Source organism: Neopsephotus bourkii, unplaced genomic scaffold (assembly GCF_033783945.1).
Source record: "Neopsephotus bourkii isolate Nb327-2 ecotype Australia unplaced genomic scaffold, CSIRO-AGI_Nbou_v1 NB_1589, whole genome shotgun sequence".
Lineage (NCBI taxonomy): Eukaryota > Metazoa > Chordata > Aves > Psittaciformes > Psittacidae > Neopsephotus > Neopsephotus bourkii.
Genome location: NW_026902065.1, coordinates 1,991,560 through 2,238,645, shown reverse-complemented (window position 1 = coordinate 2,238,645; position 247,086 = coordinate 1,991,560). Strand labels below are relative to the sequence as shown.

Genomic DNA, 247,086 nt, shown 5'->3' with positions numbered 1-247,086 from the left:
AATACTGTTTCAAATAGAAATGTCTTCTTAGGCTGTTAATATCTGTGAAGCAGCAGAGCAGTCTGATTTACTAAATCTTACATATAACTAGGTCAGATACCTACTTGAGTGAGTGCACAAATTACTTCTCATGTGGGGGGAGTTAATTACCTCGTTCTTAGTATCACATGGGTGACTTCCAGTCATGGGGCACTCTGTGCTTCAGTTTAAAATTCAGACCAGATTTATGGGTTGACAAGATACGCAGCACAGTAGTTGCTGCAGAATAAACTGCCATGGTTCTGCCTGTTCCTAGATTTTAGATGATAATACTTACGTAAGTATCTCTGCATAGTGATTTGGATACAATAGCAAAATCAAAAGTACTCCTAAGAAAATACAGGCATGCTTATTGTCTTGAGGCAGGGGATCTTTGGCTTATCTTGGAGAAAAAAAATACCTCAACAGTGACAATGGAAAAGCAGATGCTAAGTATTTTCCACAGATCAGTCCAAGTAGAATGGGGAGGTTTCCTAGGAACACACATAATCAGTAGAATAAACAATTCTTCTGTTCATTTAAGGAGTCTGGAAAAAAAAAAACAACCCAGCCCAACCTGTATAGGCTTACAATGTCTTAGGAAGTATTTTATTCTGTCAAAATAAGGTTGTACTGGATTTTTTCTGCTGACTGGTATTGAGAAGAAATCATGCCATCTATATTCAATATTCCACCAGCTTTTGTGAATGAATAGGCTGTGAAACTCCCACAGAGAAGCTTCATCAAGGTAAGAACATTGTGCTTTCCCCCAGCTACTCTGGAAGCTCAATACATGAAAGAAGATATTTCCCAAGGAGTTAATTTCTGTGGTAAGTTAATTCCCTGCTCCTTAAATGCTAAAAGGAGGATTTCTTTTCTTGGTGTAGGCAAGCTCTTAGATTAGCAAAGGAAGATCTGTGATAGAGGTGCTGTTTCTCGTATGTGCTAGCTTGAATGAGCTCTAGTGTCAGGGCTGTGGTGGAACAGTCTGTAAGTAGGTTAGTGTGGGAGGGGGGAAAAGTTGCCTTCTGAGCAGCAGTAGCTTCATAAAAGCCCCTTGCTTCATATTCTTCCCTCCTCCTAATCTTTGCTGTGGCCATGAAAATAAATAACAAAAGGCTGAGGCTTTGGCTACACAGGAAAATTGACCAAAACTATTGTGATGTGGACGTTTTCTTCCCCTGCCCCCACTACCCCTCGTGATTTTCGGGTTGGACGTGTTATAAACCCAGTATGGATAAGGGCCAGGATATTGTTTCTTGTTTGACCACTCCTCCAGCAACAGAGCTTGAAGTATTCCTCAAGAAAGCTCTGCTCCCAAGGGATTTAGCTAGCCTTTCCCTCTGCTTTAGGAAATGCAGAGAGGAGTGTTGCAGACTGATGAGTTTTGGAAACTAAGCCCCAGGAAAATGTATTTTGGAAACACGCAGGGACCACTGTATTTGGTATTCCTGATGGAAAAAAATAGCTTTCAAATGTCTTCAAGCCTTTGGAAACTCTTTCCAAAGGAACTTGCATGGTCTGTCTTACACTGGTGCTACCTGCTTAGAGAGGTTTCTGAAAGGAGGGGAAGGAGTTAAATTGAGAGCAATCCTGCAGAGGCCCTCGGCTGATGTGGAATGAGAAGTACCTGTCAGTTAGAAATCAGAAACTACCTTTATGCTGGTCTTAGCAACATAGTTGGCTAGTTTCTGTTGAAGAAAAGTGACGTTTACATTAACCTTTCTGTAACTTACCAGTTCTGCCTGTACTTGGCAGGAGCACGGGCAACAGTGAGCTACGATACATGGCTTTCCCACTTCCATACCTTGTAAGGAAAAGGCAGTTTGCAAACAAAGCTGGGTGCATGCATTGTACCCATCGGTGATGCTTTGAGGCCTGGCTTCCCACCATGGCAGGGCTTGCTGCAGCTACCCGCAAACCCCAGGAGAGCTGTACCACAGGAGGTCTTTGCTGTGAAGGCAAAAGACTGACCATTGGAATGGGTTGCCCAGAGAGGTGGTGGAGTCTCCTTTACTGGAGATGATCAAGAGCCATATGGGCACAATCCTGAGCACAATTCCGTGAAGGTGGACTAGAAGAACACCAGTGATTCCATGATCACTGTATTTACAGGTATTTTTGGCTACTGAAAGTGATGCTCAGTGGTAAAAACATCAAGAACTTGCAGGGTGTTGGGTGTGTTCGAAGCAACACTGTTGTCGCCTGTTCATTAAGCTCTGTGAGCTTTATTACTTTAAAATTAAAGCTCTATCGTTGGTTTGAGATGGAAGGTAAAACGTACATCCCTTAGGTTCGTTACGTACGTGCGCCCGGCCGCGGCTGCTGCCCACCACTGGGTCTCCGGGCGCTAACAGCGGCTTGAGGCGGGGAGTGTGTCCTGTCCCGTTCCCGTCCCCATCCCCGACCCGACCCAGCCCGCCGCTCCGCCGCTGTTTCTCGCGGAGCCTCTAGGTGGCGCTGTGGGTGCTCGGAGCGCTGCGGCACAGGCGGTGGTTGCAGCCTCCCCTGTCCCCGGTAGGGGCTTCCTACCGCCTCGGGTAGCAGCGGGCACCCTGGGGCTCTGCCCGCGGAGGGGGCGCCCGAGGAGCCTACTGACGAGGGCTGGGAGAGAGAACTTCGGGTTTGAGAAGGGAAAAAACCGGCTCAGTCAGGCAAAGCATTCTGCTAACAGCTGGGGAAGGGGGGATCTGCAGAAGTAACGGAATTGCTGTACAGGTGTAACAAGAGTTACCCTGTGTTTCCAAATCGAAACCACATCTCTTCCGTTACTCTGAAAGTTGCTTTTCAGGAGCGCTGTCCTGTGTGCTTGCCTGCTTGAATCTAAGGAGGGCTCGAGCTAGCCCAGAGGAGGGCCACACAGCTGGTTGGGGCAGGAGAACCTCTGCTCTGGAGACAGGCTGAGGTGAGAGAGCTGGGCTGGTTCAGCCTGGGGAAGAGAAGGCTCTGGGGATACCTTAGAGCAGCTTCCAGTGCCTAAAGGGGCTGACAAGAAACCTGAAGAGGGGCCTTTGATAAGGGCAGGTAGTGACAGGACAAAGAATGGTTTTAAACTGAAATAAGGTATTTTTACATTAGTCATTAGGAAGAAGTTCTTCCCTATGAGGGCAGTGAGGCCCTGGCACAGGGTGCCCAGAGAAGCTGTGGCTGCCCCATCCATGGCAGTGTTCAAGGCCAGGCTGGACAGGGCTTGGAGCAACCTGGTCTAGTGGAAGGTGTCCCTGCCCATGGCAGGGGGTTGGAACTGGGTGAACTTTAAGGTGCCTTTCAACCCAAACCAGCCTGTTATGATATCTTTTTAAATATCCTCTGCCTAAAGATTACTTAAAAACTGGCTTTGAAAATGAAGTCAAGCTTTTACCTTGCTGACACATTCACTGGGCTGTCTCTGTCCCCTGGGGACCCATGACCAGAACATGGAGCCAGGATGCCTAAGATTCCGATTCTTCTTTCTGCCCTATTACCACCTAAGAAGCCTCAGGTATGTCTCTGCCCATTCCCGAGGCCTTCATGCACAAGCTCTTGACATTAGGTTAGAAGGAGGACAGAGAGAGATAATCCGCTGTTTGTGCTCTTTATTTCCAACAGAAAAGTGTTTGAACAAGAATTCCCTCCTTTAAAGGACCAAGCAAAAAAATTCTCATCCTTTAGCCATTAGCTCAGCTCTAACTTGATTGTTTGTTGCAATCTTTTATGCCCTCCCTCAGAAACTCAAGATTTCAAGGGTGGTGCAAATTTCTGGGTAGAGGGGAAATCTACACTGATCCAAAAAGCACAGGGAAATCTAGCAGATTTAATTTTAATGTTGATTTCAAGGGATCGAAGACCCTGGTTTTGAATTGTGTGCACTGCAAATGCAAAATTAATTCAATATTAAATTAGAACATGCAAATAGAGTTGATTTCCATGTTTTTTTAATTACAAAATCTCCTGCAGAATGGAGAGATGGAAAATGCAGAAAAGAAGGTAGAAGAGATACCCAGAAGGAGCTTCTCCCTTCAGGATGCTGTTGCTCTGCTTGCTTGCAAGAGGTCCTAGTGCAAATTTCACAACCCAAAACTCTTACAAAAGAGCTGCAAAATGCTGAAGTGCAGCCAATGTGCAGGATCCCATGTGAGTACCTACGGTTAGTGGAAGCTTGTGCACGTAATGCCAGGTAGATCATACTTCCCTTATCTCTGCTAATTACACTTAGCACAAGAAGGTAATCTTGTTAGCTGTGATTAGTCTGACTGGGAGTAGCCGGTGAACACATAAATAATTAATAAAAGAGCAATTTATAGGCAGCAATTACATAGAGGGAGGATATTCTTCAAGTCTGTTTGCGTATGTAGAGCTTCAGACCATGTGGTCATCGCAAGGTCTTCAATTACCTGGGTTATACGTGTTTCTCAAGTGCCTTTTACCCTATTCCAAGCTAGGAATATTTTTAAGCGAAGTCATCCTTACCTGGTGGCAGATAAAGCACTGCTCTGAGGATCTCCTTGCACCAGCAAACATCAATAATGTTGCATTTAGACCTCAGGGTGAATGCATTCACACCTCAGGTGCTACACATACAAGAGCATGGGATTTCAGGAAAGGTTGGTGAATAGATGAATGAAAGATGGTGAAAGTAGGGAGAGATTTTACAGAAACCTTAGAGGGAAGAAGGAAAATTAAAGGAATAGTGTAAGGAAAGAAGCCAGCAGAAGGAAAGAAGCAAAATGTCAGGTAAGAAATGGAAGTGTGTTGGCAGATGAGGGTGCGTGGATAAAATTTAGCATCTGTTGTGTCTTGACTAAGTGGATAATTAGTCCTTTTATAACATAAACAGTTTCTGAGCAGGCAAGAAGGGGAAGAAATGTTCCTTTGCAGGAATATTAGGTATTACATGACAATATAATTTTCTGAAGTACATAAGGTGCATATGGCTTTGGTTTCCAAGTGCTCTGGATTCCGGTGATTTTGCTCCTTCTTCTGCTATCAGCCCCTCCAGGGAAGAGTGTTATGGAGTAACTCAGGAGCTGAGCTGCTGCTCTGTGGTGTGTTTCAGCATCCCTCTTGCCCTCTCAGCCCATGCAGCAAAACGTGGGTGGGCACTTCAGAAAGCAGCTCACCTCATGCAAAGTGTTTGCATATGTGTATTTTTTTTTTGTAATTAGCACCGTCAGGCCTTGATTTTATTTGTGACATCAATTGCTGCTAATTACAGTGCTTACTGATGAGCAGACCCTTCATCTCCCATGGTTCCTGTTGCTAGACTTCTGCCTGAGCAGCTGGAGGTCATGAGAGGCTCTTTCTCTGTGCCACATGTGTTGAGGTTGAACAAGCTGTGATTTTAGGTGCTTATTGGGTGTTTTGGCAAAGTTTGGTAGCTACACCATGCAGCTCGGCTTGGGGGTAGCATTGAGCTGTTGAGGGGCTGTGCAAGAAAAGTCATTTGCAGGGCAGCACACACCTTGCAGTCAGGCAGAGTAGCCTGGCCTGCCTCACTGTGGTCCAAGTGACCATGGGGAGAATTGGCCATTCCCTAATTCCTTGTAGCTGCCTGAGCTAGAGGAAACCAACTGCCTCTCTGGGAGACAGCTGCCACTAACAGGGCCCTTTGCAGACTCCAGACAAGCCGGAGAATGTGTAAATGGTCACACTTTGGAAAGGTGATTAATTGTCCAGTTTAAGGATGAAAGTGTTGAGGGGACGTGTAAAAAAAGTCAGCTCATAACTGGTAAAGGAAATACTACCTTAGTCCGTGTTTGAAGGTAGTATCTGAAAGATTTATTATGGTTTTATGCTCCATACCATAAAACTTCACCCAAAGCAATGAAGTCAGTAGACAGAAGAAAAATTATTGAAGTGTTATCTATGACTGTGCAGCATTTGTCCTGCCAAGGCATTTTGTCATGTGCTTACAGCCCTAATCAAACGTGTGTTTGTGGGTCCAGATAAAGAATAATGCAATTTTAAAACCACAACAGCACTGTTTGATGAACCCTCATTTAATCTGCAGTTTACTACAGCCAGCAGAAAATCCTGGGATGATTCTCAGGCTCTCTGTGCACAGGCCTAGGGATTGGTGGATGCATAGAGTATGCCCTGGTGAGAGAAGTTGCCTCCTCTGTCTATTCTTTTTAATGTATGTGGAGAATCATGACAAAGAATGAAGCAATGGGGGATATTTTGTATGCCAAGACTTTCAAATTTGCATACCCAACCTTGGGATCTAAATCCAGATTTAGATGGTTTCTAAATAATTAATGATAGCAAAATGTAGTCAAAGTCTCTGTTCTGAGCAAATTATTTCTCATCTGAAACTGATAGGTAGGTAACCTCTTTCCTATAGGTACCACAGGTCTGTAGTTCATGCCTAGATTCAGACTAGTACTCTTTTACATGGGCCTTGCCTGTTAGACACACTGAGCACCTATAATCTCGCCACAAGCAAGCTAGCAACAAAACACACACGCGTGTGGATTTATCTGTGTAGGCTGCATCCCAGGTTGAAGTCTTCCTCCCCACAGCATAAGCAGAGCCTTGAGTGCCACCTCCAGCTGCCCTGGCAAGTGCTCCAAGTTTAGAGACACTTCTCTGTGTGTAAAGCCAAGCCTCAGTTTCTAGCCATTTTGCATTGTTTGGTGGGTCCTGTTACTAGTTAGGGTGATTTATGTTTTACTATCTCTCAGGCAAGAGATGGCATCGTCATCTGGAGCGTATTTAGAATGGAAAGGGATTCCTGCGGCTTCACTGAGGAGGTGGTGGATTCCATTCCTCATGTATCTTAGCTATTTTTATCAGATGATTTGGGATGGGTTTCTGTCTCTACAGCTATCATGACATGATGCATTTTAACACGGTAACGTTATAATCCATCAGTTTCTTTCGGTCTCCAGTGCCTTGAAAAGGAAACCCAGATCCCACCCCCACCCAAAGAAATCTTGTATGTAAGGGCACTTATTTCCAAACCCATCTCTTCTCCTAGGACAAGTATGGATGAATGGCTCCTTTTTTCTCTGATGATAACTGCAGTCTGGCAATTGTGGCGTCTCCACTGGCTGCTGGAGGCAAGCAGGGGTGGGATCTCTTCCCACTGGAATCCCTGCCATGCTGTGCCTTGTGAGGAGAATCCGCTGGCAGAGTTTCCCTCCAACCTCCCTCTCTAATTCCTGTGCATGGCTCTTGTGCCCATCTGCACAAGTAGGCTGTGCTGCTTCTAATTAAGCAAGTGATTTTGAAACATCTCTTGAACCATTGACCTCCAGGATTCCCTCAGATGACATCCCTCTGATCCCAGGAGAGCTCTTCCACTGGTTGCCACTCTTCCTGTGAAAATAGGTAGGGTGTAATTTGCAAATATGTATAAAGGTCTGTTCTGAGTAATTGAAACTGCTGTTAATTGCACATGATTTCAATCCAGACAGCTGGTTTGTTTTTCTGCTCTGCTCCCACAGGAGAAGTTGCATTGCTTCATGCCTCAAGACCCCAGAGGCCTGCTGCTTTGCATAGCATATTGTCTATCTCCTGCATTTTCAGTAACATTTGACTGAGTAGTAAAGGCGACCATGGCTTGTTCCAGGCTTTGAGACAGAATAGACATATGTAAAGCTTTCTGGCTTGAAAGTTTGGGAATGATTGCACTGGGAGCTGAATGAGCACGAAGAGGAGAGGGAGCAGAGCTGTCCGCCAGGGCTCTGAGCAACGTGGCAGACCTTGTTAGGAGGGTAGATGTTATAAAGCCTCTTAAACAGTAATCTGAGGTTGGTAAGAATTCAGCTTTGATTCAGACTGGCTCTCCGAAGGTCAGGATGGATATACTTCAGTACTGCAGAGCTCATTGCACCAGAAAACCCTGCGTGAGTGGGTAGATCCCACTGGACAGCTAGCTAGCAGGAGCAGCATGAGAAGAGGAATTACGGGAAAAATGGTTAATACTCTTCCTGAGAGACATCTATGACAAGAGAGGGTGTTAGGAGCAACCAGGACAATTCAAGCAATGGCAACAGGAGAGATCATTCAGGGCTAAATAAATCAATAAGGTAATCAATAGCCAATTAATCACAAGAATGTTACAAACAACTTAAACACAACAAAGACCCTTCCAATCTCTACCATACTGTGATACTGTGAAAGACAGAAAAAAAGGAATCTGCTGTGTACACTCACATATATATATATATATGTGTGTGTGTATAGCCCTGTATATAATAAAAGGAATAGAAGATCAATAAAAGCAGCAGGGCTCTTGAAGGGGAAAGATTGATGAGTTGGATATTGCTGTGGAACTGAATGTCTCATTAAAGACAGTGAATGAAAAATGGTCTCTGAAAATAGGAAAAAAAAAATAGGAACTGAAGTGAAATCCAGGCAGCAGGAACTTCAAAGCACCTGCATATAAGTGAGGACACTAGCTCAGCTGCATCTGTGGGGCTATCTCACAGCCTCAGAAGGATGTGTGCAGTTGCCTTCAGCTCACACCATCAGGCAGTTGCCTCCTCCAGCTCCGTGACCCTCCCTGCAAGAGCAGCCTCATCCACACCACTGCAGCTTGGGCCTTGAGAGGGATGGCTGGATTAGGCTGCAACATAGGTAAAGATATGCTGTGGCATTCAACAGGCAAGGCCTAGAAACCACGGAGCTGCTGGTTCTGTTGCTTTCCAGGGGTTTCACTCCCTGTCCTTCATTGCTGACAGGCAGGATGAAGCCGGAGGCAGAGCCTGATGGAATCTCATGTGGTTGATCTGATGAGTCAGCTTTGCTGGGCTTTATGCTAGGGCTCGGTGTCCTCTCTTCACACCAGGGCTTTACCAGCCCTGTCTGGCTAACAAGATTGGCAGCTCCCAGCTCTCACCAGCTGCAAGGGTGCTCAGCTGTGTCTGGGGAACCAGGGCATGAGGAATAATTAGTTCAGACCAAGCAAAACCTAAGTGCTTTACATCAGGAGCTAGCAGTGTGGAACCTCTTGGGCAGTTCATGAGTGAAGGAATGAGTGAGTATAAGTCAGACCCAAAGCCCCCTGATGGCAAAAGAAGGTGCCTGGTAATTTGGACTTTTAGCTGTGCAGTCCTCATGACTGCACAAGCCTCAATGTTTTGGGGTGTCCTAAGCATATACTAAATGTGACATCTGTGATTTAAGCTACTTTTAATTTCTCCTGGGACTGTAAGTTTTGAGGTGCTTTTAGAGGAAACTCAGTAGGTTAAACGGATAAAAAATAGGCTGTACCAGAAGAGGGGCTAAAGATAAAGGAAGCTGGGAAAAACCAAACAGATCAACAGAAATGCTGATAAGTTTAAATTGTAACATGTAGAAAAATAATGGAATGAAAACAGATAGCTTTAGATAGAAAATAGGTTTATTTGGATAATTCTTACTAATATCTACCCTATGCCTTTTTATATATATAATACATTACACAGGGTGAAATGTACTCATTTCATTTTTTTACAGTGACTTCTTGCACATGAATTGTGTGTGAATTGTACCATCCACATGCTTTTGTATTAATCTGTGAAAGCTGGTGGGAGTCAGAAGAGGCAAACTACATACATCTTCTATGTATGAAAATCATTGTATTGTCCATTCCTTATTTACTACCATCTAACACTGTCTTTAATGGCAAATGCTAATGACTGCACAACTACAGAAAATACCAAGGAGATGGAATACACCCAGTAAGACCCTCCAGCCAAACTGAAACTCCCCACCAGATTTCCATTAATTAAAATCTCTACAGATGGGTTCCTTTAATTGCAGGAAATGGAATACAATCCCTATAATTAACTCTTCACTCAAAGGCTTCTCCCCTCTCCAACATCTGGAAAGAGCAGCAGCGATTGTTTGGCACCTCATTGCTAGAGGCTGCAGCTGACTCTCCAAAGTGACACGCTGCCCAGGGCCCCACACCAAAACCAGTCTCATCTCTTCATTCAGACTCCTCCAGTAACCCCACCATGCTGCACTGAGAGTTTTCTGTCTGTTTCTCTTTGCCATGGAGGGAAATGTTCGTTCTTTTCTAAGGTCTTCTCTGCCCAGGCTGGAAGGTAAGCATCTCTTTTCCACTGCAGTGCAGGGAACAATGCCAAGCTCTGGATCGAGTGATATTGAGAGATAACCAAAGAAAACTTGCTGTCCCCCGTGAAGCAGCAGGTGATCTTTGGAGCAGACCTTGCCTTATGATGTGCAGTATCTAGCAGTGTGGCACCACCAGTCCACACAGACTGCTCAGCCAGTCCCATGGGAATATATCCACCTCTGTCTCTAAGGCGCATGGTTTCTCCCATCGCAGTTCTGACATGTCACCTTTCCTCTCTACTCCCGTAATTAAAAGCTTTTGTCCAATCCCACAACACTTTATGTCCTGGTCACTATTTTCTTTCCTTTTCCACTCCACTATTTCCCTTTTGTTACCACTTTCCTGTGCACATTCCAAGTCCTGTAATTGTCTCAGGCTTTCTTGTTCAGAGTCATTTTCCCTCCAATAGCCGTATCTGCTGTGTGGAGCTGAATCCCATCTGCTGTTCTGACTCCTCTTTCTCCATCTCATCAAGCTGGCATACCAGAGCAGAGCACAGTGAAGAATAAAATGTCCCCCTCCCTGTGGCAGCTGTAAAGCCATGGGTCTTTGTTACCTTTTTCTTGTCTGCTGCAGTGTGAGGCTCCGTGCACAGTGAAGAAAACTTCCCAAGAAACGTAAGGCAGTGCCAGGCAAACTGGTAATTGCTGGGGAAAGGTGCTTGCTCCAGGATGCCTAGCATCCCAGGTCTTCTGGCACATCTTATGTGTGCTGCTGGTGGTAATGCAAGCTACCAATGCATTGGGTATGGACAAGCCCTGATCCTGAGGGTATGGTAACTATCTATGGTAACTACGACTGGGAGCAGCTGCTACGGAGAGCACTTCCACACACTCCTTAGCTAAGTCATCACCGCTGGTGTTAAACGTCCTTGGGCTCTGCCACAGGTGAGCCACAGGGATGGAAGAAGCAGTGGCACTTTGCACATGGTGAATTTCAGCACTGAATCCTGAAGCAATGGATTTGTGACTACATACCAACTGGTCCAAGGAGATTTGCCACTTTTAGGAAAGCCAGGAGACATCATCTGGAGAGAAGTAGAAGGGTTTCAGGGGAACTCATGGGCCTGGAAGCGAAGTGGATACCTGGGGTCACTCTGCAGATCTCAGCCTTTCCTAATCAGTGTGGACCTTGGAGGATTCACAGCTCTCCATGTCTCCTGAGCACAGGGTAGCTCTTCAGAGATCATCTTCCTCTTACAACTACTTTCCATTCACTATAACCAATGTGGAACTTGGTATCTTGTCTTGGAGTAAAGCTTCCATGTAGACACATGTTCTCAGGGCTCACAGGTATGTTGGAGCTGTTCTCCAGGGACCCAGGGGAGCAGTTGCAACTGCATGTGTCGTAGACAGACGGACTCAAGAGAAGACATGCTTGCACACAAACCTGAGGTAGGGGCTGTAAAACCACATGGGGTCTTGTGCATGGACTTAACTAAGAAATGCAACAAAGGCTCTCTTTCAGTTGGCCCTGACCAGGAGCAGCACATTCAGAAGGGAAGAATACGTACAGGGCAGTGGGTAATACAGACAAAAATCATCAGCTTTCCCTTTCTCATAATATCTTTTACTTCAGTACATGGGTACCCACTCAGTACAGATCACTGCACACTTACTGCTGAAGGCACTTCCAAGTTGTGCAGCACAGCACTGTATGAGGGAGATGTTTTACTGCTGCTTCCCATGCTTATCAGGAAAGAAAGCCAGAAACAGAAATAATGATCATTTAATCGCTCATACACTCTCGCTTTGTTCTGTGACAGCAGTGTCTGAGTTTTCTATCTATGGCAGTTGTTTTTTTTTTTCCTGTTTTATAGGATGAGTTAGTTTTAGGAACACAACTCTGTTTTTAATCAGTGCTTTAAAAAATAGGGTTGTTTTTTCTTGGAAATAACTCAAGCATTGGTATCACTGGAGTCATTCGGTCCCTTAGGCAAGCTCTCCACTGCTGTGGAATGCTAGGGTCTGCTGGCTACTCTGCAAACAGCTTCAGGCATTAAAGAATTACACATTTTGCTCACTGTAGCCAAGCCAGACACCCTTCAAATTGCAAGGATCCACTTTTGGGGTGGGCAACACCTTTCTGAGTGTAGAGCAGGACTGCTGTGCTTGTGCCCACATAAGGTGCTAACCTGCATCTCAGAGAGGTTGTGTCCAGTTTCCCACATTCATATAACTCAAGAGCAATTCAGCCCTCATAAAATAGTCAGAAATGACGGTGGCCTCAGCCTACATCCTTAAAAGTTACATAGCTACTGCACTTTAAGTCAATTTTGAAGATGGTACCTGCCTTAGCAAATCAGGAAAGGTAAGCATATTTGTGCCCTGTGAGGCCAAGGGACATTATACAGTGGTGCCACGCAGGGCCCCAGGATGCCCCTTTGTCACACTTCTTGAAGAAGATGCATAATCCCTTCTGCTCGGTTTCTCTGAGGTCTTTCTCTGAGGACGCCTCCTGGTCCTTCTCTCTGGGAGCCTACAGGAATAGCAGCCCAGTCCAAACAATCTGAATCCAGTGCTCCTTACAAAAAAGGAGCTTATTCACCTGGCAGAGGGATTGGTAGAGAAATGCAAAATTGCACTTACAGTTCAGCAGAACACTTGGGTGTATGATTGCTAGAGAGAAACCTAAGCGTGTGTTTCAGTGCACTGCTGGGTCCCTGCTCCAACTCCTCAGTCACCAACAGACATGCAGCTAAAGAGGCACCAGTCTCAGTTGCACAGAATATAGGACAAACAAGATGAGCTCCCCCCATTTTTGACTCACTAGCACTGGATTGGCTGTAAGCAGAGTTCCACACCACTTCCCACAGCCTGCAACAGTTCAGGCATGCCATTGCCTCCTATCTTCCACATCGAGCCAGAAGTGATGTGGAGACCCATGTTACCTCCCTCCATAGGACAAACCCAGGTGTCACTGGAAGCCTTGTTCTCTGATGGGTTTCAGCTGCTCAAAGGGGAGGATTTGGGTCAGACTTGCTTCTCACTGACATAGAGCTTCTGCATATACTTGAAGTTGGGGATGTGGCTAGGGAGGATTTTTCCTCATTCACTGCTTGCAAGAAAACTGATTCAAATTCTTGAAATTCACCCTCTGCCAGGGCTATGTAATCTGCAGGGATACAGCCAGCAAGTGCTTTGTCTTTATAAAGTTTTGCTAAGTATTTCAAGAGACTACTTTGTGCAAATTGCTACCTCAGTGAATGTACCTTGCAAACCTGTATGATGACCTAATTAATATTGCTAAGGACACTTCAGTAGATGCATTTCCTACCTAAAGGCAAGGTACCCACTGTCACCCAATGAATGTTTAAATGCCTCTTTTTTCCTTTTTTTCCTTTATGGTCTTTGTTCTTGATACCTCAGCTATTATGATCAGAATACAAATTCTCTGTCTTTAAGTATCGATTCAGTTGTACATTCATCTTGCAAGAGGCTGTCTAGTAGCCATAGTAATGTCCTGCTTTTCTGCTGCTTACTGAGTGAAAAGCAATTCGGCTTAGCTCTTCCTGCAAGAAAGCATCTTGCTGACTTTTCACACCACAGGCTGGTTCCCATGCCTCCAGAGCCAATAGGGGGTTCATCATTGATTTTATTAGTTTTTTAAACTCTGTATCTTGTAAGGTAGATTACAGGCAGTGAGATGATGTAGAGTCTGGTCCTGTCTGTGTTGAAGTCAATACACAGTGCTTGTGGATTTTGGTAGCAAGTTGTAACTACATTTGCGAGGAGGTGATGATCGTGAAACATCCCTAGCTTATACGTGCCCTGGCATAGACACAGAATCTGGTTTGACATCACTAGCCCTAATCATGTGGGAAATCAGTAGATACTGACTTACCAACTCCATGAAAGCAAAGCACAGCCTGGCAGCTCTCATGATATTGGTCTTTCTAGGAGTGACCTGTATACACCCAAGCGTCTCTGCCAAGGGTGATTTCTTAGGTGTAAGCCTGTGGGCTTAAGCCATCCAAAAGAAAATATTGTGTGTCAAAATATGTCAGTCTTTGGGTATCTGATTTATCAGTTACTGGGCGGATACCTGCCCTCTCCACTGATCTCTCAAAAGAAAGGAAACTATTGTGTTGAGTTTTTTTTTCCCAGCTCTGGCCTTATGCAGTGCTGTACTTAAAGTTATCTGAATATATTCACTTCTTATTTGAGCAGTATCAACTTTAACTGCTTTTCATATACCAAACTCATTTTATATAGTTAAACCTGTTTCCTATTTTGCTTTGTACCATTGATGTGTTGTAGTAGGTATGAACATAACTTAAAAATACAAGAAAAAATAGCCTCAAAGGGGCTGGTGCTTCTGGCTAATTTTATTTGTTATTGTTGTTTTTCATCTTGATGGTAGTGACTTGCCCTGCCCCTGGCTGTACCCAGCGTCTCTCACATGATACTTGCACTTTTTTGTGTTCCTGTTGGAGAGAATTGTGTACAATGGTGGGGTTTGGTTTTTTTAGGAGGGCATGCTTATAAGTGTTCATGTGAACTACATCATCCTTTCTCAGACACAGGGTATTTGGTCTGCAAGGGGAGTCACAGTTTGTGAAGAAGCAATGGGACCAGAAACACTGGAGGGCAACAGTACTTGCCAGTAGCTAAATGTAGCTCAAAGAGAAAATGATCTCATGGATATAATTCCACTGTTCTTACCTTTTCCCAAAACTTTTTGGGGCCAAATGTGACCAAGTAATATTTTTAATTTTGTGAACTTCCAATGGAAATATTGATGCACGGGGAAGGCACAGACTGAGTCAGTGACTCATCCGTAGTATTTTATGGACTGCCTCTGCCTTTCAGCTCTTGTAATTAAATAGTCATTGCTTGGAAATGCCCTCCCAGTGCATCCTTGCTGGTTAATTATAATGCCCTCACCTTGACTCTGAAATGTCTCCTGCAGACGGAATGCAGCAAACTGCTGCTCCTTACCCAGGCAAGTCTTCCACCAGCTCCCCAGGTTGTGGAGGGTGACTGTGCCCATGAGGTGCCAGACTCCAGGCCCTTCTCTGATCTGCTGCACCTGCTGTCAGCCACAGGGAAGCCATTGCAGCTTCTGCTTGGAGAAGATCTCCTGTCTTTACCAGTGCTCAACCTCTCAACCTGCGAATTCAGGGAGCGCTGTTGAAATCGGAGGAGGACTAATCTCCTGTTGGTGTGAACTAGAGCGCTGGCATTTAATTAAATATAAACCAAAACAAAACTAAAAACAAACACAAGCCAACAACAAACAAACAGAAACAAAAAACACCCCACATGGCTGCTCCAGCTCCACTGATAGCTTTCCATATGGGCCTAGGCCAAATGAACCAAAGTCCATGTAGATTACATCTAGCACTTTGATCAAGACAAGCAGATACCCAAACAAATTTAGTCTGACGTGATTGATCTGCCTCTCCTATAATCATGTTGCATTTTTGCCTTCTTTCATTTCTGCATCTTAACTATTGCTTCCTCCAATATCTGTTTTAAGAAGTTGTATGATAGAGGTCAGACTAATCAACTGTTCTTTCTAAATTATTCTTTTTCCTAGTTCAAGATCTACCCCCAAGTCTTTAAAACTCTTTCAGACATTTAAGTGCCAGCACAATCTCCACTACTTCTCGTATATTAACAGCATTGCAGTACTTATGGAACAGATGCATAACCTTGACCTGTCAGTATACACAGGTTCTTCCGCTGTTCAACATCACCTTAAGTTTTCAAAGAAGTGGAAGATAATGCAGGTTAAGACTTTCTCTATTTCCAGCCTTAAAATTGTACGTGTTGTGAAATAACCTCTGTTCAGTACCGCTGTTGTATCAATAGTTAACAAATGTAGGCAGAAATGTCAGATCAATAGGAAGAGCGTCTCTTTTTTTTTTTACTTTCCCATGCAAAAATGTCATCAATTATTAATCAAAGCAGACTAAGATTTCAGTGAAGATCTGGCTTCCTGCAGCAAGATACAGTATCCTTAAATGTTGAAGGTACTTCTTTCTTAAAACGCATGCTAGAGTAGGTTTTAATTGCAATATGAAATGGATTCAGTGGCAAAGCTAGAGTAAGGATGAGCATGAAGTGTGGGCTGCAATGTTTTCACATGCAAAGAGCTTTAATATGAGTATTGTAAGTGTACAGAAAAGCATGCTACACAAATGATCCTGAGGACTTCAGCAGAAAGCTGTCTGGTTCCCCATCCCTAAAGATTTTTCTAAACCTTGGGGCAGGGCAACAGTGGGGACATTCACCTCTGTGCAAAGGGCAAATAGGGCCCAAATCAAGATTGTCTTTAGACAGAAGAAGAAGTTGGGGATGCTGAAAGCTGAATTTCAAGGCTAGGGGTTTCTTTCATGCAATGATTTCTGGTGTCCTTCAGACTCACTAGCAAAGAGGTCCTGGGAATCCTCAGCCTGCTGAGGCCATGTGAGGACCAGGGCTGTTGAGGGAGAGGGCTGTTTGCTGGATTGACACTTAGACCTTGCATCAACTTTCAGAAAGCAGCTTCCAGTATCTATTTTAAAGCTCTGTTGGCTCAGTTTAAGCCATGCCTGTCATGAGCATTATGTTCAAATGCAAGCTAAAATGACTTAAAGACACGTTTAGAAGGACCGTGAACCCTGTCAGAATTGATAACCAAGGCCTCACTTGCTTTATTATTTTCACTTGCTCAATTTATTGAATACATACAGAGAATTAATTGAAAACAAAGTGCATTTGCATGACATTTAAATTATGTATCAGTAGCCTGAGACACTGTGGTTAGCCATTAAATAAATCACTGTAAAAAGACCAGTTCAGAATGATGTATTTCTGAATACGTTTGTAGCAAAGAGAGGAAATGGAAGCTTTTCAGGGAGGAAACAAAAAAATCCATCCATCATGGGATTCTCCAACTAAAGTATCCAGTGCTAGTAAAAATGTTTTAAAACATAGGTTTTAAATAAGTTTCCAGCTTCTCCTAGAAGTGGAATGCAGTCAGGTTTCTTTGTGTTACTTTTGGGGGGTTTTGTATGATATATGTGTTCATTTTGAGAGAAATATAAGAGCAGTTTGTTGGGTGGGCTTTTGGCTTTTTGCTGTCCTTATAAGAAAATTGTTTTCCATTAATTAAATTGGAATTCATCCCTTTGAAACTCACCTGCCACAGAGCTCAGCAGGTAGGAAAAGGCAGCCCTGCTGGCCCTGGAAACAGTAGCAATGCTTCAGTTAATTGCAGTTGGACCAGAAAAAATGGCACTTCTCATAATGGCCTCACAGATTCAGTGTGTGCTCAAGTGCTCGTGCTTTTCTTTTTATGGCTGCAGCTCCTGGAGTCATGAGATTCCTGTTACATTTCATTTGCCCTTTTCAGGATTAAAAAAAAAAAAAGAGAGGAAAAGTTTCTACCTCTAATTGTGGATGAATCTGAAAATGAGATAGGACTCAGGTATGAGAAGGCATCTCATGTTAGCAGCCATCTCATGACTGCTTTTTTGAGTCTTTGCCTCATTTGAGAAACCAGACTGGTTATGCTGTAGCAGCATCAGGCCCTGTTGTTCAGAGCCATAAGGTCAATTATGCAGGAGGCTTGCACCGGTGATTGGGGTTAAATGCACACCTGAAATATATCATCCTCAACTACTTGGCTGATGTGGGATCTGGCGTCCTTGGAGCATCCTGCCCTAGGGTCTGTTTGGGCAAAACATAAAGCCTGCTAGAACATCTTAATGTAAGTTAGCAAAGCTGATGCAGTTTCTGGGATCCTGCTCTGCTTTTTGGTAATTGTATTCTTTACCAAATTTATGTCTTTGTTGGGTTGAGAAAAGTAAACCTCAAGCTTCACTTCCTTCTGAGGAGCTTCTGGTTGAGATTCCCATTTGAATTCTTTAGTGCAGTACTGTAACAGCAGCAGCAACTGTTCTGAGGGAGGCCTTGGTTTTGGGGCTACTTTTCCAGGGAAATATGTACACAGAAGGAACATTTTTGTTGCTTGAAGAAAAGGATCTTGACCTGCTGACTTTCCTCCAGTTTTATGTGCTGACCTCACTGTGTTTGATTTACACTGGTGCCCAACTGCAGGCAGTATACCTCCTAGTCTTCAGGAGCTGAGCAGTCTCGTTTGGCATTCTTGATAAACCCCTTGATAACCACAGATACCATGTAAAGTGTGAGTACTCAGAGATGCTCTCTTCCTATGATTGTGCATCTTTAAGCAAAGAACACAAAAAGCTTCCTGCATTTACGTCTTGCTGTCACAAAAAAGCCCAGCCACGAAGGCACTGAAAATCAACACTAAAAAACCACCCCAAGCTTACTTTTCCCTTTGTATAAATATGCTGACTTACATCAGTTGAGATCTGACCCCATGTGGGAAACCTGAGAAGCTGTATCTAAGCATTAGGAGTAGGTCCTCCTGTATTAATATTCCTACATTAATTGTAGAAAAGAGAACAAGCTGTTCTTTAGAAGGAAGAAAAATTGCACAGCTCTGTGAACGATGGATCTGTTACACTTGCACAATTTTACCATAGAATCTCCTGGCAAGGAAAGTGCTTTGGAAAAGCGTCCCTAAAAAAATCCAATACTGCCAATAGTTTTAGCCATGCAAAACATCACCTCTGTGTATGTCACTGTATGTAAACCCTGTGAGCTAAATATTTAACTGACTGTTTCTGCTATTACTCTCTTACCCTGAGAGCTGTTTGCATTAGCAAACAAAGTCTAATGTTTACGTACGCAGTCACCCACTCTGTTTCCCTCCCTCACTTAGCTTTTGTTCTGGAGAGTTGCTCTCTCCAATGATGCAAGGCTGCTGTAATAGCTCCGCCAAGGGATCCTGCCTCTCAAAAGAGAGCTATACCGGTGGGGACACAAGATAAAAGCTTGGTTGGCGCACTTTAATTGATACCAAGATTTCTTTTAACCAAGAGCAAAAGGCACTGTTACAGTCTCTCTGTGACGGGAAGAGACACAGATGAGGACAGAAAGCATTTCTTTTACTCCCTCTGAAAATAACCCCTGTAGAATGATGATTTCCTTTACAGAAGAAGGAAAAAGACCTGCAATTAAGCGCTCAGCATGCAAACAATGCCGTTAGGTGAGGAAGTCCACAGTCACTCATGCAGGTGGGTACTGTGTTTGCTCCTGGGGGTGAAGCTGTGGCACAGAGTCAAAGGGTTTCTTCAAGGATAGAGAGATTCTGGAAAAGAAATGGAGAGAGAGAAAGAATATTTTGTGATGCTACGCTTGCAGCTCTGTCCACTGGAGCTCTGTGCATGGTACTGAGGAAGCTGCAATATACTGATTGAAGGAAGATCCAGCATTTTTTTCCCTCTCTTGCTGGTGATTGCTGTTGTTAAAACAGTCTTTCCAGGCATCCTTCTCATTGCTCCTACAAACTACAGTAGTAAAAGTGGCAGGAATTGCTTTCCTCTGCCTTTAGATCAGGAATTCTTATCTATTCCCTTGAATTCCTGTCCAGTGGAATTTTTGTGGCCTATAAATTGTTTTCCTCAATACCAAAAGGGGACATTTTGCTGGGGCTTCAGGAGCACATATAGTCTCATGTTTGGATGTTATAGTGGTGGACAATATTTAAAGACTCAACGGCTAGAAGGAGCAAACTGTATATAGGGGTGTATGTGTAAGAAAACCTGCAGAATATGTCTGCTGTTCCTAGCTGAGTTGGGGCCATTTGCAGGGCAGTGCTTCCCTGATGTGGGATAATAGGGCATGGCTGGGGGGTGATTCATCGGAATTCCCAAGGAAAGCCTCACCTTTGTGTGGCTGGCCACGAATGGATGATGAACCTTCTAGAGAGACCATCATGCAACTATCAGCAGGCAGACCACAAGGAGAGTTCTTCAGCAGTCATTTGAGAGTGGTGCCTAACACAGGTGGGTGTCCACACAGCCTTTGGCCCTGCCTCCCTCCAGTCTGGTTCTGGGGATGCTGCAGGTGGTGGGGATCAGCCCAACAGCAGCTCAGGCTGTGGCAAGGGTGGTCTCATCCATAGGTGAGAAACCACCTTGGCAAAGTTGCTCTGGGCACAGGTATGACTGGGGTTATGTGATGGGGGCCCTGTGGTGTGGCAGGATGCTGGGGAAGGTAGTAAGGTGACCGCACGTGCCTGGCAATGGAAAGTCAGCTCTGTTGGAGAGGGCAGTCTTGCCACCAATTCCAGCACAGCTTGTATTTCAACACTGGTGGTGCCACACAAAGGAGGACCCTCCCACCCTACACAAGCTCAATCGTTCTCAGAGATGGGTGTCCTACCCTGGTCTGGAGTAAAAATTTGGGGACTGGAGATAGCAGACAAAGCACAGAGCCATGGTGAAACAGAGCTCTGTTCTTCCATCTTTACACAAACAAAAGTCCCATTGAAAGCAGTAAGACATTGAGTCCTCTGACTGAAATATATATATATAAATACGCATAAATTTTTGATGTATTACAGTTCCAGCTCTACTCTTTCCCTTGATTTTAATTTTCTCTGTGGAGTTCAAACACAGAGTGTTCCTTCACAGCTTATTTTCAAAGCCTTTTCTTTACTTTCATATTAAAACTTATTTAAGGCCCCCAGATTTTTCTCCCAGCTGTGGAAAGCAAAGGCAGAGAAAAATAGAAAAGTCAAACACTCTTTCACAATACTGGAACATTTAAAGACCATTCTTGACATATAGAGAAAAACCACAAAAAGTAATGCTTCAGTTTTTTAAAGGAAGTTACCTTTTTAACTGAAGCCTTTACACGTTTTAAGAGTATGAACAAATTAAAGTGTGTGTGCGCCTAATGATGCTTTGTCTCCATACCCGTAAGTATTGTGGGGAGTTTTACCCTCACTTTTGCTCCTGTTTTCTCTCTCTTATATTAGCAACCAGGCCCTGCTTCCCAGGCAGGAGCCCTTGGAAAGAAGAAATGCCTGAGCTTATGCCAGAATCACTGCCCTGGTTCTTTGGCAAAACCAGGCTTCCAATATGTGCCGTGTGCAGCGCATGCCCTGCCCAGGCAGGCGATCATCTCAGGGCTCCCATCCAGCAAGGGTGGATGCTGCTTTCTGGGGTTTTGTTGCCATCCTTCCCTGTAGCTGGTGTGCCTGCTTCAAGTTTTCTTTGCTTGTTGTTGGGAGAAAACAGCCAGGTTTGTGCATTCAGGTAGATTTGTATAGAAACAAGCAGTCTGTGTTCAGGTGCCTCTTGGATATCCATGCATACTTGCATGAGTGAAGTTCTTTTTAATGGGGCTGCAGTCCTGGTCCCAGCTCATCCCTTTGCAGGTTTGAGGAACCCATGGTCCCTGGACCCACTTGTTACATGCAGGTAGCAAAGGCAACTTGCAGATGCAGCAGGTTTGGGGCTCTACATTGAGATCTGAGACTGCGAGGAAGCTCCTGAGAGCCCTTTGAGGACTGTGAAGCATGGGGTGCAACCAGGGGCCATGACCACTGGTGAGCCCTGGCAGCCTGGAGTTCATTTCCCTTCTGTCACCTATATTACTGCAAAATGCTGATTCACTGGAGCTCTGCAGATTTTTGCCTGTTTCAGTAACCCTTTGCTTCTGAGGGACCAGTGGCATTGTGCAGACCATGATTTCAGCCTGGGGAGGCCATGTTTCCCCCAGGATGGACACAAAACAGGCTGGTGCTGGGGTAGACTTCCTCCTGGTATGCTTTTCAAATGCTGGCAGGTTTGTGCACTACCAGGGGCAGCTGGGTTGGCTTTTTCAAGAGTGGAGCAGGCTATTAGCAACCCTGGGAGGTGTCTCAAATAATGAGTTGCAGGGGTATAGATCAGACAACCTAGGGAGCATGGAGGTCAACCTGGATGGCCAGCTCCAATGACAGTTGTTCATAGTCCTCCCCCTCCACACTGGATAACAGGGAGATTTTCTTTCCATGGAGGAAGCTGAAGCTTTCTGCATAGAAAGCTTGGGGCATCCCAAGGGGATGCTTGGGGCCTCCTGCCAGCAGCTGTGTAGCCTCCAGATCATACATAAAGGGTGATTTTATTGAGTATATCTCTTGAAACTTGGGGACATTGCCAAGGATGCTGTGTTTGTAAAGCAGCCTGGTAATACAACCAGGGAGGGTGATAGTTAATCTCTTTCTCCTTTATTTTCTCTGGATGAAGCGTTTATTTGCGCAGCACAGCTAGTGAGGGTGTGCGCAGGTGTCTGCCATCTGGAGCACACCGAATTAGGAGACTAAAACTTGGGCCGGGAAGCTCACAGAGAGCATGGGAAGGATGTGCATGCTACCTGGGAATAGCACCCCAAGAAAGATCCTCAGGGAAAAGGGATATGGGATGCAAGATGCAGGGATGTAACTGTCATCCTTGCCCAGAGTCTTTCTCACCTGACAGAAGCATGCCATGGCAGCAGAAGCTTAACGCACTGCATGGGGAGAGGTAGTGCAAGGAAATGAAGGGGGGTGGGCACTCTGGAAGAGCAGATGAGTTTGCCCCTGCTCATGGCTTTTCCAGCCCCCTGTGTCAGGGCAATGGGACTTTGCTGGTTGTCAGCACCATTACATTTTGATGCCACTGGCCAAATCCAACAGAGTTTGAGAGACACTCAGGAGCCTCAAAGACTCTCAGCAGATTCACGAAGAGGCTCACTAAATCAAGGAGGTGGGTACAGATGGGGCCCACTAAGGGGGCAATGCTCGTAGCTTGGTCCAGCTGCTCTGGTGAAGCATCGTATCCATGCATGTATCACCAGAAGCAGAGGCTAGGAGCTGGCTATTGCTGGGATGATGAAGAGTGATGGGGAATAGAAGATGCAAATCTGCAGGAACACAGGCTCCATTAATTTCACTGCTTTGTAAATGAGGGTAGGGGGGAAGAGCGGTCATTACTAAGATGGTTGTGATTATTAGGACAAATCCACTAGAGCTATGAAATTAATATGCTGAAGTACGTGCTAAGTCTCTGGATGTTCTTATTCAGAAGTCACTTTTTTTTTACTATCAGGTCTTTTGCTAGATTGTTAAGAAATAATTAGTGGGGCTGAGCTCAGTGTGGCCACATGTGAATGGGACTGTGCATGAGCAGAAGGCTTGTCAGATAAAAGCTCAAGAAGTAGAAGGAAAATCTCAGGTCAAAAGAAAGCATTTGCAGAGCCCAGGAAGGGAGGGAAGCTGAATAATCTGCCTGTATATAAAATACATCTCTCCAGCTAGATTTTTCAGATGGATTACTCTGAAGGAGCTGTTGTGACTTCATTTCTTGAGCTTGTCAGAGGCTTTCCTAAGACAGTGCTTATGTTTCCACTCCCTTTTGTGACAGATGCAGATTCTCAGCAATGCTTGTTATGAAGTTTTGTTCTCAAGTGCTTTTAAAAAAAACCCCAAACCAGAGCTACATTTAGCTGTCTTTTCTATGGGGACTTGATAGACTTTCTGCATATGTTACACAACTCACAGTATCTCAGGAGCAACTCCAGTATTTTCTATTTAAAAATGGCACAAATCCACTTCCTAAATGTGAGGTTGAGATACGCAGTTGAAGGGGTCAATAAAATGTTAATTCTTTTTAGAAAACACAAACAAATAAAGATGTCCTCCTGCAAATGAAGGGCATTCAGCCACACCATGGCTGTAGGCTGCAGGACAGGATAAGGAATCCATTTGGCTCTTTGGGATAGCTATCAAGCTGCCTGGTTACAGGAGAGTGATGGTCCCAGCAGAATAAATGAGAAGCTGCTGGGCTCTGTGTTCCCATGGGAAGGCTGTTACAGGCTCTCCAGCTAGCTCATTTATAGCTGCAGGCTGCAATGTGGACTATCAAACACAGTGGCTTTAAAATAGAGATCTGAGCTGTAATTTTCCACTAGGACGCAGGTCTTTTCCCACATTGCTTTAAGTTGGGATTATTCATAATAGTTTGTGTTAGCAGCACATGGGGGCTCCGTTTGAAATTGGGCTCCCTTGGATGCACTATTGCACAGCCTCATTTTAAAGGCACTCTCTGCATTGAGAAACATCTCCCATAAATATATAAGGTGAAGGATGAGGTGGGGGAAGAAAGTGCCCATTGTGTAACTGGTGAGCCTGAGCACCGAAGGCACAGACAGCAGCAGGGATTCCCTGGTTCCCAGCCCAACATCTCTGCTAGTGCTGCTGCAGAGGCCCCCTCTCACCGTGGCTCAGCCAGTGATGGCAGATGCAGGAGCTCTCCCTTAGCCCCTTGCTGATTGAAAGCTGTTTTTTCTGGAGCTCTTCAGTGCTTGGACAGAAGGGACTGACTTGCTAATGGAAGAGTGTTGCTTTCACTGAGGAACACGCTTCAGGAGCTGCTCAGCACTTGCAACTCTGTCAATCCAGAGCAACATAAAATACTGTGGCAAAGTCTGCCAAAACTTTGCACGTCTGCCAGGCGTTATAATTAGAAGTAATCGGGCCCTGGAGGGGCTTTGCTGCCTGTAGCACAGCACGCTGCAGAAGACACTGGTATCCAGGCCAGCTGCACATTAGGGGCACTGCTCTGCTGCCAGTACAGTTGAAGTTAATCCTTGGGCATAATGTTGTCCATACAGTGACATTGCTGCAGGGCTGCACAGGCTGGGCAAGCAGGCAGTGAGTCCAGTGGGTTGTGTAAGTGCTGCCCATGCTGTGCTGGATTTAATAGCTTGCAGTAAGACTGTGTGAGACCCTGCGGACACCTTTTGGTGTGTGTGGAGGAAGCATCACGGTAAATCCCAAAGGACTGAAAGCAAAAACCCATGCAGGGCAGATCAAACATATCATGTTGGGAAAAGCAGTTTAGATGTAAGACACTTTGGTTCTCAGTTCTTCTGGTCCCATATGCAGCAAGAGTGTGGCTCCTACTCTACTACTCCTGTAGTCTCTCATTTACTGGATGAGCACGTGCTGGCTTCATTACGTGCACCATTGTGACTGATGTAGAACTCATGTTGACTTCTTTGATAAATGACATACTGAAACCTGACTGCCATTCTCCCATGTGCTTTCATGGCAAAAAGGTGTGTTTTTAAATTCTTGGACATCCAAGCAGGTACAAAAAACCTGGGAGATGATTGTCCAAAACTCCTGGAACTGCACAAAGTGTAGGAAACTGTGGTAAAAGTGTTGTAAGACAGAATACAGAGTCCCTTGATCCTTATTTGGCAAGTGGTGGGCTAGAGAAACCCCCCTGAACCATTTACTGCCTTTTGGAATAGGAAGAGGGATTTAAAGGGGGCTTATTAAAATGTTTCCTTTACACATTCAGTTCCAAGCTGATGCTCCTTGCCATGCCACCTCAACCTCCTTACGTATTTGTTCCTACTTCCCTTCATACCTATATCTCTGAAATTATTTTGAGAAGTGGCTATTTGTCACCTTTTGTCCTTTTTCTTAAAATTGTGAATGTTAGATACTTGTAAGTACTCATCTTCTCGTCTTTTCCTCACCCTCATGGCATTTCCTAGGTCTGTCTCACACTTAGACCTATCTCCTTTGTAATACTGAAATACAGCTAATAAGCAGCATGATTTTTATCCAAACCCTTGTAAGCCATTATTATTTATTTTTACCATTCCTACTATAATTTTTGAGCTAATAGTCATGATACTGCAGTTATAATTGAGTTCTTGTTTGTACATAAGGCTGGGATTCATAATCTCTTTGTATGAAAAATGCAGTTTGTCCTCTACAAACGTTGCAACACCTACTCAGTGAGTAGAAACAGGACTCCTTTTGTAGAATCCGCAAATGTATCTTTTAATTAGCTTGGAGTTCAAACCAGTTATAGATTTGTCCCTTTAAAAGTTAGTACTTGTGTCAAAACTTTCACTATGAGTACTCTTGGTATCAGAGTAGCACAGATACTTCATACTTGGCAAATAATAAAAATGAAATCTTGGGCACAGATAACACAGAAAAAATATTAGGTTGTAAATATCCTAATTATTAACAAGTGCCTTTAATTACTATAATTACAGCAGGCTAAATACAGTAAAGTCAGCACCTTAGATAAGCCTTGGGTGAGGCCATTTGAGATGTTAAAACTGAAGTCTCCTTACACCATCCTGCCTGTACAGCCAATTGGAGTGACATGATTCAAACATCTGTAACGAGGAAAATATATGCACAAGCAGGGCAGATTATGTGAGGCAGCCTTGTTGCTCTGGGAAGCTTGGTGGCTGCATGCTGGCATGGGGGCTTGCCTGGAGACCTGCACATGCATCAGGTGAGCTACCGTTCATGTCAAATCATAATAATGTTAACAGCAATAGCTGAGATACTGGTGTATGTGATGAAGAGTGCATAACTCAATAATCCTTGTGTATGTTATCATCTGATCCAACAATAGGTCTTGATGTGTAAATTGATCTGTGAGTCTCATAGCTTTAGGTGCTGCATGCTAAGACTCATCCTTGAGAAATGTCCCAATCGTGCAACATGAGGAGGTGCCCAGCATGGCTGTGTGCAGAAGTTACCTTGTCTTTTGGAGCAGGGATGCTGACCTTGCTGTGGCCAGGGAGGGAGAGGACCCCTGCTGTAGGCAGCACTAGAAACCCAGCACAGTGGCCTTCTTTGCCCTACCCTGTGTTTAGTGACTGTGAACTCAAATTGTTTTCCCACTTAAACTGAAATATCAATAACAGTATTAACTTAAAAGCATGGCAATTTCTTCTCCTGCTCTTCCTGGAAGTTAGGAGTCTTGCCAGCCATGTCTACCTCAAAGCGTTCAGATTTCTTCTTTGCTCCCTATTAAAGTGCTTAAAGAACCATGTCTCTGTCCTGGTGTGACAATGCAATGAGAAAATTGTATCTTTAAATACCAACGTAATCTAATCTGGGACAAAAACAATAAAAGGCTTTAATCATAATTGCACGGTGCCTGCAGGCTGTCACCAGAGGGCAGAGACAAGGTTGTTCATTGCCACGTGTGGAGAGTTTAGAAATTAAATCCCCTTTTCACAAAGGCAATAAATTCTGCTCTCGCTTGTGTCCTTTCCAAATATTTCAGCTCTGTAACCAGATAGCTCATTTCATCAGCATCTGTCAGAGACTCTTTTGCTTCTGTCAAGCTATGTACAAAGGGGCAAGGAGAAATGTCTTTTAATACTACACACACCTGACTCTATAACATCACAGCTTACATGAAATACTAGCTCTAGATATAAACAGGAGACTAACTTTTCCTTCACAGGACTTTTTCCACTGTTTTGTACTTCTGGTGTGCACGCTCTGTGGACGCATCCCACCCTGGTACCCACAGCAAGGACGCGGAGAGTCTATTGGAAGCGCATCTTTGATCAAGGACTACTCTCATATGGTACATGTGCAAAAGTGTGCTGTGGTTTCAACTTAGAATAGAGGTTTTAAAGCCCAAAACAGTAAGGTACAATTTGTATACTGCCTACCCTGCGTGAGGAAGGCAGATTCTGACAACTCCTCTATTTTCCATTTCTTAAGTTGGAAAGACAGCAAGGGTTTTGAGGGCATCAGTGGCAGCCTACGAATTCGTTTTTGTTCTGGCAATTGCCGTGAAGTTCTCAGCAGCAGGAAACCAGCTCAGCCTTAGACACTGAAGCAAGGCACATCAACCTGGAAAAACTCCACTGTGGCAGCAACTGGTAGTCATTGACTCAAAATAACTCTGTTAGTGTTTTGTCTTCAGGACCAGTGCATGCAAAATCCTAGTACAGGGGGAATGGGCACAAGGGTCACCCGCTGTTTTTAAAACAGAAAAATGCCTTCTTCTGAGGAACAGGCACTCTGGAGCAAGAGGCAGATGTAGGAAACCTGGAATCCCTGGCTTTCCTGCAAATACCAGGGACCTGCTGGCAGCATGGGTACCTGGTGGGGGATATGTGCTCAGGGTTCTGCTTTTCCATGGCTGCGTACCTTCTTGCTATAATCTGTTAATTAACTTGGTTTTGTTTAGGAAGAGGATTTTAAAGTTCTTGCAGTCCTCCCTGTTTGGTTTCTGGATAATTAAACTGCATATATTAGCATCTAAGGACCTTGCCCCTTGAGGAGGCTGAACGTCCTGCATCAGATGATGCCAGGCAGGAAATATGTACAAGAGACCAGGATTACATGCAGGATCTGAATGGTGCTCATAGCCTTGGAAGGAACAAGGCAGGATGACTCTTAAGGACAGAAAAAGAGTAAAGAGGAACGCATGAATCCTCAAGCACAGATTAAGTGAATATAATTTATTGTACTTTTTGTCTTAGCATATACTGAAACACTCAGCTCTGTGTTTCCCTGTCTGAAGAGGGAAAAGCAATTGGAGAAATCCATGGGTTGGGAAGGATTTGTCTTATGTCTGAACTCCAAGGATACATTGATACAGAAAGATGCTGGACACTGTTTTCAGTATTTCCAATTAAAATCCACTGTTCTTCACAGTGAAAACAGTTATGCTGAAATGGGACAGTGTTCTAAATGTGACACAGAGGTCTCATAGAAGGCTAACTGGGTATACAGCAAGCCTATCCAGCATCACTGATGTCAACCATGTTGTTACAGCTTGTGATCAGAGTTTTTTGCCATCGAGTTCCTTCTTACTCCCATCTTCAACAGGTATGGTTATGAGCAAATGCATCAGGAGGGAAGCTCAGTGCATGCAGAAGCTCAGTGCATATAGTTTAGCTAGAAGGCACTGCGGCAAAAAGAGCAAGGAAGCTGTGGCTCTTTTGGCATGCCTGGTTTTAAGAAGCTACAGCTGCTGGATGCACTGAGGACTTGAGAAGAAACTGCATTTTATATACTAATACCAATGTTTCTCTCTCCTTCCTCTCTCTACACTGCTAATGACTGTGGGACTAATACTGCAACCAGGGGATGTGTTTTGCCATAGACACCTCTTTGCTACCAAATCCCAGACAACTCCGTGAAGGGGAGTTGCTCCTGAAGGAAGATGCACAGTCTTGGTCTTGCTCACTGCTTTCCACCTATCATGTTGTTTAGATAGCTAATATGATGAGGGATTGGATGCTTATAAGTTTCTGATGTTAAAATTCTTATCAAGAATGAAATAAATTATATAGGGAAGCTCTTTAAACATCCCCTTTTCTAGTCCCCAAAGGACTTAATCAGAATCCAATCTCTCCACAGCTTGCACCAGGATATCTTATTCTTCAGTTAGAAAAATGTTTATACACTAGCTCAGGCAATAGAACAAGGGCAGGAGGAGGGGCCTGGTTACAGCATGTTACAAATATAGTGTAGGATAACGTTATTTTGTCCTACTGGCTAATGTTCACACCCTGCATATATCATTAACCCTTAAATTTTGTAAAATAATCAGACTATAACACTTTGTTCATACTTACATATCTGTAGTTTAGTTTCGTTTCATGGTCATGATACTGAATCATCTTAAAACAGAGGCAAGATGGTTTGACTCAGTAACTTTATTTCCATGCTCAGCTGGGCTTGTGTGCATCTTTCATGCTGAACATTTAATGCTTAGATTTTGGGTTATTGCAATGTCTGTAGTGTTTTATGCCAAAATGCTGTTTTAGACTGTCTCCCTTCAACTGTACCTTAGCACAGCTTTGGTTTGGGAAAAGCTACATTACACAGAACACTGCTGCCAGGCTGCATAATGAGCTGCAAGAAGACTAAAAACTGATGCTTGTTTTTCTCTGGGGTTGCTGCTTTGTTGTTTGATTTAGTAGAACTGAGCCCAGTTTGTCACCTCATGATTATGGGGGCTGAATTTCTGACATGGCTCGCTGCTCCCACGCTCCTGGGACACCCAAAATGTCTCTATCTATCTTCAAAGGTAGATCCAGAGAGGTAGGCAACAGACGGCTACTGCCAGTGGAGTTGATTTGTACCATGTACCACTAAATGACCTGGTTTGGTGTCTGCGAATGACCCATTGGGTCTGCTGTTCATCACTTCAGTGTGATGGCTGAACTGGAGTTAAGCCTTCACTCAGCAAGTGAAGAAGGAAACAGTTTTAATCAGAAGCAGGAATCATTGGGCCAGCTTGCCAAATCAGATTAGGAGCAGTTTATATGACCGTTGTAAGGATTTATCATAAGGTGCCGAGACGTGGGAGACATAAGTACATAAACAAGATATCCCTTGATTTTTTTAATTATTTTGGCCTGCAACAGTGAAAAGCGTTTGAAAGGCCAGAGCCTTTGTAGTGCTTAATATCCTCAGCTCCAGCTGCACTCCATGGTATCCAGCATGCTTGGTGCCTCCCCAAGAGGTTCATCTGGTGCTGGCCCCACGCTGCCCTCCCTCCCAGTGAGCAGCCGCTACCACCCCAAAGATGGATATTAAAAGAGCAACCTGACTCCACTGAGGACCACAAGACATTCCTTCTATGTGAAATTAATTCATATTCCAGATTCTTCATAGCTCTGCTGCCACTTACATGTTTTCACAGCTTAAATATATTAACGCCTACGAGACCTCAGATCTCTATATAGGATTTGACATGTCTTCAGGACATCTTCAGGACCCGCACAGGAATCTATGTGAACTAAGCAGCAACAGGAATAAAAAAAAAAAAGCCACTCCTGGAAATTAAAAAATAACTGAATTTAGATCAAACACATGGAAAGTCTGGCTTTTGCCCTGAAAGGTTAATCGCTGTTTGGATTTTTTTGCAGTGGGAGATTCCTTATGTAATTATTGAAAGGCGAGATCAAAACCTAACATCATCTTTTGAGTGCCAGTGTCATGCCTGGATAAAAACAAGCTAGATGATCCCTAATAATATTTGCTTCCAGACATGTTGCTGAATCGCTGGCTATGTTTGGGATAGGAAGGAATTTCCTCATGTGGTGAATTAGTGAAGCCTTGGGGTTTGTCTTGTTCTTGTGCATTGCTCAAGAACCATTCTTTGGAGTCTTATTTCACATTCTTTGACTTTCTGCAGCTTCGTGATCAGAGCTGAACATTTTCCTTTTCCCATCATCAGGCCTTGTTTTGTTTCTAATGGTTTCCTCTGCTTTACCAAACAGGTATGGATGGATCTGATTTTTTGACATTACAAAGATAACTTAGCAATTGCAAAAATAATCCGGATTATTGCCTACATGGAAATAAGATGCAGACAAAGGAAGAAGGCAAAGTGAATATTAAGGTGCTCAGTTACAGCCTTTGACTTCACTCTCTAAAAAACAAATGGATTGCAGGATGCGCCAGTGTGCAGAAGTATGGTGAAAGGACATGTTGTGTTGCAGCAGCGCTACATGTAAGGAATAATCTCTTAGCTTTCAGGTGTGACTAGATCATTGTCAGGCCTAGTATAAAACAAAGGAAGTAATTGCTAAACCTCATGGTTAATGGCAAAATTCATAGAATCATAGAATGATTTAGGTTAGAAAGGACCATAAGATTCATCCTGTTCCAACCTGCTGCCATGAGCAGAGATACCTTCCACTAGACCAGGTTGATCAAGGCTCTGTCCAACCTGGCCTTGAACACTGCCAGGGATGAAGCATTCAGAACTTGCTTGGGAAGACTGTACCAGTGTCTCACCACCCTTTTAGTAAAGAATTTCTTCCTTATATCTTACCTAAATCTCCTCTGTTCAAGTTTGAAGCCCTCTGTCCTATTGCTACAGTCCTTAATGAAAAGTCCCTCCCCAGCATCCTTATAAGCCCCCTTCATATACAGGAAGGCTGCTATGAGACCTTTACGCAGCCTTCTCTTCTCCAGGCTGAACAGCCCCAACTTTCTTAGCCTGCCTTTGAATGGAAGGTGCTCTAGCCCCTCTACCTTGTAGCCTTCTTCTGAATTTTGAGTAATTCCTTTATTATTCTCTTGCTGTTATGTTTATGAAAATGGTCTGTAGGTCTGACACTTGCAGCACACTCAATTACTGGCATTATTTCAGGTGCATTACTTCTAGATCTTTATAAATTACTCCAGTGCTTTCTTTTGGTTTTCTCAGTAACCTGTGTGTACCTCAGCCTTGCTTGAAGCCAACAGGAGACTTTGAATTGGGATCACAGAGAGTCAGTTTTGACTTGGGTTAAGTAGAGCAAACAACTAGATCCAGCAGCAACTGCTTGATCTGATATTTCCTTAGCTGTTCTCTCTGTTCTGCAAAATGTAAGCTTATTTCAAATAGTAGTCCCTGGCTTGCTGTACACCTCTCTCCTGTTCAGTCGCCATGATTCCAGACCCACAAAGGCTAGAGAGCTACATGAACATTGTCTTGTGAGCATACAAGCAAAGTGAAAATTGGATCTTGAAGAGTAGATTGAATCATTCCTCCAAAAGGAATACTAACTTCAGCATGTTGTAACTGTAACCAATGTTTGCAGTTTAATACCTACTTCTGTTAGTTATAGTTAAACCTGTCCTTTCTGAGGGATGTCAGGAATTTTCCCAGATAGGGCATTACTCTCCTCCCCTCCCTCTGTTGCCTTTGCAGTTCCTGTCTGGTTTAACATCTTCTTTATTGTTGCTGGGCCATGGATCAGAGGCTGCTGAGGATTCTCATGCGAGGCAGTAGTCCCGGCATGCATCCAGCAGGCATGACCCTAACTATGCAACCAACAATGTGCTCATTGCTGGTCCCAGCTCCACTGCCACCCAGTGCATGAAGCTTAAAGGGCTCTTTGACAGGCCTCAGCAACTGTACTGAAATCTCTTTCATTTAGCTCTGCTTTGCCCCTGTCCTGCAGCTGCTGAAGTCAATAGCCGAAGTCCTTTGCCTACAGCCATGCAGGAGTATGCATCCTGTCTGGCCAAAAGAAGAGAAGTTGCCTGCTATGGTGCATAAAAAGCAAACAGAGAGGCAGGAGATACTGCTTCTTCCATTGTTATTTTATTATTGTTCATCATTTATCATAATTGTTGTAAATTGCTGTTCATCTCAGGAATGCATATGGAGAACGCTTGGTATTTGGAACTGACAGAGAGGGAGCATCTCAAAAAATCCCCGAGGATTTCTGAGATCACAAGCCTCAGAAAGATAACAAAATTAGTGCATATAATTCGCCTTGATTTTATTTATGCCTTCTGACAAGGTTAGCAACAACCCTCCTTTCTGAGAGTTTGTTTTGTCTCCTCTACCAACGAATCCAGATTGGCAAATGCTAGATGGGTCTGATTTATTATTGTATGCCTGTTTTTCTTATGGAAAGGGTGGTGCAATTAGAAACAAATTACAGTCAAACTTCATAAATTATAAAGGCTGAATACTGAGGAAAATGAATTAAAAAAAATTATTCTTTTTCTCCACCATTAATTTAAATTGTAACCTGAAGACTGTCCTTAACTGACTCTTATTTAAGACATTCCCCCCTCAAACTTGAGTTGGGGGGGTGGTTTAAGCAGCTCCATTGTGAAGTGAATGATGAAACCCAAGCTCAGTGAAACTGCACAGTGATTAGACTGAGTGTGGTCTGTACTGTGGCTGTTGGTGGCTGAGCCATGCTGTCTGTCCTCAGATGAGTTCAACTTGAGTTATGGTAACTCAAGCAGTTCTGACTGTCTCCTAGATGCCAGCTCTCAGCTATTCCTGGAATTAAATTCTAGGCAAGTAGAATGCATTTTAATAGGAAAACATCTGTTTGATCTCCATTTTTTAAATTCTCATAGAGAAATGTTAATTTCTCTAATTCTGTTGTTTTTTCCCATTCACCCCTTGCTTTTCCCACACGTTCTGGTTTGCGACAGATGAAAGAAAGTAGGACCTGTTCATGGGAAGAGGCAGACACTCTGGATGCTTCAGAGGATCAACTTGCAAGTAGCTTGTCTTTATTGTCTCCTGGTATGAACATGAGTCTCTGTCCTAGCTAATCTGGTTGATTCAAGAGTTAGGAATGGTATGCAATGATATCGGTGGGCTATCCCCAGGGCTGAAGAGTGAGCATACCCATTATTTATACTTGAAAATCTCAGTTACTTATGTTCTCAGCAAAAGCTCTTAATTTTCTCAGCTATTTCTGTATATTCAGCATAAAAGAGTTGCATAATGGGCCCAGCGACTCCCACAACTATTGTTTACAATCTGTCAGCTAATCCTTTCTGTGAGTCAGGCGGTGCCTACTGGGTTGGGCATTTGATTGGGATTAGGAACTCGTTATTATGATGATGCATATTGCCGTGCTGCCTGGAGGCCTCAGCAGGATTATGGCCATGTTGTGCTAGACAGCATTCAAACCTATAGCTTGTAGCCTATTGTTAGAGCACCTTCACTCTAATTCTGGATTTGACCCCATTTCTGCTTGTGGCCCCTGGGTAAAATGTCTAATCCTGTTCTGTTTCTGTATCTTTCTAGGGGAGCTGATAATTCTTTCTCTGCCATCAGTCAATGCCTGAAACCGCCTGCCTTTGGAGGAGAATGCCAGGATGATGTCACCCAAAGGCCACAGGGAAATACTGCAGCACAAGTGGGAAATAGCATTTCCCCTGTTTGAGTGCCTTTGCTACTCAGTGAAATAGGTTTCACAATGGGAATTTGTGTCCTTTCTAGCAGTGCTGCTGCACCCAAAGAATATGCAAGGCAAAAACCGCAGCAAGTCTTGAGTTGCACCAACACTGTTTGCAGCCATGGATTCATTTGCTGAGCCAGTGACACATTAAGTGCTGTTAGAATCTTCCTTCTCCCCTCTCTGGTTCCTGTCCTGATGTGAGGCCTTAAGGGGTAGCAGGCAGACTCTCCTCCCTGTTCTTTCAGGCTTTAGCTGTTCCTGCTGCTGCTGGTCCAGTTTCATGCCAAAAGAACACTTGCTGGGTCCAGGCACCAGCACATTCCGTTCGTACTCCATCTCTGCACTGCCATGGCCAACCACCTGTATCTGCAGTTGAACCCGAACCTTGTCTACACCTGAAGTTCACTCATTGGTAGCTACTGTTCCATGATATCACTCCAGTGTGAGCCTTTGCAGGGGTAAGCTGTCTTTCCTTATAGTTTCAGGTCAGGGTAAGCTTTTTTATCACTCCATAGAAATGATGCCTCTTCTTTTCTGTCCTGGGTGCTTTATTGAGGTGGCCATACCAATAGCTTGGGAAAATGGAGCTGAGCCATGTACTAATGGGCTCTTTGAGGGCTGCCTTCTGTCCCATTCTGTTGCTGGGAAAAGTGCTGGTCAGTGGGACCACTCTGCAAGGTGCTCCTAAAGAAGAACAAAGATATCTGCGACATCTTTAGAAGACAGCAGCATCCCACAAAGACAGGAACAAGGGTGGTGCTTGCTGAGGAATTCCTGAACAGCTTCAGCTTCATTTCCCTCTTTTCTAAGCCCAGATCCTGTCTCTGCAACCTAATAACAAAGTGCTGAAGTTGTCACAGCCATCAGACACAGGCTAGAGCTGTCACACGCATGGCTATCCTGTTTTGTGAACATTTTTGTTCCATGGGAGATTTGAGACTTAAACACTCACTTGGTTTGTACCTCCTTATTTGAGACTGACCAGTCTGAACCACTTTTGATTGATAAACTATCAGTAGGAGTCTCAAACGTAGTTAAGTTCCTATCAGTTTAATTAAAATAGATTACTGGATAGAGAAGCCCTGTGAAATGCTCCCATAGAGGAGAAAGCTACACCATGAGTGGTCCCCTGAGTAATCATCAGAGGCTGCTATCAACAATATAATCAGCAATGTCTGGTATCACTGGGTACTGAAGAGCTCAACTTGAAACTTACACTTCGGCACATGCCAAAGAACAGTTGAGATACAAGTGACTGAGGACTGATCATGTCCACCGTATCGTAAGTGAAAAGTACATAGAGGAGACACCATAAGGTGGCCTGTGTCATAGGTCTATAGGAAACTGGGCTTCATTAATATTCTTGTATAAGGGACAGCCTGTTTGATAAGGCAAAGGTTTTTAGATGCTACTTTTATGCTATTATAGGCAAAAGGTCAGTCAGTTAAAACTTTGTTAACCAAAGAAAAGTTGTATTTAAAGAGTTTCTTTACCTATTCTATTCTAGCTCTGTCCTGCATTACCATTTCAGGATGCAGTACGATATGAATGAAGCTGGATATGGGAAGCTGGAAAGAGACAGTGCATTTAGGGTCGCTGTGGAGTTTATTTCATGTTTCTTCTACCCTGGTGAGTTACTGGTGCTGGCCACAGTGGTGCAGACTATACCAGGTCCATTTTTAGGGACTCAAATGCCTTTGATAGATGTATCTTCTACAGTTTTCATTTTGTCTTCAGAAGCTAATGTTTGTGAAGACCACAGATTAGATTAGTGCTCTCCCATGGGATGCAGAGTTTAGGGTTTAGGTAATGCTCTGTGGCTAACAAGAGCCAACAAGTTATACCTGAGTCATTCCCCTGGGTGAAAGATGCCTTACTCTGATGACGACAGGAGTGGGCTGAGCATCCTCCCAGAAGATGCTAAGTGTTGACACAAGGACAGTCATCCCCCATTGTGACTAACCAAGTAGAACTTGCAGTGGAAGAGCCACTGAGGCAATTCATCTTACATTTATCCTAGAGGCGATATCAGGCAAGATTAGAAGGGCAACACTTAATGTAGTCTTTTGGTACTGGGGCAAGATTTATATTCTTAACATAAGCTGCTTAGGGAAAGCCTCTTTTGCTTAGTATTTATCACTTGTTACTGATGTTTTATTGCATTGATAGCCATCCCAAGAAAGTGTTTGTTAAGTCTCTACCTGTTTTGTGCATAGGCATATTCCCTTTGACTCCAAACATATTTTGACAGAGCAAAACTGGGGACAAACTGAGTTAGACCTGCTTAGTTACACTGAGATAGACTTAGTTTAGCTTCATTTTCTGAGCAACCGAGCAGGACCTAATGTGCTTTCTGAGTCACTGTATTTCTTCCTACTAGCACTGGTGGAAGCTGAAATGGTGACTGCAGATGTGTGGACCTTACTCAGGAGAGGCTTACAGTGAGCCTAGCAGGATCTCTGGCTTGAGCAAGAAATGCCAAATTTGAATCTATAACATAAATCATGCTGCATTTCCTCACAACATGTCTATACAAAAGGATAATGCAGTGTACAGCATCATCACCTAACGGTGCCCGTAATGCGCATGTGCAGAAGATTCCCAAAGTGTTGTACAATGACATTCTAGTAACAAAGTCCAATTAAGAGTAGCAGTTAACCTATATTTTTCTACCCTACTTTAAGTGTCAACTTACACCCAGGATTGCAAATAATACTTGGGAGTACTTTGCACTGTCCAGAGACATAATTACAGAAAGCTGTAGTTGTCTTTATCACAAAGTTTTAATTAGCAGGACACATTAAATAGCCAACTGATACAGATCTTAATGAATCATTTATAGGCCTACATCTAAGATAATTATACGTAGCTGCTCACACATAAACACTCACATATGCCTGGGTTTATATGAAATGGAATATGCATCTTCCTCATGCGAAGGTAAAAGATAGGGATGGGACAAAACTGGGGCAACAGCCCACCTTAACCAAGCAGCTTGTGCCTGGACCATTGCTGACAAAATTTGTGGGGGATAGTTGGCTTGAAAAGAAATCCACCTTGAGGAAAGGCAGGAACTCGGGGCTTCCAAACTGTTGGCTGGTTTGGGTTTTGGTTTCTTAGATCAAGGTGGTTGTCCCAGGTTGTCCCAGTGCTTTACATAGTGTTGTTCAGGAATAAGGAGAGAGCAGATGCACACAGGGGTTGAGGACATGGTTTCTGGGGCGAGCTGGGACTCTGGTGTCTGCAACCCATGTCATGCTGCTGTTGCTGCAGCTCTCTGGCAGCCTATCCTGCCCTAGGTGTGACTCTTCTTGAGCTGTGCTGCCTGCCCTGGAGCATGGAGCACCAGCCCCAGAGCAGCGACCATAGGCCCCCTGCTCCACCAGGAGAGTTCCCAGCTCTTTGGTTTCACCATCTTTGTTGCTGCTTAGTGTGTCTGGATAAACAAGGTTGGAAACACAGACAAACATCCAATAGCTCCAGGGCTAACTTTTGCTCTGTGTACTGTGTCAGGGGCAGATATCCACAGCATTTCTTTGCGTCTGCTTTTTGATTGAATAAAAGAGTATATGTTGTCTGTTTATCTGGCCAAGTGAAGGATGCATGGGAGCAGCTGGCTGTGAAACCTATTTATTCTCACTGCTGATTTCTGTAGAGCTCAGTAAGCTGCAGTCACATAAACAAATAAATTCTGGTGTAATAGGCATAATGCATACCTCTTCCTCCCCTCTGCCTGGAAGACGAGACTGGTTGTAGGCAGACAGCTCTTGTCAGTCAGCCACAGTGACAGGACAAACTGACTGGTGGAGCTTTGCCCATGGAACTTAGTTTTAAGGGAAGTCTGACAGCCTTCGGGATACATATGTCAGGCATGGTGCCAGTCCCATCTCTTTCAGCAGGTTTATCCCTCCCACCTGCTCTGCTGAGTTCCCTTGTGTACTCGCATCCCCTCCTCTGCTTCTCCCTGTCCCATGGGCTGCCTTGGTATCCGTCTCGGGTCCTGTAGTTTAGCTTGTATAATTCTGAGCTGTTGGTTTCTTCTCCTGATTTCTATCAAGTAATACTTCCATGCCTGATTGTATGTAATATACTATGTCCAATCCTCCCCAACAAAACACACCTCCTGCATATTTGCCCATAGTTTTCTTGCAGTGTCTGACTTGGCTTACTCTGCTTAGCTGGAGCTCCAGTAGGAGCAAAGCTCATGTTTGTCTGATTGCAAGGCAAAAGCTAGAGATAAACAAACTATTGCAAATGTATATTTGAAAAGATGAGGAGCAAAGTGTTACCAACCTATGCAATATTGTCATCTGAAGTCCTTTAAAAGCAGTGTCGAATAATCTTCTCCAGTATCCAGAGTCTGCTGTTAACAGGTTTACCTGGTTCTCTAGCATCAGATGATTTCACAAAACTTCTTCCACTTGAAGTACAGAGTTCTCCTTAAAATTTGTGGGGTTTTCAGAGTTAATATGTTAATCTCCTGATGCACCACACCAGGCATCTGGAATAGATCTTTACTAGACTGTTCACACTGTGCTTCCTTTCAGGGTGGTTAGAGGCAAGAACTGATGTGGTGTAGGGTTTGACAGCATCTTTCCACACCTAGTTGTTGCTTTTGTGGATGAGGGAGCAGAGGCTCCCAGGATGGCTTCTTGTGTTCTTCCCATCAGGCCTGTTGCAGCGCAGGACGGGAGCACAGGCTCTGTTTCCCCCAGTGTGCCCAAGGTGGCAGAGGCTTTCCCACCTTCTCCTGGAAGGAAAGGAGAAACCCTGGTGGGAGAGGTTTGCTTTCTCCCTCTGAAGCACAAAATGGTTTGTATGAGGTTCAACCCTCCGAGCCCAGAGGCACCTATGCCAGAGGAGCGCCCACATGCTCCATCCGACAGAGCAGCCTCTGCGAATGCTCTCAGCTCCAACGTCTGATAGCAGCCTACGTGCTAAAGCTGACAGTCTCTCTGGATGGATGGTTGTAATAACTTTGCACTTTGTGGCTGTCGCTGTTTTTATCCTCACAACCCTCCTGGGAGGTAAGAAATTGCTGTAAGTCATTTTATGAGAAGACACTGAGCCATGGTATGATGAGGCCACACAGGGAGCCAGCAGCAGAGCTGGCTATCAGACCCTCTTCTCCTTCCTTATCAGCTCTACCTCATGCCTGTGCATAAGCAGGATATGGGGAAATGGCTCCTGAGTGGCTGTGAGGAGTGGGAAAGAGTCAGGGAACCCGGAAAAGTGGTGCCTTCCAAAACAAGGCTGCCTGAAAGCCCTCAGTGTACTGAATGACAGCAGATTTGCTCCAGCACCATGTTTTCAGTGGAGCAGATTTTTTCCCAGCTCTCTTGTTAGACTTTCAGTCTTGGTTTTCCAGCCACCGCCGACACTGTCTGGGCACAGGTCCATGTTTACTCTAGCTCCACAGCCAGAAATATGGTGATCTCTTGTTCATCCTAGTGTGTGGTTGTGCTGAATGCATCAAAATGCGTCATCAAGAGTCACCAGCTACATAAAGCTTAGAGCTGTGGCAGGGAAATCAGACAGTGTATAGGACAACATTGAGGAGAGCAACAGCACTGGAAGCCAGAAACTTGCTTAAAACACTGAATTTTAAAAATCACTTTATCAGGAGGCCGTTTCCTAAAGTTAAAAGTTTCTTTTGGAGTGCTGAGTTTTGATTTCTGAGCTGGATCAGGAGTACAGTTTATTTTACAAGAGCCAGTGGTACCAGTTACAGCCTGAGACTTTCAGCGCAGCACAGGGGACTCAACCACACATCTTCCATTAATTATCTCTTGGCTAAGTTAACTCTGCGATGGCAGCACAAGTAATACATCACACACTCATTTTCTGTCATTAAAATCAGCAGATACAACCTTGATCCTTGCTGGAAGCACACCTTCACAGTAAGAAGATGCTATTTTATTGCAGGTACTTTTCAAAGAATACCATTTTAATGCCAGGTTGTGCTGAAGCAGAGTCTGCCTGGCTCCTGCTTTCTCACACCTCCTGAAGCAAGGAAGAACTAAGAGCCTGCAACGTTGCCACTGCTGTCTACCTTCAAAATTGTTTCAGCTTTTGATGCTGCTGTTCTATTTTCCATCCTTCCATATAAACTCTGAGGGACAGAAAGCATCTGTTTCTAAGTAGTGTCCAGTGCCTACCTCTATGCATTAAAGCCTGGCAACACATTAACAGCTAACAATGACAACTTATGCTCTGCCAGCCAATTCAGTCTGTATCTGAAGAAAAAGGCAAAGAATGCTCAGTTTGGGATAATCTCAAAACATGTGTGATTGCCATTTTATAAAGAAAAGAGGGAAAAACCAGCCACATCTATTGGCCATATCCTTCTCTTACCCTTCACGAAAAACAAGGCTGATGAATAGACAAGTGCATCCCTCGGTCCATCTGGCTGCCCAGCACCTCCGAAGACGGCAGCTGGGCTGAAAGTGGGAAGGGCGTAACTTACTGAGTGAAGGTGTCCAGATAATGAATTAGGCCCCAGAAAACTAAAAACAGCAAGAAATTGTACTGACCAAAAATAGAAGTTAAAGGGCACAGGATTACACAGTGCTAAGCAGACTCTTGTGTTTGCAATTAGCACTGTTGGTAGCAACAGAGCAAGTTTTGTACCAGTTCCTGTGAGGTGCTCCAGCAGGATGGACATGGAGATCGCAGAGCAGTGAGAAGCACCAGAGCCTCAGTGTTTTAGAGGTGATTACACCTTTGCAGGTTTGTCTTGGCAGGCACCAGTTGGAGAAGGTGCCACATGGCTCAGGAGCGGCCTGCGGTCCTGTTGGGATGCTGTGATAATTCAGGCACTATTAATTGAAGGATCTAGTTAGAATTTTTTTCTGTGAATACAATTGGGTTTATTGTTTTTATTACTGTTAGAATTGTCACTGAGAGAGTCTCTTCTGTCCTTTTCAGCAGCTATTCTGAGTCTACCAGAAAGTCAGCCTGGAAGATGCACTCCTCTGGGTGTGCAGGCATTGATGAGACCTTACCCAAGAAGAGCCTGGCTGAAGTCAGAGTGGCTGTGTGTAAGCGTGAAGTTTCTTCCTCTCCTGGAATTATAGTAAGATCAGAGGTGGGACTGTGTGCCAGTGCCTGCAACCTAATTTCAATTGCAGGGTTATAAATGTGCCTTGAACCTTTGCATGTATCTGTGCAGCCCAGGGGCTTTGAAGCACTCCTCTGAATTGGTGTCACTGTGTGAAAAATCTTTATCCCCATACTTATCCATGGCTACAGGCACAGAAAAACAATCGATCTTTTGGACTGACAAAACTGCAGATGCTAAAAACTTCTGTTTCAAGTCCATCAAGGAAAAATATTGCACTTTCCTTCCTCCACATGCTACAAAGCCTTTCCTAGAAGGGCTCTGGGACGTGCTGCAGCAGGGTGCTGGGGCTGGTTTCCCACCTCTGCCACAGGCATAAATGTGAGCGCAGGTGAGCAAAGGCTGCTATGACTTAACCAAACCAGCACAGATGATGAAGTAGCTATATGGCAGGAATGTCTTAGATCAAAATACATGTAAGATTGTGATAAGGTGAAATACTATAGCAGTGGAAACTTGGTACGTTTGCAATGGGCTGTATCCAGTTACAAGAAAGTCAAGGATTCAGGAATAAGAAGAGTCTGTTTCTAAGCAGATTTCTAATAAAACAAGGCTTACATAGTCATGTTATCTGTACTTCTCTGCCTGCTTAGACCCTTCCTGTTCTCCTCTATAGCTTTTGCCTCCATTAGGGTCATTGCTCACTGTGAAAGACAGTGATGATCCCACAAGGTCCGTAATCAACAGCAGTGCACCTGGGGAGAGACCTGGGGAAATGCTGCCCTTGGACAGCCAGCATTCACACAACTGCAGGCTCTGATAGGACCAACAGTCACAGCTAACCTCTCTCTGGATGTCCTAGCTGCTGGCTGATACAAGTTTCCAGTGATGGTTTTCATCCTTTTCCCAGGGGAATGACCTCTGCCTTCTCCGCTTCTGTGTGATGCAGTGATTTGCCTTCAAAGTCTATGGCATAGGCTGGTTTCACAGATTACTTCCAGGCTTATTTTAGATCTGTTTTAAGCCAGAGGAAATGCTGGTAGAGTCTGTGGCTGGCGTGCTCTTGCCTGGCTCTCATGATTTCAGAATGCCTGTTATCAGACAGAATTTTAATGGCTTTTATGGGCTGTATGAAAGACTGGTGATATCAGAGGGAATTCTTAAACAGATTTTTGTGAGCTTTACACAATGTCTTTTTTGCCTGCCACAGAAATGGAAGCCATAGTTGTGTGATGCAAAACAGTTTGGCTGTTGAATGCTCTGGGGAGATGATGCTGGGAGAAGGTGCTTCTGTGGCTGGTTCTATTCTAAGGGTGGGTTTGCATCTGCTGCCTGCGATGATAACCTGGCTCATGGGCTGCTCCCCTTTCCTGTGAAAGGGCCGCACATCATGCTATCCCTTGTCCTCCTGGATGGAGCTATGTCTGGATTTGTGGCTTAAAAGCTGTGCTGGCAAGGGGAGAGAGAAAGATCAATAATCCTCAATAAGGAGCTAAGTAAGACAGTGGCTTAAGGGAAAGCTCCAGAGAGCTCATAGTTACCATTAGGAGGGACAAGCAGTGATGTCTTATTGGCATATCTCATTAGAAATTGCTTGGAGCTACTGGACTGGACAGCCTCTTCAAATGCCAGCAACCCTGGGGGAGCTGGATGTAAATGTTGTAATTGATATAAGCATGGAAGCTGCTGCACTACAAAGTGACATTTCAAATATTGTGGGAATGGATGATGTGAAACATCCTCAGCAAGATACGTTTCCCTCAACTCTTTTGACTCCTGTCAGAGGTACATGTTTGAGCTTTTCTCTGGGCAGATGGCTTCTGCAAATAGAACCAGCTTTGAAATACAAAGTTTTGCTGAATTCATTATACGCCTTCTGACTTCAAAGCTTTGCACTTTCCTCTTTGGTTTTAAATAGAGTCACTCAGCTGCTTTCAGGCCTGTTACATCTGAGACGGGCTGCAGTGGATGTCACTGATGAAGCGCAGTAGCGGTGGAAGGGTTATTCAGGGTGCACTGAGCAGCAGTGTGCCTGCCCAGAGCTTCTTCTCACCTCTGTCCACATCTGGCCAGGAGGGACACAATCCCTATAGTTACATGGGTCTCAGGCAGCTCTCCCTGTTAGTGACTTTCCTGATTTTCCCATTCCTCAATGAGAGGGCTGGCTGCAGTACCCTGTCCCTGCACTCTCAGCTTTCCCAAGGTGCAGGGCACTGTGCAAGGAAGAAGATGGAAACAATGCTCACAACAGGATTTGTTCTGCGCAGCTCAGCGTAAATCTTTACAAAAGGAAGCTTATTCCATGGGAGGGAAGATCTATATGAATTAATCTTTAAAGAGCCTTATATTGAATTTACCTTCTGGAGCCTGATGGTTTTCCACCTTGGTTTAGCCAAGTGGATGCTAGTAGTCAGAAGGCACTATAAGCATAAAGCTGTTTTCATTACTTTGCTTTGGCTGTATGTACTTCAACTGAAGTGATGGGTTTGGGGTTTCATATCTCATTTTTACTTTTGATGTGTGTCGCAGACACTCAAAGGGAAACAAATTGGAGAGCTTTATCTTTGTATCTGCTTGCTATGCAGAGAGATGACATTTTGTTGGCCAAAAGTTTTCTTGGGAAGAAAATGTCACTTTGGGGACTGAAATGTCAGGTTAGTAGAATTGTTCACATACACAAAGAGGGGGAGAGTTTAGCACCCAAACTTCAAAGCAGCTGAACCATTCCTTTCAACATCATCTGATTTGCCACAACTTTATTTCATAGTCCTTCAGATTCGGTTTGAAAGTTTTAAAGGTTCAAGGCCAAAATATTCAGACTGTACAAAACATTTGCTTCACCTACAAACTACTTTTTTCTTTTTCTTCTTTTTTCCTCTTTTCCTTTTCTTTTTCCTTTTCTTTCTCTTTTCCTTTTCCTTATCCTTATTTTCATTTTCCTTTTTCAAACAAGCATCAAACTGAAGATCTATTATTTGCCCTGCTCTGGTTGCCTACAGCATGTGGGTAAATTTAAGGCAGAGCTCATGAAACTGCCAAGTATTTAAGCAGAAAAAGTTCTTCATTAGTACCTCAGCTCTCAGCAGCTGGTTCCTTTATGGATGCTCTAGAAAAGAGGTGTATTACACCTTTCAACATTCCTTCATGTACTCTTGAACTGACAAGTTTTCGTGAGATTCATGTCTTATCAGCAGTACATTATTAAAAAAGTCAACTTTTTCCAAACCTTTTTCATTTTATTGAAAGAGTTATTCTTAATTATAACCCTGGAGTTAGTTTATGCATTGTTTGATCATCTGTTCCTGCTTCCATACAGATATTAGCAACATGGGCAGCAGAGCAGCCCTGTCACAGAGGATTAATAGCAGAGTGTGGTGTTGCTTGCAGAAGCAAACTAAAGGTTAACATTAATATTGTACCATATGAATAAACACTGAAATTGGAATAATTTTTCTAAATGTTTCAGCATCCTAAGTACAAAATAATAACCCTGTCAGGAGCAATATTCACTGCTCTCTCGTCTGGCTGAGATGGAATTAGCAGCAGCCTCCTGGGAGGAACTTAGGTATGTCAGTGGTAGAAACGCACCATGCGGTTGTGTTAAAGCGAAAGGCAAACAAATCCCTTGTCACAGTACAGGGGGAGAAACCTAAGACTACTTGGAAAATCAGCACTGCTTTGAGTATGGGGTTTATCTTGGTTTCTTCATGAGCAGGACAATGCAAAAATTGGAAATATGTATTTGTATATCAGACAATGTGTTGTAGAATTTGGTAGAGAATGAAAAACAGAGTCTGTGAAAATCTAGAATCAGGGCAGGAAGAGACCAAACAGTGGGTGAAGAGAAACGACTTACTGAGTACTCTGCTGAGATATCTGTAAATATCTAGCTCTTCCTACCTGCCCCAAGGTCAGTGCTTAGAGCATTTAAATGTTGAAAATGTCAGGTGGAGGCACTTGCATAGAAAAAGCAGATGCACAATTACACTGTTTACGCTGTCTGCTCAAAACCATGTTGAGCCCCAGTCATCTTTGAAATAAAATCTTCCTCCACAATACATTGCTGCCCAGTAGCATGTGTCACAGAACCCATGTAGGATTTCTTCTGAAGAAGCCAAGATCAGCCACTGCCAGAAACCAGATATTCAATCAGTCTCGTGCTTCAAGCAGTATGGCAAACCATGAAAAAATTGCTGCTGTGGGAACAGCTGGGATTACATGGTTATGGAGGGAGAATGTTTACATCAGCAACGTGGTCACTTCCACGTATGGAGTGGTAGGATCTGAAGAGGACAGTGATGAAGCTCAGTGCATGTGTGATGTTTCCCTCTTCCAGCCTCCAACCATGATCTATCCTGACCATGGCAAATCACAGCAGAGACAAAAAGTGGCTCCACTGAAATGATGACTTGCAAGAAAGAGCTGCACTCCAGCTTTGGCTTTACTTGAAGTGTCTGTGCTGGGGCTATTGGCTTTGAATGTTGGTTTTGACAACAAGGCAGGTTTGTGCCTCTGCTGCTCTTCCGCCCTTCTAAGATGGCTGTGTCTATGCGTAGGGCTGTCCCAACACTGAACAGCATCACAGAGTGGAGCTCATACCCTCTCCCTTCCCCTTTTGCTTTCCCCATGTTATTCTTCCCACCAGCTCAGCTCCTGGTGCAGCCAGGGATTACCAGGCTGGGGCAGGGACTCACCCAAGGGAGCAGGAGGTCCGTGAATGGATGTGTGAAGCACAAGTTATTTGATTTGCCCTTGGATCTAACTTTCTTGGTTTAGGTAATGTCAAACTGAAAGGACTGACATTAGTCACCTCACTTCTATTAGCAAAGCCACTTTAATACCTTGTTCCAATCACTTTGTTTTCTGCCTGTCTGACTTCTACTGCTGAACCCAGGACACTGCCTAAAGACCTTTTTACTGTTCCTTTGCATGATGACTGCTTTCCACAGGCTGAGCCATGCAAGCAGAAATCAGGCACATGCATCTTGCTGATATGGGTATTTTGAAACCCTTTCCAAATACCTTTGCCAGTTAGTGCAGGAAAGCTTTTATATCAGTAAGGATGTGTATATTGGGCTTTCTTCCAGAACCTGTGAGAGGGGCACAATATGAGCTGCAGCATTATTTTACCAACTGAATAAATGTCATCTCTTTTTCAAATAAGAAGCTTGGACTATGGCAGAAGAGGTATTTCACTTTATAAATGAGTTCTACACATCCTGAGTGGGAACTCAGTGCCTTCACAGGGCAGAGAAGCTCAGTTCTATGCAGACAAAGCACCCCAGTATTTTCAATGTGGCAGATTTTAAGTGTCCGATATTGCACATTGTTTTTCTCCCCCTTGGATGATTTGGCTTTTTAAAGCAGCAGCTGAGACCCAGGGGACTATTAAAGCCTGAGGGGGAAAATAAATCTTTACAAAACCTCAAGCTGGGCCTCTGATTTTGGGACACATGATTGAAAATGTGTATCCTGGATTTTTACCACTCTGTGCCCTGTTGCTCTGGGGGATGGTTGGGCTATATGCTGTTTTGTATAAGGGAATGGATTATTGCACTCAAAAGCCTCACTGATTGACATAATTCTTCTATCCGGTGGTATGTCACTGGGGTAGTTTTCCTTTCCAGGATGAGAATGTACCAGGAACAACAGGTCCCTTCAAGAAATGCATCACGTGGCTTAAAATGTAGTGTACAACGAAGGAAAGTAGCACATTAAGATGAAGCCTTCTGTTTGTAATTAGGAGGTTAGTTAAGTGCTGTGTTCTGCAGCTCTGGAAAAGCCACAGGCAGCAGCTGAAATGCCCTGGGAAGGACTGCAATAGCTGCCTTGGTACTTAGGAATCAGTCTGTGGCAAGCTGTGTGTGTTCCCTGAAGTGAAATGTATCGTGGACCCTGATGAGCTTGTCCTTCGAGACAGCTACCATGCTGACCTTGCTATGCTTGGTGGGGTTGCCACAGATGTACTGTACAGATGGTGACTCCAGGGAGCCCATCTCCTAAATGCTGATCTGGATGCTCAAGCCAATGGTGCTGTGCAGCGAGTGCAGCATCCTGCAACTGCAGAAGCTGCGGAGCCAGCTTTGACACCAGTCTATTTTTAGAAGAAGACATCCTTATAAACTTACTCCTCTCCTTCTGTGCTGTAGGACTTTGGAAAAGGCAGAGTATTGTCTACAAACCCTGCAGCTCCATGCCTGCTGGGATGGGGGCTGTGTGATGCAGGACCACCACAGATGCTGGTACACATGGCAAATGCTGGTACCCACCACGGGCCAAGCCTGCAGCATGCAACTGCTCTCTGCTCACCAGCAGGTAAAGCACCTCTGTCATACACTCTTGCTAAAAATGCATGGGTTGTGGCATTATAGGAGAGAAATCAATGCATTTCCATTTGAGTACAGTAAGTGTATTTTGCTTCTGTGGGTAGCTCCTCTAAGGCTTTAATTGGCATTGACTGGTGATGATCAGGATGTAGAGGAAGAGCCGGAAGCAGACGGTTTCTCAACCACAAAGTAGCAAGTGGCTTTGGGCTGGCTTTTAGCACAGTGTAGAATTAAGCTGGTTTCTTCTGAAGCTTTCCTAGAAAAACCTTGAATTCATTCTGCAGTTTGCCTCTTTGCTGGATGGAGTACAGTAGATGTTTGTCTGAGCTCGCACAGAGGTTAGCTTGGGATTTTTCTTTCCCATTGTTAGCAAATGGGACAGTGCTTTTGTTCCCAGAGAGTTCTTCATTTTTAAAGCTGACGAGTGCCTCACTTTGATGGAGTGTTAAACATTTACATGCACCAGCAGGGTGCCTTCTTCATATCAAACTCAGATGGCTCATCTGCAAAAATAACCCCCAAAACAAACTGAAAACAATTCTCCTCATATGCAGAAAACTTGGCCAAAAAGCTTTCTTCTGTGATCAAAGTAGGATCCATGTAGTTTGGTTTTTACAATGGGGTTAGATCTTTTTTTCCTCCCTGTAACATAGCTTGTCAGTTGTCAGCCAAGAGATATGTTTGGATTTTTCATCCCTATGTGGATTTGTGGGAACACGCACTAGGAGACCAGATCAACATTGTAATAGTGCCTGCATTGATCTAATGCAGTGTTTATGTGGACTCCAGCCATCACTCATTTCTCCTCCAGCATCCAGAGGCTATGATGGGTTATTTTATACAATAATCATGATAGTACTTAGCTGTTGTCTAGCACTTGCGAGGCATTTTATGAAGAAGGTCTATGTAATTATCTCCATTTTACAGCTGGAAAATAAAGACACAGAGACATAGAATCATAGAATGGTTAGAGTTGGAAAAGATCTTAAGATGATCTAGTTCTACCCCCCTGCCATGAAGTGATATGTCCAGGTCCATTAGCACCATAGTAGTGATGGGATTAGGGGTAGGATGTGGGTCCCCAGAGGCCTAGAACAGGATTCTGGGTGGTGTGTCCTGGCTATGTGGTTAAAATGAACCCTTTCTTTCCACCCAGACAAGGGTAAGACCTCTATGGCTCTGGGATTGGTTCCCACCCCGTAGACTCATGCCATGGGAGTATTTCCCCAAGAGCACACGACTGCTGAAGGATACAGACCATGTGGTTGTCCAAAATAAACAACTGCTCTTTCCTTGTTCACTGCAATAACTGCATTGAGGTGGGATAGAAAGGGAAGTGTTTATGACTTTCATCCCTCAGTTGCCTTTCCTTTTTGGGAAATCCTGTCACCGAGATTTGACTGGAGCCTTGCAGGTGTCTGGGATATCTGCCCTGGCAGCTCGTTTCTCCACTCACTGCATCTTCACCTCTCCTGCAGCCACTTCCTCCAGTGGCCCAAGGAAACAGGTCTCATCCTTCCTCACCCCTTCTCCCATCTGGCCCAAGAGGGTCTGGGAGCTCAGCATGGCCACCTGTGAGAACTCCATCCCTCCCAGCCCATCCGGAGCTCATGATGAGACGTGAGAATACAGGGGCTCCCTAACACTAAAACTGAAATCAAGATACGAACCCAGATGAATGCAATGGCTTGTCACCAACACCACTGAGCTGCTGCGCTTGGGAGTAACAGACTTTGCATATTGGGAGTTTGAAGAGGGTCTCTTTTATTGCCCTAAACTCAGTAGATACAAATAAATCACCAAATCAGTGTTTAACACTGCCCAAACCTCCTGCCCTTACAAACTGGGCCCCACCTAGCTTGTGCCATGTTCACAGCATACGCTTACTAGTGTTTGCAGCGTATGTTTAAGAGCTACTTCAGGGCACTTTCCTGCACACAAGCCCAGCCTGCAGGGGACAGGGGCATGGGCTAGGTGTGTCATTCCTTTTCCCTTCCACAGTCCTTGTAACTACAGGATAAAACAGTGTGCATGCTTAAGCCACACCTCCTCCCAGCCACAGGGTGGACTCCTGTCCTGCATTTACAGTCTCCTTCAGCGTCCAGCTACTGTCAAATGTGAGCCCTTCGAGCCTCTGCTTTGGGTACTGGAAATGTTATATTCCCTTTGCAGCTGACATCAGCCTATGACCATATCAAGGTGTATCAAGATATCCAACAGGGGACTCTAAAAGGAGAAAAAGTTGCTAGTTTGAAAGGTTGTTTTGGCAGGTTTCTAAATGAGATACGGGTCATTGAGAGCTTGTGATGTGAAGCATAAATGGCTCCCAGGTGTTTCCCTTGCTTCTGCAGTGCTTGCTTCCTGAGCCTTTAGGCATCTGCAGATGCAAGAAATACTTGAAATTACAAAAATTGAAAGAGGCAATTTGGTAGCTCATATTTCTTAAAGTACATGGAACTCCAGTAGGTCACTGACTGGATAAAATGGATAAAGCATAAACCCTGTGAAGACCATAAATAGTTTGTCTCCTCCCAGGAGTGGAAGGGAAAGAGGGGGAAATGGTGGAGAAAGCAGGGATTATGGGTTGGTTAGGCTAATGATTTCTCACAGATATGTTCTGATTTACTCACACCTTTACCATGTGTGAAATCAAGGGGTCTATAATAACCTTCCAGTTCCTGGAAACATAGTTACTCAGTTCAGAAACCTCAACGAGTTCCAGGAGATGTCTGCTCCTGTGCGGAGCCCACTGTCCTCATGGGTCAAGTCCTCAACTTCATTAAACCAATCATAACCTCATGCAACTGCATTTCCTGCAGCAGAAAGCTGACCTTTCCCCTCCCATCTTGCTGTACCCTCCACTTCTGAGTCACCAGGGTACTTACGCTGGACTGCGCTGTACGATGGGGCCCCATGGGGTGATGAAACAGGTGATGAAACACACCTCATGCCAGAGTTGGGAAATGTCACTTCTCATCACTCAGTGCTCTCTACTATTAATCTTTAAAAAACCACTATTAACTCTCAGATTAATAATTTAATAATAATTTAATAATAATGTAATCAATTTTCAGAAAGAAAAAAAGAGGTTTGTATTATATATTGTTATATTTACTTGTTTTATTTTTTACGTGTGGACTCCCATGTGTATCAAGGTATAGTTGTTGAACCTGATAGACTGTGGTGATGTAATATCTCTACAAGGAAAAGCGCTGACAGCAACATGAGCTTTTCAGGAGTTAGTTCTTACTAGGTCTTCCCCCTCATTTATTTATGGGCATTTCAGCAATACTTTTGGTCAGTCAAGGAATGAACAGAATGCTGTGATGTTAAAAAATAAAATATGGAGCTTTGATCAGTTTTTGAAGGGAAATGAGAGGAAAACACGCAAAAGAAGTTGTAAATGCTAGGCAAAGGAAAGGGACTGGTACAATGTTGCTCAGTTCCTTCCTTATATGTTATATTATGCCAAAATGCCTAGGTTTTGTTTTCTTGTTTTTAAAGGAAGACTTTCATATTAGACTGACTTCTTTTGTGAGCAGGACCTCAGCCATGGCCGCATGGATGGTGAGGATGGGAGCTTGTGGTGCAAAAGAGATCTCTTTACATGGATGGTAAGGTCATTTGTCTATCTGCAAATGACCCCTGTAAGAAAAAACAACCAACCAACCAAAAAAACCCCAAAGTTACATGGGGAAATAGGGAAAGTCTTTACCTGGGACTTTTCTTTGTCAAATAGCACTGTCTGGGAATAGCCTTAACTGACATCATGCCTTTCAAACAGCAGAAACGTAAATAAGCCCTAAGTACTGGCAGGAGGCAGAGCTGTGAATAGATTTTAAGATAACCTTCTGTAGTCCTTTTTCTTCCCTCTCCATTTTAAAAGAAATACCCAGGAGTGTGGGAAGTGAAGAGCACGGCTCATGTCCTTCTTCCACCCTTCCCTTCACACATTTTCTAGAGGGAAATGTCATATTGTAGAACCTGCACCTCTTAATGTTGCATGTGAAACTATGTGTGGACTACAGTACCATAAAGTATCATTTTTAAAGCCTCCTAAATATTTCTTCTCTTCTAAAATCAGGACTGACTCTTAAATTGCAAACAAGGACTAACAAATTAGTCTGATATGGGGAGATTCAGGTTAGATATACGGAAGAAGTTCTTCACTATGAGGGTGGCGAGACACTGGCACAGGTTGCCCAGAGAAGCTGTGGCTGCCCCATCCCTGGCAGTGATCAAGGCCAGGTTGGACACAGGGGCTTGGAGCAAGCTGTTCTAGTGGAAGGTGTCCCTGTCTATAGCTGGGGGTTGGAACTGGATGAGCTTTAAGGTGCCTTCCAACCCAAACTTCATAGACACACTGGGATCCAAGTGAGCACCAGACCCAGTCCACCGCCCTCTCATAGCACCAGGGTGCATCAAGCATGGTTGCCTAACTGTGGTACTTAGCCTCCGCCAACGGCAGTCTTTGCAAACCAGTCTTTCAGCACTCCTCTCCTTGAGGAGACAAAACTTCTGAACTGCCAGGTAGGAAGAGGATCTCAGTGGTGATAGATAGACAGAAGCAATTACTTAAAATGGTAGAGTAACTTACATCATTTTTATGCTGGACATCCTCCCAAGTGAAGAGTAGAAGTCTGGCTAACTTGACAGCCACTGCTGATCTCAAGCACATTTGTCACTCTATATTTCACCTTTAAATAGTCTTCCCATATACCTATGTATGTATCCCTTACTCAGGTTTGTTGTGTCTTGGGTGGGAATGGAAATTTCCACTGGCTGAACAGTGTCTGGACTGTCTCTGTCCTCTAGAAAGCCTGCTGTTCCTGTTTCTTTTAGTTCTGATCGAAAAGCAGTATGTATGTATAATCTTCCTGCACATAAAGCAGGCAAACGCTGTTACACTTTTTGGAGTGGTATAGCAAACTGCAAGAAGCACCTACATTTGCTGGCTGGGGGCTAACCGCATATGGATTCTGCTTGGCTCTGTATATGGTTTTAGTAGTACTGCCTAAGATAAAATGAGACAGTGATGCCAGTCGTCAAAACAAGTTTGGGAGCATGTTTTTATTTTTCACGTTAGTAGGTTAGATGCTAGGAAGGCTGTTTCAAACAGCAAGATTATTTGGACCATCCAGGGATGTTGCAGTCTTAATCACACATGGTTTAAGAAACAAAGAGATTAAAACCTGTCAGGATTCGCTTAGAGGTTGCAGCCAAAGGTTCATTAGAACAAAGGACAAAATCCAAGATCTTGTAAAGACAGTAAGTACTGTGTTGGCTGTGCAGACCTCTGAACCAAGTTGCACTTGCAAACTGGTGGTAGTGCCCTTGGCTGGTGTGGGAGTAAGGGCTTAAACCAAGGGACTGCCTTCGGGGTTCTGGTCCCATCTCTGCAGTGCATTATCTTGTCTTGCACAGCCACCAACAACAGACCCATGAGGAACTGAGCAGTGCTCCTTCCCCTGGCAAAACCTCCCCTTTTCTGGCAAACAGCTGTTGAGAAACTTCCTCAGATGAAGACTGCATGTGCATCATTCTGTTTAAATTACCAGTGGCTTTAGCCTTCAGGAATTTGTCAGATCTCTTTCTCAAATTGCTTATGCTCTTGGCTTCCAAAACATATGAGGCCATGGGCTCCACAGCTTTGGTTTTGGCTGGCAGTTTCTCTGAGAATCTGAGCTTCTGAAAAATCCCAAGTAATAGCTCGGGGGGGAGCCATGCATGAGTCCACACATTTCCAATGGACTTCTACTCTCGACATACAGTGGTGTGGGGACTGCAGGAAGAAAGTCAGGAAGGGTTTTGAGCTCAGTGGGAAGTAGGAGCTGCTGCTTTTGTGCAGCAGAGGAGTTTGGCTAGGCAGTAGTGAGCTGAAATTCAGGGACGGGCTTTTTCCTTAGTATCTGCAAGAGAAGGAGCTGATCGGCTGAACCTTGCCTCTCCGTGGGGCAACAGCTTCTGCTGAGTCCTTGCCAGGGCTCCTAATGTAGCTGGTTGCTGAAATCAGCAGGACAGAGCTGATCCGGATGGGAAAAAGTGGATTGTGCAGCATTCATTCAGCCTCCATGTGTCCCTCCTTCCCACTCACACTGGAGGCACCACCAGTGCCTCCCATCCACCTAGTGAGCTGGTGGCCTCATTGCGTCACTCATCCCCACTCCTTTCTGTGATGTGTGTGCTTGGGGAGCAACACCAGTCAACTCCTGAGCCTGCTTTTCTGAACAGTTGGCAGCAGTCACCCAGTAGCCCTGCAGGGACAGTGCTACCTGGTTCCTTCTTTGATGGATGTCTTATTCACAGCAGCCCCAAAGGCTCCTCCACCAGGATGTGCATTTCACACCTGCTTTACAGGTACAGGATTACAGCCTTGCTTTGTAAATTAACCTCCTGTGATTAGAAACATTAGCACTCTGACTTCCCAAGCATGGTTTTCCTAAGGCTCGCCACTTGTTCCTAGCAGTCAGGGATAGCACTGGGAGATCCTGTAAGTGCTGCTTTTGATCCAAGCTGTACTGCAGTGCACTGCATTCTGAATATAAAAATATGCAGCAGCCCTATCCTAGGTACATTCTTGTTCTGTCCAGCAGCCTGTTTGCTGTCATGATTTTCCCTACAGCAAGAAAATGCCATTTGCAGGCAGTTGACTGGGTGGGAAGGAAAGCCCCGTGGCACTTACTTCTCTCCTGATACAATTGTCCAATTCCCATTCGGTTAAGTTTTCCCTGAGCACCTTTTTAAAACGTGGTTGTTTCCCTCTTTCAGAGTTTTTGCTGGCACTTATCACCCTGGAATGGTACTTAATCAGTCCCTGTCTGAATTCTCTGTAAGGATAATTGATGTCCATGTCTCCAACAAGCTGAAAATTGTTTGCCCCCCAGACTTTGGCATATAAAGGGGCTTTGTTTTCTGCAGAGGATGTTTTTGTCTTATAAGCAAATGACCCCAGCCATAAGGCTTGCAGGGTGGGGGTACAGCGGCAGACACCTGCCTTTTGGCCCAGGGCAGGAGAGGTGTGGTACCCTTTCTGGATTAAAGCTCAGGACTGTCTCCAGAGCTCACCCCATGCAGGCACCCCACATGTTCCAAGGGTGTGTTTTTCCCTTCAAACTGTTTGATCCCATCTTTTCCCAGGGCGGTTTCAAGAAGGAAGTCACCCTGTCTCAGGAGCACTTAAAGATGTCCTTCAGAAGCTTGCTTCAGGATGCAGCAGCCGATGTATCTGCACCCAGGCAGGTGAAATCCTTTAGGCACCAAAAGGTTGCTGGAGATCCAGAATGGCCACTCTGCAGTGATTTGAACTTCAAGGCCTTTCAATGAGAAGGTCACTAATCTTTTGACTAAATGAGTCAGGAGCTCTTGCTGCCACTTTTAAAGGTTTAAACCAGCTGCTGACATGCTTTTGTTGTGCCCAAGTGTGGCAACATCTTCTGAACTGGTAGCGTGACCAGGAATCAAATTAAGATGTGAGTTGCACATTATCTCCAGTAATGTCTTCAGTAGTTTGCTTTCCAAATTAAAACAAAAAAACCCTCCAACCTCTTTTCAACTACAAACTGGCTCTGAGCTGGCAATATGAATGCCTGAGTCTGCACACAGCCTGAGACAATTGTCGACCTCTCACTTCTCCTATTCATCTCAATGCATAGTTAATGCTACAGCCTAAAAATGATACAACACCTAAGGCTGGTGTTGACCTCTGAAACATCATTTTTCACAAAGGCTGGTGAGCAAACCACCCAGATCACTTGTTCCATCCTCCCTGGACACCCTCCTTGTGCCTCCATGAAGCCCAACAAACCATTTGTTAGAAAACCTCCCAAACATGGACTGTCCCTCAGTTTGACATGCTGTCACGTGTGCTCAGTGTGAGCCGTTGTGGCACTTTGTGAAAGCACAGGGACAGAGTCAGGCAAATGGAGAGTGAGGGATTTGGTCCCAGTGGTGCCTGCCTTCTAACAAATGGAAATGTGGGTTTTGAAGGAAGTTGTGAATGTTCCATCCCTGGCGGTGTTCAAGGCCAGGCTGCACAGAGCCTTGGGCAACACGGTCTGGTGTGAAGTGTCCCTGCCCATGGCAGGGGCGTGGAAACTGGATGATCTTAAGGTCCTTTCCAACCCTAAGTATTCTATGATTCTATGAACAGCCACTGCACTGAAGCACTGAAGACAGCAGAGGGCTCTACTGCGAGCCGTACAGCTGAGTGGCCACAAAGTCCATCCGATTTTGCTCTCAAGTCATGCTCGCTTTTTCCATGATCCTCCCCCAAAGCCTAGCTGCTGCCGGCAGCGTGGGCCTCAACTTCTCACTCACAGCATGACAGTGGCTGACGTTCAGGTTGCTCCCGTCCTCAGCTCTTTTATCAGGATGTGGTGGTGTGGAGGATTTCTGTGGAAACCTATTGAGTGTGTGGTGTGCCCTGTGGAAGAACCAAAGATGTGCTGAGAAACCAGTCTGTGACAGCACTTGGCTTACTTTGGAAGGCAACCCCGTCTCAGTGTTTTTGATGGTGTCATAGTTCTCCCCAACCTGTCTGACAAATGAACTTACCTGTAATTGTGTTAGTGCCTTTCCTGTAGGAAGTTGCTGTTGAAGGATCACCAGGCTTTGCTTGTTTGGATGGGGAAATCTCTTACGTGACTCGCCTTGTCTGCTCAAGAATTTTGGCCGCCTCTGTTGGCATGATAGAGAAATGTGTGTGCTAGGCTTTTATCCTTAAAGGGATAGAATTTCGCTGGTATTTTACACTTAAAAGGATAAAACATTTCTTCAAAACCAGAATGCACAAGCATATACATTCTCAGTCTGTCGCCTGGGATATTAGGCAGATGACTCCTAATATTGCTAAAGCCTAGCAGTGTAAGATTAAAGTACGTTAGTTGGGGATAAGTTGTATATTGCACAAAAAATCTTAATGGGCGTAGGAAATGTGCCCTAAGCCCGGTACAAATCTTACTTGCCAAAGCTTTTGTGATACTTGTGGGGTTAATTTCAAGAACAACTTAAGGGCTTTATTGTACTTGTTCTAATTATTTGGAAATTGCTCTTCCTGACTCCACTGATGCCTGGTGTTCTTACGTGGCAGTTTCTGCTCAGTTTCAAAGCATCTTGACAGTCTCATGCTATTTGTGTGTATGCCTGTGCTCCCTTTCTTCTGCCTATAGCAACATCAGGAAACTGCTGCTGTCAAAACCGAGGGAGGGCTGGAGCGGGAAGCCGGTTTACGCGCTTGAGCAGGGGCTGTGGTGGATGTAATGGAAACGTGCTTCACACCTTGCGGAGCCGGGGGGCACAGAGGACGCGGTTAGACGCACTCCGCCCCGCGCATCGCCATGCACCCGGCTGGGCCATCCCCGGACTAATGTGGTCTTCATCTTCAGGGCGCGCAAAACCCGCGCCTTCGGAGGGGAACTGGACCGCGGGGTCCCGCCTGCTCACAGGCTGCGGGCCGGGAGGGGCCCCTCGTCGCCGGGACACGCCGGGGACAGCGGGCGGGGCAGGGCCGCGCCCCTCGCTGCGCGGTGCTGCGCGGAGCGGCTCCGCACCCCGCGGAGCTGAGGGGAGGTTCGGTCAGGCGCAGGGCGCCGCCCCATTGGCCTCCAGGCGAAGTGCTTTGCATGTCTCCGCCCCCCGCACCGCCCCATTGGCTGAGAGCCGGAGGCGCTTTGCATGGCCCCGCCCTCCCCGCGCCGCCTGGCCGGCGCTGCGCTGCGGTGCGGTGTCGGGCCGGCGGCGCGGCGCAGTGCAGGAGCGGTAGTCGGATCCGGGAGTAGGGCGGCGGGCAGCACCGCCGCTTGGCTGGAGTCTGGCGAGGAGGCAGTAGCAGCAGCCTCTGGCCGGCGGGGTGAAGCGAAGCGGCCGACGGGTCTCGCTGTTCTCCTCCCCTTTTCCGCCTTTCCTGTGAGCCGCTCCCCGCCCGGGTCCCGCGGGTGCAGCATGAAGTGCAGCGATGGCCCGGAGAGGTAAGACGGCGGTGAGGACGCTGGAAGACCTGACGCTGGACTCCGGGTATGGTGGCGCGGCGGACTCGGTGCGCTCCTCCAACTTGTCGCTGTGCTGCTCGGATTCGCACCCCGCGTACCCCTATGGAGGAAGCTGCTGGCCGCACCTAACTGACTCCATGCACAGTCGGCACAACAGCTTCGACACTGTCAACACCGTCCTAGCGGAAGACTCCGAGGTGCTGGACTGCGCGGGGCAGCAGTGCTCCCGGCTCCTGCCCGACCTTGAGGAGGTCCCCTGGAGCCTGGAGGAGGTGGAGGCGCTGCTGCTGCCCCCGTCGCGCCGGGAGCCGCGGGCGCCGGCCGCCGCCAGCCCCGGGAGCCGGGATGCGGCGGCGCGACTCTCGACGCTGGTGAGCCGGGCGCTGGTGCGCATCGCCCGGGAGGCGCAGCGGCTAAGCCTCCGCTTCGCCAAGTGCACCAAGCACGAGGTGCGGAGCGCCATGGAGATCGTCCTGGGCTGGACGCTGGCGGCCCGCTGCACATCGGCCGCCCTGGGTGCCCTCTCCCTCTACAACATGAGCAGCAGCGGCGGCGACCGCTTCAGCCGCGGCAAGTCGGCGAGGTGCGGGCTGGCCTTCTCCGTGGGCAAGTTCTACCGGTGGATGGTGGACAGCCGCGTGGCCCTGCGCATCCACGAGCATGCCGCCATCTACCTCACCGCCGGCACCGAGAGCCTCTTCCGCGACATCCACGCAAGGGTGCTGGCCGGCCCCGCCGCCCCGCTCCCGCCGCCCGGCCGCCCCCCGGCCGCCGCCACCCCAGCCGAGAAGGAGAAGGAGGGCGGCGAGGCGCCCCGGTTCACCCTGGAGGCGTTGGAGCAGACGGTCAACAACGACCCCGAGCTCTGGGGCTTGCTGCAGCCCTACCAGCACCTCATCTGCGGCAAGAACGCCAGCGGTGAGTGCTGCCGCGGGGCAAGACAGGGAGCCACCGACCACCTGTTGCGCCGGGGCGGGACCGGGCGGACCCCCCGATCCGTCGGCGGGCGTCCGTTCGTCCGCCCCTACGGGCGCGGGGCGGGCGAGGCACCTGCCGCCGGGGACGGGGTGGCCGGGGGGACGGAGGGGTGGGTTTGCCCCTTCCCGGTGGTGCCAGACGGATCGCAGGGAAGGGGCTGCCAAACATCCCCGTCTGTCCCTGCGGGGGCTGCCTGCGGGGCTCTGTGTGTGTGTGTGTCAGTGTTTAGGAGCTGCTGGCCGGGGTGCGGCGAGGGCCGGGTGATAGACATCGTTCGGAGCTTCAATTTTCCACAGGAAATGGCAGAAGCGCAGCTGAGCGCTCGCAAGCGAGATCAAACTTTGTTACATATGCAGTGGTTTGGCCAGAGATTGCGTGGTTGGCGCTGAAATGCAGTCTTTCTGGACAGATTTCATTCATGTTGCTGCTTGTTTACCCAGAGCTTGACACAGATGCAACACGGTGATGCATCAGTATCCTGGGGATTTTTTCTTTTTTTAAACAAAGAGCTCGATATTTTTCAGTTATCGTTCAGTAGAGCAACCAAAGTTGACGTTTCTTATTTCAGCTCCCTGTTTGCCAGGGAAAGGAAGATGGAATGAGCCGCATCTCAGAGAGTCGGAGTTGAAATCTGGTGTTTTCCTGCTGCCGTCTCCTAAGCGTGCACAGGCACATGCAAACACTTTTATTAAGCTTGAATACAAAATACCTGTCAAGCTGACATGCAAATATTGATGGGTGGTAGGGGGGTAGGAACTGGGAGAACAAGGATAACTGGAAGCCTAGATCAGGTCTAGATAAGCCCTGTTAGGTTTTTACAGCCACAGAGGATGCATTACAGCTAATTATCTATTGTGTTAAGACACCTTCTCTCCCATAAGAGACCCAAAGGAGAATGCCAAGTGGGAGCAAAAGAAAGGGGCAAACCCTTCTCCCCGGTGTGAATCGATGCGACTCCGTTACATTCCTCTGGTGGTTCTACTCCAGCTGAGGATGTCCTCCCCAGAGCCTCCTGAGCTTCCCTCCTCTCTCCCAATGCATCTTCTGGCGGGGACATGGGTTGCAGGGCGCTGTGCTTGACGCTGGTGTTGCAGGATGAAGCCTTCCCCGGGAGTGCCCCGCTGCTTTTTCCTGGTCTGTGTACCAGAAGCCCTGGTACTGTGCCTGTAGGTTTCAGATGGCACTGTGTTGCGTTTCTGACATTGCAGCACTGCCTGTGCAGGCTCCTTCCTACTGAGCCTTTCATTTTGTTTTGCGGCTCTCTCTAACTCCCTCTGTATCAGCTCAGTGGGTTTAAATGAACTTCATCCTGACCCTCATGGATCTTCCTTCCAGGGACATGATTCAAAGTTTTCATCTCCATTTTGTTGTAGCTTTACCTGGCACACATCCCCTTGGTAGCTCAGTCCTGACTCGAGCAAATGGCATTTTCTCAGATATTCCAATCAGACCCTAGCGAGTTGTCCATTTTGTTTTGCCTCTCTCCCTGTGGCATTATGCTTTCTATACAAATGACTGTAATGTTGGTTTGCTTTGTACCATCTTGCAGTATGTAGTTTGGCATCCTGTTATATATATTTAGAGTTACAGGTGCAAACGAGTCAGGCCTTCTTGTTATAAAAGCCATTTTTTATTGCTGTTTACATTTATTTAGATTTAATCCAGGGACGCGTTGCATGCTCTGAAGTTACTTTAATGGCAACTAAAACAACCATTATAAACCATTAAACACATCAGCCTGTTTCTTCACCGGTGAGATATGTATCTGTTTATACAGTCCTCCCCATTTTGATGTCTGAGTGCTCCATGGTTGGTTTCCTTTTCAGGCACTTAAAAGGTGGGGAATTCTGATGGGAGAGATTATTTGACCTGCTTGAAACTATTTGGGCAATCTGTGGTAGGAGGCTAGGACTGCTGGAAGCTACATCTCTATACAGTGGCATAACCACAAGTTCATCCTTCTCTGCTCAGAACTTGAAACACCATGATAAACCAACTTAATAGGTGGCAGACTTCTCGTATTTCTCTGCACTGCTACAGGAGAAGAGACAGTGCTTATACTCTGGAGGTTCAATAAATCAGGGTGCCATTCCCCAGCTGGGTGGCTCATGGACACAGGTGCTGAAATCGATGGATTTGGTCCATTCGACATGGATGAGAAGTGGTGGCAGGGTCCTTTCTGGAGGTGTCATGGCCAATATAATTTTGGGGGCGGGGGTGGAGAAAGCTGTGCAAAAGCAGCCATCCTAGCTGTTTCTCATCTGCAGGCAGGTTTTTTCTGGGGGGAGAAGTGCAGTCTTTCTGGCAAGCAAATGTCAACCATTCCAAAATTTTCTGGGCTAAATTCAATACCCTGAGTTCTGTCCAGGCAGTGAAACAGGCAACCTGTGAAGAGTATGGGATGCAGGTATGTGAGGAGCCTGAGTTTGTGCATGATGTAGTGTGCAATCGCTCTAAGACTGTTTATGAACACAAGTGTTGGAGAAGATGTTCTGAGGATCTGCAAGACACAAACCAGCTTTTCAGGGCTTCCCCGTCGGCTGTGCAGAGCATTTAGTGGTTTTAGCTGAGGTTTTTTAGCCTGGTGTCATACCCAGTCATCTTGGAACCTGCTGAATAAGATCAGTATTGCAAGATAACCTTCTTCTGCCTATAAATGATGGTCATGTGCCTTCAGACAAAGTCTGAGCTGGTTCTTTCAGTGAGTGCTTCAGCCTGTTGGGCTCATCTTGGGTGCGTCTGGCCCAAACTTAGACAGCGGCCTTGATGGGAACCCCATTCTCTGACAGATACCTGTTCATTCCTCATGCAGGGTGAAGGCATGTGGATGAAGGTGGTGGCACTCCTTCGTTTGTGTGCTGTAGGCAGCAGACCACATCTCCTTGATAAGCCTCTTGATAAACCTCTTATGTGGGACTGGGGTAGGGATGACAAAGGAGAAGCAAGCAGTGGCATCTGGAACAAGATGCTGGAGTATGCCAGCAGCTGCTGGCATCTTGTCTGTGCCTATCCCAGTTACTGTATCAGAAAGAATAGAGCTTAAAAGCACTCTGAGGTAGTAATTCCCCCCTCTTCCTCCTCTCCACCCCAAATTTTAATGTCCTGGTTGAATGAAAATTAAAAACTTTACATTTGGGAGTTCATTGGTGCTCAAATGTTTCAATTATGAGCTCCATCTGAAGAGCACTCTACACGTTTTACATCCCGTAACAGTCGCGTGGGGTGTTATTTCCCTTGAAATAGTGGGAGCAAAATATTGTGTACTCAATGAAAGGCAGTAAAAGCTGGCACCTCTGTGGTTTAAGCTATATTATTTCCGTTTCCTTATTGCTCATCAAACCCGTACTTTCAGGCCTGATTTGGGAGCTGCTTTGAGATGACTGAAAAGGTTCCCTAGGTCTTGGATCTACCACAAATTGTAGAAATAAGCCCGTGCATTTAATTTTCACAGGGGATGCTTGGATGGGAGATCCAAGCAGCTCAAAGTCACCTATGCTGTATTACAAAGGTCCTCTTATACCAGGCAGAGGAATGAGATTAGACAGCACTTAGGTTAATATAGAACTTTGGAAACAGGTTGTTCCCGTTACAGTCTTAGGGATCTCCTTATCTTATGTGGCAGGACTGATGGTGGGAAGGGCAGAGGCTATGAGCAGGACATCCATGGAGCCAGGGAGGAGGTTTTGGAGGAGCAGTCAGTGTGCACAGCTCTGCCTTGTGTGTTTGTATGCAGCTACTAAAAATAGTTATTTGGAACCCAACTGCATCACTGTGGTTTCTTCCTATTTTTAGTATTATTTAGAGGGGAAGACACAATGACCAGGAAGAAACCCAGGGTTAGGTCAGGCTTGGCTGACACGTGTCCACTAACCTCAGTGTAACCTCAGCCTCTTGTCCTAACCCCCACAAACTAAAGGGACTCCAAGAAAATGAGCAATACCAGTGTATTAGCACAGCTTAACCAAATCGGTTAATGCTTTTAAGTTCTGATACCTATGTATGCATACATGTGTGTGTATAGAGACCATATCCTCTTTTACTCAAGAGCATACTGTTACCTGTTTGTTACTTCTCTGCTTTCTATTGTAATTGTACCATTCAAGATGCTGTTACATCTGCCGGGGCAACATAAAAATCAATCTAAAACTTATTCAGCTAAGATGATAGAGGAATATTTGGGCACGAAATAGAATTTCATGCCGTTTTCTTGGGCTTTTTTTAACTGTGGTTTCAAGAACATTCCCTTCTCCCCCATAAGTTTTCAGAGTAAAAAAACCCTGAAATACAGTTTGAAGTTTCTTCTATATGCTTGTATGTTACACTTAGAGGTCTCTGTTACCATGTTTCTCCCCATCTGTTCCTGGGCACTTGAGTCCCTTGCTGAGAGGTTACCACGAGTAGCGGTACAACAGATGATGTGTATCTTTGCTCTGTTCTCTTACCTGACAATCCCCCAAGCAAACTTCTGCAGCCTCTCTGAATACATTGTGAATTTGTCCCCTCTCTGGATGGGAGGGAGAGTTGCCTGGCCAAAGGGTGCCTGATTGTGGCTTGTGGCCACCAATGCTGATGAGACCTGGAATGGCAGTGGATAAATTGTGCTCTTTTCCTGGAATGCTATGGGTTGCTTTAACACCCAGTGTTAAGCAGGAGCAGGACAGACTGCGAACTCCGCATGTGTACGCTTATTGCAGGCCTGCATTACCTCACAATGGTGTGACTGTGAAGTACAGACTCAGTAGGAGGCTGAGGTTTGACTGGCAGGCTCACGAAGGTTTGTTTCCCTCTGGACATTTTTGTTCATATAGTTTGATTCAGTTATGAGTATAACATTAAAAAAAAAGTCCCAGAAATTGTTATGCTAGCAACATCCATAATAATCATATTGGCATACATCAGCTTTATGATTACTCCCCTTATCATGTTGGAAAGTACCTTAATAGCAGTTATAGCCACTCTAAGGAGTTTTAGGGCTGCAGCTAAACACTTACTTTCTGATGCAAGCGAGGCTTTGGAATAGTGATTAGGAAATATGATTATATACACAAGAAGCATGTTAGGGGAATAACAACATAATTTTAGCAGTATATTGTGTTCCTGGCTGAAAGCTAACAGGCCTCTTGTGGTCTTTCATCCCTCTTGTGAGCTGGTGGCACAAGGTGCAGATGAGTGTTAGGGACAATGTTGTGCCTTTCCCTAATGCTTCTACAAATGCTCTCTCTTCTGTAGCTGCTCATGGAATCATAGAATGGTTTGGGTTGGAAAGGACCTTAAGGTCATCCAGTTCCAAACCTCTGCCATGGGCAGGGACCGCTTCGCTAGACCAGATTGCTCCAAGCCTGGTCCAGCCTGGCCTTGAACACTGCCAGGGATGGAGCATTTACACCTGCCTTGAGCAGCCTGTTCCAGTGTCTCACCACAGAAGTTACTCAGAGTTACTTTGAGTGAAAAAGGCACCATGGTTAATGTGTTAGCATTTGTGCAGTGCTTATCAAACCAAGCTGTTGGTTATCAGTCAGAAATCTTCCATGTCATCCAGAGTCAATACCCAGTGGTGCACAGCCCTGGGACATCAACAGCTTCGAGCTTTTCTCCCTTGTCCTGAACAGGGATTGAGTTCTCCCTCAGAAGTCACAGGAAAGCGTTATGGTCATCCCCCCGAGCTTGCCCCCAATGAAGGTGTGAAAGGAGAAAGCCACACTTGATTAGTTGACACCAGAGCAAAAGAGCTGATTTCTGGAGTGTGTGAGTGCTGTAGTAATTTGCTCTGGCCAGTGTGTAGTGCAAGAAGAGTAGGCTCTCCTTTCAGATGGCTTCCTGAAACTAGCAGCTTCCATCCAGAATAGCTCTGTGGCTGGCCCAGTAGAGGCTGTACAGAAAAAGCAAGGAGGAGATGGATGAGGATGTTCATCACCAGGATGCGCTCTCTTCCTGCGAGGATGATGAGCAGCAGCACTGCTGCTGTTTGTGTCCTTGAGCAGCTTGGATTTCTGTGCACTAGCAGGGGCCAAGGTGGGTGTTTGGATCCCTGTGGACAGTGGACTGGTTCTGATCTCTCCTTTAACACCAAGTATTAGCATTAGCTTCTGGACAGAAAGTGAGCAGCTGCTTGGTGTTGTAGGCTGACTTTTCCAATGCTTTTGTCTCCTAAATCTTCTGACCAAAAGCTATCTGCTGCACCATCTCTGTGTAAATCTGTAATTGTTATATACCTGATAAGTGTATTAAAGATTTTAAAAGACATACAGATGGAGACAGAATTCCCCCCAAGCTTGTGCAGTCAGCTTGGTCTCTGGTTACTTTGTCAGAGGTGTTCAATTGGGCAGCCCGAAAAAACACAGGCATTATAGAGGACTATGCCACCCAAAGCCTCAAATGCAGCTCTCGATCTGTCCTTGCTTTCAGGGATTTCCTACAACAAAGAGTTTCTATCAGTGGGCTCAGCATGGCTGCGTTTGGCTGCCAGTGCGTAAGCTTCCCATTTCCCCAAAGGTAATACAGCAATCCTGCTGTTGTAGGCTGTGAGGAGATAGAATCTGGTGGCCACATAGCTACATCTCTCCCCTGTAAGAACAGGAGAGAGGATACCACTGATCAGGTGAAACGAGTCAGTGAGAAGGCAGCTGTAGGCTGGTTTTGCTAGCAGGAGTGAGGGGTAAGTTTCTGGGAGGAGTTGAGAACAAGGAGCTATCATTGGTGTGGATCCATTAGCAGCATGGATGGGGCACAGGCACTTACTCCTATACCTTACAGAGGTGTATTGTCTTGGTTATTTTAATTAATTTAAGCTGTTAAACTGCACTGATGCTTTTGAATCATCACACCACCTTACCATGGCAGTTTGTGGGTAAGGAGGAAGTTGCACAGCATGGCTTATGGGACGTGACCATTTCCTTGGGTTCCTTTCCAGCAGTGCCTGTCATCTTGATGGTATTTTATTCTCTTCCTTTATTCCTACACTCAGTTCATAGTAAGCAGCACCCTTTTGTGGTGTAATTGTTACTGGGTGCGACCAAGGAGGTTTTATAGTATGGTACTGTATGGGGGCTGTTGGCATCCTGCAGTAAATACATGGACCAGATTGATGCCTGAGAAGCTTCGTGGGACACTTGCAGGTTCCCACAGGGATTTTCTTGGCTCATCACTGATAAGGAAAAGAAATTGGTTTTGACTTGATTTAAATGATACTGGATTGGTAATAGGCAAGAAAATTAGACCTCTCCTATCAACAGGCTTTGGGAAAAGTAATTGTGCCCCTGATGGACTGAGCTGGCAGAGGTGGGTAAGGGAGGAAGGATGGACTCATTCACCAGACCATTTAAAAGCACTGTGTTAAAAGGTATCCTACTTGTTAAGATAATTTTGGGACAGATTCTGGTCATTGTGCAAATGTATGTGTGTGGAGGTGCGTTGTCTGTTGTCAGTGAGCAAACAGATCTGCTTGGTGGGAACTTCGCTGGCATGACGCGTGAGGACTGGTCTCTTCCTGCTGTTGTGCTGAAGGCAGTAATGGATGTTGACACTGGGATCTTTCAAAAGCTACGTGGAAGCACAGGAGAACATGTATAAGCTCTTTTCATAAGGCAGCTGAAAGTGAAAGTGCAGGGAGGGATCAGTGCTGCAGGATGTGTGGGATGTGGGATGCTCGCCAGGAGATAGGAGTGCATGGAGGCGTTGCAGCCGAGCCAGGAGGGACAGGTAATACCTTTGGGTCAGCAAATTCAGCCTGCTCCCAGAGCCCTTACATGGATAGATCTTACTCATATGAGCAGCACATGGATTTCACATGGCATAGAGGTCTCAGGAATGACTCGTGAGTGAGCAGGCAAACAGGAACCCCCGAGAAGATTAGAGAAGAGGCCTCTTCAAGGGCTGGATTTCTGTCCTCGAGTGCTGTGGACTAGCACATGGACCTGAGAGAGTCTGAGGCTTTAAAATTAATAAAAACACCCTGCTTTTAAATTGCACTGCTATGAAATATTGCTCCCAGGTGGGGGAAGCGAACAGGGCCAGGGTTGCAGCAAGGGGTATGGTGAATGCATTTGCATTTTCAAGGCAGTTAAATAACTGGAGGAAACTCTGCATCCCGCAGTGTTTCACGGTTTCTCTGGCCCTGTGGTATTCTTGGATAAACACTGCTGGGCTGTTGTGCCTTTGCTAATGTATTGTGTTTGGCTGCGAATAAGGAACTAAAGTGAGGGAAAGTCAACTTTTTCTTGCTGAGCAGGTCTTGTGAGCCTCTCTCCAGGATGTTATCAGGCAGGGATTTGGAAAAATAGAGGTGGTGAGGATGTGAGCAGTATCCAGTCCCCAGAATACAGGTTCTTTGCCCTAGGTGAAGCATCAAAGCAGAGGATGTGGCTGGTAGCAAGGAAAGCTGCCACTGGGTAGGCAGGCCTCGTGCCTGGGGACTGATGCCCTGTGGTGGGAAGTGATGCCAGCAGAAAGGAGAGAGATTTCAGAGGTTGGAGCAATTTTGGGTACCCATTGAGGTGCTTTTTGTGGAGGATCCCAAGTGGATTTCTTTGTAATACAGAGGCATTTTTTTGCATGCCAGTGCATCACAGAAAATCAGTTGCACTGAGTCATTCACTGTAAGTTTGGGTAGGTAGGTGATTTTACTCTGGGTTGCAGTATAGTGAACAAAACTTCTAGGGGCTAGATGTAGGTACCTCTGATGCTGTTACTTCTCTTGATGTTTATAAGGGTCACAAACTTCAGTACTTGAGAAAAAAATATCCTTGTGCTACTGATGTTATTTCATTTCTCATGTACATTTTGTGTGATGTACAATACAAGGTGTTCCAAAGGCATCGTTAAATGCAGTATTGTAGTCCTTGGCTGGGCAAGGACTGTTCCCACTGATTTTGGTGGTGAGGGTGGTCTGTCAAATGCCAGGACGAGATACTGCATTTGGTAACAAATTAAAGAAACTCCTGAGTCAAAGCTGTAGACCCAGGTTTAGTTTTGCCAAAAACCAGCTTCTTCAAACCTGAAGGTCAATATTAGATACTTATTCCCGTTTTTGTTTTCATTGTTCTAGGGATTCATGGTGATGGTTTTAAACTAAAAGAGGGGAGATTCAGGCTGGTTATAAGGAAAAAAATCTTTACAATGAGGGTGGTGAAACACTGGCACAGGTTGCCCAGAGAGAGGTGGTGGTTGCGCCATCCCCTGAGACATTCAAGGCCAGGCTGGATGTAGTCAGGGCAACCTGATCTAGTTGAAGATGTCCCTGCTCATTGCAGCGGGTTGGACTGGATGAGGTTTGAAGGTCTCTTCCAACTCAAACTATGCTATGATTCTGTGGTTCTATGGTGTTCAGCTTGAAGACTGCTCAGCACAGCCTGTAAGCCCTTGTGCTAACTGGCTAGCCTATTTCCGCTGGCCCACATAAGAAAACCCTAAAAATAGACCAGCAGTGTGTGTTTTCAAAAGTAAATTAGATTTTAAAAATAAGGGCTTCAGTTTAATTATCTGGCATGATCTCAGTGAGGAGGAGGGGTTTCAAAATACGCAATTCCTTTAGCATGGAAAAAACCCTCCAAACCCAGTAACCCCAAACAAGCTGCCCCTCAATAGTTAGGACCTGCTATTGTACTTTTAACTAGTTCTTCACTGTACCACTGTGCTCACACAAAAAATTGCCTTGTGTATCAGTGGATAGTGGGAACAGTTGAATGCAGGGGCAGACAACAGCAACATGCATACTATTTCAAATGAAAAATTCCTGCCTGTGTGAATGCATATAATACCTTGCCTTCCATCTTAAAGAGCATGTTTGGTGAACCATGGGAAGATGAGCAGGAGTAATTTCAACTATTATGCAGGTTTAAATGTAGGAATGAGATAAACACCTATCTAATGCAAAGGATGCTGAACTTACGTAGCAATGTTCTTGCAGCCGAAAGCTGGGAGCCAAGATAGGTAAGTCAGTGACGCTGTCTGTCTGACATACATCAGCAGTTAAACTGTCGTGGCTGAATGTGTCTACAGCAAGATTAAATACAACAAGAGACAAATACCCTAGCCAAAGTTTATTCCCCCTTAAGCATGCAGTCTGATTGATTTTCACGAAGGATATGGGCTGTCACCTCTCTTCATCACATAGAAACTGCTTATGCGTGGGATAATTGGCAGGTTTTATAAGGAGACCTGTGGTGATGAGAGCCATCAAACCAGCAGGGCAGATGGGGATGCTGATGTCTGCCAACTCTAACCTTCTCTCTGCTGACCAGGAATGTCACGGGGAGAGAAGGGCTGGAGACAGAGCTGCAGGTTGTGGAGAGACCAGGCAGTTATCAGAGGGGTGGAGAACCACCGTCTTATCAGGGGTGGTGAGATTCTATGGAGACACCTTTAATTACCGGCTGTGTCGGTGTGAGGCAGGAGCTGGTGAGTCAGAAGGTGTTTTCTAAGGTTTTGGGCAGGCCCTGGATGCTCAGGCATTGCCTGCTATCACAGCTGACTTCTCTTTCATTCTGAACAATTAGGCACAGCCATAGCAAGGTTCCCTTTGGACCCTGCCACCCTTACCCCTGCTCTTGTCACCTTGAGATCAGATGGCTCTGACTGGCCCAACCTAGGGCTATTCTTTGGGACTCCCTGGGAATCAGCTGGAACCTGTTGCCTGCTTAATGGCTGCTTCTCATGCAAACAGTGCAAACACACCCAAACTGCAAAACTGGCTGCAGAGCTAGTTGTTGAGCAAAGTTAGACCTGTACAGTGGAAAGGAGCTGCAAGGCCCACGGGCAGCTTGTTCAGTCCATGTTGCATACTATGACAGTGCTGCTGAGGCATCCCTGGCTAGAGTGAGAATATGTTATGGGCACACTGGGGATGGGATTCATACCTCTGAGTTGGATGAGCCCCTGGGAAAATGTCCATTTTGGGGACAGCATTTAAGGTAAGAGGGGTTGAGAAAATGAGGACTTCTTACTTTACTTCTCCACTTAACTGTGACTTGAGGAGCATCATGGGTACGGGTTCTGATCTTGTTCCCTGTGAAGGTTTGCAGTGCTGCTGGCACTGCACTGATACACTGAAATAGTTGTCGATATTTAAACACACGGGTGTTGGCCATTGTGTAAGGAAAAATGAGAACAATTCAGCACCCCCATAGAACATCCTCTGAGCCTGGAGTAATTAGTTCAGTTTCAGTAGCCTCATTTCCAGAAAGAGAAAGAATAGAGCAAACAGCAGAAATGGTAATGGAAGCTGGGGAGCCCAAGGGGAATATTTCAGTGCAGCGATAGCCAACTGGAGTGGCATTATTTGGTCCAGAAAGAAGGCACCCAGGGGAAGCTGTGATTGCGCCATGCAAAAGACTGAGTGGCAAAGTGGGAGCTGATTTTATTGCAGAGAACCACGATGAAAGACTGAAAGAGAGCATATTTAAAATAACTCTAAAGAGCCCTATCCTTTTGCAACATACTGGGGGGGTTGTGGAGCTGGATACTGTAGGGAGTGACTGGGAAACAATATGTCGGGGTTATGCACATGAAGGAGGATGTTTCTAAAGGTTATATTGCTACTCTGCCTTACAGTCGTAGTTGCAGAGGAAGTACTGTTTCATGCTTTAGCCCAGGCTTTGCTTGGATGGCCTTTCCAGGCATTACATAAGGTGAGGCGGCTGTTCCTGGCCTTTCTCTTCACTTCAGAGCCATTCGCTGCTGACTGGGTGCACTGCAAACTGAGGTTCCTTCCTGCAGTATTGCTCACACAAATAAACTTTATTCCTTTCAGTAGTCCTGTGAATGAGTAAGAGCCACAGGACTGAATGATCTACTGTTACGAGCTCCTTTCATGATAACTTCTCTAGGTTTGCTTCTGCAGTTTTGACATGGGAAAATCTCCCCTCACTTTCATATGTGCTCTCAGCGTTAGGAGTGGTGACCCTCTAGATATAGCTGCCTTTTCCCCCTCCTTTAGCTTCAAATAAGTTTAGTATTTGCTTAAGAGTCTCGCTAATTTACTGCATTCTGGCTTAATGTTTCTCAAATGCCTTTCTGAAAATAGTCTGTCCGGATGAGGTAAAAATACTCACTTGTCAAAGCAGAGTATTTAGAAATAGCTGTAATTTTGAGTTGTATCAAATAGAAACTCGTGCATTTGCATTTGATTAAGGACAGGTGTTTAACTTTTTGCGCAGCTGGGTTTGTTTGTAAGGTTGGCTGGAATTTTTGACCTACTGGAAAAAGAGCCCTCACTAAATCTGGCATCAGTGCTACGGCGCTGTGAACTTGGTGTTCAGTAGGAAGAAGGATGCAAAGCATCGCTTCATTACACTGGACTGTTGCATCAATAATGTAGTAACGTAATGACTTGGAGGGAAAATAATGGCTCTAATGGCGTAACCAGTGTGTTTACTGATACTGTAGCACAATTAATTGTGGCTTTTTTGGAATTAAGTGCTGCAAACAATTTCTGTTAAAAATGGTTGCAGTGCATTCCAGCTTAGCCTCCTCCTCCCTGCAGGGAGGCTGGCAGCCTTACCCCATTCCCTTGGGATGATCTGCAGGAGAATAAAAATGGGCCTTGTTAACTGAAAATTATGGAAGTGTGTTTCTCTGTTTATTGTCATGGAGTGCAAGACGCTGGTGCTCTGCTTCCTCAGGCCTGTGTTTTGTGACTCTCCAATAACCTGGGGTCTGACGGGGGGGAAGTGCCATGGAGGGGCTGTGGACTTCAAGGCTTTGTCCTGATGCCTTTCCCCGTGGAACAGTGAATAACAGGGCTGAAGTCTTTCTAGTTAGTCTGGGAGGCTGGTGTGCTTCCCTGAGCACTGTACAGTATCACAGTATCACACAGTATCACAGTATGTTAGAGATTGGAAGGGACCTCAAAAGATCATCTAGTCCAATCCCCCTGCCGGAGCAGGAACACCTAGATAAGGTTACACAGGAACGTGTCCAGGCGGGTCTTGAATGTCTCCAGAGAAGGAGACTCCACAACCTCCCTGGGCAGCCTGTTCCAGTGTTCCATCACCCTCACTGAGAAGTTTCTTCTCAAGTTTAAGTGGAACCTCTTGTGTTCCAGTTTGTACCCATTTCCCCTTGTCCTATCATTGCTTGCCACTGAGAAGGGCCTGGCCCCATCCTCGTGACACTCCCCCTTTATATATTTATATACACTAATAAGGTCACCCCTCAGTCTCCTCTTCTCCAAACTATAGAGACCCAGCTCCCTCAGTCTTTCCTCATAAGGGAGATGCTCCACTCCCTTAATCATCTTAGTTGCCCTGTGCTGGACTCTGTCCAGCAGGTCCCTGTCCTTCTTAAACTGAGGGGCCCAGAACTGGACACAATATTCCAGATGAGGTCTCACCAGGGCTGAGTAGAGGGGAAGGAGGACCTCTCTCGACCTACTAACCACCCCCCTTCTAATGCAACCCAGGATGCCACCAGGATGTACCCTCTGGAAATGGTTTGATCTCACCAGGAAAGGCAGCAAATATCCCCTTATGTGGTACCCAGTCATGGTGTGGGGAGGAGGTGCTGGGGAGCACAGAGCAAGCCGTGAGGAGATGGGCTGCTGAGACAGCAGAGTAGACTCCATGCTTTATTCAATTGTTATTTGTTTTTGTGGCCAAAACCCAGGGGTGGAGGGATGATGGAGGGCTTTGTGCTTGGGCTGGATTGATGAAAGCTTTTGCCATCTTTGCATCGTTCCATCATTCAGCATACTCTTCTGTTGCTTTTCCAGTGCCTGACAAAGATTCAGCTTGCTGCCAGCCTTCCCCTCCATTCAAGACCTGTTGTTTCCATAATATTTGAAGGAGCACAATTGTCAGTGGCCATCCCTCTGGCCATATATAGTCTTTGGCCAGAGTTGGTTGAAATCTGCGTGTGATCTGGAAGGTTGCTGGGGTGGATGGAAGGAGGCGTGTGCAGCCATGAAGATCTCATTTTCTTAGAAAAAAGCTAATAAATGCAACTTCCCATTTTGACAGGTTTTTGGGAAATGGGTCTGCATTCATATTTCTTGTAAACTTACTGAACAGTCACCCTGGTGTCACGTACAGTAGACAGAGACCTACAGGAACTGCAGCTTGGGCTCCAAACATGGTGGTTTGTAGGCACCCCCTGGTTCCTGATGTCTTCAGCAGGTGAAACTCCCTGGTTTTGTGTCAGTGGGCTCCCAGATGTGTCCTGCTTGCTTTGTTGTGTATTATCGACAGGGAGGGGAAGGTGATCCAAAATAGAAGGGAATACATTCCTTGAAGCACTTTATAATGCACTTTTGTCCCCTAGTTTCAAACTGAACAGGATGTTTATACGGGGATTCTCAGTGATGGCTGTCTGTTAGAAGATTTATTTTGCTGTTACAAAATGAAAGAACTCTTTAGTTTGATCTTTTAATCTGTTATAAAAGAGGCAAAAAGATACATTTAATCATTTCATAACCACACACGTTCAAAACTGTATTTATCTGATCTTTGTGCTGCAGAGGATAATTGCTTTTTTGTACAAAACAGTGTTTTCTGCTGGTGGGTTACTTGCTTTTTTGCCTGTATGTAGCAGCTTTGTTTTAAAAAGACTGTGCCGGGGGAGGTCATGCTTCAGTTCACAGAAGTGACAGTGTGCATTTGGAAAGTGGGACACTTTATGTAGCATAGAGAAGCAGCCATAGGTATCTGTGTGATGTGAACTTGGGACTGGGACTTACTGGGAAGATTCACCACTTTAATTACGTGAGAAGCTCACCCTTTCATGGGAATTTGCCACAATTTTGCTGGTAGCAGTTTTCTGTTAATAAACATTTACCTCATTACTTGACGATGCTATGTACAGACAGCTATTTAATGTGTTGTAGACTACCTGTAGCCATAAGTCCCCATGGGCATAGTCAACTATTGGTGCTGGTGGAGCTTCCTCCCCAGGAACAAGGGGGAGCTTCTCACATGCTTGGGCCAGAGGCCAGGCTTATTTTTTCTTACATTTTCTACATGAGTTTGGTGTCAGGCTTCTTCCAAAGACTACAAATTCATAATTTATTTTATTTATATAGCTCTGTGATTTATACCCTGAGACATGTCTCAGTGGCTTCAAATTACAGAGAAGTATGGAAATACTGGCTGATTTTTCACTTACCCTGTTCATAGACTCCAAGCTGCAGGTTCAAGCCTAAAACTCAGCAGCTGGTAATGGAAATACAGTTCAGTTTCATGGCCTCAAGTCTTGCTGTAAACCTTTCCTAAATTTCTGCTTCCTAATATGTGGTGAGGTTTTGCTGCAACGATCTTCCTTAGGCTTATTGCTACTGTGTGATAGAGCAACTTTAGCTGCATTTAGGTCAAATATGTTATCAGGCAGATCTAGTGGCTGAAGACTGGAAAAGTTCCATTGAAGTCAATATAGCTGTGTTAAAATAAAACAAAACCTACTAAATGAGTCTGTGACCTGGTATCCTCTCCAGTTATTGAGAGTTGACCTAGAAAAGATACACACACACTTCTGTTAATCACCGTGGTTTAGTGTGGTTTCTGTTCCTGGAATTTTCCTTGTTGGAGGAAAAACTTCTCTTATATTTGAACTTTGATACAGTGCTTCCCTCCTTACACAATTTCCAGTGATACCAGCCTTTGTGTTTGAAATGGTGTTGTTGATGGAAGCTATCCTTTCAACACACGCACACACTTGAAATACCTCAAAATGAATGACTGATGTGGGCTCCAGCACACGGTGTGTCACAGCTTTGGCATGCCACCCATTTGTGAGGGCAGCTCAAGGGATGCTATCCCAATCTAGCAAAAATACACCACAGCCCATTCATGTTGCTGGATGCCTTCTCCCAAGCAGGGAGTTGTTTCAGACAGTCTTGCTGCCTCCGGGTGCTGTCAGCTACTTGACAATTTGCCTCTGTTTTACATGTGTAAATGTAGAGTTGGGAAGCACCATCTCCCTAGAGCATGCACAAACCAACCTTGCGTTTGTGCATGTGTTTTAGTCTGGGGATATTGAGGTTTGCTGTCACCTCACTGTTCATGCAGGAGAGCACCAGAGGGTAGGTGCAGCTGTAACTGCTTATGGCTGTAGTCAGTTTGGTGCCTCTCACTTTGGTGTAGCATCAGCTGCCAGACTGTGGGAGCTCTTTCCTCTGTGTCTTGAGAACCTAGAAAGGATGTAAAGCAGGGGTGGGTACTGCCTTCGCATATGGAAATGGCATGTCTCCTGGCATGCCTGGCCTGGCTCAGTGCCCTGCTTCAGCCTTGGGTTCTGCCAGGTGGAAACCATGCAGAACTATTGGGTAGTTGGGGTCTTTGTGCACCCTTTTCCTAGTCGTGAGTCTGGGGAGGCTGATGTGCCTGTTAGGAGATGCTCTGGTTGGTGTTTAGCTCTCTGTCTCTGTTAGCAGGACACCTGGCTTTAATGTTTGCAAAGACCATATCTTGGAAGCTGAGTAGAAAACAAAAGCTTAAGTGCCTTGACTTTTTGATCTTCCTTGCAGAGACAGGCTGCTCCTTTCAGGCCTGTGCTTTCTGTAGGCAGTCACTTCTGAAGTCTAGTCATTTCCGAAGACCCAGAGCCAAACAAGAGGTCTTTGGGAGCCTTTCTGCTTGGAGGTGACCTTCAGTGCCAGCACTGGCTCTCTCCTCAGTGCTGAGAGGCTGGTGTGGTCCCATAGGAGGCTCTGTTGGGAGGTATTGGAATGCTTATTTTTTTCTGTGACTGCAGCAGGGCCTCTGCATCAGCACAGCAGCTGATGGCATTCAGAAACTCTGCACCTTTTTATGGCAGCAGAGGGAACCAAAAGGCTTAACGAGTCCTGTTGGCTCCTCCAGAAAAGGAAGGAGGGATTTATGTTGTTCTGTGGGCTTTTAAGTAAAAACAGTGAAAAGCCAAATATGTTTTCAGACTTGTGTGAAGCGAACGTCTAAACTTGATGGAAACTGAGGGGAGATTTATGCGTCGTCTGCTGTCCTGCACATACCTGTGTAATTCCTTGAGAGATGCCTGGGGGGAAGGATTGGCTTTGTGTTGCAGCAAATCTGTTCAGTGTTTGAGAGCTTCACCAGCTATCGAGGCCGGCTGCCTATTTTTACCCACACATATGCTGCAGGAAAATAGGAAGGGTGGTTCTCAAAGGCAGGCTTTTCTACAAGTGAATTGTTTTCCCACCTACCCCTCTCTTTCTTCAGTGTGTAAATAGTGGATTTGAAAGCAGTGTCAAAGTTAACAGTGGGTGCAGATGACATGTAAAAGTGCTCTCCACTACTTGACAGGAACAGGAGCTGCAGTGCATTTGACTGGAAGTGATAGCAGTGGCTGCCTCTCCTAATGCACCCATAGCAGTGCCCCCTCTGCTGTCATCCCTCCGAGGCACTCTGTGACATGGCCTTTTGCCTGCATTGGTGCTATAAACCTCCCTAACGATGTCCAAGGCAACATTCCCAGGCTCTCCCAAGAAGCAGCTGCTTCATAAGGGTTCTGCTTTACCTCTAAAATTGGATTGTGAGGTTTCACTTAGAATCCACAGGCTGAGGCAAGTAGTGGGGCTGATTTGGGGTTAACTATGAGATGTAACATCCAGTTTGGATGTTCCCTGACTGTCACCGTGATGCATCCTAAATCGCTTAAACCAAAACTGAGTGCTACATCGGGAGGTCTAACCTTGTTTCTCTTTCACTCAAGGGGAGGTTGTTGGAGTGACAGTGTCATATACCACGTGTGGTGTAGCACGTTACTAATCATTGTGCATGGGCTCCATACATTCTCATCTCCATTTGTTTCTAATTAAGAGTTATCATGCTGGTGGTCTCTGGTGCTCCCCACATATCATTCGTAGGGTTGGCATCTACCAGAAGTTGGTGTTTCCTTCAAATTAGAGCTACGCAGCCATCTCCCTCTTTATTCCCACAAAGATTCAAACTTCCCTGGCTTTACAAATGTGAAATGGCTACAAGCATAGCTGTGAAGAATTACAGGTAGCCACTTTTGCTGTGAAATGCAAAGGAAAGTTGGGAATTCCAGGACATGCAGTAGAATCCTATCAAGAATGAAAAGATGGTTTGAAAACAGAAAGCGTGGGTATACAGGGTGAATTCTTGAAGGTGGACTGTAAAGTGCTTTCAAAATGGAATTGTCCCTTTAACATTATGCATACAGCAGCAGGAAAGGGAGCATTTAGTCACATTTATTTTATTTTTTTCTTAAAAAACCTCTGAAATTCTCCAAAACTGTAGCAGCAGGCTGTCCCTGCTGTGCTGCGGTGCACTAGAATGCTCTGATGTCCCTGGTACCCCACTGGGTGATTGATCTACCCCATACAGGTTTTGCGTGGTGGTGATTGCGTATTATGAGGATGGCACAGCTTAACATGGCCTGTGATCATAGTATTTTATATGCTTTTGAGAGAATGTATATGGAAATGTTTTTAAAGGTTGTGAAAAAAACTGTTGCTCTCTTTAAGCAGTATTTTTCCATCCTTCTTTCCAAATATGTCCTTTTCCCAGTGAGGAGAAAGGTGAAATGAGTGGAGATAATTGTCTTGGCCATATGGGCTGGCAAACCAAGTGGATGCACTTCATAGTCTGGTATTTTAATTTTCAAGTTTCTATCAGTGCTGCTGAAAATAGTTTATTCTTTAGATACTTTTTGTTCTGCTGCTTTGGAATGGCATGAAATGTGTCCATAGCATTTTGCAGCTTTTAGCTGTTGCAGTTTGGCTTCTCATGGCCAAGTTGTCCGTGTTATTTTTCAATAGCTTTTCTATCTCATCCTTCAGCTGGGCAAAAGCTTGTGTCGTGCAGGGACAGTGGAGGAGACACAAAAGGTATTACCTAACTGGTGCCACAAAACTTATTCTGGTAAATTTGATCTACTGAGCATGGTTGAATGGAATAGATGTAAACTTCAAATGTGTATAACATCTGACTAGCTTGGGAGGTTAAGGGATAAAGCAACTCACCACAGCAGCATTAATGGAGGAGGTGCAAATGATCTAGTATGAGTGTTTTTATCTCCTCCTTCTGTGCTTCATAAATGGTTGCTGAATACTTACCATGCACCAAATTAATTGGAAACATCATTGCACCATGCAGCTAGTGACATCTTGAGTAAGTCCACGTACTGTCACTGAAGATGCATGCTGATACAGGCTGAAAGTTACTAAAAACTGCATTTCTGAAAACTTTCTTAGCACCCTGCTTTCCCAGACCTGTGGCCTGCAAGAACCCCTGGTGTTGACCAAAACCCTGGAATACTGCAATGATGAAGGAAGTTGAGGCTGATGCTCCTCCTGCACCTGGCTTGGTGATGCTGCATCACCTGGCTTTCTGGGGAGATTGCTTGGTGTTTACTCTTGGAGAAGCAGAAGGAGTCTCAGGAACTTCACTGAAAGTGGAGAAAGGCAGGTAGAAAGAGATGTGGGGAGCAGCCCAGATTTTGATAATGCCTGAGTAAGCCACCTGACACCAAGCTTATCCCCTGAGTTGCTGACACAACAGTTGGAAATAGCCTCTCTGCAAGGCCCAGGACTTCCTGGGAAGTCAGGTTAAGGATAGATGTCCTGCCGCTACACTCCCTCAGCCTTCACTCTGGAAATGCCCATCACCTCCAAGCAGTGAGGTGGGGGGTGGTAGCGGGGGAGAAACCATGTACTTTCATGAGGGCCATGAACTCCATAAAGAACTAGTGAGCCTGAATAAACTTGTTTTCCCATTCCTGTCTTGACAAGGTAAGCTGCCTTTAAAACACACAGTGCACAACAGGCACTTGTAGTTTAGTTACTCCTCCAAGAAACAGAAATTACTGTGTTGTGGGCCTTCTGATTGACAGCTGCTGCGGCAGCCCTGGCCTGGCTTTGAAATTCCCTATACTTGCTGGAGTTATCGAGCAGGTCATGCAGAAGCTGAGGCAAACATCAGGCATTGGACTTGCAGTTAGTGCATCCCTTCAAAGCTAAAGGTACGATGGAGGTCCGGCCCCCTCCCATGTGTGTTAGACGCGGGCTGGGAGGCAGAGGGATAGGCTGGGTGTGATGGGGAGTTCCTTGAGGTGGACAGCTCATAATGCTGTGGGGAGCTGTTGCTTGATGGGGTGTTATTAGGGATGATTTATTTACAAAGTACCTCCACAGGCAGGGCAGATAATGTCAAATAAAAAGCAGTTTTGAGGTCTGGTGCCAGTGGAGGAGCTGTTTGGGTAAGCACCAGGAAGCCCGCACCCTGGTGTCTTGGTATGATACTGCTTTACCATAATTTAAATCTTTCATATAATCACAGAATAGTTAGGGTAGGGAAGGACCTTAAGATCATCAAGTTCCAACCCCCCTGCCATGGGCAGGGACACCTCGCTCTAAACCATATCACTCAAGGCCTCATCCAACCTGGCCTTGAACACTGCCAGGGATGGAGCATTCGCAACCTCCCTGGACAACCTATTCCAGTGCCTCACCACCCTAACAGGAAAGAATTTCCTCCTCATATTCAATCTAAACTTCCCCTGTTTAAGTTTTAACCCATTACCCCTTGTCCTATCACTACAGTCCCTAATGAAGAGTCCCTCCTCAGCATCCCTATAGGCCCCCTTCAGATACTGGAAGGCTGCTATGAGGTCTCCACGCAGCCTTCTCTTCTCCAGGCTGAACAGCCCCAACTTTCTCAGCCTGTCTTCATATGGGAGGTGCTCCAGTCCCCTGATCATTCTCGTGGCCCTCCTCTGGACTTGTTCCAACAGTTCCATGTCCTTTTTATGTTGAGGACACCAGAACTGCACACAATACTCCAAGTGAGGTCTCACAAGAGCAGAATAAAGGGCAGGATCACCTCCTTCGACCTGCTGGTCACACTCCTTTTGATGCAGCCCAGGATACGGTTGGCTTTCTGGGCTGCAAGCGCACACTGAAGCCGGCTCATGTTCATTTTCTCATCGACCAGCACCCCCAAGTCCTTCTCCGCAGGGCTGCTCTGAATCTCTTCTCTGCCCAGCCTGTAGCTGTGCCTGGGATTGCTCCGACCCAGGTGTAGGACCTTGCACTTGGCATGGTTAAACTTCATGAGGTTGGCATCAGCCCAGCTCACAAGCGTGTCAAGGTCCCTCTGGATGGCATTCCTTCCCTCCAGCGTATCAACCGAACCACACAGCTTGGTGTCATCGGCAAACTTGCTGAGGGCGCACTCAATCCCACTGTCCATGTCAGCGATGAAGATGTTGAACAAGACCGGTCCCAACACCAATCCCTGAGGGACACCACTCGTTACTGGTCTCCAGCTGGACATTGAGCCATTGACCACAACTCTTTTTGTGCGGCCCTCCAGCCAGTTCTTTATCCACCGAGTGGTCCATTCATCAAATTGATGTCGCTCCAATTTAGAGACAAAGATGTCGTGTGGGACAGTGTTGAATGCCTTACCCAAGTCCAGGTAGATGACATCAACTGCTTTACCCCTGTCCATCAGTTCTGTAGCCCCATCATAGAAGGCCACCAAATTGGTCAGGCAGGATTTCCCCTTAGTGAAACCATGCTGGCTGTCACCAAGCATCTTGTTGTTTTTCATGTGCCTTAGCATGCCTTCCAGGAGAATCTGCTCCAAGATTTTGCCAGGCACAGAGGTGAGACTGACTGGTCTGTAATTCCCCGGGTCATCCAAAATGGGGGTTATATTTCCCTTTATCCAGTCATTGGGAACTTCACCTGACTGCTATGATTTTTCAAATATGATGGCCAGCGGCTTAGCAACTTCATTCTCCAGCTCCTTCAGGACCCGCGGATGGATTTCATCAGGACCCATGGACTTGTGCACGTTCAGATTTTTAAGATGGTCTTGAACCAATTCCTCTCCTACAGTGGGCCCAAGGTCTTCATTCTCACAGTCCCTGCGTCTGCCTTCCAAGACTTGGGTGGTGCGGTCAGAGCCTTTGCCAGTGAAGACCGAGGTAAAGAAGTCATTCAGAACCTCAGCCTTCTCCAAATCCTGTGTAGCCAGTTCACCCGAGAGCCTTCTGAGGGGGCCTATGTTCTCCCTAGTCTGTTTTTTATTGCTATGTACCTGTAGAATCCCTTCCTGTTATCCTTAATATCCCTAGCCAAGTTTAATTCTAACTGGGCCTTAGCTTTCCTAACCTGGTCCCTAGCTTCCTGGACAACATCCCTGTACTCTTCCCAGGCTGCCTGTCCTTGCTTCCACTTTTTATAAGACTCTTTCTTCATTTGAATTTTCCTCAGCAGCTCCTTATCCATCCAAGGAGGTCTCCTGGCCCTCCTGCTGCACTTCCTTCTGGTTGGGATGCAACACACCTGAGCTTGTAGCAGGTGATCCTTGAATATCAGCCAAGAGTCTTGAGCCCCCTGCCCTCTAGGGCTGTAGCCCATGGAACCTTACTAAGCAGGTTCCTGAAGGGGCCAAAGTCTGCTCTTTTGAAGTCCAGGGCAGTGAGCTTGCTGCACGCTCTTCTCACTGTCTTGAGGATCTCAAACTCAACCATCTTGTGATCGCTGCATCCAAGGCTGCCCTGGAGCGTCACATTTCCAACGAGCCCTTCCCTGTTGGTGAGCATGAGGTCAAGCATGGCACCTCTCCTTGTTGGCTCCTCTATTACTTGCAGAAGGAAATTGTCTTCCACACCTTCATCTGCAGGTTCTCCTTGATCAGGCAGTCTGTAACCAGTCCCCACAGTAAGGTCTCCTATCACTGTTCTTCCTTTAACCCTGACCCACAAACTCTCTGTTGACTGCTCACCTGTCCCCAGACAGAGTTCCATACTCTCCAGCCTATCCCTAACACAAAGGGCAGCTCTCCCTCCCTGCCTGCCGGGCCTGTCTTTTCTAAAGAGCCTGTAACCTTCCATTCCAACACTCCAGTCATAGGAGCCATCCCACCATGTCTCTGCAATGCCTATTATATCATACCCCCGTAGACTTGCACACATCTCTAATTCCTCTTGTTTGTTCCCCATGCTACGGGCATTTGTATACAGGCATCTGAGCCGAGCTCCAAATGAAGCCGGCTCGTTGGCTGGAATATCTCTGCATTGCTCCGAGCATAAGTGCTGGCAACTGACTGGGTGTGTTGGGATGGAATGATGCCCCCTCCCCCAACATATCTAGTTTAAAGCCTCCTTGACCAGTCTGGCAAGCCTCCTACCAAAACTCCTCTTTCCCTTCTTTATCATCAGACCAGCTCCTCCAGCCCCCAGTTTGAAGGCGCTTGTGACTTTTCATCTGTTGTGTGTTACCTACCCTCTTGCTGCTATATATTGCTGTGTTTCAATTACACATAAATTGTCTAATTGTCTCCACTTCCTCTTCTCTTGCTGAGCTATGAACACATTTCCTCGAAGCCGCTATACCTCCCAGACCTCCAGGTTTAGGAGGATCCTCTTGGTGGCATCTCTGCAGTTGTGCCTTTCCTACCCCTTCCCTCCCTGTCCCCAAACCTGCAGCCTTTAGCACAGAATTGTGCATTTTGGCTGAACAAAGGCGTATCCTGAGTGCTTGTGTCTCCCTGGCCTGCAGGCTCATTGCATGGTTTCACTCAGTCTTCCCCTGTGGTGGTGACTCTCCATCACCTGGTCACCTCCTCAATGCTCATCACAGTGAAATGGGGTTTCTTACCAGACTATAAGAAGAGGACTAGAGCAAATGTGCATCAGGACATCTTCCTGTCATCAGATTCTGTTGCTGCCTTCTGTAAATATGATTTGATCATCAAATTTGCTTGGTATTTCTGTTTTTTAAGTGATATTCTGTAAAAACACTCTATTAGTGTTTTTCACACTTGGAGATCTATTGGTTCTATGTAAAGGTTGTGGGTGCGATAGGAACTTTTTCCTCCTCCACCAATACAGTAAATAGGCGAAACTTTGTGTTAAAATATTGTAAGACTAGTTAAATGCTCTAAATTGCCAACTGGCTGGTCTGCCCACAGTTCTGATACACCTGGGTTGTTTAAGCTCACAGTAAGCACACTGACAAAAGATGTGGATCTCTGATTCGCATAGGTGACTGAAAAATCTCCAGGCATGTTCCCAGCGGTAATGCTGGTCTCCAGGGGAGAGAGGCACTGATCTGAATATGGGTTTGAGTTCATCTGAATCTGTCTCCATAACTGGTTCCTCTGTCCAGCAGCTTGAGGTCTGACCATGCTCAGTGATTTATTAATGGTTCCTCTGGCATGAGTGGTGATTTGCTTTCCAGTGTGAGCTGAGAACACTGTTATTGCTCTGTGCTAAATTAACACCTATCCTAAGAGCATTAGTTCACGCTGTGAATGGATTGGGTCCAGGGCTGGTCCAGTCTTGGCTTCCAGCTCTGCTGGGCTGAATCCACAGCAGCTGGTGAATGTTATCCAGATTTACACAGGCATAGTTGAGCATATACTCTGACAGAGGACTTTCCCATTCCCTGTTTTTGTGGGATTACTGTGGAAATCATACTCTTACATATATATTTGTAATCCCATAGGAATAAGTAGTAATGACTGCTTGCTTAATCTGGGATTCATTCCCTCCAAGACACTTGCATGATTGGAAGACATTCAGGTTTCTTTGGGCAGAATAATTCTTGAACTTTTCTTTTACTCATCATGCTGTTTTATGTTGTGTGTTTTATTTCTTCTAATAAAGCAGTTGATTGGAATTTCCTAACTCTGTGTCTTACCCCATCCCCATGTTGTATTTATTTTCTACAAGCTGTTTATCTCCACAGTGCTCATATCTTGCTAGTTTTGTATTAGCTTGAAGACTGCTCCGCAGCAGTTTTATGGTTTCAGTGTATATTTGGTTTCTTTAGATCCCTCCTGTGCCTGTCGTTTGGTCTTATTGAGTTGTAATATGGTAGGCTAAATATATCCCTTGTTTAACTCCATTGACTTCAGTAGATGTTTGCTATAGAAAGAATTTGGCATGTTGATTAAATGGATATAAACTCACATTTCTTCATTTTGTTTCCAGGCTTGCCTAGATCAGGAGTGGTATCTCCTGCTAAATACTTCTGTGTCCTTTGTACAGAGCACGTAGGGAAATAACTACTGAGTGGCTTCATCCGTCTGGAGTCTTGTTACGTGATCCCCTGCCTTGTTCAACAATAGACTCATTCTCTCTCCAGTATTTTCCTTGGTTATATTTGTAAAAACATATACTTGTTTCCCATTACTCTTTCAAAGTAAAAGCAAAACAAAAACCCTACTGTTTGTCCCCTTTGTGCCTTATAATATTTTACCTCCAGTGTATATTCAGGCTTCATAACTTTTCTCATGTAAGAAATGAGCTCACTGCCAAGAGCCAGAGGAGCCATTTATTTTGACCCACTTGTTTCTCTGTAGCAATGGAATTGCTTTCACATGTATTTCTTCCAGGTTAGCCTGAAGGGTATTCCATCCTTTGCATTTTGAAACGCAGGTCACTGTTTTCTCAGTTGTTTTAGCTGAAGATAAATTTGTTTTCCTGAAGACAGATTGTAAGTCCCTTCTTTAGTACTTGGTTCATGCAGAAGGGCCACCAAGGTTTTTCTTCTTGCTTTTTAGTGAACACCTCGCTTCTAGCATCAAATTTAGCATTACCTCATGTCTCATTGCATTCCCCCTTGAAATGTGTTATCATTACCTTCACAGTTCACAAAGTCCTCTGACCTATATATTATAGGATGGCAGGTCTTTCCCGAGAGCTAGCTCAGCAATTAAAGTTTCCCACTGGCACAGATGGTTATGATAATAGGACATCATATATTTATATATAGAGAAAGTGAGGCAGGAGAGAGTGAGCACTCCTACATTTTTCAAAGCAGTGTACAAACATTAGCTAATTAACCCTAATAACAGCTCTGCAAGGAAATTAAATGTGATTATTCGCATTTTATAGGTGGAAACGCTCAGGAAAGTAGACTAAGTCACATGCCAGAGGCCAGCACAAGATGTCATTACTGAGGGGTGGGGTAAGATTGAAGGAGCAGAAGCCATCCTGGCATGGTTACTGTTCAGTCCAGCAGGTTGCTGAGTGCCAGGTGAGATCTTTCCTGATCTCCATCCAGCTGGTTTACACCTCTTGTATGGTTTTGAGTTGTCCCTGGTGCGCACATTTATTTGAGAGAGTTAAGTTGTTATTTTCAGAGCTTGCCCTTCTTTGCATGGCTTGCGTTTGTCACTACCCTGAAGCTAGAAGAGGTGCTTGGTGCTGATAGTTTATTTTCTATCCACGTTTTCTGGTGATGAAAACAAGCAGGTTTGTGTTGTAGCTTCACTGAGGACATCCACCTGGTTTTGGTGCAGGGAGCTCTAGCACCATTTTCTGCACATGGCTGCTGTTGGAGTTGAAATGTAATCACTGGGGCTGTTGTTGGAGGCTCCAACCTGCAGAGAAAACATGTGTGAGTAGTGGAGTAGTAAATTACTATTTCGTTTAAATGACTTTTTGTCATCTCACCTGCTTCACCCACAGTGTAGGGTGTATGCCCAGTCTGTGAATGGAAGTTGTACTTCAGTGGGCACACTGCTCACCCCATAGCAGCACATGGGGTCACGCTGTGTATGCCTTGTCTCAGCATCACATTGAAGCAGTGTGGCAGCAGCCTGCTTGCTCTTAGAGCCCCATGACAAGAGGCTCAACTCATTTAACACCTACCAGTCACCAGCCCTATTTGTGCCTTAGCTTATCCACAGTTTAACAGGACAGCAAATTAGTAACCCTTTAAGTCTTCATGGCTTTTGTGAAAGCTGCTTTATGCAAGGGGAATATGGGGAGATGTCCATGTCAGAATCAAGTGGGCTGTGACAACGGTTCCGTGTTTGGATGGTTTTGAGGATTTGAAAGTGGAATCCAGTTGCATGTTCTTAATCTTTTCTCACCTTGCCTGTCACTTTAGGTTTTTAAGGAGTGGGCAGAAGTGTTGTCTCGTGTTATCAGCTGCTATTTTTAACCAGTGCAATCATCACTGTAGATAACCTGTACACTTTGCAACAGTTCCTGGAATGTGAGTCTTTCACATAACCTTAATCTCAAAGAGCAAGTGCAAAATCAGATGCAGAGGTCGCAAGCATTTTGGGGAAAGATGGTGGAGTTTTGAATGTTGTTTGCTTTTTCAGGTAACCATCTGGCTGAACACCTGAGAGTGGGGTAGTATGGTGTTTACTCTTCTATTTTCAGTTGCTGGCAATAGCAAAACTTCTCCCTGGAGACTAGTCTGGTGAGGGCACAGCAGGAGCATTTGAATTGAAAATGGTTGTGCTCTATCTGTATTTTTCTGTGCCTAATGGAAACTCCAGCAGGGAGCTGGAGGAAACGAAAAGCATTTCTTTTGCCGCGATGTCACTATCATAACTAATAACGTAACACAAACCAGTTTATCTCTTGTTGGCCTCCCACCCAGTAAACAGGGAAGCAGTGCAAAGCTGTGCTGGGTGATGAAGGGCTCTTACTTACCATCCCACCCCTCTGCACCATAGGAATGCTTCCTCAGCATCAGGCATCTGCAAAACCTGAAATCATTCCTAAAGCAAGAGCTGCTCCTGTGTCTGGGAGCTGAACCTGTGAGTGGCCAGCCATGCCTGGGGCATGTCCAGGGGCTTTGCCTGGTCCCTGCAGCCTGGGGGAACCCATGAACCCATCTTGCTTCCTTGGCACCATGCTGTGAGCCAGTGAAGCTTTGCTATTCCTATGTTATGGAAGGAGGGGAGTGTTCTGAGGGAGCAGAGAAGGAGCAGGACATAGGTGGATGCCCTGGGAGACAATCTCCCTGAGACCCTGAAAGAGGGCTGGGAACTAGAGCTGTTGTCTGAGCCCTGTCCAGCACCTGGGCTGCTGCAGCAAGCAGGGGAGGTGGCAGAAAGTGAGTATCTGGGGAACTTTAAGGGTTTGTGCCACAGATTGGGGCCATCTGATGCAAGGAAGGGTGGGGATGTGACACATTTGCCCCCAAGTAACCGTAGCCCATGAGTGCTGGGAGGGGGGTGGACCCCACTGCAGTTCCACAGCAGTGATCTCTTCCTCCACTAGCCCTGGGCTTAATGCCTTTGAGAGGAAACTCTGCACTGTGTTTATTATCCTTGCTTTGTGCTAGGCTTCATTGTTTAAATGGGTCATTCATCACAGGGCTAGAATTGGGCTTGGTAAAGCCTAACCTGGATTTGGTTTATGGAGGAATGTGAATCCAGCAGTGCTGCTTTCAGAGGAGTCTCTTTTGGAAAGCAGTTTCACTTCATCAGGCTGAGTGTTTTAGTTTGCTTTATTCTTTCTCAAAATCCAGCATCCGTGAAGTTATATCTGTACATTAGGAGCTACACTGGCAAACATCTGCTGGCTGGTGCCAAGGTCCCCACCGAGGGGAGCCCAGTCGGTGAGCTGGGCTTGTGAGATGGGTACATCACCTGAGCGGAGGTTTTTAATTGTCTTCAAGAGCAGTATTATGTGCTACTGCCCTAAATCCCTGCTTTACATATGGTTTTGACATGTGCCCTAAAGCTTTCTTACGTGCCTGACCCTTGGGGAGCTGAATGCCCGGCTGAGCTTGTTTTCAGTGTGCAGCACCAAATGGATGAGCAGAGGCTATGAAAGAGCAATGTGCTACGAAGCTGCACCACAAGAATACGTGGGATTAGAAATGGTCTCTGGAGTTGCTGTTTATGTTCTGAGTTAAATTAAGGTTTCTGAAATTTGGAGTCAAGGGGGAAAGATGGTGCAGTGCACAAAAGCTCATTACAGAGGCCTGGATAAAAAGGCCCTTAGGAGTCTGATGGAGTGGTTATATGAAATACTGAGAAAAGCCAGGCTGCATTTCCAATTTTGCCCTTAAATATACTTTCCTGTCTTCATTAAAGTCAGTGACAACCTTGCATATACATCTGAGGTCAGAGTTTCATCTATTAGAAGAGGCAGGCTTCGGGTGTTTATTGTTGGTGTGCAGATTGACTCTGCAGGGGATAAATGCAGTTTATTTTCATGTGGTGTAGTGTAAGAATGCTTCAAAGAATTGCAGGCACCAGCAGGGCCTTAAAAGCAAAATCTGGAAAGATACATACTTAAGAAAAATAAAGGATAATTCATTTTATTTGGAGCTTGGCATTATGATATTTTTTATTCTGCTGAAAAGTAAGATTAAAAAATTGGTTTTCATACGGCACTAATGGATTGGTTACATAGCTCAAGGTAGGAGAAAATCTGGAGACCTGGCTGTATAGTGTGAAAGCATATTGATGTCATCTCTATGAAGTTTTCTATGTATTAACAAGTGGCCTGGATGAAGTAGAAGTGAGGCATATAATACCCAGTTATCTGAAGATGGCAGATTGGGCATGCTTTTCACATACGGAAGCAACTGCAAGACAGGAAGTGTAGGAAGACGAGGAGAGTGAAGAAGAATGGGCAGCTGCTTGCAGTACTGGCATTAGCATAGGTGTGTGGAAACACTAATACACTTGGGGTGAAAACACTATCAGCTAGAAATTAAAAAGAGATTATTAAAATGCAGAGGAGCAGAGAAAGCCTGAGGATACCTCACATAACTACCTAATCGAATGTGAGTATTCAGTTTGATGTGTTGCAGAAAGCAAATGTTATTTGCCTTCCAGGACTACAAGAGAATATAATATGTCCAAGAGCAAGTAATGCATTGTTAAGCGGACCTGCTTAGCATTCATATGTGCTGGGGTAAAATAAGCTGGTTTATACTAGAGGCAGCATGAGAAAGGGCCTGGATTTCTTGATGTTGGTTATGCCAGTGGGAGCTAGCTCTGGCTGGAAGTCATGCTTAAGCTTACTGTATGTTCTCCTGTCATGCAGGGAGCTTAAAACTGAAATCACTTTGCCAGTGGTATTTTTCTTCATTGTATGCCATTTTTGAGAGGTTCTGGGAAAGCGGAAAAGGAAATCATGTTAGATGTCTTGTTTCTTGGCTGAGGGGACTCCACTTCTTTGGTGCTTGGGTATGCTCCCAGCCTTAGCAGCCCCATCTAAACTTGTTCGCACCACTGTCACATGTTAATTCTTGCTCCCTGCATTGCATGCATGGCCTGACTAGGGAAGCTTTGCTGCTTTTTTTCCCCTGCTGTACTCACATGGCAAAAACCATAAAAGATCCTCTCTCTGCTCATCAACAGCATTGAGGGACAAGTGCTGAGCACAGAAGATAGGGCTTTTGAGGGCTGTGGCCAGGATGCCAGTGAAGACTTGCTGTTCTCTTTTCAAACTACCTTACATTTTAGGTCATCTGCTGATAATGTGGCCTATGGCCCCTTTAGTCATTCCTACATCCTCGCATCCTGTAAAGGTCACCTGTTTCTGAGAGTTCACAGCTTGTGAAGGTTAACTGATGAGTGAGTTGTTCTTGAGAAATTAGCCCAAGCCCAGTTAGTCATTTCCAGCAGGGTAACTCAAGATAAGCATGGATTAGCAGAGTTTGTAGGCTTCTGATTTTGACCTGGTAGCATCTACCTTCTTACACTTGCAAACAGGTAGGCTTACCCTGGTTTTACTCACACTGTACAGCAGCCCAGTCCCTGGGGCGCCAGTTCATGTCTTATACTGGAAACCAGAAGCCAGTAGTGCTTCTGAGAGGCTCTCATAAGTACAGGCTGACTGTGTGGGATTTTTATTCCTCTGTGATATTGTGAAATGTTCTGTGTGAATGTCAGTGAAGGTAGTAAATACCTGTGATACTTTTCCTTTATTGTTTTGCTAATGTTCCCATGCTTTTGCAAGAGTAAACTCACTGACTGGAAGGAGGTTCTTGACTCAAAAAGCAGTGTGATGAATGTGTATATATGAGTGAGTGAGTGAGATGTGATCAGCTGTTTGACTGGTATTCTTCTCTATAATCGGCAGCTCTCACTGTGAGCCTCTGTGAGCACTGGCCAGCCTGTGGGCAGTGACACCAGGGAATTCCCTGGTGCACAGGGGCAGGAGGGACCATTGCTATCTCCCCTAGTAGTACCACTAGCTACAGCATCACCTTCAACTGGGTGAGGCACATAGTGCCAGTTCCCTTTCCTTGTGCCTCCTAAAGTGAACACTCCAGCCGTGATGTGCTCAAATCAGCCTATACAATATGCACACCTGGTCCTTGTGTCCTTAAGATGGGCAAAATACCTCCTGTATGCTGTGTTGTGCTGCCTGGTGAAGCGTGGCTGCTGTGGGTGCGGTGTGTGATTGCTCACCAGCAGTGATGGATGGACACAGTGTTTGTAGTGGTGTAGAAGAGTCAGTGCAAACCTGCATATGGGGGAAAGTGGTCTTTGTTCATGGAAATAAGGAACATCATCTCCTGGGAAGAGGTACTGTACACCGAGGCTAAAGATACGTGGACATAGAAGTCCTAAGATGTGATTATTTTTTTTTTCCTTTCTTTCCCTCAACCAGCTACTGAGAATGAGAACCAGCCAAGCAAACAAAACTGAGCAGCAGCAGCAGAACTTATTTCTTCAAACCATGTGTGAAGGTTTTTTTTCCTTTGCAAATGGATTTTCTTTCTGGGCTGCTTTTGTCCAGCACCTTCAAAGTCTTTCAGGTTAGCCTGGTGCTGGGGTCTGTTGTGCTTCAGCCAATCTCCACATCACATTGCTTCCCACACATTTTCTCCTATCGCAGTGAATATTTCTATCTGTTATGATCTTTATGAGCTGCTTGATCTTATCTTCAAACCAAGGCCAGGATGTGGTATCCCAGATAGACTAAAGGGTTTTGTAGCACCCAAACTTGAGAGCTTGTCTATGATACCAAGTCCTGGCTCAGTCACAGGGCACTTTTGGTGGCTTGAGCTATTGAGACCAAGCTTGGGGACCGCATCTTGGAGGATAACTGCAAGGTGGAGCAACCACCTTGAGTTCCTCAGGGCCCAAATACTGTCCACTGGAAATCCCATTTTATTTTCCCTGTGCTGAAGTGCTCCTTTCCTCCCTCCCCCAGCCTGAAGTTTGAATCCTGCCCTTGGAGCCTGCTGCAGGAGCAACAGCTGAAATGTAGTAAATTCATTTATTTATTTTCAATTATATTGAAATATATGTTCCATATATATATTTTTCAATATATTCCATATATATTCAATTATTTTCAATTATATTGAAAATAAATATATATTGAATATTATATATACATATTATTCAATTCATTCATGGACCGTTTCAGGGACATAGAAGAGCATTTAGGGTGACTCTCTTCCTTTTCAATAATAGTGCATGTTTCGTGTATATTGAGGAATGCTTTCTGCAAGAGGTTGAAACCACTGCTGACATCTCTGTCCTCTCTATTCTGATGCAGTGTTAAGATAACTCTCTCCACTCAAACCAGATTGCATCCTGAAAGAAAATCTCTCTGGGAATGAAGTTGGGCAGCTTGACTGTGTCATTTTATATTGTCATTTGAAAGAATCGTTTCTCTGCAGCTGGGGCCATTGCTCTAAAAGAAGTGAAGGTTATAATTTACTTAGCTCCAGCAGGGCAGGGGATGCTGCACAGCCGCACATTCTTATTGTTTTCACAGGATTGAGCAGAACCATCTTCTCAGACTCAGAGCCTAGGGTTTAATACAGCTTATGAGAAATGGCAGCTTTTGCAAGAAAATAGAGTAACAGTGTTAATCTGCATGCCTTTATAATTCCCACATGGAGTGAAAATTAGCCTCTTTCCACTTCGCAGGAAAAAAATTACCAAGAGGGGATCTGAAGAAAAGATTGCTTTATTTTTACTTAATATGCTATATTACATTTATGTGCTTGTTATCTAACTGAAACTGAACTGCAGTTGTCAAAATAGGTAGAGCACATCTGGCAGATGTGTAGAAGGGTGTCTGTGTATATAGTTAGTGCTTGGTCCAGAATGGTCATGATCACCTGCTCCTTCGGTCTTTTGGAACAGCATTCGTGGTCACTTGTGGTCTGAGCCAGCTTCTGGGTATGTCACTGAGAAAGCTCTTGTTGACTTCATTTGGAGCTGGCTTGGGCCCCATGCTTCAAGATGCTTTAGGGTTGTTTGCATGCAGAGAGGGAAGGGACCTAATACTCCATGCCGGAATGAGCTATTTTAGCTTGACATCCAAAGCCATGCTGCACACTTCATTCTTGAGGGTGATGGCAACTATTTTCTTACCGGCAGTGAACTGGGGCTGGGGGAACATTCCTGCCCATAGTGCAACAACTGGTGGAGGAAAGCACCTGCCAGGGATCCCATTGCCTGGTGTGCTGTTACTTCTGCTTTAGTCTGTCAGCTGTCGTAACAGGAGTTACATTTACTGGCTGCTGGTGCAGTGGAGTGGATATCAGATTGCTTCTTATGGGCTGGAAGACTTCAATGCATTGGTAGATTCTCCCATATATAGTGCTTTCTCTGCTTGATAGAGAAGTGTCTCGGCAAGGTTACCAAAATAGCACAAGAGCAGAAAGTACACAGCCAACTGCTGTCTCCATCCTAATGTGAAATGTGATGGCTCCGGAGATGAGCTCATCCTTGTCCCATTGGAAATGTCAATTAGAGGTCAAGAGAGATGGACCCAGGTATGAAGAGTTGGTAGTATATGCAGTGTACTGTAGCTCTGCAGGCCGGTCCTCTGGCCAGTGAAATGTGTTTTGATGGGCACACACAGAGGCTTGGCAGAAGTCAGGCAATGAATTAGGTAAGCCAGGAGCATGCTGTGGCCATTGGCAAAGCCTTGCTCCTTGCAGAACCTGTGACAACTGTTAGATCAAGAACTACGGCAGGAGCTAGGTAATACTTTTATTTCAGAATAAAGAATGTTGTACAGGTTTGCATTCAACAGGCTGATACGCTTAAAATCGGGTTACAAACAAAATTATTTTGCACTGAAAGATGAGACTGTTATGATTTGATTATTTCTTTTTTCTTCTTTTATACTTGGCACAATTTGGCTTTTGTATGTGATGACTGGGGACATTGCAAAGTGTTCTAAAAATACAGATATGTGTAAACGTAAGCATTCGTGATGATCCTATGTAAAGATACAGTCAAGACATGTGTGCATACTAATGTGTATAGGAACACATATTTTTGTAAATTTAGCAAATGGTAACAGCAAATTCTATGCATTATTTTAAAATATTGAACATTATCTCAATTTCCAACCAGTTGAATGCAGGGTTAGTTTTCCTTGCTGGACTGTTCTGGAAACTTAAGCCAAATATTTACACATATTGCTCATGCTACAAATGATACAATCCTGTTTCACAGCAGTTTAGTCATTGATACCAGGTTAGGTTCACAGAGATTAGATGATGCAAACGTAAATCAGCAGAAGCTGGGTTCCAGTGAGAGTTTAAGTTTTCAGAGCCCTGGAAGACACTCACAGTCACCTTAGTAAGGAAAACTAACACACAGACCATAAAAATGCTGAGTGCAGTGCTTTTCATGGTCATGAGCAAAGCACTTTTTTCCTTTTAAAGGAGCTATTTGTATATGTTTGTGCAGCATTTTATGTTGTCACTGCCAATCTAGCTTCCCTCGGTCCTCTTTCTCAGCCATTATACAGAAACCCACCTTTCTACTCCCCCATCTTCCCACTTACTCTTCTTGGGGAACCCAAATATCATTGTATTGTGCTTAGCAGAGGTAAATACCTGTTGGAAAACGAAGTGGCACCTTTGGAGACATGTTGTTCCATTGGAATTTACAGGACATACTTGCATGCTCTTCTGAGCATGTTTTGCACCACCTACCCATCTGGCTTTCCCCTCCTGTGGTTTCACAGCTCTTCAGCAGTAGCTACACATATCCCACGTACTCAGAGATGATTTATCTACTTCTTTTTCCTGTCCTTTCCAGTTGCAGCGCATTTGCCTGTATCGTTTTTCAAGGGTCGGCCTTTTAGTCTTGTTGGAGTAGGCTTGTCCCTATTCTTCCAAATTAAGTAAGCTTGGCCCATGCCATCATTGACACATTCTCAAATCAAACTTTGTAATCTCTTCATAAGCTGTTTTTTGACCAGGTCATGAAGTTTGCACTGCGTATAAAATCACTAGGCATTTGCCTGAATAAAAAACCCAGAATAAGGTGTTGTTTTCTTCTGGGTGAGCTTGTTACAGAATCACGGAATCCTTTAGGTTGGAAAGGATCTTTTAAGATCATATGGTACCAACTGTTAACCTAGCACTGCCAAGTCCACCACTAAACCATGTCCCTAAAGTGCCACATCTACACATCTTTTAAATATTTCCAGGAATGGTAACTCAGCCACTTCCCTGGGAAGCCTGTTCCAGTGCTTGACAACCCTTGGGGTGAAGAAGTTTTTCCTAATATGTGATCTAAACCTTCCCTGGCAAAACTTGAGGCTATTTCTTCTTATCCTATTGCTTATTACTTGGGAGAAGAGACTGACTTTGCTACAACCTCCTTTCAGGGAGTTGTAGAGCAAGAAGGTCTCCCCAAGCCTTCTTTTCTCCAGGCTGAACAACCCCAGTTCCCTCAGCATTTGGTCTCCAGACCATTCACCAGCTTCACCAATTTAAAGTTTGGTTTAAAGCTCTTTCAGTGAGCCCTGCTAACTCCTGTGCAAAGATCCTTTTCCCCTTTGGGACAGATGTACCTGGTCTGTTGCCAACAGGCCTGGTGTTGTGTAAACTGACCATGATCAAAACCACAAAATTCTGCCGGTGACAGGTATTGATCTGCTGGCTCTTCTCTCATCATTTCCTGAAACTGGAAGGGTGGAGGAGAAGAACACTCCCTGTGCTCCTGATCCAGTTGTGCCAAGGCCCTGAAGTTTCTCTTGATTGCCCTTGGACCTCATGTTGCAACTTCATTGCTGCGTACCTGAAGAATCAATAATGGATGATAACCTGAGGGCTGTACCAGGGTGGGAAGCTTTCTCTACACATGTTTAACCCAGGCCCCAGGGTGGCAGCAGACTTCCCTTAACAGTGGGTCCAGTGTGATTATTGGGCTGTCTGTTCCCTTCAGAAGAGAGGCTCCTATGACAATGACCCATCTTCTTTTCCTTATGGAAGCAGTTTTGACACAGGATGTAGACCAACTTAACAAGCTAGATGAACCATGGTCCTCATTGTTTGGTTCAACTAGCAGAGCCTTATGCCAGTTGTGCAAGGGCAACTGGGCAGGTGGGACAGTCACAGAGTACACATGCCTGCTTTGCTGGGTGGGAACTTGTTGCCATTCCCCCCTATCCCTTAAGCCACTGTGTTCAGTCAGGCAGAGAGAGGATACGGAATCCTCTGCATCACGTGTGGTCCAGTGGGGCCTGTTTCAGGGATGGTAGGGTGTGATTCCTGTAGTGTCTCTTTTGCTCCCTGGTATCCTTCAACCCCTTCACATCATCCCAGAGCTCTGTCACCAAGCAGAGGAGCTCCTGTGTGAGATGTGCTTACTACTGTTGTTTGATACAAGCCTAAGAGCGGGGTACACCCTGCAGCCTGACAGCTGGGTGGCACCATGTTCCTGCCTGGGCAGCTGCCTCAGTCATGGTGCATGAGAGCTTAGAGAGGCCATGGCTTTCTGCAACGTGGATACCGTGATCCCCAGTAAAGCTGGTGGAGCTTCAGCGCACTTCCTGCACACCCTTCCTTGCAAACTGCCATGCTCTGTTTGCCTTGCCTTGGTCAATGTGCTCCCTAAGGGCTGCATTTATCTCTCTCTGTGTGTGTGTGCGTGTGTGTGTGGCGGGTTGGTTGCCATTGCTCCTGGCCCCGTTCAGGTCCCATCAGCTGTTGTCTTATTAGCTGTGGGGTCCTGGGGTCTCCTTCAGGTTCCTCAAGAGGTTCCCCTTGGACGCAGATCATGCTGGCACCAGTGCTGCCTGTCTTGACGACCTTATGTTTGTGAGTTCAAGCCTTCCCTTTAAGACAGTGGTCATGCTTTGAATCGAGTGTTCATCCTTGCCTCCTACTGCTTTCTTTTTTTTTCTATCTCAAAGGCTTTTGGTTGGATCCAGACTGCTGGTCTTATCTGTGGCCATGAGGGTCGGTCTTGGTGCCTCCCATACCTAATGTCCTATAAACCAGTATATTTAATTCAGGACTTAAGACGTGGTATTTATCTGGCATAGCCTTTGGCTACTGAAGCAGCAGAACCTTCTCTTCAGAAACAGGAGGACAGCCCCTGCATCAAAGTGTGACTCTGTAAGGTAAATCATCGCCACTTCTTCACCATAGTACTCCAAAGAAGAGTAAGAGCACAGGCACGTGTCAGGGCAGGGACTGGGCTCTGTGTTGTAACCGTGTATTCTGGAGGCAAGCTTGTTAGGTGGGTGATCATCCTTTCCTCTCTCCTGTTTGCTTTTTGTTACTGTTTTGGTTTTCTGTGTGTGTGTTCGTATTGTTGCTGATTTTGGGGGTAAAATACTGGTACTTGTGAGCCAAAAGAATAGATGATGTGGTGTGTTACAACAATATGTAGCTCTGACAAAAGATGTAATTGTGCCAGGGCTTCTGGTGACCACATGAAATGCATGAGCAGGCTTTGGATGACTTCTCACCACATGCCCCAGATGGGAGGCGCTTCAACTGCACTGTTGTATTTGAAAAATAAACTGGTTGTACTTGCTTCAGCTCAGTTTTGCACTTCTTCCTTGTGGTTACCTCTGGAACCCTCTCCTTCCACCCAGGAGTGACTTCAATGTGTTCTGTTTTTAGTATCAGGAGCCAAACCTGTATGGTGTGAGTCTTCTCTTGTAGTATTTTCTGCCAGAGAATGCAGATGCAGGAAATGGTTGGAGGAACATTGCAGGTGGCAGTGGTGCAAGGTTCAGGGTGGTGGGGGGGTTGATTGTTGAGACCCTGCAGCAGTTTGCTGCTTGGTGTCTCTTCCTTTAGTGCCTTTTCTTTTCATGCCTGGTCAGACTTCACCTTGTTTGCAGCCCCAGTCACTGCAGAGAGGGCCGGGAGAAAGGGAAAGCACCCTAATCCCTGGGAGCCTCTTGGCCAGGTGTACTGTGCTGCTGGATCGACCTTCCCATGTTTCGTGTTGATCTTCCTTCCTCTGCTCTGTCACTTGAGGCTTTGTGGCTGCTGGTGTGAGTCTGCATGATGGGGCTAGTTAATGGAGTCCTTTCCTGTAGGTAGTGGGTTTATGCTCTTCTTGAATATTCAGCCTCAGTTGTGACCTGCAAGTTGGGTGGGTTGGTGTAGCAGTAGCTTGGCTGGGAGCAGCCCTGTATGCGGGACTTCCCCAGGCTGGTGGGCTCCTTTGTGGGATTTCCGATGAGGTCAGGGATGCAGGGGTGGGAGTTGGCCCTACCCCAGTTTACATGGATTTAATAGAAAGTGTGACTTCAAACCAGTTAAATTTGCATGAAAAAGTTCCTGGGCTGAAGACTGCCCAAGCCAGATGCTAGGGTGTTTCCTTTACTTGTTTCCTTGAATTTGGACACAAATTACATGTAAACCTTGTGATGGGAATGTACATGGGAGATTACGGTCCAAAGTGTTGGTTTCCATGGGACTTCCAAGTTAGTTCACCGAGCAGTAGGGTGGCCACAGCTTCTGTGTAGTACTTAACAGTGCTTATGACATTGATTGCCTTCACTTTTTGGTAGAGAGTGCCTGTTCAGAGGGAGTTACAGCAACTGTGAGCTGATACATACAGCTTTAACCAATAAATAGCAAATACCAGTCTGCATACGATCTGCACTGTGTTCCTTGGTTCAGAATGCCCATTTTTCTCCCCAGAGTCTACTGATTTGTAATGCTAGGTGTGAGACCCTCTCTGTAATGCTTCTTCCATGTCAGGAAAACATCCTAGTAAGCAGATGCCTGCTGTGCTTGGCTCCAGCAGCTGTTGGGCAGGCTGACAGCTAAAGATACGCTTTGCGTTTTCCGTGGGGAGTGTTTCATGTTAGTGAGCAATTAGCATTAATAATAATTAATGTTGGATGGAGAGAGTTTGTACCTCTACAATACATTTATTTTGAGAGACTCAAAATGCATGTAGTTGTGGGCTAGCAGCCTGGAATAAATCCTGATGCAGCTGGGGTTGATGGCTTTAACCCTGCTGTTCCCTAATGAAAAGTGTGGGAAAGCTGGAAATAAGAGCTTGAGGCCTCTGCTCCTCATCACTTGTGCAGCAACTTCTGGGCCGTACCCTTCCTACCCACACAGGGCCACTTGTGTTTCTTACGTGTATGCTTTATAGTAGTTCTTGCAAGCATCGGCAGAGATCCATTATGCTCCCTGTGGAGGTGATGGCAGCCCTGACCAGCCCCACTCTGCAGAAGCAGTGTGCCTGCCCTGGTGTGTGCCCCTGCCAGCAGACACTTCCAGCACCCCAGCTTGTGAACACGGAAGTTGGGTGCTGTTTGGTGAAACAGCAGCGAGAGGGATGGAAGCGAGTGGTGTGTGATGGTGTGGGGAGCTCGGGAAGCTGGCAGCAGTGGTGGTGATGGAGCCCGGCAGTGCCTGCTTCAGCAGGGACAAAGCTGGTGTGCTCAGCCACACGCCTGTCACGGGCTGTGGGTTGTAACCTTGGTGGAAGAGTACCCTGAGCAAAGCAGAGCTGTCACAACCTTGTTTTGTTTAATGAGTGAAGCCTTGCGAAGGCACAGCTTCATTTATTAGATCTGTTCCCTGTGCTTTTTCCAAGCACTTAGCAGTGCTTTACATGTTACTTGGAAGGCTGAAAAACAGGACCATGTCTATTTATTAATCTTTGCCTAAGAAAGATGACTACCAGATATGTTCTTTGGCCTTAACAAAGCGGTATAGTCAGTGATGAGATTAGATGTGACCCAAGAGGAGGTGCTTTGCTTAGGAAAGTATTCAGTGATGGCATATAATACAGCCTGTCTGAGGCACCACATCCTCCCTGGAGGCCTTGTCTCGAACTGAGCAGTGACCCTTCCTAGCACTTCAGTGCCATAGGGAATCTAGGAAGAATATTAACAATAAAGGGATAGAGAAAGCAAGCTTTGCCTCAGAGAAGACACCACCAACCTAAAATTATTCAGCAGAAGTTTAGTTGGCCAAGTTAATAATTTATGGTTCTGGCTGATAGCACCCCATGCAATAGCAGTGTGTTCAGCAGCCCCAGACCTGATTAAATATGCATGGACTCATTGGATGCAATTTCAGTGCAATTAGAGTATGAAGGCAGAGTATGGAGGCAGAAAGAGCTGTATCATTTCTGGAATTGTCCTAAAAGGCCCTGGTAGTTCTTCCATTGTCATGTTTTACAGGGTAGCAATTGTTCCACATCAGCTGTATTTAAGTACGCTGTTTTAAGGAGCGGCTGCCGGCCGTGTTATGTACGATATGAGAAGACAAGTACTCTGTGTGTCACTGGGCACAGAGACTGCTTGCAAATGTTAAGCTAGTGCACGACTAGAGAAAACTTGTTGCAGTAGAGCTTCTAGCCTCATGTGTGTCAGATGTGTATGTGCTGGCAGCGATGATGGCATGAGGGAAAGGTTAGACCTGAGAAGATGAAAAATCTCATTTGTACTTTTTTCTGTTTGCTGTGAAAACTTGCGTATTGTGCTCATCACTGAGGCTGTGGTGCAGGACCTTAAATCCTTGTAAACATGCTTTAAGTAAGAACAGGGAAAAAATGGTGTTGGATGTTCCACAGTCAACATTGTTGGCATTTAGGTGTGTCCTGGCTAAAACACCAGTCGCTCCAACAGCTTTCCTTTCTGGAGCCACACCACTGACTACTGTGTTTCTTCCATCCCCAGCATGGCCAGCTCTGCAGATGGAGGCGAGTCTGACCAGTTTATGCCAGCTGACAATCTGGCTTATTCTGTTCTGTGACCAAGGAAAATCCTTGCTCTTCTGTGCAGCTTCCTTCATTTTCTCCTCTCTCCTTTTGCTTCCTTGTTGCCCTCCCTTCTCCTCACTGTCTCTTTTTACCTTCCTCCTAGCTGTATGCTCTTTGGTCTGCTGCCCACTTATGAGCCACATTGCCTGAAGATGCTTCAGTGCCCTGGGTTTGTGTCACAGATGCTTTTATTCTCCAAAATCCATTATTTTACTGGCTTTTCACCTAATGAGATTTAAGACAACCCTCAGAAGGGTTGGATTGCCTTTACTTGTGGATCTCTTGGTGGAGAGTTGCCTGAATGAGTGATTCCCTGTAGAACCTAAGGGGAACAGAGGCTCAGCAGCTAAAGACTGGAAAGGAGCATGAAGGGAAGAGTGGGTGCATGGTTTGTAGCATCGCACTCTGAGTGTTGGAAACCACTGATGCCAAGAGCGGCTCAGTACTGTGGAGGAGAGGGACAGAGAAGAACTGGGGTTGGAACAGACTGCTGGAAAGCATCTAGTCCAACACCTGGCTGGAGGCAAGACTAATTTCAGATTTAGGTCACCTTGCTTGAGGGCTGTCCGGTCAAGGGTGTTAAACAGAAAGAGCAAGAAAAAGAACCTGTATTCCTGCTCTTCAAATAAATGCATAATCCACCTGTTTTGGCTGGTGCAGGTGAATTGTTCAGGCCATGTAAAGAGCTTTCATATTCTTGCTTTGGTTAAAATTCTGAAGATGTGCAACCTGTATTTACTGGTATGAGCTCATACAGGTGTCTGCTTACCTGGCTGTTTGATCTCGTTGCATTATTGTGTCTGTTCTGTGGGGACCTTGGGTTCGTGTTGGTTTTTGTAGCGTGATGGTGTAGAGAGGGAGGTAGTCCTGACTGCACGGCTGAGACGGTGGGCATCTCATTCTGAAGTTTGGTCCTTGCAACCCTGTGTTGTCCATACAACTGCAGCATTAGAGTTTTCAAAGGAGCTAAAGGGAAAGACAAAAGCAGGGTGAGAATTGGACACTGAGGATCATGTTGATGTTTAATTTCACTGGAGTGCCTGCAGCTGCCTTGGCTTTTACTCGCCCCTTCTGAGCTGCCCTCCAGATACCTCCAGGGCCATTGGTGTCTAGGCACAGGGAGCTGGGAATTTAGGGCAGCTCAATGCTGCCCTTAATGCCTCCAGGTCTCCTTGAATATTCAAGCCTCCAGCTCCCTTCCTTGGCTTCTCAGTCAGTAATTTGGGGATAACAGAGGTGTCTGCTTCTCAGAAGTGCTGACAGGATTAAAGAGTGTTTGGGAAGCAGCACTTCGAAGAGGAATGTGAGTAGTGGTGTTGCAGGGTGGCAGATTCGATTTGCTCTCTGCCTCCAGAGGAGAGTGACATGAGCCACCTCTGGCCAAAACTGCAGTACCTCCAATGTTTGTAGCATGTACAGAATAATCTGTGCCACCTCAAAATACACATGCACCCTGTTTTCCACACCTGTTACCAGCCTTGCAGATGAAAGCACGGCTCTGCTGACACAATCTCCTCTGCCTGCACCGCCCTTCTGCTGGATTGCAGACACCAGGCACAGGTTCAGATATATAGGTGCAAAACAGGTACTCTGTCTCGTTTCTGGAGCCCAGGGAAGGTAATGCTGTATGATGTCTATCAGCTGTCACACCTGCAAAACCCCAAGAAGTCGCTGTGTTGAGGATGCTTTGGAGGAAGGTCATGCAAATAGCTCATAGTAGCATTGACCTTTATCAAGCGCTTAGTGCTTTTCATCATGGAAGGTGTTACTCTCAACTGCAGAACAACCTTTTGAAAGAGGGAGGTGTTGTTAGCATGTGCTGTACAGATGTAGGGCTTGGGCATTAGGCAATCTCACACGTATTGCATGGGAAAAACCTGCAGGTGGCTGCCTGCTGGGCTCTTCATTGTTTAACCCTTGGCCCTAGGGCTTCATTGAGAGGCAGAAAACTGAGTGATCGATTGAGTCTGGCCTCTTTGGCTGTCAACTTTCAACATACAGTGATGGAGTTACAACAAGTGACTGATGGTACAGTGAGGATAGATTGAAGGAGAAGTTTGGAGCATAGAGAAGGCAGAAGGCCAAAGGAAGGCAAAAAGGAAGAGGCAATTATGGTGTAGGACTGAATGTCTTCTTCGTTATTTATGTCAGGAATGACCCATATAAATCCATGTGGAAGGACGTTGGCTGCTATTTACATCCTGGCTCTGTGAGGTGTATCTCAAAGAAGCAGGTAGAAGGAAAACTATGGCCTGATGAGGAGAAAGAATAAGATTTTTTGTCTGAAAGCTCATCTCCCCTCACCCCCTTTTCCCTCAAGAAACGGAGGCATCTTGAAAGTTTGGGCTAGAATATTTGTAATAATGAGTTTCTCCTATCTTTAAAAATGAAGTTTGTATTCATTGATTTCTTCTGTGTATGTATTTTGTACAGATTCTGAAAAAACTTTTCAACCCGTACATTATGAAAATCAGCAAGATTCAGCTTTACATCTGTCAATTTATTATTTTATTTTTTTTCCTTAAGAAAGGAGTTCCTATACTTTATTTTTTCCAGGCTGCTATTTCTGAAGGATCTGTTTTTTTCCAAAAATCAGCTATTTCACGTCTGGCTGTCAGTAGCAGTTGTGGTGTTGTTGGGTTCTCCCCAGTGCAGGGTTTTCCTTGGGTTCTGACCTAATAAAACCAATGTGAGTTTTGTGCATAAATCTACTTTACTGATCTTGCATATTCTGTTTGTTGGTTGTTTGTTTTTTTCTCTAAACCAGTACTTTAAGGTATCTGTACATTTCCAGAAAACTCCTTTCTTGAAGGGGAAATCATAAATAATAAGGTTTTTGTGGATGTTGAAAGGATGGAGACTCTCGAAGGAGAATCCTGTATAGAATTTCCTGGTTTTCCTCCTGCAGCAATAGTTCACTTTCTTTTCTGTAAAGTTGTGGAGGTTATAGAAATACATTGTCTAAAGGGGTGGGCAAGGAGTTAACCACTTCAATGCTTTACAAAGCATTTAGTAGCAATTTGGAAAGCTGAACAGTATTTCTCTTTGCAGGATTTCTCTGTGGTGAAGATAAAGGTAATGGCAAAATTCTCTGATCAAAAACGGCCTGAGAGTTTTGCAGATCATATCTATAAAAATAATTTATTGCAGTTATTCATTAGGGGAGGCATTCAGTAGCAGAATGAAGCATGTATGTGAGGAACAGATTATTGCCTTTAAGGCAAAGACACATTCATATTAAGTTTTGCATAAACATAAATTGATATATAATCAAGGAGACCAGTTCTGTTGAGGTTCTGCATATTCAGCAGCTCTGAATGAGGGATTGGTTCGTATCTTCCATCAGTCTTCAACAATGGAAGCATGCAGACTATTTTCCCATGAAAATTAGAGTTGCAGCATTGTCAGTGTGATTACTCAAAGCAACTTTTCTCAAAAGCAAGGATAAACCAAGGAGCTGGTAGTTAAATACTGGCCTTCAAAAACAAAACCAAAAAGCAGAGCTTTTCAGTGGAAAGCATTGGTTTTCCATGGGAACTGTTTATTTAATGATACAACTTTAATATAACTTTAATATAGTGGTGGTTTAAAAGAACTGGGTAGGAAGGATTTAAATAGCTGCTTTTTTTTTTTTTCTTTTGGTATTTCTAGAATATTAGCTGGTAGCTTGTATGTAAATAGAAGGATAGGAGTTCTTCATCTGCCCAAAGCAGGGTGATACCGTCACGTAACTAAAGTGGGGTTATTGTGGATTGCAAGCAGGAAAGCTGGATTCATAAAAGAAATTGCTGTTAGCATTTCTTTTTATCCCAAACCACAGGGTGGTTTTGATTAACCAGTTATTCCTGGCCTCTCAAGGGAGAGTTTGGAAATTCAGAGTAAGAAGAAATAGCATGACAAATGGAAGAGTTTGAGATTTTTCTGGCTCACATTAGCTAGGACGGTGCAGGGGACATAACTGGTGTAACCACAAAGTCAGTCTCTGTGGTTTTTAAACCTGCTTTTCTTTTTGGCAGCGGAAGCAGCATTGAAAGCATACTGCTGTTGGTATATAACTTACAGATTTTGTTTTTCTTTTTCAGTACTGTTTGTTTGTAGACTTCCAGTTTACTGAGGTCCGGATCTTGTTGCTGTTGTGCATCTCGAATAGCGACACTATTGCCAGTTTCTGTAAATTTAGTGCTAGTGTTCCAAGAACTGTTTCCTTACTCGTTGTAAAGCCAGCTACTACAGTGGGATTTCAGAAGAGTTGCTGTGTTCATTTAATTCTCCTCCTTCCCTCAAAACCGACCCCCACCGCACACATCAGTTTTTACATGCCGTGGCTGTGCAAAAGACCTCAAAAATAGGAAGCATGTGTGCTCCAGAGGCTCAGAAACCTGACAGCAAGTAAAAAGAATTATGGTTTGAAAATGTATACATTGGGCTTTTTCAGCCAGTTGCACATTAGGGGGGGAAGAGGGTGGCTGGCAGATGAAGTTTAAGCCTTTATTGGCTGATCTGAGCCCTTGAGCCCAGATACTGGTTATGGATTTGGTGCCTTGACCAGGCAAGTACAGCATGTTGGGAAAGGCATTGGAGAACATATTAAACATGAACTTTGCATTTTGCTGTAAATGCAGTTCAAACAGTGTTTTATTTAAATAATTAGCCTTAGCATCCCAATGCTGTTCCCGCAGTTGCTTCTAAAACATAAGCTTTGCCCAAGAATTAGCTGGTCAAAAATGTACTGGAGTATTATCTAGTTTATTCAAGTGGGTTATCCGGGAGAAAAAATATGAAGGGATATGGCAGGGCTTTTCTCCTTGTGATGTGACTGCTAAGTGGCTTTTAGGTTGGTCTCAATCTTGAGAAGCTGTCAAGGCCTTGCTGACTTCGGCAGGCTCAGTACTAGACCTGTACAGAAGCTTTCTTTCACATTGCCTGAAGATGCTGGGTTCCCGTTAACCCCCTCATATGCCAGCCATAAATTGATGCTTATGGAGACAGTTGACAGAAGGATTCATGTATCATTTAAGCTCTTATTTGAAATACCAAAACACAGCTTGGTCTTCTTGGTGTATATGGATGCATTTATCATGGACTCCCTTTCTCTCCCAAATCCTTATGAAGTAAGAAGCAGCAGTAGCTGGTAATCAAAGACATGAAACAAATAGATTTATTTTCCAGAGACTGACAACCTGCTATACAAACCAATGTCTTGGCTTTGCAAATACAGGGATCTTAACAGATGCTGAGATACAATGCAGCACTATAATTAAGTGCTTTTACCTGGGGCTTGTCCTTATTTAAAACAAACAAAACCTTGTTGGTGGTAAAAATGATGGAGAGTCTGCCAAAGGAGGCAAGCATTTTCTACCTGTCGCAGTTGCTAAAAATACACAAAGCAAGTTGTGAGAAAAGTGCATTTCAGCCAATTGAAATTCTGTTGAAAATTGTACTTTACCTACAGTGTTCATTTGGGGGGGAGACTCCATGATGGAAAATGTACCATAATACCTTTCTGGACTGCATTTCCTTTAGGCATTTTGATATTGAGAGCAAGCTTTGGCACTTTGAGTTTGCAAGTCTCAGGGTTGCTCCACAATGGTGTTGACATCCATGTCTGGTCATCCAAAGTTGCTGATTACTAGTGAGTAGCAGGCACGTTGGATGCAAAGCAGGGTAATGTATTATGCTCTGCTGCCATTACTGCTACCTGTGCTGTGTTATTTTTGGGTACCATTATTAATCTAAATGGATGTACTAGAAAATAGTCAGAGGGGATGAACAACAACAAAAAAAAAACCCACACAAAAACCAACCAAACAAAAGAAACAAACAAAAAAAAAAAACAACCCAAAACAAAACAACAGGGAAAGAAAAAAAAAAAAAAGCAAAGATTTGGAAGCAGAAAGCTTGTAATAGAAAAGCCTGAGGATGAGCTCTGTGCCAAGAGACAGACAACTAAGAAGAGACACAATATCTACAAATACACAAAGAACAGTTTCAGAGCAGGCAGGGATCAATTATATGCAGTCAGTTGGGACATAAATAGTGATGAAGGGGGAAAAATACGTGGAATTAATGGGGAAAAGGTGAAGATCGCTTTGGGAAGGGCCATGGGGTATCCACTGTGGATGCTGCAGGCTTCTGGTGGAAAGGACTACCTTTTGCAGGGAGATCGTGCCCTGCTGGATGTGCCTATTGGGCACCACCATGAGTGGCTCAGTGGCCAGAAGTAATTTTAAGCCCAGGTCCCGGTGCTGAGGAAACAGTTGAGCACCTCCTGGGTTTGAGCTGCATGCTGGAGTCCTGGTGGTGGCAGCAGGAGCTCAGTGCCTCCTTTCCTTCCATGACACCCCTCCAAAAATGTAACTCTTCAGCTTTTGAAATTCAGATGATTTCAAAGTGAGGTTTTAAATGGTGAAGTGAAGCCAGAGCACTGAAGGAGACATCTCCAGTGACAGTGGAAGCTGGAGCTTGAAGCGTTAGTTTCCAGGTCAGGAGCTGTGTCTTTAAAGACCCTCAAGCTGGGGTAATCTGATAGTGCAGGAGTGCAAGCTATTTGCAAGGGATTGGAAGTTGTTTCTGGTGTCTCCATAATGAGTCCTTGGGTGTTGTGGGTGTAAATAAATAGTTTCTGTGACATTGACTTGTTTGGTGGCGAGGAAAAAGCTAGTGACAGAGAGAAATTAATGGTTCCATTTATACTTTTTGACCACTTCTTTTTCTTCTGTAAGTGTGGCTCCCACAGACATGCCATGATGTGAAAGAACTAAAGAGGTCTTTATGGGCTGGGAACCAGAGGTAGGATCCATGCTCCCTGCAAACACCGACACAGATTTTTTTGGTGTTATTTATTTATGAAGTGCAGTCTACTGATGGAAATCAGTGTTGCTCCCTCAGAAACCTGTCCACCACCTCTTCCCACATAACTCTTGCCTCTTCATTGGGGAAACACAAAAACCGTTTAATGCTGCTAAACTAAAGTTGCCAATAAGGTAACAGTTGACTTCTCTTGAAGCTGGATGCACTCAGCTCTGGTAAGGACAGTTTTTGAGTAGGCAGCTGACATGAAAAGGTATTAGTTATCATCCTAAATATGAATTTGCTTGTTGGGTTGACTTATTTTGGTGGTACATGCTATGCTAAAAGTCCAGCGTGCTTGTGGAAGAGTTGTGAGCTTGTCCTGTGCTATGGTGTATGTTTGGAGCTTTCAGGAGGATTATGTCTTTAGGTGCCCTGGCACAAATGCATGTGTGTTTCAATGAACTAGCCCTCCTCAGACAAAGGTGACCTATTGCATGCTGCTCCTTCTTGGGGAGAAACCAAAGGGGTGAGAGATGGTAGTAATTCAGCTTCAGCAAGCACAAGAGTAGAGCATCTCACGTCAGAAACCATATGTAGATTGGTGCGGTCATCAGTGTTGACCCAGTATGGTCACAGCTACACCCAGGCTTCTTCTTACCTGTGGCAAACTTAGTATTTAAGCCAGTATTTGAAATATTGGGGGGGTGTGTGTGTGTGTGTGTGTGTGTGTGTGTGTGTGTGCAAAAGAACCTCCCAAACCATCAGTTTGTTTGTTTGTTTGCTTGCTGGGTTGTTTGTCTCCACTGGGTGCTGCTGCTAGAAATACTGCAACAGGCACCGAAAGGCAAAATGGGTTTCGGGAGACTTCCCAATTTAGCACTGTGATTCAGCAGGGTCCTGGAGCAGGAACCTTGGTGTGTGGTTTAATTAGGAGCTAAAATCAGGCAGAAGGAAAAAAACCTGCAGAGCCTCGGATGGAAAGAGAACAATTTGTGATACGTTGTTAAAAGCGGCTTTCTCAATGGGTTTGTGTATGCTTCTGTCACCCAAGCACAGAAATCCCAAATCCCCTCTCATCAGGCCCGCTGTGTCCCCCGTTTGTCCCTGTGTCCCCAGGCTCCTTCCAGCCCGCTCTCGTCCTCTGCACTGTGGGCAGGCGAGAGGCAGTGTGCCCCTGGCTTCTGCTGACCCTGTGTCTCATTGTCAATTTTGGTTCATTTTGGAAACCTCGTTCCCTCCCTCAGATGGGGTTGAGGGTTGCCATGGGCTCAAAAGGAAGTGACCCCAGGAGGCACCCTGCTCTGCGAGTGCAGGCTGCTGCAGAGGGGCACAGCCTGGGTAAAGAAGGGGAAAGAAATTCCTGTTTGGATGGAGAGGCAGTGATGAAGCTAACACAGTCAGCTAACCATATTGCATTTCTGAAAAGAAAATGGAAAATGGAAAAAAAAAAAAAAGAAGAACTTTTCAGTTCTGTATTATAAAATGTGGTACAGATTTGTAGACAATAAAACTTCACGTATGAGAGGACACCTAAGAATGGGAGATTTGTCTTATCAGTGCTGATTATGTTTTCATTTTCCATTCTCCTGAAATGATGTCTAATAACATTTTTAATTACCTTTTCAATGTTGTTCTTTATCACAATGGTTTTAATTTTGAGGCCATTCTGTATTTTCCACTTGAAAAATAATCTTTTCCTTGCATTTCCTCTCTTTCCCCATGCTTGTTAGATGCCATTGAGTCAAGTATCAGAATGATTATTTTATTTATATATGTTTAAAGGATTATATAATTTTATGTCAGATACTCGTTGTGCATATGAAAATAGAGCTAAGCAAATTTCGTGCTTCAGGATATAACTGCTTCTCTGGAGATGAGGAGAGATGGTTTGCCGCATTGCAAACTCACCTGGGTGCCTTGGTCCCGCAAATGGCCAAGGAAGCGTTGAGTATCTCTGGGCACCCTGTGAAGGCTGAGAGGGGGAAGACAGGAGCACCCAGCATCTTACAGGATTGCTTGGGACCTGGCAGCTTTGAAGCCTGAGACTTTCACCTTTTGTTGTATCATCAGATATTGCTCGCTGCTGGAAAAAGAAACATCAGTCTGGTGATTCGCGAAGTGCAAACTTCTCTGTACTTACTAGACAGCTCTTACTCTTGTGTTATAGCGGGGATCCCATCTCTGCTTCTGGAATTGTAAGATATAGTATGCAGTGCAGATAACCATCTCTGCAAATGGAGCCCTTTAGCTGACTTCTTGCCCTTTGGCATCAGCTGTTTGTCTTGTTGCCAAACTGTAAATCCCTGTGCTGAAACTTCCCAAGAAGGTCAGCAAAACTGATGCTTGTGCATATTTTAATTTTGGGGTGGGACGGAATGTCAACCAGAATAGCTCAGAGATTCCCAATAAATATGTTGTGTGGCCCAGGTGAGATATTTTTGGGAGCAAGGATTTGGGGCCTGGCAGAGAAGCTGCTTGGTGGCAGACATGCCTCCTCCCCATCCTCATAAGGATCTGCACCAAGTAGGCAAAGTGCAAAGCCTTGGATAAATGTCATGCTGGAAAAAGACCAATTTGTCTGCTGGCTTCTCCCCCTCCATCAGCATCCCCCTTTCCTCCCTGCTGCTGCACAGTGGCCATCCCCACTGGGGCAGCCCTCGCTGCTGGCCTCCTGGTACCCAATGCTGGAGCTGGCCCTGATGAGATTACCAGGCTGTTGCATTGTGCTCCAGTTCTCCCTGAACTTCAGCCACTGGGCTCTCACGAGTTTAACAGGTGTATGAAGGAGTGCACAGGCGATTTTGCATGCCTTTTTGAGACAAATTACTCAACGTAAATAACCTGAGATGCTGTTATTTATATCCACAACCCCTTCATACATTTCCTTGCTTCAGTGCATTTCTCAGTACAGAGCTTTCATTGGGCTCAGGAGGCTGGCATCTCTCCTCCAACTGCCACAAGCATGGCCAGCAGGACCAGGAGCTTCTCGTCCTGTTCCCCCAAGGTGCTTGCTTTGCCCTTGGCAGGATTCACAATCAAACAACAATTCTGCCTGCTAAGAAAGGGTATTTTCTGTTTTCAGCCTCCTCATGCAGCCTGCTCTCATACATGCCCTGTGGTCTCTGAGGGGATTGTGATAAGCATATTGCTTAGCCCCCTGCCAGGGCTGTGGCGTTCCCAGCTACCGCAGATCCCGTCACAGCAGTGGCTCTGCTGGATTAGTTTTCTTCCTTCAAGAGAGATCTCTGATAGGCGTCTGCTGCTATTTCATGCTCCTGTTCCCTTGTGCTGCAGTTCAGAAGTGCAGGTTTCTTGCTTCTACAATTTTCCAATAACTGAGCAATAGCTTGCGTTTGCTCCGCAGTAAATTCAATTTTTAGTGTACTGGCCTAGTTACATAAGTGATCCGAATCCCGCTGGATGTCTCTTGTGGTTGCTTTGTATTTACTACTCCCTTCAGTTTCATGTCATCAGCAATTTAGCAATTTTACGGCTAGTTTCTTCCAGTAATTTATAGACATTATCAACAGGGTGGAATAGATACTGAAAATTTGCTGCGTAGATCCCACTGACTTTAAATGAACTACTTTTGCAGGAGCAAGTGTAGTTGATGGGGTGGGGAGGTGATGGCAAATACTCACATCTCGGGCAGGCAATGTGCACACTGGTGATCGGGGAGGTAGTCTGGCCATAAATTCTAGTGCCAGCATTGAAGAGTTTGGGATTGATGCTTCTGAATTTTTCCAGCTGGGTAGCCATGCTGATATATATAACCTATTTCAGCTGCATTAACAGCAGACACTACTGTCAGCATCACCTTGAAGGATGCTTGCAGTGAGATACTGTCTTAATTCCTTCCCCTGGGAGATACAGGTATTTCTTGTGCCGCTCCTTTGGAAGAAGTGCTTAGGGCAAGGATGCTAAATCTCTGTGCTCTCCTCAAAATAAGAGATGAAGAAGAGATCCTAAGAAGAACCACACAGCTGAAAAGTCCTTAGTTTGGCAGCATGAGGAGTTAAAAAAGAGGTGGAGGGATATCTCTGCAGAACTGTTTGGATATGTCTCCAGTAGCTCGAGGAGCAGAAACTGCTGAGGACTAGGCTGCTCTTTGATAAGGTGCCATAGCTGCTGGCCCCTTAGAGAGTACATAGCAAGAGAAGGCTGCACCCCCTGGGGAAGTCCAATGTTGAGGCGTTTCATGTCGTTGTGCGTAAAACCCACGGCATTGCTGACCTCAAGGCTGTGATGGTGGACGTGAAACTGGGGAAATGACTCACTCCCTCTGGTAATTCAGGCTGAAAGCTAGCGTTCTCCAGCCTTTGTTTGACATTTAAGAGGTGTCCCCCTTCCCCTCTGAAGATAAGTGAGCTCAGAGTGCCCCAGTCAGTCTCACTATTGCTGTGTTGTGTTGAGGACTTTCTTTATGACCGCAGGCGCTGAGGACTGAATTAATCCAGTAAAATTAAAGCTGATGGTGGAAAATAGTGGGAGGGCAGGTCTCTGCCTAAGCTGGCTCACTCTTCCTCTTTGGGAAAGGAGGGGGTGACCCATGCTTAGGGAGTTGTTACCACAAACATTTATTCTGAAGGGCAACAAAACACATCCGTTCTCTTGGGGAATATTAAATGTTGACCTTTAGCAATAATTTAACGGGTGTTAGAAGTTTTTAGTGAATAATACATGGGCTTCCCCAAGAAGCCTTAGATTATCTAGGGAAAATGTCTCTTGCCTCTTCTCTGGTTGAGAGAGAGATGCATTGCGGGTGCTGCGTGCACCGATAGGGAACCACTGGGTGCATACCGATGGAGAGCAGCCTGCTGCCGTTTCCAATGGGAACATCACAAAAACTTGTTTTGAATATTTTCAGAATTTGTCTTGGCCCTGCCATCGTTTAATAAAAAATCAAATCAAACAAAGAAACCAGCCCTTTGATATTGGTTGGGTTATTAGATAGGTCTAATTGCTTTTCTCTGCAGTGCGGAAACAGTCCACTCCCTGCCAGACACACCTTTTATCACTGGTATTTTCTTTTTGCTTATCTGTGCATAACTGTGCTGTATTTTCGTGGTGACATTTCATACTTGGTTTTGATACTCTTTGTTTTGCTGCTTTTGCTTTGCTTCTCAAAAGGGATGAGAAAAATTCAGTCTTCCAAGGTACAAATAAAGCTCTTATCATCATAGTATCAAAAGGGTGATTAAGGAAGCATTTCAGGTCCATTTTTTTCTGGTTGTTTTTCAGGTCCTTTTCCAGTTTTCCATTTGCCAAGTAATTCCTTGATTCTAGAGTTAACTCACTTGATTTCTCAACTGATTGAGCACTGCTGACGCAAAGAGCAAGACTGGCAAAATTGGTCTCTGGAAAAGCACCCTGGTAATGTAATAAATAGCGTAGAGTGAGTGTTGTTTAATACCTACCACCCATTCAGTTCCTCATAGACTTCACACAGCCTGGTGATGGGTTCAGTAGTTTTGTCCAGGAAATTCAGGCACAGGCACAGTCAGCAGCAGCGGAGAGGGAAATGCCTATAAATGTATAAAACCACATTTATGTACTGTTGCCAATACTTTTAAGACAGCAAAGGCCTAATTTCTGAGGTTTCTCCTCGAAGTGCAGGCTCAATAGCCTGTCTTGCTGGGCACACACTGATTTATTTGCCCTATGTTCATTACTGCATCCTGTAAGTCATTAACGGTCTCCTCGGAGGTGCTGGAATGTCCTGTCTGAAGACCATTAGCAAGGTGCACACATATTTCTAGGCCTCACTCACTTGCTCATGCCTGAAATCTGCCCTGCAGCAACGCTGCCTCTACCATGTTGCCCATCAGCATCAAGCATGAGCATGGGACTTATTAATCTATAAAGCCTGTACCTCTAGTAGTGGTTCCCTTCTCTTACCCCTAGTTTTACCTGCCCCCAGGGAGGCTGAATGCAAACAGGACCAGACCTGCCACGGGTCAAAGGAGCGAGGCAATCAAGAAGGCAAAAGTATTCCCAAGGGGGGATGGACTTGCTGGCTGATGACTGGGATAATGAATCTGCTTGGGAGAAATGTCAGCTTAAATGAGTATGTTCAGAAAGCCGGTTATTGCAGCAGGACTAGTGGATCGTGGCCATTTGCAGGACAGCAGGCTGGTTTGGTCATGCCAATGGTTAGCTTGTAATGGTTGCAAGAGTGGCTGCTTGCCAGTGTGAATATTCAGCTGGGTAAACAAATGTATAGGAGAGCAACTGTGGATGTGAATAACTCACTCTTTATTCAAAGGATGTGAAAAAATGTGTAGCTCTAATCAAATCTGCTGTGGAAGCAACTGAGGAGGAGATTTGGGTGTGATGAGGAAATGGAAATGTTTGCCTGAAGGAGGAGAGAAGCTGAGCACTGTGGTGGGAGCACAGGGGCAGGAAACCCTGTGAGAGGGCATTGCCTCTATCTGTGGGCCCTTCATTGGCAGTAGCTAAGGGCTTTGAGGGCAGCTGTCCCCATGTTGCTTCGGGGGCTGAGGCTGTGGGGACAGAGCAATGGTTTTTGTGGCTTGACCCAGCTGGTGAACAAGTGAAGGGGTGGATTTTTCTTGTTTCCTTCCCCTGGGTGCCTGGTCAGCCTCCGTGCCAAGCTGCTGGGGTTGTGTGGAACTCCCTTCCGTTGCCTTCCTCACTGCTCGCCTACGAGGGTGATGTGGGGTGAAGCATCCTTCCTCTGTCAGGTTGGGATGCTTCTCTACGAGGCAGGGTGAAAATCAAGGGCAAGCTGAAGCTCAGCAGAAAACTGCAGTTTTGTGCTAAATATGTAGCCACTAGGAGTAAGGGTGCTTTAATTCAGTGAGTCATCACTTGTTCTTATTACAGAGTCTGTGGGGACGGCTTTTCTGGCACACTTGGCTGGGTTGAGGTACAGAGGGGAGCTGCTGTGATGTGTAGCCAAAGAGCCAGTCCCAAAGGCATTACCCCAGCTGAAGGAGCTTGGAAAGGCATTTTCTCACAAGAACTGATTGGTAGCCCATGACCAAACAAGAGAGACCTGGTGAGGAATGATGGTGCTCAGCTCAGGAGGGTTCTGTCTGAGAGGCTTGTGCAGGGAATGGAGCCATCCTAGCTGGGTACCCCATAGGGCAGAGCTGGGATGCCTCAGCTGTGGGATATGGAAACATGGGCAGGATGAATGTGCTGATGGGCCTGTGTGGGTCGAGTGAGAGGATACTTAATTTCTCGTCCAGTTTCCCTTGCTAAGACAGGAAAACACAGGATTCCAAATCAGAGCATGCTTTCTACTTGTTTCCCCAGCCCTTCCCTTGGCAAGGAGAAGCTTGTAGTCTAGAGTTTGTGCCTAAGAGTGTATAAATAGATGATGTCTGAAGGGAAGAGCTTTAGATAACGGTGATGTTAGCTGTGCTTTTCAAGAAGTTACCTTCTGTTGAAGTACCTGAAAGTATCTTATTGCAGTTAAAGGTTTTGAGGATGGGTAGCATTCTCCAGACTGCAGAAGTAGCATAAGATGTGCCGTGGGTCATGTTATCAGTCTCTTGCTGGTGGTGGTGCTTGTTTAGTGTGCAGCTTTGAAGAGAAACCTCTTTGAAATTGAGGTGCAGTTCCATAAGATCCAGTACAGCCGTAATGCAGAACACAGACCTTCTCCAAATAACTTATGCTGTTGATTTAATAAATGCCAGCAATGAGTCTCTTAATATAAAACCCATAGCATAGTTGTGATACAATAGAGTCTGAAATCTTATTGCCCATGTTGGCTGGTATTTTTGGTTTTGAGAGGATAGCCAAGAAAAATAACTGAGCAAAGTCCTTGGAAAAATTGGTGCCATCTGACTCTAAGATGTACTTGAGTTGTCCTGCTTCAGGTCTAGAGGTTTGGTAAGAGACGTCTTCAAATAGACATTTAATGCTGATAGTTAGAAATAAACTTAATTTTAGATGCATTCAGAATAAGCAAGTGGTTGCATGAGCACTAAGAAAAGCCATATTAGATGACTGAAAAGCAAGGTGCAGTGCTATGTAAGGCAATCAAAGAGGCATTCATAGTCTATCTTTTCATCCAGTAATGTTTTGCATAAAAATTAATTGCATGTAAATACATAAAAAAGTTAGACTGATGTTCACCTAATCTTCACTGCTAATTGGAACTCCAAATTACTGTGTTATGTTTGATAACAGATTGATTGACCTGATCAAGCAACGCTTGCTTATCTCTAGAATGGAGACAACTTGAACTAGCATTCAGAAAAATGCCAAGATGATTATATCATACCCCATACTTCATAGATGCTTTCTTCAATAGTATTGCCTTTAGTCTTCAATAGGTAGCACTGGGCCCAGTAGGAATGTTGCCATGATTATAATATGGCCTTTATGGAGGTAGGAATAGGTTCAGGAAGCACCATTCTGTACTGCCAGTCAGACTTGGAGGCGTGATCTCATCTGTCAGTGGGTAATGAAAACTTAAACTAAGTTAGCTGTCAAGCTTATGTAGAAAAAAGAGACATGCTGAGTTCATGTAAAAACTGGCACATATAACAGCAGCATCCATAAGAAGATGAACAGGAATGATGGAAAGCACAAACCTGTACATAAATGTCTTGGATTCAGTGTTTACTTGCAGCTGAGAGGAAGCATTGGGCCACAGGGCACAAAGCGCCCTATCTTTGTAGGTGATCCAGGTATGCAGTTTTCAGACAGGTACTCAGATGCTTTTTATTACTACTTTTCCTTTAGAAAAGTATTAAGATCTCAGGCACAAGGATAAAGAGCTCTGGAAGTTCCTGAGCAAAGGCAGCTGCAAGAGGATAATAGGACTGAGTCTAATTGGAGTATTTTTGGCACTTATCCTCTAAATAATTAATGATGCTGAAGCTGAGCCATTTTGCTCAGATGTTTTGATTTCAGGAGTGTTTTATTAGATTCCAAGATTCAAGATGGACTCCCTCATCTTTTACCACTTGGGAGGAGGTAGTGAGAGGTGTGTTGAGGTGGAGGGAAAGAAAGCAGAGGGGAATAAAAAATCTGCCCTGTTCAGTCTGTTGTGTCTCATGTTGAGTTTCCCTGCTACTAGTTGTGCCTGTAAAACCTCCAACTTACCAGGCACAGAGGGATCCCAAAAAGATAAACTGAATTTCATTCTGGGCTTGAAAAAGTTTTTGTTGTGGGAAAAACATTCCTAATGAGCAGCTGCTCCTTCTTACACATCTCAGAAACTTTGGGGCCTGCCCTGAAAGGTAGCATTGATGTCTCCATATTCAGAGGTTTGACAGGAAAATATCTTTTATCGCATTGGCAGGAGTGATCCCTTGGGTAGCAAGAGCTGATGTTAATATCTAAAGGGAATCCATGTTTTGTGGCTGTATCATATGGAATGCAGCATGTGGTAAAATCTTAGTAGGTTGGAGAAGGTTTTAGATAAAATATGTTGATGATTACTTGAGCAGCTAAAATAGGTAGGCAAATAACAGCTCTGTGGGCAATCTAGTGATTAAAATGTATTGAAGATGTCTTCAGACAGCTAGCATGCATGCTTATCAAGTGAGACATCAGAGGCTAATTCTCTAGGGATAAAAACAAGGCTGTATTCTGTACTCATTTGAGAGCTTGCTGCTGAAAGGTGGTGCTGAGGAATGAAGAACCTGAAAGCTGGATGCCTGCAAGGATGGTGGTCACATTGCATGTAACATCCAGGGAAAGCCTGTAACTGAGCATCATTGCTGTTAAGTTTTTGTCCCTTTAACAAACCAAATACATTTGTTTAGTGTGTCTTCAGCACAGTATAAATAAATCTTCTGGTGACAAGGCTTGTGCCTTGGAGTCATCTGAAAAGTCCACATGAGCAGGAAGCCATGGCTGGGAGCGAGTGACCCTGACTACTTACAGTGACTGGCTTTCAAAAGGTCTTGTTCTAAAGTGTTGCTAGTGTGCAGTGAGTGATTTTTAGTTCAACGTACTTGGTAAGCTTGGAAATGAGACTCAAGGAATAAATTTCCTTTTTGACTACTGTCAGAGAGTTTCAATAGTTAGTTTATCGAATCTGTACCAGCTCTTTGGTGAGCCTGAAAAATTACGGTTTGGGGTGTTATCTCCTTTCCCAAGCCTCCATGTGCACTGGAGCAGTATTGTCTTGTTTGCTGGAGACAGCAAATACACGAGCAAGTGCTTGGAGCAGATGCTACTGCAAAGGTAACTGCTGTGTCATTCCTTTCAGCTGGAAGTGTATTTGTAATTTTAAGATTAGATTTGGGTGGAAATGTTACTTATTTATAAATACACCCACATGGCAAATTCTTTTTTATGTCATCTAATACAAACCAGAGGGCAGGCAGTGTGGCTGAAACATTGCTTGTATCCTGGGTTTCCATGTTCATCAATGGTAACTTTCTAGTCTTCCAAATCCCCATTTTTAGTGGAAAAATCCAAGACACAGACATACGGATCTGGAAGCTAATGCAGTTCCAGAGCCTGCCAAGCTCCTGGCAGACACCTCAGGTCTTCTGTCAGATGATTTTGGACCCATTTTTTTTCCACCAGTGAGTTACTTCTCAGTCCTTTGGGGTCCTTGCTGTTCTTCAGTTTAGGGAAGATGCACTGTGACCTCGGGTAGTCATCGAGAAGTCAATGGATTTATATCAGCTGGAAATTTCATGGCAGTTAAAATAGTGCTGGGTTCTGGGAGGATGGGAAGACCTTGAACTCTTTGTCTGGGGTGTCTGTACCTCCCATCACCACAACCTGGCTGCAGGCAGAAGCCCATACTCTGTCTGCCTCACCTCTGTGTGTAAAGTGGGGATGCCAGCAGTGGGAGCCTGGTCGAAGTGCTTTGAGGACCTGAGATGGAAGGATCTACACCTTGTCCGTGTACTTGTCAAAACCTTGTTCATGTTCTTTCACCAATAATATCGCTGTGCTTAACACTAAACAAGCAATACGTGTGTGTTGTTGCTAACCATTTATGTAGTAACAAAGTCATTAGTTTACCATCTTGAGCTTGGTAGTGCCAGCCAAAAAGAGTTTTGAAAGCAAATGGTGTCCTTTCCCACTCCAGTGAGTGTTGTCCTTCCTCCTGTCCTCATCCAGAAATGGGAGGAACTCCTTATCTTTGTTCTTGATAATGCCTTTTACCATCTCTCAGTCCAGGACTCTATTATACACTCATAAGAATAGATCTGGGAATTATTTCAGGAGTCCACCCCCTTACACCCAGTAGGATATTTTTGGCTGAGTTCACCTATTCAGTTTGTAGAAGTCTTTAACATGGGAAATTCCACAGGCTCCCTAGGCAAACCTCTGCAGGGTTATCTTTACCATTGGAAAAGAGCCTTCCCTAATGCTTAAATTAGTACTTCATTGCTGAAGGTTAAGCCTGTAAGTTCCTGTTCTATGCACTATCAATGTGGAGAACAAATCAATTCATTTCTGTTTGCAGCAACCTTTGATGCGTTTGCTGACCTCAGAGAAAATCTGCTCACTAGTCTCTCACAGGTCCAGACCTTTGATTATTCTGTCCTTGTCAAAGTATTTCCTTCAGTTATCTGAATTTTTTGTTCCAAGTGCAGATGGTACAGATTTGGGGTTTTTTTTGGTGACAATACTTTGTTAGATATTTCAACTAAGGCACACGTTTGGTAGACTGAAGTAGCTCATGAGTCTTGAAAACTTTCTTTTATGTACTTGGTGCTATCAGTCAAGTTGCCATTCCATTGGTTTCTTATGTCCTTATTTTACAGTCTTGCAGCCCTAAGAAATCAAGTTCTTATTTTTGAAGGTTAAAGCTTCCAAGAGTATCAGTGATCACTTGTTTTGTTTCCTTTTGAGATAAATGCTATGTTTTCTTTCAAGTGTCAGATGACTGCAGGTGATCAGCAAGGGCATAACAATGCATGCATAGAAATCATTGGTGTGGGGAGGAAGTCTAAATGTCAAAACCAAGAAAATCACAATCCAGTAAACCCTTGACTCTCCTTTAATGTCCATGGTAGTTGGACATTATCTGATTTGTTCCCCATGGGATTTACTTGTATTGCTGCTTTGGTTCCAAGGCCTTTTGCACAGTGATTTTCTATCTCTATTTGGCAGTTTACAGTGGATTACCTGCAAGGTCTATTCAAAAACAAGTTTAAAAAAGCAAGCTCATTGAAATTAAACTGAAGGGTGTATTCACAGTCTTTTAGGGACTGAAGAGTTAAACCCACCCTTCCTTTTGGCCCCCAAGTCCCTCCCTTTTCTAAAGTAAATAATTGCTGTTCATATTCTGTAGCTTGTCTCTAAGCCCCTTTCCTGGAGAAGCACTTCTCTTCATCCTCAAAGTTTTAAGCAGAAAAACCCCCAAGATAGTTTAAGATAATTTCAATCGAGATCTGTCAGTTGGGATAATTACTGTTATTTAAGTTCTTCAAAATGGACAAGATCTGGTAACGTTTACTGTTAGATCTTTATGAAATGGGGTAGTAAGACCAAGAATATATTGAAAGATAAGATTTTTTGCACAGCGAATAATTACAAGTATTTTTTTCCCTTTATGTTTTTGCTTTTCTGAAAGTGAATGTTTTAACAATAATCATACATTTTTAAATAATACCACAAAGAGTACTGAGGTGTATGTGGAGTTGCTCTTAAGTCATTTGCCAGACTATGCTGGTTGTAAATGACTCCCCGTCAATTTAAAAAGCCGCTTTTCTACATCCTACAATAAAATAATTCACAAGGTCACAGAACATTTGCAAATACTCACGGGGCACCATTCATACAGATTGGCAGGTGAAGAACGAGCCATAAATAATTAGAGAGGCTTTTCTTTGCCTTTGGTGAGCTTGGGATCAGGACATGGTAGCTGGCTGGCAATTGAAAACTGAGCTAAAATTATTTGCATAAACGATCTGCTTCATGGCCATGAATGCTGAATACACTGGGAATCTTTATAGCCTCTTTGAAGACCATTTGAAGCATATACGGGTAAATTATTTAGGTAAATAATGTGCAGCTAGCAATTTGACAAGATTTAGGTTTTGCTGCTCTAAAAGGCAAGTGCTTAAGTATCTTTGTAATGTGCAGATGAAAAATCTTGACTTAGTTATCGCACAGTTTGGAAGAGTGAGGTTTGCTGAGCCTCTAGGAAGTCTTGCAAATCTTCTGTAATAGGGGCATGCCATGACACTAACAAAAAGACAGCGACATATCCAGGTGCATTTATGGAGTGCTTTTACAAGGACTGAGGTTTCACTTGACAGAAATGAGGGGGAGTTACTTGGGCAGAGGAGAACCAGTGGTTTTCTTCTTGTCTCCCTGTCAAAACACAACTAGGTCAGAGGCAACAGTTGAGTAAGCTTAGGGATGTCCAAAACCCAGTTGCATTGTCATAATTTACTTGCCTAATTTAGCTACAGCTAGTGGGTATTTTGGTGCTAGCATGGGAGAGGTGAAGGCTCTGAAACCCATGCAGGTTCCCAACCTCAGGAGCACAGCTGAATTTTAAGCATGAGGGAGGTGCCTTGCTGAATACCAGGGACTGGCAGTCCTGGCATATGGGGAGGTGACTTGGAAAGAGCTTTTGTAGCAGTGCTGAAAATGAGCGGCTGCTGTTTAGTCAGCATTTATCTGCCAACCTTGAAAAACTCTCATATTTATTCTGATTTTTCTTATTTTGAATCCTGCTTTTGCTAAGCTGATGGTTTTCAAGAGTGGTCAATAATAGATACATTGGTTAGAGGGCTGCTTTCTTTAATGCTTTTTAGGAATGATGAGAGTAAACAGATGGATATGAAGAAAGTTGTCTGTAAGCTTCAAAGTTCTGCTTAGTCTGTAAGAAGCAAATCTGCAGATTGGAGCTGGAATTAATCAGTGATTTTTTTAGTTCTTTTCTTGTGCGCAGTTCCCATAGGCAGACTGTTCTTGGCATGCAACAATGGCTCTGGTATTCCTTTGGGATAATTTTGTTGTTGTTGTTTGGGAATTAAATCTGCTGTACCAGTAATTCATTTCTAAATATGAAATTTCAAAGAATATCGTAAATTTCTTAGCCTGTTGCTATTGCAAGCTTGAAGAACGATTGAATGTGAAGTTTTATTAACTGTAGCCCTGGCAATTTCAAAGATACTGGTTGTGGTGAAAGCTTTTCTGACAGTTCTTATTCATAATGGCCTGAATATGTCCAAGACAGCGTGATCTGTAGCTTTTAATCAGCTAATGGATTGAGCCTCACAGTGAAACTTGGCTGTATTCAGGCAGGTTAGAACAGAAGGGATTTTGCAATTTTACCGTTTTTCAGACTGGGGCAAGTTTCTGAGGGAAGCAGCAGTGTTGTTCCTGGCTGCTGGTGAGTGACAAAGCAATGTTATACCTCAGAGTAAAAGGTTGTGTTTAGGTCAGCTTCCCTGGAGCCTTTGTAATGTCCTTTGCCGTTGTCCTGTTTTAGCATTTGGGATCTTTATATTGCTGTGTTTTGGTCTGGCTATGGGTAAGAGCAAGTAAAGCAGAGCAGAGGGAGATTACGACAATTCAAGGGTGTATTTCCACTGTAAAACTTTATAATCTGACCTTTTCCACCTGGATTGCAAGTTCAAATAGGTAAAGAAAAGGCCGTATAGAGATATAGGCAATGGTTGGGAGTGCCACATTTCGTCCTGCTTGTTGCTGCGGTGATGGGGAGGATGTGCTGTCAGGGTGGTCCATTGGTGGGGAGAAGCCAGGTGGCATGGCAAGGGATGAAACCTTCAAGTTCAAACCTAGACATGTGAGGTGTGTGTGTCCCCTGAGACCATTCAGGGAGAATCGCATATACATAGGAGGTCTGAAGTAGTTTACTGGAGTCTGGCAAGTTCCCTTGTCAAAATTCCTTTATGTGTTATCTAGGCAACCTGATCTAGTTGCAGATGTCCCTGCTTATTGCGGGGGAGTTGGACCAGATGACTTTTGAAGGTCCCTTCCAACCCAAGCTATTCTATGATTCTGTGTCTGAGAGCTTTTCACAGGTTGCACATTTCCATATTTAGTTCTTCTGTCAACTGCTTCCTTTTGTCTTTTAGTCCAAAAATCCAAGACTGGCAGGGGGGGGTGGAATCCAAGAAAGAAAAATCAGGTTGATTTATGTCTTGGGGAGTGGGAGTTGCTAAGGGATAGAGAGGAGGAGTCATTCTTATTTGAGCAGAGTTCGAAGATGAAAATTGCCCTTTGAATATGAATTCACCAACTTTAATGTGTGTGGTGAAGTTCCCAAGCACCGTGCCTGTAGTCACAAAGTCTGGTGAGACTTCCTTGATCTTCTGTTAGTTTTTTTATTATTTTTCCTCTTTCAAAAAATAAGAAGATAACTTCCTTCAGGATAGGCCCGCACTGCTGCAGGTATCACCACCTGGGTGCAGGTGGTGCAGTTTGCATCCACATTTACTCTAGTGTAGGTTGAAACTGGCTTGCCTGCCCTTCTGATTTCTGTGCCTGTAGGGTAAAACAGACTCTCTTCCCTTTAAACGGTCTCAGATTTCTTACATGTTAAGTATGTTATTCACACCTGGCATTGCACAATGAAGTCACTGTATTTTTGGTTAAAAAGAACAGGAGAGAAAGAGCCATTCCTTGGTGATGCTCTTCCCTGCTGCCCCCCAGAAAGAGAGGTTTGGGTTGGGTTTTTTGTTTTGTTTTGTTAAGAAGAGGTTTATCAGTCCCTGCAGAGTGGGGTGCTGAGATGACTGTTGCAAGCACAGGCCTGCAGAGCTGCCAGGCACCCAGACACCCCATTTGTGTTATAGGCAGTGATGTGGTGTCGCTGGTGGGGCTGGGAGCATCCCAGCCAGCTCCCCTTCCTGCCAAGAGCAAGGCACCTCTGTGCAGAAGCTCCCCATCCATCCCCATGTGCAAAGCAGGACCAAAGCTATCGGTAGGGCTCTGGCAGGGATGAAAGAAGAAGAACAGATTCACAGGGTCTCCCCTCTTCCTGGGGAGGCTGTGGCAGCACATGGTGGCCCCTAGGTGAAGCACACAGTGGTGGGTGCCTTGAGGGCAGTGCTGACCCCAAGCCCGCTCCCCGCCCTGCCCCACACACCCCTTCATTTCAGCAGGGTGATGCAGAAGAAGGGGTCGGTGTCTGGGAGGCACAGTGGTTCAGAGCTTCCCTCTCCCTTTCCTACCACTGCACTGGGGTAGGTACCGCAAGCGGGTGTTTAAGGGGATTACTTTACACGCTGTTACTACACAAGCTGGAACATGATTCAGCCCTTAATTAAGATGCCGTAGTTAGGAGCTGTCTGCAGACAGGCAGCACCATTTTCCCACATGCAGAAGGCTCGTACTTCACCTTTGCAGGGAGACTGCCCAGAACAACAGATTTTAAAGTGTCATGGAGAGCATGATCTGCAGCCAAAGGTAATCTGTGCTTGAGGACAGCAGCAGAGCTATACTGATCCTCACGTCTTACACTTGAAAGGTTTTTTTTTTGCAATGATGGGTGGAGGAGGAAAAAGAGGAGAAATAGTCTTGTTCCACACAGGGCAGGAGTGATTCACAGCCCACCTTTGTTATTGCTGTGACTTAGTGTTTGCCTTGCCCAGGAAGTATGTCGTACTGGGTTTGCCACATGCAGGCGTGAAGTGAAGTCAGTGTATCAAAGAGCTTCAGATTAAGTGGGATGAAAGGAAACTGGTGGGTGTCAGGAAGAAGGTGGTATTTCTTGTGGTTGCAAGTGGAGGTCCTGTGACCAGTGGGCGCACCAGTGTCACACTCAAAATCTGAGGCAGATCCGATGTGAGCCCTCTCTGCCTTCTGCAAAACTTGTCTGTAGAAGAGAAGAGTTTGACAAAGTGGCTGAGTTTGAATGAGAGTGAGCGAGAGTTTATTTTATGGAGCCATTTAAAAAATTGTCCCATGTCACATTCTCTTGGGTGCAATGGGTGTATCACTCATTTTGATGAGCTTCCATGGGAATAAGCCTTTGGTCCATTGCTTTTGGTGTAGAGATCATTACTGATCTCAAATGTGGTATGGACCAGGATTGGGTGACCTGTTCATGTCCCTTCAAATGGGAGAACTAGTATTCTGGGGCTACCTAGCCACCATGTTGGTGGTAAGCCATATGATGGAAAAGTTTTGACTTTGTTATCTTATTGCTTGTATCAGAAAACTGTACATCAGAAGCTCTGCAGAGTTTGGTGGTGATGGAGGTAGGGTGGCTGTGAGCCTGGGGATCCTCTTAATGATGGGAAGGTAGCTGGGGACCAGGTCACACCTTGGGTCCAAGGAAGTTCTGGTGCCCTCATATCAATGGTATGCACATGGTGCAACCCTGAGCTCAACCTACACATTGGTCTGTGGGTTGGAGAGCTGCAGGTTTGGGTAGGAAAGAGTCTGCTAAAATCCCACGTTGTGCAGTGTTGTAGCCACTGCACTCACACTGTGTGAGCATAAACGTCTGGCTGGGCACACAGCTGCTCCCAGCATCTGGGCCCCAGCTCCTTGTTTGTCGTTAGCAGGTCTCCCTCCCGTTCCGGATCCTCCCCAGCTCTGTGCGCTTCCCAGAGAGGAAGTAAATCTAGTGAACCAGGGAGCATCCTTGTAGTAGAGCCAAGTGGGATGGAGGGCTGCCAGGAAGCTGCATGGGTGCAGGCTGAGCCTAGCAGATGTGCTCCTGGCCCTTTGACAGTGGGGAGAAAGCTTACTCAGGCATCAGGCGGGCAGGTATCATCTGCAGCCACTGAGGCTGGTGGATATGGGGTTGTCTGTGCAGCCTGTCTTGTCTTCCATCTCTGTGCTACAGGCAGATGGACAATAAACCCGCATCCCTCAAGTGCAGTGTCTCTCCTCTCTTCACACATGGCACCTATGAGAGATCACACTGGCAGTCTTGAATATTTGCATTTGGTGGGAGAGGCAGGTGGGGTGTGAATCCTAAGATGCGTATCAAAGGGATTGCTCTTTCACATGATGTTTCCACAAGTGAATATTTCAGCAGACCTTCTCATGACTGGTTATGTTGGCTCCAATTGTCCACCAGCAGTTGATGGGAAATCCATTTGCCATGAGAATTAGCAGGGGTGGGATTTGTGCCAGGGCCATAGGAGATCCAGACTCTTCCTCACTGCTCCCAAAACTCCCTTAACACCAGGTGCTTCCCTTCATCAAGATAAATGAGATAGACAGTTTTCCTAGCTCTATTTTTTGCATATAGGGACCTCATTATTATCCTTCAGCAGCTGTGGGTATGTGTCTGTGTGCATGTGGTTTGCAGACCATCTGCCAGCAGGCAGAACAGTTTTTAGTCAGACTTTTCAGATCTGAGGTTCAGGTTCTGAACTGATGTAAGTGGGTAACCCACCAGCATTTATAATGGGAAGCTGATGCCTGAAATATCTAGGTGGAAACTGAGCTGCAGGTCAGGGGGGCCTGGGGAGGCCTCCAGGGAGTCACAGGGAAGCACCATGGATAAGCAGAGTCAAATGGCAAGTCTCTTTTGGGTAAGGGATAAGATTGGACTTGAGTTAGATGGCTGTGGGCTCATCCAAACTGCCCGCACAAACTCCGGTCAGACACCTAGGTTTGTCCCATTTTAAGTTCACACACTTGACCGCAGCTTTGGAAGAAGAAAGTGAATTTTCTGCCACTGATCTGTGAGAAGAAGGGAGGGTCAAGCCTACCTCTGGAGATGGACGTCTCTTTCCCTGGGTTTCAAGGGGAGCATGTGGAAAACCAGCACATTCCTCCAGCCATTGTCCTGCTCAGGCCATGGGGAGCATCTGTCTCCCAGAAGAAGGTGCTTTCTCAGGGAGCTGGGGATGTGGTGGAGCTGATGCCTTGGGGTTTCACCCACCGGTGGGAGAGGGGCTGTGGTGGGTGTGGGTTTTGTTAGCCTGCCCTCCCTGGGGACTCAGGAGGAAGATAGAAGCCTGAGCCTGATGGAGGAAGGAGGAGCAATTATTGGAAGTACAGTTAATCTTTCTTTAATTAGAAGACATGCTAAATTAAAAGACCCAGGAGTGATCCCACAGATGTCAGCTTACTGAAAGATAATAATTGGTGTGAGAATCTAATGTTTTGCTAAGCTTCATCTCTGCGTTTGATGGCATTGTTATGTATCTGCGTGCTTTGTTTAAACTGAGAGAAACTTGACCCAAATAGACAGCTCAAGCTTTGTGTTCTGTCTTCTTCAGGACTGGCATTGGACAGTTCTTCTTAAGCAATAATGCCCATGATGATTATAGCAATAATAAGCATCATAATTCTCTATTGTCTATAATCTTGGAGAAAATAGCAGCCAGCTTTAGAAACCTTTGGAGAACAAATGTTTTTACGATGGCAACTGTGGACTTCAGCTTTTGACAGCAGCAGTTGTGGGTAAACTCCCAGGAGGATAAACCTGAGTGGTGGGAGGCAGGACATTGCACAGAGCAGGCAGATCCTCACTTAGGGTATCACAGCAGAGATATCCTGGCGCTGCTCAGCAGCAGGTAGGAAAATCTGCCATCTCCTTTCCAAAGTACAGCAAGTTTTTCTCCTATTATTCTGCGTTGTTCTAGGAAATTCCCCGTTTGCTTTGGGAGTGGGGGCTGGCTGTTAAATCCAGGCTGTGTCAAATCCTCTGTCAGTCCTGCAGTCCCCATCCAGTTGCCCCTCCACATCCCTCGCTGTGAGACCCTGGCGTGGATCTGAGCTCATCCCATGTGAGTGCACAGCAAAAGGCAAGCACTGGGTCCTGGCCTGGGGTCTTGCCTTTTATATGTAAAATTTAAGCCATCAATTTCTGTGAGTGTAGCAAAGGATCTGTACTTTCCTTAGAGTTAATAGGAATCAGCAGCTCTTGCTTTATGGGACGTCAGTGTTGGTGAGGCTGTGCCTTAAGCAGGAAGAAATCCTCTTTCATGCACACAAAAGGAGGGTCCCTCTGAGTATCCTTAGAAAAAACAGGAGAAGCACTTCTACTTCTGTTGAGGGAAGAGCATGAGGGTAGAAAGATGAGGATGTTCATGCCTGAGGATTGCTCAGGGTGCTGGATAAGTTACAGCTGGTGATGCATTCAGCCTGAGTATTCTGCAGAAATAAAGGTTATGGCACATGAGAAGGAAGCTTATGGATTTTCATGGGCCTTTGCATTTTGACTTGAAAGCACTTTCTATTACAGTCTGAACCCGAGCAACAGCATTAGAGCAAATGAAAATAATCATGGCCACTTTATTGATACAGACCTAGTTACAAGGAAATAGACTGTTCTTTTGGAACGGGTTTTCCAATACAGTAACACAGTCAACCCAGTGCTTTTCTGACTTAAACCTATTTTATACTAATGTTTATATCAACTGTGATGGAATTATTCCCAGTTTACATTGGTAAGTGAGAGGAAAATCAATTGCAGGGTATCGACCTTGAAGTGCACTAATTACTTGCTGTGTGCCAAGCTGGGTGCAGCTAGGAGCTGCTCTCTGTGTCCCACAGAGCTTTCTTCCTTCCCTCTCCTCCTGCATGGTGGCTGGGGATGCCTGTGGTTTAACTGCTCAAACAGGCAGCAAAGTCTTCCTGCCCCTTCAGATAAGATCTCATTGGGATCCTGACTGTGGAGCCCTTTTGGCAGTCAGCACTGTAGCAGACAAAGGGCAGGAACTGCTTTCTCAGGCATTGGCATGGCCAGGCCCCACATCCCAGGGGAAAGAAAAGTCTAGGAGATGCTGTCGGTGTCTTCCGTTTGTTGTGCAGACCTGATGAGAGATGCTGGAAGATGCAGCCTCTGAGAAGAAAGTCCTGGCAGAGCCTAGAGCCAGGGCTGGAAGCTGATGAGTGGTCCCACAGCCACTGCACAGTGGCACTCAAAAACTGGGAGGCTCCCAGCACCTCATCCCGACCTCAGAAGTGCCACCCCATTGTACAGCTCTGGCCAGCGTATGCATGTTCCTCACCATCCCACTGCCCCCATCTGTATTGTTTTATTTTTCCCAGAGACAGGGAAAATAGCTGACATTTTTAGTGTTTTTTTTCTTAGGGTTGCTCTGAATCTCACCCCAGTGTGAAGTGAAACCTGAGGTTGTACCCAGTGTTACACAGATAGTTAACCCTGCTCTCACATGCCTGTTTTTGTGTGTGGCGTATCTTCAGGTTGCAGAAAGGTGTTTTTTCTCTCTGCACTCAGGAGTTTATGGTCTAGCTCAGACATAGGATTAGGTACAAGTAAAAAGAGATCAAGATATTGATTCAGCAAAGCACTGGCAGTTAATCCTGTGCCACCCCTTAATAACAATAATACTGATAGTGTGACTATAATCAGTATTTACCATCTGCAGTTTAAGTGCGTGCTTTTATGCTTGGCTGAATTGGAGCCCAGTTTTCCGTGTATGTAGCAGAAGGCGGGAGAGGAGTGCTGGTGAAGCAGCAAATAGTACAGATGCTCTCTTATCAGGACCTTTACATCCATGTGCTCACACTGATGTGGGTACACCTGCCTTACACCCAGGCAGTCGGGTGGCTCTCGCAGCAGCACATCATCCTGCTGAGGGTGACGGGGTGGTTTCAGGATGCTCTGCTCGGTGATGGGAATCATGCATCTTGCTGAGGGGGCTGCCCATTCTGCCTTCTGTGCTTGCAGAAGTGGTTTGCTTTGGCTTTTGCACTGCCACATGCTGTGGCTGTAGATCTGAGGCACAGAGCAAAAGCATTCCAGAAAATGAATGGCAGCATTTTTTTTACGAAAGCCTTCAAGAAAAACTGTTATCAGCCTTTAGAACAAGAGCTGCATTCACCTTGAGTTTATAGCAAAGGCTGCTCCACTGTCTGGAAGGTATGTCTTCCCTTTTCATTTCAAATGCAAGGAAGTCCTGTTCTGTGTGGCAGTTGAGAAAGAAAACCACAGAAGCTTCCTCTTCTCTCAGTGCACTCTGCCCAAAACACACTTTGAGGAAATACTTGTTCCTGCGTGAGAAAGGAGGCTGCTGGGTGCTCTGCAGTTCATAGCTGCAGCACAAAACACATGAAGCTAGATCATTTTGCAAGCTGTCCTAATGCAACCACCAGTAGTCATAAAATGAAGGAAATTAGGAGGCTAAATAATGTTGAATAGCTGATAATAGTAATTTAAAGAAGACATGCCAGTAAGCAACTTATTCTCTGAAACAGCTCATTAAGATACTGTTAATCCCGCTACTTTCAGGAGCATCAGCCTGCAACTTCTAGCTCTTCGTGTCATTCATTCAGCCTTGTCATATCGATTTAAAACATTGGTTACCTACTTAAAAGCATTCGCGTTGATGGCTTTTCCTCTCTTGCCCTTCCTTGGGAGAAGACTGTGGGTTTTCTGCTGAGCAAAACAAACTTTTAGGTTTTTACGTGTTTTGGGAGGCAGCTGCTGGCCTGGCTTTCACCAGCAGCACTGAACAAAAGAATTAATGGGTAAATTAGTCTATTTTGTCTAGTAGGCAAAGGCTGTTTAGCTGACTTTTGACTAGAGCACTGACTCACTGTCAATTTTATTTTCGTCTTTCAGCATTTCGCGTTCCGTGGAAAGTCCACTGTTAAATGACATAAACCCAACATCTCCTTTTTCAGTCAGCCATGCGATTTGATCAATTGTTTGTATGAGTTTTGTGCAAATGTCAACATTGTGAATTGATGGTGCTTGGCTTGTCCGTGACTGATGATGATTGATGTGTTTTGGCGCACCATATTTGTTCATAATTCATGAACTTGCCTTTCTGCCTGGGTTCATATGTGGCCAGAGCTTACAGCTGTGTAAATCAAGGCAGCACTTGAGCAGTCGCGGTCCCTGCTGACCTGAGAGTCTTTCTGTTAAAGGCGAGTTAAGATTGTCTCATCTCATTTTCAGATGTGATGTTTGCATCACCGTGGGGCAGGGAAAGGTGCTCATGGTGGAGACATGGTTTGTGATTGCTAACATCCTTGCATTTGAATGTGTACGCAGCCCAGCTGGCAGAGCAGTTGAAGGCCGTGTTGGACACAGATGAGAACAGGGACTGTGCTGCTTGTCTCTGCTCTCTGACAGACAGATCTGCAGCATGTTTTATACATAGGCTGTACACAAGGATGCTCGGCAGTGAAAGAAATACATGTTTCGGCATGACAGAGCCCATTTTTGCTCTCATTCTCATTGCAAGATCTGTGCCCATGGTAAGCTCTGGTTTTAGCAGCACTTTTTTGCTTTTGATCTAGCTAGTGACCTTCAGAGTGCCCTAATCCACACAGTATGGTCTCTGGACAATATTCTAGCCAAATTACTCATCATGGCCATACAGTCCCCGAAAGGCTTTAAATGATGCATTAAGCAATGTAGTAGCATCTGCCACATGTGGTTACTCCTCTTGGGGATGTTTGCACCCAGGCAGCTCTTTGTTTTGCTTTGTGCTTTGGGAGGACAGGGATATGTGTGTGCATGTGAGCAAGAGAAAAGTGCACGTTGATTGCGTTTGCATGGATAGATTTAAAGAGGTGTACCTGGTGTAAGACCTACAGCATTGACCTGGCAGAGCTTTTAAGCTTTATGAGGTGTGAATAATGTTGGAGAATTTAAGGAGGCACCTTAAGTGTCTTCCTGGACAACTGCCCAACTACTTAGCACCTTTTGGATTTTGGGTGCGGAGATCTGTGGGTGTTGGAAGCAGTGGAGGTAAAGGAGTGTTTCTTGTGTAGCCTCTAGCAAGCATAATCATGGCAAAAGGTTGATTGGATATTTGTAGCAAGGGCTCCATCCTACAGGTGTTTTATTCTGCAGGTAGCCCTGCTGGAGCCTGCTGGGCTGCTTGTTGGATGGGCCCAGGGCAGGAGGAGTGCAGTGCCCATGCTCCCCATGCCTCATAGAGGCGCATGCACACAGCTTTGCAGCCTGGCGCCGTATCTTGTTCATGGCAGAGTGGGGAAGGGGAAAGTAAAGCCGCTGAAACCATCTCAGCCAGGGTGAGCTTTTTCTGTCATGGCACACAAGTGTTGCTTGTGATGATGAAGGTTCTTTACCCTCCAGGTTCATGTCAAGGTGGTGGGACCACCTCCACGTCACATCGTGAAGGCTGAACTGGTATTGCTGCAGACTACGTGAAAGGGCTCTTGCAGTGCCTGGGGGGATGCAAGCACTTGTGCTGTGTAATATAAAAGCTACATGTGTATGCAGACAACTCAGTATAAATATGGAGTCTTGTATGCAACCACCTTTTTAAGCACCGTTACTACTAATTAGTAAGGAAGGTAATAGCACTGAGGGTGCTTGACCTGACAGAAAAGGATGGTGTGGTCTTCTGTACATTGGTAAATTCATGCAAAGATTACTGCAGAATTTAAACATGTCCGTAGTGACAGGGTTATATTTGTGAAGAGGAAGATTTGCCTTAGCAAAGTCACACCTGGAGCACAGATGGATTTTACTTGAACCATCATGCTGTGATAAATTGCTGTGGTTTTGAATTGTACCTGGGGAACAACACTGAAAATAGCCCATCTACCAACCGAACCTAGGTGCTACCATGACTGTTGATGATTTTAGTATAATATTATCCAGAAGGTACTGCTGTTGCTGGTTGCATTATGGTAGAAACATTTTTTGCACTGAGATAGACTAGCTCCTTTCCCGGCAATCCCCATATCCTGTGGGTAGATGTGGGGTGGGAGAACATTTGAGATTGGAAGTTCACACAGATGCCTTGTCCAAGGCCCCTTGAGGAGTTTCTAGAAGTGGACCCCAGTCTTCCCCATTTCAATCTGGTGCCTGAATACTGAGATGAAATTTGTTAATGACAAAGCAAAATTATCATGACTCAGGGAAAAGCGTGACGTCTCTAACACTGACAGATGCAATGTGGTGGTTGTCAGGATCCAGGGCTTGATATTTCCTTGAGTATAAAGAACCTGAGTGGGTCCCTTGCTGAGATTAACACCTCGAAATCAACCTGGTGTGCATCAGGAGAGAATACACAGATTGTCAATTATCCTTGCTGAGATTACACCTCTGAATGAATCTGGTGTACAGCAGGAAAAAATACATTGATTGCTAATTATTCTAGAATGGAGACAATATTTCAAATCCTATTTGGATTTGGAACAGTATCCAAATAATTAGTGGAATGTTTCTGGATCTCTGCAGTCCTCCTGGAGAGTGAGGAATAGCAAAACAACCCTCTGACAGGGTTCAAGATAGTACAAACCTCTGCACTGGTGTGTTTGGCTGGGCAGAAGCCTCAGTTTAGCCCTTTGTCTCTCCAGTAGCTGCAGTTCCAATGGCAGGGAATATGAGATACCTGTGGGAGATGCTGTCATGCAGAAAGGAGGGAGGCAAATAAGAGCTGAATTTCTTCTTTTTTATCTAAGGGAGAGGGAAATACTTTTTACAAGGTTATGCCACTTTCCTCAATATTTGAGTTTTCTTCCAAGAGAGTGAGTTTTGAAACTCAAGGTAGCTCGGTCAAGAGCTGGGAAATGTGGAGACGAAAGGAAAATTTTAACTTTCTATCTGAGTGTAGTTCTTTGCGTAGGGACCATCAGGATGACCTGCTTCCTTTCTCTGTCTTGGTGGGACAACTTGCTTGAGTGCAGGTGGCATTCCTGCTGAACTTCCTTCTCAGTATATGGTCCTTTGTAATATCATAATCTTGGGAAAAAAAAAAAAGAAGAAAAGAATGAAGATGGGGCAAAAACTGCTGGCTAATCCAGCCACAGTTAATGCACCACTGGAATTTGTGTCAACAAGCTGAGTGATTCTGAGGTTACGTTGTAGTCCGTTGTGGAGATATTTAAAACCTCGTCAGTGGCAATGCTGGGAGAAATAAATGGTTTAGAAAACAGAATATAGATTCATTTCACATGGAGTAGGTGCAAGCCATATGGAGTCCAGATGTTCCTGATGCCTTCCGAAAAGGTAACAATCCAAAGCCACTAAAGGAGGAATTTCAGACTAAACAAATGAGAAAAATATGTGGCTGAACACAACAGAGCTTTTCAGCACAGCAGTCTCTCCTGCCTCTCACCTCCTCACCATTGCCCTGTTTTCATTGCCTTCTGTGGGAATTTTTTAATGTAGAGTAGCAAAAAACACACCTTGATAGGCTGAATAGTGTCTCAGCATCTGTGTGCAGCCTGAAGTTAACCAACAAGGCATTTTGGGGGGATAGCAAATAGAAAATGTTTAATACGTGGAAATAAAGGGAATGAATAGAAAACATAAAACATTAAAATAAAATCTGTGATTTCCCCCCTTGTTTCTTTCAGCATAGACCTCAATATTTCCTCTTAAAATCCTGTGCTGAATTGTAACTTTTTATCAATAATACATAATTTGCATTTGCATCACATTACCTCATTTGCATTTTACTTGTCAAGCAACTTGAATACAAAGAGGTAGAGGCCCCAGCTCTGCAAACATCTATATGTATGAGTAACAGTTCAATTAAGCAAAGATATACATATGCATATGTTTTCAGGGCAGAAGCCTGTGTGTTCCTCCTGAGGTAATTTTGGAAGTTTAGGGTTTATTCAGGTTGAGAATTGAGTTCATGTCTCTCAATAGATAGAACACTAAAAGCCATTCTTCATGAAAATACAATGCCTTCCATGTGTTTGCAGGGAAGACAGGATTCCTGGTAATTTAAGTTGTTTTTCTGTACATGAAGAAGAAACAAAGGATGAGGGAAATATCTGTGACAGGTAGTGCTTAGACATTCAGGACTGTGTTCCTCAAAACTGTATGCCAATATTGCCTAGTCATGCACCAGCTGCATTTTCATCCTAAAATTATTAGATCCTTAAACTTTGTGTTACCTCTGCCTGGGATATCTATGCCAGCAGAAGACCCATGCAAGTGTGGACATAAAGGCAAATTGTGTCTGTTGTCAGGATAATTATTTTGCTTGAGGTGGACAAGAGGAAGAAAGAGAAGTTTAATTGTAAAATTGATCTGTAGTCGACTGAGATTGTCTTAAGTGTTAGGAAAAGCCCACTTTTGTAAGCTGCTTTTCTAGCTGTGTAGTAGGCAGATGTTCCCATTGCACACCTGCTCTAGGAGAGTGTATGGTGTGCAATTGTGCCTTGTAGCATGCCTCTCCTTCCCCTGACTTTCATCTGAGGGATGGATAAACCTCATCTGCAGAAAAAAGGGTGAGGTCTCCTTGTAAAAGAAGTAGCCCCAAGTATGAAGCCAGCAGCCTCCATCTCCCCTGAGTTTGTACAATACAGTGAGTATAACTGCAGTATGTTTTTCTCAGGTTCACTTTCTCCAAATTAAGCGAGGAAATTGGTTTTCTTGAGGCACACTCCTGGCGTTTACCCTCATTAAGACTTCCTGCTGATGTGATTGCTCAGCAGTATTTTGCCTTTGCAGATTACAAAGCTAATGGGTGAAGGCTGCAGCTAATGAATGACCTCCTCAGTCCTTCTGTGAGCTGAGAAAAACACTGCTCAACTTGGAGGATTTGGCCTCACTTGCAGCATTTTGCACTTCTGGATAGCTCTTGCTTTGGATGTTGAGGAAGCAGAGGTAACACAGACCAACCACATCCCTGGTGTAATGCCACATGTGGTCAGGAGGAAATGGCCTTGGACCAACAGACGCAGGCAGTCACAGCCAGCGTGGTAGCTACCTACTGAGAGGGTCAAGCCATCACCAAAGGCGCTTTCCCTGCACCAGCTGCCCTGATGCACCTTGCCGAAAATGACAGATGCCTGCAGAGCTATCAATAGCCTGGCTCATCTGCCTGCTCCCTGTCCCACTCTAGTTGCAGAGCCGGGCCATTTTCATGGCTGGGCAACCATCTCCAGCCACAGAGCTGCTGTAAGCAGATGGAGAGAGGCTGGTGTGTTTGGGTTGTTGGAGGCACAGCTGGAAACAGGAGAGGATGTGCGTCCCGCTGGTCTCAGACAGGGAAGGATAAAAAACATCTGGAGTATTCAGTCTTGCACACTGTCTAATGTGCAAAAAGACTAGAGATGGGGGCAATTCTCTCCAGCTCATGTTCCTTTTTGTTCTCTCTGAATGAGGTACAAAACAGCAGAAGAAAGTAAGGTAGCATAAAACATGCAGGTCAAAGTGCGTCATCTAGAAAACAAAATAAAGAGTTTTCAAAGAGATGCTTTCTGAGGTTTAAAATTGCTTTTTCGTTTGCTGCTTTATTAAGATGCTTTGAATTTCAAGCTGAAATTTAAGTTATGTTCCTCGTCTGCTTAAGCAAGGTGTTGTTTTGTTCCTACTTTCAAAGCTATTAGTGTCAGGTTTGGCTTATTTGATGTCCCCATCCACATGTGCCAGCATTGCAGCAGCACCTGGCTTTTTTTCTTTTACCCCAGGCCTTTAAATCAACAGTTTTTCTGACAATCAGGCTGTTTGTTTACTACATTCATGTTTCGAAAGCATCCGTAAGGGGGCTATTGTGGTCTAAGCAGTCTTGAACCCACCTCATTTTGGTCTGGAAGCATTTACCATCTTAAGGTTATGAAGCCTTAAATTTTCACTTGGTCTGTTTCTGGTATTGGCTGAGGGTGCCTTCCGCTACACATGGAAATACATGGAAGATGATTAGAAGGGCAGTTTGATATATCTGTCACCTTTGGGACTGTGAGTGGGGCCCTGTTTTCTGTGTTAGTGGCATTCGGGGAAAGAAATTCCATCATGACATTTTGTTTGTTTGTCTCGCACCTTCTCCCATTTTCGTGAGCTGTTCACCAGTTGTTTCACTGAGGTGAAGCTTACACTACTGATCATGTGGGAAGGTCAGAGGGAACTGAGGAATTGCCATTGAGGACACACATCAGTCTGGATTCAGTCACCCCTGCTTCTGACCTCAAATAAACACGAGATTTTGGGTGTATGCACCCATGTGCAGTTCTTCAGATGTTAAAAAATTACCGCAGCAGTGCCATAATGTTCATTACCCTGTACTGTTAGCGAACCTCACCCTTGAAATGTGGTGTGTTCTTTGTGCTTTGTAAAGCTCCTCTTAAATAACTTGTAATAAGGCAAAGATTTTAACCCGGGGTTAGGAGTGAGTAAGCTTCTCCAGAGGGTTTTAGCAGTAGGGCTGGGACAGGTGATTCAAGAAAATGAATTTATAGTTGTCAGACAGTGCTAATCATGGTGATAGTGAAAGACAGCACTTGCCCTTGGAGGTTTAGTGATGGAGAGAGCAAACTGAAGGCTCCCAACCTTCTTGCTGTCAGGGTCCTTAGAGACACCAGGCAAATCTTTGCTCAGTACAGCAAAAAAGAAGCTCTTGGTCATCAACCGTCCCGAGTTCATCTGGGTTTTGTGCTGCCTGTTAGAGAACAGAACCTGCGCAGAGGCCCAGATAGGCTTTTTAATGAGGTGTTCCTCTAATGAGGGGTTATCATTTTAAAGCTGAGCGAATAAAGGATGAGGTGTATTTTCAGATGCTTCCTTTTTGGGCTTTACTGGGTGTTCAGCTGTCCTACTTAAGGTAAACAAAACTCTAGCATTGCAGAGCAGCATTTCACAAAAGCAGATTTGTCCTGTGTTTCATTATTCTCTGGAATATTACCTGGTACAGATGGAAAAACTGGGTCGTCTTTCCTCCTCCCAGGAGAAGGTACTGCTATGTAGATGTTCAGCCAGAGAAAAGGTGGCTGACTGTACGTTGGCAACACATCAATGTGAAGCCATCCATCTCAGTGACAGGAGGACAAGGAAACGCAGCAGGTGTTTGGGTTTAGTTTTCTTTCCTTGTTATTGTTTCTCTCTAGAATCAGGGACTAATCACTGTAATCCTCTGTTATTTCTGCTTTCCTTCCAACTTTCCAGGTCTCTGTCAGTTTGGTAAAAAACCAACCTAGCAGTGGAATAAAACCGTGTGTGGTAGTGCAGATGTATAAGAGAACAAAATTGCAAGTGCAGCAGTAAATTTAATCTGGCAATCCCTAATTTTAGAATACTTGACTTTGTGACTTTAACTTTCCTTTGGTGTGGTTTGGGCATACAGTTAACTAAGCTGTTCCAAAGGACTGCTTTGGTATTTATTTAGTGCATATGTTAAAATTTGTTCAGTTTTTGTCAGCTGTGTAATGCTGGGCTGTGAGGTTTGATTTTAGTCCAGGTTGTGCTCACGCTGGTCACTTAAACCCTAGTGGATTGCTAGGAGATGCAGTATATTCTAAGGTATAGACTGCCTTTGCCATTTGAGGGGCTTTACATTGCTTTAAACATTCACTCCTTTTTTAAAATTGGCCTTCATAGTTTGCAGCCTTACAATAAAGACAGTATGTGCATGTAAAACATTTATAGAAACATTAAAATTGTAACAACAGAAAGCAGGAATCCCTTAATCACATTTCATTTCTAGTTAGTAAGTTCCTCTTAAGCTATGACTTTTAAGTACCCACCAGTTTTGTATCAGCTCTATAAAACCTTTAGTTCAGTGAAGATCAGTTATATGAGGGGACTGATTTATTGCTGATCCCCCGAGTGCTTGCTTTTGGGCAGTTTTGCTGTCAATATCATTTCCAAGGGTGCTGTATTTTTGCATGTGGAAGACCCAGCAGCAGCCTGCTCTTTCTGGAGACAAGGTGTAGCACAGGCTAAAGCTGTGTTGGTGCTGTGGAGTCCTGCTGGTGTGGCTGTCAGCAACGAGTTGCTTTCTCCAGCTGGTAAAGCCTAAACAGCAAAAAGCCCAGAGTCTAGATGGTGTTACACAAGCAAAATTACTGCCTTTTGGTGTCTGTATTGCTGCAGACAGGATCCAATGATGCTGCTTTTCAGCTGCCTGTGTAGCTGAAGAAGAGGAGAAACTACTCCAGAAAGCCACTTCTGCTTCCAAAACTTCCATTGTCAGCTCCACTCTTTCCAGTTTTTTTTTCCTCCTGTCTTCTTCGGGTCAAGTTGCATCCCTACCATGTTTTCCAGATGCTTCCACACCTTTTTCTGGGTAGCCCTATAGATAAGATACAGCTTTGGAGTAAATCCTTGCATCTCTTATCCACTCATTTTGTGTTATACCCAGGTTTTTCTGATCCATTTGTTTCTAACAGTGTTTGTCTATCTATACCCTTCATGGATTTACAGCTTTCCTGCCTTGATATACAGACAAGAGTAGTATTTTGAGTTGAAGACTTGTAGTCTTCAAGAGTTTGAGCCGTAGGCAATACTTTTAATGGACGAATCCTATTTAAGATGCTAATCACATATATCCTCTTTTCAGTTGGTGAAAATTATCCCAGTTGACTGTAATTTACAGACAATTACTGTATAAACTGCATCACTTCTGCTAAGATGGAAATTATGTTTTAAGTATATTTTTTCCTCTGTAGTAGGCTGCTAACTCCATCCAGTGCTGGATCCAACTGTTGGCCTTTGTCAGTCTTGTGTGTTGGGGAGGATACACTTGGAGGACTTAGGGACATCAGCAATGGCAGAATTTTGAAGGGGACTTTTGCTAAACCATATATTGTAGCATTCATATTGGTTTTCCCAGCAAAGTCGATTGCAGTGCCCAGCTACAGAAGTGAGTGAATTCTTGCTGATCTGACACCAGTCTTTATGTTGAACCCTATACTTCAATCTGCATTTGCTTTAAGTATTCAAGCTGCAGCTTGGTATAAAAGCTTGATGATGTCATTATTTTTGTTGCCAAGCCTAACACTTCAAGATGTTCCAGAGTGAATAGTGATGGAGTCTGTCAAGTGCTTTCTTGAAATCTCTGAAGTTTATGATGAGTGGATTTTGCCATTTGGTGCTTTCTTCAGTGATTAGTCTTACACTGAAAATCTGGTCAACACATGAGCTTTCAGGTCAAATTATTCACTCCCTTCTTTCAGATTTTCATGGATATTTTTTCTTTCATGTTTTTTATTAAAATGAGCTCACTAAACCAGAGTTTACTGAACTTGATGCAACGTTTACATAAAATGACAGAGAAAAGCATCTCTGACAAAAGTTACCAGCAAACTGTGTTAAGGCTTGCCATGGAAAATATTTCCAGTCTCTTTTGGGTGTTATCAGGAGTGCCCGTCGCAGAGGCTGCAGGGCTGGGTATGGCTGCCAAATGTTGTTTCCAGCAAATGCTAACAAACCCTACGATGAATTTTAGGTTGAATTGCTTGTAAATGCTTGTCGTCTGCATGTGTTTTCAGCTGTGGTGGCTAAACAAAGGCTTTGCAGAGATAAGTGTGTTCTGCCATAGAGCAAGAGGTCTTGTTTGGACGGGCTGTGTGCCTTCCGGATGGCTCCACTGCTTCCCGTTGGGATTTTGGAAGTGAGTGATTAGCAAGCTGCTGCTGAGATCTAGTTCTACCCAAAAAAGAAAGAGAAGGGGAACTGGATTTTCCTGAATGTTTTGTTCAGTGGTAGTCCCAGTGACTCTGTTGATGTTACTCCTCATTTTTTGCTGTAGTGATGGAGAGCTTAATCTGGTACATTATTTTTATGGTACGGTTTTAAAACAACAAAAAGCAGATGAGTTGGCAAATAAAAGTCCTGCTGTCTTTGATCTTTATTGTGCTGACGATAAAATTGGTATGAGCTTTGTGTTGTCTGAACCCTGTTTCCTATGGGCTTCATCTGGTTAAGAATATTCTGCTAAATCAGTGATCGGGTTAAAGTCATTTATCACTGTCCCTTGGCATTTCTTCTTAAGAATGCGAGAGAGTGGTGCTTTTAAGATCTTTAGAAAAAGCTGAAACCAAGGGAATGCTGTGCCATCCAAACCTCAATTTTGAAATCGTGACGCTTTATACTAAACGTGAAATCACCAATCATTAATTTATGTTAAGTTCCTTGCTGCATGCTTGCATCCAAAGCATGACCTTGATAGGGGTTTTGTCATTCTGCAGAGCACTTGGGCTCAGCAGTCCCATCAGCCAGCTCCAGCAGTGAGAAGTTGTGAGGCTGTGTTCTAGCCCTTGGCCTGCAGCCCTGGCGGCTGTGCCTCTGCCCCCAAACCTGCAGCGGTTTCTGTGTGTTAATACCAGTAAAGCTCAAAGTGCTGGAACAATTAGGAAACAATAATAAGGTAACAAGGACAGCTTACAAAAAAATGATTTCTTGTTCTGGGATTGTTGCATGAATTATATTTGTATTATTTCCTATTTTTATAAACTCTGTCAGTACAGATTCTTTTTCCTAGTGTGCTGGATTATTTTCACTGTCTTCTCTTTCCCTGGCAAATGCCATAAGCTTTTCTTGGGCATTCTTCTATATCTTTATTTCTTGCTTCCCTTCTTACCCCCCCCCCCCCCCAAGATGAAAGAAAAAGAGAAGGCTTTAGTTGATTTATTGCCTGTAAATCTATTAAAGGTGCTACTAAAACTCTCAGACTGAATGGCTGGGATACTGGTGAGGATCCAGTTAAGAACCGTGGCTGATATGATCAGTAAAGGTCTCTGCCTTTTTGATGGTTTTCCTAAAGCTCTCGGGATGCTGGGTTTTCTTGAGAACTTTTCCTCTGACATGAGGGAAAATGTAATTTCTGTTTTTGCTGTTTGAAGAAATAAGTTTGACAACATGACTAGAGCAGAGTGTGAGTTGAAAGCCATGGAAATAAAGCATTAAGTGAAAGAACTACAGTTTTACTCATAAAAATGTATTTATTTTTAAGCCAATTTCAGGATTTTTTGACATTTGGATTTCCTGATAGTGAAATATCTCAAAGCTGTGACTTTCCCAGGTAGGCTGTGCAGTTCAGTGAGCTCTAATGAATACAAAGGGTACTTTCCTCCTTGTATTTTTCTTTAGCACCATACCAGAGTTGACTTTGAAATGTATCTTTCAAGGGAGCAGAGCATGCACCCTTCAGCTACCAAGGGCCAGTTGTCTGCCTGTGTTTAAGTAAGTCACCGTGAACCTCCCATTTCCCATTTTCATTGTTTCTTTCGAGAACTGGTTTGTTGATAAACCTTCGGGGGGGGGGGGGGGGCTGTGTAGGTAGCATAGTGCTTCTCAGGGTGCTTTCTAGACATTACTGAAACAAGTAATGTTCTGTGGCATCACCAGTTTTACAGAGGGATATGCTGAGGTGTGCATAGGTCTGTGAGCTTTTGTGGAGTCCAAATTGCATCCATAGCAGACTGCAGCTGGAAACGAGAGTCCTGGATACCAGCTCATTATGGAGGTGTGCTATGGTGGGGGGCTTATGCTTGCTGTAGAAGATCCTTGGGCCTCCTCAGACTCAAGGTGTATGTTCCCCATGGGAGCAAAGCTTCTCTATACCCAACCCCACTGCCCCTGTGCAGTGTGCTCCTCTGGATATCTCTCTTCATCATGGTAAGTGTTTTTGTCTTGTAGTGAGGGCTGATTTGGGGCCAGTAGTGGTGTAAATAAGGGGCAGTGCCCCTAGTGTCAGGTGGGGTGAAGCCACTTTGTGTGGCATCAAGCTGGAACATCTAATGAATCTCCATTGAATCTCTGTGTTAAAATGTTCACTGTTTGCGTCGTTCATGCTGCATCCTCTTCGTGGTTGTGGTGATGAGCTTCATGTTGCTGGCTTTGACTGGGGAGTGTCTTGCCACCCAGCTTTACCCTTTTATAAGGAGGGTTTGGGCTGGCAGACCTCTGAGCTCTGGTTTCGTTGCAGATACCAGTACTTCTATCCCCATTCAGGGCAAGAAGGTTTGAAGCATTATACCTCAACTGCATAAACTAGAAGCCTAACTATACCTTCAAAGTCATGGAGGCCTGAGGAAAATTAATGTTCTAATATTAGTTAATTGTTTTGAAGATATATATTGAAAATAAAGGTCTGAGTATCTTCATAAAGGTTGTTTCCTTTATTACAGCAATGTATCTCATTTTATGGGAATCGTTTATAGTAGCAATCAGTCCGTGGTGATAAAGCAAACTCAGCAACGCGCTTTACAAACTCCTGCTGCGCAGGGGTGGTTTGCACTGATGGCTCTTCAAAGCCAGAGGATGCACACTGGTACACACAGCTACGTGAGCAAAAAAACCGAGCCTGTTTCCGTGCCTGCCTGCAACCACAGCATGCAAACCACAGCACCTACAGATGTCATGTACGTATCTTAACGGGATGAAGGAGGTCACCCCATTCTCACAGGCTGTGGTCTCTTGCAGAGCCCTCCTGAAGTGATGAGAAGCTAGCCCAACTTAGCAGCAGTGCTGGTTTCCCTGCTCTCAGGCTGACATTGGTGTGGCTGTGCCATCAACCCCTGTGCTGTTCCCCTGCTGCCCTTGCAGATTCCCAGCTTGAGGCTACAGCATGTGGGGATTTGATCGGTGGCCAAAATAAACCAACAGAGGGAGCTGAATAAAGAGCGGGTGTTGGCACATGTACAGATGTACCGGCAGGGAGCTGTCGCTGGAACAGGATTTCCATGGGCGGACAGCTCATTGGTGTTTGCCACCAGCCGAGCCCCGGCACAGCAGGCATCATGCATGCCTACAGAGTCACCTTTCACAGCCAAAAGACCCGCAGACCACTCAGCTTAGAGTCAGCTTTTCCAGCAATGTCTCATGGGCCTCTGGGTTTAATATCCAAACAGGATATTAGCCAAGTAAGTAGTTAGTAACAGCCAAACACTGTGCACCTCAACTGCAAGGTGATGGGACACCACAGGGCTGTTAGTTCTGGGGGAAGTGTGGTGGTGTAGGTGCTTGCAGGAGCCTGCATTGCTGAGATGATTTGCTGCACAAGCTGGGGCTTGCCAGGATCTGAAGGCTTCATGACGAGTAGGTGAACTGCCCTTTTCCAGCTGAGAGGTGACAAAAATGTATTTTTTTCCACCTGGTCTCAGTTCATCTCTAATAACATATTTATTGTCTTTAGGCAAGCCATTGTCTTGGTTTTTGTCCAGGATGTTGTCATTTTCGGATGAAGATCTGCATGTTCTAGCTGTCCCCCTAATGTATAAACTTTATCTTTGTTAGACATACATGTTTTGAATGTCTCTCTTTGCTTTGCTTTAGAGTAATTTCATGGTCAGTCTGCTTTTGAAGCACCTAAGTTAAGGTTTGCTGTACAGTTAAAATTAAGTGCAAACTGGTGTTTGCTTCAACAAGCTGGTGTTTGTTCTCAAATATTGCTGCTATGCACACCAGTCAGCTGCTGTTATATCATAAAAAGTAAGAGGATGGTATATCACATGAATGCTATTGCACGCTCAACTGCCAGTTCATTCCCCAAAAGCATGCAGAGTGGCTTAGTGTGAACGTTATTTTCCATCATTTATGTTTTTGTTTGCTTTGTCTATAGCTGCTTGCATTAATCTTTTATGTCCTGTCAATAAACCACAGTTCACGAGCTCCTTATCTCTCTTGTCTGCATCATATTGGTCTGTGCTGACTCTTGAGTTATGTGCCTAAGGACATTTGAATCGTACTTCCACTTGCACATGAAAGCCATTGCTTCATCCTGCATATTTCTGATGATTCTGGAGTCATCCCCAAAGTATTTTACTGGTTTTCCCCTTAGAGTTGCAAGGATTGTCTCTAGCAGTCATATTTTTCTTTGCCTCCACCATGATTTTCAGACCCCAGAATGTACTTTTTGCGGTGTGAACAAGTCAGATTGAATGTTTCAAAAGCACGTGAAGACCAACACTGTGGATCCTGAGAGATCAGTTCAGGGCAGTCTGTGTCTGCATCTTGTTTCTCTGTCTCAGAGTGTGCTAGGGAAAGCCACGCTGCTGGACTTGTCCTTTCTGAATCAGATCTCTTCTGAAATATTATTTTGTTTAAAAACTCCAGTGGGTGGGCTTTCAGTGATCAGTCCATAACCAAATCTGAAGGAGTTTTCAGTTCAATTTTCCAGCTCTATCTGAAGAAGAAAACCTTGTCCCCAGATTTCCAGTTGTCCCCTTTGTGATCAGGGCAAAGTCAAGGTTACTTGGGGATCCTTAAATTTGACCTGGTAGAATTATTAGTGTTTTGGGGCACTGTAGGATAAAACCTGAGTTCCCAGTGTTTGTTAATTTGAGAACTGCTCTTGAACGCTTTTGGGTTGCCACACTGTCATTGTTTTTGCTATGATTGTTATATTCATCCCTTTAAATCATTTGAGTTGGAGACCTGTCAGTTGACACTGAGGTTCATTGTGAATTCAAAGGTTCGAATAGTGGTTGTTTAAGCAGAGATGGGGAAGGCGGCTGTGATCATATGATTATTCAGTACTGGTGACTTGTACATGCACAGTTTATTTCAGAAACTAAATAAAAATGTGTCAAATTCCCTAGCTATGTTTAATGAACAAAGAATACCACCTGAGTGCTGAACAAAGATGCAGCTGTCTGAGGAAGGAACTTACAGGTGTATTAAATGAACAAGTTTCAGTGCAAAAATCAGCTCACCTCTTTTGTCAGAATTCCTCAGCATTAAATGCGGTCTTTCAGTTCTCGTACTGAAGGCTTTGCTCACTGCAGCCGTGTTCATGGTGACCTGTGTACTATGGAGTATTGCTGTTACCGTATTATACCCTTTCACTGTAAGAGATGGGGAGAAGGGAGATTGCTTCTACCTCTGCTACAGTAAGAAGCAACTTTCTTATTCAGTAGACTTTCTTGAGAGTCCACTAATCCACTGTTAGTCACCAGGAGAAGTGCTTAATGTGAGAAATTTGGACCAAAACAACGTTCTTCATTGAGCAAACCTTGTGTTCTTCATTGAGCAAACCTTGTGTCAGAAAAGACTATCCATGTTCATTGTGTTTTTCAAGTGTTGCAACTGTGTAACATACGTATAATGGTGCAAGAGAAAATGATACTGTTTCCCATTTAAATAAACAACTTAGCTCTGCCTATGTATATAGTCAATAGTTAGATAGTATATTTTTTGTCCCTGAATGCACTAGAACTTAGTTTAAAAGATGACAGCAGCGAGAGAAATTGCATCAATTTACTTAATACAGTATTTTCTTGCCACTTGTTGGTGCTTTGCAGCATGTTCAGGAGCTGCCAGGTGCCTGAACGGCAGCATCCTCAGCACTGTCCTGTGGCTTAGCTTTCATGCATAAATGGGTGCTAACTCTTGAGGTTAAGCAAATAAATAGATAAATACAGGACAGGCATAATGAGTAACTTCTTTTTTGCATGTTGTCTGTTGGATCCACCAAGAGTGGTATATGTGGAGGTGGCTTTCCAGGTACCTCTCTGCACGGTGAAGTCCGATGCGTATTCAGACTGTTAGCAGCAAGTTAATAATTGCTTTCTTGATTACATTGTCTGGGCAAACAAGCACTTTGCATTGAAAAGTGGAGATCTGTGTGCAAACGAGATGAGGGAAGACACAACATGAACAGGTGGCTGTTTGGGGACTGTACCTGAATGATGGAAGCTGAGTTTATCTGGCTGTTTGGATGAAGAGCCTACCTTGTATGGGTTTATTATGTGGGGGTTCTTTCCTGCCCGGGCTTTTGACTTGAATCAGTTTCCAAGATTTATATTTTATTTCTCTGTCTTTCATAGTGTGTATTGCTGCTTAGTCAGCTTGCCAGTTATGTAATGCTGTCCCACTGAAGCCACATCTGGAAGTTTCCAAATAGCATTTGGTTTATTTCAGACTGCTTGAAAGAGAAAAGGTTAAATAAAAGCAGCAGATGAGATGTAGCTGGCGAGGCAGTTAGCATGGCCTACTCTGATGGCTACCTGCTGATGATCATTATATGGCCCTGATTTCAGGTGCTTCTGATATGTTCCAGCAGCATTTAGTCTTTTCTAGGACAGTCACTTCCCCTCAAATGTTGTAAAAATACTTTTTTTTTCTAAATTTCAGCAGAGTTGGCTCAGCCATTTCCAAGATCAAGGCTATGAGGGAAAAACTGCTCCAGTTTGTTTCCCATCCTAGTTTTAGTACTTGAGTATTGCAGAAGGACTGGTGAAGCTGTGCTTGCTTGGAGCAGAAGCATCTCCGTGGGGTGGCTGAGGTACTGCTGGGGTGTGCCTCTGTCCCCAGGAGGGCGCCCATGGGAAAAGGTGAGGGGAATGGCACTGTGCTTTACTCGAAGCAGAGGATGCAGTCATGTCAAAGTCATGCCAAATACTTCACTGGATCATAAAGATAAAATAGTGAGCGTCTGTTTATTTATTAAGTACTGTCTATTCAGTGCACTGCAGAAAGATCTGACATAAAAGTAGTCATACTCCTTTATTACAGGGGTTTTGGTGTTTGTTGATCTGTCTGTAAAGGTCTAGGTGAAACAGTGGAGGAGATTAATAATGCATAGGTTCAAATCTGAAGATTATGCACAAATGAAAACTGGGTTTGACCCTTAACCACTGCGAGAATAAATGTGCAGTCATCTCTGTCTGGAAAAAGTAATAGAGGGCATCATTTTCAAAAAATGAATGAACTATTTTAGGAATAAAACCACATATCTTGATATAAAATTCAGAACGTACAAATGGGTACTCTGCAGGGATACAAAATATATTAAACTTACTTAAAGTAATTTTTTAAAGTCTTTTTCACTTTAACTAGTAGCCATGTATTAATCTCATACAGCTGACTACAGTATGTGTTGCAGTTGGGTGGGAAGAGGGTCTCCATCAGCTCTGTAAAACCTCAATAATTTGAAATGGGTTCAGCCAGCCAATCTGTAGGGCAAGCAGTCATAAAAGTATGCTAGCAACTTGGTCTAACGTCTCTTCTTGTAGATTTTTTCTCATTCTCTGTAATGATTTTACCATATATATATGTATATAGGTTAACCTTTACTGATCTGAGCTGATTTAATGTTGAGGTGTCTATATCAAAGGTCTGGATGGTGAAATATGTGCCATTAACAAGCCATTTCTATTTAGTAAGCCAAGTGGAATGTTTGAAGAATGTAAAGGTTACTTTTAGAAAGGACTGACATCTGGCCAGCATCCAGGGTTTCCAGGCAGTGAAATTTTTAGGCGAGTATTTGGTTTTAAATACGTGGCAGAAGCCCATTGCAGCACATGCTGAAGGCAGAGTTACTCCTTTACTGAGAGTCGGAGCTGGGTACCTTGGTCCCACACAGGTCACTGCTGTTGGTATCTGAGCTCAGGCGTGTGCAGGTGAGAACATCTTGCTTCCTAGGGATACCCCAAATGATGCAGCGAACATGGTTGAGGCCAGTATGCAGGAGACTGTAGAACAGGTCCTGCTCTGAGGTTGCCCTCAATTCAGGAGGTTGCTGTATGTCCTGTGCCTCATACTTTCAAGGGGAGGTGTTTTTTATCCTGCTGTGATAATCCCCTTTCTCAGTACCATCCTTAGCAGGGTTGAGAGGGAGTGTAGTAAATGCTCAGGGTGACGGGATACTGCCCTGAAGCCAGTAAATAACAGCTCGTGTTTCTAAAACATCTTATCATTCTTTATTTTCATTAAGCACAGGCTTTCATGGTGAGGGTGGAGTGGCTAATCTGATATTTATCTGTGCAAGCAGTTGAAAGGAAATTCTAATTGCTTAACCTTTACTGCGGGCTCCACACGTTCCAGTTTACCCAAAACACATTGCTTGGGGGTAAAATCCCGACCCTTATGAAGTCAGCAAGAGTTCTGCCAGAGCTGCCTGCTGTTTACCTGCTGAAGCATGGTAACATGTGGCAGCAGTGCAGCTGTGTTCACATGTCCATAGGTTCAGGGGCTTCCCTGCAGCCCCTGCATGTCATATGTTTGCAGATTTAATGCTCTGCCAACTGCAGACTACTAATTTTATTTATTATTTACTTATTTCTTTCAATTACATACCCACGTGCCTTCCCAGAAAGCTTTGGGCCTGATGTTTTAGTTGTTCAAAGTTGAAGGATGATGGTGGTTTTAGCTGCCCAAGGCTTTGGCACTGGTGGAAGATGACTTACAAAGCAAACCGTAAGCACCTGGCTCTAGCAAAAGGGATGTCATTCTTCAATCAGCTGGTCACTTCACCCTTGTTAGGTCAGGTGTTTCAGCAGTTTGAATTGCAAACCATCCTTACTTCTTTCTGTGTGTATAGTTTGCATAAGCTTTTGCATATGGAACTGGATCCCAAGTGCAAGGTGGTGATTGCTCCATAGACCACAGGTGCCTTGTCCTGCTCCCTTCAATCCCATTTCCTGCTGCTGCCCCCGTGCCCACCTGTGAAATGTGAAGCGTGCAGTTGGTAATGTCATGTGGTGGGAATTCTGTGGTGGGAATGTCCCGTGCTCAGTTTCAGCACTGAGTGTCTGCCCACTATGTCTTATTCATGGAGTTTTGCACAAGCTGATATTCCAAAGTGAAAGGAGGGATTTTGGCAAACAGCCCCTTCTCCTGTAAAAAGTATACTAATCTTCACAAATAATGAAGCAAATGGAGGTATTTTTTAAGGTATCCAAAATATTCTTGCCAAGTGTATTGCATAGTATTCAGTGCAACTGCTCAGAAATGTAAGTGCTTCAGTGTTTCTGAAATGATGCATCTGACCCTTGAAGGCATTTAATACGTGATGCCTATGCCAAAGGAATGGTGGCACACAGAGAAAGCAGTGGAAAAAATAGTCTTTTGGATCAAGCAGGTTGTACTTCTTTATATAACTGCAGTACCTGGTACTGAATCCTGTTTGGATAGTAGGTCTCACAAAAATGAGGGATTACGTGCTTGCATGGGATTTTAATTTCCAATTGAAATACTCAGTCCTTCTTCTCAAGAAGTCCAAAGCAGCTGGGTCCTGCATTTGGGCCACAATATTCCTATGCAATGCTCCAGGCTTGGGGAAGAGTGGCTGGAAAGCTGCTCAGTGGAAAAGGACCTGGGGGTGCTGATTGATGACCACTGAATATGAACCAGCTTGTGCCCAGGCAGCCAAGAAGGCCAACGGCATCCTGGCCTGTATCAGCAATAGTGTGGCAGCAGGGCCAGGGCAGTGATCGTCCCCCTGTACTGGGCATTGGTGAGACTGCACCTCGAATCCTGTGATCAGTTCTGGGCCCCTCACAACAAGAGAGACATTGAGGTGCTGGAGCAGGGCCAGAGCAGAGCGACAGAGCTGGCAAAGGATATGGAGCCAAGTGTGATGGGGAATGGCTGAGGGAACTGGGGGGGTTTAGTCTGAAGAAGAGAACTCTCAGGGGGACCGCATTGCTCTACAACTGCCTGAAAGGGGGCTGTAGTGAGGTGGGGTCAGTCTCTTCTCCCAGGTAACAAGTGACAGGACAAGAGGGAGCAGCCTCAAGCTGCACCGGGGAGGTTTAAATTGGATATGAGGAAAAAAATGTCTTCACCATGAGGGTGCTCAGACATTGGCACAGGCTGCCTAGGGCAGTGGTGGAATCACTGTCCCTGAAAGTGTTCAAAAACCGTGTAGATGAGGCCTTCAGTGACATGGTTTAGTGATGTTCTTGGCAGTGCTGCAGTAATGATTGGACTTGATCTTAAAGGTCTTTTCCAACCTATTTGGAAATACGATTTTATACAACAGTGCTTAATTAGCTGATGGTGTTTTGTTTAGGAAATACTGGAGGAGACTGGACTGGATTAGGAGAGAGATTCCTTATCAGCACCATTGGGCTTTCAGGCCGTGCCCATGTTATGGTTACTAAAGGGGAAGTCTGTTGCGGCTGGGCATTTTGTGGGGCCGACAGTAATGAATGAAAGAAATTAGAGGCCCTAGGAAAGCATATTAAGCTATGAATCACTGAATCCTCTTGTTCTGCTGCTATCAGCTGGCAGGCCTTTTTCCATAAAATAAAACCCATTAGTGCGTTCTCCATCACTTTCAGTGACTCAGAGGCTTAGATCTTCTGTGAACTCTTGGTCTAATAGGGAGTGTGCTTATTTTAAGCCAAACCCATTTTTGCATGAGTTAGTAACTCCTATGCACGTCTAGAATCCATGTTTATACCAGGGCACAGCCTTTACCCCTTGAGTATGTCTTCTATCTTGAGTACTTGCTAGTAGCTGCAAGAGACATCTCACAGTTAGACTGGGTACCATCAAATCCACATTTCTCTCAGCTTCTTCATTTACCATCACTGCCAATACATTCATTGTGCTCTTTTTGTCCATCAGTTTTACCCATGACTTCTCAACTTCTTGCATCTGTGGAGACAATTGAGGTCTGCATCTGTTGTATTTATTTGCATGTAGCAGAGAAGGAAGATGATAACTGGCATTTTTAAGTTTTATTTTCTGTATCTGGATGCCTCCTGTCAAGGAGTGTGATAAAAAACCTTTCTTCTCTGCATCGCTAGTTCCAGGGCAGCATAGCTTAGATCAGGGTGATCTCGAGCTGATGAGTACTCAGTGTGAAATAAATGCGCTGTGTCAGCTCTAACATCTCTCTGCCAAAAAAATCACAACTCGCACTGAAACTTTTATGGTCATGGTGACAGTGGAATAGTGCTGCTGAGCACAGGGTGCTGTTGTGCAGTGTTCCTGTTGTGAAGTCAAGAAAATGCTGCATCGTGGCCAGGGGGAAGAGTGGAGGTGAAAATCACAGGTAGGGGATGGTGTGTGGTGCACATCAGTCCCCTCACAAGGGAAAGGAAGGGAAATACAGCTATTGCATCAGCCGCAGTTCAGTATGCTGTCAGCACACGTGTTGTCTGTCCAGTCCATGGATGCACGCTGGCAGCCAGCTTCAGCTGCTGCTACTTGCCCAATGGCAGTACCAGAAAGACCACTTCGTGGAACAGGGAGGGACCTTGCGATAAGCATGAGAAGATTAATCTGCATCTCTTCTCTTGCTTGTGGACTGGCTTGCTTCACATTCATTGGTTTTGTTTGTTTGTTTGTTTTTTGTGGTTGTGGTGGTTTTGAGGATTTTGAAGTTTTGCAGTTGATTTTGGCAAGACCAGGATTTTGTTTTCTCTATATCCTAATAAAGTTAAATGTGAAGCTGTAGCTGGTTATTTGGGAGCCTAGTTTCTATTTTTAGTGGGATCTAGTCTTCTGATTCTTCTTTTTTTTTTATAATATATAGGCTAAACAATCAAATCCATCCGATGTTCCACTTGGTTGTGCACCACTTAACTGCTCTGTGCTAGCCGAATGTATTTAATTTAGTTGAATTGTTGTTCATTCTATGCCATTTTAAGCAGCAGTGATTGCCACACATTATCGTTAGGCTAAAGCGATTGCCTTTAGAAGGATCCTAATAAGGAGGATGTCCCAATTAAATAGAATGTGTTGTGCTAAGGAGCTCCTTAGAAGAGAAGGTGTCACAGTCACTTGTAATATAATTCTCTTGTCTTCCTGTAGCATCTGCTCTAATATCTCACAGAGGTACCTGCGTTGGATTATTTTGTTTAGGCTCTCAGTTCTTTCATTTAAAAGTGTTATTCATCTGCTCTTCTACTGATTTTTCCAGGAGAGAAAGGGTGATCTCTTGTGGTTAAACTGCATAACTAGAGGTCTTACGCTTTTTCCCTGGTTTTCTCTGGCATTGCTTATTTCACCTTGAATTGGCTACTGAGCTCTCTAATGCTTTACTTTCACTTTATCTATAAATTTGACATGAATATTGCCTTACCTGCTTAAGGCCAGTGTCTTGAGGCTAAGAGAAAAGCTGATAATGGTTATTTACATCTTTGGGTAGTAACAAAGACACAAAGTAGTGTCCCTTTATTCTCTTGCATCTGATTCCTGTGCCTGTTCCACCCTTCCTCATTTGGGCTGCTCTGCCTACTCTTAAGATTCCAATTCTGGAAACTTTATATCACCACCTAACTTTCCCAAGCGCTTTGCATTTTCTCCATGCAAAGGCACTCCTTGTTATTTAACCAGGCTGGAATGTGTGGAAGGAAGACTCTTTGCATTCTTTGCTTTGAATGCTTTCCAGTTCTTCCGTTAACTGAAAGCACTGGCTGATATGATTAGCTTTAAGGGTTTCCCTGTAGTCTCATTTCTGTAAGGAGAAGTCAAGATGTTTTCCATTTTGTCTTGTTGATCAGGTTGACAGGCTGAGCTTGGGAGTCATGGTGCACCGTTGCTTCAAACAAGAGACCCTGGAGATTCTTTCCAAGTCTTGAGTTTCAATGTAGTGGTTTATGTCACTTTGTATTTACCAGTTCCTGTGCATTGGTGTCAGGTTGCTGAACTCATGGTGCTGGTGTTCCTCCACTGTGCTCCAAAATCTGGTGTGTACCTGGATGGTGCCATCATCTCACATATTCATGGTTGCCACAATTGCAAAATGTGGGGTCAGGAGAGTTTTTCTTCATGTCAGAGTACCCACCCTGTGGGTTTACACCCAGTGAAATACTTTGTTATTGCTAAGGCAGCTTGCAATACTTTGTCCCTTTTATTTCTTCCCCATTGGCCTATGTGGATCTCAAGAATACTCTGTGGTGCTGGGAAATATTCTGGTACATGTGGAAGAAAGGTGATTTTTTTTTTTTGATTGGATGTTTTGTGAACTCTTGAACTTCACGTGATTGTTTATGAGAGCAGGACACTGGACTCAAAGACATTCTAGTCCCATGACAACTGAGTGGATTTCCTACTCCTAACCATAGTCGCCCTAGGTAAAGTCAGCATTTACTTGAGCAATGTAATGTGCAGCAGCACGTTTTGGGGACTGTTCATGGTTAGCTACCATTTTCAGGCTTCTTATGTACAGCAATTTGACAGATCTGTCGTGCACACTTAATTTCTATAAACTCTTAGTAGGATCCAGCTGTTCCTTGCAGTGGGAGTATAAGCTGTTTTCCAGATACGTACATTTGCATAAGATGTAATAGATAAAGAGGGAGGTCAAAGATACTTTGAATTATTTTCTCTTGAAAGCAAGAGCACTTAATTAAAGAAAATAGCAAGAGATGAGCAAAAAAAAATCTTACTTCCATCCAGACTCTAAATTAATACACATAAAGAAATCTGGCACTCTTTCCAAAGGAACAAATGGTGAAATGTGCAAAACATATTTTATAGTTTTCCCAGCACTTGTATTTTTAATCAAAACAAACACATTTGTGCTGAGTTTCTGCTAGATGCCTCAGCATGGATCGTTTGAATCCTATTGTCCAGTGGGCATTTTTATTAATGTCATTGGAAATTTGTTTTGGTTTAGACCATGGTGTTTGAATACTAATGACAGGTAGATGGCAAAGAATTGGAAACATGGATTGCATTAGGTATTGCAATGGAGACTTTTCCTTGCTTGCCTTGGTCTGTCACTTCTGTATACGCACATATATATATAACAAACTGAAATCAGTGATAGTTGAGGTATAATTTGGTCTCAGTGAATTTGCTGTATGCTCAAGCAATAGCTTGATTAAATTTCTTCAACTCCTTGACGTACAAATGAAAACTTCAAATATGGGAGGTGTATGGTGCTGGCTCATGTTTACAATAGATGAGAAGAGGAAGATTGGAGGAATTAACTTCAGACCTTCAGTAATGGGAACTGCAGGTTGAGGTTCTGTATCCCTCATTCTTTTTTTCCTCAGGTGGGCTCACAGTTACAAATGCGGCTTTAGGTGGCAAAGCTGATTTGGGATCAAACTATGAGATGGACGCAACAATGCAACACAGCCTTGCCCTGGACTTTACTGACCATTCCGAATAAACAGACTTGCTGTTTTCCTGCTTTCCACATTGCGTAGTCATTCATTGTGATATATAAAAGACTGCTTGTCTTATATTTTTGCTGTTTTGCCCTTTGATCTGCCTTTGCACAATGCAAATAGCTGTGCAGTGCCAAGAGCAATAGATGATCCAGATGATCCATGGAAAGCCAACAGCCTTCTATGCCTGAGAGAAAGTGCCGACTGCTGATCCCGGAAAATAGGCACTGAAGGTGCCAACACTCGAGGAATCGAATGTTTTGCAACAGCTGGTATATAAATAAGTGCAGATATCTGCCTAAGTAGAGAAACAGTGGAGAGGACTTAGATTTTTTTTACGATTCATCTGTATTTAGGTGAGATTTGGGCTACATCCCCTGTATTTTTCCTACCCTGAAAGCCAGAGGGGTCACATAACCGCTGTTGCATCAGATGTTGGAATTGCTCTGGTCCCTCAGGTCCTTCAGGCTGTTTTGCTGGGGAGATGCTGAGGAGAATGTTCAAGCTCTGACAGGGCTGCTGCCAGGTCCCGAATTTGGGATGTTTGCATTATCCATGCACGCTTCTGTCACGCTGCAAGGACAGCATAGACAGCTCCGTGGCAAGGTCTGAAATGAGTATGCAAGAATGTGTGTGTATTTGTGCCAAAATCTGCCTTGTAGTGGAGGGTGGTGCATCAACCAAGCCCAAGAGGTTGATATGTGCATGAGGAAACTGGAATAGAGGTACCATGTACCCTGGCTTTGGGTGAGTTTGCATGAAGGTTTAAAATAACTGCTGCTTTTATGTGTTTGGGCATTATCAGTCTTCACTTTGTTATTTTGTGCAATACTTGTTTGATTTGGGATTTTTTTAAGTCCTTGGGGACTGAGTTCTGGCTTGTGTTTCAGGTTAGCCCAAGGGGCAGGAAAAATGTGGAGTCTATTAATTGTACATCAGATTTTTCCTATGCTGTTGTTTGTCTCTAGAGATTCGGGAGGGGGAGCATTAGGAGCTTGTCACTGTGATTTTATTTTTTCTTGGCATCCTGCTGGTTTTCAGATGTATTCTCTGCATTTCTCTTCAGTCTTTTACCTACAGGCTGCAGGGTACCCTGAGGCCAAGGGCAAAGTGAATAAAACAATTTTGAGTATGGTCCATTCTGAATGTCTCCTTGCAGACAAGTCCTAGACAGATCCCTGCCCCAGGGAGGGTACAGACATGGGGAAGCAGTGAAAGAGGTGACAAAAATCCAAATACACTTGAACGCTTTGGTTGTCTTGCCTTGCTCCGGTGATTCACAGCAGTCACAGATGCAACGTATGGCTGCTGTAGATTGCTTGGTGGCACAGAGCAGCCAGGGGCGTATTGAGTGAGTCTGGCCCTATATTTGTTGGGCAGCAACTGGCTGCTTAATTTCCACTCTAGTGAATCAGAGAGAATAAGAGGGATAAAATAATGGGCAAAGAAGCGCACAAGCTTGAGTAACCGTGCAGAAAGGAAGGACATTGAACAGCGGAGGGAAAAGACAGATAACTGCCTTTCATTTCTGAAGATACTTCACAGACATCTTTGGTGTAAAATGACAGATAGCATCAGCAGTGACAGATGGGAAAGCAAGGGGTAAAACACCCTTTTCTTCAGGCCACTGGAAATTTGAAGTCCTCGTGTGTTTGTCTAGTTCAACGCAGGATGGCTGAAGACACTGCTGAAAAAGCAAGTGGATAATACTGATTGTCACAGAATTAAACTAAGGAAGTTGAACTGTAGCCAAGCCAGTGGAAGCTGGTGGTGGCTATTAAAACGTTTATATTTATAAAAAAGATATTTATAATCGCACAGTTCTTACCTTTTCCCCTTCCACTTTGATTTGGCATGCTATCTTCTTGCCAAGGAGCAATTCCCTGCCGTAGCCTTTCATTGGTGAATTTGAGCTTTACGTCAAACACTGATAAAAGAGAATGAGTTTTTTGCTCTAAAAAGCATTTCATTCACTGCTTTTTATTAATTTGGGGGGAAAACAGTTGAAGCTGGAAAATTGGCAGAGCTGCATGCCCAAACCGTAGAATTCCCTTTCTCCATACTGGCAAAACCCACATCTGATCCAGAACAGTCATGAGAACTGGTCACCTACTGTGGTCAATTATAGTTTTGAAGCTAGTGTATTAGGTATCAGATGTTTGGCTATTGCATGTCTTTAACCTCCAACCCAAGTAAACCCCTTTGGTGTGACATCCTATAATTTGTTAAGTTTTCTAACAGTGATAGATTTTACATTTCATTTTCACTTTTCATCCAAAAACCTGAGAATATTTTCCCCTCACTAAAGAACAGAGTAATTAATCATCAGGGCTGTTTGTAAGGAAAAGCCTGGCTGTGGGAAGAGTCGTAGACAAAGTAGAGATTAAATATGTCTATATGCCACTTCCTGGAGAAATCTCTGCATGAGATTAAAGCCATATGATTTAAGCCACTTGAATCTTACTATTAAAAAGGTATCTTAAGCAAATATTTTTTCCATGCTTAACGTGTGTTTTCATTGAAAAAGATTTTTTTCTTGGCTACTTGCTTTTTAAAGATGCCAGAAATGTGTTTGTGCTGTATTTCTTGGTTTCAGAAATGTCTTAAAATATATTAGGTCATTTACATATCTGTTTTCTGCAGGGAAGACTCTTCCAATTTGGTCTTAATTTCTATCCATTAAAATTATAAAGAATGATCTACATAAATGAGAAGGATTTCCGAGAGAGAATACTTACTACAATATATGATAAGGTCTGCATTTTAAATCCAGGTGTTGTATTCCTCAAGCTCTGTACCTTCCCAGAATATAAATGTTGATCAGTGCACCAAGTGTTTATGCGAGTCAGCCACTGAGCAATGGCAGGAGGATTTGGAGAGCTTGTTTGATAAGCTGTTGTCGCCTTTTATCCCTTACCTCTCTGTGTTTAATTTTCCTCCCTGTTGCTGTGTCAGATGTCCTGCTCTTTCTCTGCAGGCTGCTTCCTCACGGGTCGTGTTCCTCTCTCGTGACCTTCCACACATTAATATGGTTTTTCTGTAGTTGTTACAAGCCTGGGATCAGAGCCAGGGCTGGGATAGCGGCTGCTCCTGCTCTTCTATCTCTAGCATTTCAAATAGGCTATTAGGGAATTTGTTCTGGTGTTGCTGTTGTGCACAGAATCATAGAATCATACAATAGTTAGGGTTGGACAGGACCTTAAGATCATCAAGTTCCAATCCCCTGCCATCAGCAGGGACACCTCACACTAAACCATACCACCCAAGGCTCTGTCCAACCTGGCCTTGAACACCGCCAGGAGTGGATCATTCAGTACTTCTCTGGGCAACCCATTCCAGTGCCTCACCACCCTTACAGTAAAGAACATCCTCCTTATATCCAATCTAAACTTCCTCAGTTTAATTTTGAACCCGTTACCCCTTGTCCTGTCACTACAGTCACTGATGAAGAGTTCCTCCCCAGCGTCCTTGTAGGCCCCCTTCAGATACTGGAAGGCTGCTATGAGGTCTCCACACAGCCTTCTCTTCTCCAGGCTGAACAGCCCCAACTTCTCAGCCTATCTTCATATGGGAGGTGCTCCATTCCCCTGATCATCCTCGTGGCCCTCCTCTGGACTTGTTCCAACAGTTCCATGTCCTTTTTATGTTGAGGACACCAGAACTGCACACAATACTCCAAGTGAGGTCTCATGAGAGAGGAGCAGAGGGGCAGGATCACCTCCTTCGACCTGCTGGTCACGCTCCTTTTGATGCAGCCCAGGATACGGTTGGCTTTCTGGGCTGCGAGCGCTCACTGCCAGCTCATCAGATGATTCTGGTTTAGGTTGCTGTCTCATGGCCATGGTGGACAAGACAATTGGTCCAAATTTTCCCAGTGTATACACCTGCTTTTTGGTTTGAACATGCTTACTAAACCTGCATCACCTCACTCCTCTCAGGATGGGTGTTTTTAGGTCTGTGCTGCCAATAAAACTTTTAGGCTAAACTGTTTGCATGGAGGAGGTGTATGTGAGGAGGGAATCCAAAGCAGGTTTGGTGGAGCTAACAAGGTGTCTGAGAAGCATCCCCTCTCGGGTGCATTGCCTGGTCTTGCAGTGCTCCAAAGCAGTGAGGTTTGTGGAGCAGTTACATAACTGAGGTAAACAGGTTAAGGTAGCCATGCTCCACTGGACCTGAATGCTATATCTATTGGTAGAACCCTTGATTGGTAGAGTTAGATGCCATATATTTGCTGACCTGGCAAACTAAACAAGTTCTTCCCTCTGAAAAAAAAACCCACTAAACAGGTATCCCTTTCTTAACATATTTTGTAAAGTCTGCTTGGCCCATAAGGGCAGAACTTCTGCCCTGTGCTTAAAAGGTGGGAATAGAAAGAGCTAATGGAAAACATATTTTTCCTATTATGGCTTCTTTTCAATGGTATTTGTTGCATGTCATAGAATCAGAGATACAATGAAATTTAATCATCATGAAGAGGTACAGTTCCACTGCCTCCAGTGGGTCTCCACCTGTGTGTGTCCCAGAGGGATTGGGAAGGCAATGCTGTGAAGAGCATGGCCATAGCTGACTGTTCACAAACCTCAGGAAGGGAGGAGAGCTTACTCTCCAAGCTGGACTTCCATGTGTCTGTTACCCAAGGATGGTAATGCAGTGTTCGCTCTTGTAAATAAGTTCTGTTATTCAGCATGACAGTGATTTTGATTAATAAATGTGTGCCCTCTATCTACGCCTGAGGGTTTAGATATTGTGGTAGAAAGTGACTTTTGTGCCTGAATAATGTGTATGCAAATTATTATATGTCCGTAGCTTTATTTATGCCCTGCCCCACAAAAATTCACGGCTGTAAGGGCTTCTGCATAATGTGGTTTTGAAGCCCAAGCAGCTCAATTGTCAGGAGTTGTATTTACAGGAGAAATTCAATATGCCCATCAATGACACTGTGAGCATCTTGACACTGTCCATTATTTTGGCAATTGATGTAATTTCTCTTAGAGGAGAATCCTGTAACTGTGTCATCTGTCTTATAATTTTAAAGCCAATCTTTAAGAATTGTGTTGCTGAGATACCATTTTCTAATAAGTTTGTATTTACGAGTAGTTTCTAGGAGGCTTCTTTGGAATCCTCTTGATATTGTCCTTGGGCAATTCTCTAGGATTTTCCTTAGAATTATCACTAATTGACATTGTAAGTGACTTAAGGATATTCAGAAGAGCTAACAAGGGCTACTTCCAAGAACATGAGTCATCTAGGACATTGAGTTATAGATGTTGACTGTCCTTGAGCTCTGCACACATACTCTGTGTCTTGGAATGTCCCTAAAGTGATGTGGTGGTGGCAGCCAAGTCATCCATAGTGGCTGAAATGACAATGGATTTCTCCTTTCTTTTTATCCACTGTAGGTGTTCTCTGCCTGCCAGACAGCCTGAACCTTCACAAAGACCAGCAAAGGTCAAACAAGCCCGGGGAAGTGCAGATGTTCAGCCAGTCAGAGCTGAGGACCATCGAGCAGTCTTTACTTGCTACTCGTGTGGGGAGCATTGCTGAACTCAGTAAGTACAAGGCTGTTGATAATGTCTGGGTTTCCTTCCTCAAAGTAAAGCAAAGTCAATTGCATTGCCAGGTTATATGGAGAAGAGATGAGGGGGCACATGTGATGCTGAAGGAGACATTGAGGCTGTGTTTATGTTCCATGGCTAGTTTGGAAGCTGAAGCCATAGGAGGAAAGGAGTCTCGTGCAGTCTCATAACAACGCCTATGACTCGTTTGCATACACTGCTCTCACTTTTAAAGGTGGAAGATGCTTTATTTCATTCTCTTTCTGCTGTGTTTGAGAGCACCTCACAGCTTGGCCAGACTTACAAATGTCTGTTATATTGGTGTCCTATCTCGTTTCACTGGGATGCCTGTTTTGAGATGGGCAGGCAAAAAGCTGAAGGCTACAGTAAGTGAAGGAAATATTGCCACAGATTTAAAGTGGAGTTAGTTCCACCTGTGTTAAGATCCTTCACCCTGCCTTTCCTTCTCAGTTCTAGCACAGGAAAGAACCACAACTGAAATGTGCACCAAAGGAATTTGCCCTTGGAAGATAAATTATTTGCTATTAATCAAAATGCTTTTTAAGAAATGTGAGAATCTGTGATATCTGTCAAAATCCAAAAGCTTTGGTTTGAGCACAAAGGAGTTGTAGGAGGCAAAAGCCATGTGAATCCTCATGATGTGGAGAAGTGCCTTTTTTTAAACTTATTAAGAGAAAGCCTTCCAATCACATGTTTATGGTATGGTTAGAGATATGAAGCAATTTGTGGGGAAAAAAAGAAACATTCAGACAAAAATAGGGTGTTTTTTTTCTGAGGTCTGTCAGGAATAGTGTCAAGTATTTTTTTCCTGAGATCTGTTATGAGATTTTGGGGAGCAACTGAAAGGACTCAGAGCTATGAAGATACAGGCCACCCAGCTTACTGCTGTTCTTAATACTGAATCCCGTGTGTACCGTCATCATAAAGATCATGCACAGGGATCTCATGTTCATTTTCCTGGTGCTTTCTGTGGCAATGGGAGTCTTCTCTGTAGCTCCATCCTATTGGCAGGCCTCAGTTTGCTTGTTGCTCATGAGCCATGTGGGTGCATCATGGATGTTTGTCAGCAAGCCACAAAACGATTTTCTGTTTTCAGCTTGCTAATTTTTCTCTGCTTTCATGAAACATCAACAAGCCAAGAGCACTTACATGCCTTAGTGTGAAGGGTTGCACTGCCTCTGGTATCAGGTGTTTGGTGTTATTCAAATTAAGTAATTTATGCTTATTTACTTCACGCTCATGAAACACACAACACTGCAGTCTGTGTGCCAAACTAAATTATGTACGATACAGCTCTCTTTCTAGAAGTACGTATGGTTGTGTTTTAATAAATGAGTAAATCTAGGGATATTTCAGGATTACTTTTTAAAATTCATCCTGTATTTTTTTGAGCCTCTGTATGAAACCAGACTCCTTTACTACTCCCTCTCCCCCTTTTAAATTTGATTCCCAGAAATCTCTCATCCCTAAGTAGTCCTAGCTTAGATTCAAACACTTGGTTAGTAGGGTTTGTCTTCTGTGTATCTGTTGACTGCATACACAGGCAAAACACTCTTCAGGGTGGCCAACTCGAAGGAAAGAGCGCATCAGTAGGAGTTAGATGCAGCTGTCAGAGAGGTTGGCACCTCCAGCATGCTGGTAGGTCTCCAGAAAGCCCTCTGGACAACCGTCGAGAGTGCCTCCCCAGCTGCTGCAAGCAGACGCATGTCAGAGAAGAAGCAGTAGGAGGAGTGGTAATTGGCAAAGCTTGCAAGGTTTGATGCTCAGCTGAGTAGAAATCTTTGCTGCGGAGCAGTGCGGTGCAGAGTTCAAAGCTGAGTTGTGAAATGTGGAGGGAGGCGCAGCGTGTCGGTGCTCAAAACCCCATGAATCTGGGGAGAAGGTTGTGAAATGTAAGGAAAGTGGAGGGGTGGGAGGTACAAAGGGGTTTACTCCTGCTCAGTGCTTGTGTATCTGTCTCTGGCATCAGCAGAGGCTGTGACCCGGAGATTATAGCAGATCCTCTGCCATAGAGGGAGGCTGGAAAACCACAGCGCGGGGGCAGAAACCCTGAGTAGTGGGGAAAAGCCAGCGGGGAACACCTGGGGATTAGAGTACGTTGGTGGGGAGAGTGTAAGCAAAGGAGGATTTATCGTTAGCCCGGTGGTGTGAGGGGTATGGAGAGCTTTAGAAGTGGTGTTACTAAGAGGAAAAAGGATATGGCAAGCTCTGGTGTGGAGAATGTGGGGTATGAGGGAAGGGTTAGGTATCTAGAAGCCCCTGCTCATGCGGGGATGAATAAAGGTGATGAGGGAGACTCTCTGGGGATGGGAGGGAATTAAGAGGATAGCACTTGTGAAGAAGAGGAGGAGATAGCATCCAGGAGTGGGTGGCAAGGACAGAAGCTTGGACTACTGGACCAAGAGAGGAGGCAGTTCCTGGGTATGAGTCCTCAATGTTCCACCAGTTGCAATATCCCAGTGTCCTGGGTTCAGGAGCCAGGACTTCATTTCTGTTCTCTTCAAAAGAGTACAAAAAACAAGGGCAAAGAGTGATCTTGCAATAAAGCAATTTAATTTTGTCTCAGGAAAAAAAAAAAAAGACAAAAAGCCCCCAAAAAAGCAATTCTAATTGATATTTGTGATAGTTTATCAACATTAATAATTAAAGCATTGCAAGTACAGGGAACAGCTAGAATTAACAAGTGCCTGCATGCAGAGAAAAGGCTTCCCTTGCTCTCAGTTCTGCCCAGCATCCTCCATGCAGCGGCATAGCCGGCTGCTGACTTGCTGGAGGCTTTGAGAGCAGGAAATCAAATCTGTGCCCTGTAAGATGGCAGCTGGCAAATGGGCCCAGTTTACTGCCAGCACCTGGGTTTCAGCTCAAGTCTTCTTACGTTTCTTTGCACTATGGTCCGGACGGAAAATGGATTCACAAGATGAAAAGCCTTGCATCTTGTGGTGCCTTCATCTTGCCCTACATGTGGTGGCCCTCAGTTCTCAGCTCCCTTCGATTCTTCATGTATGATGTCTTCCTATTAGAAAAGACCATTTAGGTTAGCTGCATCTCCCTGAGCAGTGACAGAGGTTAGAGAAAACTGGGGGAAGTGGGATGCTGGATACAATCCTAGTGGGAGGGCAGCAGAAGAGGAGGTCAACCTAAGGTACCATTGAGGGGTCATCACAGCCAGGCAGGTACAACTGGACTGAGAGATGCTGCTGTGGTCCCCCAAAAACTCTGCTTCTGCTTTAATCTCCTAGGTTTGCCAGGCGGTGGTTGTCGCTGGAATGGCCCTGCCTTGCCTGCCAGCAGAGAGGGGAGGTAACATCACTGCACTACTGGCCCTGGGGCACTCTCCTGAAAACAGGAGGAAGAGGAGATGTTGCTGACTTAGGGGAGAAAAATCAAAGGAAGGTTTCATTGCCAGGACTTAGGAGGAGAATGTAAATAGAGACCTAATTCTGCAATGCAATTACAGTGTAATGCGTGATTCCAAAGAAAAGGCTTGAAAAATTAATGTGAAACCTTATTCATTAAAATATAATGAACACGGCACAAAGTTAAGGAACAACAATAAATCTGGCCCATGTTATATTGGCATTTAGTATTCAGGAATTGTAATAGCCTACTACAGTGTGTTTTAAAATAATTTAATTTCATTTGGAATGCTTATTATATAGAGAACATTGGGAAGAACTGAAGCACAGCAAAAATAATAGGATTTTAAACAGCAGCCTGACAGTATTTCACTGTTTAATCTTAAAGAAAATATTTCATGAGACTCTTCCCCCCCCCCCCCTGCAATTTTTCCTAAGTTTTCTGTTTTTTCCAGACCAGACCTAGAGGAGAAAGGGAATAGATTTGGTTTGGGGGAGGGGGGTGGTTCAGAAGGCTTTGGGGATTCTTCTAGATTTATAGTTCTTCTCTTTTATTTCATCCCCTTCAGAGGGGGAAAGATAAGTAGACTGAATATAAAAAGAGAGGAGTATTAGGGAGAGCTTTGGCCTTTGAGAGGTTGCATGATACTTCATGCAGACCTTTGCATATTTTTTCCAACTTCTTTATATGCACGAACATTAGGTTGTATTTAACAGCATAACACTCCAACAAACCTGTTCATCACCCATCTAAAAATGCTGCTGCCCAGATGCAGAAGGATGAGGCTCATAACTGGAGGTCACTGGTGTTTTGCTGGATGGAGGAGGACGCTCTTTCTCTTGCGTGTGCATGTAGATGGTAACAAGGAAGAGCAGGGGCTTAGTACCAATCCCAGCACCAAGAAATACTCCTTTCTTACTGCCTTGGAGTGAAGAATGTAAGGTGTTAGTGTATAGCTGAGCTCAGACAGCCATCCCATGCTGAGGCAAATGCATAGGGCTGCAGGAGGGCTGTGTTTCTTGAGCCTCATATAGGGATTAACTGTGGTTTAGGATGTCATCCAAAATGTGTCTTCACGCATGTCTTCAGGTTAGAACAGAAAACTGTTTGCTTTAAGTCCAAAGATGGCCAGTCTGCTATGGCTTTCCTGGTGAGAAGTTTGCCACCCAGAGTTGGAGAAACTGCAGTGATTGGTGGTGGTGGCATTGCTCTGGGTGTTAACCACAATGAGTAGCCATGTTTTGTTTTAAACTAGATAATCTGAAGATGTGGATGTGACTTAGCACTGCTGATCTCACAGCTTTTTGCCCTTTGAATGGTGTTTAAGTCAGCTGTGATGCTCAGGCTGGTACTTCTTCCACATCAGGTCTCAGCAACGTTTTCTTTTTGCCATTGGAAAAATGCTACCCTTCTCCATCATCCTCTCTTGGCCTCCACAATTCTGAATCTATATATTTCCAAATTAATGAGTAGATCTCAGCACACTTTTAGGGATGAAAGGAAGGATTACTGCTTAAGCATAATTTAGAATTTGATTGTACATAACAATACTGATTTTCATTTCTCCTCTCAGCCCCAGCTGAGGAGATGGTGAAAGTTGGCATCCTCCCTTTTGCCTTTTCATCCTCTGCAACCAACAGGAAGGAGCACTGCAGGAGCCATACAAACCAATTCACGTCCTGTAAACAAGAGGTTAAACCTAGGCTTAGGAGCAGATACCAGAGTAAAAGTGCTTGCTGGAAAAGTGGCACCTGAAGGAGGGTTGGTTTTAAGTGATCTACTTATTTACTGCCAGAACAAAAGCCTTATTTGTCAGATATTTTTCGCAGATTAATCAGCACTATAGAGAAAGGACAAAGCTTAGTCCCTGTGAACGATTTGGTTCATGCAGTGTACTGCTGAGCTAAGTGGAGGTACTAGTCAAAACCTGAACTCAGATCATAGTGCTCCCTTCAGTGTAGGGTTTGGCCATAGGCTAGCAACCTGTGTGGGCATTCTCCACCTGTGGTGATAGATCTATTTATGAGGGCCCTCCACTGGGTTATTGCACAAGATCTCCATGTCCTCGCTTTCCCACTGCTTTCTGGACCTTTTGTTTGAGGTTCCTCCTCGCTGCAATCCACACTTCATCTGCCCTGTGTGTAACAGATAAAAAAGAGAAGTTGTTGAGATGTCCCTTCAGTGAGCACATGACAGATTAATGCAGTGCTTAAAAGCTAAGTAGTTCCTTGCCTCCAAGTGCTAAGTGGTTGCAGGCTTTCCTAGCCTCTCTATTGCTCTTGCAGCTCCCTCCGAGTGATGGACCTGAGCCTCTATTCACTGTCTATGCATGAAAGGGATTATAGTTTCTAATTAGCCCCAAATGACCTCCTGCTTTTCCCCCCTTTCCCCTGAGATACCCCCTATCATAAACCATAAAGCAATACATCTATTTATCAGTGAAATGAAGCAGGGGGGAAGATAATTTGAAAATATGAGTCTCCAACCTGCTAAGGCTTTACCTTCCCTTTCACTGCCATGCTGACCATGGGGTTACAGGGGCTGAACAGAGGCAGCTGTCACTTTCCTGGTCGCCATCTGCTGTCAGCACTCCTTTGGGGGCTCCCTGGCTCCCCCACAGATAAGATTCAGACACCTTTGCCTTCCTGGGGGCCGGGCCAGAGTCTTATCCCCATGCAGGTGGTTTTCTTCCTCCAGGGCCTCTATCTGATGCATTTGAGCCCACTCAGGTTTGATGGTTAGAGGCAAAAGGCATCGCCTTGGTGGGTGGGGGATGCTGGAGCTCCAGTCCTCCATCAGCCTTCTGTGATACACCACTGTATTGGGACAGGACTCCCTCACGTACATCACCCTTGAGGTGCAGACTCCTCTTCACCCCTGAACTCCTGTACATAACATCACACTTGGTGTTAAAAGAGCATTTTCCTTTCCTTAGGTTTGCAGTCCTCTCTGTCTCTGCTGTGCAGAGCACAGACGATCAGATAGGCCAGGGTGAGCACTCTTCACCTGGCCTTTTCAGCCATGGAGGCTCTTAAATTCAGAGTTTGAGCACGTGGGTCTAGGTCAGGCCAAAGAAAATCTGGGGACGGTGGTCCATAAGACAGTAGCAGTCTCCAAAGGGAAGGCTCTGCGTTAGGTCAGGAGATGAATAGCTCATCCGAGTCAAAGCTTGTTTTGTTTGGAGTTGACGTGGTTTAAGAGGAATCAAACACAAACATCATTCTTGCCACATTGGATTGGAGATTTTGAAGGTAAGAGTGTTGTTATAATAGGTATGTGAACTTGAGAAGGTTTAATTATTATTGTGGCTTCTTCATGGAATGTATCCAGTCCCTAATTTCTCAGTCTTCAAAGGCTTTGCAAACACTAAATCACACACAAACGCTACTCTGTAATATAAATAGAAAGTTCTCGTGACTGTGGGATAAGGGGAGATAAAAGGTCAGTGATCTGTGGGAGGCCACAGGGAAGCCACTGTCAAGAAACGGTCTGCTTGTATCCTGGTCCTCTCTTTTGGCACTAAATTCAGAGTTTGGGACCACAGATCCTTCGTTTGCTCTTCTGTGGGTGAGACAGTTGGCTGTTAGGAAAAGAAAAGGTTGCTGGGAGCAGCAAATTCACATGGGGGCATAGTATGGGCAAGTGGAGATAGCAGAGATGGGGAGGTTTCTGCAAGATGAGCTCAGTGGTGAATCTGTTGCATGTGGGATGCTCCATTGACTGTGGGTTATGGCACCCCAAATGCACCCACAGCCTCAGGCAGCTGGCTCTTGAATCTGGAATATACTATGTGCCAAGAATAGCATAGCTTTATGTCGGAAGTCACTTTGTGCTAAGAGCATTGTGCACAGTGAAATATGTACTAAATGCTTTATAGTGTGCATCCACCTAGCTCTCTGTGCACTCCTTTCCAGGTATAGGTGGGTCATTTTGAGTTAACAATGCAAAGACGTCCAATAAATCATTTGAGGAGAAGTTTCAGTCGAGCAGTTTTTGCTCAGCCCACTTTTGAAACGTAAGAGATTGATGCAGCACCACAGGTACAGCAAAACAGGGAGGAACAGCGTAGCTGAAATCCAGAGTGTATGGATGGCTGGGGCAGTTGACTGAGTAGATGGCTGGAGGCAGTCTGCTGTGGTACAGGAGATACAGTTCAACTACTCGTGTTCACCCACATTCATGCACTTACAGGCATAGGCTGGCGTGAGATGTAGCAATGCATCTCTTCAGTGCAGACATCAGAGGAAACAGGGAGGTAGGAAGAGAAACGTAACTAAAGTTTGGGAAGGATGCAGGATGGCCATGGCTACCAGCTAGCAGTCAGATTGGACAGGCTGTAGTTTTATTATCAGGGTTATAAATCATGTTTTCAATATAGCCTCCCCAGAGCTAGTCATGAGCAAACACAAAGACCCAAGTCTTTTATACTTAGGTGTGAAATGAGTCCGTGTCAAGAAAGTTGAGTTTTACACCTTGCTCACATGCTTGTAAAGGACTAAACTTCGGAAACTGCTGGCCATGACATGGAGTTGACATCTGGATTGCAGTTCCCTGACCAGTTATCTTCCTTTTCATGGTCTGGGCAGGACAAAGGAGAACATTAAGGGCTCTGAAGGACAAGCACAACCCTAGTCTACAGCTCTGGCCCCCTCTTTGCTTGGGGATGATGTTCACTCAGGTAACACTGGTGCTGTCAACATGCAGGGCATGATTCCCGAGAGCAGGCTACACACACTGGAGTAATGGGCAGCTGGATGAATGATCAGACCAGCATTATCAGACTGAGGGGCACTACCTGCAGGATGCTGCCATGCTAGAAACAGCCTGCTGCTGCTTCACATGGTGTCCTAACAGGACGTGCTGTGGATGGTGGGCTGCGATAGAAAGAGAGATCCTTTTCCCTCCTGTGCTTTGGAGAAAAGACATGGGCCAAAGAACTGTGTGGCTTCTTTTCAGTGTGCAAAAGGATCATCATTAAATTATTCTTGCAGTTTTAGGATATGTTTTTGTAACAAGAAAAACTTGAGGTAGGTGTCATAGGGAGTGGCCATGTAAGAATAGGTCCATGACCTCAGGGTCGTAGTTGGCCAGTCACACCCCCTGCTGAATGTTGTATGCTGTGGAATTTTATCCCTCTGAAAGCAGTGAGTCTGCTCATAGGCAGGCACAATTGGACAATCAGGTCCATCATGACAGACCATAAAATCCCAAGGAAGCTTCTCAGAAGTAAGCGTTGGGCATCTGTCATTTCCTCTTTCTTCCTTCCCTTTGCTTTTCTTCTTCCCCCTCTCCTCCCCCATCACAAAACTGGAAACGAATGCACTATATTGTAAATATTTGGCTTTAAAATAATAAAAGCAGTGATAATAGCTTTTACTGAAGCCAAAAAGCCTTTGCTGGTGACTGTGGAGCAGGCTCCAGCTGTCCACTTGTGTGCTGCATGTTGTTGTATATAATATACCATCCCCATAAAGACAGAAGCAGCTTAACTTTCCCTGTCACATCACATCTTTGGCTTGAAGTCAGTGAAGCTGTTCCTTAAATATTCAGTATTGCCTTAAACCAGGCCTGTGTCACATCATGTGCATTACATAATATTTTCAAATTTTAAATCAAATGTATGTGGACCTTGCGCTCATAAACTGTGCTGAACTGACAGCAGCAGTGATGGGAAGTCCTGGCTTAGTTGCGGAGGGGGTGAAGTGTACAGAAAGCAGCTATAGTGGCTGCTTTCCACACACTGGGGTATGCTGATGGTTTCATGGGTCCATTGCTAGCCTGTGTGTGAGGCATGGTGATCCTCCCCTGGGCTGACAAGCTCCAGCATGGAGCTGCATTGCCAGAGCTCTTCCCCATTCCAATCCAGGGCTGCAAGGCAGTGCCACCCTGGGGCTTGCTGCTGCCTTTGCTACTCTCTGGGAGCCTGCTTTCCAGTTCTGGATTCCCAGCTTCAGCAATAAAAATATCCTCAGATATCCCCCACCTCGCTGTTCAGTTTGTTTTCTACGTGTCTACCCCATACAACGTGCTGTTTTCCTCTCCCTGTTGCTGCCAGCAGAGCAGTTTGTGCGTTGGCTTGTGTTGCATACATTACGGAAGTGTTTATTTGGCTTAAATTAAAAACAAAATAAAATTGGCAAGGCCTTTCGTCAGGCAGATCAGCTCCTCGGTCTGTTCCTCAGATGGGTTGCAGGTGGTGGTACAAGAGTGAGCATGAGCACAGGGGCAGTGAGGCAGGGATCCCCACCAAGACCTTTGTGTGATCCCACAATCCTCAGGAGCCAGGTCCATGGAGTTAAAAGATCAACTGGGATTTTCATTTGTTATGTTTTCTGGTTGTTGTTTTTTTTTTTTTTTTTGTGTAATTTATTTGCCTTTCATATGCACTTAGCAATGCTGTGAGCAGGTAACCTTCCCTTGCAGAGCATTGCTGGTGCTGACCGCATCTCTGAAGAGCAGAGATGGCTGACACAAACTGATGGAGGGGACTTGCGTTTCTGTGCTTAGCCACAAATTCAAGGTTGCCCTTTGTGTCCAGATATACCATAGGTTTTACAGCTGGCAATGAGAACTTGTGTAGGTTGAGCTTCCCAGATGAGACTTGTGGCTGACTGCTGGAGACAAGACCAGTGAGTCCCGTCATGGAGCTGGTTTCACATCCGTGGGCTTTGGGGTGCGCTGGCCATGATGAAAGAGTGTTCTCCTGGTATATTCTTTGGAAGAAAATGGAGAAGAAAAAACATATTAGCAAGGAAGAATAGAAGCAGCAAAATGTGGTAGGGTTTGAAAACAACACACGTGCATCTCAAACTAGATGTTGACACTATACTACATTTTACAGAGTATGAATAAATACTGCCCATACAGTGTGTGCGTGTATCTGTCAGCTTCCTCATCTGTTCTTGGCACTGATCCCAGTGCACAGTTTTTGCTCTGAAGAATTTGCACCATAACTGGAGGAGGGAAAGGGCACCAGGGCATACAGTGAATTGTCTGAGGTTGTACTGTGGAATAAAATAGCGAGCAGTGATTCCTATCCTGCCTCCAGTCCTCTGCCTGTTGGGTACCAAGATCATAATGCAGCCTTTTATGCTTACTTACAGCCAGCCCCCTGTGAAGTTCAGTGCTTTATAGGTATTCATTATTTAAGCTTTGAATTATCTCTGATAGAGGAATGTTATAATAATTGTTAATATAGATATTGTTTGAAATATAACCAGAGATAACATAGGAAAGGCAAAAGCAAGATCTAAGCCAATCAGTTCTTGGTATAATGTGATTAAATGAGGTTTAAACATGAAAGGCATTAATACAGCTTTAATGGCATGAATCGGTTTGGGTTTTTTAAGAAGCAGTTGAGGAAACAGCATAAAAGGGTGAACTCCTGGTCGTATTGAGATTGATGGGAGCTTTGCCACTGATTCGAGAGAGGCTTGAGTTCCTCTAGCCTTGCATCAGCAGTGCTGCTGAGCTGCCTGCCGTGCCAATGTCATTCTTGCTGATGCTTTCCATCCCTACTCACCGTGCAGCTTCCTCTGATGCTGGATGTGTCACTGAAGTTGTATTGCCCCAGTGCTTGGGGAAGAATGAAGATGAAGTAATGCTGCTGCCTGTATCTGGGCCTAAATGGCATCCTGATTTTTATTCATTGCTCAGTACAGGAGTCAGAGGTCCCTCTGTCTCAATCCACTTAAATAAGACTAGTCATGTGCTTAATTTCAACAACATGCTTTAGTGCTGTAGTGGTTTGGGTCTGAAGAGTCTGAATTTAGTGCAGCTCCTTTTTCTCTGCTTTTGCAATTATTGTTAAAGCTGGATCTTGCAGCCAGCACTTCTATGCTGTTGTTTTGCCTTTTGGAGAAAAAGAGAGGAATTTACTTTTGCTGTCAGCAGTGTTGCTGGCAGTTAGATTGGCCAGTGCCAGACTTGGCAGTGCACATCTGCTGTGACAGAGTGGGCCAAGTGAAGGGGATCCAGAACTCTCCTGCTGCTTCTAGGTGTCTGCAGTTAATTTGGGGCAAGATAGAGGAGTCACCTCTGAGGCACATCTGCTTCTGCTGTAGATCTGATCCTGCAGGCTTTCTGCATGCACAGCTTCTCCTGGAAATTATGAGAATGCAGGGCTACAAGATTGGTTCTATCGTGACAATTTCCTGGCAGAAAGAAAAGACAGAAACTATTTTTAAATGAAAGCTTTGAATCAGAAGAATATTGCAGAGTGCAGCAAAAAATCGCGTTAAACCCCTGAAATCATGGACTCGGCAGTTTTCTCATGCCAGCGGTTTTCTTCTCTCCATGGTTTTAAGGCTGTGATTTTCGAGGACTGGGCTGAGCATTTTTCAACGAGACATTTCTATTCTCTCTGGTGCACGTTATCACAGCAGCATCATCATTTTCTGCATGAGTCAGATTAGAGGGGGGTGATATGTGCTGTGGTGTGTTCACAGGAATGGGGCTTTGCAGAAAAACCTGTAGCTCTGCCTTGCGCACAGTCAAAATCATACCTCTGTAAGTTTGCCCAGGAGTTCATTATTGAGCTTTTATTTTTTTTCCCCCAGATTTGGTTTTATGTTCCTACCTTGGGTACATTTTTAACTTTTCCTTCCAAGTTTCACTGCTCAGTGGTCACCTGGGAAAAGCAAATAAGAGAAAGTGTGTGACTTCTTCTTAACACTGGGAAATTATGTCCTCTTTTCCCCATCACTCCGTTTTGTATAGCTTAAGAATGACCCAAAGGGCTCTTGCTCAGGTTTTCATTTAAAACAAACCATCTGATTTGATCTGAGATCATTATTTTCCCCTAAAGCACTCTCAGAGTGAGCTGAAAGTGTGAAAAAAGACAGTTTATAATCGCAATTGTTTCCTTGCCTTTGATAGAGTGGTCACTAGTCAACAGAGGTAAAATTCACTGCCTCGGAGGGAGGCACTTTAGTTAATTAGTTACCATCAGTACTGTGCTAAGAGACTTCACTGCTGCTTTCCCATATATATCTGCCTGCTCATCTCACTTGCTGGCTTTACTGATCCTGGTCTGCATACTGCCTGTGGTTTCCCATACCCACCCTGCGAGGAAGCACCCGGAACCATTTCAGTAGATGGGAGACAACAAGCTTCATTCTCTAGGGCCATTTTAGAATCATAGAATCACAGAATGGTTTAGGTTGGAGAGAATGCTTAAGATCATCCAGTTCCAACCCCCCTGCCATGGACAGGGACACCTTACACTAGACCAGGTTACTCAAGGCTCTGTCCAACCTGGCCTTGAACACTGCCAGGGATGCAGCGTTCACAGCTTCCCTGGGCAACCCATTCCAGTGCCTCACCACCCTCACAGTAAAAAGCTTCTTCATAATATCTAACCTGAACTTCCTCTCCTTCAGTTTTAACCCGTTACCCTTTTTCCTACCACTACAGACCCTAATGAAGAGTCCCTCCCCAGCATCCTTGTAGGCCCCCTTCAGATACTGGAAGGCTGCTATGAGGTCTCCATGCAGCCTTCTCTTCTCCAGGCTGAACAGCCCCAACTTTCTCAGCCTGTCTTCATATGGGAGGTGCTCCAGTCCCTGATCATTCTCGTGGCCCTCCTCTGGACTTGTTCCAACAGTTCCATGTCCTTTTTATGTTGAGGACACCAGAACTGCACACAATACTCCAGGTGAGGTCTCACGAGAGCAGAGTGAAGGGGCAGGATCACCTCCTTCGACCTGCTGGTCACGCTCCTTTTGATGCAGCCCAGGATACAGTTGGCTTTTTGGGCTGCAAGCGCACACTGAAGCCGGCTCATGTTCATTTTCTCATCGACCAGCACCCCCAAGTCCTTCTCTGCAGGGCTGCTCTGAATCTCTTCTCTGCCCAGCCTGTAGCTGTGCCTGGGATTGCTCCAACCCAGGTGTAGGACCTTGCACTTGGCATGGTTAAACTTCATGAGGTTGGCATCAGCCCACCTCACAAGCGTGTCAAGGTCCCTCTGGATGGCATTCCTTCCCTCCAGCGTATCAACCGAACCACACAGCTTGGTGTCATCGGCAAACTTGCTGAGGGTGCACTCAGTCCCATTTTCTGTGCTCTGGAAACCTTAGGGGCTGGGTGAGCCTACTTCACAGGTCTTGCTCTTCTGCTAACGTGAAGCTTTCCTGTGCTTTCAAATTGTAGTTTTGGTTGCATGTTTCTGGTGCTGTCTTTTAGGAATTCCCCCCCCCTTTTTTTGTTCACCCACATGCCCCTTTGCACTCTCCCTTAGTGCTCAGTGCGTTACCTGACTGCCTCCTTCCTCCTTTCAAGGGGCTGGATTTCCCTGCCACTCTCTAACCAGGAGCATGCAGCTTTTGGTGCCACTCTGCATTGTTCTCACTGGTCATTTCTGGGGGGCTGTGGATGAGGTAGCTGTGTCCCATGCCCTGGCGTACCATCTCTTCTGGAGTGCTGAAGATGGCATTGCATACACACCATGTTTGCAGGAAAACATCTTCTGCAAACCTTTGGGAACTTAGGGAACCAGCACCTTGGCTTTGTCACACCACACCATGTAAACCACCAGTTGAAGTCCATCCTGGTGATGAGCAATGCATCGGATCCTGTCCTACCCTTTGCCATTTGCATATGTGAGGTTAAACAGAAGGGATAACCAACCCAGCATGTCTTTTGGTTTGAAAACTCAGGGGAGAGGCAGCTGAAAAGCCTAGCATTCACCCAGCTTCTGCTTCTTTCCAGGCGACCTGGTGTCTCGAGCGATGCACCACCTCCAGCCTCTCAACGCCAAGCAGCACGGGAACGGGACACCAATGCACCAGAAGCAGGGATCGTTCTATTGGGAGCCAGAGGCTCTGTACACCCTCTGCTACTTCATGCACTGTCCACAGATGGAGTGGGAAAACCCTAATGTGGAGCCGTCAAAAGTCACGCTGCAGACCGAGAGGTAAGAGCACTTAAATGTCGTGGTGAAGACCTTTTGTTAATAAATCAGCTTGGCTAGGTAACTGCTAATTACAGCTGGCATGTGAGAGGCTGCGGAGCAGTCTGGTTTGGTTTAGGATCACCTCTTTGAAATCTGTTTCTCTCACCGAAGCGCTGCGTGGCTAAACCAATATATATCAAAAGTGACACCCAGTGGCTGCATACAGCAAATTGGTTCCAGATGTGCACTCGGGAGAGATTTCCTTTTCCTTTTGTTGTTGCTCAGCTATTCTGTGTTTTGGAAAAGAAAATGAGAACTTCTATTTCTGGCTTAGCAGGTTTGGGTTTAAATGTGTTTTTTCTGTGCGTTAATAGGGCTCAACAGCTGCGACTTGGGAAGTGGAAAATGAATAGAGTAGTGTGTGGAAAGGAGAGGTCATTAAAAGATGCTGGGCTCCAGCCACGCCGAGTACCCAGGCACAGGAGTAACCTGGGGAATGTCCTGGGCAGTGATGTGGCAGGCTCCAGTTGTGCTGCTGTTGTCCCCACTCCATGGATGGCCAGGGATGTTGAGGCATGCTTGAGGCCCCATCGGTCTCAGGGTTTGCTCTAAGTTGAGAAGAGTATGCAACTGAAGTCAGTGATGGGGTTACCAACACCAGCAGGCAGGCAATGTGCCCAGCACAGGGCAGCTCTTCACCCAAGTGCTGTAGAAAGCAACCAGGACAGCCTGCTGGCCTGGAAAATAAAGCCATCTCCTGTCAGAAGCCCAGCAAGCCCTCTGCTAATGCAAGCCTCTGCTTGTGTGCTGAGAGGCACAGGATCACAGAATAGTTTGGGTTGGAAGGGACTTTCAAAACTCATTTAGTCCAACCCCCTGCAATGAGCGGGGACATCTTCAGCTAGATCAGGTTGCCCACAACCACACTGATGCTGTGCTATTTCCCTGCCATGGTTCTCCCCAGCTCTAAACCAGGCTTCCCCAGTACCAAGATGAGAGGACCAGCAGGTGCTTGGGGAGTGCTGGGTATGCATTTTGAGGATGGGTATCATGGTGACGCAGATGGAAGCTGTTTTTTCAAACTGGGCTCCAGATTTACATCCCAGTACATACATTGCACTGTACATGTGTGCCAAACTGTCATCTGCATGTATGCCCTGAGAACTGCGCATATAGGGTTTGGTTATTGTTTCAGTATGAGGTCTGCATCTCAAAACCAGCATTTGAGAATCTAATCATATGTGTAATTATAAATGGTATATAATATGGTGTCTTCATTGAAATACTTTTGTTTTGATTCACAGAAAAGCATACAAGATGAAATTCTGGCATTAATGATGTTATTGGGAATTCTGCCATTTGCCTTTGGATAGCATTTTGTTTCTTTTCAAGTTTGGGTCGCTCCGTGGGCATGTTTGTTGCTTTTTGCTCTATTGTTCCCGAAGTATGAAAGAATCCAGAATTCTCTCTTTTTTCCAGATTATTTTTAATTTCATGGTTTGTCATGCAGCCTTGTTATTGCAGAAGGCAAAAATTTGTGTCCAAGAGTGGTCAGTATGCACAAAAGATAACCAAAATTAGAAAATGCCCTCATTTGATCTATAGTCCCCATCCAGTGGGAATATATATAAAAGTGAATAGTACTGAGGCTCTGGTTTTGTAAGATTTCAGCAGATTTCTCTGTGGAAAGTGAAAAGGGCAGGGGGATATTTGAAAAATCACTTTTAACATTTGCTTTAATAGGTTTTCCTTTCTCTGAGGTCACCTTTATGCATGTTCTCTTGGTTAGAGCAGTTGAACGGGTGACTAGTTAAAGTGATTGTTCTTCTTTCCTTTATTTTGAATACTCCATCTGGCAAGACGTCTTCCTTTGGCAGGGCACTTGAACAACTGCGGTGTGTGGTTAGGGCCAGAGCAAGTACTTGGTGTTATTGCCAAGAGCTTGTGGCCACTTTTGGAAGGAGCAGATATCTCTGCTGTTGCCTAATCAAGCATGCGTTAGTGCTGGAATGGGGGTGATGCAGGGTTAAGCATGAGCCTGGATATTTCCATGGGGTTGTGCTCTGGAGCTTTACCAGCTGGATGTAACCATCCTGTGCTGCAGAAAGGAGAGTGGTGAAGCTGACTTCTCTTTAGTGCTGTGAGGAGCATTCCTACCCATTTCCCATATTTATTGTTTTTTTACATGCAAGCATGCTTTGTGGTCCATTACTTATTTATGATGGTTTTGGTTTCCATAATAGTTTTTGTGCGTTGCAGGGAAGTGGGTTTGTTAAACATGACTTTTTCATATGCAGAATATTTGCCAACTTTGTGCCATAGCTATATGTTGTATTCTGTCCCTTCTTCTCCAGCTGTGTCAGTTGGTTTTATGTTGAAAGAAGCCCAGAAGGAAGCAAAGAGGTCCAGGCATCTTTCCCCACCCTTGGCCTCTCTGTATCCCTGCTGGTGCAGAGAAGCCAGGAATACACGGATCTGATTGTAGGCAGTATTCCCATGAAATGGGGATTGTTTGTGGCTTATATGAAGCCAAACTGGCTGCTGTCTTGGCTCCCTCCTCTCTGACCATGCATGCCCGGGGTTGAGAGTGTTGTGGGATGCAGCCAGAGAGCTTCCCCACTGCTTGCAGGGCTTGGCTGGCCCCATAAGAGCTGTTGCTGTATTTCCCACCCATTTCCAGCCCACTGGACTGCAGTTTTGAACGAGGTTGACTTAGGAGGCTGCAAAGGCTCTGCGTGTCCTTTGGTGGAGGCTGGATATGGGAGGGAAGCTGGTGTGGCAGTGATCCTGTCTGGCTTAGCACTTTCCAGCACAGAGAGTGGTGCCTCCTTCAAAGTCTTGGGGGACACATAAATGGGATGTTTGCATTTGAATAAATCTGGCTCTTTTTTTTTCTAGGGAGTGTTTCTTTGTGTTTGCTCTTCATGGAGGGAAAGAAATGAGGTTGCGGTGTATTTTTAATAGTGTTTGTCTTTACATAAAATGATAGGGAAAACTGATTATACACTGAGGCTCTTGCTTGGGGGGGCTCCTTTCATGGGAGGCAAAGGAGGTGGAAAGTGGCCAGGATTGCTCAGAAAACCTGGAAAATATTCTCTACTTCCTAAGTGCCAACAAACTCAACCATAAGATGGATGTGTGACATCCTGCTACCCAAAATTTATATTCTTCTTTCAATCTGGTCACTTTGGAAGAAACACTCTGATCTTTTGGTTGTGTTGCGGCACCAACACAAGGTAGTCCTGCTGGGGTGGGTTATCTAATGGCCCCAGGTACCATGTAGGTAGCTATTCTGGTAGCATGGAGTTACAGGCAGGGGTTTGGACCAGTCTGTGGAGAATGTAGACAGCTATTTTAGCAGGCATGAAGGTACAGGAGCGTGTGGGGTAGACTTGTTTGTGGGGTTCTCCTTTCCAGGCATGATGTGATGGAGGCATTTCTCTTTGTGCCAGGTATTGTCTGCAAAAGTGCTGCTCCCTCCACCTGCAGGCAGCTGTTTTCTTTATTCACTTTCCCTGGAATTAAAAATAAAGGAATTGTAGATGAAGCCACTTTTGCCAAGATATCTTTCTCGCTTGCTGCTTCTGGTTTAATAAAAGGATCTGTCTCGTGGTTGCGTTTTGCTTCCCAGCCTCTATAACACTTCCAAAATTATGGCAAGTAATTTCTTAAGGACCGGAAAGCGCAAATCTGTAGCTGCAGATTTGTGTGATGTTTTTTTCTGTAAGTGGTTCCTTACCCACTTTTATCCACAGCTATATTGACAGAGTCCTCATTACTTCCTAACTCTCCATGTTCCCCATTAACAACTCATTGAGAAGCAGCAGCTCAGCCGGTCCAGAACCACTCATTAATTCTGCACACAGGCAGCAAAGTTCCTTCTCCACCGCTTCCTCTGCTGCTCCACCTTGGAGGAGCATTAACTCCCTGTACTACTCCAGTGCTTCCTCTGCCACTCTGCTTTGGGGGAGCATTAACTCTCTGTACCACCCCACAGCTTTTAGCTTTTCTCCTCAAATCTTCATTGAGTTGATGGGGATGTGTCTGGTTCTAACCTTTGTTTCACTTTTCCCTCGCTACTTTTGCCTTTATGTGGAGCAATCCCTTAGGAAACTCCCATGGGCAATTGCTTGCTTTTTATTTTTGTGCCTGCCTTGCATCTGGACACACACAAAAATATACATGTCCCTTATGCATGCACGCATGCAAATTATAGCCTGTAGTCACTGATGATTAACGGGAAGGTTTGGGGTTACTGTCTGAATTTTGGTTCATGCTTTGGATACTTATTAGTGTACCTGGTTAATTAATGTGAGGAGTGTTCCACTACTATAAAATAACTTGAACCCTTTCAAAGCATCTTCATAACTGGTACATGTCTGTAGTACAGATTATACCCATAGATCAATTTCAATAAGAAGGTAACTAGGAAAATGCATCTTTGATTTAAATTATTATGTGGTATGAACTCCACGGATAGGGCAATCTCCAGCAAAGGCCCACAGAAGAGTGGAGGAAATGATGGGGAGTGCTGATGAAGAACAGGTAAAGCACTAGCACTGGGAATGTGGAAACCCTGCTATGAAACCTGAATGAACCTAGCAGCCTATAGCTGAAGAAGGGGTACTGCTTGATGTGTCAGTATGGCATAGTCCCATATAACCCTATATATTTTTACCCACTGTCTAATGGAAAATTTCACATGGTAAAACCATGACTTTGCTGAACTCAAAGTTACACTGGAGTTGATATGAATGGGAACTACTGAAAAGAAATCCCAGATCCATCTTTACATAAATCCTCTAAGTTTGCTTCCTAAATATCAAACTTACCACTCTTTAATGATACCTTCAGAAATGGTGTTGGCAGCTGCTTGCAGCATATGAGATAGCACATGTTACGAGAGATAGTTCAGGCAAGTATTCATAGCTCGACTGTCGAATGCCATATGCCCTTTCTGGGCTAGGACTGTATTCTGCATCTAGACTTACACTGACCATGGGATGGCTAGAGGATATTTTGAATAGAGAGAAATTGCCTGCAGCACTGCGAGAACAGCGCATTACTGGGGCCATTCTGCGCCATGCTCCCAATGCTGGCATCTCTTCAGGAATTTATGCCACAACCAGCCCTGTCAAATCTGATGTCAAAACTGGCTGTGAAATATTTCCCTGTTGTGGTTGCTGGCTGAGTCATCGCTTTGACTCGGTTGTGTTTCAAACTTTGGTCATTAATATTTTTAACACAGGAGAGGCAATAGCAATGGTGCATTCAAATGCTGGATGCAAGTTTAAAACCCATGACTTGCAGAATACCTTGTGCAGACTCTGGAGCACTGATGTCTTGTAGAATCATAGAATGGTTTGGTTTGGAAAGGACCTTAACGATCATCTAGTTGTCCTGGTACACAAAAGTATAAGGGTAAACCCTCCCCCTGCCTAGGCGAGTCTCATCAAGGCTTGTGCAAGAGCAATGAGATTTGTTCCTGGTTACCCTTAGCTGGGTTTCTGGGGCAGCAGAGGAGCTGCCTGGGGATAGCTGCATGGACTTGGATGGTACTCCCATTGGCACCGCTGGGTCCCTGGGTGGGATTGAGACTGGCAGCTTTTTGAAGGCATCAGGAAGTAATTGCTCTCTCTGAAGACAAGTAGCTTATGGTGTAAATATAAAATAGGAGTTTTGCAGCCCAGAAACCCATCTGAAATGTATGATAAACATTGGAAAAAACATGCTTTTCTATCCTCCAATAACACCAAAAGCAGACTAGAATTGCATATATGGTTTCATCATGTGCTCTAAATCAAAACTGTCGGAACTGAGGATGCTTTTCAATTTCTATATTGGAATTTTCTTTGAAAGCCATTCACGAAAACATAACTAATCAAACCAATGAAACATTTTTATGATATTAAAGTTGCTGACTCATATCTGCAAGCAGAAACATCTCTCTACCTTTGTTTAGATAGGCTTTTCCTTGTAAAAATGTCTTACATTTCTCAGGAGCACCTTAACTCTTTCTTGCTCGTTTTTCCAATTGTACACAGCAGTGACCTGCATGTAGCACTTTGGCTGCCATTGCCACGACGGTTTGCAGTCACCACTCTGTTGGAATGAGTGAAGAAACTCAAGACCCACCACAGCAGTAGCTAAAGGATTCTGCAAATAGAAATCATCCAAAGCAGTTGTTGTAATTGAACCATATAGAACGTGTTTAAGGCAGAGCAAAGTCAGATCTCTATAGCTGTATCCACAGCTGGTGAAACTGAGGGACGGACAGCAGAAGGCAGCTGTGGGAATTCACAGCTGAGTAGGATTAGCCCTCAGGAGTTTCTCCATTCCCGTCATGATGCAGACCATCAAGCTGGTCCTCTCTGTAAAAGTTGATTTAATATATTCATGAGCGTGGGGGGGAGAGAGGGGGGGGGAAGGGTTTGGCATCAGAAGAAGAGCAATGTGGAGTGCTGCTAGATACCCCCCATAACATCTGCATTCCCAATGAGCCATTTTGTATTTTGAAGTGCCCCAAAGGCATCAGACCTGAAAAAGACAAGATAGGTTTGATGTCCAGTTGGGCACGAAGGGGTTGTAGCCCCAATGAAGGGAGGGTGCCAGAGAGAGGCATGGGTGGAACCTGCCACATGTGAGGGTGATGTGGAGAAGGACAGAAGGATGTGTGATAGACTAGATGGGGGGGTAAGGCAAGCGGTTGTCCCTTGTGCAAGGTGCCAGCTGGGTATTGTCTGCAGATATCTGCACAACACAGGAACTCACGGCTCCCTAAGCTATCCCAAAATAGATGCAAGAAGGGCACTGGGCAGGAGGAAGGAGCAGGAAGGAATGCTGCATGGAGGGAGGAACCAGGGATGTGGGGGTTTATGGAGCACTCATAACTCTTTTCTATTCAAGTAGGGACCTGGGTAGGGCATGCTTCAAGAGGAGCTGTCTGTCCACTTGCTGAGGACTGGGGAGATAATGCCCGGAAGGGTCCAACCCTTTGGAATCTGCTTTTTGCTGGCTTCCCCCATCCTTCCTCCACTTCCCAGGTCTTTTGCGTGGGATGGAGATTGCTGTGTACAGAGGTCTCTCCTGCATCCTGATCTGGCATGTTTTTCCCGTTAGATGACAGCTCAGGAAAACAGAAGCCTGTGCCAAAACCCACCTTTTTTGGGATATTACTTCAGCTCATGCTTAACTTTGAACCTCAGTAAATTAAAGAGGATGGGAGCATGAGTTGAACATTAAGTGCAGGTATAGAGATGGGCTAGAGGCTCACTGACTCACACCCCAGTAAGGTGCTTCTGCAGCAGTCGGGCTGCTCCTGACTTCCTTCAGGCAGTCAAGCCCAGCACGTTCTTACCCTGGTTAGGTTAATTTAATTAAGATATGCACTTCCAAAGCACGTAACTGGTGGCTTATCTGCTGTGTGTCTGCTCTGGAACATGAAAGTACCAAACTCTGCCTTTGTACCAGAGATAAATCAGTGTATTGATGCGATGCATTAGCCCAACCCATTTTCACACAGTGTCATTTGAAAAGTGAAATGTTTCTTACTGATGTCACATTGTCCTGTGGGTTATCACACCCCTATAGCTTTGTGTTCCTGTTTCTTCTTTGGCACACAAACAGTATTTAAAAATGAAAAAAATCCCCTTCACGTGGTGCATAGACTCTTGGAGGGTATTTTTAACCTATTGCACTCAGCCATATTTGGTTCTCTTCTCAAAATACAAATTCCCTGACATGCTCAGATATGCAGTTGGGATTTTTTCCCCTTGGAAAAAGGTAGTATTGTGAATAAACCTCACATCTTCGTGTAGGGGCTGAAATTGGCCTTTAGAAAAAATTCCCCTGCCTCCTCAGAACACTGATCCTCTTCCCTTTGGGGACTTACTGCACCAAACAGCTACATTCGTTTCCATTTCTCTGTTGAATTTTGCAAGACGAGGAAAGGAAAAAAAATGCAGTTTTATAGTGCATTTATCACAGTTCCTGTAAATAATTTAGTTGCTCTGCTCCTCACTGTGGCGAGGGCAGATTTTGTGCTGGATGAGCTTCTGACCTGCGCAAGAGGAGGAGGAAGCATGAACCCCAACCCAAGACCCCTGTTCAGCCGTAACCCTCTGCTTTTCCCTTCACCCAACACACGTTATAGGAAGGTTCCATACAAGCCTATCTTAATTTCTCTGGTCCAGACCATGTTTGCTCTTGCAAACCATAACCTAGAATTGAATTTCCCTTTCCTTGCACCAGGTTCTGTAGGTAGCTATATGCATTTTTACACTTCTAGTGTGATTTGCAGCTCCCTTTCCACTGTTTGCTCAGCAAGTGATGAAAACAACTCCCACCGATCACTTGTCCCCAGCTACTTAACGCTGAGAGAGTGTCAATTCTGCTTTGATGACACATGTCACCGTTGACCTGGGAAGCAGGTCGCCTTCCAGGAGCAGATACACCCCTGCTTCTCCCTCCTCTGACTGCTGCTATCATCACGACAAATTAGGTGGGTTATGGAAGTCGTTTCACAGGAGCTGTGGGAGAAGATGCTCTGTCCTTATCTACCTTCTTATGTTGTCATGGCAGATCTGGGGAGAGCAAAAAGCCTTGGAAGGAAATGCAGCCTGGTCTTGAGGTGATGGATAGAATAATGATGAAAGTGGCAAGTCAGCTAAAAATGTCATATTTCAGAAAGAGGTTGCTCATTTAAGATCCCATGAGATTTGGGGGCCAGGCATCCTAGGGAAAGTTAGTGGCCTCAGGGCTTCTCTGTCCTCTGGCACTTTTGAAATATCCCTCCTCAAGCATATTAATATCAGCTGTGTAAAATCAAGTCTTCAAAAGAGAAATAAATGGCATAAAGAGCTATAAATAGGAAAAGGATATTCCAGAATCAACATCTTCTTAAATAATTTTTCTCCTTTTGTGGTAAAGTTATATATTTAAAATGTAAAGTATTTGCCTACTGGGCACCTAATCCAGAGTTTGTTTTTTTTCCCTTCTTCTATGAAAAAGGACTGCAGAAGGAAAGGTGAAAAAGAGAAAGCAGTGTTAACGAAAAGGATCAGGAGAAGGGAAGGGAGCAAAAGCAGGGAATGGTGCTGCACTAATAAGAACATTTCTGATATTAGAATGATATACTGAGCTAATAAACAGAAGGAATATGCAGTTAAAGAGGAGGGGAAAGGAAGCCACATAGGGAATGAGGCAAAAGAAAAAGATTCAGAAGGAGGTAAGAGCAGGTTAATTGCGGACATTCCTTGAGGACAGTAGTCATTTACTAGTTTCATATCTTTTTGTTCTTGTTAATGTTATATCAGTGTGTTAAAATACCAGTGTAGCCATGGTATTTACTTTACACTGTGGATAAAACAGTCTCATTGTGTCCACATAGTTTTCAGCAGTCCTTTCTAATCACAGGACTTTCAGCACGGTTTTCAAGTAACTCTTGGACAGATACACTGATTTTTAATGATTTTACGATTTTTAGCATTGTATAGTATATTGTTATAAAGAGGGGTTTCTCCTTTAAACCTTCCTACATACCTGCCCCACACAGACTTTGTTTCCTGTGTACAGCTGTGGAGGAGACACCTGTTTTGGACACCCCAGCTGGATGTTGAAGCAGACAAAAACCATGTTGAAGACAGAAGGGCAGTAGCTACAGCCTTCATTGCTCTGGGGATTTTATCCACCTTGATCTAGCAGGCAGTTATCTTCCAAGGTGTTCAGCTGCAGATGTTTCATTTGTTTTATCTCCAATCTAGGGCTAGTTTTTGTTTAAGATTTGGCTTTTTGCTCTTGGTCCCCGAATAGTTTTTAGCATAGATGAAACAAACTGTATGTTGTGTGTTTTATCTAAGGCTTGGGCAGCTCTTGCTGTCTAAGACTTGTGAAGGACCACATCTTTGATAGCATCCACGCTTTGCTCAAGTGGTGGCTGTGGCTCAGAGTCCCACCACCCACTTTGGGGTCAGTTCTGTGTATTTTTGCTCAAGTGTCAGAACAGTTGGTACCCAGAGGTATAGCAGTTTGGTGCCACTTAAAGTGAAACAAACCATTCTAATTTCTGATGCTGCTTGCAGGTAACTTCCACAGCACAGCTGCGAAGGTCCCTGCTTTCAGTGCTGAGCATGAGGTGCACATTGCGTTGGTAGTTGATGCTGGAGACTTCCTGGGGCATCACCTCTCCATCCCCGGCATTTCAGGGTGGGGCATCCGATCTCTCTACCCATCTTTGTTCTCCTGCCCCTATTGCAAAGTGGCAGGGGAGTGTACCCTGCCTGGCCCATCAGCTAGAGCAGGACATGGTCTTGTGCTCTCTTTTTGGAATACACTGAGTGAAGGATGGGGTGAAGGGAGGGCTTGCCAAGCAGGTGCACTGACCTCATAGGAGTACCATAAATGAATGTGGCTCATAAATTTCCCTCTTCAAATAATCCAGCTCCTGAGACAGGGTGAGACATTTTGATTTAGACCTGCTGGAAATTTGCTGAGCTGGTTTGCTCTCCCGTGCTTTCAGTTTGCTTGTTTCTTTCGCTGTCTCTCTGTATATATATATATTCTCACACACATGCACACACACGCACTCCGCTGCTCTCTTTACATACACCTTTTATTTTGATGCTAGGGTACTGTAGCACTCATGTCTGTGTGCTTTCCCAGGCCGTTCATTGTGCTGCCTCCCCTGATGGAATGGATACGGGTTGCTGTGGCTCACGCAGGGCACCGTCGCAGTTTCTCGGTGGACAGCGATGACGTACGGCAGGCAGCGAGGCTCTTACTGCCGGGAGTTGACTGCGAACCTCGACAGTTAAAGTAAGTCCACACAAAAAAATCAGCTGCTTTGTGCAAAACGTGTCTCTAGTCACAGCGAGCAGGCAGGCAGAGGGCTCTCTTTCTGCCTTGAGAGGTGCATGGATGCTCGGGCTCGTCGCCGTGCGCGTTGCAAAATCGGCTCCTGGTATTTATTTGCTCGCATCCGTAGATAAGCTGGTTGCATGGTAATGGGTGTCTGAATATATCACAGCTGGATCGAGCCCGTAATCTGCTCCTCAGAGCTCAGACGGGGTTCGGTTGGGGGTTTTTTTCCTCTTACTCTTAGGTTCTGCTTGCTAATGAGGGGCTGAAATCTTCTGCTAATTGTCTGCTTCACGTTGCTTTGCTATACAATACTGAACTGTAATTGGCAGGGCTGCAGATATTTTTCAGGGCTTTGTTTTCAGTATTAATGCTTAAAGGGCACATTTAAACTTACAGGTAAGACCACCTCTTGCAGTAGAATCATATTTTTCATGAGGATGTCAGTTCAAATTAGTTGGAAATGTCAGCCTAGATAATTCGACTTTTTCATGTATCAGTTGTGACCTTTTGGTTTTCTAATGAAGTCTTAAAGTATTTATTGCCAGGGTATGCTTTTAGTGTCTGTTTTGCCTTATTATTATGTACATGTATAAAAGCATGATCTAGGCCTGTTCTGGAGTCAAGAATATATTTGTGTTTGATTTTCGTATGGAAAGGAATTCTGAATCCGCAAAGCAGAAATTACTCCCTGCTATTGCTTCACAAATTTGTACATAAACCCCAGTTTTCAGCAGTCTTGCCTCTTCATACAGCAGTAGGTGCATTCTTTCTTGCAACACAGAAAGCAGAGGGATGATCTACATGATTAGCTGTGACAACATGCATCAGAGCAGCTGCTTCTGTTGACTCTGGCCTTAACGTGCTCTTTCACCAGAGAGTATAATACTTGGAGATTTGCATAGGCTTTTTATAGTCACAGCTATTCAATATCTAATTGAAGAAATATATTGAATTTCAAAAGGGAAATCTTGAGCGTTTCACATTTCAAATCTGTGCTGTAATTGCTTCCCTTCGGTATGACCATCTTGGCCCTCATTTCCAGGAGTGCAGCGTTCTGTGTCCCTACTGAAATGTCAGGACTTCAGAGATACTTACTTTCTGAAGACCCAGCACTTGGTTTTGAAAGAGCACAATTAACTTAATAGCTCTTCCAGTACTTAGGTAGGATTGCAAGTAAGGCAGTAATGTTTCTACTCTATATCCTCTATCTTAAAAATTAAGGTGGATAAAGTGAAATATCTATGGGTTAAAAAAGCACAGGATGTTATTCTTAAAGTTGTATTTTGTCTGTGTGTATATAAATATATATATATAATGCCATATATATATACACATTTATACATTTTATATCTATATAAAATGCCATCACTGGTTAGACAGTTTTCCAGGAGTTTCAAAGTAATTTGAAGTTGGGGAGAGCTGTGTTATGCTGCAGAAGAATTTATTAATTATGAGGAACAAATCAGCACTTAATTTAAAAGTTGCCATCAAGAATTCATTTCATAAAGAACAGAAGTGTTGTCCTGCTTGTCTTGCAAGTGGGAATGAGACTGAAGAGCACTGTCTGGGATTAATCAGGTGGGAACGAAAAGATAAATCATTACAGAGACAAACTGGATTTTAGAGAGACCAGACTTTGCAGTGTGCCCTTATTTGGTTGCAGGGTCCCGATTCATCCATGGATGTCCCAAAATGACAGTCTCACTCTACTGTGCTGGCAGAGGTCTGAAAATGAGTGTCTGCATACTTTAGGTTTTACTCTAAGGTCTGTGCCTACTGCCACTGTAGTGCAGCAGTTTCTTTGGATAGCTGCACAGAAGACCCTGTCTGCCTGTAATCCTGAGATCAAAGGAAGGGCCAGGCTTTTCTGAAGAATAATGTGAGGCATCAGGATGCCAATTTGAAACATTGCAGCTTGTAATTTTTTATTTGCATTCTGTGCAGACCCACAGCACTTCTCATTTCCACTAAGCCAAGCGCCAACTTTTAATGCTTCCCCATTATGGAGGGAGTGTTTCCAACTATCAACTCCTCAACAATCATTAATTCCGTAAATGCAAACACTGGGATGGGGAGAAAAATACCACAACTTTGGAGGGAATGGCTTTTCAAATAAGCTGTGTGATGGATGACAGCTGGAGGATTTTAAATGCAGTTAGCTTGATATATTTTGTGACTTTTATAGAAATGGCTTAAGAAGTAGAACCTTGAAATTGGTTCAGTTTAGGCTTTTCTTAGCAGTTGTCTTCAGTCCCTAAAATATAAGAGACCAGAACACAAAAGTTCCTGTGGTCCCATGTGATACTGCATCGTTCCATGGTGTTGATTCTCAACCTGTCATTGCAAACGCATAAAGCAAGATCAGCTTCTACGCTGGAAAAACACGCATCCAGGGGGAGGGAGAGATTGGCAGGATCTCAAAGGCTATGAAGCCAAGGATCAGTTCGGATAAAACCCAAATGTTCAGTTCCTTATCTGAACTACAGTGTGGACGTGTCCCAGCAGATTCTCCCAGCACAATCACATACTCCAGCAGTGAGGTTCCCAATATGAGGCTTTGTAAATTACCTCTACTTTCTTCCTGCCTTTCATTCCAATACTTCCTCTTTTTCTCCTCTCTTCTGATCCTTTTTAAAAAACCCATTGGCTTAATTTCTTGCAACGTTTTCATCTCCTGAAAGAGAAGCCGCTCTTGCTCTGGGTAGAGGAGTGAGAGAAGCTGTGATCAGTCAAGAACTGCTTGTCTCCTCCCTGGTCTGTTTTCATTTTACAGCAGCAGACGTGCCAGAACATTTCTTCCCTTTCACGGGCCTTGGGACTTTAGCAGGGATATAAATGTTCATTTTCCCCCAGGAGTGGACTCTTTTAGACAGATCAGTTTTCTCACTTTTTGCAAGGAGGCAGGTTTCACAGGTGGATGCACAACAGCTAGCTGAGATGGAAGCCCAAGTTGTGCCCAAGATATTCTTTGTCACAGTGAGAGGTCAGACTTCAATAAAGCCTCACCTGTACCTAGGGCCATGTTGGGCCACTTAAGGCAGCTCAAAGTAATCAGTAGAGACCTGCGTGCAAGGTAGCTTTCTGCGGGCATAGATCTGTTGAAGGTGGGTGCTCTGCTCCCTGCTGTAGACCTTTTATTAATGAAGGCATCAGGGATGAAGGTAGTTTGTTGCCAAAAAGCGTATGGTGATAAAAACTGTGTTGACCTGCCCTTCTGCTGCAGTAAGATAGTGTCACTTCTCAGTCTGCACTAGGTCTGGTTGGCTGCAAACAAATACCTGGTTTTGGCTGCTCCTCATCATCGCATCTGCAAGGGGTACTTCCCTTACCTAAGTACAAGAAGCTCTTTGCATGTTTTTCCTTCCTTCACTCTGGGGGACATTTGTTTAAAACAAAACCAATCCCTAATATGTTACACATTTGGTGGAGAGGATTGCTGATGGATGACTACGTCTGGGGACTGGAGGCTCATGGCAGAGAAGCTTAGCAAAGGAGGAGCATCCTGTATTATTCAGCACAAAAACACGTTGCCATGCTTTTAATCAGGGTCAGTGGCTGCAATTTTGGTTGCGATGTATCATGGCAATCTTGAAGGATGTAAAGATGCTGGAACAAACTGGCCCGAAAGAGGTGGTAATGTCTTTCAAAGAACTGTTACGTGGTCACTTCTCCACCTGGCTGGATAAAGAGCTATTTTCTGTCCAGTCAGAGATCAAAAGAAGGATATAGTCTAGCATGTGAGTGTGTGTGTGTGCATGTATATGTGCGTTCTGATATCCAGAAGCAGCAAAAAGTGAATAAAAGTTCACAGTCTTAGAGAAGTGAGTGCAATTCCACCCTACAAAGGGCAGTTCCCATGTGTTACTTGAAGTACTTTCTTCTACCCTCTTCATTGCCTCAGACTTCTTTGATTCCAAGTCATCCCCTGTCTGGTTTCTCTGGAAATCTGCTTTTTCCAGATATTTCTGGGTCTGGCAAGGAGCCCCTTTCCCCTGAGAAGGACTCTGTGCTCTGCTGAAGGGGATCAGCTGGGCAGCATTTTCACTCCTGGTACTTACAGTGATGCAGGAGGAGGTACTGCAGGAGATCCTGGCTTGCACTGTCCAAGACTGGGGTTCTGGCTCCTGAACCCAGAGCATCCCAGCTGGACATTTGATCCCCAGCTTGGCTGCAGAAGGAATGACCTGCAGGGTTGCTGACCTAGCCCACATCAAGGGGCCTTCCTTCATCTGGACGAAGAGGAATATCTCGTGTGTCCCCGTGGTACCAAGATCCTCCAGAAGCATTGCCCGCAAGACAGGGCATTTTTCTGCAGCCACTGGGGTATCTGAAAGCCCTCCCATGATCATTAGTCCTTTGTCCCCTTGCCCAGTAGGCTGCCAAGCTCCTGGCTGAAATTTGGAAGAGAAGCATTTAGTCATCTTGAGGAGTGGTTTCTTTTTATCATAGAATAAACCAGGTTGGAAGAGACCTTCAAGATCATCAAGTCTGACCTTTACCACAGCACTGCCAAGTCCACCACTAAACCATGTCACTGAGGGCCTCATCTGCACAGTGTTTGAACTCTTCCCGGGACTGTGGTCCCACCACTTCCTTGGGAAGCTGGTTCCAATGCCTGACCACCCTTTTGGTGAAGAAATTTTTCTTGCCTCTTCTCATATTGACATAAGCCCCAGAGACCCCCCAGGCTCTGATGGCACCATAAGAAGCATTACAGTCACGTGTTTGCAGTCAGTGTTGTTGGGGGGATGCTGGAGGACAGAGCTGGGCAGCAGGGTTTGCATGTCAACCCCGCTGGTGCAATCAGAGAGCCCCCCCTTATGTTCCACTCCAGTTCAGTTGGAGATAGCAGCATCGCTGCTGGTCAAGACAGAGCTGGTGAGAGTAGGAGACAGCACAACCAGTGCTTGTTCCTGTGCACAGATCCCCTTTAATCACTTGCTCATACACCTCAGAAGCATTTCAGAGTTACGGCTGGCATGCAGAGGTGGAATTTGTATCAATAACTGCTGGCCTTGAGGCACATGTGAGAGTTGTGCATCAGTGCCAACAGAGGCGATCACCCAAGCGCTTAGGGTGTATACTTTGCCTCTGGTTTGAGGAGGAAAATCCTGTGGGGGAAAGGAAAAATAAATACTAGCAATAAGGTTATGAAAATGGGAAAACATTAATCAAAAGGAGAGCAAATTATGCAGCTTAATGCATTCAAATTGGGGTGACCAGATAACCTCTATCCCAGCAATGAGAAAGCTGCCTCACAAAATCAGAGGGTCAAAGGGAAATATTTTTAACAAAGCCCACAATGGTGACTTGACTCTAAGGATTAATAATAGTAATGCCCAACATTTGAAAAAAATGGAAAACAAAGGGAGGAAAATTCCAGGCTGTTAGTGCAAGGCTTTTGAATGTTTTTTCCAGCAAAGACTGATTAAAGGCATGTTGTTGAAGGAAAAATGGAGTAAAATGTGACACAGATTTGCTAAAGATAGCTCTTGCCAGACTAATCTAATAACTTTCTCATAAAATGACTGATTTTCTACCAAAGTAAAATTCAGTAGATACGATCTATTTGGATGTGACTGAACAATTTGATGCATTCCATGCAAGGAGTTGACTGGAACAGGTTGCCCAGAGAGGTGGTGGCTGCACTATCACTGGAGACGTTCAAGGCCAGGCTGGATGTTGTTCTGGGCATCCTGATCTAGATGAAGGTGTCCATGCTCATTGCAGTGGGGTTGGACTAGATGGCCTTTGAAGGTCCCTTCCAACCAGAACATTCTGTGATTTTAAGACAGAGAAGATGTGGGTTAGTAAAGGAATTGGAAAGTGAGCAGGGATTGGATTCAAGAGATGTGGCAAGGGCTGGGTTGCTGTGATAGGGTTACAGAGATCTTCAGCTTTCACTCACTTTTAAGAGTTGGTCTGTTTTAATTTTCAGAAAGGGTTTTGGCACAAATCTTAGCAGTGTGCTTATGAAGTTAAAATTTGCTGATGCCACAATGTTAAGAGGCATTGTCCTGACAGAGGAAGTTTGGGAAATCATCCAGGAAAAAGTGGATGACCTTGAGGACTGGGACACAAAAGATGGGATGAAATGCAGTTTTCCACAAATGGAAGACAAACATTTGGAGATTAATTAGAATAATACATACTGCAGTGTATATGTAACTTACACACTATTTACGCAGTATAGTATATACTTATATATATATAGAGAGCTGAGTATTGGAAAGGTGGTGGTAAAGACTGTAAAGCAGTATTTCATCTCAGAATGATTGTAAACCACAAAAGTGGATTTTTCCTTAGCCTTGGAAAAAGCAAATGCACTTCAAAGATGTATGGGGAGAGGTATTTCCAGTAGAAGCAGGAAAATATTGGTGCCTCTGTACATGAAAGTGGTAGGAAGTGATGTGGAATCTCAAATCCTGTGCTTGGGTCAAGCAAATATTCACATTGGAGCAGGTAGAGAGAAATAGGCTGGGGTGATTGAGTTTTGACAAAATGGTCTCATGAAGGAAGACTAGAAGAAAAAGGCTGACTCAGCAGGGCTAAGTAGGTGCTGAGGAAGCATGTGACTCTTCTCCAGAAATACATCAGGGGTAAACACCACAGAAGGAAAAATACACTATTTAAAGGGCAGCATGGACACAGGAATATGTGAATATTAACAGATCATGTGTAAATTAAAACTGAAATTGCAGAGGGATCCAAGCCTTGTTGCAGTATAGGTCTGCATTTATTAACTCTCCAGTCTCACGTGCTCCCGCAGCCGCTGCCTCGTCACAGCCTCACCCAGGGCTCTGAGTTGCATTTACAGCTCCGATCCAGGAAGATCTCTGGGCAAAGACAGGATCTGAGTGCCTTTGAAAATGTGTCTTTAATTGAAAATCAGTTCTCATTTCCAATTAGCCTTGGCCTGATAATACCTAAGTCTGCTTTTCTGTCTGGGACCATCCCTCTTAATGAAGGTTCTCTAGGAAAATAAGATTACCAGCCTCAATGTTGAAGCCTCGATAATTGAAGCTTATTTAACATGAGGGCATCCTTGGCTCATTTTAAAGTGTTTTCTTAAGACTGTGGAAAAGGAAAAATACAGCAACATAAAGGGAAGATCTGTTATTTTGTTCTTTTAGAGCAGTCTATACCATTTGCCGTGTCATCTTAATACTGTACCACACATACGCAATTCTAACTTGAAAGAGGAAGAGTTGCATTTAATGTTTTATTTATGGAAATCCTGTGCTTGTACTAGAGCATGAAAATGTAAATAGAAATTTGAAGGCAGAAAAATATTTCCACTGCTCTTTGCTCTCTCTTAAAATGCGTGGGGTAAGGGGCTGAATTTCTGGACAGGGAGAGTGAGTAGAAAGTTGCTAAGAAAGTCTGCTATTTCATTAGATACAGCCACTTTTAAGTAGGGACAGTTGGTGTTTGCCTGGCTCCTTGAATGTCCTTCCACAAATTTTCACTAATCCTTTAACACCAGCCATGGCTATTGCTGTAATTAGACACAAAAATGCCAAACCAGTGAGTGGTAGCAAGCAAGCTACTTGACAAAATCCAGCAGTCCCTTAAGGCAGATGGTGCCAGTGGATGAAGGAGATTTTATTACTTAAAAGGTAGAGTACGGGTTTCCTGAGGTGAATCTCAACCTCTCCTGCCAAGTTCCTGCTTGAAGACAACAGCAATAAAAAGAAATTATTAAGGGGAGGACCTTGTCCTTATGTTCTCCTTCACTTTTAGGGCAGAACAAACTTGCATTTTTACAGGCTTTAGGATCCAGCTTTCTTGGGCTTTTCTCATTGTGAGCAAGTTCATTAGTGTTTCATATGTTCTGTCTCTATACACATTCCTGAATATAATAATCAGGATACAGAGAACATCTCATCTTCCACTCATTAGTGAAGACTTGTGCTACCTATTTATACGAAAGACAAATCTGTACCCAAATTTTCCTGTGACATAGTGGCTGTGTTCATAACCTGAAATCAGATTCAATTTTGAACATGGTTTCTGGCCTGTGTACATGGGATGTAATATTAAGAGCTCTGAAATACATATTTAGGTCTTGATTTGATAGTCACATCACTTTTTAAATTAATTTTCCAGTATCAATAGCCAATTTATTTTCAGGAGTTTGACAAGAATAAGAGGTTGGCTAATAAATAGCAGGAGTACTTCTATTTTTTTGTCTTAATTTGGCACCTGATTAAAGTAAATGGAAGCATTTTATGTCTGCATTGGAAGGTAGTGCTCTTCATCACTTTGTTCAACATGTTTGGGCTTAATGTTTCCCTCTCTCCAGAACTGAATATGCAAATAATTGTCTCAGTATAGTATTTACATTGCAGTCCCGTTAATATCAGCATTATAGACCCTTTTAAAGCACCATATTGGAAAAAAAGAGTGCTCACAAATTTAAATCTAATCATCTGCCGCTCCTGCTATTGCCTTTTGTGCCTGTAGTCTCACTGAAGAGCCGCAGGCAAGGAGCAGGACCCTTTTGTGCTACAGGCTGTGCATACCCAGATCAAAACTGTGATCTCTGACCCCAAGAAGTTCAGCATTGCAAATGCATGTATATTGCTGGCTAAAATATGACTCTTTCCAGACTTCAAACCAGCTGAACTATAATTTCTGACTTAAGACCTCATTCAGATTTAGGACAGACACAGGCTGAATAAACTCCATAGAGCTAAAAAGATGGACTTCATTAATAGATTATCATTCTCTTAATTGAAAGGGCTGGCAATCAAGTCCCAGGTGGACAAACAAGACTTCGGTGCTTGGCTATCAGGAGGATGATCTGTTCATTTCAGTGGAAGGAAATGATTATCCTGCCCCTCATCACAGTCTGCACCCCATTTCTTTTAAATCAGTTATTAGCATGCTATAGCTTAGAACACGATTAAGATGTTCGTCTTTTTTGGTAACATTTACAGAGCATTGCCTTTTCTTTCTTTTTTTTTAATTGTCCACTACTGATTACAGCCATAATCCACCCCAAAGAACAAATAATTAAAAAGCTATGCAATAAGAGAACTGCTGTGTCTACCAGTTACGATAGAAGGACTTTGCCTTTGAATCATCCATTTTCCCAAATGTATTCAATCCACGACTAACTCATTAAAGGTCCGCACAGATTCTTAGCCAGTCTAAATTAAAATGAAAAAAACCCCTAAAACTAAAACCAAAAAGCCAAAACCAATCCAACAAAATCAAACTCTTGCACTTAAACTGTTGCTATAGAAGTGCTGCATTGTGTTTTCACAATGTGAGTTTGGGAAAAGATAAAAATAATTTGCTGTACTGCTAGGATCCATTATAAAGGAAGATTATCTTTGACTCCTTTCAGAGGATTGAGTATTTCAGAGTATGACAGAGTGTCATCATGGTCACCATGCAGCATTTGACAGTGACCGTTTGCAAATAATTAATGTTACCATGGCATTCCCCATATAAAGCCATAGTAAAGTTAATTATGTGCAGTGGCAGCACTAATGATCTTGAAGATGACTGCCGTAGAAGCAGTATCTGTGAGGAATTGAAAGTGGACTCAGAGAAAATTGTTTTGCATTGTAAGTTGAAAAATACGGCCACAGCTTTGCTACAAATATAAAATCAGGAACAATTTCGCCAGTTTCTAATTTTCCTTTTATTTACAAAGGCAATTGTTTGCTTGATGCAAGGTGGGGAGGGGCCGTTTAGGGAGTTTACAGGCTGTGTGATTGAATCCCTGAATTAGAAGGGGGTTTGCTGTTGAGCACGAGGACCGTGATCAGTGTATGTTATTAATTCAGGTATACTACTTCTCAGTTGTGGGAGTGGGAGCATGTGTACAGGATGGTGGTGCCAAGGAGCCTGACGAGCCTCACGGGTTGCTCTGGAAAACCAGAGTGAGCTCAGTCTTTTGAGATAAGATAACCAGCCTCAAAGGATGCCTGTCAGTCCTATCTTTGCCACTGTATCACCTCTGGCAACCTCAGAGTTAGCCTCACCCAGCCAGCATCTGGGATGGTAATGTCCTGCCATCCTGAGACTCTCTCAGGGGAGAAGACAGGGAGAAGAACATTGGCAGCTCATAGTCTTCTGTTCCTCCTTCCTGTCAGCTTTCCCTGCCCCTTTGATGAAAAACACCTTTTATGCAGCATGAGGTCTTGGGGAAAGGATGACCCATGTTAATGCTGACAGCGGCAGAATCTGGCAACCAACCAAGGTGGCCTTGGAGGGGACACTGCACCGTCAGGCTGGTGTCAGCCTCCTGTGTGCTTGGAAAGATCACAAAGGCTTTTTGGCAAAAGGGCTGTGAACCGGCTCTGCAGCTGGGGAGGTTTCCAGCTCTGTGCTTACACTGGCTTCCCTTGCTTTGCAGGCACAGTTTCCTAACTCTAAAAAGTGACCCTACATATTTAGCTGACTTCACTGTTCCTTGTCAACCTTATTTTTCAAGCTTCTTCATGTCTCTTTCTCACCTCTTCCTAGCTTGTCAGTATATTTGTTGCAGTCCAAATATAAGAAGTCTTGAGTGAATCAAGCCTGGGTGCCTATTCCCTTCCTTCTTTTGTATCTTGCATCCTTTAACATTTGTGATTCTGGATAGTGTCTTTGATGGAGCAGCATCCCCTTATACAGTGTACTATGGAGCAGAGGCCCTCTGTTCCTTTTGGGATCAACATTATGTAGTTAATGGTATGAAAGAGGACTTAAAACAAATGCAGTGTTGTGGTGGCTTAGGGTTGGTTTTTTATGGATTTGGGGGGCTGGGTTTTTTGATTTTTCGGTTTTCATTTTGCAGTGGCACTGCTCAGTCTGTCTGCTGTACTGTCTTCCCAGTTGGCTTTTTCCAGTGTTAAAAGTGATGCTGTGTTCTCCTATTCTGTACTTGTAGTTCCTGATCATTTTTGATCTATCTCTATGCTGCTTTTAATCTGTACATGTTAAATCTCTTTTTCCTTAACTCATTCATCTCTCTGTCTTTTCGAGACGTTATGCTTTCTCTTCTGTTCCTTTCCCTTGCGTCATCCTCTTGTTTTATTAAACTTCTCAGTTTGATCACTATCCATTTTATTAGTCAACAGGTGACAGTGTTGGCACCGGCAATGATCATGTCAAATTTTGCCGTATAGTTTCCTTTTCTTTGTCCCATAAATCAGGGCTGTAGCTCACTCATGACAGTTCCTTTGTGGGGTATAAAAAGGCAGTGGGGCACTGGAAGCTGCACTAAGTTGTAGTTTATTGCTTTGTGGTATTTGGTCTAGGTGACATTTCATTAGTATTAGTGCTGGCATCCTAGCAGCTGTTCAACCCAGGTGTTCTGTTGCATCCATGTTACTATTGCAGAGTTTGTACATCTGTAGCATCCTGGAGCCCTTGGACCAAAACACACCCCCTCACTGATTGAGGAGTACTGATCTGCTGGTACCCAGTATCAGCAGTAATTAATGAGTCCCCTTCCTTGGCTATAGTATGCAGGTGGGCTGATAGGTTTTTAGGGGACCAGAGACAACTCATGGTTGAATTACTTAAGGAGAACTATGTAATTTCTGAACTTATGCCAGAGTAGTGATCTGGGCAGCCCATATAGGATGAGTGAGATTGGTCCTTGTTCCTCCTTCCTCCCTTGTGTGGGCGTGCAACCCAGGTCAAAATCTGGCTTCTTTTAAAGAGGAGATCATCAACTATCATTTTGCATGTACCGAGCTCGGCTTGACGTCAGTGAAAGCTCTGTCTCTTTCTGCCAGCTCTGAGTTTGACCCATTTTACTCAGAGCGTATGTTATATACCTCGGTACAAATGATGAAGCAGTGACTTCACATAGGCAGTGATTCATAGTAGCAGACACCTCTGCAGTCCTCAGAGGATGTCTGGATCTTTCCATAGCTGCATCTTGCTGGGAAGCCACCTTGTTTTCATCCCAGAGTCATCTGGAAATGGCCAGCTACAGCTGGGAGGGCTAGACTCTCTGTCTGTCCACCCAAAACCCCTACCACCTAACTTCTGAGCATGCTTTATCTTCGCCATACGTGTAAGGAGGGCACAGATGATCTCTGGCATCACATGCTATGGGGGTAACAAGTACCAAATGTTGCTCTAGCTCTTGTGTCAGAAATGTGCCATACGGTGTGAATGTGTTAAGCCGCAATTGGTCCCTTGGATCTTGGTGTTGTTGAGCTCAGCCCTGCAAGTCTGTGCTGGTTTTGCTTTTTCCTTAAACCCACTCAGAACCTACTCCAGAAACCTTGTTGTGCATTGCTTTCTTCATCTCTGTTGTAGGCATATTACTGCTGCAAAATTTGTTATTGCTGTTACGGTGTTTTCTTTGTGAGTGAGTGCTGTGTATTAATCTTGCAGCATACTGTTGTGATGAAGCACCATCCTTGTTCCCCTGAGTAACAATAGTCCAAGCACACCTTGTCTGCATTCTTAGGACAACTTTTTAGCAGTCTAAAGGCAAACTGAGCACATAGAATTAACATCATCATGTGTCTGTTGTCTTGCAGACTTGCTGTGGCCCAGCACAGCAGAGAGCAGGCTTGAGCTCAGATGCCAGTTTCAGTACTAAGTCCTGCAGAAGCTTTGATCAAAATACTTCGTATTTTCCATCTCCCTTTCCTTCCTCTGATGAAAGAGGAAAAGTGGTAGCTATTACTACATACCACTGCTTCTACATAAACAGCATATGTGTTCCATACTGCTGTTAAATATTAAGCAGTGTTATATATTTTATAAAGCTCTGATAAAGTACTTTGAAGAAAAAATCTAAATTACAATGATGTGCTGTTTATGTTTTTCTTTTCGTTTGCTGCATTTTTTTACATATGAAACAGAAAACAAATATTTGATGTATTTTTGTTTCTCTCACTTGTGATCTTTATTTTGTTTTCCATTCGTAAGTAGCCCCTTGTTTTCTGACCTAGCATTTTTGGACAGTGAAAGTGATGTTTTTCTAAACAGTTCTTTGTCTAAGTTCACACCAAAACCACTGGATTTGGACTCCAACCTCTGCCCCAGACACTCCTCAGCATGAAAGAAAAGCAAATCTGTCTTCTAATAAGATGAAGCCAAGCTGGATAAACATCAGATTTGAATTTCTGAGATTCACATCTTGGCTAAATAACTCTAAGCCCTTCTTCCATTTGAAATTGATGTCTTGAGAGTTTACCGTTTGGAAATCTTTTGCATAAGACCTTAATAGAGTGACATCTCATGTGTTAGACACAGCCAGCAGGGATTTGTGGTGCTTTGCCAACATTACCTGGCCCAATTGCCTTCTCCTTGATCGCATGATACGCTGACCTACAGGATATCATGGCCAGGGTAATTGGACCAGATGACCTCCAGAGGTCCTTTCCAACCTCAGCCAGTCTGGGATTCTGCACATTGTACTTTCTGTGCTAATAAAATCCTTGAAACTGCTTGAAGTGACATTATTGTCTCTTTGTTGTATTTTCAATGATTATACACCCATTTGATGTAAGTTCAAAGCTTATTGAAGCTGCTGAAACTTTTTCAGGGATCAGGGAGACTGGATCTTTCTGCCATGCAGAAAGAAAACGTGCAGTGAGAATTGGCTGTGCATTGCTTAAACAGGGAAACAGAATCAAGTGAAAGCTGTGCCTTTTTTCCCCATTTTTTTATAAAAACTGTAACTTGTCCCATGAAATATAGACCAAGGGCAATCTCCATTAGCTTGCATTAGCATTTCCCATTCATCGCTTCTCTGGAACATACAGGTCAAAGGAGAATGAATGTGTGCATGACCTACATCCTTCATACATAGGGCAAAGTATTATTTTCCTGGGGACAGTGAGGTCTGTCCTTTGACTGTCCTCTGAGGGAGTTTATTTCTCACATCCACAGAATCGACGACTGTTTTTGTGCATCTCGGAAACTGGATGCAGTTGCCACTGAAGCGAAGTTCAAGCAGGACCTGGGTTTCCGGATGCTCAACTGTGGCCGAACAGATCTGGTTAAACAAGCCATATCCTTGCTGGGGCCGGATGGGATTAACAGCATGAGTGAACAGGTAATGAGATAGAAATTTAAAGAACCAACTTTGAAATGCAAGAGTTTTGTCTGCTTATCACACAAAATGAGCCCCAGCTTTCACCTAAACATAGACAGGACCTTAGTGCTTTCTCTGCATTACTTTGCACTGAGTTAAAGCACTGCCAGGTGAACATCTACATTAAGTTGGATAGTTTTGAATTGCATTGATGTTTCAGTGGTACTGAGGTAACTCAGCATGAAGGCAGATGCATCCCCTGAAATCTTAACAGTGAACTGAACCATGTGAAGCCAGAGGATCCCAAGAGAGCTTAGTGTTGATCTGAATACTTAAAGCTGCTTCAGGGCCATGAACAGTGGTTTAGGGCAGGGCTTTTGAGGTGAACATCCTTCCACTGAACACTGCCCTTGGGTCTGCAGTGCATTTCATGTGCACCACCGAACCCCCAGCAGGAAACAATTAATTGCTGGCAGTCTTTAACTGAGCTCAGCCCAGTTTGAACTGACCTTCCAGATGTGATAAAGTGTCTCTGTTGCTCATCGCAGCCAACATACACCAATTTACAAAGCCCATATTTTTCTGGAGTTGCTCCTCCATTGAGGCGGTGGTTGTGGCTAGGGATAAGCTTGCCTCTGCAGCTGCCTACCAACAGCAGTCTGTTGGACTGTGATACTCACTGGGGTGTTTCCCCCTTCCCAGAGGGAAGTGATGGCCATGGATACTACTGTTCCCTTTTGAAACAGAGCCCCCTGAATTTTCTGATGCCCCTGATGGAAGTGTCACTGCGTATTCCTATAGCTGTGAGCATCTTCTTTGGCAGGAGGCAGGTGGCTGCTGCCCCCTGAGGTGGTTGCTTGGGTCAGGAGCTGGAGTCTTAGTAGGTTTAGGTCTTCTGAAATGAAAGCTGCTACAGGAATGTGAGTTATGTTGCTGTTCAATAGCTTTAGTCTGAGTCAATATTATGGATTTGTTCAAGAAAAGCTTTAGAAAAGGGAAGTATCCACCAAAAAAAAACCCACCCAAAACCCAAACCAGACTGTTCATTCCAAAGTTCATACGTTATACTTTTAAAAATTATTATTACTTTAAGTTAGTCTGAACCTGGAAACTTTTCACACCATATTTCCTCTTTCCTCCAGACGGAAACCTGGGAACACTCTGGCTTGATTCATCAAAGTACCTAATCATATGCTTAACACTGAACACATGCTTGCATCCTGTTTGAGTGAAAGTTAAGCTTGTGCTTAAACATCTCACATCTTGTAGGATCTCACATCTTGCAGAACAGAGCCCTAAGTGATACAAGGGTAAAAGAGAAAGGGTGATTTTTTTATTTTGCCAAAAGCCAAATGCTATTGTGTTGATTGTACAGGTAGCTGCTGCCTTGTGTGTGCATTGAACACTAATGATGGGCTCATTAAAAATCCATTCCTCCCACATGCAAAGAGAGTGGGGCTGAATGATGCTGTAGCAGAAGGCTGAGCTGCAGAGCAAGGCTGGGGATGCTGGCAGAGGCAGATGCAGCAGGGATAGCAGTGCAAGGGAAAGGGAGGTTAGAAACCTCATTAACTCCTTAAAACCCTGACACTGCAGCATGACACTCTGGGCCCCTTTTAAGTCCTTCAGTTTCATCAGGGCCAAAATACCCCCCTGTGGTCCCCAGGCAGACCTTTTGCCCTGAGTATTACTGCGGGGCGCTTTGCCATGGCTTTCCATGTGCTGCATCTTGCCGGGGGGGGACCCAGCACAGGGCTTTCAAATACTTCTCTTCAGATCTGATTAGACCCCTTATGCTAAACACTTGATTTAATTATGCGGTGATGCCACTTAGAGAAATTGAAAAAACAACTGAAGGAGCGTGTATTTAATTTTAAGCTGCCATCCCATCCCCATGTTTCAAGGCCCAAACACTATTTTTTGTAATTCTCATGGTTCCTGTAGCATTTCTTGACTGCCAAAGGAAACGTTTTGCCACTGACTATAGCTGAAGGAGTTTCAAATTCTCTTTGCAAGTAACTTGAAGTCACTAAAGAACTCTCCTTGCCTGGGGTGAGCTTGTTTCCTCTAATAATGGCATGAGACCCTAAACGCCTGTTCCCTTATTCTGTGCCTCCGTAAGTAGACGGCAGATTTGATCCTATGAAATGCTCAGTCTGTTGCAGGGGGCATGAAATACCTTACAAGGACAAACCTTAATTTACATTTTCTCTAGAAGAGCAGCCCTTCCATACATAAGCACCCACAACCTTTATCTCTGAATGCAATCAGAAAAATGAGGTAGTTCAGCAAAAGCGTGGTGCTGGTCTCTTGCTAAGAAGACCTCTGTGTTGTGGTGCTGTGTCTGGCCATGCTGGGCACCTCCAGTTTCTCTGGAAAACACTTAATGGCAGCACTCAGGTTGAGCAGCAGACAGGCTATCATCAGAAAGCAAATTTACCAGGAGAGCTCAAGGTAGGCTATAAAGATGCATCAGAGGTAGCTGCGTGCTGTGGTAGATCTGCTGCAAAACAACTGGTGGCTGTTGATTAACACCCCCTGACTGTATTTAATAAGCAGCTTTTTCTGTTATAATTTACAGTAGATTTAATGATTTTTTTTTCTCATGGTTTTCTCTGGACTCATTACCACAGCCACAGTAATACTTACCTTAAGGGAGAAATGTTGATGAGCCGTAGCAGGTATTTCAGATTAATACAAATTGCATTGTGTTGGTTCTGTAGCAAAGGGTCACTTAATCTGCTTTTTCTCCAAACAGGGCCATGTTTTCCTGGAACCCACAAGTTGCAACAATGCTGTCTGGCATTTCAGTTAAAATTAAGTCTTTGTTTGCTAGGGAGTGCTATACGAAGCCTTTACATTTCTACCTCCTTAAGCATATTCACTCTGAAAAGCTGTGCCCAAATTCAACCTACCTTAAGAGGAGCTTGGGATGTTTCTAAAGGGTCTTTTGGTAATTAAGAAGTTATATTTTATGAAACTGTTATTATAGAAAACTGAATAGAATTATTGTCTTTTTAAATACCAGTGGAAATTTGGTTGCTTTGATAAAAACATTTCTTTGCTGGGGCCCCAAAGACACAGATGTTCAGTTTATTATACAAAGATAGAGGTGAGGCAGACAAGCCCTAGTTTCACTCACCATGTTGAGGATGCTGAGAATAATGTGAAAAAGAAAAACCCAACCCAAAGCCAGTCAACATGACAACAAAAAATGGAGATTTTACAAAAATGGTTACCATGGTCTGAGGGGCATGTCTGTAATAGAGGTAATGGCTTTTGTTAAATGCGTACTGTTAGTCTTGATTATATATATTTAAATAATTGTTTTAAAAAATCAAACAGAGTTTTGTGTTAAAATTGTCAATTCCTTTGTTTTTTAACTCCAACAAATGACTAGGGCATGACTCCACTGATGTATGCTTGTGTCAGGGGTGATGAGGCTATGGTGCAGATGCTGCTAGATGCTGGAGCAGATCTGAATGCTGAGGTGAGGACTTTTGTTGGTTGTATCTTTGTTCTGTTATTTGTTTACATCTTAAACTACCCCCTGAAACCATACTGGAGGGAAAATCCCAAGAATTAAAAAGAAACGTGTCTTACCCTGGACAGCACCACTTGAAATGAATAGTGAAATCAAACTGCATTAGATTAACATTGGGATTCACTGCACAGAAGGGGTCAAGTCATCGTACATATCCCACAGGTAATATTGATTTAGTTGTGTTTGTGCACTGGAAATGAATGCAGGCGTTAGCACTAGCACGGAGCACGGCTCTAATGATATTGGAAGGACTCCCTGAATGTCAGCTGAATAAAAATGAAGAGGGTAAAAGAAATACCCATCTGATAATCTGCCAAAGCTTGAGCATTTCTGCACATTGGGATGTTCCAGCTAAGCATCCCCAGCACACAAGCACAATGTAGGTCCCACTGCTTTGACAAAGTGCCTCAGGCTACAAACTGTTGGATGAGGAGTTTGAAGCTTTCAGAATATCAGCGTCTCTGACGAATGCACATCACAAACTTACACAATCTGTCCACTTACACAATCTGTTGACTGTGGTCCAGCTCTGCGCAGTGCAGGTATGTACATTTTTAAAGAGCCATTTGAATATCCGCAGAAGAATTATTTATTTGTTAATGACTCCAGTTTCAATTTGTTGAGGTCATGAGTAAATTAAGCTGTCTGCTTCACTTATCTGTGTTCCATCTGTTCTGTTTGGACTTGAATGAGCTGATAAATTGTAGTCACTGCTTTCAGCCAGACGTTTTGCACTTCTGAAAAATCTAATTTAAAAGTAGAAATGGATGTCACCTGTAAGAGACTGATAGTCATTACTATCTGATTGCTGTTTGGTGGCTTATGTGAAATCAGCTGATGATTTCAGTTCCCGAAATTCAAGCATACCACCCTCAAGAGCTGGCAGTAACTGAAAACTTGAATCCCTGTTAGAACTCTCGATAGGCACACCAGATACTGCATGGGCCTGGAGACTGATCTCTCCTTTAACCCTGTCTGTGGCTCAGAGGTGAGTGGCATTATTTGGTTCCTAGGACAAGTTTCCATTAGGAGCAGTTCTCCCAATTGCTCCAGTAATCTTCCAGACTTCAATCAAATGCAAATTTAAACAGTTTTGTCTTCCTGAATCTGCTGACATCTGAGAGAACAGCTCCAGTGACGAATGTGAACCTCCCTGATTCATTTCTGTAGAGTGTTTGCTCTGAAATCAAATGAAAACACTTTGGGACAAGAACTGTGAATAATTATGGTGTGCAATTATAAGACGATTTGTGCACACCACAACCAACTGTGCAAATTGGGCAATTATGGGGGAAAAAAAGGCAAATCAACCACGAACAAAAATAAATACTCTGTCAGGTGCCTGCATCATTTTCCCCTTTCACTTTGCAAATCAGTGATATATATATATGTTTCCAAAAGTAGCCTCAAATGCTGGGTGCCTCCCTTTCTGATTGCCCATCTTTAGCAAAAAATGGACTCATTTCCAGATGTGCTGAGATGCTGCAGTTTGCTCTGGAGTCAGTGGGACCTGTAGCTGCTCAGCAAATCTCAGTGGAGGCCTTAAAAGCCTGGTCAACAACAGGTCTTTTGCAAACACCCTGTCAACTGGAAGGAGCTCTGACCCCAAAAAAGGAGCAAAGGAGTTAAAATGACTTCATTTTCTTTGCCGCTTTCCATGGGCTGCCCCGAACAGTGGTGGGAATCAGTGCTTGAGGAGGAGCTGGAATACATTTGCTAAACCCTGATCCTGCCCATCCTCACCCTCTGCTGCTCTTGCTCCCCAGGCTAAACCCCAAGGCTCGAGCTGCTCAGTCTTCTTCCTTCTGAACAAACCCAGACCTAAAGAAGCCTTTCTCAGAGGCCAGCACTCTTTTGTTGCACTTTGAGCTTTCTCTTTGGCACATCTCTGCGATAACACCCAGGTGCTGGTGCAGATCTGCTGCTCTGGCAAAATGCAGGATCTGCATGGGCTATTCAGATTTTGCCCTCATCCCTCTCCTTGGGGCTGAGGGCCTGGTCGTGTGCTTCTAGCAAAACACTGCATGTGGCGCTTGGAAATGTGAGCTGCTAACGCAACCGAGCATTTAATAACTGCTCCTGCTCCCCTACGTGGATAAACGTGCTTCAGACATCGTGGTGAAAGCATAGCTGGCTGATGAAACAGAGATGGTGCATCTTTTACTCTGATTTTAGTCCTCCTCTGAAGATGAATAATAAGGTGTTGAATTTTAGTGTCACACTCCATCTGAGTGTACAGCCTTGGACTGCAGACATTCATTAGATTTTACCATCACTGTGGACCTCATCAATATTAATACCCCCATCTTTAAGACAGGGAAACTGAAGCAAAGAGTGGTTATTTGTCTTCCCCAATGTCTACATTAGATGCATCAGGCACTAAGGCATAGAAAATGGAAGGAGCAGTTTGAAAAATACCATTTCGTTTTCCAAGGATGTAGTTTGCATCTCTTTTATGTGTCTCCACTCCGCTCTTTTAACTCAGACGGGAGAAGGCAGTAAAAGGAGTTTTCTTAAAACTTTCCTGAAGTGCCACTCTGCCCCATCACTTCTCAGGTGTCTTTTTTCCTCTGGTAACAGAGGAGGTTCCCAGAAGCACGCCTGTGAACTCTAGGGTAGGGCTTGTGATGTGTCTTTTATGACGGCAGTGACAAAGTGATAATGATTTACGTGGAAAGAATTTCTTTGGGCCTGGAGCAATCCCAAGACCCAGGGCTGTTGATACGTGGCCTGGACAAGTCAGTGGGAGCGGTCCTTAGCTGTAAGTGTCCTGATCCATCCCTGCTTCCCCAGTGTGTGCTGTTGTAACCAGCTGTGGATGTTTTTGACCTTGTGCAAAAGAATCCGGTGGCCAGTGGTTTAGATGGAGCTACAGTAGTTGGTAAAAAGACTTCATTTGGTATGAACTCTATTCAAGCTGTCAAATCAGCACAGATTTAATACTGAGAAAATTTCTGCAGGAAAAAAACGAAGCCAATAATTTTATAAAGCACCTTTCCCAGGTTTTCTTTCTCACTCCCTCACATGCCTGGCTTTCAGGCAGGTTGAATTTTATTACGTATAGCTCTTTAAAAAAAAAATAACTTTAATTTGTTTGTAGGTTGTCAGTACTGCTCATAAATACCCATCCGTCCACCCTGAGACCCGCCATTGGACAGCTCTGACATTTGCTGTGTTGCATGGACATATTCCTGTAGTTCAGGTATTATTGTATTTCCCTACCTGCATCTCATTCTTTTGTTTCTCCTTTTCAGTTCTAATTACATCCATCTCAAACCAGTATCCTTTTGTCATACTTATATTGGTTACTTCTGCTTCTTCCAGAGTGTACTGATATATAATAGACCTATTATATAGCAAATACAGTGTTCAAACCTTAACCAATATGAGGTTTAAACGGACAATTTTAAAGCAAAGTTGCACCAAAAAAAGTCTGACAACTCCTTGTGCTCCTTCCTGACCACTTGTTTTATATGTTTGTTTATTCATTCATTACACTTTCTTACACTATAATGTTCTAGCAAATACCAAACAGCTGCCTTGGTGGGGAAGAGGTCGACACCAGCCCTTGTGCTGTTCCAAATGGGGAGAATCACTCGCTCTCCTTACCCCATTGAGGTGTCACATGGGATATGCTGGTTCTGTGCTTTGGCATCTTGAAAGTTGAGAAGGTTTATTCTTCAAAACAGCTTGTCTATGGCACACTTAATGAAGCACCAAAACTGTGAAGGTCTCAAGACAGAAATGGCCAAGACAGGGCTGGAGCACAGGCTCCGTCCTGCTCAACTTGCCAGCTTTTGTTTTCTGCATTGTTGTTATGTATGTGCAAGTGTCCCTGATGGAGATCACAACTTTTGGACTGATTGCTGCAATTGGTTCTTAAGAATTGCCTTTCTTTTGGCCATGACTATATATAAAGATGGAGGAAATTGAAATCTGATCGATTTTAGGATGGTGCTGGGCTTCTAGAAGACCATGAAGGAAGGATTCCTGCTGGGTTAATTTTCAGTACTTTCATCTTCTATGCATCACTTCCTAACACTGACCTTACCCCATTTCCCATTCAGAAACACTGGGTTACACTTTTTTGGCTCTGAAGTTGGACACTACTGCTCCTGGTGTCCAGCAGCGTAAACTGAGCGAAAAAAGGAATGAATTTGCCTGTGTGAAACAATGGGCAGAATTTGCATGTCACTTGTCTCCATCATATCTGGTTTGCAGATAACAAGAAGCATTAGACTCTCATTCGTCCCTGTTCATGAATTCTGAAGACTGTGATACCCCCAGTTGCTCTAAACAGTGAATTTTCTTTCTAGCTGTTGCTGGATGCTGGAGCAAAAGTAGAAGGTTCCTTGGAGCATGGAGAAGAAAACTACTCTGAAACTCCTTTACAGTTGGCAGCAGCTGCTGGTAAGGACTTTCTCCTCCCACTGTAATAAATTCTTCAGTCAGAATCTGTGATTTAGATGAATAAACACTGGACTGTGAAAGAAGTAAAACTGACTCTCTTGACTTGCAGGAAATTTTGAACTGGTCAGTTTGCTGTTGGAGCGAGGAGCTGACCCCATGATAGGAACAATGTACAGGAACGGCATTTCCATGACTCCACAAGGTGACATGAACTCTTTCAGTCAGGCTGCTGCACATGGACACAGGTAGAGTGGGAACAAGTCTAGTGGCATCCTTCAAGTGCTTATTTTTTGCCTGGACATCCGGTTTGAGCAGATGGGTGCAAGTTCTGCATGAACAATTGAACATGCCACCAACTGAGCAGAGATGTAAGGCTTTTTGGTAGCATGTGATTTTAACCAGTTGGTAGTACAAGCTGCTTTTTGCTATCTGATTGAAACAAAAGAGGGAGGGCAGTCCTCATGCTGTGTCGCAATGCAATGGTTGTTAAATGGCAGCTGATGTGATGACTGAAAGGAATGCCAAGAGCATTCCTTCTGAATTTCTTGATATGTTTCTCAGGTTTGAGCGAATCATGTCTGTACTGCTGCAGCCCTAATTTTTGTTGAATACAGTTTCTGCATCTCTGTTTACCGTAAAGTCCTGTATGTCTTAATGTTGTATGTATGCTGTAAACCTAAAAAAAAAGGCAATGAAACGAGCACCTGGCATGCATGATCTTGCAACACTCAGGAGTTGACTGCAGTGTTAACGGATTAGTATTATGATCTTCACGTTCCTACTTTTCTGATTGTAGCCATCCAGAGGAACATAGATACAGGTTAGAGACAGTACCTACCGTCTGTTTGCTTAGAGATGAGCTGCCAGTCTAACAACTTGCTAATGGCATGTCAGGGTGGGTTTGCACAACATTGCCCATTTGGAGCCTGTGGGGGATCCCTGGGACAGAGAGGACAGTTTGGTTACTGGAGTCTCAACACTCAGCTGGTATGAGTGGGAGCCATGTGCCGGAGGAGGACCTGGGGCTCTCCTCGGCTTGGCTGCCAGCTGTGAATGTCTCAGGCCCTGGCTCTTACGTTCCTGTGTGTACAGTGCTCACACACACTCCCTCCTCCTTCCCTTTCTGCCCTAAATTTGTCTGGGACATGCCATGCTTTGCTGCCTCCCCGTGATGGGGACTGAGCAACTGAAGGGAGGACATTGGAGTACGAGCAAAGTGGGATGGGGCCCAGCCTGGTTTCTTTTCTCACAGCTGCAAAACCAAGTGACTCTGTTGAGACTGATGAGGTTAAACTGGTACAAACCTAAGGGCACCAAGTCTCTGAGTTTGGGCTTTGCTATTTGATGGCACTTTACCTTGCAGAGTGGTCTCAGATGTGCTCGAACCTGCCCTGACTGGCCTTGTTCAATGTCTAGTTGCTCCAGCTTTCCCAGACCGCTTTGTGTGTTAATCGAGTGGTGGTGCTTTCAGTAGCTCCAGGCAGCTCCTTTCTCAAGTGGCCTCCATGGTGGAAGTCCTGAGATCTTGTCCAGAGACACCTCAGCCTTCCCTGACTGTGGGAAGAAGTCTTGAGTCACATTTAGCTCATGGGTCTCTGTTCCCATGAGATGATGCCACTTGTGCAACATCTGTATGGTTCCTGTCACAACAGCAGACATGGCCCAGGCAGTGCAGGTGGGCTAGCAGGAGCTGTGCTTGTCTCTAGTCTGCTCTCAGCTGATTCTGCCATTAATTGGAGTAATATCCCGGATAGGTGTTCTAACTTGCCATGTTGCAGCAAGTATGCTGGGCACTACAAAAGCTTAGCCACTGACTCTGCTCTCCGGCCTTCTCCTTCCCTCTCTCCTGTCTGTCATGCTGTGATTGACAGGAACGTCTTTCGCAAGCTGCTTGCTCAGCCAGAGAAGGAGAAGAGCGATATTCTGTCACTGGAGGAGATCCTGGCTGAGGGGACGGACTTACCCGACTCAGCAGCAGCTCCGCTCTGTGCCAGCCGCAACAGCAAGGCCAAGCTGAAAGCCCTGAAGGAGGCCATGTACCACAGCGCTGAGCACGGCTACGTGGATGTGACCATTGACATACGGAGCATAGGTCAGTCCCAGCACCCTCTCCCCTCTCCCTCCGGGAAAGGATCACTGAAAGAAATGCATTTGTCAATGGACTGTTGCTTAAACCAAGCAGGGTTTCACCTTTCTCAGCTCTTGTGGAAGCAGGTGATGGGGGATTTGGCAGGTACGCAGCCCATTTCAGCTCTACAGCATGCCCCATTCAGGGGCTACTGGCACATTTCTGCAGGACAGAGTGATTTCTACTAGCAGCCATCTTCACTGCTGCATGGCAGAGCATTAGATAAGGCTCTGAGGCAGTGTTTGGCTCAGTGGTTGGGCCATCTCTGACAGCTCCTCTTTCATACTCTGCTGTAAGGCAGTCCACCATTAAAACATCTTTATTTTCTGGGATTTGTGAGCTTCTGAGGGTATGGGCAGGGAACTGCCTTCTTCTTGTGACAACTCTGCCAAAGCAGGGCTTGAACACCATACCAGCCTGCTGGGAATTGTTTCTGCCCGTGGGGAGGGTGGTTGGATAGCATGGAGGGGAATTGATCTGGACTGTGTATTTCCCATTGCCATTGATCTGCATTCGGAGAGACCCAAGTGCCTGGCATGCCTCTGCCTGGTGCGGTGCTCCAGCTCCGGGGATGTGTGGTGTGGGGCAGTCTGAGGAGTGGCTCACAGAGTGGGCTAAGCAGGCAAACCCTGGTGATGAACAGGAGGAGAGCAACAGGGCTGCTCTCCAGGCACTGGGCATTCGCTGAAATGGAAGGAAAAACCTTTTGCAGCCAAACAAGAGGCTTGCGTTTCCTCCCGCTTCGTTCTGCAAGAGCAGAAACTAGGTCACATCCAGCCTAATGCCTGCAGAGGTACATTAGCTCCATGTGCTTTCTTGCTCACTGTATGGGAGCAGTTCCCTTTAAGTTCCTGGAGAGTGGTTCTGCCACAACAAACTACTTGAAAAGGCTGATCTGCTGAACTCGCCCAGTGCTGTTTAGGGAAAATAGTAATGATCAGGAGAGGACATGGAGTAGCACTAAAGAAAGTTTTAATCTGGAGACCACCAGTCTGAATCCAGGTGGGTAGTGGCCAAAATTGGGGTTTTTTTACCATTTAATGGCTCTCCAGGGCTGCATTTGAACAAATGAGCTAGTGTAAATCTGGTTTCCAAAAGGCTTTCGCATCACAGAGCACCACAGCAATTACCACAAATTGGCAGTCTCAGCAGAGAAGCTGAAAGCTAGATGAGCAGAGAGACCACAGTCTTCTAGCATTTGGAGGAAAGCCTCTGTGTAATGTCCTGATAACCACCAGCCTTTTCAACCAGGGAAAAAATAGGAATATGATTTCTAGGGTTATTTGGCAGCTTTTACTTAACATCTTAGCATAAGTAAAGGTAAAAAAGCAGAAGGGCACTTTCTTCTCCAAAGCTGGGAACGAGCTTTGTCCTCTGTCCATAGGTGTTCCCTGGACACTGCACACATGGCTGGAGTCCTTGCGCACATCCTTCCAGCAGCACAGACGACCCCTCATCCAGTGTCTGCTAAAGGAATTCAAGTCCATCCAGGAAGAAGAGTACACAGAGGAGCTCATCACACAAGGGTTGCCTCTGATGTTTGAGATACTTAAAGCCAGCAAGGTAGGATAAGTTATGAGTTTTAAAGAAATCGGCTTCATTTCCATCCATTGCAACTTTGGTTTTGCACGGCTGTCCCAAAGGTTCTTTAGACTGTCTAGAATTCTTATTATTATTTGTATTATATATCTCAGGGTTTTTTCACAGTGGAAGCATGGGTTAAAAACAAGCTAATCATATCTCCTGCTAGAGCAGCTTAATACTGATGCTAACAATAAGCTGGAGAGACAACAGAAGCTGATGCGTAGTGGCGAAATTAACATCAAATGGGTCACTGCAGTATGGCAAGAGATGTTGATAACCAAACCAACCAAAGAGTAACTTTACCCAGCTTGTTTTACAGGACCGTACAACAAAGCTAATATTCATGTTTGCTTTGGATTTGTTTAACCTCACACGTGACTTTCCCTTCCCTTCATGTGGGATTTGGACTCTTAAACATGTGGGGTGACTGGTCTCTACAAGCACAGAACAGGATGGGGTTTTCTAATCTTTTGTGTGTTTGTACTTGCAGCCTTCCCAGATTTATTCTTAGCTGACATTTTCTTAGCCAGACAAATCAGACTAACAAAACCTTCTGAGGGAGGTACCACTGGGTATGAAGTATAACATCAAAGGGGATGATCATGGGTTGGGCAAGGAGAGGAAAATGTCTTACCTGGTGAAGGATGGACGCTTCCTTTTAAAACTTGTTGTAAGCATAATTCTCTTCACTACTGGTCCCCTGATAATCAGCTGCTCCCAAGGAATGCCCAGTCAACTTTACTGCTGCCAGAAAATCAGTTTAGTGAGGAAAAGCATCAAAAGGGTTTGATTGCTGTTCTTTTTCTCATGCATCGTGTTGCTATGGTTTTCTAATTGTTGAACTGGGAAATAAATAACATTTCTCACCCAACTCTGCATCTAACAGCAAAGAGCAAATAATTTTTAGCATCTGCAGCAATAGCCTAAATAATGTGAAAAGGGGAGATGTTCTGGTCTAAGCACTCAATATTAAAAGATTCCAGACTTAATATAGCTAGTAAAAGCCTACATGGATTTATTTCTTGTATCTTGCTGCAAAAGAGGGCTTGGACTACAGTCTGAGCAAATCCTCAGCATTTGTTCCAGCAATTGTTCTGATATTTGCTCCCACGAGTCTTCCCTTTGGGATTAGTTTGTATTGGATGGGTATTTATGGAGAATGTTTGAGACAGCTTTTAGGAAATCATTCCAAATCCTAGGATTTGTAGGTTCCTTGTTCTGAACTCACTTGTGTTAATGTTTGGTCATGCAGGAACTACCAGCAAGGTGCTGTTTGGTTTGAAAGTTGATATAAAATTAATCATATTGAAAACTTACTGGAGATTCAGTTTAAGCCTTGTTGTCTGGGTTGAGGGGTGTCATTAACTGCTCTTCTCCTGGGTGGCTGAAGCCAAGGCCAGTGATCACTATTAGAATAAGTGACTTACAGGATAAAGCATTTGGGACATGTTAGACTGTGTCTACTGAGTCTGTTTTAAGACACCTGGAAACAAATAAGACTGCTACCTTCTGCTCTGGGTTCACTTAAAACTTAAAATGTGGCAGAGTGAAAGAACTGAAGTACCAAAAAAACCCCTACATGACAAAGAAGAAATCTGTGCTGATCTTTATTCCTGCCGTTGGGCCTTAGGGGAGCTGCCTTTCTTCACTCTTCATGAGCATGCATATTCACAAACACACACACACTACTTCATATTCTTAGAAAAATAATTAATCATTCTGGGACACTGTAAGGGTTTACAAATTGTCTGCAAATGGCATGAATTATTGCGGTGGTCTTGTCCAAATGGCCTCTCACAAAGCTCTCCCAGACAGAAATGAGGACAGATTCCATGTAAACCCTTTGGAAGAAATCAAAATAGATTCATTTATAGGAGAATGAGCCAATAAAATTTCTCCCTGGTCACTCTGTAGAAAGAAGCTGAGATTCAATGCATCTTCTGTTCCCCTTCTCTTGAAGGGCTGAGAGCAGAGACTGTTCTTTATGTATACTCACAGACTGGAAATCTCCTTTAAGAGGTGCAGAAGGGCTGTAACTGTGGTTCACATCCCTCTTTTTCAACAGCAAACTGTAAAGCCCTGCCTTTTGTGGAGCTGTGGGGAGAGCAGCTGGATTTGCCCACATGGCCATCCTTTTCCCTGTGGGCTGGGAACTCCAAGAGAGATTACAACTCTTGCTAAACATCTCAGTCTTGGCTTAGTACCCTCCCTTAATGAGTTTTTCAGGGCAAAAAATATAAAATAAGCAACTAGGAAGCACAAAACCACTTTGCATTTCTTGGTTGATGTAAACCAAGATGTCCCATTTGCTACATATTGTGATGCTCAGTATATTTTAATAGCATGGCAACTTGCACCTAATAGAATTGGCATTTTGCGTTCCTGGAAATTGTTCCAACTATCCCATATTCTCAGAACAATTTGCAAATATTAATGAGTTGAGACACTGAGGAAGATCTTACCTCCCTCTGCCAACAGGGAAACTGAGGTAATTAAACAGGCATATTCTTAGTGTCTCATAAAGTGACAGTCCTGGCTTCAGAAGCTGTGTTGAACTGGGTAAGCCAGAGTAGGAAGCACACCTTCTGCCCCACCTTTTGCTTTGTGCTGTCAGATAAAATGTTCTTGTACGTCCAGATGGGAGAGTTTATATGGGAGCCCTGCACCAGCTAGCGCTGATGCTGGTGTCCTGCAGGGTGGCACTTTGTTCCCATTTATGTGCTGGAACACTGACAGTGGAAATAAAAGTAAAATTAGGAGAAGTCCTGATGCTGGAACACAGAACAGCAATAAAAATTGGCAAATCAGGCGAAAGTGGATGAGCTGAAGGCCATAGTTTCATTGTTTCTTTTCAAGCTGTGAAATAAGCAGGGAAGAACAGTGAATAGATGCACATTGGTTGTTCACTGCTGCACTAAAGCCCTGGAGGAAGACTTCCAAAAGCACAAATGAAGGTTCAATACCCAGCTCCTGGTGGCTTCCAGTGGGACAGTGTGCTTTCATTTCCTTTCATGCCTTTAAATGTCTTTATTAGCTGCACCTTTGAGAATTGGGTGGAGAGCAGAGAAGCGGCAATATTTCCATGCTGGTGAGGCAGAGCTGCAAGAACAGGCAGAGAATTGCTCTGCACTTGCTTCCTCCATGGTCCCTGCTGTTGTGCAGTGAGCTTGGGTCTTTACTAAACCAAAGACCAGAGACAAGGTACTTTGAAGAAAGCAGCATCAGTGGAAAGGACATGGAGAGCTCAGTTTAAGGCACTCCTAAAAGCAAGCAAAACTCAAACCAGAGAAGGTCTGACATTAAGAATGTCAATGATGTGGTGATGGATTTGTGCCACCAAATGAGGAGGAAAGGCACTGCCGTTTCAGGATGGATTGAATGTCTTTGGCAGGCAAGCACACAAACGCAGCCTGCTAGAAGTGGTTTGGACAGGGCTGCATGAGACGAAAGCTGGAAAGACACTTCTAAGAGTAAGTAGCCCTGAGCTAAACTTCAGCTGCTGCACAGAGCAGTTGAGTCCCTCAAAGCTAAGATGACACTGGAGATCTTGTTATAGAAGAGGGATAGGAAGATGCAGCTGATTTCCTGCCTTTTGCTATCTATGCTGTGCTCTTCATGGCCTGGAGGATGCCCCCCAGACCTCTCATAGGAAGCTGAGATTGATGTTGCATTTCCTGAGCTTGGCTCTGAGCTGGATTGACCCCTGCCTCATGTCAGAGGACTGTATTTGCCTGATGAGTGCATGTACCTGAGGGCTGGCCACCGGTCTGAGATTGCCCATTTCTTCCCCACTCCCCCCAGTAGACACTTTCAAAAGAGCTGTGTGGAGACTGCACCCAGATCTGTGTGCTTATAGTGCCTAAGGTGGGGGCTCACAGGTCAGCTCTTCTGTTTTTGCATGGAGATTCTCTTGAGAACAATGTGCTGATGAACATGCAGGGATGTTCCTTTGTCCTCTCTCTATGAAAATCCTGGAGCTGTTTCAGTTTGATCTTGACATTTCCACAATCTGAAAAGGGAGAGACTCAAAACCACAACCTTGGAAGTTAAACACATCTGGCCTTTAGAGGAGGTTGGTTTTAGATTTCCACTCTGGAGCTCTGCGTGAGCTTGAATTGTCATTAAAATCACACAGCTCCGTCCATGCAGATGAGCCAGCGCTGTTGCTGGTAGTATGAGGTTATGAGCCAGTGCCATCCTCTGCTTTTTCTGTGTGCAGCAATTTACATCAGATTGTCCTTGGCCTATTTTCTTGAGGAAAAAGAAAATACAATTTTTTAATTCCAAATAGTCTCTCTTACAACTTTCTCCCTTCCCTCCCCCCATGGCATGGGCGAGGAGCTGCTATTTGCCACTACTTTGGATCCTTTGTGGGCACACACCACCCAAGTGCATGTGATAGTCCCCATGTGCATTGAGTGCACGTGCTGAAGCTTTTTCTGAAGCTCTGCCTCACACTGGAAGTGTTTTGCACCAGAAAAACCTGGCTTAGGACTATGAGTATTCCTGCCAGTGTATTGTCCAAGACAAAATCACCTCAAAAAGTCATGGGAGAGCTCCTTCATCACCATGGCCTCCATTGCGTTCTGCAGCTTTCTCTTCATCCTTCCCATCAGTTTGTGTCAGTGACAAGGTCATTTATTTAAAACCTAGCCCATTAGTGAGGTGTTGATCACACTGTGCAGCCAGGCTTGTTGAAAGATGCAGGAAAACAACTTTGCAAAGATGTTTCCTCAGGATTTACAATTCCTGCAGAGTTTCCCAACCTCTACAGATGTATCTACAGGCAGCTGAAGGAACCCACAGGAGCGCACCACCTCTTTTGGAAGGCTAAGCTTTTTGAGTAATAGCCATCAGTCTGCTGTTGACAGTCGTTGAGAACAAATAACAATTCAGAAGAGTAATAACCAGGTTTTAAAACTCCAAGAGGCATGTGGGTATCTTGAGAAACCTAGCCTGGATAGTTTAAACGCTCGAGTACTCTTTCCAGCATTAACTTAGCCACTTGGAATCCAAAATATCTTAGAAAGTAAACTTGGGGGGGGGGGGGGTGTTAATACATCTTTTCACAAAGAGCAGCCAGTAGCCTCTGCCTTTCATGTCTCCAGCAAACAAAAGCAGCAGGAAAGGCTGAAACACCTGCCTGCTCTGCTGCAGCAGAATGTTCAGAAGCTGAGACTTGAGATGGGCATCCTGTTTCTTTATTGCTGTGGTCTTTCTGGATTTAATCCCTCTAAAACAAATGTCGGGAGAGGTTCCTCGGAGAATGTCAACAGACTCAGGTCATACATGGTGGTCGGCAAACATTAGCTTTCCCCCAGGGTCTGCATGTGACCTGGGAAGTGGCACTGGAAGCAGCTGGAAAATTCCCCTTTTTGTTCCTTGCTTCATGATGGGCTGAAATTAATAATTTAAGGTGGTCTTGAGTGAAGCTGTGTTTTGCTGTACGAAGCCAGACTACCCTGTTCTGCAGGAAGGGCTTAGGGGATTGCTGAACCCTGTATGGCACTTGGGCAGACACTGGGTTGTAATCAGCTCCTACAGGAAAGCCCTTTCCTAGGAGAGTGTTGTGTATGTTTCTTTTGCCAGGAGACAGACCAGGAAAGACCCCTCTATGCTGGGTGAAACTTTACTTCCTTGTTTAAGCTGCCTTTCAACAGAAAATTGAGGGTTTACTCTAATAACAGGTTTCATTAGAATGTTTGTTCTCCACATAACATTTTACCTTTCTTGAAAATATTAACACCTGAAAATTGAGTATTTTGGCTGATGACTGAAACACTTTAACTGAAGTAAAATGTGGGCTTCCCAGAGAGGAGACAGACACACCGAAACCTGCAGGAAAAAATAACCCTGAAGACATTCCAGGATGCTAAAATGCCTGCTTATGGGTTCCATGGAATGGCTAATGCCCTTCTGTGTGTCACCTAGTGCCCAGCTTGCGCTCAGTGATTGATCTTTTGGCTAGGACTTTGAGTGGTTTCAGAAGGCAGGTTTCACTGTTCTGAAGAAATTGCAGTGTTCTGTAACATTGCCCATTGTCATTTGTAGTACTTCTGTGTCTAAACAGTTCAGAATAACCAGGACGAAAGTTATCCACACATGTACATCGTGCATTCCCCATGTGAGATGCGAACGCCAGGTACCGAGTGGCATGTTAATAATAACTCTTAACCCCGTCTTGTGTTTTCATAACACAGATTCAGCTTTGTACTAACACAGGTTTGACTCTTTTTTTACCCTCTGTCTGCCTTCTAAAATGATTCCCTGCCAGAGGCAGGAGCGGTTTCTTCATTTACAGTAAATAAATGCCATGGATGTGACACCTGCCCTTTTCTGGGCTCTCACCCAGGGATTAGACTGTGCCTGGGGATCTGAGCTCTTTACATACAATGCACAGCTGTGATATAAAGAGCCTTTTGAAAGGGAGGCTTGGCAGCTTTCCCAGAAGCGAACTGAAGGGTCCATTTGTGCCTTACCTGTGATTAATTCTTTTCCGTTTGTATTTGCAGTGGAAGGACTTGAGCCTGGCACTAACAAAACCCATTTTGTTGTGCAGTTCACTGCCTCTAACTGTATCTCCAACCTCTGGGGCTTCCCTACCTTTGCAGCTGTTGACTAGTATTAATTATGTGTATGCTACTTAATCATCTAGGAGTGACCCTCTAAAGTGGCATTTAATGCGTTTTGAGGCAGCTGACAAAAGTGAGTTGTGCCAGAGGACTGTAGTGGAAACACCTGGGCAAGGATGGAAAAGGTTCAGGGGATGGTTTTGACAGCACCCCTGTTCTATGAACAGTGTGGCTTCTCTGCTTGCTGGGGACATGTGTATTAAGAGGCAGACACCAGGCCCAGAACAGTAAGTGTTTTACCTTTCTGCCTAATGTGGTGAGCTTTTGGTTTTGAGGCTTTGTGGTAGAGGAATTTGAGGGCCTGGCACACTTAGGTTAAAACAGCATTAATGGGGCGGAGCTGGTGAGGGTAACATCAATGGAAGGAAAACTCAAAGTACTGCTTGGGATTTGAGAAGCAAAGCAAAGCAGCCTGACTTGTTACCTCTGCAGAGGGCACCAACGTGGAGGTGGTGGGATATCTGTAAGCCAGTAAGGGGAACTAATGGGTATGGGTTTTGAGTGATCCAGAGAGATACGATGTGGGAGTGGGGAAGCCTATGACAAAGAGGCAAGTGAAGCACAGTGTGATCAGAGAAGAGTAAAAGCTTAGTCTAACTGGTGAATCCTACCAGACTTCTTCCTTTGAGTTTGGAGCATAGCCACCAAGATGACATGTACCTTCCAGAGGTACTGGACAGAGCTGGCTATGTATTTCCCAGCTGTGTCTCGTACCTTGTAGGTCCATGTCCCAGAATGGCTAGGCTGGGTTGAACTGGGTAAGCTGAAATGGAGCAAGCTCTCCCAGAGTATGTGCTGAAGTCTGGAGGAGCCTTTCCTGAGTCCTGCCACAGACTTTCATCAGATGGACATTCAAGAAAAAACAGCCCTGCACTCCCCATGGAGGTCTTCACCTCTTTTCAGATCAATCATCCACTCATCTCTGCTCCAGCAACTTGAAAACCTTCAGCTTTGCTGCAGAAGAATTCCCCTCACAGTTCAAGTGCATTCACCAGGAGCGGGGGAATTCCTTTAGATCTCTGCTGAAGAACGCTTTTAAGTCAGGAGACCGCTCGTATCTACAAAGCAAAGTTGCTTGCTCACCAACCAACCCTCTCCTGGAAGCACCATCTCCCTCAGAAGATTCACTGTTGTTCCCTGTTCCCTCTCGCCTATCTGTAAACTACCCCTATGGCTAGGTAAATACTGTTATTATATCCTATGCCAGGTTTTCTTCCCCCTCCTACAGCAGAATATGCGCATCAGCTCACTTTGTGTGTGAACGCCCATGTCTGAAAGGAACCTGGCTTTGCTCCAGATCTCAGCCTCTCACATCCTGGCACAGTGTTTTCCAACATCAAACTGTAGCAAGAAAACAAACTTTGGTGTTAATATCGCCACCCACAACTGCTGCAGCAAGCTCTTACAGCTGTTCTTTCACAGTCAGCTGGTAGGCTGATAGGATAAAAGAGGAGGAATTATTCAGCTCCGTGCTTAAACAGGATGGATGTGTTAACCAGGGCATCATCTGAGCTTCCCAGTGTGGGCACTGTGCAAAGGGGAAGGTTGAATAGGCTGGACATGTCATCCTCTCCGCTAGAGCAATGCTGGTGCTCCAGGTCATGGACTCATGCATTTGTTCCCAGTTACTTCATAGGCATCCCAGCTCAGCCTGTTCTAACAGCAGGATTTGGCTTTAAAAAGCCAGATTTTTCCCCAGCAATGTAGTGACAAGCAAAGCATTGCTTTCCTCTTTGCTGCCTCTTTCTGCCTGGTTTTTTGGTAAAACCCATCAGCGGCTCTCTGGGGAGCAGATCCAGAGCCACAGCCCTGTAAGCTTGGCTGCATGTGGGGTGGTGTGGGAGGCGAGCTTGCTGTGCTGTAATAGCTCACCACTCCCCTCCCTGTGTCTCAGGGAGAAAACTTGCTGCTGTTTGTTAGCGATGGCTCTAAATGAGCTTGCTAGACAAGCACACTTTTTAGCCTTTCAGTGGCATGCGTTGTAAGTATTTAATGTTATCGACACAAGCCAAAGGTCTCCAAACCTCCTCTCTGCCAAATGAGATCAGAGTCCTGCACTGGAGGTCTGAAGTTCCGCAGCGCATCGAGCCACTGTCTGCCTGATGGCCTCCCTTTCTTTGATGTGCCAGTCCTAAGGTCTCTTTTCTCGAGGTTTTTAAGCATCTCTTATGTGAGTGTATCACATCTTGAGATAATCTGAGCTGTCTGCACTGTGTTTTTCACAGACTTGTGGGCAGTCAGTGGCAAGGTGGCTTTATAATGGACTTTATAATGGGCTCGTGTCTGCACACCACAGGGTTCATGCCCTGATGGTGACCTAGGGAGCTGGCAGCACCTTGCTTACATAGGCAGGCTCCCATGGGGTTCATCACGTTGGTTGGAGTTGTGAGTAGGGATCTTCACCCACCTGGGTGACTGGGTTTTGCCCATTTTTCCCTGGTCTCGGTGCATCAGGACATCCTGGCACGTGGTGCCATAGCTCAGACTGGTGAGTGAGACCTCTGGCTCCTAATGAGGTGCTGGGAAGTCGATACCCAAGTACTCCATCAGTGCATTCCCACAGGCACCCCAGAAGGAGGAGATGGGTTGTCTTTATTGATGAATTTGTGCCTTTTTAAAAAGCTACTGCCCAAGCACAGCTGTGGCTGTGACTGGTGAGTTCATGGACCCACTAAAACCTCAGTGGCATAGACAGGACCTGTGCACCCTGGCGGTTTCGAGAGGGAGCTGCCAGTAGCTATCCTCTTCAGTGCAGTTACTCTGCTTTATTCACCACGGGTAAAGGTTAGCATTGCTCTTCCAATTACGCTTCTCCTCTCCAGAAGTGTCCCTCTGCTGTGAACCACAGAATTATCCCCATCCTTTCTTGCATTTACTGACTTCTTAGCATCTGCTGGATCCAACTGGGAGCTGCCCTGCTGGTAATCAACATCCCCCCAGACACACTCCTCCCTGACTGACTCAGTCAGCCACAGCGCTTCAGCACAGCCCTTCCAAGCAGAGAAGCAATTGCTCTTTCTGCCCTGTCTGTCTAGAGCTCTCCCAGCCAGCCCTCCTGGCAGCTGAGTCACTTCCTTCTTTAAATCTGGCCTTAAACCTTCCTTTTCTCTTTGCCCTGTGATTCATTCCCTTTGTGAAGCATTTTGCAGAGCTCCGGCTGGAAGATGCTGAACAGAGAGATGCCCCCAGAGTGAGACATCCTCCTTGTCTTGGAGCCACAGTGGTGAGACCCTCTCTGAGGGCTGGTCTCTGCACAGTGCTAAATGGTGTCTCTTAGTATCAGTGTTTCTCTTATCTTACCGTTTCTTTCAATGCTGCATTTTAGGAATAGGAGCCAACTCCCGCCTGCAGGCAAACGTGTGTAATTTCCTTTGACATCAGCCTGTGCCTGTGAGGACAAAGCTACCCTTTCCCACCCCATCTGATTAGACGTGGTGAGGGAGTCATTACAAGATCTCTGCTGCTCCTCCTTGTCTCTTGTGGGATTTAAGGAGAATCATCACTGTTAAAACTGAGCTGAAATGTGCTCAGAGAAGGGAAAGCTTCAATTTCTACTCTATAAGCATGGAGATATTTTTAGTATAACATCTACACTCCTCATATTTTTCTATTAAGATTTAGAATGTTTTGTCCCTCACCTGCTTATTTCCTTGGCTTTGAACCCTCTCATATCTACCTTTGCCTCTTCAATTTCCTGGTGTGGAACGGAATCACCGACCAAGAGCATAGTTAAAAGATGTCATCATGTGGCACCATTGAACTTGGCTAGACCTGCCTCTGTTATCAGCAAAGCATGAGGAAGAATTTGCCAAAGCTTTTAAATCCTGCTTTCAGCTGTGACTTTGGTAGTTAAGCACTAAATCCATTTCACTATCCTTGCAGCTTAGGCATATGAACACTCAAGTTGCTTAGCACTTAGCAAAGTGTCCCATGGGTGTACCCTTAGAGTCTTGGAACAAATGCACACAGTCAGGATCCAGACTTGGTTCTGTTATGGTCTCATGGCTTCCTTAGGACAGTGATGCCCAGGCTAGTGCTAGTGTTGTAAGAGCACATTAACGAAACATTTGGGAATGAATGAGGAGAGATGCAGTAGCAGACTGTGATGCTTTGGTCACTTTGTAGGGGAGGGTCTGTTTGTGAGATGGTTGCTTCTAGAAGTGCATGCAGGCTGGACAGCTGTATCTGTTTGTAGCTCTGGTTTTCTAAAACACAATCGATGACCATTTTCTAGAGAGTGACAAAAAGTCATTTTCCAGTACATCAAGCCTGCAAATAAAATGAAATCACTATTGTAAGGGAGATTTGTTTCTATGGAAGGAACAGGAGCTATGGAGCTCTTTAGAAATTAAGACCTCTGGTCCAAGGAGAGGACTTTCCATTTTAACTGATTCTCATAGGAGACACAGCAATCAAGTAAATGAGAATTGTCATTTCTAATAAATACTGATAATCCTAAGATCTGATTTTTAATAAAGCTTCAGCAATCACATTCTTCAGCCTCAAAACAGGCAATTCTTGAGAGCAATGTAACATGTCCTTGGCATACTGATGTTCCTTTGCACAATGAGCTTAAATTGCATATATCTGTTTTCTTTCGCTTAGAATGAAGTGATCAGCCAGCAGCTCTCTGTCATTTTCACTCATTGCTATGGACCCTACCCTATTCCGAAGCTTGTTGAAATTAAGCGCAAGCAGACCTCTCGCCTTGGTAAGCATAGCTTGAAAGTGCTTGTTGGTTCTCAAAGGAGAGCTGTGGGAAGTCTGTGTCCTGGCTGTGTGCCGGGTGGGCATGAGTCAAAGGAAAACCTGAATCTGAAAGGCAGAACTAGAAAAAGGGCCCCCGACTTAGCATGACCTGAAACTCCCACTGAAATCAAGAGGGTCATCAGATGTGTTAGAGTGGGACCATAAATCTGCAAAGATTTGTCTGTGTTGATAACTAGGCTGGAATCTAAGCTTGGAGCCAAATGTCTGCCCACATACAAAAATGCTGTGGCTGGCTGTGGGTGATGCCAGGCTAGTACAGCCCTCCTTGCCTGCAGACAGAGCCCAGGTCATTTTAATGTGACCAAGAGAAGACCGGAGAGGTTTTCCAGGACCCCTCCCCTGGGCAGAAGGACTTCCCCACACAGGGAGAGGGGTATAACGGTATAAATAACCATAGGGCCCTCCAGCATCCATTCAGCTGTAGTTTACTTTGGGTAGCAGAGCTGGGAGGCTGTGCCAGCTCCCCTTGGTGGGGATGGCTGGCTGTCAGCAAAGGTCCTCACAGACTTCAAAGCTTTGAATTCTCTTCATCTGAACTCCATGTGGCTGTCTGGGGTCTCAGGCTGTCCACAACAGCTTCATAGGCTTTACTCTTTAATTAAAAACAATATCTTGTCACGCTATTGTCATCTTTATCAAACCAGGATAATATTCTGTACATTCATGACCTCTTCAAACCAAAGTTATTGGCTTTTTTTTTTTTTTTTTATTCTTTTTGTGATTCTAGATCCCCATTTTCTTAACAACAAAGAGATGTCAGATGTTACATTTCTGGTGGAAGGAAGACCATTTTATGCACATAGAGTGTTGCTGTTTACTGCATCACCAAGGTAAAATAAAGAGGCATTTCTGATTTTGTAACGAAAAATCTAATTTTGTGGTTTGGTTTTGTTGGGGTGTTTGGGTTTCTTTTGTAGGTGGTTGGGGGGGGGGGGGTGTTGTTCTGTTTTGTTCTTTTATGTTAAGATTCTTTGAAGGTTAGTGGCCCAGCCTTCAAGTTTTTCCTACGAAGAACATCTCAACAGCTTGTTTCTTGTTGATCTACAGGGTGCTTAACAAGCCCTGCTATCACTTGGTTACTACCCAGTAAATCATCCATGCTTCTGGCCATGCATCTGACTTCATTCCACTGAGGCGCATTTGCATGGAGCTCGTTGCTGCATCCACCTCTTGATCGTAGAGGAGCCTCTTAATATTTTTATTGCTAATGATTTATCCTGTGGCTAAATCCTGCCTAAATCCTGCCTTGTGGCTAAATCCTGCCTTGCATCGGTGTAAGCAGTCTCCATCAAAAACTAACTCCTATCACTGCTTTCATTGACAGCATTTGACCCTTTTAAAATAAAACTGAGTAACTGTGAAACGTATCATACTGTATCCAAAGACAGTATTTATCGTCCGTTCCCTGTGCTCAGAAGGCGGGACATGGGATACCCAGCACAACCCAAACCTTATTTGTATGCAGCTTTATAATTAAAGGTGTGCTTTGAAACAACTTTAGCTGGTCCTCCATAGCAGCTTATTTCAAGATGTGGCAAGGACAAGCCACTGAGTTTGGGAGTTGAGCTACTGTGGGAACTGATGCTAGTCGTGCTGCCAACCCACACCACAGAGTAACGAGATCTGCAGAAAGCAACTGCATTATCTAACTCTGCCTTCTATTAAGAAATGGGTGTTTTGGTTTGGAGCTTATTTGTAGAGGTACAAACATGTTCCAAACTCCAGCTTTAAACCTACTAAACTGTGTTCATAATAGAGTTTGACACTAGTAAAAGCAAATCAATTGTTATCTGTATGTTAATTAACAAGATGCAGTCATGATGTGGAAAAGGTTACCATCCAGCAAATGCTGGTCTTGATAGATAAGCCAAGCTTTGCACTACTCTTGGAAGGTCAGGTGAATTACCAAAAAGAAGAAGTACAAGGGCAGATGTTTCTGACAGCATATTTCCTATTTTTGTCTTCTGATCAATGGGAATATCTGGTTTTGAGAAATAGATTGCTACATACAGATATGTCTCACATAAGTCTGCAATTATTAACTTAGAATGTGGGGTTTTCTCCAGAAACTTGTGTCTGAATTTCAGGTTTTGATAATCAGAGAACAGCAACTTGTCCAGTTTTCTCTCCTGCCTCTTACACAAGTGTACTGAGCCTACATATATGTAGCATGAAAAGTCTTAGTGTAGCTGCTTTAATATTTTTTTCCAAACCACTTTTTTTAAAGCAGCATAATGAACATAGGCCAAAATTTATGTCCTTCAAAGAAAGAAGGTGTGCTGTTTTTAAATGTTGCATGTCTTCCTAAAAGATCATGTTGCCTCCAAGGGGCGAGAGGGAAAGAAAACAATGGTTTTGGTTTTGTAATATGCACCATTAGAGAATCCAAATTTCTTATGTACATTTTATTTTGTTGTGGTATTAGATGTATTGTTCCAAAATCTCAGATTGAAATCTCCTGAAAGAGTGGCATCTTCCTTTTTGTTTGAACTTCATGTCAGTGTCTAAATCTTGATGTGTTTTAGTGACAAATCCATTCATTTCAGTGTACTGTATTTGTAAGAGCTGATGCTGTCCTTCCACTTCACTGTGCCTTTTCACAGAGATAATTGGGCTGGTATTTCAATCGTGCTCCTTTTTATCTAGGTTTAAAGCACTGCTGTCTAGCAAGCCTGCGTCTGATAGTACTTGTATTGAGATCAACTATGTGAAGTACCCCATCTTTCAGGTAAAGTCAGTTCTCACATTGAATTTGAATGGAACATGTAATAGGAACATTGTACATGCCCTGTCCAAATTAGTACGTATGTATTTAGAAAACACATAGCTCAGAGTAGTGGTTTCATGAGCACAGGTTTCACCTCTGTTTATGCTCTAAGCTGCCGAGTGCTACTGACTGCAAATGTTGTGCCCAACCAGATTCAACAGCATGTATATGGGCTGTGCAGACAAAGCAGAGCATATCAAGGTAAAGCACCTGACTCTTTTTTATCTTGCTGGCTCTTTCTGTATTTAATGGACAGACTTGCAAGAGAAGCAGTTTATTCTGTACCTTAGCAGTATTGTTCAGTCAATTTTTTGCCATGAAAATACAGAGCTTTCTTTCTGTAGCCAAAGCATATAAATGTATATGCTTCCCTCTATTTGAGTCAGAGCTCAGACAGTTCCGTGTATCGACTGCTGCTGCTGCAGATAATTCCCAGCTGTCTACAGTAACTTTAGGCTTGCTGGAAGCTCACTGCAGAGGGATCTTAGCTGGCTTGTATTACAATGCAGAGCCTCCCCCACTCTTTCTCATCATCCGTGCATGCCCACACACAGCTGGGTGAAGGTGGGGGTGACATTGCCAGGAAAGGAGTAAGGGAATAACCATTATATATGCTACGTTTTCCTGAATCAGTGATGTACTTCCAGAGAGAGAGTAACAAAATATATCTTGAAATCGGGAGGTTTGGGCTGGTTTTATTTACAAATCCTTGGTGGTGCTGGAGAGCCTTAGGTATTGCCTGCAATCTTTACATCACTCCCTATTCCCTGATGTCTTGGATTGCATTTTATAAACCCTTCCTTTGTTTTATTACAGCTGGTTATGCAGTATCTTTATTATGGAGGTGCAGAGTCACTCCTGATTAAAAATAATGAAATTATGGAGGTAAGAGACATTTATCTTAATTGAAGTGGGAGCAATGCTAAGTGATCTCTGTACCGTTCACCAAAGGGCATGTGGCCATTGGGCAAGACATGAACACTCCTGTTAGAGCCAGCAGTGCACAGGCTGTCTGGAGTCCTGCAGGAGACTCTCAGTCTCCTTCTCTGCCAGTCATCTGTTAATGGTAACTTTTACCAGTACGAAGTTGGCTGTCAGAGAACAGAGGGTATAAAAATTATGGTCATCAAGCCCCCCAAAGGTATCTGAAATAAAAATATATGGTTAGGTGCTTTGAGAAGCTCTTTCAAGGAAATGCAAAGCTGGTGTTACCACAATCTGGAATCAGCCCCCAACAGCATAGTATACCATCCTCTCTACCTTTCAGCCTAATAGGTGAGGTGCTCTGCTACAGCTGAGCCAGTCAGCTTCCCTCTGACACACTCTTGCTTTTATGTTTATTACCTCAGGCTTGCATGTCCAGACCCGTCTCAACAGCATAAAAGCATCCAGTTGGGTTCTTCACTCGGGAGAGTTCTTGGGCATGTACCAGGCTTTAACCATGCAAGAAAACCCACTGGAATCACAGTTCAGTTCAATTTCAAGCATGTGACTGTCAAGTTTTCTGAATAATACTTTAAGATGCTCCCTGAACTACAGAGACTTCTTTGCTCCTTTCTCGCTGGATTTAAAACATCCAGTGCCATTGTGCCCATTTGTGAAAGTCAAACCAAGCCAGCTGGACTGACTGAGCTGTCAATGTAGCCACACATCCGCAACCTCTACGGATGTTAAGTCATCCTCTTCCAAATACTGTATGCTGTCATTGCCAGCTATGATCAACCTAAGGACCTCAACTAAATTGAACTAAGAGATATTAGAGAAAATTCTTGATAGCCATTGAGGGAGTTTTCCTGTTGACAGTCACCAAATTATGGCAGCCAAAAATAATGCAGGACAGTAAATACTAAAATCTTGAACAGCTAGTGTACAGATTATAGTCTACCACGATGTTTTATTGTTGCTTACATTAGTTAGCCTGTCCCTGTGACACTGTTGCCTGGGGCATCTATGCAACACTTGGCTTTTACCAAAGTACTGCTAACCACAGATTGGGAGCAACTCTTTGGGGTACAAGTGGCCAGGGTGAATCAATTCTGATGGGTACAGGGACATCCGTACCAGCCCTCCTGGCAGTCAGAGGATGGAACTGGTCGGGACTGAAATTACCCCTTTCTGGGGCAGGTGGTGGATTTTCAACTAAGCATACCCACACTGACTTTCTGATCTTTATAGGACAAGGTCACTGATTCTCATACCTTGCATGAAATCTCGTACGATTTCACTTGTAGTTTTGACAGAAGCTCCTGAATTTCTTACCCTCCCTGGAATAAGGAGTCGTAGACGAGGCAGTGCAACAGCTTTATAGAGATGCCTGTGTTACCACCTAGACTGTTAAAAAAGCTTGTGCTGCAGTTCAGCTGGCAGCTTGCTCTACTTTTGTGACATCTCAAAACTTCTGTGACTCAAGAATGTATGACTGATTGATTGATCTGTTGATAACAAATCTAGCCACGGTTCCTCACAGTTTACAGTAATTGCAAACCAGCACGTGACTGCTTGAGCCACAGAGACAGCTGGAATAGGATTTGGCTTTATCTTTCAAAACTGCATTTAGCAACTTGCCTTATTACAAATAAGATAACAAGAAGCACCAGAAATACTCCACAGAAATCTTTGCTGCAATTCATAATTGGGGCCAGCTGGCTGCTGTCACATCAGCGCTGCAGATTTTGAACACTTGGATTTATTTATGGGATTAAAGCAGAGCTCAAGCAGACTGCATAGGAGAAGTTAGAGTAATGTCACAGAAGTTTCAGGGGTTTGTTCCCCAGTGCTTCTACCTAGTGGCATGAAAGCCCTTTTGGGATTCACAGGATAGCTTTTTGTCATGCAGTTATTGATGGGAAGGGCCATATAAATGCCTAAACACCTGAAAAGCTTGGCCTAAGAGACCTGGCTAGATTAGAGCAAGGTGTCAACAACGAAGAACCCCTGCTTTCTAAACCAGAGCAGGGAGCAAGAGGCAATGACCTAACATGGAAAGACAAAAAATGAAATCCTTTTTCCTTGCTGTGAAAGGACAGAAATGGAGCAATAGCAGAAACCTTGGCACTACTGGAATCAGTTGGAGAAATCAAAATTCAAGCTATTTTCACGCCACGGGTTCAGGTCATGCCCATAGATCCCAAGGCAGTACCAATCCAGGTAGTATATCCATAGGGTGGATGCAGGGATGAAGAGGGAGGTCAGCTTGAGTCCTGATGGCAGGAGAGTCATGGTAGTACAGCGATATAGACATGACACTAACACGAGTGTTAACTAGGCACTGCCTTGCACCAAGCTGGTTCCACCTTTGCACTGTATCCCACTGTGCACCCACTCCTTGGAGTAATGTGGAGTCAGCCAGTGTTTTAGTGGCCATGGCCTAGACGTGACCTTACTGCTGCTCACAAGCTAGAGCAAGGCGCATGTGGAGATCTGATTCCACTTCCTTGAGCCTGCTGAGGTGACAGATTTGAAGTTTATTGCCACTCTAGACTTTTAAGTCTGCTCAGAGTGGTCATCATCATCTGGTTTGAATTCCTCTGTCCTCTTGTCCTGGTCCTTCTGCTGAAATCCCCATACCCAGCCCAGGTGCCGTGTTTCAGCTACAGCTTGGGGAACGGTTGAACTGGGTTTTTTTTCCCTGGAATGTAATTGCAGATCTCTCCTTGCCAAGTCATGATTCAAAGTGACCAGAGACTCTCCAAGCTGCCGTTTCGTTTTTCTCTTTCCCCCCACCACTGCCCCTATTCCAAAGTTAGCACATGGGTCTGAGCAGCCTGTGGTGTTCTTCCCATGGACAGCTTCCCCCAGTGCGATCTAGAGGAGACTGCAAAGGGTTGAAGCAACCAAGCAACCTTCTCATTCTGACTGTCAGTACTTTCATGCTAACTGAAGTAGGGGCAGAGAAAGAAATATAATGAAACAGTAAAGAAGCAAGCTCTGATTCTGTATCGCTCAGCAGTTTTGACTGGTTTTTTTCCCTTCTTTTTTTTTTTAGCTTCTCTCTGCTGCTAAATTTTTCCAGCTTGAAGCTTTACAACGACACTGTGAGATCATTTGTGCAAAAAGCATTAATACAGAAAACTGTGTGGATATTTATAATCATGCCAAGGTAAAAATAACTGCATATGCTTGCATGTTATGTGTCTGTCCTCATATCCATAGGTCACTGGTAAGATAAGTGGTGATACATACATATATTGTATGCTTAGTATGTTTTTATGTATCTAAGATTTGTCATTCATTTACTGTGACTGAGTGGCCAGTAGGTACCTAGTATAGTGACAGTCCTAAATCATGTAGTGTAAGAGCATCAGTGGCAACTTCTCACCTCCTTCCCTATGCGGTTCAAATTCAATTTGAGTGTACCACCGTGTGGCAGATCTATCCCTTGTCATGGCAACCCAAACTGCTGCGTTATTCAACAGGAATCACCTAAGTGAGTAAGACACCTCTCTTTCACCTTCCAAGCCACATGGTTCTGTTACAACTCCTCTTTCCCTCCTGCGTGAAGCCCACTGGGGTGATATACTCCATGCTGGTGACAGCTTGTCAATATATAAAAATGCCATGCTGTCAAAGTACGTCTCAGAGCCATGCATGGATGGTAACAAGAATTTTGTGTCTCAGAGAGATTTGCAGCTTCCTAACTGGAATCAAATTATTTACTTAGCTTGTGAGGGGGCCTAAGCCATTAGGCATAAAAGCATGGCATTTTTTGACCTGGAAAACCTATTTTTGCTCATTGATGGAGGTGGTTGCCACATTGATTAGTTTCAGGTTTTTCTCCTCCTTTTGTGTACTTAGTAGTTAAGACTTTCATTCAGAAGACGAAAACAATACACAAATAGTTGTGACAAAATATTTTTAGAGCATTCCTTAGATTATTTTTCTAAACTTACATGGTCTATACGAATGATAAAATGGTGCAGCATGACATGGAGGTTTGATTGAAGACAATAATCCTGCAGATTGCTCCAAACCCCTGCAGACCTCTATTCACATTATCAGGTATTTCTTACAGAAAGTAGTAATGTTAAGTCTTGATGTACAGATAACATGCAATCAGTGTTTGAAATAGCATAAAGTTCCACCTATAAAATGAATAAGAAATGAGTTTTATCTGCAGATCCATTTATTGTAATAGAAAAATAAAATCAGCAGTGCAAGAATCTTTTGAAAAATACCTGATTTATCTTCTAGCTCATGTAGGAGCTTCTCAGTTTTTATTAGTTACTAAAAGTAAAAGAATGATTTTGGTTTAAAATCACATGTTTTCTTTGAATTGTGAAATGTAGCTGTTATTACATTCTGATTGAAGAAAGTTCTTACATGGAACTTTATACCTGTCTAAGGGACTTGAATACCACTGGTGATGGGACTGAACAAACCCAGTGATTAAATCCAGCTCCTTGTTTGCCTGCAAGGGCCCCAGCCTGCAAGGTTTTTTTGCCTGCATCTTCCAGTGGTGGCAGTAGAAATGGTGTCCTTGAGAGGCTTTCATGGCCGGGGTCATGTTAGCACTGATGTGGGTTGCGCATTGCCGAGACAGCCAAGCCAGCTGTGAATGAAATCTTGACTTCATTAAGCCACATCACCCTAGAGCTCTGCATGGGCTAGTTTACCTTGCTTCCAGTATATTACATGGGCTAAGCTTCATACTGCTATAGCTAGGTGTCCAGGACCTGAACCCACACATTTAAAGCTAGTTCGGATACCTCTCTATTATGCTGTCTGCAGAGAAGAGAAGGCACTCCATCTTTTGGTTCCCTGTCTGTGTGATGTGCAGGTGATTAGTCTGAGCACAGATTGTTCTGCCCAGAGTGCTCCTGTCACACAGTAGCTTCATTTGGTTATTATGTGAATATGAGATAATGGTATGTGGTGGAAGAGGCCAGATGGTTGTGATGAGCCAGAGGAGCTCACACGCAGTTTTAAGTGCAGCTTGCCAGCCAGCTGTCTGCTTTTCCATGTTGCTCTCTGAAGCATGGAAGAAACTCGTGTTAGACAGCAGTTAGGCTGCGAATAAGGTGAGCAGGCACTGAAGCCAGGAACCACCACATCAGCCAGGAGCAGGTTTTAAGTATCTTGCTCCTGCTGTAGGCACCGTTTCTAGTCTTTACAAGCTCAGCTGCATCTGCAGGCACTCAGGTGGTGCTGAGACCTGCCCTTCCAGAAGGAGATGTGCAGACAGGTTGGTCTAGAGACTCTTTACTCAGAGCTCAGACTTTGCAGGAGCTTACTTGGGTAGGAGGGTAGGCTGAGCACTACTCTCTGTATTTGTATGCTTATAATTACAGCTATAGTGGCATATCGTGGCTATACTCTTTGTATGACCACAGGATCTACAGATTTGAGCAACGTGGTCTAGTGGAAGGTGTCCCTGCCCATGGCAGGGGTTTGGAACTGGATGAGTTTTGAAGTCCTTTCCAATCCAAACCATTCTATGATTCTGTGACCAATACAGGTCACCCATCAAATGACCAGCGTGGGCCATTTAAGGTTTGCTCATACATTTTCACTCACACATTTAAGGTTTGCTCTACATGTGCTCTACAAACCTCCATTTCCCCTCTAAAGATTTCTTGAAGCAAGAAACTCTGCCTGAGAGGTTTCTGCAGTCATATGTCCCATCCTTACTAAGGATGGCATTCATGAAACTTGGTCTGTAGTACGTTTTCCCAGACATACATGTGTAAGCATTACTCTGCCTGTCTGCAAGGCTTAGCTTGTGTGTTTGTTTGTATGCAGCTCTTGTGCACTGTATTTGCTGAGCGGGTTTATCTTTCTCTAATTTCACTTCTTGTAGTTTCTCGGAGTCACAGAACTATCTTCCTATTGTGAAGGCTACTTTCTAAAAAATATGATGGTCCTCATTGAAAACGAAGCGTTCAAACAGCTGTTGTATGACAAGAATGGAGAAACGTCTGGTCAAAATGTACTACAGGACTTACAGAGGACGTTGGCCACAAGGATTCAGTCAATCCATTTGTCTTCTTCAAAGGGCTCCATTGTGTAAAGCTGTGGAAGACGGTAACGCTCTAATAAAGACCCTGCAAGTTAAGTCTGCTGTGGCAGTTGCCTAAACCCATTGCAGTTGCTTAAACGACTACGAAAAAAGCAATTAAAAAAATTCTACTTTGCATCCAAATAGTTCCGTGTTGGCCAAAGGTGCTGCGCAGGGGCCGCGGTCCCGTCTGGATGAGGGAGTGTGGAAGACAAAAGCTCCTCCATGTTTTTGAGCAAACAGGGTACCGGTGTATCCAGTGAATTGCTGTTGTACTGAATTTCTGAACACAAAGACACACACACACGCACATACATGTGGTTGTGGAGCTTGATGCCAACAAAAGCCAGAACTCGGTGAACACCAGAAGCCCCTGACTGAGCGGTGGTGCCGGGGAACACCAGAATTGACCAATTGATCACTTAAGGCAGATTTGTTCCTGTGTTACATACTTAAGAACTATATCTATCCCGGAAACCATTATCTCATGAATTTAAGAAATGTAAGAACTGTTACTGCTGTCAAGCAAAGATCAACTGTATTAGAGAGTGGGTAAGCCTGTTGCAGCTGAGGGAATATACTGACAGATTTTTAGGGGTGGGAACTTTTTAAATTGTTCATAAAAAATAACGGGGTGGCCTTGTAGTTTAAAAATGATTTCTTAAGCTTAAAATTTAATTTTCAACAGAGCTGTGTTTGAGGATCTATGTAACATGTTTTGGTTTTTTAAATGGTAAAAATGTACATTGTGTAAACATACATATGATCAAGTTTTGCTTGCATTCTTTCCTAGGGTGGTATAATCTTGCCTAACAGGCTACGATTACACCACAGAGGTACATTACCCAGACTATCTCTAATACAGTAGTTGGGGGGTGGGGGTGGGGGGGGCAGGAGAACTGCATGATACTCATGATTTGGGATTGAAAACAATGACAAACTCAACATGCATTTGCATGGTAACTGTACCTGTGAGATGTTACGTTCGTGCTTCGTTTTGCCAAGACAAATGCAGTGTTACTTCTTGTCAAACTTCATTTGTGAAATTAGCACATTTTTTCATTTGGTGCGACTGGTTGTGATACAATACCCCTGGAGACCCTTCTGGAGGTGATGATTTCTGTTTGTTACAGTGAAGTGATAATAACAGATCTTTACTTCAGTTATGTGTTGATACTTTGCTACTGGCCGGAGATTGTCTGAGTTAGACTTTTTTAAGTTATAATTAAATATGTCTGATAGAATGATTTCTCACTGTATCCTGAGAATGTATAGGTTATCTACAGTGCAGGGGTTGGTGGGGTGGGATGGGAGGTGTGATTTAATGTTAAAGCTTTGTTTATTTTGCAGCATACTGTTAGCAAAGCAAATCTGCTACGTGCCACAACGTCCCTGATGCTGTGTCTCTGAAAACCATAGCAAGAAGTAGGCAAAGAGATTGCCTTCTCCAAGCCAAATTGACATTAATGTATTTATTTTCTAGGATGCTGTTCAGAAACTGTGCCCAGTTCACAAACTTTAGAAGTTTTATTTTGACAGTGCATGTTAACCTCTTGTTCTTTTGTTGAGTTATCTACATTGAGTGCTCTTCCATGTTGGTAGCTTTTGGATTCTCAGTGAACACAGTTTTGGCTCTAGCTACCAACACGGTAGGAAGCTGGTTTATGAATCTGAGGTGTAAATCCTCCTGTGTGCTTGGTCTTTTAAAGCCTCTGCATCTTCTGCAACACATTAAAAAATGTCTAAACTGCCACTAATGTCACAGAGACTCAGCATGTCAGTCAATTAGACCTTTCCCCCCCCCCCCCCTGCATATAGTAGATGTTCACACAAGATGCTGTCTGGAACATTTGGGTAATGGCAACTTCTGTGTGAACATTGTGATCCTAGCGAGGCAAGACCATGGTTGACGCAGAGGAACATGCAGGGGTGCTTGCTGTCATTTGGTGTGTGTCCTTTTCTATGGAAACCCATCTTTCCATGCCAGTGCTAACTGGATAGAAGCAGACCTCACCCCACAGCTTCATGGTTTAAAATAGCAAAGTTTTCCAAACAATAATCATGATACTAAAATTCTTCTCTTGGGTACACATGTACTGCCCAACAAAACCATCAGGAGTTGTGTATGTGTATATCCATAGGCAAAATAGTTTTTTCTAGGCAACATGCCCACAGGTATACATATATATATATCAATCTGGCATCAAACACTATACACAGGTGCTGTACCCCTCTTTCTAACTCAAATACTATGTTTTGGTACAGGGATGTAGAGTCCTGTGCATACAGCCCGCCCCTTTGAAAGTGATGTCTTTTGAGCATTTGAATGAACCTGCCTGGAACCCATTAGGAAGGGAACACTGATAACTGTACAAGTTGTTCTGATGAGTTGAGAGTATCCGTGGTGACATTCACTGTTTTTCATTCAGAGATAAAGACCTTAATATCTCTTGGCTGTACGTGAACTGAGTGGTCACTATGTTTGGGCACTCAAAGGCCAACACAAGCCAAAGGCTCTAGCAGCAGAGTGCAGATGCCTCCAACCACACACTGTACAAGCCTGCCAGCACCAGCCCAAGCACTCCCGTATCCCTTTGCTCCTTTGGGTCCTTGTGAATATGGATTGCTGAGCACAACAGAAATCGTGGCACCCAGTGGTGCTGTGAGATCTGCTTTATTGGTGTCTGGCAAATGGTAGGAGAGAACAAGCCCCTAGAAGCTATCGTTCAAAGCTGTTACAGGCAGGGATTGCAGCTATTGATTTATAAAGGAGTAACTTTAGGCCTTCAAAACTCTGGTAATCCCGAAGTCACAGATGTATAGCTAAAGGGGACCTAAAGAAAAAAAGAACCGTTAACTTTCAATTCCATGCCAGATAGTGTGCAGCTTGCACACAGGGATAACAGGGATCCATGTCCTTCACCTCCCTCATAACCAGGTTTTCCTAAGAAACTGCAATTTACTGCAAATAGAGCCACTTTTCCTTCAAGCCCTGATTGAAAGGGAGAAGGGATGATCTTACAGGATCTTCTTATAAGCTTACTTTACGTATTAGATTAATCATCCTACTTTCCTCCCTGATATAATCTTTTCTAGTTCTTTTGCTGTTATTTTCCATGTCTCTAATTTTTGCTGTCATTCCTTTCATTACTCCCCGGTTTCCCCAAAACACAGCACTCCAGCAAGGGTTTTTATACAGTAGCAAGCAAAGCAGCTTTAACTGTCTCCTGTGGTTTATATAAAGCATATAGAAAATATATCCTGGAATACTTCCTACAAGGACACCCCATGGCTGACTTTGATCTAGTTTGTCTTCTCTTATAATTCCTGAGTGATTCGCTGCTGCTTTCCCAGGAGTTCCCATTTTGATTTGTGCATTAGTTTACTGCACCTTCCGCGGTATAACACTTTCAACTTGTCTTTATTAAATTTGTTCTGCTTTAATTGGGGCAATTTCCCCACTTCATCAAGATCAGTTGCAATTCTGATCCTCTCTTCTAGCCTGTTTCATAATCTCCAAGCTTTATTGTATGTGGCTTCATGCATGGATTCTTCATTCCATTAATCTGGGGCTAGGGGGAGGACTGTCTCTGTTGTCGGTTTAATCTAAAAAGCAGTGTGAGTTTCAGTGGGTGCCCATGAATACCATGCCTATCAGATAAGGCTCTTTCCAGCAGAGCTTTTTATTAGCATTTTTTAGAGAGGTGGTGTTACCATCTTGGAAAATAAAACACCTTCTGCTTCTTTAGTCTTTGTATGAGTTGTAGTAAGTTACAAATCTTGAGGGACGGTATTAGCTCCAACCTAGGTGAAATGGAAAAAAATACAACATCCTTAGAAAAACTTGTGATTTTCTTCTTTAATCATAACTTTCCCGCCTTTAATGAGTGAAGAGCTCTTTTGGTTCCTTTCCATCTGTCTTTTTTATACTAATTCAGTGCTGTAGTATTGGAGGACTTGCGGGCATTCTGCCCCTGCCTCATGGAAGATCTTTTCCTTCTGCCTCTCCACGAGGTCCTTCCTTAGTTTCCAGAATTTCCTCACTTTGCCTCACATTCTTCCAGTTGCCACACTTCCCAGGGTTGGTTTTCTTTTTACTCTAGAGCCCTACTGGATGCTTTCCCAAGCCCAGAAAGAATATCTGTGTTCTCCTGAATGGGCGGTTTTCCAATAATTGCCTTGAGAGCTGGGAAGAGAAAAGGATGGGAAATGTAGGAGGGCAAAGGTTTTGGACATCACAGAGTAAGGCTGGTATTATTTTCACGACAAAAGTCAGCACTGTCTACTTGTTTCTCAGATTTTCCCGTGATCTGTTCCTTCTGCCTGCTGTCCTCTAAACACAGCTGGTGGCCAGATGCCGTGTTCTGGGAAAGGGCCAGCTTTCTAACAGCTCAGACTTCTTTTCTTTTCTCCAGCTAAAAGTTTTGCCTGCTTGGTCTCAGCTTCAGAGTAGATTTGTGCAAATGTCTATTAAAGACATAGGAAACATCTTTAAAGAGGTGTGAAGGCTCAGTAGCCAGGCTGCTAATGGCATTAATGAGAGCTGCTTGCTGAATCCTCCACATGCTGCTTTCGAGACTCAGCCTTTTTGTGTTGAATACCCACTGGCTTCATACCAGACACTGCACAAGTTCTGGATGGGCTGCAGTGTGTGGTGTGCTGGGGGATTTCTGAAATTCTAGTTTTGTTTCAGAGTGCAGCAGCATGTGCTGCTCGTTGAAGATTAAAGGAAAAAGAAATCCTCAATTTGTGCTGAAATAAGCTGCTCTGAGGTGGTGCAGTGAGGAAAAAGAAAGGGCATCTCTTCTCACCCTCCCTGTACCTGTCTAAAATCAGGGGAGGGTTCTGTTATGGCATGCAATGCAACTAGGTCTCTGGGGACTCGGCATGCAGGACCATTTAAGTTGGGTTCTTATGTTCAAGAAGAATACAGGTGGTGTTGAAGTTCACATATCCACATACTCAAGGCAAAGCTCAGGCCATCCTAGGGAATAAGGATTCCTAGCACTCTTGTCTATGGGTTAAATCCTCGGGAAGCTGAGAACCTGCAGAACTTGTCATTGGTTGCAGGTGTTCAGTGTCCCCACAGGAGCTGGCTCTGTCTTGAAACTTGCTGAAAAATGACATCCCAAAGCCTGTGTTCACTAAAGCTGCCTCTGAAGTCAGTGGATGATATTTAATTTGGGGGATTGAATGAGAGTTACCTGAAGTCAAAGACTTTAAGTTAGTTTGTTTGACAAAGTGTCTTTCATGTGAGGCTGTGCAAGCGCTTTACAGAAGTGAAGGGCCTGATGTTGCTTTCATCCTCTGGCCCAGAGATGTTGAAATATATAAGCATTTAAAAAGCTGCTTGCAATTTGTCCTAATATTTAATAAACTAGCATGCAGAAAGTTAGCCTTGAAATAGCACCCATATCTGAAATGCCATAGATGAGAACATCACTAAATTTAGATGTCTACCTATACACACAACATTGCTATCTCTAACTCACAGCACTTCCAATCACATCTCCCATAGGTTTGTAACAAAAAATAATGTTTTGTTAGTTTTTAACCTGTTATTTATTTTAAGATAAAGCCTGTTATCCTCAGTAGGTGAAAACTGACCACTCTGACCAGATCATCACATTTCAAGTAGAATTGCATCTGACCTACCATTTGTAACTGTCCTCCATGGGCAAAAAATAGTGAAGCTGAGTCTTCAGCTGTGAGTCAATGATCCATGACTTCAGTGAGACTGCGGCTGAAAACACTGCAAATGTGGTACCCAAAGCAGAAGGAAAATATGGAAACCTGCAGAAGCTGATGGGTGCTTGTCACCTGCCTTCAGTGAGCCAAAGAACTGGGAGGAGAGCTCGCTGCAGATAGCAGGCGGGTATTCAGTTTCTTTTTGTTGCCATTAAACTGTCATTCTTTCAGGTTGGTTCAAGGCTTCTTGCATGGAAGTGCCATGGATGGCATACTGTGTATTTATCTTAGGCACTTGCAGAGGGCTCACAATGTGGTATCTCATGTTCTCAGGTCAGTAGTCCCGGTTAGACGATGCTTTGTGTGCTTTGCTTGGATTGCTTGTCACTAAAACAGCCAGGAGACATGGCAGCAAGTTACAAGAGAAGTTGCATTGGCTGGATAGGCTAAATTCTACAAACAACTTGTGTTTTGCAAGCTGTGCTGTTTAGCTGGCAAAATCTGTCCACCTGATTTTATGTGATGTACCAGAACAGCAATTTTGGTGCTTCTTTTCCTCTGGAGAGGCATTTTTTTTTCATCCTTCTTTCAGCTTACAGTTTTGATCTTTCATCCTGCAGTGGTGATGACACAGTGTGATTAGGCACAGGTTTCTGCCCATGTTGGATGGCACGCTAATGGATAGGTAAGGGAAGAGAATTAGGGACAAGGATTTTGATGTCTAGCCTCAGATCTTTGCCTTGGATTCCAGAGTTATAGTGTTCCTTATTTCCTGTTTCATATGTTCTCCAACTCAGGAGTTTCCATGAAATCAGAGGGGAGGGCAGAGCAGAAGACAGGTAGGTGAGGAGGAAGCAGCCCCATCTCGGCATTCCCAACCAGCCCATTTGGCTCTGGTCTCTTTAGTGCTCACAAAGAGGGTTTGCTTGGTCCCACTGCTCAGATATGACTCTGGATCTCTAGTATTTGGTAGCATTTCATTGTCCTTATAAATATATTGACTGCCACAGCTGCAGCAGTGGATTTGCCTGAGCCCCTTTGTGTGTGGTTAACTTCGGTCTTTTCACTTCCTGTCATCTCTGCTGCTGTGTTTTCATTAAATCTTCCATTACTTGGCTTTGCCCAGCTCAGTGAGAGGCAATCTTGTTTCTTATTGCCTTTCTAAAGCAAACAAAGACAGGGAAAAAAACTCTCTGAAATACCCAATCAGAAATCATTCATGGTTTAAAATAAGCCACATTAGAAAATGGAGATGCTCAGACACACAAAAAGACAGCCACTTTAGAAAAATCCAATGTGCTAGAAGGTCATTTTAATTAATTATGGTCAGAGCCTTAACACCTCACATGTTCTGGCAGGGATGGATTAACATGGCTCAAAACATCTGGACTTGTTCAAGCCACGCATTCAAGAGCGTCCAGCCTTACACTTTCCCCTTCCCAGCAGTGGATAAATTGACTATCCTATAGCTTACTACGTGAGAGGCTTTCAAATGAGTTTTTCCAAAGCCTGGTTCCCTCTGTTCTGCGTAGCTTTTGAAGAGCTCACAGCACATCTGTGGGCTGAGATCTGCTCCTGAAGACTGTTAAAAGTCCCCTGCACCCCAGCACTGGCTTTGCCTTACTGGGGCAGGAGGTAGAAAGGAGCATAGGAAGCCCCTGGAGCCTCATCAGAGAAAAAGCTGCTTCCCCAGTATCCAGGCATTCACTTGATCAAGTAACACTGCTTAACCTGCTCAAGCCTGTGTAGACTGCTGATAGACAAATTTGGGACAGCTGGTTAAATACCTTGGGAACTGATTTTTGCCTTGCTATTATTGAGACAGTGACTAATTGTGCCATTTGGGAACATGTAAAAATGTGCAGTCTTCCTGGAGTTGCAAGTTTATGTTTATCCATTGAAGAATACAAGGACCAAAGGAAAATACCTGAGAGCTTTTTGACCTTGTGTTCCTGGCTGAATTCCAATTAATACTAGAAAAAACTTGACTTATTTAAGTCACATCAATACATTTTGACCAGTATGTTGCTTCTTGTCCATATTTCTCTTGAGTATTGCAGCTGCTGTATGGCCATACGTGCTGTACCAGTGGGGAACAGAGGTGCCTGAGCATCACACTTAAATAAGTAAATCCCACTCTCTGCAATGCAGGGTATTTCTTCAGCTTGATCTCTTCAGTGTTATGTCAAGGTGAATTAAGCATCTCAGCTTTTTACAGCCCAAAGACAAGGTCAGTGGTCTTTTTCCAATGCTCTCTTCACTCTGCCAACTACCACACAGCCGAGGAATCTGGATCCTGCATTTTAAAAATCATAATGTAATTAAGAGCAGCAGAAATAAAACCCAACATGGGAAATCAAATATTCCCTCACCCCACTCCACTCCCCCACCAGTAATGGGTGGGCTACTCAAGTGTCCTTCAGTCCCTCTCATCTGAAAGCTTATTGTAATGCCATTTGTGCATTAGTTATCCTCAGAACTGGCTTTTGATTAGGTTGAAGTCTGGAAAGAATCTGAAGTCATTCAGGACAGAAGTGGCACGTAAATTAATTTGTTCTACATCATGTGAGCTGTGCGCTTTGTGCTTCTTTGTGGGTTTTGGTGTTGTATCAGTTGTTTGGGTTTTTTATTGGGAAGAAAAGGCTAAGAATGTGCAATGCTTTGGGGTTTCTTTCCATAGTTATCATTGTATGTTTGTATGTGAGAGATAGACAGTAACTAGATCTACAGGATATGTTATGAGGCGTGAAATCACGTTTGTAATGAGATTTCTTGTTAATGGCAGTCAGCTTTCCTTGATGCTAAGCATTAATGCAATATCCATTAGTGCAGCTAAACCTCCCTCCACTCCGCTTTCCCAAATGGGTTTCACTTTGTACCTAGTTTAGCATTTATAAATATTTGATACAAGGTTCAAGAAGTAATTTAAATGTTAAATGAAAGATAGATGAATGTTCTAGGAAAAATACAAGTTAGGAATCTACTATAACATCATTCACAAACCAAACATGAAAGCATGATGAAATTTGCCCCATGAAAATCGCTGGAAGCCTTTTCATTGATTTTTCTACTCTGTTTTCCATCTCTCTTTCATACTATGTTACCTTTGAAGTCTTTGCACATCTCGCATTTTCCAAGCTGAATGCCTATCTGTAATTAGAAAACACAATCTTGATCTTTAAATGGGGAAGTGATCCTTCCTCTGTCATTCACTTCTGAAGCTGGTTTTGTATCTTTATGTTCACCACTGAAAACAACAGCTGAATGGGGAAATGCCAGCACAAGCATCCTGAAAAAAAACACAAAAGAACTAGCACTGTCAGTGGGACAACTCTTTGCTTCCTTCCTGCCTCTTCTCATCCACTCCCACTTGTCCCTGAGATGTCTTTGAACTTAAAGCTAGAAAAGAAAAATGAAAACAAGAGGAAAGGATGTGATAGAAATAAGATGGGTTTCTAGAACAGTATGGAACCATCAAGTTAATCTGGATTTTTTTCAGGTTTTAGGCAGACTCCTAGTTTGGCTAGTATAAATTCAGGAATAGTCATGACTGGTTTGCATTTGTGGTTATTATTTTGGGTTTTTCTGGAGGAGTAGTTTTGTTTGCTGCCATCCATTGTTGGGGTTTTATGGGCAAGTTTTTACTGAGAAGCAAATGAAAAATCATCCAGCCTAACAGTAATTGTGAACAAATACACAGATATTGTCCTTCATCCCACAGATGTAGCTGAAATACTGTTTCATGGCTTCATAGGGATGTTTGAGGTCATCTGCAATTAACAACACGGGTGAAACCTTCTTCCCCTTTGCTTATCTATTTATAAGAGATAAAAAATAGCAGAGAATCAGAGTATAGACAATAGGATGGCAGATGTTTTTCAAAAGAGGACAGCTAAGAAATACAGATGTGTCTGGAGCCAAATCTTTTTCCTCAAAAAGACAGGTAGATATCTGTAGCTCGTTGAGAGATGTCAGTCTCTCAAGTCTATTAGATACTTTTGAAGAACTCATTTCATGCTGTTAATGTTCCAGAGCAGCCTGTTCCACCAAAGACTGAGGGCACTCTGGAACAAGGCAGAAGGGAATGTATTAACAGAGAGGAGCTCAGTTGTGATTTGAAGCGGCAGGTTTTGTCCACTGTGTCCACAACTTGAACATTATTTTAAAATGTGTGCTTGTATTTAATTTATTTTGATTTTTTTAATTACTGTTTTGAAAAGGAAAATAATTCTCCCTTGAGTATAATGTATTCAGTCAGCAGGATCAGAAACCTCAGTGTGTTTTATCACATAATCAGGTCTTTAGCATAAAAATTGGGAAAACTCTGAAAGCGTCTTCTCTAAGTGCACCTTAGGTTATCTTAAACCCCATTCTGTCTGATGCTGATCCTTTTAAGGTCTCCAGTGAGGTTATATTTCATTTGTCATTGATAGATGTCGTTATGTTAACAGTGTTCAAAGGCAAGGCAGCATGTGAAACCAGCAAGTTGGGGGGTTTTATTATTCCATAACTGTAGCAAAAAGAGGAAGACTAACCAGATCGTTGTTTCTAGCGTGAAATACTCCCCTTAGTTTGAGAGGACATGTTCAAAGCCTCTGCTCTGAATGCCTTGTTATAATCAAGTTACAAAATGGAGGAAAATGGTACTTGAGAAAGATTTTTGAGGAACTTAACTCCAGTGGGGCAGAACATGCACTTGTTAAAGCCTGTTTTCTCTGCCTGTCATGAAGTCAGTGGGAATCTTTAATAGGAGTTACTGCAAGGCTGTATGCTTTTTAATGCACTAGCAGATATAATTTCCCATCTAGTCATTTGCTCAGTTGTGGTCGGTACACCATGAAGGCTGAAGGCCAAATCCTGCTGGCATTGCACACAGCGGCTCTATTTCAGCAGGGATTGTAACTTAGGTTACACGAGTTAGCTGCACAATTTTGAGGTACTTGCTGAAAAGAAATGATGGGAGAGGGCATGCTTTCCTTCTGTTTGTTCATCACAGCCTTTGCATTTCCAATGACTTTATTAGAAGCATCATATATTTACATGATGCAGAATGAAGCCTGCATGGGACGGGAGAGATTTTTATGACTTTAGACCTAAGAAAACATCAACCATTCTAATTTTAGACAAGTTGCATTCCATGTCCATCTGTTTAGTGGATCAGTCTGATATTTACTGTTTAGTAAATTACATTTGGTCTCCTTTTTGTATGACTCTTCGAGGGCACTGCCTACCATCAGCTAGTGTAAAATGGTGCCAAGGACTTTCAGACATACCCTTAGGGACAAACTCTGCTAGCTTCACATACCACAATCCCATCAAAAGCAAAGAAAACTGGACTGGGCACAGGAACTGCAACCCCCCAATGTGCAGTTACATCTCCTGCCTCATTTCATAGAGATTGATGACTTCCTGGAAAGAAAAAACATATGCTGCCAATTCACCCCAGTTAAAAATATATTGAAGTCAAGGAAATTACATTAGATATGGCTGTAGTCTACCAAATCCAATCCTGTGCATAGGCAGAACTCTCAAGGGAAAGTAATGGGAGTTTCTGTCATGGTGTTTGTGGAATGAAGCCTATGTAATGAACTATAACAAAATGTCAACTTTGGGTCAACTCACCTGGTGACTCTGTATAAAGGTTTGTAGGAAATCTTCGTTGGAACACACCAGAGAATAATAAACTTGCACCTTGATAGAATAGCTTTATTTGTATATACTCTATGTAAATTTTAAACCAGAGGATACATGTCATTCCTTGTACATATCTGACTAGAATTGTGGCAGTGCTGTGCACTGCTGTTTAGGAGATCCAGCTTCTCTAGTCTTGGGTTTCCAACTGTAAAGGCTGCAGGAGACTGCTTGGGACCAGCCAAAACAGGATGGATAGATGCTCACCACCCACTGCTTAGGACTGACAGAGCAGGAACTGGAACAGATGTTGGCTACAGAGAAGACTGCTTGCCCCCACTCCTGGCTAAAGGACAAGTGCCTCCTTCACTGTCATCTCCAACAGAAGTGATTTACGATCAAAGAGTGTGGAGAACATTCAGAGCCCTATTTGGATCACTCTTTCATAGGGACCTGAGCTTAAAAGGAACCCACACTTTTGGTGTAACATGGGAAGGTCCATGAAAAAGCAGTGTGTATATACATCTACCTATCTGTCTGTCTGTTATCTAATATCACAGTGTTTCTGTATTGAATGGTTTCAGTAACCTGTAAACAAGTGATTGCTCCTGTTGTGTTACTGCTTCAAAATTCTTTGCATGCACTCTGGCATATAATTCTTTAAGAAAAGAAATTATACATATTATATATATATATTGTAGCTTGCAAAATATTCATGTTGAAGAGCCATGTTTTGTGCAAATTGTACATTTATGTTGTGAGCAATATTGCAATATGAACTTTTATTAGTTGTTGGCATTAAAACATGTTTTTATTGATAGTAAATTTGTCACATTATTTTTGAGCGTATGTATGTATCCCAAGCTTTCAAACTCAGGCTTTATGTCAACTACTGAAGGAGACTCTTTCTGTGCAGTAGAAATAGCACAGGCTTTCAGTAAATAGGCAGGTGTGCAAGTCCCATTGCAAGTTGCAAGGCTGATACTTCATGCAGTTTGTTAGGGAAATACTTCTGTCAGTGCTGGAATTCGTGTTTGGTATCAAGATGCTGTTGCCCTCATCTATGACAACTAAAACCCCAACCTTGCAAAACAAAGTACTTAACTCCTCCTGCCCTCTGTCTCTGCAGGTGCTTCAATATAAATACAGTGAGGACTTCAGAAACTTCCAATTTCCTGCCAGATAGCCAATGTTATATTTTCAAATGCTCATGCTGCATAGTTTTCAATTTAGGGGCTAGATAAAAAAAAGTAAAAGTAATACCAGTATGGCTTTAGGAAAGCTGCAGTGTTTGGAGCTTGACCCTGAAACTTCCCTGATTTCTGAACATCATTGGTGGCTTTGTTTGCTCAATGTTTACCTCTGGGAAGTGTATGCTGTTGATTTAAATGTTTAATATATTGACTGCCTTTTTTGTATATTTGTTATCATAACGGTTTGGTTTAAATGCTAACAACTGTGGTCTATTTTCAGACTTTAAATAACATATGGTTCTGTATTTGGAAGACAAAGTTATTAATGAATATAGCAATTTGGTATTTTATTCCTATTTTATACAGCTGCCCCCATAGGTTATTATCAGATGGCAATGACTATTGCTGAACAGCAGGTGGAATTCCTTTGAGCGTGTTTATGAGCCATCTCTGTTCAATAAAAATTCCATTGTTTTCTAGCCTAGGAAATGGCTGCTCCGAGTGTTTTTGTTGTTTCTCCTCCTCTTCAAGTGTTTCTCAATTTACTTCAGACAGCAACAGGACTGAGCTGCTTCAAAGAACCATCTCCCAGAAACCACACATGTTTGGGATTTTACAACCTGGAAGTCATGGTGATGTTTTCACCCATACACTGCTGTCAGTAATGGTTGCTGTGCATGTGAAGAAGTGACATGGAGTCTGTTCCCCAAAACTTTACTCTGAGCCTTGACCTGGCAAAAAATGGGCACGTAAGACCAGGGAACGGAGCTCTGTGGTGCTCGAAATTAAGCATCTGCAAATGCATTGTAGCCAGACAGTTTGGATGCAGAAATACCTGAAAGGCTGGAAACTTGCTTCATTGCACAACATCACTGCAAGTGCATACAAATAAGTTGCAAGTAGGTACCTCAAAGAGAAGTCAGAAGTAGAGGGAAATGATTAACTTTGGCATGAGTGTAAAAATCAGGTTTTGAAAAATCTTTGTATTTTGGTATATTTTTACTTTTTTAATTTTTAAGTTAATTTACAGTGTTCTGTATGTTTCAGTGGATTTGGAGTTGAGTCCTTTCTTCATAATGTACCAGATTATTAAGAAACAGATTGGTCCAGGAGGCACGAGGTGGTAACATCCTTTCAAGCATGGCCTGTATGTGAGTTGTGGGAGTGAGACACTGCTCACACCACACTAGATGTGCAGACCAGGACCATGTCTTTGTTGGGTCCCTTTGGGCTCTGCAAACTCTGCTGTCCAGGGGCAGAGTTTGAAAGGCAGAGCAATTTAAAAACCATAATTTCTGGGCATCGGAGTTAACTCTTCACTGAGAAAAATAGGGAAGTTCAGCTATAATTGTTAACACCGTTCTTCTGGGTTCACTGTAAACTCATCTGTGCTCTTGCTACATTCATTTCACTTTTCTTGAGTGTTTTTGGACTGTCTGAACATGTAGAGACTGAGAGCTGTGGCACATGTTCACTGGGCTAATTAAGGTTTAGGACAGACTTGCCCACTACTGTCTTTTCTTCTCAATGGGGCAGAAATGGGCAGCAGTGTCTAAGCCACCACTGCTACACTGTAGGGCTCACATTAGTGGAGCCTAAGGTTTTGTCCTGAAGCAAAAGCACTGTCAGAAGTGCTTGATGTAGATCTGCTGTTGGAATCAGTAGCAGAGACATCTGTGTAACATAAAAAAAAGATCATTATATGTCTCTGTTTGACTACTTTGAAAGCAACAGTAACATTTAAACCAGTCAGAAATAAGTTGGTTTTTTTTAATCTGCATAATACAGACATATTTCTTGCTGTGTAGCACTATCAGCTACATTTCTCCATGTCAACAAAGCCTTATATTTTAATGAACATTTCTGGAGTGGCTTTCATTTTATCTAATGAATGTTTCAAGGAAAATGTTTCAGAGAAGGCGTGTGGACTGGTTATCTCTTAAGCTTTGCAACAAAGATGTAAGGCTATGAGGTAAATGATGGCTGATAACCTGTGCACATATCCTTGCAGGCTGGGAGGCCCCCATGCCCAGCACAACCCTACTGCCTGGCAACCTTCCTAGAGCTTATCAGCTCCTCTGCTCTGCAAGCCCAGTGGCTTGTGTAAGGCGTTGGGAGTCTCCTCCTGGAATAGGCAAATCTTTGGAGAAACCAGTACTGAGCAATATAAGGCCAGGCTGAACAGGGCCTTGAGCAACCTAGTCTAGTGGGAGGTGTCGTTGCCATTGGCAGAGGGGTTGGAATTATATGATCTTAAGTTCCTTTCCAACACTAACCATTCTATGGTCCTATACATCTGTGTGCCACCAGTGAGACAAACACTGGCCCTAATGTCTGCCATCAGACCCATGGTGCCGGAGGGGTAAGAGTCCTCAGGTGTTTTGACACGTGCCCCTGGCTTCAGAGGCGTGATGTAGCCCTGCTGCACATGCCACTTCTCCCAGCACTCACCCAAGTGTATGCTGACACTGAGCCTCTGGTTAGCAAGGCCTGGAACTAGAGGCCGTAGCAAAGTCAGGGGAATGCACACAGACCCCGCTTCCCGCCTGCTGTGAGAACAAGCGTTACGGGGCACAACTCACATAGCTTGGCTGAGTCCCAGCACGTGGAGCACTGCCAGTTGTGTTTTTTTCCCATACCCATATGTTTAATGACTTTACTAGCAGATCTTTAGTATGTTGTATCATTTTATGCTTCTTTTCAATTTTATTTTCTCTGTGTAAGTTGGCCAGGAATTATGCTAGATCTTTCGTTTTGTCCTACTTTCATGTGCATCTTGGTTCTTCTTCTCCAGAACACCTCTTTTCCTCCCAGCTCCTGGTAGGCCAATGTATTTAAAATTACTTTTCTGTATTGGCTGTATGTGGCAAACATGACTCTTCTCCATACCCATCTATCCTTTCTCCAGCTTCCTGAGAGAGCACTGGCAATATTTCTTTCCCTTCCTTTATGTTAGTTCCAGCTCTGTCTGACAGCAATCATTGCAGGGATGATGGAATTCTCACTCCCAAGCTCTCTGCACACATTCTGGAGAAGCAGATGCTCTGTAAGCATGCCTCTCTGCCTTACCGTATCCCAGGAAGGATTTAATATCTTTAACATGTATCTGGTTCACATTGAGATCACACTTATTACTACACACCGTTAAAAGTGAAGTGACAGACCTAGTTTATTTCATAAAGTTAAGCAAAGAGCACCAAAAGCAACACATAAAATCTGGGAGAATAAGCCCTAGCTCAAAGAAGTTTTTTCTTTTAAAGTGAGGAGATTGGTGCTCTCCTAGGGAACTCCTTAAGGAGATCATGGATGAAAGAAAACCAAACCAGCCTTGTTTCAACTACCTGAGAACTTAACTTTATGCCTAGCTATCAGTTCAAGAGCTCTTCCCTCCAGGCTATGCTGCTGTGTGCAGAAAGGGTGTGTGGCTCCTTGACAAGATGCTGCCCTACTGAGGGATGATTTTCCTTTGGTTTCCTCCCACTATTCATGTTATGTGCTTTGCAGAAACACACAGGGAATGCAAATAGAGAATCAAAAGGTAACCTTGAGGACTTTTATGGCTGCCCTTAGTGTTTCAAAGCCACTCTTAAGTACTCTTTTCTTTCTTTCCTGAGTTAGAGAATTTCTTGATGTTGTGACTTTGGTTTTAGCTGTTCAGCATCTCTGGAACTGCAACACTAATATTTCACAGCTCATTTGAGAAAACAGAAAATGTTTTTTTTTGAGTAAGATGCCATGCTAATGTATCAATCCCTTTCCCCTCATCTGAAGAGTCAGCTGAACCACAGCCATAAACCTATAGCACAACTTCTCTCAAAACACGTAAAATTCCCTTTGTTTTCTTGCTTACACCCTGTATGATTTGCAGTAAGAACCTTTTCATGACCTTGTAGTACCTTCCAGCTGTTATACTAGCAATGTTTACAGTGTCTCTGACAGTTTCATGATTCAAGGTATGTCAAAGCCCTTCAGAGCCTTGGACACTGGAGCTCTTCAAGATTTCAAATACCAAAGCCTGCTGGTACCAGCTGCTTCAGCATCACTCTTTCATCAACCAGCTCTCTCCTCTCTTCCACCCTAACTCAGTGTGAAGAGGAATAATGTAGCTTTCTGGGAACTTCGACATGCCCTAAAAAAGGAGCTGGACCTTCTCTTTGGAGGAGCCATTGATTTTTCCCACTGAACCTGCTTTTCTTGACCTGGTAAATCCACACCAGAGGTTTGCTCTCTAACTTAATCCAGCTGAACTTTTGTGAATGTTTATGACAATGCCTTGAACAAGGCACAAGCAAACACTTCCTGTGGATGAGAACTCTCCAGCACTTGCATCCTCAGTTGAAAATCAGTAGGTTGAGATAGATCAAATGCAGAGCTAGAAACAGGAGCAATGTTTTAATGCTTTTCACTTCAGACAGGCAGAAGTTTCTGACACCAGAATTGATTACTAAGCTGAAACAATGAAAATCACTGCTGTTAGGTTTTATCTTAACTTTGCAGAGGTGCATTGGGATAAAAAGAAACTTAGCTCTGCTCATTGGAGGATAAGA

At 44.3% G+C, this 247,086-nt stretch overlaps 1 protein-coding gene across 3 annotated transcripts; it reads left to right on the top strand.

The window, feature by feature from the left end:
- The first annotated feature begins 57,495 nt into the window (after nucleotides 1–57,495).
- On the top strand, nucleotides 57,496–230,084 carry ABTB3 (ankyrin repeat and BTB domain containing 3). 3 transcript variants are annotated; one of them, XM_061371817.1, is made up of 18 exons: nucleotides 57,496–58,694; nucleotides 157,909–158,058; nucleotides 172,153–172,357; nucleotides 182,996–183,148; nucleotides 197,054–197,219; nucleotides 200,599–200,688; nucleotides 203,843–203,944; nucleotides 205,059–205,152; nucleotides 205,262–205,397; nucleotides 205,949–205,972; nucleotides 207,024–207,244; nucleotides 208,665–208,843; nucleotides 220,102–220,207; nucleotides 220,994–221,096; nucleotides 222,913–222,994; nucleotides 223,850–223,918; nucleotides 227,019–227,132; nucleotides 229,830–230,084. In XM_061371817.1, the coding sequence occupies exons 1-18, from the start codon at nucleotides 57,743–57,745 to the stop codon at nucleotides 230,037–230,039; spliced, it is 3,156 nt and encodes a 1,051-aa protein (XP_061227801.1). In that variant the 5' UTR covers nucleotides 57,496–57,742; the 3' UTR covers nucleotides 230,040–230,084. The 3 variants fall into 3 exon arrangements, with proteins under 3 accessions (XP_061227801.1, XP_061227803.1, XP_061227802.1); XM_061371819.1 differs by lacking the exon at nucleotides 203,843–203,944; XM_061371818.1 differs by lacking the exon at nucleotides 205,949–205,972.
- Nucleotides 230,085–247,086: the final 17,002 nt, after the last annotated feature.

Bases quoted from the DNA above. Each gene is read 5' to 3' on its own strand.
- ABTB3 (XM_061371817.1), top strand. From the start codon at position 57,743: ATGGCCCGGAGAGGTAAGACGGCGGTGAGGACGCTGGAAGACCTGACG. The intron at 205,153-205,261 runs GTAAGGACTTTC...CTTGACTTGCAG, and splicing joins ACAGTTGGCAGCAGCTGCTG to GAAATTTTGAACTGGTCAGT. The intron at 220,208-220,993 runs GTAAGCATAGCT...TTGTGATTCTAG, and splicing joins CAAGCAGACCTCTCGCCTTG to ATCCCCATTTTCTTAACAAC.